Source organism: Pipra filicauda, unplaced genomic scaffold, assembly GCF_003945595.2.
Source record: "Pipra filicauda isolate LSUMZ 115617 unplaced genomic scaffold, ASM394559v2 scaffold183_size1465899_pilon, whole genome shotgun sequence".
In the NCBI taxonomy this organism is placed as follows: Eukaryota; Metazoa; Chordata; class Aves; order Passeriformes; family Pipridae; genus Pipra; species Pipra filicauda.
This window is the reverse complement of record NW_024104291.1, coordinates 304,656-588,509: the sequence shown is the minus strand read 5'-3', so window position 1 is coordinate 588,509 and position 283,854 is coordinate 304,656. Positions and strand designations below refer to the sequence as shown.

General features: G+C 44.5%; 10 protein-coding genes and 1 long non-coding RNA gene across 22 annotated transcripts in view; 4 read left to right on the top strand and 7 right to left on the bottom strand.

Annotated features, from left to right (window-relative positions):
- Positions 1-611, top strand: part of LOC113998740 (ovostatin-like) — a 31,812-nt gene extending 31,201 nt beyond the window's left edge. Inside the window, exon 35 of the mRNA XM_039380024.1 lies at positions 539-611. Within this exon, the coding sequence (XP_039235958.1) occupies positions 539-591 (53 nt within the window). The 3' untranslated portion in view covers positions 592-611. The remainder of the gene's footprint in view (positions 1-538) is intronic.
- Positions 1-31,083, bottom strand: part of LOC113989413 — a 40,192-nt gene extending 9,109 nt beyond the window's left edge. Inside the window, exons 1-4 of one of the 3 annotated variants that reach the window (XR_005563051.1) lie at positions 30,840-31,083; positions 13,496-13,573; positions 13,054-13,103; positions 1,304-1,405 (exon numbers count right to left, since the gene is read on the bottom strand). This is a non-coding gene — a long non-coding RNA (uncharacterized LOC113989413). The remainder of the gene's footprint in view (positions 1-1,303; positions 1,406-13,053; positions 13,104-13,495; positions 13,574-30,839) is intronic. The other 2 variants (XR_005563052.1, XR_003541255.2) reach the window with 2 other exon arrangements.
- Positions 30,742-68,002, top strand: LOC113989411 (alpha-2-macroglobulin-like). Of its 3 annotated transcripts, none has more exons than XM_027723927.2 (36): positions 30,742-30,946; positions 35,085-35,268; positions 35,970-36,126; positions 36,669-36,721; positions 37,430-37,450; positions 39,228-39,396; positions 40,673-40,757; positions 41,478-41,601; positions 42,345-42,459; positions 42,587-42,696; positions 43,515-43,676; positions 43,938-44,165; positions 45,820-45,883; positions 47,104-47,246; positions 47,601-47,750; positions 47,964-48,134; positions 48,880-48,970; positions 50,374-50,500; positions 50,794-51,022; positions 52,055-52,181; positions 52,772-52,893; positions 55,262-55,313; positions 55,937-56,020; positions 56,128-56,304; positions 57,193-57,277; positions 57,828-57,984; positions 58,261-58,335; positions 60,494-60,659; positions 61,656-61,879; positions 62,468-62,686; positions 63,045-63,172; positions 63,516-63,606; positions 64,186-64,260; positions 64,657-64,759; positions 65,334-65,375; positions 66,880-68,002. In XM_027723927.2, the coding sequence occupies exons 1-36, from the start codon at positions 30,858-30,860 to the stop codon at positions 66,903-66,905; spliced, it is 4,425 nt and encodes a 1,474-aa protein (XP_027579728.2). In that variant the 5' UTR covers positions 30,742-30,857; the 3' UTR covers positions 66,906-68,002. The 3 variants fall into 3 exon arrangements, with proteins under 3 accessions (XP_027579728.2, XP_027579727.2, XP_027579726.2); XM_027723926.2 differs by having other exon boundaries at positions 48,880-48,973; XM_027723925.2 differs by having other exon boundaries at positions 48,880-48,979.
- A 2,588-nt stretch (positions 68,003-70,590) lies between these two features.
- On the bottom strand, positions 70,591-100,512 carry A2M (alpha-2-macroglobulin). The gene is made up of 36 exons (XM_027723902.2): positions 100,343-100,512; positions 98,330-98,513; positions 97,119-97,278; positions 96,194-96,246; positions 95,661-95,681; positions 95,149-95,317; positions 93,890-93,974; positions 92,935-93,058; positions 91,439-91,553; positions 91,092-91,201; positions 90,446-90,604; positions 88,891-89,118; positions 88,511-88,574; positions 87,886-88,028; positions 85,929-86,078; positions 85,109-85,279; positions 84,359-84,509; positions 82,550-82,658; positions 81,983-82,211; positions 81,585-81,711; positions 80,818-80,939; positions 79,470-79,521; positions 78,883-78,966; positions 78,325-78,501; positions 77,742-77,826; positions 77,089-77,245; positions 76,693-76,767; positions 76,258-76,423; positions 75,731-75,954; positions 74,924-75,142; positions 74,425-74,552; positions 73,991-74,081; positions 72,684-72,752; positions 72,188-72,290; positions 71,577-71,618; positions 70,591-70,773 (listed from the first exon to the last, which is right to left on the bottom strand). Exons 1-36 carry the CDS (start codon positions 100,429-100,431, stop codon positions 70,748-70,750), a joined length of 4,461 nt encoding a protein of 1,486 aa, XP_027579703.1. The 5' UTR covers positions 100,432-100,512; the 3' UTR covers positions 70,591-70,747.
- Positions 100,513-105,345: 4,833 nt separating this feature from the next.
- Positions 105,346-115,415, bottom strand: KLRG1 (killer cell lectin like receptor G1). The gene is made up of 5 exons (XM_027723923.2): positions 115,254-115,415; positions 110,736-110,828; positions 109,875-110,026; positions 107,176-107,279; positions 105,346-106,212 (listed from the first exon to the last, which is right to left on the bottom strand). Exons 1-5 carry the CDS (start codon positions 115,369-115,371, stop codon positions 106,101-106,103), a joined length of 579 nt encoding a protein of 192 aa, XP_027579724.1. The 5' UTR covers positions 115,372-115,415; the 3' UTR covers positions 105,346-106,100.
- A 3,364-nt stretch (positions 115,416-118,779) lies between these two features.
- M6PR (mannose-6-phosphate receptor, cation dependent) lies at positions 118,780-124,344 on the top strand. Its single transcript, XM_027723918.2, has 7 exons — positions 118,780-118,968; positions 120,323-120,493; positions 120,690-120,862; positions 120,952-121,061; positions 121,261-121,391; positions 121,912-122,038; positions 122,596-124,344. Exons 2-7 carry the CDS (start codon positions 120,324-120,326, stop codon positions 122,716-122,718), a joined length of 834 nt encoding a protein of 277 aa, XP_027579719.1. The 5' UTR covers positions 118,780-118,968; position 120,323; the 3' UTR covers positions 122,719-124,344.
- Positions 124,345-124,709: 365 nt separating this feature from the next.
- Positions 124,710-142,815, bottom strand: PHC1 (polyhomeotic homolog 1). 5 transcript variants are annotated; one of them, XM_027723915.2, is made up of 16 exons: positions 142,768-142,815; positions 138,850-139,006; positions 138,157-138,267; positions 136,889-136,966; positions 136,325-136,366; positions 135,966-136,115; positions 134,868-135,023; positions 133,255-133,753; positions 132,174-132,934; positions 130,458-130,605; positions 130,140-130,348; positions 129,433-129,547; positions 128,773-128,881; positions 127,947-128,097; positions 127,221-127,452; positions 124,710-126,888 (listed from the first exon to the last, which is right to left on the bottom strand). In XM_027723915.2, the coding sequence occupies exons 2-16, from the start codon at positions 138,961-138,963 to the stop codon at positions 126,734-126,736; spliced, it is 3,030 nt and encodes a 1,009-aa protein (XP_027579716.1). In that variant the 5' UTR covers positions 138,964-139,006; positions 142,768-142,815; the 3' UTR covers positions 124,710-126,733. The 5 variants fall into 5 exon arrangements, with proteins under 5 accessions (XP_027579716.1, XP_039235944.1, XP_039235946.1 ...); XM_039380010.1 differs by having other exon boundaries at positions 134,868-134,999; XM_039380012.1 differs by lacking the exon at positions 134,868-135,023.
- Positions 142,816-148,813: 5,998 nt separating this feature from the next.
- On the bottom strand, positions 148,814-178,100 carry LOC113989406 (alpha-2-macroglobulin-like protein 1). 2 transcript variants are annotated; one of them, XM_027723908.2, is made up of 37 exons: positions 178,006-178,100; positions 177,185-177,368; positions 175,877-175,927; positions 175,389-175,533; positions 174,682-174,734; positions 174,339-174,359; positions 173,685-173,844; positions 172,997-173,081; positions 172,760-172,874; positions 171,420-171,528; positions 170,774-170,883; positions 169,243-169,407; positions 167,914-168,147; positions 166,960-167,023; positions 166,437-166,582; positions 165,719-165,865; positions 164,366-164,539; positions 163,230-163,335; positions 162,569-162,680; positions 162,249-162,474; positions 161,916-162,042; positions 161,654-161,775; positions 161,425-161,476; positions 161,022-161,105; positions 160,251-160,427; positions 158,914-158,995; positions 158,660-158,816; positions 157,209-157,283; positions 156,304-156,457; positions 154,542-154,723; positions 153,916-154,131; positions 152,547-152,668; positions 151,723-151,813; positions 150,979-151,047; positions 150,631-150,733; positions 149,406-149,447; positions 148,814-149,049 (listed from the first exon to the last, which is right to left on the bottom strand). In XM_027723908.2, the coding sequence occupies exons 1-37, from the start codon at positions 178,071-178,073 to the stop codon at positions 149,024-149,026; spliced, it is 4,356 nt and encodes a 1,451-aa protein (XP_027579709.2). In that variant the 5' UTR covers positions 178,074-178,100; the 3' UTR covers positions 148,814-149,023. The 2 variants fall into 2 exon arrangements, with proteins under 2 accessions (XP_027579709.2, XP_039235941.1); XM_039380007.1 differs by having other exon boundaries at positions 154,542-154,720.
- Positions 178,101-179,840: 1,740 nt separating this feature from the next.
- LOC113989405 (alpha-2-macroglobulin-like protein 1) lies at positions 179,841-206,453 on the top strand. Of its 3 annotated transcripts, none has more exons than XM_039380005.1 (36): positions 179,841-180,000; positions 181,842-182,028; positions 182,362-182,524; positions 183,287-183,339; positions 183,650-183,670; positions 184,911-185,064; positions 185,488-185,572; positions 186,113-186,233; positions 187,053-187,170; positions 188,037-188,146; positions 188,449-188,493; positions 189,925-190,149; positions 190,280-190,343; positions 190,869-191,014; positions 191,170-191,319; positions 192,164-192,361; positions 193,041-193,134; positions 193,763-193,916; positions 195,745-195,973; positions 196,316-196,439; positions 196,612-196,733; positions 197,157-197,208; positions 197,610-197,693; positions 198,064-198,240; positions 198,544-198,625; positions 199,246-199,402; positions 199,920-199,994; positions 200,202-200,373; positions 200,814-201,028; positions 201,320-201,535; positions 201,901-202,016; positions 202,681-202,771; positions 203,060-203,128; positions 204,375-204,477; positions 205,188-205,229; positions 206,307-206,453. In XM_039380005.1, exons 1-35 carry the CDS (start codon positions 179,927-179,929, stop codon positions 205,226-205,228), a joined length of 4,287 nt encoding a protein of 1,428 aa, XP_039235939.1. In that variant the 5' UTR covers positions 179,841-179,926; the 3' UTR covers position 205,229; positions 206,307-206,453. The 3 variants fall into 3 exon arrangements, with proteins under 3 accessions (XP_039235939.1, XP_027579706.2, XP_039235940.1); XM_027723905.2 differs by having other exon boundaries at positions 188,449-188,619; XM_039380006.1 differs by lacking the exons at positions 202,681-202,771; positions 204,375-204,477; positions 205,188-205,229; positions 206,307-206,453 and having other exon boundaries at positions 188,449-188,619; positions 203,060-203,109.
- A2ML1 (alpha-2-macroglobulin like 1) lies at positions 202,528-230,995 on the bottom strand. Its single transcript, XM_039380009.1, has 36 exons — positions 230,937-230,995; positions 230,137-230,320; positions 229,058-229,220; positions 228,442-228,494; positions 226,411-226,431; positions 225,761-225,932; positions 225,236-225,320; positions 223,771-223,882; positions 222,493-222,607; positions 222,001-222,110; positions 221,357-221,524; positions 220,899-221,129; positions 220,151-220,214; positions 219,618-219,763; positions 219,192-219,341; positions 218,798-218,950; positions 217,761-217,824; positions 216,814-216,931; positions 215,998-216,223; positions 215,743-215,869; positions 215,053-215,174; positions 214,502-214,556; positions 213,784-213,867; positions 212,548-212,724; positions 212,314-212,395; positions 211,376-211,532; positions 211,062-211,136; positions 210,512-210,674; positions 209,921-210,135; positions 209,567-209,782; positions 209,331-209,455; positions 208,932-209,022; positions 208,119-208,187; positions 207,702-207,804; positions 207,539-207,580; positions 202,528-202,857 (listed from the first exon to the last, which is right to left on the bottom strand). The coding sequence occupies exons 1-35, from the start codon at positions 230,993-230,995 to the stop codon at positions 207,540-207,542; spliced, it is 4,296 nt and encodes a 1,431-aa protein (XP_039235943.1). The 3' UTR covers positions 202,528-202,857; position 207,539.
- Positions 230,996-237,495: 6,500 nt separating this feature from the next.
- On the bottom strand, positions 237,496-261,043 carry LOC113989407 (alpha-2-macroglobulin-like protein 1). The gene is made up of 35 exons (XM_039380008.1): positions 260,635-261,043; positions 259,455-259,617; positions 259,043-259,095; positions 258,162-258,179; positions 257,487-257,646; positions 256,803-256,887; positions 255,897-256,011; positions 255,467-255,581; positions 254,958-255,067; positions 254,261-254,428; positions 253,779-254,009; positions 253,304-253,367; positions 252,409-252,554; positions 251,287-251,436; positions 250,755-250,871; positions 250,041-250,188; positions 249,486-249,597; positions 248,005-248,230; positions 245,932-246,058; positions 245,516-245,637; positions 244,971-245,025; positions 244,191-244,274; positions 243,593-243,769; positions 243,349-243,430; positions 242,843-242,999; positions 242,575-242,649; positions 241,237-241,399; positions 240,692-240,909; positions 240,288-240,503; positions 239,668-239,792; positions 239,190-239,280; positions 238,675-238,743; positions 238,352-238,454; positions 238,218-238,259; positions 237,496-237,831 (listed from the first exon to the last, which is right to left on the bottom strand). The coding sequence occupies exons 1-34, from the start codon at positions 260,683-260,685 to the stop codon at positions 238,219-238,221; spliced, it is 4,137 nt and encodes a 1,378-aa protein (XP_039235942.1). The 5' UTR covers positions 260,686-261,043; the 3' UTR covers positions 237,496-237,831; position 238,218.
- Between the last annotated feature and the right edge of the window lie 22,811 nt (positions 261,044-283,854).

Here is a 283,854-nt window from a genome sequence, read left to right as displayed (position 1 = left end):
GTAGGCTGCAATCAAAAAGATTTTCCTTAGAAGAATTTAAATGCTTAAGTAGGAACGACAGTCCCCCTGAACTAAAAAGGAGTTTAAGTAACTAAAAATAGAAAATTCAGTGCCTGACCACCTCTTTTGAAGTGATCTCAAGGAAGTACGGTTGCATTAGACATTACTCAGTTGTGGAATTTATGTTATTAAAGCTGTAGCTCAGGTTTTCCCAAGCTTTTCTCAAGCTTTGAACAACCTTTGAGTACTGCATCCTAGTGGATTAGCAGGAGCAGCAATCAAGAGAATTGACCCTGGAGTGCATTTTCTGCCAGCTGATCCACATCTGGCATGGTCACAGCAATGATTTGTACAGTCAGAGGAGAGCATTGGTCTCTAACTACGCACTTCGGCAACTGGGTACCTTGGCAACTGGAAGACTACCACAAAATTTATCATGTTTTCTGGTTCGTAATGTGTTAATCACAGGTGTACATAGAGTGCAGTTAGAATGATTTCTCACTCTCATGTAAATGTCTTCATCCTGTCTTCTTTCCAGATGAATATGCCCTTTCAGAATACAACACACCGTGCTCCCTGCCTTCCAACTGAAATCAGATATGTGCCAGAAGACGTAACGATTCAAAAAGTATCAGGCAAGCATTTATACAGGAAGAAGTGGATAAGAGATTTCGTTGTTTCTGGGAGTGCAATGAAAAGCAGTAGAATAATAAGGAATAAACAAATCCCATATTGCAGTAGATCAGAATGACCCATTCTGGCCCACACTTCAAAAAGAACTTGGGGTCAGTGTGGATTAAAAACTGCAGATAAAGTGTTCTTCCTAACAAGGGAGATACTGTGCAGTTGTTAACCCTGACCATCCATCTTCTTTGAAACTCATGATATATTCCAGTGGGAGCTTTATGTAAAGGTAAACACCCGAAATGTGTGTTCTTAGCCATAGAATCCTCTTAAGAAATCCCAATCTCAGAGAATAATCAGCTGTTGCTGCTTCTGTAGACTTTGTTTTGGTCTTTACATTATCCAGAAGGAAAATCCTGAAGAAATTACTTTGATCTTCACCTTTTTCAGCAATTGAACTGAAAAATTTACAGATGTCCGAATTCTAGTCAAAGGACAACTTTTATGTAGTTTTTGTCTCTATTTAGAAAGAAATGTTTTCTTCAGATTCCCATCTCATATTTTACTGCGCTTTGTAATAAAATATTCTAACTGGCAATGCTGTTTGTTCCAGTCTCCACTCCTTGTTCTATCTAGAAATGAGTGATGTAAGGTATTTCATAAGCTAAAACATTCATACCTTGGACAGGTCAATCAGTGACATCTTGACATCAGTGACATCTTGTGGCACAGGCAGAATGGGGGACCCTGGCCAATGTGATGAAAGCTTTCCACCCAAAACCTAATGGTGAGAGAAATGAGAGAGCTGTAACACAAAAACTCTTTAAAAAGGGTTTAGAGAGGAATGGTAGATCCAATGGAGCCCTTGCAGTGAGAAAATGGAAAAGGTGTGGAGGGGTTGAAAAACAGAGCCACAAGGATCTTGCGATGGAGAGACAAAGTACAAGAAATTTCCTACTGTGCTTTCTTCATTTAATGAACAGGTACAGCAGACAGCCAGACACTGTGGCTACTGTCCCTCACAGCCTGCAGTAACCTGACATGACCTTCATGTTGACCAGATTACACTGGTGCAAGGAGACAGAAACCGACTACATACCCATAATAATCTGAGCGGACATTTACCAACTGAATCATATCACCGAGCTGTTGCTTCTTTAATTGGGATGTTAAGACACAGTCACAGTTATAGTCTTGGAAGAGATTTATTTATCATGAAACTGGTCTGCTCAAAGCGAATTTTGTTTCCTACAAACACTTTACTCAACAGCAATGTGCCTGATGTGAGACAGACCACACAACAGCAAAGGACATGGTAGGAGAGGAGCAGTCCATTGTACACCCTGAGAGCACTGTTTAGTAAGGTGTCAGCCTTGCACAGAGATGGCTCAGATGAAACAAATCCTGTCTCACTGAGCAGTGCAGGAACCTTCGTGATAAGGGGCAGTCATGGCAGAAATCTACAGGTTCAATGTAAACCCAGAGAGATGCAAAACAAGTTTGGAAGCTGTAGAAGCACCTAAATGTTGGTTTGGAAGGGACCTGTGGAGGACATCAACTGAAACCTCCTGAATCACCCAGTAGGAACTTAGAATTTCTTCTTAAGATAACCAGAGGGAGTTGGGGTTGCTCAACATGGAGAATAATCCAGGGACAGTTTAGTGCAGCCTTCTGTTACTTAAAGGGGGCTTATAAAAAAAGAGGGAGTGACTTTTTGCATGGGAAGATAGTGATAGGACAAAAGGGGATGGTTTTAAACTAAGGGAAGGTATGTTTATATTACAAGTTATGAGCGAATTTTTTGTCCCTGACAATTCTGGTGGAATTTCTATCTTGTGAAAAAAGGACATTTTGAGAAAATGATGTTGTGAGAGGAGTAGTTTTCAATTCTCTCAATTCAGCTCAAAACCTAGAGTTCCTATCCCTAGCATTTCTCTTCCCATCAGCAGCAACCCCTGAACACAATCCTTGACCCAAAAGCAACGTTTTCATGTTTGCATGAGACCTGTGGTGACTTTTGCTACAGACAGACACATGCTGAGAAATAAGTTATGACTCTAAAGAAGTTAAAGGGCCACATTGTTTTTCGCTGACCCCAATCTCCCCTTTGCTCTTCCATTCCTGTCAGCAAAAAAGATTGTGTGAGCTTCAAGAGGGGTCAATCAGGCTATTTCACCTTCTTCAGCTGTGTAAACTCAGCCTACTGTTAAACAAAAGCCTTTGTTTAATGCCATTCCAATGAATGGCCAACTGCGAGTCTGGTCAGATGGAAACTGATACAAAATGCAGATTCTTTCAAGATCACAGCATTTAAATTTTGCTACAAATTTTCAAAACACTAGGCTGAGAGGGAGTGGCTGGAACAATGCCAGAAGTACCTAGCCAAATCTGCATTTTATAGCCTTCTTTTGCCTCTATAACTCTTAACTCCCGTACAACTAGTGACCTTTTTTTTTCTTATGAAGGTTGCATCATGTGAACCTCAATGCAAGTCAGATAAAAAGATATAACAACTGACAAGAATTTCAGATACTGAGTTGTTAGAATCATGTGCATCAATCATAAAATTGTAAGGGCTGCCTCCAATCTCCAAAAATGCCAAATACAATACATTTACACTCAGTTCTTTAGTTAACACATATACTAGTCTGCTGTGTACGTATATTTTCCTATTAAAACAAGTCCTTGAAATCACCTGAAAAGAATGATAGTCTGATCCTTTTAGCAGAAACATCTGATTGCCAGGTAAGAGAAGAAATGCCTCCAACTCAGTGGCCAGCAGTATGAAACTTTCAGTACCTTGTGGAACCTCTTGATCAGTGCTGCCAGTGGAGGACTCACAAAATAGCTTAGAGAACTATAAGTCTTTTGGTATGTATCGTAAAAAAAAAAAGACTTACTGAAAGCCAGAGCAAAAGGGACCCAGAGAATCAAGAAAACAACAAAATGCCCAAGAAGCCAGTGAAGTGTTATGCTGAGGCTTAGGCCTTGCATGTTGGAGGCTTTAAAGAGAGCACATATGTGGGATCCTACAGTGCCTAGATGCTACTGCACTTTATTTTTGTTAGATAAAGCAAGAAGATTCACCATGACTTTACCTTTTAATCTGCACTGTGTATTTAACAAAGTGAAGCAGAGCATTCTGAACTCAGAGCCATTCTTGGGGAATAGCCACAGATGTAGCAGGAGTGCAAATCACACAGACTCTGTCTGTTCAGCATAGGTCCAAGGAGTTGCCTGTCATGGGCTCCAGTGTTGCTTTTTCACACATTTCCAAAATCTGAATCCTACCAAAGCCAGTGTGAATCTTCCTTTCCATTTCCCTGGGTTTTATCAGGATTCAAAGTCTGCTGAGCCCCTATGCAGAACAGGTAGGACTTATGGTTTTGCTGTCATAGCTAAATGTGCCATCAAGTTTTGTCCCCAGGTGACCTGCTCCATCTTAAAAAGGTCACCTGCATCAAGTGTTCCTACTCTGCTATAGTTAGAAAGGTACTCAAGAACCCTAAAACTACTGTGAATCAACCTTTTCTTTAATTTTCCGTGTGCAAAAAGGTCATTCAGCTGCTCCAGTTCTTTCAGCAGCTCCTATGGGACCCATCTGCTGCAGTCCATGGGAACGTGACAGAATAGACTCGGAAGGCTTTGCTCAGGTGTGAACAGCCAGGACTCTGCCACTTTGCGTAATAACAGAGCACTTGTGTTACCTTTGAACTATCAACTATGTGTGACATTAGGCATGGATGGGATACTCCAGTCATTCCCTCATTGCCACACAGTGCTCTCCAGCAGAGAGTTTTGCCTAGCACTGGTTGTATGTGAGTTGGTAGTCTCAAAAATATAAGTTCTTCAAAAGAGAAAACTATGCAACAAGGACTTTCTCTAGCTCCCCGTTTGTCTGAGGCCAGCTTGCTTGACCTGCAACAACTTGGGAACATCAACTGTTAAGAAAGATAATAAAAGATAATAAATAATGGCAGGTCTTCATCAAGGACACATGCTCCAGCCTGTTCTGTACAGTGCTCAGTAGTCCAATATATAGCTGCAGAATATATTTTCACTGGAGACAAAGCAGAAATAGCCTTTATGTGAGAGGAATAAATCAAAAAAAGTTTCAGGCATAAGGTCAGGGGTTGAAGGCACAAACAGGCTCTCCCTGGGGGGCATCCTTAAAGTAGCACAATTAATATATCGGGTAACACAAAAGTATTGTTGTGCTGCCAAGTAGATAATAATAACAGATAAAGGGAGAGAAAGCTACATGCTCTGAATAGCATTTGTATGCCTTCCCTAAAGTGTCTGGAACAAGTTCAATTCCTGGTATGTCATGGTGGAAAGAAAAAGCCTTTGCAACCTAAAAAAATGGATTTAGAAGCTAGATGTTGGTCAATGGCAAAAAGATCAAAGTACTCATAAAGAGACGGATCCTCCAACATTTGGTGTTTTTAACCAGTTGTGAGAAACTCTTAAGTCCATACTCTTTCTCACAATAGAGCCCTAGCAATACCATGCCTACATTGAAGACAGACTTGAAAAAAATGAGAAAAGGTAGCACCTGCTCATTTCTCAGATTTAACTCCTATGAACTCTTGGTTCTGTTAACATCATTTTATAACCTTGAAGCGAGATCCACACTTCCTTTCTCAGAGCAGTTGGATTAGGCATATAGCATTTCCCCAAAAACTATATGCAAGAAATTTTTTTTGGCCCACAAAGCTGCACTCATGTAATTACATCAGAAGAACTGTGTAAAGACGTTGCTGCTCCATAGTTCCCTTCTTGCAGACTGACCTGCACTTTAGACAGATCTTTGGATCTGTTATGTCATCAGAGACTTCAGCTCCATGAAAGGACCTTACAGGTCCTTACAATTACATCAGTAAAACCCTTGTGAGATCTGTAGTCCGATGGCTGAAATTCCAAGGGGAAGCAGAACTCCTGTATGACCCCTCCCAAATCGCTCCAGAAAAGAAGGGGAACCAGCTACTGCACTGGAAACTAGTGGAGGGGAGGAGAGGAAAACAGGAGTGACCTATGGTGCTTTGAACACCTATAAATCTGTTGTTACAATGCATTTATGGGGCGTTTCTGCAGAATGAAATTAAAAAACAGGCTTTCCATATAGCAGAGTAAATTGCAATATGAAATCCTCAGAGAGCTACTTTTTTCTGCATGTGACTATCATGTGTTGTTACCGAAATTAAAACAAATGCTTCTGCCTACAGAGAGCAGACTTTACAGGTCTGAAGAGAAGAGAGTTGTGTGCAGCTGTGGAATAGAAACAAAGGTTAAGGATTTGCTTAGAGGCTAAAAGGTCAGCAAATGAGTAGGGTATCCTTCAACATGCAAGAGATGGCCAGCCTGAAGTACGTTTCTGGTAGCCAGGAGAGCAAATACATGGCAACATCATGTACAGCTTGTGTCAGCTTTTGGTACACAAGATGATTTCTCAGATATTTTATTACTGAGCTCTTCACACTGAATGGAACCCTTGCTGCTGTCTATCAAGACCACAAAGAAAGGAGGGCCAAATAACCCTTGTTCCTGTCCATGCAAGGACAGAAAAACTGCAAAGCTCTCCCAAAAGAAGTGCAGACTATCTTAATAGCCTAAGTGTAGCACTGGATTTGTACCTTAGCCTGAAAACTGCCAGGTAACCTGTGTATAACTAGGAAAGATAATTTCAATAGTATAACAGTATCCACTCTAAGGCTTATGCAAGTGCAGCAACAGCAGTCAAATTCCTGCTTCACTCACCTTTGACTGGCACATTTGTCACCAAAACTGCACAGCAAAGACAGTCCTAATACTTTAGTTCACACAGTTATTCTTGCTCAGACCTCAGCCTCTACACATATATGGATAAAGGTCTCAATTTTGAAAACAGGTTATGGATGACCCATCCACACTCACCAGAGTCACTAGCATAACAGAATCCTTGCAACTGGTTGACTTTTTATACAATTGCCTTCTCCAGGACTGAAAACATCATAGACCACCGAAATATACAGTTCTCCCCACCACCACATTTCATTGAAAAAAAATTTCATCACTCACTGAAATCACTACAAGCCGTGACTATTCTGCTAGGGATATACTTTTTTTCTTTAATGACCTCACCATCCTTTTAACTTGCAGAGCTGCTAGAGGACTTTGACAAGGTTCACATATCTTAGAACAATGAAAAAAATCTTGCATGCTTGACTGGAGACCCTATTGACCAAGCTGGACTTTATCTGTGGTTACCATGTTTCAGCATTGTTCCCCAACCACCTGGGCCAAACCAAGCATTTCGACCTTTACTATGCCTAAACATATTGTTACAACCTAATCTACTTAAAGAAGGTTTTGTAGGAAGCAGTCATAGTCAAAGTCACAGATTGCTTCAGTGCTTTTCAACTAATTTTTGCAGCTGTAATGACCAAGTTCCTTTGTGTTGATCCTCTTCTGAATGCAGCAATTAACCCATTCATAAGAAAGGTGACGGTGTCTACACCACAAATACATAGCTACAGTCTTGCAGACATATCCAAGTTGGCTTTAGAGTGCCAGCTGGGGTGCTGGCAGGAGGGCAATAATGAAAATTCTCATATGGGCTTGGCCAGAGGTCATGCCACTACCCACTGCAATGCTAAGCTGGATGGTTCAAAGCTGCTCTGCCAGGCTGTGCAAACACACAGAACTACCACCCCTTCATGCTGCCATCAAGCAAAAATGATGCTTGGGTGATGACAATGAACTGCAGGAGTGAGGAGTACCAGAATGAAGAGAAATGTGAGCACAAATACCGCAAAAACAAGAAAAAACATGGAGCTCTAGACAGTACTACATCATAAAATGCCATTTTATGATTCCCACAGGAAAGAAGTAGAGCTCTTTTCAGTGATTGTGAGTGAAATTTGAGGTCAGGTAATTCCTAGAGACAGAAATCACTGTGGCCAGTTCTCTACGAAAAAAAAAAATTGCAGTTGAGAAGTATTACTATAGTCTTTCACAACAGGACAGATTTTATTTGTAAATATAAGCTTTTACTGATAGACTGTACTTACTGCCCCAAATAAACCAAACCACAACCATAAAGGCTCAATTTTTACAGTCTAACTATGCCTGCAGCAGGGCTGTTTCAGTGGCAGAATGCTATCTATACTAAGCTAGTGGGTCATTTCTTAACAAAGAAACTAAATCAATCAGCTTATTCTACTACTGCCAAGACGCTCTCTCATTGCTCTCCATCCGCAAACGCACAGATATCTCTCTGTATGCTATTACTAAACAAAGGTACCTGAGGTCTGAAGTTATGGCTTTGACGATATTCAAAGTTAGGCTGGCAAACAACCCATTTTGAGTCAAGAACACAAGATAATCCATCTGTATACAGATATTTCTCCAACATTACTTTACAGTTTCTCATATACACCCAGAAAGATCAGCAAGTTCTTCTAAAAATCTCCTGGAAAGGAATCGTAGTATTGCAAACACATCAACCTTGAGACTTATCTCCAAGAAACCTCAGTGACAGAGAAATAAGGAGAGAGTCTTACACATCTTCTGGGTGTGTGGGTGTGTGGTTAGGAGGTTTAGGTTAACTTAGATGCCAGTCATCTGAATTAATTCTTCTATGAGGAAGAAAATGAACCCCCAAAAAGTACACCTTCTAGTACCTGACTACAAGATGAAGAGAGGTTATTTACAAGGGAATGCAGTGGTATGTCAAGGGGGAATGGCTTCAGACTGAAGGAGGGAAGGTTTAGATTAGATAACAGGAAGAAATTTTTCCTTGTGAGGGTGGTGATGCACTGGAACAGGTTACCCAGAAAAGCTGTGGATGCCCCATCCCTGGAAGTGTTCAAGGCCAGGTTGGATGGGGCTCTGAGCAACCTGGTCTAGTGGAAGGTGTTCCTGCCCATGGCAGGGGATATGGAACTAAATGATCTTTAAGGTCCCTTCCAACCCAGGCCATTCTGCGATTCTATGAAATACAGTCTTTTGAGCTGGTGATGAAGTTTCCCTGCAGAGCGATCTCCACAAGCTTCTTACACATATACAGTTCAGTTAAACAGAATGCTAGGATTTGAAGAACAATGAGATGTAGTCTTATGGTTAAAAAATCATAAACCCCAAATATCAGTCACTTTGTAAATATTTGCCCTGAAAACAATCTTTTTGTTATATCAAGTGGTATGTTATTTTTCCTGTGAAAGACAAGTTATTATATGTTATAGACAAGAAGATGGGATGCCTTCTAGTTTCCTTTGTTGTGATAAGGTATGGTAGCTTTTTTTCACCCAGGCTATTTGATTGCAATCATATTAATGCAATAACTTCTCTATTACAGATAATTGCATTTCTTGTTTGTTTATTTCATTACCTTCTTCATTATGGTTAGTGGAGGGCTTAAACTAGTGCAGTGAATTATCTAGATATAGGAAGCCTGAGTTGTTTTTGTCCTTCATTTGGTTACTATTCAGAAGGCGTGTGTGCACAGAAGACATTGTGACTAGTGCCAGATCTTGGAAATACAAGGGTGGACTTCCTGACTAAAGCCACAATCGACTTTATATTTGGTGCCAAACCTCTGCTCCTTATAATAGTAAGTTATACGCAACCACTCTCCTCCATCTCTACAACCTTTGAATGTCACCTAACCCACTTGACCTTTAGATTAAACTTTCGAAAGTAGCCTTAGAAAGCTTCTTGCAGCATAAGGATATGGACTGTGATGATTATCAAATTGACTTATTCGGAGTGAATACTTTATTATGTTGCAATAAATTCGTAACTATCTGAGAAAGCCACAAAAAGCAAGAACATGCAATGCTGATTGTCTCCTTTGTTCACCATGTCAACTCAAGTTCAAGTCTTTGTCAGTGAATTTCTCAATAGCTCCTGGTATGGGTATCTCACTGAAGAGAAAATAAAGCCTGATTCTTAGTGAATCTCCTTAACTGTAGAATCTATAGAGATCCTCTTCAACAGAAATGACAGCGAGGTGGGTTTTCAAAACAGAACATCAGATGATTGTCTGTGTTCTGAACAGCCACAGCATGCCACAGAGAGACCTCTGGAGAACCACCTATTGCTTCTGCCTGTTCCAGTTTCATATGATTTGATACTTCTGTTTTGAAGGTATACGTGAAAAACATTTCATAGTCACCCTATGTCCTATGTTTCTATTGAAGAAAGTTCAGTGCTGCCCAATTCTCTGCATTACACACTAACCAGAAACTAGAAGAGACAGTCACAAAACAGATCAGGATATTAGAGAAAATCATGCTCCCATGCAGGTACTCTGCCTTTCAAACCATATATTTCTGGCCTCAGGTCTACAAAATTTAGCCATTTTGATAACATACAGTGGTGTACTGACCCCAGCCAGCAGCCGAGCAGCCATCCTGTCTTTTACTCACCTCCCTTTTCCAGGATGGAAGTCAAAAAGATTAATGGATTGAGATAACGAGAGTTTAATAAGGAAAGCAAAAGATGCACAAGAAAAAGAAATCATAAGAGGGATTTATTCAGTATTTCCCATTGGCAGACAGATGTCCAGCCACTTACTGGGAAGCAGGGTCTCAGTACATGTAGTGATTTCTTTGGAAGACAAATGCTGCTAACACAAATGTTGTTCCTCTTCCACTTTCCTCCACCTATTAACTGTTAAGCATCATGCTATATAGTATAGGATATACTTTTGGTCAGTTTGGGTCATCTCTCCTGGCTGTGGCCCGTCCCAGTCTCTTGCCCACCCCAAAAGCTTTTGGCTGGGAGGTGGGGGAGAGCGCCGTGCAAGCACTCTTCAGCAATAGCCAAAACACTGGTGAGTTCTGAACTCATTATGGCCTCAAATGCAAAGCACAGCAGGCTGATGTGGAGAAAGCTGACATCCTAACTTCACCCCAGACAGATCCAGAACCAGTATTAATGTAAAAAATTAATCACAGTTATCAAACAACTGCTTTCCAGCATTGTTTTTCTTGTGGGGAGCAGCCTACAGGTGCTTTATTTTGTCATCACAGCACAAGAAGACAAAAGAAGAAGGTAATCTTTCTTTATCCTAAAAGAAGGTCTGGGTGGATGAAAGCAGACTTTTTTCCTCCCTAATAAAAACTTCCAATTAGCTTCCACAAAGGTTTGAAAACTAGAAATTCAAGGAACTAACAAATTCACATGGACACTTCAGCTGGCTAATTTCAAGCTGAAATGAATTAAACTTCAACAATGCTGCCAAGTGCTCAAAGGCTAAGGTAGAAGTATTTAAGACCTTTTAGATCTCTTTCTGTTTCTGACCTCTATTATTCCATTTCATCAATTCTCAAAATATCTATGAAGCAAGGGAAACGAGAGGCCAACACATTATTTTAACCAGAATCTGGTGTCAAAGTATAGAAAATTAGTCTACTTCCCCCAAACTGTCAATCCAGATGGTAAATTCCAACAACAATGGGAAAACCCCTCAAATGCTTATTGGGTTTTATGGATTTACTCTGATTCAGTTCACTGTGTGCTTTTCTGTACTGTGACAAGTCTCAGCGTAAAAACCAAAGCCCTTCCCCTTGAAAACAAGACTACTAAAGACATTTTGTGCAGACATTCAGAGAACTGCAGTGAAGTGTTACAGTCTGAAGACAGTGGGTTGGTTTAGGTTGCAGTAGAATTAGGGGAGGTTCTTGCGAGTAGTAGGATAGACTGGGATCTCCACCCTTTGCTGCAGTTATAAAGGCATTAATACCAAAGGAAGGAGACGGAGGAGTTGAAGGGCTAACTTCTTTCCTCTGGAGCACTAGGTGAAGAATGATGCAGAGCTGTTAAACTAATAGACAATGAATTGTTTCTTGGGAATGGAACTTATCTCTTTCTTCTGTCTCATAGCAAGAAAAATGTGGCTGAAGTTTCTTTTGGCTATTTTTCTCTGGCATGTAACAGCTGCAAAAGAACCTGAGCCGTAAGAACTACCATATTATTGCCATTAATGTTTATGGAAAGGTTTTAAAGACAGTGTTAATTAGTGATATTAATTTTGCTTTAAGTATTAAATACTGCCAGGGACCATCTTTTACATCTGGAGAGTAAAACAGAGTGTGGATGGCAAGTGAACCGTTCCCATTTAATACTGTCAAACCTTCTGCCTGTTGCAGAATTTCCATAGGAGTTGGTGTGTGTTCAGAAAAGGCAATAGCAGTAGTAACAGCAGCGTGCTTTGCTAAAAGCAGATAGGTCCAGGACTCAGACAAAGGGGAAAAGGGCATGAGTTCGGGGCAGTATCAGAACTGTGGTGGGAATCCAGAAGTGGGCTATTTGGGAGCTGCAGGGCAGGAATGAGGGGCACTGGTAGCGTGTCCTATATTTAATCTAAACCAATTGGTAGCTACTGAATAATAACAGTGTTTGTTTTATCCTGTTAAGGCTGTTTCTCCTTTCTCTATGAATGTGATCACTTTGATGTTTGGATCTCACAGGCAGTACGTCCTGATGGTACCTGCTGCCCTCCCAAATGACTCTCCAGGTCAGGTTTGCCTGCAGTTCCTTAACCTCAATGAGACAATATCCATCAGAGCAATCCTAGAATACAGCGCTGTTAATATCACTATTTTTGAGAAAACCATGACAGGAAACAGTGGTCTATAATGCTTCAATTTCAAGGTAAACTAATTTTAATTTATGTTCCAATGGAAAAGAAATATAAAGAAGGAAAAGAAAATTAGAGCAGAGAGCACAGGACAGGAACAAACAGGGAATAAAATAAGACTGGTTGAAGGAAAAAGGAAGCATAGAAGAGTAAGACAGTAAGAGACAAGCAGGCATTTTTAACAGACATAAGAAACAAGAAAATGTCCAAGAAAGGTAATGAAGGTGGTAGAAGTGAGGTGGTATCTCTTTGTAGGAGCCCAGTTCACAGGTACTGCTGTGCAACAGATTCTGAGCAAATGACTTCTAGACTAACAAGCTCCCTTTGTTTTTCTTTTTCCTCACAGATTCCCCCTGTCCGTTCTTCACCACTGGCTTTCATTTCCTTCTCTGCCAAGGGCACCACAGTCAGCCTAGAAGAGCGGCAGTCAGTGATGCTCTGGAACACAGACAGCATTGTTTTCGTGCAGACAGACAAACCCATCTACAAACCAGGACAGAGAGGTGAATATCTACTTTGTCTATAATATGTGCCTTAGGAAGCAATTTCTTCAGATAGAATTTCTCGGCCTGGTGTTTTTCAGGCTGAGCTACAATCTGGGCAGTCCCTTCAGAGTTTCTGTTAAAACCATTACAAGTATTTACTGTGGAGCTCAGAGAGTCATCTTCAAAACGTCAGGAGACTGTCATCCCATGGTCTCTATTATTTTCTTTGTCCTTTCCTCCCAGCTGGCAGAAGCTTTCACTGCTGCTGTTTTATTACTGGTGACGGGTCAGGATAGTGGGAAGAAGTGATTAGACCGTTACCTGGCATGAAACAATGCTTCCATTTGCTTCCGGCCAGCATCAAACACAGTCTAAAAACCAAGAGTTAAATCCATTATTTAAAAAAATATATAAGTTGTTAAACACAAATTCCTGCTATTTACTTTCTGGATTGTGATGGGTTTGGACTTTAGATTCTCATGTTGTTGTATTCCTGCCCTTATGTTATTCCCCTATCCAGACTTCTCATCTGGACATCAGGCAGAACTCTGTGTAGGCAAAGAACCATTTATCTAAATCCCTTCATTAACTAATTTCTAGGTTTTAATGCTTCTAGCACACAGTTAGAGCACTGTAGGAAACTGTACAAGAAAACTTCTTTCCAGAGATTAGTCAATTAATACGGCTATTAGACTAGATTAGCTATACTTTAATTGGGAATGAGTTCTATCTACACAGATTTATAACAGGAAGGAAAGCTTACCAGTCAGATTTTGGTGCCACCAAGGTGTCCAACATGGTCTGTTTATTGGTCAAATGGCTTGGTGCTGGAAGCAGTAGGCTAAATTAAATTAAATTATGAAAAGGCAATGCTTCACAAAGACATTTTCAAAACATATTTTTATGTTTTTCCTTCTACACTAATTCATTGTTCTCCTTCCAATTTTTCTCTTGTAAAAAAGCAACCACAAACACACACACACAAAGAAAAAAAAAAGGCAGTTTGGCAAAAGCCTGTACAAGATGAGAACAAACTGAACTAAGAGGAGTGACACTGCATTAGGAAAAACTGACACTTCACCTGTACTAATATTTGGAACTTTCATGTGTTTGAGGCAATAAACCCCGCTTTAGAGATGGGGAAATGAAGAGGAACAAATTTACCTACATCATGCAGATGACCACAGAAGGAGTTACAGCCACTGAAGGAGTTATGGCTGTCACTTGAGACTGCCTGACCTACACAGCAGTTCTTATTTGTTCAGTCATTCCCTTTCTCTGTGGTTGACTAAATTTTTATGAAAGAGTGCAAGAACTCAATGCCAAGGAAAAGTTCCTTCCTCAGAGTCTGTGTAGGTTTCTTCTGCCTTCAGATGCATTTCATTATGTGCATCCTATGCAAGTGGAACTGTTAAAAGATCTTGTGAAACTGGGAGTATTAATGAATGTGAAATATCATGCTCAGCCAAACAAACTATGGTTAATGCTAACACCCTGCTCCTTGCCTTTCCAGTGAGATTTCGTGTTGTTGCCCTGGATTTCAGTTTTAAACCTGTTCAGGAAACGGTGAGTAACCAGTCATATTCCCCTGTATTTAAAATTTTTGGAAGACAGCTTCTTCTCAAATTTTCAATAAAGGATTGATGGGGATAAAATGAGATATTGCAGACACTAAATGCTAAAGACACTAAATGTGATTTCCTAAGCACATGCTATAATCCACCCCTACATTAGAGTCACAGGGAAGAAGGCAAGGGTGTAGCCATTTGAATTCCTGACAAACCATCTTCTGCTATCACTGGGAAAGGGCTGAAAAGAACCCTCCACTTTGCTACTGCAGACATTATTTTAGCTCTGAGCAGAAAGCCCATGGTTCAATCTCCTGGTTTTATTGTTCGACAATTGTTCCTTGCAAGAATCAATAAGTCATCCACCTGGCACTTTGCCTGTTTTAGAAATGGGGGAATTGAAAAAGAAAGTTGCTGCCACAATTGTTTACCTCCTCAGAGGCACTCTCTTCATTGCCAGCAATCTGTCTTCATGCTCATAGTACATAAACCAATAGATGGAAGGGTCTTTACTGTCCTCCTCTCATGTGGTTGTAATGCAGAGCACAACACTTCTTTTTTACAAAAGAGTTGGTGCTAATAAGAAGCCCAAGTCATGGTTTACATGTGCCTCTATAACTCTCACTCAGATGTTCCGGGATTGCACTAAAACTAGTATGATCAGAAATTGTCACAACATTCTCATTTCATCTCTCCCCTTTATGTAAGCTTCTTAATGAAGTAAAACTGCTATTTCAATGGTTAAAGTAAGAGACTGGGATACTAATGATATTATACTGACTATTGGTTTTATATGTCTCACAGTCCTGAGAAAAAAATAATTTGTGCTTGATCAACCACCTAATCTCTCCTTCCATTTTGTTTTTTCCTCTTTCAGTACCCCTTGATTGCAATCGAGGTAAGAATTTTTTGTCTTTGTACTACATTGTGCATATAAATAATAATAAAATCCAGGGCACATGTGCTCACATCAGTTTATATGTGTCTACACACAGACAAATCTTGCTCCTAAGTACCCCACCAGAAATTAACAGAAACATCACAAAATCCAAGGATGCTTTTTGAGACAGACTAACATGTAAAGAACACCTATATTTACTTCAGCAGTCAAAAGTTTTAGTGTTCTTGTGTCTACCTTTGACTCCTCTCTACTTCCTCCAGTTTGCTCAACTTATTTTGGGATATACCTTTTTGTAACTCAAGTGATGATAAAAACTATGAACAAATATAGTCTGTGAATACAATTACTAACTACATGTTTGTACTTCCATGGCATTTTCTGGTGATTTTTAAAATAACAATTGCAGTCCATGTCTAGATAGCATTCTTAAAAGTTTTGATGTTATACCATGAGGTCAGATGACTTTGCTTTCTTTGCAGCGAAACATACATATTTTGAGTTCTCCACGTGTTTTTCTTCAAGTTTGTGCTTTAAAGAGTCAAGGAAATGCTGTGAGTGTGTTTTCTTTAGTCTAACTAGCCATAACATATACCGAGAGGCAAATGCTACCCCAGTGAATGCAGAAGAAATGCTCCTGTCCTACTCCTGGCAGCTGAAAAAAAGATACTGGTGTTCCTAAAGGCCAAGATTTGTGTGGGATAAACTTGGCTGAAGGAAAATCGCAAAAGAGATTTTCTTTCTCTCAACTCTTGACACAAATCTAGAGCAACATATACTAAAGACCAGGAAAGAGCAGGAAAGAGTAGTATTGTACAACTTTCCCTGATAATTGAGACTAATAAATAAAGTGCCAGAGGGTGTCTAAATCTGGGAACAATAGATAAGAATCTAGCTGCATTAATAATAACATGAATAATCAGAGTACAAAGGCATAATTAATCTCAATGCACATGCATTAAGCAGCTTCTCCAGCAAGTTAAAACAACTTTAATTTGCTGAAGTCCTGTTTTCTTCTTTGGTTCTAGTTTTGTATGCTGGTAGCAAAAAATTTCCAAGGCAGACAACCTGTGAGTCTGTATTCTTTTTTTTATTCAGGATCCAAGGGGCAACAGGATCTTTCAGTGGCAAAATGTGGCATCAAAGATGAACATTATCCAGAAAGAATTCCTACTAACTGAAGAACCTATTCTGGGGAACTACAAAATTACTGTAGCAAAGAAGTCAGGAGACAGAACAAACCATTCATTCCTTGTGGAGGAGTATGGTAAATGCCATCCATTGTTTTTATTCAGTGTAGAAAACATTATTAGACATGAGCCCATATCAGTCAACCGTTTTGACTGCTAAAACTTCAAACAGCTTCCTGGCAAATGCAACTTCAATTAGTTGTCATTAAGAATTGTAGAGATAAAAAAAGAAAGAGAACAGTAAAAAAAAAAAAAAAAAAAAAGAGAGAAATTACCCATTTTGCACACACTCAGCCAACAGAATAAAAATCTGCATAAGAAATCAGCAAGTGGATTGCAAATTTTATTGAGACAAACTAAACTTTTCCCACCCATGTCCACAAGCTATCTTGGCCAAAGCTCTGCATGGTATCTAGGCATGACAGGATTCACCTCCCAAGTCCTGTCTTCTCTTCAAAGTTTTGTAGAAATACTTTAGTAAGCCTTTGTAGACTGGGTCAGTTCTTTATCATCTTGGCACCTATATTCTGAGATCACATTTCATCTGCCTAACACTGATGATATATCCTCATTTTTACTTCATCTCAGGAGGGCCTGCAAGTTTACAATGTGACAGTGTTGGTTTTTTTCTTTCCATTCTTTGTCTTAGTGTTGCCAAAATTTGATGTCACAGTCACCGCACCAGAAAGCCTTACAGTCCTGGATTCTGAGTTCACAGTGAAAGTCTGTGGATTGTAAGTACCTGGCGCAGAGTTGTTAGGAAATATGCTGAAGAGGAAGAACTTCCAAGGACTAGGAAAAGAAACAGGGCTTGGAGAAAAAGTCAAAATATGTAGGGCCTCAGAAGAGGTTGATTGAGGTTGACTTGGTGGTTGAAGCTTTCAGTTACTTGGTTGCTTATCTCATTTTATTGTATGAGTATTCTGTTCCAGTGTTCGGTGAATTGGATAAATCTTTTGAGAGGTTCCCTAGCAAAGTAGGATGTGTTCACTACCAATAACCCGCTTCAGAGGGAGACCTTCATAAAGCAGAGCATCATTAAATTCTAGTAGGGGTGTTAGGGTTGCAGCTGTCTAACTCCCCCTCCCAGCTTGGTCCTTCAGAAGGACCTTGCTTACTCTAATACTAAGATCTTGTAATTTAGAATCCGGAGCTGAAATCCTGATTCCCTTGCAGATATGACGATTTTTATTTCAGTGAGTCTAAAACTCCAGTCTAAGCTGAAAAGTGGAGACAACAGTCCTTATTTGGTCAGTAGCCATGTCTGTTCATCATGCTTATACTTTTAAGGTGTGTTTTTTGTTCATGGGTTTAGGTACAAAAAAGAACTCATTTTGATTTCAAGTGGTAGGTTTTTCTCTATCCTTTCCATCTATTCAACAACGACTCTAAAAACCAGTTTCCAGCCCTTGATACTTGGCTAGGAGAAGAATGAATCCAACAGCCATGTAGTGATAAGGGCTGAGGTAGCACTTGTTTTTTAATGTTTTATAAATATATTTGTCTTCATTTTCTTGTTTTAAAGCTCATTGGCAGTAATACAGTGATGCAAGTAGAAAACAAGAAAAATCACATTCTTTATCTGCAAAATGTAAGTTCTGGTCACTGTCTATTTGATTACCACAAAGAATGGAAACAGCATGTAATAGATACAACTACAGTATGATTAAACTCTATAAAAGGCATTTATCGTGTTGTCTTCCTCATCAGTTTCCCCCCATAATCACTAAGCAGATTATTTCCCAAACTGCATGTAACTTTCCAATTTTCCAGCTTTCCAAACAGCTTCAAACTGACACCTGCCCTACTAGCCACTAGAAAACAAAGTTAATCCAAAAAAGCACAAAGAAATGAATCAAAACTCTTTCTCCTTTCAGTCAAAAGTAGATAAACACAAGAAAAGAGGTTCCCTTGTGTGTACGTCTCCTTGGTAGGTTTCTCATAAACCTCAGTCCTTCCAACAGGACATGAAACACTGCTTTTGTTCTCCTCTGGAAAGATTTCCATTACTTCTCTTGCACTAGTTCACTACAAAATTTAACCTGTAATCTAATCCCTGGATCAGAATTTACATAGTAAATGTCAAAGTAAATTTGCTCGTGGCCCTGTAGAACTAAAAAAAGAAGCCAATATCCCAGTGATGTACATTAAATCGATTCCCAATTTCTTGGGGGAACATAATGTTCATGTCCGAAATGGGAGGTATTGGAATACCAGACTTTATCATCCTGACCACTGGAGAAATCATGGAGAATTAAACTCAATCGCTTTGGACAATTTTTCCTTCTCTGGCAGTAGGATCTGTAATAATTACAGAATCAGGTAATACAAGCAGGATAACAAACGCATAGCTGTTCAGCTCAGGTTCACTTTGGAGTCTCCAAACACGTTTTAGATAATTTCTGTACCATACTCTACGTGCAGCATCAGTGGGATTTGGAATATGCAATGTTACCCCCCTCGTCTGCTCCAGATGGTGTTGTACAAATAAAAGACGTGGTCTCTGTCCCTTCATTTCCAGATCTCACAGAAGAAAAGGAAAGAAATCATTTTCTCAGTTGAGCAGAACTTTATAGTGACCCAATCCAAGCCAGCTCCTGTGCAGATCTATGATTACTATGAAACAGGTAGGTCTTTGATTTTAACCAGTCTGAAGTTTGGGGGAGGGACAGTGTGCATTAAGGGAGACCCAGACCCAGCCCTGCTGGAACCAACACTCCTCTGAACTCCATCAGTATCTGAATCTAGGGCCAGGGGAGAGAGTCATTTCAGTTCAGTGAGTTTGGTCTCATGCCCAAGGTGTCGAGTGAGCATGACTAGAAAACAAAAATGCATGTGTCAGAATGAAGGACATTTCAAGGATCTCCAACTTAAGCATGCGTAAGGTATATCCGCTTCCAGGGAAAGGCTCAGGAAGTGGCTAATTGGAACATTTATTTCCTTCTTCTCCAGAAGAGTATGCTGTTGCTCAATATACATCACCTTGCAAAGAGATTGTTGAAGAAATGGACTAATGATTTAAAAAGGTAAGTGAAAGCCAGAAAAAAAAATCCAAGCAGGTAAGGAAGTGAAATATAAAGTAGCAAGAGCAGGGGGATTGAAAGAGTGGGTAAAACATAACCGTTCTCAAAGATATAAGGTCTCCATGAGGCTTCTCAGGGAGCAGACAGAGACAGTAGCCAGGTCCTGTACCATGGCAGTGGGACTCCAAGTTGAGACCAGGTTGCTGTTCATAGGAAAAGCTTAGCTTCTAGAATGAAAGCCAAAGTGCAGAATAATGGAGAGATTGGGAAATACCTTCTAAGTTTCCTCAAAAGCACGGACACATAGCAAGGAACAGTCTACCTGTAGCCATCCTTGAAATTCTCCCCCCCTGAAGCCTGTGCTTCAGAGGCATAGGCAAGGTGTTTCACATGGACTTATAGAAACCTTCTCATGGACAGTTATCTGAGGAGATCATGAGGTGGCATGAATCACGGAAGCAGTGTGTTAAATAGTCAGAGGCACAATACTGCCTTGCTATAGAGCGGGTCCAGTCTGCAACCTGCTCAGCACAGCGGTTATGCTGGTTGTTATTTGCTGAGCAGTTTCCAAGGGGTACAGGCATAGTTTGCTGCCAGACCTTGGTCCAGCTTCCACAGAAGGAACTGACTACCCTGTATCTTGAAGTAAAATACCTGTATTTTGTATCCTGCAGCCGTTGGTTTGTTTTCATCGAGGTTATTTTCTTTTGGATTTTTCTCTGCAGGACCACCATAAACATTGAACAAGTGGTCAAGCACCCTATTTGCTTCGGTCATGAAGTCCTGGAAAGAGCCATTTCACGTTACAAATCACAGTGGGATTCTATGGTCATTTGAGCGAGTGTCGCATTCGCTGTTTCCTTTCACGGCACATCTCTCCAGATATGTAGCATAATCATGTATACCTTTCCATCAATAAACCTCCCTTTTACATTGGGCATTGGCCTTTTTTGAGTGTCACAGAACAGACATTTTAATGATAGTCCACATACTACGATTGCTGGCTAGAGGAGGATGACGAGAGGAACATACCTGTCCTGCCTGCAGCACTCACCTCCTCTCTAAGCTACACCTGATAACTGCTGGCAACTACCACAAAATGTAGCATGTTCAGTCCCTCCCACCTCCAGAGGTTGGCACCCATTGCTCACGGCTGCTGAACAGCCCTTCACATTTCCCCAGCCCTGAGAGGGCGCTGCCTCTGCCTCTGCAGCATAAGCATAGGGGTTTACATATGGACATCATGGAGTGACACTGCATCATGCTTAGTACAGGAGAGGGTGAAGAAAGGGGCCAGTTGCAGTCCAGGCCTGGTAAGCGTCTGGTCCCATATCCTCAATCTCAGCGTTCCAGGCCCTCCAGTCCACAAGTCTGGCCTGAGTTTGTCCAAAAGAGACAACGATGGATCAGGATGCCCTGCCACAGCCACTAGCAACAAGCCTCTCCGTTTTCCTGAACCCCTTGTTAATCCCTACTTCGTTACACTTGGAGTCACGGTGATTTCTGCAAACACAAAGCACTATTGGGCTGCAGCATGCCAGAGCTGGTGGATGGATGGGAACAGCGTGAGCCAGGCACTACCGGAGCAGGGAGGACAAAAGCACAGGGAGGCATGGCTGGAGACGAGGCAGCAGAGCTCTGGAAAGAAACATGGATGATGCTCCTCTTATCGGGGGCCACCGCGACGCGGGCAGCGCTCGCCCATCCGCGCCGAGCTCTCATGGCCGCGGCTCCTCCCTCACTCGCCAGGCGGAGCTCTAGCTCCGCGTCTCTCGATAGCGGGGAGAGATGGATCGGGCACGGATCCAGGGGGAGATGGGAATGGCCTGGGCCTGGGTCTGGGGGAAGATGTGGACCGACTGGGCACGGATCCGGGAACAGGCAGGGATGGAGCCGGCACGGATCTGGGGGGAGACGGGGAGGGACCGGGCACGGATCCTGCCGTGCAAGGGCCCGAACGAGAATTTCAGTGCAAACTGCTCAAGTGCTGAGAGCTAGACTGTGTTTTGAAAGGATCCATCTCACCGGGCGATTCGCTAAAGGCACGCTCGGGCTTGCTTTTTTTTTTTTTCCCCCAGTGAAAATTAATCATGTCAACGCAGAATATCCCTCTTCCTGAGTCAATTTCTTTTGCAAAACGTACTAAGCAATTTTAGTTTTAGAATTGCGCAGGACTGGCCACCTAGGATATGCATGATATTGATGTTATAAAAAGCCGTTTCGTTAAGTTCCACAGATGAGGAATTTGTGGGGCATGAAATAGCTTTGGGTAGAGTGCTGGTTTCCATGCTAAGTTCCAAAATTAAAACTTCTCTGGAAGTAGGAGAAAAGCTTTTCTAAAAAAAAGGCTGTGAATTTTGCTTTCCTGACACACCCCAAACTGTAGCAACTGACTCTACATGAGCATAAGACTGGACTAAAGCAAGAGAAATCTATAGTTACAATAACAAGGTTGAAAAAAGAGAGCAGGCTGAGTGGATGTGGATGCAGGATGTGTATCTTTCTGAGGGATTTAAGGCCAATTAAACTAAGGCTTCAGTACACTGCACATGGAACTCATAAAAATCCCCTAAGGTCTGGCCAAATGTTATTCTGTTCTGCCAAACATCATTTTCTGGGAAGAAACAAGGTCCTGGGGAAAAAAAAAAGAAGTGTGCATTTTTATCATTCTTTTGGAGCCCTCTCTTCCTGGAAGGCCAAACCTGAATATAAAAACATCAAGTGCACATTTCCCAGTGCAATCCCTTCCTCTACATACTGAAAATGTAATGTTTATTACTCATTTTTATCCTCTGACTCAGCTAATTGCTGGTTGCAGTCAAATCTAATAAACATCCCATGCTCATACCATTCCTCCAGATATATGCATGTAGATCATGTCTCCCTGGCTCCCACTCCCACAGGCAACAGCAATATTCTTAAAACACATTCTGACACCTCCAAGATTTCTGGAACCTTGGCTCTAGGTTTTGCGCCACACACCTGAAACTGAAGTATATTAATTGTGGTCTTAGCAAGATGGGGACACCCACTAGACTGAATGTAATTTTTTCCTGATAATCCTGAGGTGTCATATCATTCAATCTGAGATTTGAGGAGGGAGTGCTTTAGGCATTAGAAGGTCAGAACCACTTGAATTTTGGCAAGACATACAGGCTAAGCAAACTCTGTTGCCTATATGTGAGAAAATCAGGCTCACTGGCCTAAGAGTTGCTACAGGCTATCATACTGCTGCCAACTCAAAGGCACTGAAACTGGTTTACTGTGCTCAGTATTGCACATCTAAGTTTAAAAGAGCTGAAATTGTTGTGCAGGTCCTTGAACTGAGTCAGCAACACTGTGAGAAATGGGAAATTCCCAACTCACTATGGTTGTCTGTCAGTGTCCTCACATCTGCTCTGCAGCTTCTGGATCTCCTATGGGTCTGTGCATGGCTCTGTTAGAAGTACATTAAAAGCTATTCTGAAATTCAATTCTTATTAATAAAAAGAATTAACAAAGAGTATAATCACATGATAATATCTTTGACTATAATGCTCTCTCAAGCTTACTTCCCTTTGTATTAAATACTTCTTGTAGAGTTTATTTATGCCATGGGAGTTGTTTTACTGTTCATGTGGATTTCACACTCAAGGATCTGCAAAGGGCTGATGTCATGGCCTAGTTAAGAAGATGACTTATATTGACAATACTTACTTTGGAAAGGGAACATAAGTTTTTTTACTGTAGATGGTGAGTCTTATCCACAGTACAGGCAGCAGGATGCAAAATCTAGTGTAAAAAAAATGGATCTCTCCAGAAAGATGAGCTCCACTGTAGCATCGTTCTCTTGCTTAGGCCCCTCAATTGCTTAGCTAGCACTCTTGTTAGACAAAAGAGTCCTTGGTCCAGGGAATTTAGTTGCTCCATCTTTTGGCTCAAATCTTCTGTGATCCCTGCAGTGTCACACGTAATAGTGCCAAGCTATTAAACAATGGCACAGAGAGACCTCAGCTGAAAGACTTCTTTTATTTTACAGATGTTCTTCTCACCGTCTGTGTCAAATACGAAGTGTGAGTAATGACCAACCAATTCAGTGATCAAAGACCAGAAAGGTGCCAGAGGAACCTTCAGTCAACAAATGGTGATGTGTCAAATTGCTCTGAGGAAACAACTCGGCCTTGTTCTCTGATTATTTCTTTGAGTTCATTTGCAGCCTACCTGGTAGACAGTTAGGGAGGTAGGGCTCTGTTTGCACTCAAATGACCCTCTGCATCTTATTCATCAGGCAGGTAGCAGAGAAGCATGGTCACATCTCTGGCCCCACTGGCTGTGGGGCATAACATAGAGAAGGATTTCTTGAGAACATCACTCATGTATATTTCAACTTCTTATTCAGAGCAACAATTAAAACTTTTCTCAAAAATTTTTCAAGTGAAGAAGCAATATTGTGTAAGCTAATCCTGCAGCTCAAAGAAAGTGAAAGCTTCTTTCTGCTCAACCTCCTGAAGGGCTAACTTTTGAGGGTCAAGAAAATCCTAAAAGCAAGGCATTGCATTGAATACAGGACCTAATAGTCTCCTTCAAGGAAACTTCTTACTCTTCCCCTTTCTGATACTCTCACAAGCTCAGCACACTCATCTCCTGATGCCTTTTGATCCTGCCCTGGAGTCCTCTGCTCCACGTTTCTGCCACAGCAATGTTCCTGCTGGGCAAACCAGCACTTCCCTTGAGAACGTGATTTCAGCAGGGCTTCTGGACTCCATGTCGTCAGACTGTGTATGTAACCTGACAGTTGGGAAATTTAAAAATTCCTATTTGAGATTGAAGGGAGGGTAAACTTAAACAAGGTAGTCAGAGGTAGAGGGAATAAAAATCACCATACAGTGTAACTGACAGGGCTCTCTGTGCGTGCTACTAAAGTGCTAACCTTGCACATTTTTTTCAGCCTCGTACTCTTTGGCTCACTACCCATGGGGAGGTTAATCCTGGAAGCAATTGCATAACCATGCCATGTGTTTTCTACTTCACTTAACTAGAAGTGACTAGCTTTAGGCCCCACTGATTCCCCTTGCTGTTCTCCTTGTCAAGGCAAGGTGTGTCCACATTACACAATGACCCAAGGTCTGTGCCATGGTAAAGCTCATCTGGAAAGTCCTGTATGTTGAGTGTGGGATGCACAGGTGGCTCTCTCTTCAGAGCCCTTGGCTGCTTAGGCAAGGTCTTGTCCTGTTCCCTTCCAACCACTTGTTTCCAGTGCAGGGTACCCCAAAAGAGGTGGGAAGTGCAGTGGCGTAATGCCACCAGGGCAGGCTCTGTAGCAGGACAGTGTTCAAAGGGGACCTGATAAATGGTATGTTCTCCAACTGTGTTACAGTGTCACAGCTCATACACCTTTCCCTGACATGAAAGGTCAAACATGCTCTGCCCTGCCTATCGAGGTGCAACAGAAGAAAGCAGAAGTGCAGGGGAAAGGATTAAACATGAGAATATCTGATTTCCTTGCCTCATGCTCCATTAGTACTTTCTTGTCTGGCTTTCCTGTAGCATCCTCCATCTCAAACTGAACAAACACAGCAGCTGAATCTCAGCTCCTCTCTGCACTGGGGAAAGAGCCTTGTCTTGAGTACCAAATTACATCTGGCTTAGCTGTAGCGCAGAGAGAGCCCAATGGACTTGCCCTATGTTACCCAACAAGTCATTAACTCAACTAAGCATAAACTAAGCATGAACTTCAGCCCCTTCAGCTCAGACTGCAGGCTCTGGCCCGAGGCCCCTGTGGAGGGGGCCAGGACCCCCATCCAGCACTGCTGAGGAGTGATGCACATCTCTGCAGTAAGTGGATGTTATACCAGACAAGTACAGCGTGGTCTATGCCACTGCTTTCTGCTCCCTTCTTCTAGCAAAGCCATTCAGAGGGGGCATTGATTTAGAGTTTCACTTTTTTTATAGCTATAACTGAACATCAAATCCAAACAGGAAAGATCTTTTAAATGCCTACATAATTTAAGTACTTTTTTTCTGTACTGGCACTCTTGCTCATGGCGTTGTGCTATGAAGTTTGGATGGTCTCTGGGGATGGATATCTCATGAGACCTGTGGGTACCTATTCTGTTATTACATAACCCTTGGGGGAGGCACTTTTTTTCTTTCATTTGCTCAGAATTTCTCTGTATGCAGCTTGGCCCATTGCCTCTGCTCCTGCCACTGTGCATCTCTGAGGAAAGTCTGGCTTCAGTGCCATTCAACCTACCTTGAACATCAACCTCAGGGCCAGCAGAATGATCTTTATGAGATGCCTATACTTCATTTGAGGAGAAAGGGAGCATATAACAGCTAAAGCTAAACACAAATTTTATGTGCATTTAGTATGTCTTTTTATATGATAAAGCTTTATCTGAAAAGCACAGTCATATGACTCAAAAAGAGCATAGATAATTGTCCCAAGTGCTGTTCTCAGACACATTTGTAAATGCTTTGGCTTTTTCTCTCCCCTTCCTTGGCAATAGTATGAGTAGTACAAAAGTAAAAATGAAAATAGCTTGTCATTCATTACTACATCAGGGAGTATCTTCATTTCTCTATAATATCCAAAAAAATATCTGTGAACATGCAAAGAGTTTCTTGTTTATATATTTTAAAATTATTAGATATCTCTCACTAATTACCTTTAATGGATTTAGTAGTGGGATTTCAACAACTGATCCTACTCTGTGTGTGCTGTGCGCTGTAAGTATCAGAGAGACACACTATAGGTCTCTCATGCCCAAGGGTTAACAACATTGGTTATAGCCGTTTTTGCAACACACAGTCTAGGTTTCTTTTAAGAAAAGACCAAGTTTATGAAGTTCGTTATAATATAACTGAGAATGGCAGATAAACCCTACTTTCTGTAGGGCTTACTCTACAAATGGGCTACCTTATATCCCATAAAATATGGTCACAGGACTATTTAAAAATGCAACCACCGATCTGTTTTGCAATTTAATCTACAAAGTGCATCAAAATGAGAATAATTAATTGATGCACTTGCCATGCCTGAATTTACTCATCTGTTCATATGACACCACAGAAATATGGATTATATCTGGCAGCCCAGCTGTCCGTGTCTGAAAAACAGTTTATCTGCCACCAGGCCCTTCTCTCAGGTTAAGATATTCAACAAGCAACCAAAGTGGATCATCTTTATTAGTTCTGACATTTTCAGTTTCATTTGAAGATTAGCTGATGAAGCCTTTTTATGGCATTTAATTTCATTGCATATCTTCCTTTTTCTGCTTGTTGCAACTTGTATAATATTCCTATTTCCTGAGGTTTGTTGATAAAGCACCTTCTCTTAACTATGGCCTGTGAAATATTTTGTCTACCACACAATAATAAATCCTTTCTTATGTCTTTGGGTGTTGCTGTTACTTCTATTGATTTATACAATTACTTTTCCTTGTCATATTTTTTGTCATTTGAAATATATTGCTTTTGATTTCTTTGCTTTAAATACACAGGTTGGGGAACCAACATCATTATTTGGACTTCCTTTAAAATAAAAATATTTATTTTTTTTTCTCTCCTGGATTATTTTTTCAGCCTTTAGCTGAACAGCCAGCATAATTTTGTTAACCAGAGCTGTTAATATAAGTCTTGGGTCTTACAGTGATTCTTTTCTCACCTTCACCATACAAAGAGGATGTAGGTACTAGCGAGAGACATTCCTTTACTAGACCTGCTGGTTTCCAACAGAGATTCTTAGGTGAAAGGACATGGACCTCCTTAGGCACAATACCAGTGTTTTCAAGAATCATTTCCTCAGTTTTTTAACACATACCTCTTCTTCAAAGCCAAAGGTTGAAGTTCAGTTTGTTGCTTTGCTTTAGCTTTGAGGGTTCAGCATTGTGCTACAGTCCTTCAGGAGACAGAAGAGGAACATATTAAAGATGCAAGTGTCTTTCTTGGGATTATCTACCTTTGGTGACAGTGGTTCCAAAATTGCTTAAGACTTCTGTGGCGGACAAGGATTCCCACATATAATACTGTTGTGATAGTACTGAGAGTATTTACACCCACTCACAGAAACCTTTTCTTCCTGCAATTGCAGTCACCAGCGAGCCACTCTGTTGTTGGATAATTGGCAGTCATCCACAAAGCTAAAGAAAGAAGTGAGAGGAAGCTATGCCAGAATTAAGGTGATTAAAATGAAACAGCTTAATATTTTACATTATTTTCAAGGGAAAATGTGCTTTCCGTAGTGATCATAAACTTGGGAGTTTAAAGGTTTGAGTTTTAAACTTGGGAGTAGGGCACATCAAATTTTTCTGTCATCTTTGCCAAGCAATGCACTGAAGACTGTACAGCTTAGAGGAAACTTTGGAGGATAAAGTGTGCTGTGACCGGAATTTATCAATATTCATCATGGCCTGTATTAACTTTTGTGTCAGTCAGTCCAACTCAAAATAATACATTTTAAAGTGCTGATGAAAAGAAACTGTGAAGGAAATATTGTGGAAATTTGAATGCTTCAGAAAATAAAAAATAGTCGTAACGATACACTCAGGAAAAGTGCTTCCATGGCATCTGTTACTTACTGACCTGGTATCTTGCTCCATTTAAATATAATAATATTTGTAAAGGAAATCCAGTGTATCACCACATGTAACTTACTGGAATATAACACTTACTGTAATCTCTATGAGAATTATCTAGAATTAAGCTAATTTTCCCAAGTGTTCTTTGGAACAAAACAAAATTTCAGAAAAATGTTATAGTTTTAATTTAGCATTAGAAATATATGTTTCAAAAACCTCCTATGAAACAGCCAAAAGATGTGCTATCTTTAAAAGTGAGAGTAAAGATATGTAATCATTTATTTTAAAGCAGGAAGAACCAAAATTAATTGCTATCATTTGGTATAGAAATCCACTCTGCTTGGAAGGATGTAAGAAATTTGATTTAGGCATTTTGGTTAGATTTACTGTGATATGGCACAATTTAAATTCCTTGTGATCAACAATTAGGTACAATGATTCATTTGCCTTTTGTATCAGCTTAAGATGGGGACCAGTCACTGAAGATGTTAGGTACGTACAGATTTTCTCTTGACCTGCCATGTGCACGGTGACCACAGACACATATGAAGTATTATTGCATGAGGAAATATCTTTCCTGTGGTTAAAATTATGACTGATAGGTCATTGAAACCACCACTGTGTACAGCAAAGATATTGTGTGCCTTTTTCAGCAGTGATATATACAGCCTTGTTGGAAGAAGCAGCCAGTCTTTCAAACACACAGTCTCCCCTTCAGGACTGAAAAAACATCCAAAAGCTTTCAAGCTAAGTACAAGTTCAGACCACTTGTTCTGAGCTCTGTGAGAGAGGAGTCAGCTGAAGCACCAACTGCCTGAGCTAATAGGGTCGTTAGTGTTTGTGGAGCAAAGTGGGAATTAGGGTGTCAGAGAGCTGGTAAGTGGTTCTTGGGGAACTGAGAAGCAGGTATTTTATACCTTGTGAATGGTAAGTTCATGGAAGAAGATGATAGCAAATATCACCTTGAATCTCAGTGTTCGATTGTTCTGTAGATCTATGAATTTTGAATTATTATATACTCATCTTTAAAGTGTACTTTGCATATGTCCATTCAGATTGGGTTTTGGTTTCAGTTTTCAGCCGTCTAAATGACAACAGACAACTTGGCACGAGTCATGTTTTCCAGCAAATGCCCAGGACACTATTTCTTTGAAAGCCACTATTTTGCACAATTTATTTATTAAAGTAAAAGATGGGAGAGGACAAATGACAGGGGCATTTCTGGAAAAAGATTTGTATGGGTTTTATTACTTGGCAGTTACACAACCCTGTCTTTTTATCAGTATTTCCATCTCTAACTGATAGTCTGCTAAATCTTCTGGTTTGAGTGAGTATGTGTTCATTCCTTCTCCATATGACATATATTTGTAACACTTCCCACCACCAGACATTGGCTGCCTCCTGACTGTTTTCCTATCTTTTGCAGTTTACAAAAGGTGATAAATTTAATTCTACAAGAGTCTGTGCCTGATTTTTGAACACCGTCCTTAAATTTCCTTTTATCTACAGACATTTCTCCTGGTCCTTTGCAGTGCTCTTCCCTGCATTTTTCTGTCTAGTATGTCAGAGTCAAGACATGCTGTTATAGCTAACATTTAGTCTTAACATTCACTCTTTTTCAAAGCTTAATCTTCAGACAGAGAGCAAATAGGGCTGCCTGTGCTGTTGTGGTCTAATAAGCTCTCTTGTGCAGAACAGAGAACCTCTGCTATTAACATGGTTTCACAAAGGCACATTCAAGGTGGTTTGTGCTGCAGCGTTTTCTCTACCGGGTTAGTCGTACACAACAGAAATCTTCACAGAGATCATGAATCTCCATAAAGAGTGTTACTGAATCCTTTCACTGCACAGCACTGGAAGGCATGCTGATAGCATTATGGCTGCAATTTTAACAGTTTTCCATGGACTGGTGCAAACACCCCACCTAGTTAGGCTGGTCAGGAAGTGCTCATAGTTTGAACTGAATATTTCTGTTTAATGATCTGCTGGAATTTAGCTAACTTTTTTCTCACTAGATTCAGCTTCTAGATAAGCTCCTACAACCAGAGGTTTGCAGAAGACCAAGTCAAGTGAGCAGCACTATTTCTGAGCAACATCTGTTACAAACATGACTCAGAGCAGCACAGATCTGAACTGGCAATGGGAAGGAGGAGCCACCTGGAACATTTGCGCTCCAGGTGACACTGAATGATGGAAGATGATCACCATTCTAGGGAGGCAAAGATGTCTCCCAACATCATTGTGTAATGTTTGTACATATTCACAGTGGAAACAGAACATACTTCCATATCTAGAGCAGCGGCCCATCACATTTTGGGTTATATTCCCAACAAATTAATTATCTAACCTATAGCAACTTTGTCAGCAAATTATGGCAGTATTCTGTTAACATGTTATGAGCAGTGTTTCTGTCTGTGGGTTTTCTTTTGTTCTTAAAATACCTATAAATCTGGCTTTTGGCTTAAAAGATCAGAGCACCCTACATCAGAGTGCTGTGAATTGATGATGCTCACAGAGAATATTACCCTATGTTGAATATAGTTTGTATCCCCAGCACTGCAGATTTCTGATGGTCTAGGGAAAACAGGGGACGAATCATTCAAAGATTTATAATATAAGCATTATCCAAATAAATACCCTTCCCCCACTTGCAGAGTCTCTGGCCAAATACTGTGCCTCTGTTCCAGCTCCTCCTTACCGCCTCTCCCTGTTTCCGGATGGGCCCTGGCCCCAAGCCTTTATCTCCTCCAGCCCCTGGGCTGTTTGCAGAGAGCAGTTATAAAGAGGCTGACTGAGCAGAGAGTGGAGGAGAATTACAAGGTGCAGGAAAACAGCAGCACCAGACCAGACTGGGTGTCTGCTTCACTCACCACGACCTGCTCTGCACCATGGGGAAGAACAAGCTGCCCAGCAAACCAAACATCTTCCTCCTTCTTCTCTTCTTCCTTCCTGGAAATACCTCTCTCATCGCAGAACCGTAAGCTGCACAGGCGGAGGGGGGAGGGAGGTCTTAGTGCTCCCCTTTTCCTTCAGTTTTCTTCCTTCCCGTTTGCCAGTTCTTCCATTCCTGCCCTGAATCCCACTAATAACCAAGCCCTGTGTGTCCTGCACAGCTCTGGCAGTGCTCCCCACTCCCACTCTGTAACCCCCTAGTTGTCCAGTCCTGGACCCCTCCCCACTGCCATCTCTGCCAGTGCCCCCCTTCGAGCCCTTCCCCCCTCCCTCCCCAATCTCTGTCAGCGCCCACAGTCCTGCCCTGCAGCTGCCTGATAGTCCAGACCTGGATCCTCACAACATCTTTGCCTAAGTATGTTTCTACCTAAGAACCTCTCAGGGCCTGGGGGTTTTGGGTCTGATGACAGATTCCAGACACTTTCCCTTCCTAGAGTATCCTTGTTTCAATCACTGAGTTACTTCTCCACATTCTCCTGTTGCTTTCAAGCTGGTTTGTTCCCCTTTCTCCTACCAGTTTGTTTCCCTTGGCAGCATCAGATGTACTCGTTCTCAAAGAGGATCTGTGACCTAGATTCGCTTCCTCCGGCAGAGTCTGGCGCCAGCACCGTCCTTTGGACATCGACGCCAGGGCTTTGCAGACCAACAGCACACACTCTGCTGATGGCCCCAAGGAGAGGGGCAGCCTGGGGTGGCACAGGCTGACTGGAGTCTGACATGCCCACCCCAGCCTCCCCTAGCAAAGAGTGTTGCTCTCAAGTCTCTAATCTGGGTGGGAGCAGTCTCCCTCTTCAGACTCCAGCTGCTGTCACACACTGTTCCTCTTGCTGTGCTGACAGAAGTGCAGCTCTCACACACACAGGTCTTGTAATGCTTGCTGCAGAGATTTCATGCCCAGAAGCACTGCCATAGTGCTAACAGGTATGGCAGAAGGTGCAGCATTACTGCTGCCACCCACTGTGTGGTCAGAGGTGAAGTGATGACTGGCTCAGCCTCTAGGACCTTTAAATCATAGTGTACTATCAGCTCCTCATTCATCTGCCCTGTTTGGATGCTTCCAGGATAGATCAGCCAGCCAAGTCTGCCTTGGGGTCAGGCAGAGGTCTCTGGTCTCCCTACAGAAATCTGATGTAACTAAGTAATTAAGTAATCTTAATTCATCCTTGCTCAACAACAGGGGGAAAGGGAATAAAACCATCCTGTTAAGACCTTTGGGCAACATAGAATCATAGAACCTGGCCTGGGTTGAAAGGGACCTTAAAGATCATCTGGTCCCTGACATGGACAGGGACACCTTTTGCTAGACCAGGTTGCTCAGAGCTCCTTTCAACCTGGCCTTCAACACTTCAGGGATGGAGCATCCACAGCTTCTCTGAGAAATGCGTGTCAGTGCCTCACCACCCTCGCAGTATAGAATTTTTTCCTAATATCTAATCTAAACCTACTGTCTTTAAGTTTGAAGCCATTCTCCCTTGTCCTGTCACCATGTGCCCTTGTAAATAGTCTCTCTCCATCTGTCTTGTAGGTTGCTCTTTGTCCCGGATCTGAGCCCGATTTTGTGAGGGAAGAAGGAGGAAAGGATGAGGTGGGAGAGACAGTAGTGTTGTTGTGTTCCCCAGAAGGAAGATAGGAGCCCAGCAGGGAGGCAGTGGAGTCTGAATTGCTGAATTATCTTGAATTGCTAGTTAGTATAAGTGGTTTTAAGTGCTGCAGGGTAGATCAGGTGCTGTGTACAACACAGACGGGAAGCCATCCTTGAACTGAAGACAAAAATTAAACTTCCAGCTAAGACTTGCTTACCGTACCCTGTGCAAGTAGTGATATCACTTCTTTGGGCAGCAGCAGTTGCTATTTCAGATGTGGCTGGCTGCACGGGAGACACAAGGTTCAGACTACATATTAGAAAAAAACTCATTCACAGAGTGCAGCACTGGAACAGAAATGGTAGAAACTCCATCTATGGAGTCCTTTGCAACAGTGCTGTTTGAGGAGAGAAGTTGGTCTCGAGACATCCAGAGGTCCTTTGCAAACAAAACTTTTGTCATTCTGTAAGATATTGAGCAAGATATGTTTTCTTTTGCTTCTTTTTCTTCCATTGCTTTTCTTTCTCTGTGTCGTTCTGGAAGAATGCAACAGAAGGCACTGTTCTCCTATTCTGTAAGCTGTTTTACAATGCAGTGTACATGCTTGGGAATACACTGCATATGGTCGGAAATGTGAGGTCATAATGACACTTGAATTGGCAAGTATGGATTTGGGCTGATGGAGCTGATGAAATTCACTGCCTTCTTTGATTAGGTGCTTGTTCTAGTAAGTAGCTGAGGGTCAATACACAGACAGACATGATTCCACCTTAAGCTACAGTATTACCTTCTCTGTATAGACAAACTCATCATTTTTGCCTCAGCCACTCTCCCCAGGGTCTCCTATTCCTCCTTTGATGCATGCTTCTGTCGGAGCCACTGCCTCTCTTGTCAGAACAGCTTGTTGCATGCAGGGAAGATACTGAGGTCTCTTTAGGCAGCTTTTTTTGTCTGGAATGTCTACACATGGATTTTGTGACCCAAGTTACTTAAAGCCCTCCTAGTACTTTGATTAATCTAGCTCTTTTCACCAACACATCCCAAAACACCTAAAGAGAGGTCTATAAACAGCATATTTTATATCTTTGTTTCAAAGGCAGGGAAACCAGTCTAAGGGGAAGTTCTGCAAGTTGGCCAAAATTTCAGAAGAACAGTGAACAGGAAGAGAAATGAGGCCAAATTCCCAACAAACTAGGTCACACTGTCCCTTCAGTAGACTGGATGTTATTGTCAGATTGCCAGTGCCACTGACAGGGGACAGGGAAAATGAGATTAGGGGAAACAGGCATGGGGTGAAGCTGTGGTGAGAAGGCTGTGGAAGAAGGGAAACACTGGAGAATGCAGAGAGTCACAAGTAGTAAGTCACTCCTTGGGTGGCTGGAGTTCCCTCCTTTCATTGCTTCTGAAGCAGCACGGGCTGAGCAGAGTTGCTGCCAGGCTCCTCACCACACTTCATCCTATTGCCTGGTGGCGAAGGAAATTGAGGTGCTGCCTGGGTTTCACTGCCTCCACAGTAGCTTTAGGATTTCCCAAAAAGCCCAGAGCCCAGGCAATAATGTAGCTCTGGATGGACAAAGCTGTATTTGTCCTCTACTCCTTTCTGAACACTTTCCTACAGTCCTTTTGTTACTCATTACTGAATGGGAATTTTCCAAGAGTGATCAACGGTGCTCAAGTCTGCGTGGTAATAGCCCACTTAGTGATATTATTTTCCATTTACAGTTCATTTGCCATTTTTGCTACTCATTTCTACCATATAACAACACTTTTTCACAAATACATAAGTCAATTTTAGGTATTTTCTTACCCTGGACAATTATCAGAAAATTTTACTTCCCAGATCATTTAGAAGGGTACTGAAGAACAAGGATCCCAACACAAATTCCAGAGATTTTCATTGGTTCCTACCCTTTCTGTCCTATCTTTTAACCAATTAATCCGGGTCAGAATTAATAATTCTGATTTATTAGTAAAATGATCCCTTTTATTGAATGACAGATGAGTTTAAGGGTCTTTTGTGAGGGACCTTTGTCAAAAGCTCTTTGAAGGCACAAGTACTTGAGTTGCAATAAAACACTACACTCTGAAATCCTTTGTGTGATCATCTTAATAAGGTCCCGAACTGCTCACATCTTTGCTCAGCATGTGAAAGATTTGGAAACCTGGATAGGCAAAGACTAGAGCAGCCAGACAACTGGGTGGGGTTTTTCAACTGTTTTTAGCTAGTGCCTTTGAGACTCAATAGGAGATTGTAGGATATACAAAATTCAATTAACAGCCTGGAACCTTTCAAACCTTCCTTTCTCCCTGCTGTGAAGCCAAACAAAACACCCTTTGTAAAGCACTCTCTATTAGCATAGAAATTGTTCCTTCTACTGCAAGCATTTTCCGGCTTTTAGGCTAATTAGTTAGGCCGTTTAATATGTATAAACCCAAAATAAAATGAATGCTCATGTTATATGCACTGCACAGGGATAGTAATGGATTAGACATGCTGATTTGTTAATTTCCTTTCACTTAATACTGTTCCATTAAAACTGTTTCACATTTCTGATCTTTCTTGCTTCCCTCTCTTCCTAGGCAGTATATGGTGCTACTGCCCTTTGTGATACACACGGATTCTCCTGAGAAAGTCTGTGTTCAGCTGACCCACCTGAATGAGTCTGTGACTCTGAGTGCCACACTTGAGCATCAAGGGGAGAACAGGAGCTTGATTGATGATGTGGTGTCAGAGAAAGATGTGTTCACCTGCATCCCTTTCTCTGTGAGTATCTCATCCTTGTGGGATGATCTTCTGTGTTTATTGACATGATGTAGTAGATCCAAACAGTCCAGAAATGAAAAGTAAGACACACTGCAATCAGCCTTCTAAGCTAAGACAAGCAAAAAATTTAGTTCGATGTGGATATCTAACTGTGGTAGCCTTATGAGGAATAATTTTCCACCATTATCAAATTCTGTGTCCCACATGATGTTTCTGTGCATGCAGGACTTAGAGAAGTCTTTTGGAACTTTGACAGACAGAATGTATCCCATTTTTGTTTGATCTATATAAGCCTCAGAGGAAAAGTATTGAGGTGGAATCAAAACTGTAGAAACTGGGGAATGGTTAAAGATAGTGAGATTCATGAGGTCATTTGTCTCCTTCTGGAGTTTATTCACAAATTTTTACTGCAGGACAGCAGTTGCTGAGTAATGTAAGCAACAGGTTTCACCCCCTAATTAATGAATCCGGGTTAATTTTTGTTTTGATAAATCACCGATAAAATAGAGTAAGATCAGATTCAATATTTCTCAAAAAAAGTGCATAAATGAAGGAAGAGAATAGTGTTTTTCTCTCGTTTCATGCACTGAGTCTTTTTTGTCCCTTTAGGGAACTTTCTGACCCAGCTAATACTCCGTCCTTCAAAGGCTTAGGCCAATGGGGTGAATCTGTAAAACAGTTTTCCTCTTCATTTTCCTTAGCTACCAAAATCCAATAGCACATCAGTGGCATTTCTCACTGTGATGGTGAAGGGGGACACCCTGCAGTTCAAGAGCCGCAAGTCAGTGCTGGTCAAGAATTCTGAGAGCTTAGTCTTCATCCAGACAGACAAACCCATCTACAAGCCTGGACAAACAGGTACAGGGAATTGGGTTGGTGTTGACTATGACAGCAGAAAATCTTAAGGACTTAATTCCCCAGAGGCACTATACTTTAAAAGTTTTGGGAAGTTAAAACTCTCAGTAAATCTTATATCTGTCAGCTGAGATCTAGGGCATGTGGTACCTTCATCATTCCTATTTTTCATCCTCCAGGCACAGCATCTCAACCAGATGTAGACATAGGCTCAGATTCATTCTACTTAACTGGTGGCACAAAACTGGGATGACTTCAAAGCATAGTCTCCCTTGGCTGCACCTGAATCAACAAAGCAGGACAGGCACTCCCTAGGGACAATTCAATTCAGCCAAGACCTAATTATCCTTCTAAATTTATCTGCCCCTCACCATCTAAAAAAGAAAGAGCCTGAAGTAATTGCTTCCATTACTGATAGATCTCAGTTCAGAGACTGTTGATCCATGGAATGAATCTGAGTTATAAGTTATTGAAACACTGACATTTCCTGGTAATGGCTAAAAATTTAACAGTGGAATTTCCTTCTTTTCCGTTACACCCTTCAGTTATGTTTCGGATCGTCTCTCTGGACAAAGACTTCTACCCACTGAATGAGAAGGTAGAGTCTTAATTACTTGTTGTTAACCAGGAGTTTTGATTCCCAATTAACACCATTATTGTCATCATCCAGACCCACTGAAGACACCCTTTAAAGCATATGATACTCTCTCACACCATCCTTCCCCCATTTCGTATTCTGTCCTGGGACACACTCCACCTGTCTCTATTGGCTGAAAAACATGTCCCCTTTTTCAAAAGCATACAGATGTTTAAAGCCAGATTTGCAAAAGCCTGTATGTGACTAAGCATCTGGGCAGGGATCTCATTACTGAAAATATGGGTAGGACAAGTTTCCATTGGAAGTGACAGATGTGCAGTTGCTTCTGGCAGTGGGTGCAACCACAAGCTTAGAGACAGAGAGCAGAATGACAAGAACTTTGTTCTAAGGAACTGGTCAGGGGTGTAAGTCCACCCTTTTAGCTTATTTGACAATCAGTTCCTCATGCAGACAAGTTCTTTGAAAACTCTTACTTCATCACGTTTTCATACTGTGGTAAGATGAAAAGTCAGGGCCCTAAAATATTACAGAAAATATTCTCTTAACCATCAAGAACCAAGGAAAAAGAGAGAGTACAAAAAGGGAAGAACCCAAAGGACTTCTTAGAAGATTGTTCTTCTGTCCTTCTGTTCAAATCTGGAAATTACTTCCATCCACATGTAACTAAGATGTCTAATACTGATTTTTTTCTTTGCTCTTTCCTCACAGTTTCCATTTGTCTACATTCAGGTAAGTGGATAACCATGTTATTATTTCAGAATAATGTGCAGGCACAGAGGTACTTGTCTCCAGCAGTGTTTTCAGGCTGAGGTGCAAAGGAAAACATAGGACTTATGAACTTTTTCCTTTGGGTACAAGAAGGCTGAGTAGCTGGGCATCAAAAGAAGTTCCAACAATGGTTCTTTGATTGCAAAATGTGCTGTAGGAACAAAATAGTTAATCAATGCAAGCCATGCTGTGAACAGAATTACACTTGCCTAGAGGTCGTATCAGAACGGCTTATTCCTCCTTCCAATCAGAACTCAGATTTTCTATTTGCCAAGTGTGGTTGAAATTGGGGAACTGTGTTAAATAAGCTAAGGACCAAAGGAAAGAGTGGCAGGAGTGAAGAAAGGTAACAGCCTAAAAGTCAGCACTGCTAAAGAAATAAATGTCCATCAATCCAGACCCTTAATGTCACTAATTTATCTTAGTCAACCACCAAGGCAGAAGTTAGAATGAGCCTACTATTTCTGAACTGTTATCATGACCTATTGCTTATGTCATTTAGAACTAAAAAAAAAAAAAAAAACAAACCAACAAACAAAAACCTTTCTGAGGAAAAACACACTGGCTTTCAGGCCTTCCCTATAGATACATCACGGCAACAAGGTCACAAGCTCAGCTGTAAACATTTTCTTGAGTTCCTCTTCCAAGGAAGCCCAGTGGTGTAATTCACATTAAGGGGTGAGCTTTTTAGCCAAGTTGAAATGCGATAATGAAGAGGATTTGATCAGAGCACTGGCTGTTCTGTCCTCCCAGAGTGCTTCTTGGGAAGACAGCCCCCGCTTCTGCCCCCTGACTGGTGACCTCCAGTTGGGAGATGCCATTCACATCCTGGTTTTCCCTGAGTGCTGAGATAAAATCTCAGTGAAGTAAATGCACGTAGTCACATACCTTGAGTCACATACCTATCTAGAGTAAATGAACTTTTGGTGACAGACAAGGTACAAAGCAAAGAGCAGGCAGAAAATGAAAGACTGTAAACATTAACTATACTACTGAGCAGCCTGGAAAGGGGCATCAAAATACGTAGCTCCACTGTGCCAATTCAGTGACTTCTACAAGAAATTTGGGGCTGAGTGAATTAATTATTGATAGTTCATAATGAACATTACACAACTGTAGTAGTGGTGAGACTTCAGCTCCAGCATTAGGAGCAGGGAGATACAAGAAAAGAGAGCTCCATATGTGGGGTACATTTCCCTCTGTTCATGTTCCCACTCCCCCAGCTCACCAGTAGCTTTGGACTCTTACACATGTACATTTCTCAGTCCCATAGATATATCAGGCATCTGATTCCTCATCAGATTGTGTACTGGTACTTCAACAGTCTTCATTCCAGGCAGGGAAAAAAACAACCCTTTTTGCAGGCTGTTTAGCCAGTCAAGGAAGCTGAAACTTCCTTCCTAGGAGGGAACGTCTAGATCTTCCCTTCTCTGTGTTCCACTTCTGATATCAATTTCTTTATCTTGCTACCTTGCCAGTCTGTCTTTCCTAGATTTCAGGCCCCATCATTCGTAAGCATGCAGGTAGAGCTGAGGAAGAGACAACACAGGACCATCAGGGTTAAAAAGCTTTCTTGCATGCTAGTTATGCAGAATTGACAGGTAAGTGCTTACAGATCCTCACAGATTATTGAATAATTACAGACAGGCCTACCCTAGCAAGGACATATAAATTGGGCACTGCACTGCTCTGTCCCTAGGAGTCTCCTGTCTTGTGATGTTTTTACTCTCACCTGTAGGATCCCCAGAGGAATCGTGTGTACCAGTGGCAAGGGGTGGAACTAGAAACAGGCCTTATACAGCTCTCCTTCCCCCTCACATCAGACCCCATCCAGGGCTCCTACAAAATAGTTGTGCAGAAGAGCTTCTCATCCCCTGTGGAACATTTCTTCAGTGTGGAGGAATACGGTAAGGACAGGAGGTATGGGCTGCAAGTGGGGTTGACAGCAATGCCTTTTACTGTGACCTCTCAATTTGGAATTTCCTGGGAACAGCATGTAGAAAAGAGGGACTGAATATACAGGCAATGGGATTCATAGGGGCTGAGCCAGAAGGTACTGAGTATCAGAAGTGGCTGACTTATTTGGTTCAAAGTCAGGCATGGTGAATAATTTGACCACAAACAAAGTTATAGGCTTCAACGTGCCATGGTGACAGGTGGTCTGTTCCTCCTCCTGCAAAGATCATTCTGAACACCCCACAAGATCAAAGAAGTATGTCCCTTTTCTAGCCTTACACTAGGCTAATTTTTCTTTTATTTGTTCTTGAGTCATTTCTGTGAATCTTTCCTATTGCTATTTCTCTTACAGTCTTTTGAGGAAATGTGCTCTGGGGTTGAAACATTGAGCCTTGCCTCCCATTTTAGAGACAAATTTATGTCTAAACTGTATAACCCAAGGTTATTTTCCACTTCCTGGGTCTGGATGTGTACCCACCCTGCTGTTATTTCCTTGCAGCGTGAAAAACACCTCAGGTGCACCACCTGGAAGCAGGCCATTACATACTTCAGTCCAGTCCTGGGCATGAGTAGTTGGAGGCTTAGGGTTGTAGGATGCAATATGGGAAGAGGGATGTAATTTAATACTCAGGAGCAAAATAAGTCTTTTACTTGTACCCCTTTATATTGAGCTTTATTGCTGCCTCTTCCCCTTGAAAATATAACCCTGAGAGTCTGTGGCTAGATTCATTAGAACTCCCTGGGCATGCAGGACAGTATCCCATGGTACATATTAGTGAGCCTAAGAGCAACTTCGGACCTCCTGAACAGTAAGAATCAACCAAGAGAATCAATGATTCAAGACATTTCAATGTGTTAAATCACAAAGGTGGCGAATGTGCTGCTCCAAGTCCTAGTTGCAAATTATGAACTGTGAACACAACACACAGGACCAATGTGTCCTTCTCAATGGACATACATAAGGGATCTACACAGCTTTCTGGTGCCAGTGGGATCACTTAAGCATGTGCTGTAAATAAGAGAAGGTAAGGACTACAAACTTCCTTAATTGCCTTTGAACCCAAACAATGGTGAAGGCTGAGAAAACCTAGGGAAGGGGTAGGAGATCCTTGGTAAAGAGCACGAAGAGGTTCCTATTAAGATGATCCTGGCTCTCTGTTTGGGTTACTGTATAGTACACAGCTGTCATTCACTCATCTCATATCAGACTTTCTGTCTCTCATTTAGTGCTGCCCAAGTTTGAGGTCCTGGTGAAGCTGCCCAGGATGATCACGATTAAGGACGACGAGCTTCCAGTGTCTGTCTGTGGTCTGTGAGTTACAGAGCTCTAGTAAATCTCTCTTGCTTATCCTTCACTCCTCCTTTCTACCAAGGACCAAAAGAAGAACTGGTGAAGGCTTTTTATACTTTTCCCAGGCATCCATTGCAAGCTTATTTCACTCTGTCAGTCCTGAGCTTGCTACTTGGTCTGAGCAGTCAAAGTGAAGGGTCTTCTCTGTGTTCCTTTAAAGATGATGTCAAACTGGTCCACAGCTCTCACTTCCCAGTTCATGGTATATTTTCTTTTTCTGTCCTTGCATTTCTTCAATTAGAGCTTCTCTGCCAATCCTGAACCCTCAAATACTCAGAGATATCAGATCAGACATAATTTATGCTGGTGATGCAAACCCAGTGTTCTCATTTTTAACTCATAAATTGCTCCTTTTGAGCTCCTGGTTGCCTTTCCATTTCTTCACTGAATCTTCAGCAGTTTATAATACAAGAATATTCCTGGCTGAAATAATTTTCTAAAGTCAATCTTTTCTGCAGAGACCTCCCCCCTAGAACAGAATGGATGTTTCTTCCATGTATAATGGCAGAATCTTACTATGGAAATGATGGAAATATAATCACTAGAATCATTAAAATATCAGATTAGTCAGCCTTTAAGAAGAAGTATTAGGAAATCATCCACAGAGGTCTCTAAGGAGATGCATTTGAGTGTGACTGTGACTGTCTCTTCATCTGATACATTAACACGTTATGATTATAGGTACACCTATGGGAAACCTGTTCCTGGTTTGGTGAATGTCCAAGTGTGCCGTAAATTTTCCCATTCTGCTTCAAGTTGTTACGGAAAAGAGGCAGAATCTGTGTGTGAAGAATTCACTAGGCAGGTGAGTCCCAAGATTAAAATGTAGTATTTTTTCTCATGGTTAATGGGCAATGTTATCTTAAGTGAGGCCAAATCTGTGACTGTTGGGAGATAGTAGAACATCAGAGATAGCACTCTGTCCAGGGAAAAGCAGAGAATCTCAGAGGAAGGCAGGCTTCAGAGAGGGGTCATTAAACTGGAAACAGAATTGATGATGAAAACTCCACAACTGGAATCCTGACCCCATTGAGACTAGTGACAAATCTGCAGTTATCAGCCATGAGGTCCCTGTTATTGTTCCAAAAACCAAGAAAATAATATGTAAAAGAGTTTTGTGACTGTGAGAGGGAGTGTCAGGGAGTGAGGAGCAAAGATGAGGACAAAACAAGAAGGCGGTATAGAGAACAAGGAACAAAGAAGATGAGGTAGTATTGTACATGGGTCAAATACAGGAGAAATGGCAACGAGGAAAGCAGTGAAGACAATGGAAGAAACAGGAAGAAAAACAGAACTAAGGTAGGAGGAAGTTAACAGGGAAACCAGTCTGTGCCTTGGAGAACTGTGTGTCAGGTACCTCACAGAACAGAGAAAACGTACAGATGAAACACTAGGAAACAGGCTGAACACAAGTTCTGGTCCCAGACATAAGTCTGGGATTTCATGGGACAGAATTTATGCATGTTGGGTTTGGGGTCTCTATTTCAGTCCTTCATGGCACCAACTTTGTTCACAGAATTTCAATTTTCTCTCCAATGCCTTGCTTAGTCAGATGCTCGTGGGTGTGTTTCTGGTCTAGTGAGGACCAAGGTATTTCAACTCCAGCGTAGGGGATATGAGATGAGCATTGAGGTACAAGGCAAGATCACAGAAGATGGCACAGGTATGTATCACATGGATATGGCAAAGTGGTGGCAGGCCCTAACAGGAGGGCCTGGCAAAGACAAGAAAGATGGACCAACACGACTAAAAATTCATTAATAATCCCTCTTTACTGGGCTCTGTCTCAGGAATAGAAATGACTGGAACAGGCTCCTGTGGTATCACACCCATCATGAGCAAAATCAGCTTTGACCTGCTGGACTCTCAGTACAGACCAGGGATTCCACTCTTCGGGAGGGTAAGGAACTTCTGAGACCATGGACAACAAATGGCATAGCAAACACACAAGAGTGTAATCCCATTAGATGGAGGAGCAGTGAGTGCAGGTTACATGGCCCACCTTCCTCTACCTTTGCACAAGCAGATGAATCATTGATAGTTGGGGCACTCTAAGAGGCACATGACCCTGACACTCCAGGCAGTCAGCCCAGTACAGAAGAGAAGGCCCATTGTTCTGACAGGGAGCAACAAGCATGGACTATTCCACAAGGGAATGTTATCCAGGTGCAAAGGGTGACCACAACACAGGTAGGCATAGTGATCTCGTCAACAAGAGCAAGTCCCAACTACTCAGCCAAACTGAGCAGAGCAGGAGTGGTGACAATAACAGGTTCCACCAACAGTCTAGTGACCACTTGACAATGTGAGATGATGAGTCAGGACTGAGCCCAGTCAAGAAAGTCCACTTAACCAGATGGGAACAGCAGGAGAAAGAGCTACGTGTAGGTCTACCGGGACAAGGCACAAGCCAGAATATAGAGTTCCTGAACCAAGAGGTAGATGATAAGTAGTAGAGTCCCAAATGAGGCTGGCCAGGGGAATTAAAAATACTGAGGAACTTAGGGTCCTGACAGATTATTTCCATGGACCAATCAATTTTCTCAGTTGTTCCCTCAACTCAGGACTTGCCTCACACATTTCCACATTCTTTTCTTTTGTTCTTCTCTGTCAAGAAACATCCTTCCTGGAAAGAAGGAAAAAGACAAGTGGCTTTACTACTTGGGTATTATTTTCTGTTGCTAGTCTAAAACCTGAAGTTTGTTATTGCTTTGTTAGGTGAAGCTGGTCGATGGCACTGATGCTCCAATTGCCAATGAAACCATCACAGTTTCTGTGGATGGAGACAGATACAAAGGGAATTACACTACAGATGAGCAGGGACAATCCTCGTTTTCCATAGACACTACCACCTTCACACAAGCCTCCTTGGAAATCCGAGTGAGTGGCACAGACAGGGGTAAGCCTCTGTCTTTCTCATCAACAGGGAAATATCTGTCCATGGGTTGTCAGTCTTTCTGCCAGCTGGAAAACAAGGCAAGTTTCTTGGCAGGTGACCTCTCTTCTCTGTGTCTTCTGTGCATGTTCTCTACCGTCTTCTAAGAATGGGAAATACAGAACATATCCAGAGTTTTTCTGTGGACTTTTATGTGACTTATTACCTGGTTTTTTTAGCTATGAACTTTTTTTCCTCTTTCACAGGCAGATCATAAACCTGAACTGAACTGTTATGACAGCAACTGGATCACACCGTCATATGAGCATGCCATGCGTAGAATAAGTCGGTTTTACTCCCCCAGTAAGAGCTTCCTCAAAATTGAGCCAAAGCATGAGACATTAAGTTGTGGCTCCCTTGCAGAGATCCAGGTGCACTATATCTTCACACGGGAGGCCATAGGGGAGCAGAAGAAAATTGTCATTTACTACCTGGTAAGACGTATTTGTGGCTACTTTGATCTATGGCCACAGAAAGTACTGTGTCATCTATAGCTGTGTTCCATGATGAGGAACTACTGCACTGCTATATAGCCATTAACGGTAGAGAGGGTTTGAAATGGAAAGTGTGACCTGCCGCAGTGCAATCTAAACACATTTCCTTAATATTTCTCATTTCTCTGTCTTCTGTGAGCAGATATAGGTAGGGTGTACATGTTTTACTCAGAACAGAAGAGAGACAGAATACTGATGAAGAGAGCACTGTCTTTGGCACAGCCACCCAAGACTCTCATTTCATGATAATCCACTCCCAGTTTCCCCCATTCCAAATTCCAGTTCACATATGGCCACTAGTTAGAAACCAGCACCCTACAATAAGAAGATAAAAGATGAGAAGGAAAAATATCTTCTACTCCATTTTGCCCATTGGTAGTCATCTGACTGATGAAACTAAAGCAACACCTCTAACTACACTACCAGAAAAACCCAATAAACTTAGAGCTGAGGCTGAACATCAAGCAATCATGGAAAGTTTGGGATACCACAGTGGTCAGAATAGACTATAACACGCTGGCATTGAGAACTATGAATTTGTTCAATTTGGAGGTCAGAGAAGAGAGACTAATTGAACTGTAACCAAAAAATGATATCCCAGTTTTGCTTGGAAGAACAGGAAGAATCAGGTGAAAATTCAAATAGGATTTCTTTCTCTCTTTGTTTTTCTGGTTCTCCCATTTAATGACACTAGTAGAATTATAAGAGTACCTTTGGAGGACCAGAAGAAATCAATGGAAAAGACAATTCCATTCTGATGGATTATACAAAACACTGGGGGACTTAGGCTGAGATTCAAAAAAGAGAATAGAAACCTTTGCTAGAGACACCTATGTGCTTATTTTCAAGACTGCTAACAGCTAATTGAAGGACAACAATCCTGCTTCTCCTTGGAGCCTGGGAAAGCTGGTCTTAAGTATGCACATACAGCAGGTAAACAAACAGTGAGATACCTTCAATTTTTATAGGAGTGGATCCTACACCTCAAAATTCAAATATGGTGCTATGAAATATATATATTTCCTCTGGAGAGTAATTGTATAGAATTTTTGACTGTGAAAAAGGAATCATCTTCTAGGAATGAAGAAATTACAGGTAGCATTCAGGCTGTTGCTTACTGCCTGAATTCAGTACCTTATCCAAGCTCTTATTATTTGCAGCCTGTACTCTTCTCTCCCAACTCTGTGGAGTTATGAAACTAATCCTGATTAAATTTTTCTTCAGACTATTTCAAAATGCAACTGAGAATGCAATTAGGAGAATTTTTGACCCTCAATCTGTTCCAGATTGTTAGAAATGTGCATATGACCCCCAAACTTATGTGGGGTCAGAGATAAAATGCATTCAAACCTGTAATATGTACAAAAACAAGAGAGGTCTGATCAGTGAGAAAATATTGGTCCTCCTAGGAGTGAATACTTGTCTCCCAAGACCCAGTGAATTCCAGTCTGGCACTTGCTTAATACCTTCTTGGTGTTGCTCACAGTTGGCAATACTATTTATACTAACAATCTACAGATAACTCACTGACTGTTCCTTCTCCTTCCTTTCAACACCAGTAGCAACAATTACAGAAGGTTTCTCTGTCACACAGGTGATGGCCAAGGGAGAAATTATATTAGCAGACACCCATGATCTGACTGTGAATCCTGGAGATGGTGAGCAGTACTATGCATTTTCAGTATTTCTAATGATAATTTGGGGGTAGGGGGACATAGATAAATTATTTAGATTTAAACATTTAATTTAATGTTCAATTCAAACATTAAATGTAATGTTTGAATTTTCAAAATTAGATCTTTTTGATGAAGTGTCTTGGATTAGTTTTGTTTTCTCCGAGTTCTGTTAGGTGCTATTTTTTTAATGATAAAATGTTAAAAAATTTCACAAAAAATAAGCATAATGTTTTGGCCATTTCCTAAAACCAGCACTTTCTGATGACCACTCTACCCTATTCTGACTGCTGATGCTTACCAGTGTTGTGGGATCACATGTACAGTGAACAGAAAGAAGTGTGTCTCTTTTTCTTTCTCTCTCTTTCCTTCATTTTTTTGATATTGTTCCTGCCTTGTAAGCATGCAAACCCAAACATACCTATATTCTAACCAATACATTTAATTTTATTCATATAAATGTCTGAGGGTTACACATTTCAGTAACTGAGACTGGCTGTAATGCAACTTTAAATGTCTTTGGACAATAAGACCGGGAGATATTTTGTAAGTCTATGAGAAGGACTTGCATTGCAGTGGCTATAAACAGTTTATGGAAGTAAAAGGTCTTGGGTGCTGTATGTTCGTACAAAGTTCTGCATCCTCACTAGTAGCAGTTACTAAACTAACACCATGGCTAATATCAAGAGATGTTCTGTCGCCTTGTCCAGATTGTGACATAAGGTTCAGGCCCAGATAAAAAGAGTTTTAGAGCACAGAAGGGCATTTTCTACTGTGCTTGGAGCAAGAGTTTAGTGTTCCAGCTAAATGCTTGCTTAGCAGTAACTTTGCCAGTTATTCTTTCAGCCACTCTGCAACCTTGACTGCTGCCTCCCTTTACAATAGTCTGTTACCTTTTTTTCCCTCATCTGTTTTTGGTAGATCTTGGAGGGAAACAGTGGTTGAGAACATCAAGAAATTATGCCAGATGTTAACTGGGGAGAATCTAAAAGCTTTCAAAATTCACTCCATTTGGCTATTCATGATCACTCTTTGAATGCAGGTATCTTCAGCAGCCGCCATAGGTTTCAATCATGTATCAGTATTCCTACCCCTGCTGACTAAAAATGTTCAGCATGAGTGAACTTGACTGTTTTATCTAGGAAAGGAAAATGCATATACTGGGACTTCTTGTGTGTTGATCAGCCTTTTTTTCTCTCTGTTAGCTTATGGGACATTTCAGCTGACCCTCTCTGTTGAGGCAGTAATCGCTCCCCTGGCACGGATGCTTGTTTATACCACTTCGCCCAGTGGGGAAGTCATTGCCAGTTCAGCAGATTTCCAGCTTGAAAGTTGTCTCCCCAATAAAGTGAGTATATGTCACAGTTTATGCAACTCATGTTTGTCTTGTGACCAGTAGTTCAGTTATGAGTTCCAGAACGGAGGCAGAATTCACAATGTGTTCATTAAGTGATCTGAGCAGATATTGACTGAGGATTGTTGACCAGAATAAATTACAAAGCTATAACTATAAAAAGTGGGGCAAGACAGAATAAAAAAAAGCAAATTGGTCATCATTAATTACATTGGTCAAAGCTGAATATATATTATGAGAATTCCAAGACAATAGCAGAGCTTAGTTCACAAGGCTAGAAGCATCAGTATAATAGCATGTAACAGTGTCTGGAAAAGTGGCTGTTTGAACTTCTTTTTGGATTTGCAGGTGAGATTGAATTTTGTACCCAAGGAAGGTCTTCCTGCCTCCAACACACACCTAAAACTCCATGCCACACCAAGGTCCCTGTGTGCCCTCCGTGCTGTGGACAAGAGCGTTCTCCTTATGAAGCCTGAAAATGAGCTCTCTCCCAGTTCTGTAAGTCTTGGCTACTTCTGGTAATGAGCAAGTGCAAGAACCAACCAAATACCTATTAACACAACTATAGACATGGGGCTATGTATTTTTACAGGTACACTCACTGCACTTGTTTTTCAGAAGCTGGCATTTACCAACGGAGTGTTAGATAGTATCTCCCCCTATAAGTGCTGATCTGCAACATTTTCCCCCGGTTTTTTTGCATTTACCTAGGTGTATGATCTTCTTCCACTGAAGGAAATCCGGGGTTATAGCTTCAAGGGCTACTACCTGGAAGAAGACAATGTAAACCCTTGTGTGTCACTTGAGAATATGTTACTAAATGGATTTGTCTACATACCCATTTCTCCTGATGGTGAAGGTGATGCCTATGACATTCTCAAAGTAAGCATCAGCCTTTCATTTTTCTTTTTGGTCCCTTCTTGGAATTGTCTGCTCTCCTCATCTGTCTTCAAGTGTTTTTTAATGAAAACAAAACAAAACAAAACAAAACAGAAAAGCTCATTTGCTGTAAACTTGCTAACTTTTGTATGTAAGAAAATAACCAAGCCCAGGCCCTTCATACTTAGCCCATCACTGGTACCTGAGTGTTTCTCTGAACCATTAAAACTTTGAAAGGTCTCCTCATTGCTAATAGAGATACCTGCAAATGGGCTCGAGTAAGGAAACAGTCCTGAGAAATTATTTCTAGTGCCATAATATTAGAAACTCTTCCTCATTCTTTCATGTTTTCTCTCTCTGCTTTAAAGATGTCTTCAATAAAGTGTCAGTTACTTTGATAACCCAAAAATCCACCTATACCCATCTAAAGTGTCTTGCACAAGACTTTTTGGGTCCCTTCAATCCCATGTGTTTCACACATGTCATTTTCATAAAGGCAGCTGTGCTCAAGTAGACCTATGGCCTTAGTATTCCATCTGATCATGCCAGAATTTAGCCATAGTATGAGTGTAACATGATAGAGCCTCAACATCTGGGTTAAATCTGTCTATCTGGAATTTATATACAAGCCTTTGTTATTCTGATCACTACCAGACTTAAGTACATCTGTTCTTGACATACTAAATAAAGTTTATATCCAAACCAGTTTTTTTCATATTTTTTGTTCTTCTTTCTCTTTGTTTACTAGGAATTGGGCTTAAAAGTCTTCACTAGCAGCAAGATCCATAAGCCTGAAGTCTGCCAGCATTACCCAGGACACATGATGGAAAGGAGTTACAGTGGTTCTAGTACCTTCTTGATTTCACCTCCCACACAACTTCCTAAAATTTACTATCCTGCTTCTTTCCTTCCCTTTACATCTTTGAATATTAATTACACCAGTCAGATTTGATTCTGTTCAGATATGCTAACCTAATTCAGGATCAATCCCTTCTGGACTCAGTCCTGAAATATGAAACTGCTCTACCTCTACCTGCATCTTCCCAGCTAGACAGATATGTCTGGCTAGAACTGTGTGTGCTTGGTGACTCCCATGCCAGCCCCTACAGCAGAGATCTTGTAGGCACTAAAAGAGTCTTTCAGCACAAAGTAGTGGCTTTTTTTTTTCCATCAGACTTGAGTTCAACTGTGGAAACCTAAAAAAGGAGTCTCTACTTCTAGGCAGCCACATTCTAGCAATAGCTAGAGGAACAACTAGGGCAACAGTGGGCCAAGACAAATGGTTGATATTTTACCACTGGAAGCTGAGAAATTTAGTTCTGTTCCCAGCTCTCTCACTCACATGACTAGAAGGGGCTGGGTATGTCACATCACTTTGCTGCAGATTCAGTGACTATGAAGATATAACAATGATACTACTTTTGTTTGTTTGTATGTTTGTTTTCTCGAGTAGTTCTCAGACTAGAAAGGCTATATAAGACTCCTACCTTTGTCACTTCCAGTTACTGACTTTTCCAGTGCAGTATCACAGTTCTGATTTAAAAAGGATAGCTTTTGGTCCAGTGACAACTTCTAGCCTTCTATTTATAACAGATCAGATCTTTGGTTTTGAGATGAAGGATTTGTCGTCAGAGTATGGCCCAAGACAGCTGTCTCCTTTGAGGAGATGTAAAATCTTCTAAGGCTGATGGAAAACCTTTCAATAAGGCACAAAAGTATGCAGCACTGTGAGAAAGCATCTTCCCGTTTGGTTGCAAATGGCCAAAGATGTAAAGACCCATATTCATCTAAAAAAAATCCTAGATGGAGGGCTAAGTGTGGCTTCTGTTTCTGGTTATCTATAAACTCAATCAATTCTTCATCCAGATTATTAAACTATCTGGCACAGTAATATCTGGAGACAATAAGTTTCATGTTTGACTCTGTATTGCAACAGAAATATACCCTCAATATCATCATCATACGTGGTTCTTTTGGCACTGCTTTGTTTGCTGGCAGGGAGGGAAGAATGCTCCACTACATCTAATCTCTGTAAGAAGAGCAGCAACATTAGGAAAAATTAAATACTGAGATGGCAACAGAGAAATGCATTTGTTTTCAGTGGCCAAGATTTCAAAGCTGTGCTTTCAATTTTAAAATTTTATCTAAGAATAACCACTACCTGGAAGGAAAGTATCTTCCTGATTTAGAATAGAATTTGACACATCTTTTCCTTTTTTCCTGTCATTGAAAAATTTCCTAGTCACTGCAATGAATCTGCTTGAAGATTTGGAGTATGAGATGGAAGGAGGTATCGTTGGTGACAATACTGTGGAGACTGTCCGGAAGTACTTTCCTGAGACATGGATTTGGGACATAGTTTCAGTGAAGTAAGTGTTTAAGGGAATGTAGAGTGTGGTCACTAGGCCAAAACCTTACTTTTTTTACTAACCTATATGTTAAAGCCTCAAAGGAAGTATCAGTATTTCAGTGAGAGCGGTATTTCTAGTAGACAGAGGGATTTTTTAAGGTCACTAAGTATAGGATTCTTTGGGGGAACATGCAAAAGCCAGTGCCCATATCCCAGCTGGTCAGGAGTTTGCTGTCAGCAGATATTATGCAGTAGGCAAAGAAGAATGATCACCAGAATATAACTGAAATCTTGTTCTCTGTCCCTAACCAGCTCTGAGGGAAATGCTGATCTGGATTTGACCATCCCTGACACCATCACCGAGTGGAAAGCCAATGCATTCTGCACTTCAGCAGACACAGGCTTTGGCCTGTCTCCAACAGTGTCCCTCAAGGCCTTTCAACCCTTCTTTGTTGAGCTCACCATGCCCTACTCTGTAGTGCGTGGCGAGTCCTTCACGCTGAAAGCCACCGTTTTCAACTACCTGACCGCCTGCATCAGGGTAAGAGACTTGCACAACTTTGCTCAGTCCAGCAGCTTAGGAAAGACTACAGTGGGTCACTTATAGCATGGTTTCCCAAGCCAGATGACTGATCTCTAACTATAATTTCATACAAGTGTACATATGTAGGAATCCTTGTGATATCAATAAAGAAGGAGTATGTTTTCCTGCCAAAGTTTAGAAAGCTCCATTAGATTCAGAACCTAAAGCTCTGCTAGTGAGACTCCCACCTTTGTCATTACAAATTTATGTCACTGTCCTATAGAAATATGAGACTTGGGTTATTTACAGACCATAGCATCATTGCACATGGAAACTCCAAGTTCACCAGGGTGAATACCTGTGTTCAGCCTTCAGTCTCATCTCACAAAATATCACAGCAGATTTGCTGGAATATGCCAACTTCCTTTGATTTGTTGCATCTGTCCCTAAGGCACAGAGCAGAGCTATATAGCTTCACTATTCTTGTCTGCATTTTTTCACCAATGAAAAAGTCAAGAGAATTTGGAAAATGATTGGTATGAAATCTCAACCACCTTTGCTAAGCTTTTTATAAATACAGATTTTTATTCTAAAAGGAATGAAGCTGAAAAAAGGAGGGACACTGATCCAGTCATTCCAATGCGCTCTCATTTATTTCCCTGTCTTTCCTGTTCTGTTTGCTGATTTCAGGTTCCTCTAATCCACTTTTCCTTGTTCCCTTACTTGGTTTCCCACCACTAGTGTTTTATCTTTTCACCTAACTAATCATGAGCAGGGTCTTTAACTCATGGTAGAAGTGGTCTGTACTATTAATTTTCCCAGAATTGATTTTCTTTCCAAAGATCCTGTTCCCTACACTTACCTTATGAGTTTACATATCTCAATCATTTCCCTCTTTATCAGGCAGTTCTTTCTCTGCAATATCCATGAGGTTCTCAGTCCCACAGTATAACAAGCTCCACTCCCCATTTCCATGTACTGCATCGCCTCCAATAACTTCAGCTTCTCTGCAAGTCCAAACTTCATGTCACCTGTCTGTGCAACCAACAGGTCAATGTGTCCCTGGCTGAATCTACTCATTTCCTGGCTATACCAGCAGAGAAACAGGAAGAATCCTACTGCATCTGCATGAATGAAAGAATAACTGTGGCTTGGGCAGTAACACCAAGATCTCTAGGTAAGAAACTGGACAACAAGAACATACTGAGATCAGATATCTATGTAGGGCATTAGGTCTTTGGTGTGAGGAGCTACGTAATTCAAAACCTGTTTGGAAGGATCTTCTCTATGTCAGAAGGGAGAAGTCCAACCCTGACACTACACTGGGTGTAATATTTCCAGTCCTAAACAAACCGTGTAAGTGTTGCAGGCCATTGCTTTCCTAACATGTAAATAGAAATCACAAATTCCCTTAATACATGCAAAGTACTCAGATATTCCAGTTGTGGAATTAAGAATGCCTTGGCTTAATGTTTCTGGGTCTGAAATTTTTTAATCAAAGCTTGCTTTGATGGTCCCAGAACAAGACCATTTGATTTACAAGACCCACCCCATCATTACTCTTCTGGTTGATGGACCACCTGCTTGTATGGCCATCTTGAAGGAGGTGCCCTGGAAGGCTGCATGAGGATCAAGATAAAACACTGTCTCAAATTTAGTTCTCCTCTTGGAAAAGCTCTGTAATGTATCAGGAAGTGCCTAGCACAAACACAAACCCACATTTCCATGGCTCTGCCAGGCAGCGCTGACTGCCCCTGTTTTCTCCAGGGCAGGTGGAGTTCTCGGTGAGCACTGAGGCTCTACAGAACCAGCAACCCTGCGGGAATGCAGTTGTGGAGACCCCTGAGAAAGGGCGGAAGGACACAGTCATCAGACAGCTGCTGGTGGAGGTATGTGTGATGCTAATTTTGGTGGCACAGAAAAGTAGCAATAGCAACAGCAACAGTTGCTGTATGATAAAGGTTTTCTCTTTTAGCTATGAGAGCAGAAATAAAGGCTTGTAGGACTCTAATTATGCAAGCTGTTATAAAAGAAGCATTGGCAAATCTAGCCCAGGCCAGTAGAGCCCATAACTCATAATGTTGCTATCTCATAGTAAAAGCAGGGTTTGACGTTACACAGTGGGACAGAAATAATAAAGCAGGCCATAATGACAGGTTTTCTGAGACATCCTATCAGAGATAAGTAAGAACTCCAAACCTGTAATAAATCACAGGGATAGGTTGTAAATGGAACACTAGTCAGAAACCTTATGCTTCTCCTCCAGCACATGGCTAGGACTCTGAAATATGGAACAGTCACCACAACCTACAAATATTTCTAAACAAAACTACCATCGCTGTTTCAAACTGGTTTTATTACACTTTTAAGAATGTTCAAAACAGAGTAACTAACCTTTTATTTTTTTCATTCTTTTGTACACTTTTTTCTTAAGCAGTGTTTTGCTATGATAAAAGCACAGCTTTTCACGTGATAAATTGCCAGTCATAAAATTAATCCACAGTATGACTCCCTGTGATGCTATTAGCAAAGAGTACTAACTTGTTGTGTAGTGAAATCCATATAATGATAATAACTTCTTACATTGCAGACATTCCTGATTGCAGTAAGGCAGAGCTAGGACTCATGTAACTTCAGAAAACATTTTGCTAACCTGAATGTAATGATGGAACAACAATCCTATCTGCTAGTCACTTTTTTTTAAAATATTTACACATAGGTTTGTACGTATAATACATGAAGAACTGTTTAACATTTCAGGAAAATTTCCTGATTTCATACATACCTTCAGGAAAAAAGACTTTATTTTTTCTCTTTGAAGTTACTAGAAGATCAGCACTGTAAAGTCTTTTCTCCCAGATGGCAAGGGAATGAAAATTACTGAACAAGTATTAAAGATGCTTCTATCAGGGTGTCTGAGAGATTGCTCATCCTATCCTATTTTTTAATGTGGTAATTAATCTACAGCAAGCCCTGACTGGATGGAGTCAGAGATTAGCATCCAAGGCTCAACAATTAATTAGTAGGGGTGGATACAGTGAAACATGCTTGGGGTGAAGCTGCATTGTCATGAACATATGGATGACAATATTCCCTACAGTAGGCAGTGCATCCCAGAGAGAGAAGGGACTGTGCCAAAGGCTCTGGGGCATCCTTTTGCCCATCCAGAAACCAAGCCTTGCTGAGAGGTCTTTGGGAAATAGGATGTTTTTTCACCCAGGAATTTCTCATCTGGAAAGGAAAATCTTTCAAATAATTACAGTGTGTGTTTTAATTTCCTGTTGAAATGTTCAAAATCAAAGAAAACAATGGATTTCTCATTTAGTTGCATATCACAAGGATATACTGAAACAAACATGAAGGTACCTTTGCAAACAGAAGCATTTAGTTCTGTCATACTTTATCCAAAAAGCTTTTTCTTTTTTCTCCTACTCTTTTAATACTTTTCTGTCTTTTCCTATTGAAGGATGAGAGACAATGAATTTTAACTATGTGAGAAGGTAAAGACAATAACACCATTGTTTGCATGCTGGAAAAAATTTTCAATGGGCAAAAGTTGGAAAATAGTAATGAAGCAATGGGAACTCTCCTATTTGGAGGTTAAAAAATAATGCCGGGATCTCCCTACAATAAATTCTGACAAAAAATAGTTTATAGTAAACATTTAATTCCTGAGTTTTTTGCAAAATATTTTCACCTATCTCAACAGAAAAGAGGGATTCTTTTCTGACTTCAAAAAATAGGCTAGGAGTTTTTGAAACAGTAGGATAGAATCACCAATTGACTATGGCATATATTTAGATTTTTGTTGTTGCAACATGTCACATGTGGGTGCATTGGAGTGCTTTACCACCTGTAAAAGCTCTTGCATACATATCCTACCAGTGTCCCCAGCACTCAGCCATCACTGCAGCTACACTGGGCCATAGTGGGTAGCACCTTGGAAAACAGGGTCCTGTGGCTCTGTTAGCACTGTTGGTAACAGCACCTTACATGCTATCTGCATCATAACCTGTGAATCTGCAGGGCCTCTCTCAATAATAAGAAAGGAAAGAACATGTACTACATTTCATACTTGTAATTAGCCAGTATGTTATAGTCCTCAATTATCCTCAGTTTAGCACATGGAGGAGAAAACCTTGTAAGTCATTTCCAAAAAGTCCCTTTTAGTTTTCCTTTTGATATGTCTTCCTTTTCTTTGTTGTTGTTGCTGTTGTTTCTCATTTTTTGCTTTTTCTTCTTGCCCTTTTCCCCAAGCCGGAAGGGACTGAAGTGGAAACTACGTACAACTCTGTGCTCTGTGCATCTGGTAAGAGCCATCTGCTTTCTAAGACTTTCTGTGCTATGGTAGAGACTAAAGACAAAGAGAGAAGAAAAGGTTTGTGAATGCTCCACTATGAGAAGAAAGGTGTAGGAAAGTGATAAAATTAAGCAAATTAGATGTATGTCCAACTGTTAGTGAAATCAGTTCCTCCTAGAGGAGGAGACCTGAGGATGTAATAGTGTCAACAATTACAGAGACAGAAGCTTATCTCTTAGGAACTGAGGCTGGCCAGGTCCCTGCAGGGAGAGAATATTTTGGATTTAATAAGGTTATCTCTAATGCCTTTCATTCAGCAGGTGTAAAATCACAAACCAGACTCTGCAGTAAGCCGGGTCAGCTCACCGAAGCAGAAGAGGCCAGAAAAATAGGTTGGAAAGTGTATTTGTCAGTCAAGACCAGCTGATAGTGCCATGTAGATGTCCATGACAATCTGTGTGTGAGGGTATTGAAGGCCCAACACAAAATTTTCAGGATGGGAAGCATCATCAACAAAATTACAGATAAATGTATTTCTTGAAGGCAGGAAAACTCTGTTCAGGGGATAGCTGCTACCATGCATATACATATATCTAGAATTGTAACCAAATTAATCTGGTTTTTTATCCCAGAAAAGTCAATGACAGAGACAGTCTCCTTGGTTCTTCCAGAGACTGTGGTGGATGGCTCAGCCAGAGCGTATTTCTCAGTGCTAGGTAAGTGAAGCATCCTTTAAGTGTCACGTGCTATTTTGAAACACGTTGACTTCAGGCTGTGCTCAGTCTAATGGCTAATTTACACTGTAAGTTGTCTCATTCCCCAGGTGACATCATGGGCACCGCCATGCAGAACCTGCACCAGCTCCTCCAGATGCCATTTGGCTGTGGAGAGCAGAACATGGTCCTCTTTGCACCCAACATCTATGTCCTGGACTATCTGAACAAGACAGGGCAGCTGAGTGAAGAAGTCAAATCCAAGGCCATTGGATACTTAGTGAGCGGTGAGACGGGACACAGCATTTGCTTTTCTGTTAATCCCTTCCCTTGGCAACTGGATAAAGACACTGTTGTCCACTGGCATGTATGATCTGTTGGAGGCTGTCTCTAGAAGGGAACATGATACTGGTAGGTGAGATGTATATAATACAGTATCTGTAAGAAAGAATCCTATGTTCAAGTGAAGGTACAGCATGAGAGACAACAGCATCCAAACAGGAACACAGGAAAAGTCCAGAACTGGCAATAACTCAAGATTTCTTTCTGTAAGAAAAAGGTTATATGAAAGACATAAATCAGATTGTAGCCACTAATCATGGCAGCTGCTTATGTAGATCTCGAACCCTCCTTAGGATTGAGATTTAGAAAGTATTGCTCACCTTTGGCCAGGGTAAAATTTGAACATGTTATCTAGGGCATATTGATAGACATAACACTGGTACATATGCACATGATGGGTATATGCTACTAGAAAGGGGCTGGTTTGACTCAGTTATTTTTTCAGGAATATTGCACTTCCTCCAATGAAAATTACCCTGTTTTCTGCATCTCTAGCCTGTGTAGGACTCACATTTTTTGTCAGTTCTCCTCTGGGAACCATTCTCTCATTTCTCTCAAGTCTGAGATTCTCTCCTCATCTAGTCTAAGGTAGAGATCAGCAATGACCACAGATACTCAGTTTCCAGGTGTTTTAGGAGAGTGGAAGAGCACCAAAATGGAGATACTCAGAGCTGTGAGTTTGCCTGAACTTCCATTGTGACACTTAGCAACATAGCTCACACTTCTGCCATTAGTTAAGGGGGACATTTTGTCCCATATCTGCTACATTTCCTTTGCATGGCTCCTTGAAAAGTACAGTCGCAACTGAAATATTTTTTCACTCTCCATTTCAGGGTATCAAAGGCAATTGAAGTACAAACACTGGGATGGTTCTTATAGTACCTTTGGGCCACATTATGGGCAAGTTGGAAATACCTGGTAAGACTTCAGTACCACTGGTTTTTCATTACTGCTTTTTGTGCCTTCCCTTTCCTCAGTGTTCTCTTGTGCTTGGCCATTGTTGAGGTTGAAATGGAGTTGAAGATGAAGTTATTATCATGACATCACAGAATAATCATGTGAGATAATGGGGGAAGAAAGGATGTTAAGGGAGGTGTCTTTTAGGTTTGCAGTGCTGCACTGATAGCTACTTACCTCCTCTGACACCCTTCTTCAGCTCAAGTGAGGGTGGCCTGAAAGATGGTATAGCTAGTTCTTGTTAGCAGAAGATGATGATGAATCCCCACAGTGCCATTACCCAGTGCCATTGCCTGCAGTCCTCAGGGCTATGAGTAGCAGCTTCCATTTAGCATTAGTCCCTATCTCACTGAGTTGCTAAGCTATCTCATAGTTTCCAACCAACCCCCTGTGATCAAGTCTTGTAGCCTCTACTGCTTTCCTCCAGAACAGTAATGCCCATATGGGCCCTATGACCTCTGATGGATACAGGACCTGCTCAGAATGTCTTGGTTCCCTCTGTCACTTTCAGGCTCACAGCCTTTGTCCTCAAGTCTTTTGCCCAGGCCCGGCCTCACATCTTCATAGATCAGAAGCACATCCAGGATGCTTTGATCTGGCTTATTCAAAAGCAGAAGGATAATGGCTGTTTCCGCAGTTCTGGGACACTCCTGAACAATGCTATAAAGGTAATGTGTCTGCCTGGTTGGCTCCATATGGCTTTTGTCAGGCTGCAACTTGACCATAAGTCAATCTGGGATCAATGAAGCTATTTTGTCACTTGGGGGTTGGAGAAGAGTGAGGAGCTATCACAGAGGCATGAAGAAGTCAGCAGCATCTTCTGAAGGACTTACCATGAGCAGGAGACTAGGAAGGATTTGTCTCTGCAGGATGTAAATACGTTGCATAGAGAGAAGCCAGTGGTGCTGTGTAGGATCAACAACTACTTTTGTGTTTCCCTGCAGGGTGGAGTGAATGACGAGGTCACACTGACAGCCTATATCACTATTGCATTGCTGGAGATTCCTCTGCCTGTAACTGTATGTGTCCGCACCCCAACCTGAGCCATAGATGGTACTAACCTGTCCTACTAGTATCCCTTCCCACCAGATTATCAGGTCTCTTTAGCTTTTGAAAGAAGAAATCCCACCTGAATAGTCTTTCTGTTTAAGCCTAGACTAAACTAACACTTTTCCTCCATTTTCCTTCCCTGTCCAATCCTTTCTCCCATACAAACATTTTACTTAACATTTTTCTGAGTTCTTTTGTGGACAATAACTGATTGGTTCCACACAGATTGGATTAAAAATTAGTTAAATAAGATTTAATTCTCTGAAGTGAGCCAAAAAGTTTTCTACTCCTACAAAAAACTCCTTTTGTTTCTTGGAATGGTACATTCCTGCTGAACCGCTTTTGTTGTGCAGACACAACAGCATAGGCATGTAAAAAAGAGTCACACACTCAGGGTTCATTCTTATTTTCTCTGCCTCTTCTAGATTTTTTTATGGGAAATCCCCATCCTTAATGCTTGAAGAATAAGGTATACCTATAGGTAATAAAGTATAGCTATAGAGAGTACCATAATGTCACTCTGTGAAAAGCCTGAGGCCTATTTAAGAACAATGAGGGTTTGGTTATTCTGATCCCCTCACTTTGAGACAAGGCTGTGGTGCAGGTAAAATTGGGGTATGAATTGCAGCAGAAGGCCTGCTGAGCCAGGGTGGTTGCCAGGCTGCTGTAATTCCTCTACTCCAAATGTGGTAGGGACTGTTTTGTTTTCCAAGTTTTTTCCTATGTAGCAAGAACCAATAGAAGGAATTATTTTGTCAGTAAGATGACATGGATGGCATTAACTTCACCAGAAAAGTATTCTTTCTTTGGTATGTGTTGTGTTTAGAAGACAAGCTCTCAGGCAGAAACTGTATTGGATAACAAAGAAATTTTTCAACTCCCTGTCTGAGCCTAAAACCACCATTGAATGTGAAGGGTTTGTCAGAATTTGAGTGAGATATAGGTGCATTTCAAGTTAAGCTGCATGAAATCCTAAATTTAACACAGCCCTTAAGTCATTAAGGCTATTGACAATCATACAGAATATTTCTATAAGTAAGCTATATTAAACCCTCATAAAAATCTTATTAGCACTGTTCTGACCATGTGTGTCTAATGCCACATCCTGTCATTAAACTGAACTCCTCCCCAACACTTACCTTACAAATAGTAGTAAGCATATGAAACCTTAGGTGAGGCATAGACACAACCGATTTTGGTTTTATTCTTTGTTTTCTCAAACACAGCTGAATTACATCTCCAAAAATGATCACAAAAGATTTCATCTTCCAGTAGACACCCAGTGAAGGCAAAGGACAAAGCCAATGAAAAATACATATTTTACTTCTAGATTAAGCTGTAAATGTGCTGTTGGGATTCAGATCATGACACGCTGTCTCTGCAGTATTATTGTTTCAATTTTATAGCAGTTTTCCATCGCAAATGAGAAATAGTCATGCGTCTGGCGGCTAGGTCATGGAGTCACATCATCTGTTAGTCCGTTACTTAACACTGTGTAAAGGAGTTACATTTTTTATAATTGCACTCTCAAACCATACTTGAGATTCTGGCTTGGAAAAGACATACATCGTTAATGTTAATGTCTCACAAAAAACATTCCAGAAAATACAAAAAAAATATTCTTTCTTATGCAGAGATAGTTTCCTGCCAAACTAGAATCTACATTATCGGCTTCCAACAAAATTAAATTTTTTTCAGAAGGTCCTAAAAAAGGGGAGCTAAACAATGAAAAGAAAAGGACAGAGCAGAGGGCGAAAGCACAGAAGAGTCTCAGGGCGATAGCTGAAGGAGGAAAGCAAGTATTCAGGACATCTACAGAAAGGAAGTAATTCTTCTCAAGACAGAAGGATCGGAGCCCTGCTTCTCAGTCTTTAAATCAAACTGGGAAAAACCATTAACAAGTCATATTAGAGAAACATTGATACAAGATTAGGAACAGCCTTTGGCTGCCCATCTGTTCTAGGGATTATTGGGCCTGGAAGGGAAGGGATCTGCAGTAGTACAATATTTGTCAGAGCAGATGGTGGGGTTGCCAAGGGTCCATAGGTACCATCCAATTCCTGATGTTCTAAGATGGGCCTCAGTGTGATCTCTGGCTGCTCCAGATCAGTCTCTCTCTCCTCCCAGGACTCGGTGGTGCGGAATGCTCTGTTCTGCCTGGAAACGGCGGCAGATGAGAAGGAAAACCATGTGTACACCAAGGCACTGCTAGCATATGCATTTGCCCTGGCAGGGAAAACAGACAAGCGGAAGACATTGCTTGACTCACTTGAAAAGGAAGCCGTGAAAGAGGGTGAGTACTCCTGGTGGGACATCTCTTTTATTGGCCTTACATCTTCCCTTGATAAAATGGCTTTTGTTGGTGGGGTAATTGTTAATGTAGGAACTGGCTTCTGTGAGTACGAAAAGGTGGAGGGAGAAGAAAGATTTGTGCAAGGGGATTACCTTCCTGAGAACTCTCTCTCAGCCCCAAGTCCTAAATCTCTGCTTTGAGGGAGTTCACTGGGAAGCACCAGGTACCATCCCCTCAGTAATAAACAAAAGAATAGCTCTGCTGGCATCTCTCCTTAGTCCACTCCTCTTGCCATACCAGGCACCACTTAGCAAAGGCTTAATAATGTTTATGGGCATTCCTTCCAGGGCACGGGCTCAACATAGAACAAAGTTGACCTTGCACAGCACAAGGCATGTAAATCAGAGAAGTGCTGGATGTGCTGAGGGAGAAAATGAACATACAGGTCACTGTGGAGGCCACAGCATTAGCTCAGAGTCTTCTAGGAATTCATGTAACAATTCAGAAGCATTCTACTTAAATCAGACTGGACAGTGGATTTGCTCAAATATTGGGTAGCAGGGTATTGAGGGAAGTATCCCCCCCTGCAAGTGACTGTCAAGCCCTGGTCACATTCTTTGAGCCGTTTTGTCTCACAGATTCTGTCACTGCCCGACCCCGGCATCTCTACTCAAAAAGGGAAAGAGCAGTATCCTTCTTAGGTCTCTGGTTCCCTGAGGAGCCCAAGCCCATAAGCGTCTATGTGAATCTGGAGTCTAGAACAAAGTGGTATCTAGGCATGAGGCTCAGCATTCTCAGACTAGCTGTAAACCCACAAAATGTGTAACCCTAACCCTTCCCCCTTCATCCTGCATGACAGATGCATCCTGGAGGCTGCAGCCTCTCACCTGGAGTTGCAGCCTCTCACCTGGAGTTGCAGCAGATCAAGAAGTCCCCTGCAATAACTAGTAGTAATTGCTTGTTGTCTTGTCTCCATGCTCCCTGCCTCCTGCGAAGATGGGTCCGTTCATTGGCAGCGACCTGGGAAAGAGCCAGAAGTTGATCTCCCCTACTATCGCTACCGAGCTCCCTCTGCTGAAGTGGAGATGACAGCCTATGTGCTCCTTGCTTACCTCACCTCTCAGCCAGCACCTTCCCAGGAGGAGCTGTCATTTGCATCTCATATTGCAAAGTGGATCAGTGGTCAGCAGAATCCCAATGGAGGCTTCTCCTCCACCCAGGTGAGCTGCTTCCCGTTCCCTCCTGCGACTTCGCACATCAATGTCGCAGGATGGGACATGTCAGAGAGCCAGGTGGGAGCCCAGTAAGGTTTGCCAGGAAGGTGGGAACATTAGACCTGCAGTATATCCATGCAGTACCCACCATGCCAAGTGCTTGAAATGCTAGAGGCAAGTATGTCAGGTAGTGTCCTTGGGAATGACTGAAACTTTGATTAATGACCTGATTTTCTTGACACGGTGGGGCAGAATGATAGGGACACAAGGAACGTGTGTTTGTGCCGTTGGAGAGGGCTCATGCTGCACTTTGTTTGTGCATATAAAATTGCTGCTTTGTCCTGTAAAGTGCAAGGGAAGGCTGTGCACAGCTCCACACCAAGGAGGTCATGGAACCTACAACTGCTATCCAGAGGACACAGGAATGGAATGGAAACATGCAAAAGCTGATCTTTGCCTCTGTCTTTTCTACTTAACACTGGAGAAAGTGAAGGATGGATGGGAGGGTGCCAACAGAAAGGGCAGACCTGTGGGAGGGCAGGCTATGGCAAGGCTGACTGCACCCCCCTGGGTGCTGGGATCTGTCTCTTTCAGGACACAGTGGTGGCTCTCCAAGCCTTGTCCCTGTATGGAGCTCTCACTTATGCCAAGAGCGGGGCAGCTTCCAAAGTGACCCTGCAATCTGGAGGGAACTTCCAGCAAGACTTCCAAGTGGATCCCACCAATCGGCTGCTGCTCCAGCGCATGTCCCTTCCCCGGGTGCCAGGGGAGTACAGTGTGGAGGTGTCTGGTGAAGGATGTGTCTACCTGCAGGTAGGTGGCATCCCGGGAGGGGAGCCCCTTGCCAGGGTGGAGCCATGGAGAGGTCAGAATCATAGAATCATCTAGTCTGGAAAAGACCCTAAAGGTCATTGAGTCCATCTCCACCTGGAGAAGAAGGGACAGGAGAGAGAGGGGAGAAGTGGGAGGGAAGGCTCTGGGTAAAGGGAAGAGGAGAAGAGCAGAGTTATGTGGAAGAGAACGAGTGGGAGGGAAGGAGGGAAAGACCTGCAGTGTGGAGGAGCTGTGAGAATGGGAGGAGTGGGGAGGCTGGATGGGGGAGAGCATCCCCTCTCTCCAACACTGGGCATCACGCACACATGCTCACACATGGCTGCTGCCTGTCCCCTAGACAAACCTGAGGTACAACGTGCAGCCCACACAGGAGGATGCACCTTTCATGCTTCGTGTGTACACTATCCCAGAGACATGTGTGGACTCCAAGGCTCACAAGGCCTTTGACATTGGCATAAATGTCAGGTGAGTCTATGTTTTGGTCTGAGCCTTCCTGTCCAGCCATGGGGGCTGGAGGAGGTCTGGTTGTCCCCAGGGTGAGCCAGTCTGGAAGCCCTGGAGGTACAATGAATTCCTGGGATGGTGGGCAAGAAGCAGCTGGGCTGGGTCCTGCAGTGGTGAAATTGTGTGGGCAGCCTAGAGCCGGGCTAGTGAGAGGCTGCCTAGATGACTAGGAGAACCTGGCATAACTGGAGAAGAAGGTGCTGGGCTGCCAGGACTTGGTGTGGTGCCAAGTGCTACGGATAAGCTGGAAGTGTCCTCAGCTTTGACTTGATGTGCACTGAACCTTTGTTGCTCAATTCCTTAGTTACACTGGAGAGCGCAACAGCTCCAACATGGTGATTGTTGATGTGAAGATGCTGTCGGGATTCCTTCCTTTGAAGTCCTCAGTGAGGAAGGTAGGATGATATATGAAGCATTTTTTGGATTGTACCTGTCCTTAATCCAGGGCATCAATTTCCTTATTTAAAGGAGATTTTAGTTCTTTTCCTGGTATATTCGTCCCTCTTGGACCTGTCCAACTTTTCCTCCTGGTCCTCCAACCCTCAGTTGTGAAGTAGGGGTGAATGAGGGATGCCATCTGCAGCATTGCTTTCCCACTCCTCAAGCATTTGTGGTAGCTTGCAATTATTCAAATATATGTGGTGTTTGGCCCTGAGAAAGAGAGGTGGAAGGAGACCATTAGGTTTAATTTCAGGAGCTCAAGAGCCTTTGGAGATAGACAACAGCCATGACAATGCTGGTCCCTCATTCCATTTTTGTGTCAAGGAGGTACAAGAGCTTGAGATGATGGGAACTGGGGGAACACTTAGTGTGTGGGGCTTCATACAAGAGTGTTTCAAAAGTCCCTTGGGAAGTACTCTCCCTGTACTTTACTTCTCAGCACCCAATTGGTGGGATTCTGCTGGTGTGAGGAAACTTAGAAGGATTGTCTAACCTCCATCAGATTAGCAACCTTTTCTATCTCCTCTTTCCAGCTCTCAAACACCTGGTTTCACCAGATCCAGCGGACGGAGGTGAACTCAAATCATGTTTTGCTGTACATAGAGCAGGTGAGGACTAACTCAGGGCTGCCATGGGGCACAGAGTGAGCTCTGCAGCACACCAGCAATAGCATCAACAGCGATGGAGAGAATTGCTAACCATCTCCAGGCTTGTAAACACAGACCATAAACCTCTTTGTCACCAACCTTGTATGTCTCATAGGAGACAAACTCTGTCCCAGCCTTCAGCAGGCTTTCCCTCCACAGATCAGGCCCTGTGATTTCTCTCCATTATGGGGAAAGGTTTCCCCTTGCCCTTCAGCCAGGCCCACAGCCCCTGTGTGCCATCAGGGCCAGGGCACAGGTGGCAGGGGAGAGTGAGAGGGCCTGGGGCAGTGTGGAGGCAAAGAGGAGCCTGGGACAATGTGGAACCTCCCCTGACCCTCTACCGCTTCCCTTTCCCAGCTGAGCAGTGAGACCCTCAGCTTCTCCTTCACGGTGGAGCGGGACATCCCCGTGCAGGGCCTGAAGCCAGCCCAGGTGAAGGTCTATGACTACTACGAGACAGGTGAGTGGGGGTTGGTAGTGCCCATGGGAGCAAGGGTGGGCAGTGGGATATGTAGAGTGGCATGGGAGCTGTGCAGACCCACAGCTGCTGCTGGCCTGGGCCATCACCTTGAGCTCTCTGAGTGCAGAGGGGCCCAGGGTAGAGCCGTGGGTGCTGAAGGTCCTGTGCTCAGGTCTGGCCCCAGAGTACAGCCGTGCCTGTGTTTGCAGGCAGACCTGCTGCTCCTTGTGTCTCTGCTGTCCTGGCTGCTGCGCCAGGCTGGCAGCAACAGAGTTCTTTGTCCCCACCCCACCCCAGTGTGCTGGGAGAAGGTGCCTGAGCAGCCCTTGGGCACACCGGGGTAGAGACCTGCTGGAACTGCTTGTTCGGGGTGGCTCTGCCTTGCTGCCACTGCCCCCAGACGGGGCTGTGACTTGGGCTCCTCCCACCCCAGTTGAGGTCTGTGAAGGGAAGCTGGGGATGGTGTCAGCAGCCTGCTGTGGAGCCTGGGAAAAGCATCTCTGGCACCTGTCCCTCTGTCAGCAGTGCCAGGGGTCACGGCAGTTCACTCTCTCCTTTCTCTTCTGCTTTCCAGATGAGTTTGCCACACAGGAGTACAGTGCTCCCTGCACCACAGGTAGGGTACCGAGACCCCTTCACTTCACAGTTCTTTACATCTTCTTAATTGTATTTTTTAGTCTTCCAGGCAGTGCTTTTCTCTTCGTGCTTGAATTTGGATTACATTTGCCCATCTTACAGGCACAGATATTGCATAGAAATTGAGAGCATGTGAGTTACACTGCTGTTGTTTCCCAAGAGATGGCAAGTTTGCCTTTGGTAGCTACTACCGGGAGCAACAGCTGCTTCCTGCTCAGCTACCTCCTGCCCAAGCAGAAGGGTTGTCTCTCAGGAGGCAGGTGTGCCTCAGTTACCCTAGGCAGCCATTCCTCAGTCTTGGTTTGGAGACTGAGCTGGCAGGACAGAAATACTGTGGTCTTTGGGGGGAGGGTTCTCTGCAGCACAAGGCCGCATGTGTATAGCTTTGGAGCTCAGGTAATGTGGGAGCTTCTGTAAAAGGCCCTGACCAAGGATATTTCTCTCATCCTATGTGGAGTCATCCAATATGAAGAATGACAGGTCTTGCTTCCCCCCAGTTGCTCAGTTTCACGTGTTTGGGATATGGAGGTTTCTGTAAAGCAGAGTTCCTGGGAAGTGGTTTTTCACAGGTTTTGACTGTGCCATCTGAGGGAAGAGAAAAAATGATCTGGACTTGGGGAAGGCAAAAGCTTTGTCACTTGCTGGTGGTAAATGGTGAAATTTATCTCCTTTCATGTTCTTACCTAGTATCTTGGAAAAGAGCCTGAACTCCCACACTTTTACTCCATACTGCTTGCTAACCTGGGCTGTGTCCATAGGTACAGATGTGTTCTGTTGATTTTGGACCTATAGCCGCAGTTCATGGAAAAATGTACATAAGTCCTGATGGACCTTGAGTGGATAGTAAAGCATTTCCAAAGGATGTATTGGTGTGGTCTGGTCATTCAGTCTGAGACTGGTGGGGAGGCTTTAGATTTTAGGCTACTCTTCCTCATTTCTGTTAAAAGGTAGAGTTTTTATCTTCCTTGAAAAGGGTAATGGGAAATTGCTACTTAAGAAATTCATCCCCTGGTCTAGGTGTACAAAGGTAGTCTGCACTGACTTAAAAAGCAAATCTCAATCGCTAAGTTTCCTTCCCTGCTCTGAATAGTGGGGCAGTAGAGTGCCATAGGTACCTTCCACTCTTGGCAGAGAAAGAAATAGAGTATGTCTCACTGTTGCACAGAACATCCTTGCCTGTTTGCACTGTGCTCCTGTGTACATCTCAGTTGTGACAAATCCTACTCTGTTTATCTCTCCCAGTGGGTCAGAATGAATTTCAGCCCTCTCTCAACCTCTCAACCATAGCTGAAGGTGACATGAGTATTGAGTGCTGTGGATAACTGTCAACCCTGGTGAAACAGCAACTTGCTCTCCTGTTCTGTGCTTCTCACACAGCCTGGCTTCCATATCCACATCATGCTCTCTCTGTTGTTCGTCCTGAGAGGGGGAACTGACATATCTCTCTAACTTCTCTCCCCTCCCATCTTCTTTCATTCTTGCAGAGGAAGTAGACCAGGGCAATGCATGAAGAATACTCCCAGATGCTGGAACCCACCTGCCTCACTACCACCACCACCCCCCATAGAGTGACAGATGAATAATGCCTGCAAGGAGTGGGAAATTAACTTTACAAATAAATTAACTGTACTCACCAATGATTTTTGAACAATTTATTCCCAATTCTGATTTTTCCTGCTCAGCTTTCAGTCACAGCTTTAATCTCCCTGGCTTTTTAAGTTGAAGAGTATACCATCCAGGAATGCCTGTATGCAGGGTAGTAAGACTGACAAGTGAGAAAGAAAAAAAGAGGACCAAATGATTTAAATTGGGGTCAGCCTTTCTAATGTATCTCTATCTGTGCTATGTTCTTTGAACTTGTCATCTGTGATCCTGTATAATCAATGGAGAAGGACAGGTACTTCTTGGGAACAATTTCTCTCCCTGGCTTAGAAACCATAACCTTGATAGAATTGATCTCTGCTGATAGCTGTCCATGTCTCCCACAAGTAGGCAGCCTGGATGATCAGCTAATGTTAAAAGAAATTCAACTTCTGTGATCTTACCTGTAGACAGCCCTTCTGGGATTGTTTCTTGTTTGCAGAAGAATGGAAAGAGATATAGTCTGCCATCTTCTAAGATTAGAGTGTATGGTGGCAGGAGGAATGTGTGCGTGCATTATGCCTTCAGCTGCTAACTTAGCCTGTTCTCCAGTTGGAGCTTGGGCCTTCTTGTGGAAACTCCCATACCCTGTATCTGCTGCTTCTGGGAGATTCCCAAGGAGAAGCTAATGGCATTTGCCCATAACCTACCTGCCTAAGTCTAGTCTAAATGGCACACTTATTTAAATCATAGAGTTGCTTTGATGAAACTCTCTATAGGCCTCTTATATATCTCCAGGAATGCTCCCCTTTTCTTGGTTTTGTCCCATTAATTTGTGGGTTTAACTTTTTGAATGCCAAAAGATCTTACATGACTGTTTATTCTCATGAAATGCTTATTGTTAGGTATCATGGCACACTGTGTATCCAAAGTATGTTCCATCTGATTTGTTTTAGTGAGCCTGTACAAAAAATGTAATTGCGAATAAATAAAATTCTTCATCTATTTTGCTAGATATTAATATTATGTCACTTTGTCTTCTGTGGTGTTTGGCATTTACACATTCAAGACCTTTACACTCCTCATATTCAGAGAAGTCTCTGGAATGAACCACCTTCAGTGAAAGCTGAACAGTATTTCCAGTCCAGCTAATTGCATTTTGTTTTGATTTAGAAAGAGTAAAGCCATCTATTTTTTTATCATTAGGCAATTACTTTTCCAAGTTCTGAAAGCAACATACGCTTTGGTTGCTGAATTAAACTGTTTGAATTTTAGACCACTGTGATTTGCCTTTGAAGCATGCCATGCATGCTCCATGGGGATAGAAATTCAATATTCCAACATTCCTGTACTTCCTTTAGCCTTGCTAAAGTTTCCTAATGGTATACTATGGAGGACATTCAAGAATGTGACTGATATTCACAGTCTGGTTGAGCAGAGAAATATCAAACTGCTTCACAGATACGGAATGGCCAGGGAGTTCCAAATGCCAAGTGATGTGGCTGCCGATGGGCAACAGGTGTCGATTAATTTAAAACCAGGCAGCAGCAAAACATGGAACATACTCCAGTAATTTTACAGACTTTTAAATTAAATTGTCATGATGATCACTTTGTTTCTTTTGAGGCAGTAAAGATCTAATGCCATAACCATGCAGAGTTCATTTACCTACCAGAAAGCAAACTAGGACGAAGGAGCTGCTGCCATCCATCTACAGTCTGCAGTAGAGGATGGTCTGTATTTGCAAACCTGTGTGTGAATGCACAAGTTTGTTGACCTGTCACTTCTGAACCTACTTGCCCCTAAATAACAGTGTCAGCTATATCACTTCAGCACAGTCAGTTTCTCTATTTCCTTTCTCATAGCAAAAGGATAGATATAAAATGGGCCAGAGCAAACTGCATTCCTCATACAGTGAGGAATTCTGGCTCAAGAAGGAGAAAGAGAGTCTTGAGACATCCACATGGATGATAATAATGCTAAGAACATCACTGTCACTGAAACAAATACGGATCCTTTACTGCATCAGTGACTTAAATTTTTGACAATCTGGGTTTGTGTACATGAAAGAAGATACAAGAGAGACTCCTACAGGTGTGTTTTCTTCAGCTTACGTTTGGAGGGTGAAAGGCACCTCTGCACATATAAACATGTAAATAAAATACACAGGGTTCCATATGACCTCTTAAACTGAGGTTGATTCCCCTTGTGTCCCTGTGAGAGATCTAGACCAGAGAAAATGTGATCTTACAAAAAACTGACATGCCTAATGTTTAACCCAAACTATCAGAATCCATGGCTTCTCCTCTGAATTCTGCTGAAGCACTGTAAGCCTAGTTGCAAGGGAGAAAAAAAAAAAGTATTAAAATTATTCAAAAAAACTAGAAGACAGCTACAGGCCTCCAGTGAGGGGTAGAAGATAAGGTTCTCATGAAAAATGCAAGAGGTTTGGCTCATAGTGTGGTTCTTGGTTGAAATTCTAAGATTATCTTGAGTGCCATCACTTGGCATGTACAGGAGAACCAGGCAATCAAGCAGGAAAGACAGGTCCTCCTTGACCAACCTGTTCTCCTTCTGTGACAGGGTGACCCACTTAGTGGATGGGGGAAAGGCCATGGATGTTACCTCGATTTTAGTAAAGCCTTTGACACAATTTCCCACAGCACTGACCTGGAGAAACTGACTGCCCATGGCTTGGACAGGTACACTTTTCAGTGGGTAAAAACCTGGCTGGATGGTTGGGCCCAGGGAGTGGTGGTGAATAGTGCTACATCCAGTTGACCTCTGTGTCCAGTGGTGTCTCCTAGGGCTCAGTGTTGGGGCCAGTCCTGTTTAATACCTTTATCAATGATCTGGATGAGGGGGTCAAGTGCACTCTCAGCAAATTTGCAGAAGACACCAATTTGGGTGGGAGAGTTGACCTGCTGGAGGATAGGAAGGCTCTGCAGCGGGATTTGGACAGCCTAGATCAATGAGCCTAGGCCAATGATATGAGGCCCAATGCTGGGTCCTACAGTTGGGTCACAACAACCCCATGCAACCCTACATGATTTAGCAGTGGACTTTGCAGTGCTGAGTTAATTGTAGGACTTGATGACCTTAAAGGTCTTCACCAACCTAAACAATTCTACGAATGACACTGTTAAGATCCCCGTTCCTCTCTGTTTTCACTTTAGCTGTTTAGAAGCAAGCAGACAATGTCTTCACTGCTAGAACGGAAAAGTCCACAGGTCTTTCCTTCACTTCTATCTAGTCTGCTGTGAAAGATCACACTGTCCTTCCATCTCATAGCAGTGATTTCACAGTGAGATCAAAGGTGATATGTGATCAGAGGTTTTTGTCCAAGGATCATCTTGCAGAAAACATCCTCTTTTAGAGTCAAAGAGACAAACTTCCAGTGCAGAATGGATCCGGTAGGATTTCCTTTCTTCCTAGAGAACTGTCAAGTATGGACACAAATCTCCCAACTGCTAAAAGCTGTCTGCCTTCTGATATTTCCAAACACCACCTTGCCATGGATGGCTCTGGATTGAAATCTCAGACCATGACACAGTCAGAGCTATGGATGGGAGGAGAGACAAGACACAGTAACAGAAAACAAAGCCAGACACATCTGATGAGAATCAAGACTTAATTTATTTACAGTGTTACTTCCTTTGTGTTTTTGAGGTGTCCTCCTCTAATGTTTCAATACCCCACCCTCAACAAGAAGATCTTCTAGGGGCAGAGACGTATGAGCTGATGCAGCAAGACTCAGACAAGATGCATTCTTCAGGAATTTCCCTGTTCAGCCTTGACTGGAGGTCGGAAAAGGACAGAGTAAGATAAGTATTCTGGTGAGCAGTGTCCAGAGCCCTGGACATCTCTGTGTTCTGGTGGCTATGTGAGTTCAAGCCCTGTTCAACTCTGGGAAACTGCTTCACCTAAAAATGCCCAGTTACAGACAGATAACAGAATGGGAGTGGCTGGACATGTTCAAAATATCTATGCTACAGAGAGGGGAGGGGAGGCAGATTTATCCTGGAGATACATGAGCTATCCCAATACACATTCTCTCTCAACAATTGGATTTCCCAAGGGAAGGCAAAAAATAACACCAAGCAGAGTTTGAAGGGTCCTCAGCAAAGACATGTGGATAACATGAAAATTTCACCAAGATGTTTGGGAGACAATTCCTCAGTACATTTCAGTGTCTGCAGCATAGCAGACGTGGCCCAGAAAAGGGCAGAGACACAAAATGCTGGGTGTTAGTGTTCCATCCCAAGGGCGACTTCAATCTTATTTGCATAATGTGACACAAACACAGAGGAAAAGATGATTGCCACTGTGCAAATGAAGGCAGTAATACTGAGATTGCTATTCTCAGTGAGTGAAAATAAAAGCTGTATCTGATCTTACACGGGAAATTGGGTGGCAGCAGTGCTTTTGGTTTCTGTACTGAGGCATGCCAAGAGACTGCAGTAGGCACAGTGAAGATAAATGCAGTATACACAGGCTGAGTATACACAGGCTGGGGAAACGCAAGGTCTACAAAGACTTTAATTCAAGAGAACCTGCAGTAGCCCATGCTGGAGCTTCTCAGTTGTTCATGGGCACCTACCTGTGGTGCAGGGAGCACTGTACTCCTGTGTGGCAAACTCATCTGGAAAGCAGAAGAGAAAGGAGAGAGTGAACTGCCATGACCCCTGGCACTGCTGACAGAGGGACAGGTGCCAGAGATGCTTTTCCCAGGCTCCACAGCAGGCTGCTGACACCATCCCCAGCTTCCCTCCACAGATCTCAACTGGGGTGGGAGGAGCCCGAGTCACAGCCCCGTCTGGGGGCAGTGGCAGCAAGGCAGAGCCACCCCGAACAAGCAGTTCCAGCAGGTCTCTACCCCGGTGTGCCCAAGGGCTGCTCAGGCACCTTCTCCCAGCACACTGGGGTGGGGACAAAGAACTCTGTTGCTGCCAGCCTGGCGCAGCAGCCAGGACAGCAGAGACACAAGGAGCAGCAGGTCTGCCTGCAAACACAGGCACGGCTGTGCTCTGGGGCCAGACCTGAGCACAGGACCTTCAGCACCCACGGCTCTACCCTGGGCCCCTCTGCACTCAGAGAGCTCAAGGTGATGGCCCAGGCCAGCAGCAGCTGTGGGTCTGCACAGCTCCCATGCCACTCTACATATCCCACTGCCCACCCTTGCTCCCATGGGCGCTACCAACCCCCACTCACCTGTCTCGTAGTAGTCATAGACCTTCACCTGGGCTGGCTTCAGGCCCTGCACGGGGATGTCCCGCTCCACCGTGAAGGAGAAGCTGAGGGTCTCACTGCTCAGCTGGGAAAGGGAAGCGGTAGAGGGTCAGGGGAGGCTCCACATTGTCCCAGGCTCCCCTATGCCCATGTCCCCTCACTCTGCCCTGCCACCAGTCCCTGGCCCTGGGGGAACATGGGGCCTGCAGGCCTGGCTGAGGGCAAGGGGAATCCCTGGGGGAAGCTCTGCCCGGTGGCGAGGTCTGGGCCTGATCTGTGCACAGGTAGGAAGGACAGCCTGCTAAGGGCTGGGAAGAAAGTGGCAGTAAGTCTAAAATGTTAGAAGAAGTCAGTACAGGATTTGGTCCCATTCTTATCAGAGCCATGGTAGTTTTGAGTCCCAGATATTTTGCCCTATGTGGCCAAGAGTCCCAATGCTTGTGTTTCTGACTCATCCTTGCCCCAGACGGATACTCACCTTTTCCAGATATATTAGAACATGGTTGGTACTTAACTCTGTGCGCTCAATAACAGGGTGGCCTTCCAGCTGAAGGAAGAAGACCAAGATGTTACTGCACTGATGGTGGTCTCTCTGTGCCACTTGCACAGGCCTGTGAATGTAATGCACTCTGGATGAAATACTGTAGCACTCAGGGAACTAAGTCAGCAGCACAGAACTGCCTCCTTGTTGTGCCACATAGGTATCATGGTCCCCAGGCCTTCCATTCGCCAGTCTGGCTGATGAAGTACAACCTGGCTTCAGAAGAGACTTAGCACTGGTTCAAGCACAGTGATGGAACAATTAATTGAAAATATGTTCCTTCTGGCTTGCTAGTTCTGCACTATATTATTATAGCCTTTTTTTTCTAGTTCATGCCTGTATTCAGCATCTCCAATAGTTACCCAACACCTAAAAAGTTACAATGTTATGTTTTTAGATCAGCTGAGGGAAAAAGGAAACAGCATCACTTTAAATGTACTGTACACAGACACTGTTAATAGGGAGCTGTTGGGAAACAGTGAAAATAAAAGTTCCCATCACCAGTCTAAAGAAAAAGTTATTTAGTCTATTTTTCCTAGAGTGATAACATCATCTCCACTTGCACTGGCCTTAAGCCATGTATGAAAAGAGAACACTGTGTGTGTCAAATGTGCAGCTGACAATGGCAAAATCAAGCTGACACCCTGCAGTTTGCTACAAACATTTGAAAGGGTCTTGAAAATAAGAAGGTGGATGTTTTTCCCCCATACTCAGTACTGGTCAGGCCGCACATCAAATCCTGTGTTCATTTCAGGCCCCTCACTTCAGACATTGAGGTTCAGAGAAGGGCAGAGATGCTGGAGAAGGAACTGGAATGTAAGTCTTACAAGGAGTAACTGAGAATACTGGGATTGTTTAGTCTGAAGACAAGAAGGCTCAGGGGGACCTTATTCCTCTCTACAACTACCTGACAGGAGGTTGTAGCCAGGTGGGGTTTGGTCTCTTCTCACAGGCAAATAGCAAGAGGACAAGGGGAAATGGCCTGAAGTTTTGCAACAGAAGGTTTATGCTGGATATTAGGAAAAAATTCTTCACTGAAAGAGTGGTTAAGCACTGGAAAAGTCTGCCTAGGGAAGCGGTGGAGTTACCATCCATGGAAGTGTTCAAAAAAAGAGTAGACTTTGTGATATGGTAATGAGTAGGTATGGTGGGACTCGGTCAAAGGTTGGATTTGGAGGTTTTTTCCAACCTTAACTTGATCATTCTATGATTCAATGTTGTTTGTATGACAAACAGCATCCTACCTTCCTCACTGAGGACTTCAAGGGAATGAATCCCGACAGCATCTTCACATCAACAATCACCATGTTGGAGCTGTTGCGCTCTCCAGTGTAACTAAGGAATTGAGCAACAAAGGTTCAGTGCACATCAAGTCAAAGCTGAGGACACTTCCAGCTTATCCGTAGCACTTGGCACCACACCAAGTCCTGGCAGCCCAGCACCTTCTTCTCCAGTTATGCCAGGTTCTCCTAGTCATCTAGGCAGCCTCTCACTAGCCCGGCTCTAGGCTGCCCACACAATTTCACCACTGCAGGACCCAGCCCAGCTGCTTCTTGCCCACCATCCCAGGAATTCATTGTACCTCCAGGGCTTCCAGACTGGCTCACCCTGGGGACAACCAGACCTCCTCCAGCCCCCATGGCTGGACAGGAAGGCTCAGACCAAAACATAGACTCACCTGACATTTATGCCAATGTCAAAGGCCTTGTGAGCCTTGGAGTCCACACATGTCTCTGGGATAGTGTACACACGAAGCATGAAAGGTGCATCCTCCTGTGTGGGCTGCACGTTGTACCTCAGGCTTGTCTAGGGGACAGGCAGCAGCCATGTGTGAGCATGTGTGCGTGATGCCCAGTGTTGGAGAGAGGGGATGCTCTCCCCCATCCAGCCTCCCCACTCCTCCCATTCTCACAGCTCCTCCACACTGCAGGTCTTTCCCTCCTTCCCTCCCACTCGTTCTCTTCCACATAACTCTGCTCTTCTCCTCTTCCCTTTACCCAGAGCCTTCCCTCCCACTTCTCCTCTCTCTCCTGTCCCTTCTTCTCCAGGTGGAGATGGACTCAATGACCTTTAGGGTCTTTTCCAGCCTAGATGATTCTATGATTCTGCCCTCTCCATGGCTCCACCCTGGCAAGGGGCTCCCCTCCCAGGATGCCACCTATCCGTATCTCCCTCACCTGCAGGTAGACACATCCTTCACCAGACACCTCCACGCTGTACTCCCCTGGCACCCGGGGAAGGGACATGCGCTGGAGCAGCAGCCGATTGGTGGGATCCACTTGGAAGTCTTGCTGGAAGTTCCCTCCAGATTGCAGGGTCACTTTGGAAGCTGCCCCGCTCTTGGCATAAGTGAGAGCTCCATACAGGGACAAGGCTTGGAGAGCCACCACTGTGTCCTGAAAGAGACAGATCCCAGCACCCAGGGGGGTGCAGTCAGCCTTGCCATAGCCTGCCCTCCCACAGGTCTGCCCTTTGTGTTGGCACCCTCCCATCCATCCTTCACTTTCTCCAGTGTTAAGTAGAAAAGACAGAGGCAAAGATCAGCTTTTGCATGTTTCCATTCCATTCCTGTGTCCTCTGGATAGCAGTTGTAGGTTCCATGACCTCCTTGGTGTGGAGCTGTGCACAGCCTTCCCTTGCACTTTACAGGACAAAGCAGCAATTTTATATGCACAAACAAAGTGCAGCATGAGCCCTCTCCAACGGCACAAACACACGTTCCTTGTGTCCCTATCATTCTGCCCCACCGTGTCAAGAAAATCAGGTCATTAATCAAAGTTTCAGTCATTCCCAAGGACACTACCTGACATACTTGCCTCTAGCATTTCAAGCACTTGGCATGGTGGGTACTGCATGGATATACTGCAGGTCTAATGTTCCCACCTTCCTGGCAAACCTTACTGGGCTCCCACCTGGCTCTCTGACATGTCCCATCCTGCGACATTGATGTGCGAAGTCGCAGGAGGGAACGGGAAGCAGCTCACCTGGGTGGAGGAGAAGCCTCCATTGGGATTCTGCTGACCACTGATCCACTTTGCAATATGAGATGCAAATGACAGCTCCTCCTGGGAAGGTGCTGGCTGAGAGGTGAGGTAAGCAAGGAGCACATAGGCTGTCATCTCCACTTCAGCAGAGGGAGCTCGGTAGCGATAGTAGGGGAGATCAACCTCTGGCTCTTTCCCAGGTCGCTGCCAATGAACGGACCCATCTTCGCAAGAGGCAGGGAGCGTGGAGACAAGACAACAAGCAATTACTACTAGTTATTGCAGGGGACTTCTTGATCTGCTGCAACTCCAGGTGAGAGGCTGCAACTCCAGGTGAGAGGCTGCAGCCTCCAGGATGCATCTGTCATGCAGGATGAAGGGGGAAGGGTTAGGGTTACACATTTTGTGGGTTTACAGCTAGTCTGAGAATGCTGAGCCTCACGCCTAGATTTCCCCACCAACAAAAGCCATTTTATCAAGGGAAGATACAAGGCCTATGAAAGAGATGTCCCACCAGGAGTACTCACCCTCTTTCACAGCTTCCTTTTCAAGTGAGTCAAGCAATGTCTTCCGCTTGTCTGTTTTCCCTGCCAGGGCAAATGCATATGCTAGCAGTGCCTTGGTGTACACATGGTTTTCTTTCTGATCTGCCGCTGTTTCCAGGCAGAACAGAGCATTTCGTATCAATGAGTGCTGGAGAGAGATAACCAGTGATTAGAAGGCTCAGAAGAAATGAGGTTTTTTGACTTACTAAGAGCACATCATCCCACTGAACTTTCAGGAGGGATCTGCCAGAATGAGATCTAAAAACGAGTAGGGTTCAATGTGTTTCAGAAATAAAAAATTGACAGCACCAAATTCTTATGTCACAGGGCTCAACAACCAAGTCATTTTCCAGTTTGACATACTGTGTCATAGACTAACAGAACACAATTGACTCAAGTTAGGACGCAGCCACGTACAGTTACAGGCAGAGGAATCTCCAGCAACGCGATAGTGATGTAGGCTGTCAGCGAGACCTCGTTGTCTACTCCACCCTGCAGGGAAATACAAACGGAGATGCTGACCCCACCTAGCTTCTTATGTTCAGTCTTTTCTCCCACTCCAGTGAGCATACACTATTCTGCATTGTAAAGCCTTAGCTTTCCCCCTTCCTTTTGCAGCTGACGTGGAGGTATCAATTCCACTGATTAGTGCAGGTTGGTGATCATATAGAATGGCAAATGGCAACCCCCCTAGTGTTTGCCATTGACATGGCAATATCCCACTTGTCTGTACGTTCAAGAAGCCTCAACTGCACCTATCTGACTCATGTAAAGTTCTAGACTCATGAAGTAATGACCAGGTAGACACGTCACCTTCATGGCATTGTTCAGGAGTGTCCCAGAACTCTGGAAACATCCATTCTCCTTCTGTTTGTAGGACAGCCAGACAAAAGCATCCTGGATGTGCTTCTCGTCTATGAAGACATGATGCCGAGCCTGGGCAAAGGACTTGAGGACAAAAGCTGTGAGCCTGAAAGGGAGAAAGAGAAAGGGTCTGAGCAAGTCTGTTGCCCATCTCAAGTGACAGGGTTCATGTACACATCATCTGTCTGGAGAAAGACAAGAAGGCCTGGGGAACTGTGGGCCAATTAGTCAAACCTCATGTATTTTGTATCCTCATCTCAAAATATTCTGCCAAAAAACTTCTTTCCACCTTGATTTTTGTCCCTCTCTCGGTTCATAAAACCCTGTGATCCCTTCGTGTTGAGGCTACAGTTTGGAGGACAATGATTGTATCTAAAAAAACCTCCTCTTTAGAAAATGTAGGGAATTGCATGCTAATTAGTTAAATAGCTGTATAACAGTAGTACTCATAATTACAGGGAAGAATAATTAAATTTCTGCTAGTTCATGGTCTGCTGGTCTACAAATAGCATTTCCTATTTACGTCAGGCAGTATTCATTATAAATATGTGAGTGAGAAAGAGGAGCATATAGGGAAGGCATAGGTGACATTGAAATCTCACCAGGTGTTCCCTGGTTGGCCATAACGCGGTCCAAAGGTACTGTAAGACCCATCTGTGTGTTTGTAGTTCAGCTGCCTCTGATAACCTGCAATGGAGAGTTAAAGCAAGATTCAGATGCCAGAAAGAGTCTGCTAAGGGATGGGGAAACAGAAAAACAGTTGTGTCAGCAAAGGCAGATGAGAGAGGAGTAGGTCAGTCCTCCTAGCCAATACAAAGTACTGGCATATCCCCAGCTCCATGCATTGCTTGTACTGCATGAGGAAAAGCAATACCTGCCTTTCTTCAGAAGGAAAGCAAGACATATTAATGACAATCAATAAGTCACTGTAGCAGCTCACCTGACAACTCTGCACTGCATTGCCACCCAATGAGAAAAGTGGGTCCAATGATCAGGTACCGTAATGTTTAAGCAACAGAAAATAATCAAGGGAAAAACAGTGAAGGGTCTTCTCAGGCATGCAGCAGAGACCATCTGTGTATGAGAGAAGCTCTCTTTCCAGATCTGGCCAACATTTGACAAAACCACCCCAGGCAGGATCTGGAAGAAAGCCAAAGCAGAAGCAAAAGCTGTGTCCCAGCTTACCGCTCACTAAGTATCCAATGGCCTTGGATTTGACCTCCTCACTCAGCTGCCCTGTCTTGTTCAGATAGTCCAGGACATAGATGTTGGGTGCAAAGAGGACCATGTTCTGCTCCCCACAGCCAAATGGCATCTGGAGGAGCTGGTGCAGGTTCTGCATGGCAGTGCCCATGATGTCACCTGGGGAGCAGGAGATACCAGAAGGATGTTTAAAATACTTAGGGCTGGCTAGAATAAGAGGAAGCTGAATGAGAGAAGCAGGAAATATCAGAGAAGAACAAAAGACAATTTAGGTTGATAAAGATCCTGGAAAAAAACACAGAACAGCAACAGAAGAGAGGGAAATGAGATAAAAGTTAGGGCACTGTGAGAACACTGAGAAACAGGGCATGCAGAAAGGAGAAAAGAAAGAGCATAACTGGAAGGGAAAGTGCTGAAGACAGAAGAGATTAAACACAAGAGTGAGCTATGCTAGAAACCAGAAGAAAAAGCTGAGAGGTAGAAGGCCAACACAAAGAAGCAGAAACAGCACATGGTTCTTCTGCTAAGCTATTCACTCACCCAGCACTGAGAAATATGCTCTGCCTGAGTCTTGTACCACATTTGTGGGTAGCAACAGGGAAAACTTCTCTTTCACAGGCACTCCTGAGAAAGAAACAAGACCCAAACAGCTTCAGTGAGGTTTCAAGAAGTGCCTAATGGAAGAGGAGGAGGCCTCAGTGAAACATTTCCTATCAGAAATGCCCTGACTTCAGTAACTTCATATTTTCCTGGCTATAACATGATCTCTGAATGAAACCACTCCCAAGCACTTTTAGTTGTTGTAGATCTGTGTCTACAGCTTTTTCCTGGCTGCACTAGAAAACAAGAGACAGAATTTAAGACTCCAATGTCAGCACTCGAGAGAACAGGGACGCAAACATTCATCCTAAATCTGTCCTAGCTCCCTATGATGCTTAAGCAGGATGGTCCATTCTTTAGGACTTTCTTTTGTCTTATGTCTCAGACTCCCAACTAATGGGGCATGTTTTGATTACACAAAAATATCAGACTATCAGGAATATAATAGAAGCAGGCCTCCTCCAGGCACATCCCACCCATCAAAGCACACGGGAACAAATGGAGAGAGTGGGAAGAGTGGACTTTACCTTTTACACAGAGCACAGAATTCTGGGTTGTTTCCTTCTCAACTCCTTCCGGCTTGGGTAGGATGAAGGAAAACAAGACAGGTGAAAAGTTAGTGAGACAGGAAATACAGACAGACAGGAATCCTTAACAAGGACAGAGAGATAAATAAAAAGGAAAATGAGGGAACTGAAAAAGGAGAAGCAGTCACAAACATTACCTGAAATACAGAGCTCTGAAAAAATAATCTAAGCAAATAAAAGAAATATGATCCTAAATGATTAGTGTTGTGTGTGAAGGAAGGGCATGAAAAGGAGAGGAGAACACTGCAGGACTATCACATGGGTGACCTGTAAATATTTTATGCAGTGAGAAACACTTAACACCCTTGTAACAAAAGGACTGCAGGATTAGAGAGACCTATCCTGAAGAGATTTCTGCAGTGCTGCTTACCATAATGCTTTAGATGCTTTAGGGGAAAAAAAAATGTGTATGTCAATAATAGAAAGAGAAGATGTTGTATGCTGTAATATCTGATGCCACTACTGGTAGCATACAACATAGTGGACAAACATTAGAGAATTTTATGATACAGAGAAAAACTAAGAACATAGAATCTACCTGCCAGATTACCACACTCAGTGTATAATAAATTAGTAATTACCTATAAAGGATATCCAATTCTGCCCCATAATATTTCCTTATGTACAATATCACATCAGCAACTCTTTTTGCCACAGGAAATGGATAAGATGTAAAATTTTTACATGTTTTCATAGACTTTTACAATAACTGGAGTTTTGAGGGGTCTTCTTTACAGTCATCAAATTTCCATAGATGCTTGTGAATCCCCCACCTTCATCCTCGTGCCAGACTATGTTATCAAATCAGAACTGCAAAACACTCAGCTTGAGGCAGTTTGCTTGGCCACTCAACTAGCTGAGAGGCAGCATGTGCTGACTGGCCCATTCTTACTGAAGGTGTCTCAAAAGAAGGAGAGAGGCTATAAAAAGGGTGTATTGGAATAGGAGTTAAAGGGAAGGATGGACTGGAGTAGAAATGCCGTTATTATAGGAGATACGGAAAGTTTAGTGTACCAGGAGACACAACACAGATTACTAAGCTGCAGTCTTTATGCAGCCCTGTCAAAGTATAAAGATGATATAAGCCCATCATATTGCCATTCTGCATTGTGATCTCATAAAATCATAGACCGGGCCAGATTAGAAGGGTTCCCAAAAGGTCATCTGGTCCAACCTTTAATGAGAAAAGGACCCTAGATAAGACTATCTAGCATCCTGTCCAATTGTATGCCAGCATCCACAGTTACCCACAGGAAAGCTCAGTGCTCCCTTCCCACAGCCCACATACCTCCACCAGCAGCTGTCTGATGACTGTGTCCTTCCGCCCTTTCTCAGGGGTCTCCACAATGTAGTTCCCGCAGGGCTGCTGGTTCTGTAGGGCCTCAGTGCTCACCAAGAACTCCACCTGCCCTGGAGGAAACAGGGGTCAGTCAGCCCTGCCAGGCAGAGCCAGGCAAGGGGAGTCACTGCCACTTCCAGGAGTTTCAACGTGCAGGCTCATGGATGGGGATTTCTGTCATATCTAGGCCCTGTTTCTTCCCCACAAAAACAAAACTGTCTATACCAGAAGCCATCCTGGAGCAGATGAGCTGCACTGTCATTGAAAGGTGACTCTGGTGACTCTTTCCCAGAATCTAGGACAGTGTTGAGAATGACCAGTCCCACTGCTATTCAGCATTCTGCTACCCTGCATGGACACCATAGCTGCTACCACAACACTTAATAACAATGAAAACAGAATATGAAGATCCCATGGAGAAGATATCTAATCTCGGGGAGGAATGGAGCTAACGCAATATGTCTGCTGTCCAACAATGTCTCTGGCTTGCGAGATGCTATCCAAGGGCCATAAGGCTTGATGGTACTGCATGTGGTGCCAGATACAGTCTTGGACACTATGAATCTCCAGTGTTTGCCTCCCACATAACCCCAGATCAGACACACTCAACTGAAATGGTTTTGAGGGAAACATGTTGGTCTAACACCCAATAGGTGAAGAGGAAGAAGAGCACAGAGAAACCTTTCCTGCAGTTGTTAGCACCCTGAGACCTTTACCTAGAGATTTTGGAGTCACCAGCCAAGCCACGGTTTTCCTCCCATTCTCACAAAGACAGTGAGATGTTTCATCCTTTTCCGCTGGAATAGCCAGGAAATTAGTAGACTGAGCCAGAGTCACACTGACCTGCCAGTTGTAGAGAGAGTTGCAATCAGGGAAGGGTGATCCCGAAGGAGGGGGAGCTAGGAAGCCATAGAAATAGCTGTTTCTTCAGTAGCAAAGGAGCAGGGAACTGAAGTTGTGGGTTCTGCATTTGGAGTATATAGGAGAAATAACATAAGAATTTCCAGGGTGAAGAGCCTAGGTCTACTGAGAGATAAGATAAGAAGGCTAGGTGGAAGGCAAGAGGTGTACAAGAAGGTACATAGGTACAGAGAAGGATTTAAACCTCCCTTACCCTGATGCAGGCGGTCAGGTAGTTGAAAACGGTGGCTTTCAGCGTGAAGGACTCGCCACGCACTACAGAGTAGGGCATGGTGAGCTCAACAAAGAAGGGCTGGAAGGCCCTGAGGGACACTGTTGGAGACAGGCCAAAGCCTGTGTCTGCTGAAGTGCAGAATGCATTGGCTTTCCACTCGGTGATGGTGTCAGGTATGGTCACATCTAGATCAGCATTTCCCTCAGAGCTGATGAAGCACAGAAGCAAGGACAGAGGGATGATTTTTATGGCATTTTGTTGACAAGCTGTACCTATTTTGGCCTATGAAATAGTATTGTCTGTGTGAATTACGGGGTACAGTATGTTTGCTACTGTAGGACCACTCTACATCTTCTTCCAGTCCACTCCTTGGACAAACTTAACCATGGCTGAAAGTAATTTCATCTCAGAGGATTGCCAAGTGATCTCTGCAAACAGTGAAGGACTTTCTGGTATTGAAAAGGCTGGCAAACAGTTTGGGATTCATATTTTCACCTTATAAACCCAGTTTTATTTAAAAGGAATGAACTGGCTCAAGGTACTCACCTTATAGGTACTAAACTCCAAATCCAGGTTTCTGGGAAATACTTTCGGACTGTCTCTGTCACCACTTCAGGAGTGCTTGAGGTCTCATAAATTCTATCCGCCTCAATGCCTGCATGTGATGAGATGAAAAAGAAATCAATTACTGATAATTCTAAACAAGCAAGACCTGTATCAGCACCATGCTTCAGTCTGAGAAAGTGTCAATCTATGTGGCAATCAGCAGCAGACGCTTGTGGCTGTAGAGAGCACTAGTACCAGCAGCAGTGAAATTTAAGGTGCACTTCCTATTAGAAAGAAGACCTAGCCTTCCATTATTTCCTGCTGGAAAGAGGATCCAGAGGATCTCAAGGTTTGCAGAGCAGCACTTTATGAGGTTTAAAAAAAAAGGATTTAGAGCAAAAACTTATTTAGGAACTTCTGTGCAAACAGCCTTTTCCCTTTCAGGTACAGCCTTGATGTGACCATCTTCTCCATCCTATCAGGCCAGCTAGCACTGGAACTAGCACTAGGACTCTGTTGCAGGTTTTTTTTGTAGGGTCATTGTGACTCAGAAAACCACCTTCCTGCCTCTTCAAGAACTACAATGAAGATGGTCAAAACAAAAACATGCAGCTGGAATTTGGGAGGAGTAAAAAGGACTATTTTGACTAAAACAAAGTTTTCACATGCAAAACTTATTCTCAATAAAATATTCCGTGTTTGGGATTAAATTTGGTAAAAAAATTGTTTTACTTCAGTTTTGAACAACTGGAAAACAAAGATGGGGTGAGTGGGACTTGCTTTGACTGGCTTTTACAATCAGAAACAAAAATGCATCCAAACAGATAAACAAGAAAAGTTCTTAATTTGGTCATCTTTACTTTGGCTAAATTAATTTCTGCACTTGGATAACAATTGTGTAGCTAACAAATATTCATACTATTTGTGCAACAGGCACCTCCAGAGTCTAAGAAGGTCTCAGGGCACAACTGAAAGAATCTATCAGAGGTGTATCACATAGCTCCTAGCAAAAGTGACAGGTGGCTTGCTTTTATTTGTCTACTGTGGTATTTCAGTCTTCTTACTGCTGCCTATTTCAGTTTACAGTAATTAAAAAGCACCTATCCTGCATCTTAGCAACTTGTGTCAGAAGTTGAAATTGTTTTCAAACTGGACACATACAAAAGTGCAGGTTCTTGTGCCAAGGGAAAACTCTCTGAATCAGCTATCCAGATAGAATAACTTGTAATTTCTAAGATATTTCCCTTTATATGAGACTCTGAAGAATGATAAGGCCAATTCTGTTGCCCAAAGAGTTACAGTGTAAGAGTTGAGATAGACCTTAGAAATAGAATGGGTCAGTTTCAGACTGAACTTCTACCACATATATCTTCTCATTCCCAAGGTCTACCAATTTGTCACTGAAAAATTTGTCACGCACTTCATAGTTTTAACCATACATAAAACTGGCTGAGTCAATGAGAACAGCCTGAAAATGGTACTGGAGGTTCCTTAAGTGATAATCTGAGAAAAGGAGTCTACTGTGAAAGCCTAATGAACAGAGAATTCAGCAGCAGAATAATACCCTCTTCTCTGCCAGAGTCTTTGAAAACTGCCTGGTTCTGTTGACTTCTAATGTGGAGTTATCAAAATTTGTCTGTAGACCTTCAGAACCTAGCAAAACCCATTCAGAACCTGAAATCTCTGAACCCATCAATTCAGTACTATTTCCAAGGTTTCAGTTCACAACCCCAGCTCTTGTTTAAGTATTCACCCCAAAATACAAACAGGTTCTCTGTTCAGAACAGAAGTGATAACAAAAGCCTTTACCACTTGTCCTCATTGCATACATAGGTGCTCCAGCTGCGACTAAAGGTGATGCATGGCCGGCATGTCGAAAGAAGGAGCTGGCGTAATTATCGGGGCTGCAGTACCAAGGTTTCCTCACCTTGGTATTTGTGAAAATCTTTAAACCCATATCCTGTGGGAGAGAAACCAGACACATTTTTTTATTACTGAATCCTGTTGAGGTTTACACAGCAGACCTGACCGCCTCAAAATGGAAAAGTTGTTACTGTGTGTGGATTGGACCTTGAGACAATCCCCTCAGCCTTGGGTCTGAGTGCCTGGGTGGCTCAGAGAGACCAAAGTATATATCCCCTCTGTTTCTGGGCCACAGGTTCCAGTCCCAGTCCAGCCTAGGGGTCAGGATGAGCCAGGGAGTTTTCTCTCTGGAAGGAAATGTCTGTGACTACAATGCAGCTCAAAGGTGCATTGATTTATTCGAGCTAACTGATGTCATGGAATTATTTATCCTCAGGTAGAACCTCATTTCAAGTCAACCTCAAAGCTTTTCCTGTGAGAAGAAGACTTTGAGACTGATCCCTTTTCCAGTAGAGCAAAGCTGGCAAGACAAGTAAAGCCTATGACTCTCACTGAGCGCGCCTCTGGATAAAAATTAGTGTCAGATTACTCAGATTCACAAACCCTTCCCTTGTTACATTGCACAATGCCACAGAAGGCTTAGGCATTTTCAATCATTCTCCCACTCCACTCCACAACCATGGAAGAGGTCTATACCTTTAGGATGCTGTAAGTGTCCTCTTCATTCATCTCCATTACTGGAGCATAGGTGATCCCGTCCACAACTATTTGCTTCACGGGAATGCAATTGTCCAGGGGATCCTCAAAGAGCATGTTTGGACCATGCTGATAGCCATGCAATTCCTTCACTGGCAGTAAGTTATACACCTAGGCAGAAAGAGACAAAGTATTTGGTATATTTAGCGTCCGCTGTTATAAAACACAACTCAGGAAGTTGGATGTAAGCACCATAAAAGTCACATCCTGAGCACATACACCCACATTCCCATGATCCTCCCTGTGGCGGGAGCAACAGGAGTCTGGGAATCAAAAAAGGCATGCAAATTTGAAGATACTGTATCATTTTTTATGGACTGCATGTTAATCTGGGTATTATGGCTCAAATATGTAAAAAATTACACTGGCCAAAACATCTGTAGTACTTTGTCTCTACTCAGGGATTGTCATTTTCTGCTTGGCAAAAGGGGAATAAACTCTTTGACACTAATCCAAGAAAATTAATCCATGAATGGAGAGAGTAACTGAAAAATTGTCATCAAATACACAGCAATGCTTGACTCTGGCCAAAACAAGCAGGATCCCTACGAAAGCTTTCTAATTGCCATCCCTACAGTCGCACAAAACCTGTAAGAAACAACTGGAGCCCATTTCTCATTTTTTGCCCCCTTGAAGAAGATGACAAACAGCACAGGGGAGTTTTGTGTCAGCTCTGACAAGAGGGACTGTTCCCTGTTTCCATCCCAGCACTGGGCTGCACTTGCCAGGTTTTGACATGTTCCACAGACTAAGAACTTACAGAGGTAGGTGACAGGTCAGCTTCTGGCTTCATGAGGAGAACGCTCTTGTCCACAGCACGGACAGCACAGAGGGAGTTCGGGGAGGCTCTGAACAGCAAGTGAGCATCAGAGGAAGGCAGGCCTTCTGAAGAAGAGAAGTTTAAGTCCACCTGTAACCACAGGAAAAGCTATGTCACAGATGCCCTACTCTTGCACGACTTTTCCTTCCAGTTGAGCACATTCAGTTCTAACCTTACAAAGCCCCCACAGACTTTCACACCTCCTCCTACACTCCCTCTATGCTACTGTTCCCTTCCTGCAGGGCGAGGGGAATCAGTACTAAGAATTCTTGGCAACTTCAGGCATCACAATTGCTCGTATAACTTTTAAGGTGGTTTTGGGTTTATGGTCATTGTGAGCATGATGAGATAATCCCACATAGTGGCTAGATGTGTTCAGGCAATGGAGCATGGTCTTGAACCAGGACAAGTCTCTGTACTGCACCCAGATATTGTCTGTGGAGAGAAAACCAGCTTGCAAACACCTTGCTTAGTAGATTCTTTGGTAACATGAGAAGCAGTGATGCCTTGGAGCAATACTGCAATATCCACTGGCTGGTAACGATTCTGAAGAGCTGGCCTGTTTGCTGAGGCATGCCAGACTTCTCCAAAACCTAACTCACAACTCTAACAATGCCCTACCTACCTGTGCCCTGGAAGTTCTTGCTAGCAAAAGTTGTTGTCACCATCATATCACATGATTTTGTAATAAGATGGCTGACCTGCATAAATCTTCTCTCTTCTCAGCAGTACAAATCCTCCCTGAACATGCAATGATCAAAGCATCCTCAGAGTAATCTGCTGCCCGACAAAGCAGCATCAGCTGCCAGTTTCCCTCATGTCCCAACCAGAAAGCCTCCAACTCTCCCAGGGTGGACTCTTGAGACTGCAAAAAAACATTCTCCAGGAAATGGCAGAAAAAGGACTGTAGCAAGCTTGTTACTAGGAAAACTGCCTAGCATAGAGACAGCCCTAAGTCTGTCCTATCCAGACTGACAACAGCTTTGTATTCAGCATGCTTTCAGAGAAGAAAGCAGTATCCAATCATGTAAATCATTTGGCACTTGGCTTGCAGACAGACCTTAATGCAGTCCATAGTATGACCTTTAGTACATGAACAAAATTCAGGTGACTAAGCTCATATAGTGTAACCAGTCTCAAGAACTCATTTAGCTTGTATTTTAGCAGAACAAGGGACTGTCTTCAGCAGCGTCTAGTATTCTTAAGTCCCCAAGGAAATTTTTCAGGTTGTTCTCTTCTTAGGACTGCTCTTATATCAATCTGCTCTTCTGCATAAAGAATATGGGGGGTTGAAAGAGAAAAATAGTGCATGTGCTCACAGAGAGGAAGCTTTATTTTTCTGCACTCTTTCAGTCTCACCACTGCTATTGAAGATCACTGTACACTGCTCGGAAGGTTCAGTCAAGGTTTATCTCCATTTACATACAATAGAAATTAAAATGACAGGATGAGTTTTACAGCAGCTGAGAGATATGACAAGTATTAGCTTTGCCCACTGGATTAGGGCTATGTGTGTTTTATTTTTGCTTGGTGGCTCCATAAGCCATTGATGGAATGAGTTTATGTGAAAGGAAGTGAAATAGATGTGTTGCACTATGAACAAATCATGCATCTCCACCACATTTTTCTTAGCCAGGACCATCTGTGGGATCAGTGGCTCTGACTAGTTGCTAACAGGGGTTTTATCAGTGTAGTCCCTGCTAGCATTTTTTTTCCAACAGTTGATATCCTCCAGGTTAGCACAAAACAGTAAGCAGTGATGCCACCTACAGTTGATACGCTGCTTGTCCAGTGTTAGTAAATCCAAAGAAATTAGCTTAGCCAGGCTAAATCTTAAGTAAGCAAGCTTGACCACATTGCAGTCTGATAGTTGCTGCCTCAAGAAGTGGACACTTACCTTATTGTTGAAACATAATTCTATGTCGAACTTGGCTGAATCAGCGATCACCTCCCTGCTGGGGGCAGTGGTGTAAACAAGTACTTGGGCCATTGGAGCAATATCAGCTTGTACAGGCAGTTGTAGCAAGAAGACACCACTGGCTAGAAAAAAAAGCAAGGGTAAAAAGTTAAGGTGCAAGAAACCCTCTCTTGGAGCAGCCAAAATTCAAAGTTTGACTTTATGCTGAACTTCATCCTAGCCATTACGAAACTCCGGGAATCCAAGTGGGATAAATTGGTGCTCACAGAGATGCGTAAGTCTCACTGTCTGACTGAAAAGGCCTGTTTCCCAATGCATAAGTGTGCTGAATTCTGCTTTGGTTTCTAAAACAGACCATCAGACTGTGTCTCTGAGGAATACTGAGCCCCAGAAAATGTCAGAACAAAGACAGCTGGCACAGAGGATTAGAGCAAATCTGTGCAAAGTCTAAATAAAGGCAGAGAAAATAAAGGTCATACTCTTCCCAGATCTTAGGGGACATGGAGTTGTGGATCCCTGCATTTATATGGAAGCAGAGTGTATGTCTGCCACAGTTCCCTAGCCTCCCACAACAGTGACAATTTGGTAGGGAAGAGGGACTCACCACTCTCCTGGTCCAAATCCAGAATGTGGGTGCCTGCTTGCTTAATGTTTCCCTTGGCCATCACCTGAATGGAAGCAGAAACTTTGTTGTGATTGAGGTTGTGCATGAGCCAAACTTTGAAGTGGAAGAATCTGAGAGGAGGGCAACTGAGCCGTATGTCTGTTGCTCACACCTCGCTCAGCTGCTCTCTGCCCCCCTATAACAGAATCCCAGTGTTCACCCAGGGGGCAAAGAACATTTATTTTCCCATTTATTTGGGAAAGAACCTAAGAAGGGCAATGAGAAATTGTTTAAAGCCTGCTGACACAAACCACGATTTCCATTTCCAGCCCCCCTACCACTGCCAGTGACAACCTCACTGTATGGCAGTGCAAACTTACCAGGTAGTAAAAGGTGATTTTCTTCTGCTCTGCTATGGCCTCCGGAGTAAGGATATAATGCACCCTGATCTCTGTGGAGGAGCCACAGCTTAGTGCCTCAGACTTGGGCTCAATTTTGAGGAAGCTATTACTAGGAGAGTAAAAGCGCTTTAGTTGGAGATAGCCGTCTGCATAATATGGAACAACCCAGGAACGATCATAGCAGAAGGGGTGTGTTTTATGAATTGCCTGGAAAATGAGAAAACACACACATAGATCCTCAAACACAAGTGGCTGAACTGGAGCCAAAATTCATATAGTAATATTAAAGGTTTGGTATTTTTTTGTATTGTAGCAACGAGGAAGTCTAAAACATAAAAAACCCCATGAGTTTGGAAAGTGCAAGACATGGTGGTGGTATCCTTGTCGAATCATTGGGAATGACCTCACTACCAGATAAGCTGGAGTTTGTGTCAAACAAGCTGAATCATATCAGATTTTTGTTTACTATCAGTATCCCCTAAAGGACTCTTTACACTAATACCTTGCCCCTCTAATGTTCTGATAGTTTAAAGAGAAACTAAGCCGGTTTTCGTATCTTTCCTTATTATTGGCACTGAAGAAGGGACAGTGTTGTTCAGTTAAGATATCACCAGTGCCAAGATCAAGCTATGGATACTATAGAAAAGGAGGAAAATCTCCACCTAATAATTCAAAACCTAAATTGAATAGAAATTCAAGAGCTGAAAGAGTCCCTTAAAAACGAGAGCAAGGGGAAGATATTCCATTTAGAAGGGCACTACTTTAGCATTCATGTGTGCCTCACGTGCCCTTATTTTCTTATCTTTCTCATTATGTTTTGGAATTCTTGCCTTTTTTTACCCTGCAAAAATCTGAAAACTTCAAGCATCTAGTAGTAACTTCTGGATAATTTTTCAATGGTTTTAATCTGTGATGAGAGAATTGTAAGGAGAAGAGCAAATATTATTCTAGACATAAATATTCTGCCCTAATCCAGACAAACAAATCCCACACCTGGGAGAGAATTTATGTGAATGGTTCATACTCTTTTTACAGCAGAAAAAAGGAAAAAGAAAAAAAAAAAGAAAAGGAAAAAATTAGGAGGTCTATTTAGAAACTTGAAATTATACATCAAACTCTGAGATATGCAGCTTGCCTTAACTCACCACAAAGGATATTAAGATGGGGAAATAATTCAGTTAAAATGACAGTGAAGCACTAGCAGCACTCCATCATGGGAGATAGACCCACCCTTGAAACAGATTTGTCTACATCGGGCTGATGATCCCTTGGAGCAGAATGGACCATTATGATCTCTTGATGTTCCTTCTAACCCTACTGCCAAGCAGAAATTAAATACTTACAAAATAAGTGCAATTGTGACATGGCAACCCAGTTTGTTATATGACTATTTCCACCAAACTAGTGTCGAGGTTGGCACAAACAACAAGGAACAATAATCTAACTGTTTTTGCATATATTGTAGAAACTTCAGAGGTACTCCCCTTCTAGCCCTGTGGGTGACTTCATCACCTCCTCTGCCTGTGGGACTTACCCTAATTCCAACATTGTCAAAGGACAACATGGAAGTGTTTAGGGCAAACTGTGCCATGCCCTCTTCATTTGTTGTGTAGTTTTCTTCCCGTTCCCCTTGGAAAGAAATCCTCACAGTTTCATTGGCGATTGGAGCACCGGACCCATCCACTAATTTCACCTGGAGGAGCAAAAACAGTACAGGAGAGGAACAGCTGCCACCTGAACAGACTGGCAGACCACCAAGCTAAAGATGTTGGGTCCATGCCATACGAGGAAGCCTACACAACACTTTACACATCTCTTTCAGAGAGAGTTGCAAACTTTCTGAATATTTTTTCTTTGTCTCTTTCTTATCTCTGCCGCTGGGTCAGATGAGTGGAGGTGGAGCATGACATGCACTCACACCCCCAAGGCCTCCTATTTAACAGGTGACTGGAGAAGCAGAATTTTACTGGACTGGAGCAGCGAAAGCACAAGGACAGATGGGTAAGCAGAATGAGGGCTGTGTTCTCAGCTGCTGTTCCCCAGTTTGAGAGCCTGAAGAGGAAAGGAGACCCACAGGGATTAGTAGCACTGAGGTCCAGCACCTTTTCAGAGGTTGGGCAGGAGGTTCAGTAGCATCATTGCTTAGCACTCATGGCATTCCATTCTCATGGTTTCCCTACCTGCCCAAAGAAGGGGATTCCACGTTTGTAGTAGGAGTCTGAATGCTCAAAGGTGATTCTACTAATGGTGCTTGTGATCTCAGAGAAGCTTGTTCCAGTGAACTCCACTCCTGCAGAAAGAAACATGAAGAACCAATTTGCCTCTGCCTGATGAGAATTACTTTTACTCTAGGCCAACCCTCCTTTGCTGGACAAACTATTTTGTTGATGGTCCTGGGCAACATGTAGGAAAACTTTGGGATTCCAGAAAAGCAAGTCTGCTTTGCTCCCTCATTCCTATTTGGCAGGGCCCTCTGCTGGTCTCTCCTGGCCTTATTATATGGCTCTTTCATCCAGATGATTCATACCTGTATCCTCCTCTTTAATCTTAGCCTCCACACGGAGCTTATTCTCATATCCACTTCTCTTCAGCTGGAATAACTTGGTCTTTACCGTTTCAGAAATGCAGCCATAGTTGTCTGCCTGTTGGAGGGAAACAAATAAGACCATTGTATTCTCTTTTATACAACGGTTATTCAACTTAATGAATCCATCACTGTGCATTGCTCTGAACTGAAAGAGAAGCCCACAGATAATTTCACTCTGTTGTTTTTATCAAAATCGGAAAAGGACCTAAATAACTTGGTCAAAAGCATTTTGAAGTACTTGCAGCAACATCAGAGCAAAGAGTTTGCAAACTAGAAGATTTTTCTGTATGTGTTTGTGAAATTTGAAGTTTCAAACATTTGGTACAAAAGCATAGGGAATTAGTCAAGTGTATGCCACACAAGAAAAGTTTGTCAGGCATCAGGCACCTTAGAATATACTGCTGTTGATTTAAAATGCATCAACCATATGAGTGATACATTAACCAAAGCCTGTGTATGTGTAGAAAACAGATGACAGCTGGAAAAATATTTCCAAAGCTTGTCACCTCTCTTCAAGATCTTCATATACAAGGCAAGTTTCCACAGAAGAGATGCCCGGAACAGAGGTTAGCACTGCAGTATTTGTATTTTCTTTTAACATGAATAACAGCAGTGGCAGAGGCAATTCCGGACATCATACTGTATCAGAGCCCAAGGACCACAAGAATGTCTTCTGCTTGTTTTCTTTTCCTGGCATATCTCCACAATTTCTATTACCCTTGTTTCTGTCAATCAAGGTAGCACCGTTGTACCTGTGTGTGCTCCACACTCCACCCAGTTTTGCTTTTACAGACTTGTCAGCTGGAAGGGTGAAAAAAATTACTTTTTTTCCTGTCTGTCTTAACCACTACTGCTAAACCCATATTCATTTCCTTCTAGCTCAAAATGCATCATCCCCTCCACTGGTTTCTACTCCTTTCCTGCTTCTAACACTGTCTCCAGCATAAGACAACCCCAACTGTGCTCTCATCATTCATGGCTTTTCTATCTCATTTCTCTCTTATACTCTTTACACTCCATCTGACCTTTCCGTTATTTCTTTCGTCTCTTCATTCTCCATCATCTTATGGCTTTTACCCATATCATTCTTACTGCACAGACCTTAGCCCTATTTTTACGTTTCATATTTCATCTTGCACCCAATCTTCTCTCCTTCTTCAGGCTTCCTCAAAATACATGGATTTTCATAAAATCATAGAATCACATAATGGTTTAGGTCGGAATGGACCTTAAAGGGCATCTATGTTCCAGCTCCCCTGGCCTGAACACTTCCAGGGATGGGCCATCCACAACTTCACTCGTCAACCTGTGCCAGTGCCTCACCACACTCTTCACACTAGGCTTGTACATATTTAGAGCAAGCTGTGCCTACCAGGCATGCTCAATAAATAACACTTTTTCCTATCACTCTACCCACAAGAGTAATGATGACTCACATGTCCAGAGAACTCCTCACACACTGCTTTATCCTCTTCACCATAGCAGGTACGGCCTGTGTGTTCAAACTTCCGGCAGACACGGAAGCTCACAAGACCAGGAACAGGCTTCCCAAATGTGTATCTACCAACACGGAGGATTGAAAGGAAAACAGAGTTGTTAGGAATGTAAGAGGGATGGAGAAAACTTGCAAACTCACCCCAGTGGTTCCAGGACTCTTCCCTAGAGCTACCTGCAGGATACAGAGGGTCATAACAGGAAATAAAAAGCAGAAATAAATTTGGTAACATGGTAGGATCAAGCTTGGCAACAGGGGTGGAAGCACTGAATCTAATAGTCCTGTTTACATCCCTGGGAATAACACATAAGTCTTCAGAATTCATTTATGCTAATGCTGATTTAGTTGAGAGTCCCCTCATCTTTGAGAACATGTTGAAAATATCTACCTCACTACACAGTTCTGATGGGACTGGTTTGTGTATGTAAGAGCACTGGGTCTTTTGAGTCATTCTTCAGCCCAAGGCATGGCTTTCCCTACACTGCTATGCAGAATTAAATGGAGTGCCCAAAAGGAAAGAGCGCAGCTGCATCCCTTAGGCTTTCCCCTCCACACTAGCAAGAGGAAGATAGTTAAAACACTCTTGGGTAAACTAAACTGAAGACCTCTTCCCTAGCACTGTAGCTGGTGTGAAATCCTCTATGACTCAAAAAATATGCAAGAAACACCCTCCCAAAAAAAACAGAACAACAATATGTTTCTGCATGTTACATACAAAGTATAACAAACAGTAACTGTTGCCTTCTATCTAAGATATAGATATAGTCTCTGTGGTCCTAGGACCCCAAAAGGAATGAGAAATACAATAGTCTCATATCTCAAGCTCACAACTGAACTTTCAGTAGCAGTTGAATCAAAAAATGAAATCAAGGAGAACTTGAAAGAATGGCACTCACAGTCCACAAACTGTCACGTCCAGCTTCTCAGCAAGAATGGTGATCACTTTGGGCATTTTCACTATTACTTCGAATTTTGGCAGCACTGCAGAACCAAAGGAAAACAGTCTATGTGGTGCAGAATTACATAAGAATGACACATGAAGGCTGCTCAAAGGCTGTTATTAAAAATTCCCTGAAATGCTTTTACATCTAAATGGTCAGATTTTAGAGGCTTCTGTCACCTGCACATCCCACTGAAGTCAGTGAAAACCAGTCAGCCAACCATTGTGCCAAGTAAGAAGACAAGATCATTTACACCAGCTATTAAAATACAGCAGCTTCTTAGAGAACACATGAGTTATCAGTCCCACAGCAGCAGGATGTAGTAAAATAGAGAGGTAAGGTAATACAGGTTTGCCACAAATACAGAGATTTGGGACTGCAGCCTGGTCTCTGCATTTCCAAAGCATATAGATCTTACCAATTTGCAAAATAGGAAGACTCCATAGCTTCCCCAGTGACATAGCACAGAGTGATATCCCATTCAAACACAACTGCAGAAGAGGAAATGGAAGGTGACTGTCTTGGGAGAACTAGGAGAGATGCAGGCCACAGGACACAGAACAGTCTTGCAATTGTAAGAGGTCAAAGGACTTTCAGACTCATCTTCCAGGACACCCTTCTGCTGCATGAGCTGGATCATGTCAGATCATGCAACAAGGGCTGCAGCTGGCTTGCTGAAAGCTATGCTGGTTGCAACCGTGTGCAGGCGTGTACTGGGATACTTTTTCAGTCAAGCAGATGGAACCAGAGAGAAACTAAGGCACTAAGGCATCGTGCAAGCTTCTGTGGGGAGGACAGGCAAGATCTTAATTTACAGACAGCCCCAGCCTAAACTCAGACTTACAGGATGACACTTGAAAGGTATGCAGCCAACTGGATATAAGGCTGTGGCCTTAAAATGCCTCTGAAAGGAGATGAGGATTGCGGCTGTCCACACACACTGAAGCACTTTGCTCCTTGTGACAGGAGCCTTGCTGAGGTAGGTGTTCAGAAGAACTGCACTGCATTGTCTGAGGCTTAGGGAGGACTGGAGATAGGTCACTCAAGTCCTTTAGTCACCTCCTCATAAACAGGTGATTCTTGAGAGGGAGAGGTCACAGAAACAATTTTCCAGCCATGCTGGACATCCTCATCAGATATACCACCCTGTTCAATTAAGCTTTCATGCCCCATGGGACTAGCTGTTAGGAACTTGAAACCACAGTGACAGTTACCATATTCCTCCACAGAGAAAGAATGCTGAATTGTCTTCCCAGAGGTCTTCTGTGCCACCACTGTGTAGGTCCCTTGCACAGGTTCAGAGGTGAGGTTGAAGAACAGCTGTATAAATCCCATCTCTAACTCTACCTGTGTCCACTGGTACAGACGATTTTTCTTTGGGTCCTACAGATAATGTGATCACAAGGAGATTGTGAGAACAATGGGAGGCTGCAACAAGATCTAGCAAAAGCAGTGAGGGGAGGGCCAGCCCCTGTGTTTCAGGAGACTGCAGGGGAGGAGCAGGGGGCACAAGCAGGGTTGTGTCTGGAGTCCAGAGCTGGATGACAGAGGAGCTGTAACCTGGGACCAGGTATGTGGTAGCCACCATGTGAGTTAGAGTGCTGTATATTTGAATTAACGTAGTGGATCTGCTTAATACAAAAAATAAACAAGAATCATCTCGAGACAACTGTTTATTGAGTTGAGGTGTGATAGATGTGAACATGAATTAAATGTTTGTACATACCTCAATATACACCAGTGGAAACTAGAAAAAGAAGAACGGAAACAACGTTTAGATGGAGTGCACGCAACACAGTGAAATGACTAGGGCTGTGATCATGTCTCAAGGTAAAAGGTGTTCACCCAATAGGATGAGGAAAAAAGTTCCTGATATGGAACAACAGAACATTTTGAGGTACATTGGGCTGGGGTGGACAGGAGGAGCAATTCTTTTTCTCAGGCAGAAAAGACAACTGAAATTACTAGTTACTATCTCTGGATGATCTGCAAGACAATAAGAGCAGGTGTACACTGTGGTAGTGGCAGATTTGCTCACTGTTTACACCAGAATTGTTCACTTGCAGTTTGTCAAACCTTTGAAAGAATGCAGAAGGCAGCCTTATACAGAAATTTTACAACAGACCCCATTAAAAAGATCTGAGGTGACCCAGAAATTTCACAGCTATCCAAGTATACTGAGAGCTCTCCCCAGTTTCATCCTTTTTCTCACAATTGACTGAAGGTCAAATAACTTGAAAAAGGAAGTATTATACTTACCACTTCATTCAAGGGATGGAACTCTTCATCCAGAGAAACAATTCTAAACAGGACTGATGGAGAAAGGCAGAGAGTGAGGTTCCACAGTGCAGTCACCAACCAGTAAACACCAGTTACAAAAACAAATGGTATAACAGAGAACAGAGGTGTTCTCTTCTAAAGAAATTCCATTCACTAGAATGGTAAGTCATGCTAGGTCACCATCTAAGATGGGTACACGAATGAGAGGATGTTAAGAGCAAATCCATGGCAGTGTGAACATCGTACTGATCATGGACATCAGAATTTCACTAGTTGGGACCAAAGTTAAACTTAAGTTGCCTTTGTCTGCTTTGCAAGGACATATTTTTGTGCTGGAATTCATATGGGTCTTCTAATTTTGTTGTAACTAGACTGACTTCCTGGGAAGGATGAATGCAAGCAAGTTACTTCAGCACTTGGCTGCAAGTTTGTGTCGGCTCTGGATGGAGAGAGTATTCAGTATCTCTTTTAGGACATTCGTTTCTATCCAAGCCAAATTTAGGAGACCAGTGGCCCAGAAGAAATAAATGGATTACATAATTCTCTCTGTCTTCATTGAACAAAATCAGCTGCCACTTTGAAAGCTATTTCATGACTTTGTTTGAATTTGGCCCTGTTCTCTATAGGACAAATATCCAGTCCTCTGATTTTAATGCGGACCCTAAATGCAGGGAACGCAACAACAGAGGCCCCAGTGACAGAAGGAGTGTGTGCAGGTGCCCCATACATGTGCATGCATCTTAAGATTCCCCAAATTGTTCCTATATGGAGCAATAAGTCGTAAGCCTCAGCCATGAAGTTGCATTTTTGACCCCCACTGAAAGCAATTGATATCTGGCCAGCACAATTCGACACCTCTATAAAGTTTTGTTTAAAAAGTAAATCTTCACTCTTTTCCTGGTACCTGTCTGTCCAGGCTTGTAGATGGGTTTGTCTGTCTGGACAAAGACCAAGCTCTCAGAATTCTGGACCAGCACCATCTTGCGGCTCCTGAACTGCAGGGTGGGCCCCTTCACTGTCACACTGAGAAATGTGTCTGGTAATGGGTTGTTTGATTTTGGAAGCTGGAAAGTAAGATGACAACTATGTTATGGACCACCTTTGAAAGCTTCCTGAACTAAACTGGCCTTTGTGAAATAAGAGAGCTTATATAATCCTGATGGGCCCAACATAGACTTGAGAGGAACTATAATCAGGAACAAGAAACTGATCTTCATTTGTCCCATATTTCTACCCATTCCTTCTGCTGCATAGTGATTGTGTAAGTATTGTGCAGCAATGGAACTCCCAGCTCTAATACCCAATTTTAGGAAATTCTTACTTGCCTGGACCAAAACCTTTCCATCTGTTTCCTTTTGGCATTCACAAGCGGAATGGAATAGTCCCTCTTCTCTTTCAGATAATGTCCCTAGTCCTTGCAGAACATTTCCTTTTTCAAACCAGACATGCCAGACCACTCTAACTCTCTCTCACAAGTGACAAAGTCAGTCTTAAACCCACATCTGACAAACCAAGACACATGCCAATCTTTTCAGTGTCCTGAACACCAGTTCTTCAGTCTTCAGGCCAAAGACATAACCTGTTCTCAGCTAAATGATCACCTTTCTTAGTTGCCTACAACTTGTTATAGTCCCTGGGTCTGTCGATTACATTAAGCTATAAATTTCCTTCTTTGCTGTCTTTTTCCGATACAGGCAATCACAGCTCCATGTTCTTACATTAGTTCAGCATACACCAGGCAAAATGTATCTGAGGCCCAAAAGCTCTACTACAATTTGAAGGCACTCAAGTGACAAACTGTGGTTGTTGAAGGATGATGTGGAGAGCCATTTCACCAAACAGCCGTCAAGAGTGTCAATACTAAAACCACTTCTTTCTCCTGGCCTCCTCCTCTCCTAGAGAGGTGGTGGCTTTCCGGGATTCAGCACCTCACAGTCAGGTAACATATGAAGGAGACCTCAACAGTGAGAGGGTGTTGACGATGTACAATAACAGATATACCTTTAGCCAAGGAGTAGGTGAACAACTACCAGTGTTACTCTGGTCATTACTTCTCAGTGCCTTTACAGTTTGTCCCTGTCACAAAGAATCATCCCACAAGGATGAGATACTCACAGAGAAAGGGATGCAGGTGAACACATCTCTCTCTGACACCACATCATCAATCAAGCTCCTGTTCTCCCCTTGATGCTCGAGTGTGGCACTCAGAGTCACAGACTCATTCAGGTGGGTCAGCTGAACACAGATTTTCTCACGAGAATCCGTGTGTATCACAAAGGGCAGTAGCACCAAATACTGCCTAGGAAGAGAGGAGACGGATAGGTCAGAGAGGCAGGAACAGGCAAGAGGATTTGTACATAAAGAACAAATAAACCAATCTGATAGCTTTACATAAAGAACAAATAAACCAATCTGATGACTACAGCCTTCACTGTACAAGGAGAGAGGTGCATTTGCTAGGAGTGTAACAAGATTTCCAGCATGTCTGTAACAGCCTGGGAAAGCAGAGAAGCCAGTCTCAAATGTAAAATACCAGAGGAAATCCTCAATGAAAACATCTGGAATGGTTATGTTTATCCAGGTTATGGCACAACAGAAGCACTTCTACTTGGGACCCTGAATAAAGCCAGGAGAGGGAAAGTCAATTGTCACCTTTGCTAGACGCTGTTTGTAGGATTCAGGAGCCACACAAGTGCCAGTACCCAGTGAATAAATGCCATTGACTACATGCTTCAAAGCATCTGTAGCACTACTCTCATTCCTTACAGAGATTCGAAACTGCCACAGTGTGGTGCCAGATCTTAAGCAATAGCACTGGAGCAAATTTCAGATTTTTAGAGAAGCAAGCCTCTCTGTCTCAGCTCACCAGGGGATTCCCGCTCAGCCCTACGCAGCCTCCCTCCCTCTGTCCCTCCCTTCCCAGTGAGGCAACTTGCCAGTGGTGTCGTGGTGCCCAGCACTGCATCTGGGAATCAAATTTGATCTGCCTAATGCCAGTTGTTCTCACTTTTTGGTGGGCAAGGACTGGCCTCTGGTGGGCATACCCAGAGCAGCGAGCAGATGGGAGAAGAGCCCTCAACACCTCAGCAGTAAGGCAGAGCATTCCCTTCAGCAGTAGGAGAGGCTCTGGTACTTTTATGTCCATCAATGATCTGCAGGGAGAAAGCTCTGGTCGCTCTGACCCCAACCCCACTGTCTGTTTCCCCTGCATTTGATGAAAGCACAGCAGCACAGGCTTGCCCAGAAAGCCACCTGCACAGTTTAATGCTCTGTAATGGGTGAGGTGCTCTGTGCTTTGTGAGGGAGGAAAAGACATTCCCAAAAAACCAAAGGAGAAAGTCTTTGCGGTGTCAGGACCCCTCATACACTGCTCCTTCCATACATGTAGACATATGCACATAACACACACTCCCTTCACATACAAACAAGGCAAAAGGGGGTGAAGAAGGGATGTGGCACAATATATCTTCACAGACCTGAACAGTCACAGTCTTACAGTGCCACATAACCCTGGGTGAGAAAAGAATTTTCATTCCATTTGCTGAGTTGAAAAATGTTAATTAAAATATAGAGCCATTTCTGATCATCCCAGATCTGTTATTTGTTCCTTTCCTTCTCATTATCAATCAAGAAAACTACTCCCAGCTCCTGGGAATTTCACCTTGGTAGTAGGGTACTCAAAATGAATTTTTGTAGGGTACCTAGGGAGAAGGATACCCAAAATGAAACCTTTCATTGTCCCTTCAAAACAGTCTCTCTCTCAAGAAGAATGCATTGTATAAACAGTTATAAAAAGTTGCCTTTCAAAAGAACCAATTTTCTGCAGAAAATTTTGTTGAAATCCTGTCAATTCACTGAAACAGCAAAAGGTATTCTCATAGACCTTTCCCTCTTCCTTTTTTTGTTTGTTTTTTTTTTCCCTGAAGTTTTACTGATATCTCAGTTCCACATATTGTTTTGTGTCCCTCTGAAGCACTAGAGTTTCTGTTTGTAGAAGGCACTTTACCCAGTCCTGGTGTCTTTATTCCTGGGTAAAAGAAAGCACACAGAAGATAAGGGATAAAGCAATAGACACAGGAATACAACTCCGGTCTCCTGCCTGCCCAGAGACCCCCCTGCATAGCTTACGGCTCTGTGATGGGTGAGGTGTCTCCCGGAAGGATGAAGAGGAGAAGCAGGAAGATACTTGGCTTGATGAGCAGCCCATTCTTCCCCATGGTGCAGAGCAGGACGTGCTGAGTCAAGCAGACCCCCAGTGTGGTTGGGTGCTGCTTTTACTCCCCCTCTGCTTTCCCAGTCAAGCCCTTTATAGTCTCCTTCACAAACAGCCCAGGGACTGGAGGAGATAAGGGCTGGGGGCCAGGGCCGATCCGGAAACAGGGAGAGGCAGTAAGGAGGAGTTGGAACTAGCAGCTCCAAGTCCGGGCAGAAGGCCAGGTGCTGGGGGAGAGAGGGAGGGGAGGGTTCCTGGCAGGCTGGAGCTGTGTCTCTTTTGGAGCAGGGCAGCAGGCCATGCAAGATGAAAGGTGGTAGCTAGAGAAATAAAGGGCTAACAGCAGAGGATGAGGGCAAGGCCTCCATTTCTGGTAGGGCTCCCTGTATGGAGCTGGACACTGCACTGGTCATGGGGGCTGCTGGAGGAGAAGGCACTGTTTGATTTCCTTCAGACTGGGAGCAGGAGATTGAGCTAGGATTTGGGAAACAAGAGTGGGTGTGCCTAACCAGCATTTACGGGAAGGTTCTGAAAACAAGGAATTTAAACTGTAAAAACCTTCTCCCTCCACCCACTCTGTTCCCTTGCGATCTCCATTCCTGGTCCCATCAAAGCTAATGCCAGGAAAAGGGGCCAGAGAGTGCCTGAAACATCAAGTCATCTAAAATAATCTGGCCTTCACCCTGACAGAAACAGGGACAGTGACATTATGGGAAGCTGCCAAAAGTTCAACTCATTAACAGCATGTAACACATTAACCAGCTCCCCAGAGCAGCAGCTACCCCTACCCAGCAGAACATATGTGGCCTGGGTCTTACTTTCCCTACACTGGTTGTTGTTTTGGGTCAAGTTATTGGTACATCTAGATCAAGTTATTGCTGTTTGATGGAGTTGTCCTGGTTTAATTAGGTGAAAATCTATGTAATGCACTGTGATGGGCAGTGTTGTATCACAGAGGGAAATAGGGTTTTTTGACCACTGTCTTTACTGTCTTTACCTTGGTCTGCAGTAGGAAGATCAATAGCTCTGGTAATTATTACCCTTGTAAATGGCAGTAGAATATCTGCCTTACTTATATTTCTAATGCAAACTCCAAAGAATGGAGCTCTACGGTAGAGGATGTAAAGCATAATTTTCAGATTAAAAAGTGTGCAGTATAAAATGATTTTCTGACTGTCTTTCCCTTCTCCTACTATCATCATCAGAACTTTGGTAAGCTCAGGAACTTTGGAGTTAAGAAATCCAAGTGCAGTACAATAACAAATCTTCATTACAGACTACATTCTGCCCTGCAGTGACCTGCATAGGAAACAAGAGGATAGTAGTGTCCAATTTCCTTGGGGACTGCAAAAAGACAGCCCAGATTTGTGCTCTTCCTTCTCCATCTGACGCCTAAAGGTCACTTCGCCTGCCCAAAAGAAATGTAACCCAGTAAAGTTTGCCTCACCCACAGAGAAGAGGATTTGCACATTTAGTGGTCAAAGCCTTTTTGAAGATTACAATTTACAGTGGTTCAAATAGGTCAGGAGCTGGACTGATTGAACATAAACCCTACAGCAACAAGGTGCAGAACTACACATGGCATAGGAATGCCTTTTGTCAAATAGCCAAACAGCTCACACTGCTCCCAAGCCAGCTCCTCATCATTAGGACCTTGGTCAAAAATGTGCTCTTGTAGCCAAAAACTGAAAAGAAATTATTTCAGTCCACTGAAAGGGACAAGTTTTCAAAGGCTTGAGAATCCCAGTGAGTACACTTAACATTCACAGATACCAAACTGCCCTCAAACTGCTTGGCCTCTATATCATTCCCAATAGTAACTTCGACCCCAGTAGCCTAATTTCAAGGGTCTCTGTATTGCCCATGTCATTTAGCTTGTAGGAGGTGGCACAGACAAGGCAGTGGCAATGAATTTTCCCGCTCTTCCCTGCCATTTCTACTTGCTGTGAGTACAACTGAGAAAGTAAAGAGGCTTTCTGGATCTTTTTGGCTAGATTTTAAGTGCTTAAATCCTCAAGAAAACTCCCACAAGGTGTTGGCCTGTCCACAAGGAGAGTGTGGTTTAGTAGTGTCTTTCTGAGATTTCTCTCAGCAAATCTGAAGTTCTGTCATTTGACATAGCTCAAAGGTGCCCCAACTGTACAAAACCAGCATTAAGTATCCTGTATCTAAACCAAGAACCTTGTTTCATTCATGAATAGCATCACAGAAGTGTTGGTTGTAAGGGAGCTCTGGACATTATGTAGTCCGTCCTTTCACTTATACCAGGACTTCTGCCAATGCTGTCAGCTGTGACTTTGTCAAATCAGATATTAAAAACTTCCAAGGATGAAGAGCCTGCTATCTCTCTCATGATGTGTTCCTGCGTTGCACTAATCTCTGATGAAGATGTCTTTCCTTGTGTCCAGTCTGAACTCCCAAAGCTGCAGTGGCAGCCATTGCCCCACATTATATCCTCTGCCCCTACCAGGAAAATTCATGTTCTAACATCTTTGTAACTGCCCTTCAAGTATTTGTAGGTAGTTATTTAATCACTACAGCTTTCTCTTGGTCAGACTAAACAAGTCTTGTCTACCTTGTCACTCCCTGTAGCAATGAATTTTCCCGCTCCCCATGCTCTGACCAGTTTGACAGTCCTCCTTTGGACTACCTCCAGTTTCTCCATGTTCCTCTTGAACTGGGGGTCAGCACACCCAACAGAGTTCAAGTGCAGCCTCAAAAATGACATGGAGAATAAGGATTGTAACTTACCTCAATCTGCTAGTCATGCTCCTCCAGTATTCGTTCATGATGGCTTACAGAGTTCATACAAAAAGAACTTACTTCCAAGAAAATCAGTATGTATCAATCAACTATATCAACATGCTCTAGATAGAAGATTAAAAGCTCTGCCAAAGATACTTGTTCAACTGTTTTTCATGGAACTGAATATATGTGCTCCAAATTGCTTTAGTATTGCAAAAACTTGAACCCAGAGAGGTGCTACGTGCTTTGTTGAAAGTAAAATCCACAGCTAAAAATTCTTTCCCTTCAAAGACTGCTCAACTTTTGAGGCAACCTAATATATTTATTTATTTTACATTTCCTGTGCATCTCTTTGGGATGAGATTGAGAGCCCACGTTTGAAGAGCTAAAGATTAATGTATTAATATCTTAAAATAATAAATCATTATTATATAATAAATTATAATATGCCCTTCACCGTAAAATCCTAGGGGAGGCAAAGCTGTTCCATTATTGACAAGGTAAACTATGCAAGCTCAGAGACACGCTCACCTTGCCTACACGTCATGATAATATAAGAAGCTGTTTCTTCTCTGGGATTCTCTGGTAAAGTAAATATTAGCTTTCCTTCTGCAGATGCCACCACCATTTTGACAAAGTAGGCAAAGTCTCCATCACTATTTTGTAGGACCTCGTAACTTTCTAGTAGTCAGGGACAACCATCTTTTGATAGCTGAATGGATTTTAGCTCAGACAAAATGACTCACCCAAAGTAACCCAGACAATCCAAGATGAAAAAAGGTTTTCACTTTCTAGTACACTGCGGTTTACTCAGGTCTTAATATTGCAGGCACAGTTATTGATAAACAGACCCACTCTTGCTGGAAACATTCCCACCTTAAGACTCTCAGCTCAGTAAACCCTATACGAGGCTCAGCAGATATCCACTTAGCTGAGTATGCTAAGATCCATATGTTTGTCTTCATCTGCCTTGACACTTTCATGTGTTACATCCTGTTAAGTAGATGGAAGATAATGCCACTGGTAGCTGGTAAGGATTTCCTTCCAATTAGAATAAAAATATGAAGCAAATGTAAACTGTATGGGGTCTGAACTGAAATGCTAAAGTTGGTTGTTGTACTTCTATGATTCTATGAATAAGATCTCCCCTCAGCCTTCTTTGCTTTAGAATAAACCATACAGCTGTGTCAGTCTTTCCTCATAGATGCTGGAGACATGCTCCAGTCCTTTCATCATCTTTGTGGCCCTCTGTTGGACTCTCCAGTATGTCCATGTTTCTCTTGTACTGAGAAGCTCAGAACTGCACACAGTGCTCCCAGTGTGGCCTCCCCAGTGCTTAGTAGAGGTGAATGATCACCTCCCTCAACCTGTTGGCATTATTCTGTCTAACGTGGCCCAGGACATTATTTGCCTCTTTGCAGCAAGGGTACACTGCTGGTCACATTCATTCTGATGTTCAAAAGGATTCCCAGGTCATTTTTTGCAAAGCTTCCTTTCAAGTGGGTCAGTCTCATGGTGTACTGGTGCATGGAGCTGTTCCTTCCCAGCTCCAGGACTTTGACATTCTCCTTGTTGGACTTCACAAGGTTCCTGTCAGCCCATTTCTCCAGCCTGTCTTTGCCAGAACAAACACACACCTCAGAACATCTACCAGGAACCTGCTGCTCGCCAAGGCAAGGCTTAAGGTCTTCTGTTTGGGAAATCCCCATGGAAACACTTCTGTGCACCATATCATATCTGCATAGTGAGGTGGATGTTCAGAGCAGCCCATGGTTGCTGCATGTGCTTCAGAGGTCATTCATATGGGCTCAGCAGCCTGTATGTCAGTCAAACCTTCAGACTGGGTAATAGCAGTAACTTTGCATCAGGACCATCCACCATCATGCAGTCCTGTCAGACTTACTGCTCTGACTGCAATTCTGGACCAAGGATAAATTGACAATAGTAAATTGAAATATAAATATATTACCACAAAGAGGATAAATTGGAAATTAATAAAATTTCTCTTCCTTTGTTGGAACGAAATCTCTGTGTGTAAAAAAGTTTTCCAGCTGTGCGGAAATGCAATCTACTGTCCAACCTTTAATATTCACTGTGGTTTTATGCTGTTCAAACTCTGAGCCTGGTTCTGCTCTATTTGAACTGAAAGTTCCTTTATTAAGGATTTGTCCACTGCTTCCTCTCTCTGCAGTATGAAAGTGCAGAAGTGGGGAGGAAAACAAGTTCTTGGTTGATTCAGTTTCACACAATTAACTGTATACCTTTGACTCCTGTGTCTTGACTAGTTTGGTTAAAGTTGGCCTATAAAACATGGCCTGCAACTAGTTCCTTCCAACAGAGAGAAGTAATGGCACAGGTACACACTTTTGGTCCAGTGCAGTACTAGAGGTTTATTTTCTCTGCTGGATTTACAGAAGCTGTAGTTGCATTTCACCCTCTTTTCTCCCACTCATAGCACTGGGATGCAAAAGGAGAGGCTGCCACTGGGAAAAATCTGTTTATATGTTTCTATCAGTGAATATCAGGCTTCATTTTTCCAGTCCTTCTGATATCAGACAATGGAGATGCAGGGAATGGAAATGAAATCTGATGCTCAAAATTGAAGGAAAATTGATAGCTCACCCTCAAAGATCTGAAGACACCTGTTGTGATAAAGCTTTTGTTGCTCTTGCTCTTACAGGACAAATAGGGAAAGACTAGGCCAGGGAATATGTCCAAGGTCTCACCTGGTCACAAACAGCAGCAATCTAACACGTGTGGACTGAGAACAGATCTACCACTGAAGATAACTTACATTTATGGGCAAATCACCTTTGTGATGGTATGGAAAAGGCAAGTCATTGCTCTTGTGTGAAGCTTTGGTTTGCAGGACAATGATCAATTCATACCATTGATGAGATCGTTATGAGATGAAAATGCACATAGGATTTATCTAAGTGATTTCTCACAGATCCATGGAGCACGAAATTCACAGCTGGAGGCATGAAAACGACCTTTCATCAGCACAGCACAGTGTTGCACATGGCTGTTAGAGAGGACCCTGCAAGAGACACAGAAGTGAGATTGAGAGAAAATGCTGAGATTGTCTCCTGGAGGCAAGAAATAAAAAACATTTGATTGCGAAGGGTGTAGCCCAGAGGAAATGAAAGAACCCAACCTCCAAAAGGCAGCTGTTAGAAAATAAAATGTACACTAAAGAACCCACCTTCCCGCTACTACCAAGTAATTTTGCCATTGTGGAACCTAAATCAGAATGAAGCATAGACATGATGCCTTGCAGTGGCAGAGATATCCACCAGCATGAGAATGGCAGTGCTGAGTGTTTCATGGAAAGATGATCACCTCCAAGGAGTTTGTAAGAATGGAAAGCTGGATTTAAGCAGGGAACTAAATCGAGTGCCTAGAGTACTGACCTACTGACAGTGAGATCTTGGGTGAGTTTCCTTGCTGAAGAGGCACTAGAAACTAACTTATTGTCTTAACTGTCATAAAAAGGAAAGGCCAGGCAAAGTCAATGGACCAAACCATAAATGTTTTCCCTCATGCAAAATGCTGAGTTTTGTCCAAGTAGAGACTGAGCTGAAATTAAGGTTCTGATGTGGGTTGGCATCAGTGCAGCAGCAAAGGGCAGGGTCCTCACACCCAGTGACACCAGCACTTGACAGAATTGGTGCAAGGTGGCTAAACCCAGTAAAGCCATATGCCTTTCTGACCGAGCATCTGTGTGGGTGGTGCAGGTAAATAAAATCCTTTGTCTGAGCAGCTGGAGGGAAGTAGGGAGTGCAATACTAATATTAGACCTGGTTTTCACAGGTACATGCCTTTACAAGGTGCAGGGCAGTAAAAAGCAGACCATGTTGAGCTTAGTGCAGTACAGGTGACAGGAAGAAGAAAATCTGCCCAGGAAGAAAGGTCCTGAGATCTGGAGTAGGAACTCTGGGTATTGTGGAACACCAGGCAATCTGAATTAGCACTGTTGTTTTTAAAATAGAATGAAACTCACTTGGTGTAATTGGATATGGAGCCATCTTCCCAAATCCATCCAGAGCTTGTGCTGTTCCTCAATCCAATCCAGAAACATTCTGTTTGAATACGCTTGAACAGATCCTAGAAATGATGATGAATTACCAAGTGACTAATGACTAATGAAAGCCAAGCAGAGAATGGAGGTCAGGATAAGTAAAGAGAACAGAAAGCAAGATACATCCCTTTGCCTGATTGTTCCTTAAGTGGTTGACAATATGCTTACCCACACCTTCTATTCAGGAAGATCAGCCTTGCAAATCATGCCTGGAATAAAAACTATGTGTACATTCACAAGGAAGTAAGCATGCTTTCAGCGTCCTGGGGAGATTCTTCAAAGGACATTTCTCAGGGCAATATATATGAAACAACTGTTGTCGAATATGCAAGTTGAATATGAGTGCCCTGGCAGCCAGGAGAGCCAACCGCATCCTGGGGGGCATCAGGCAAAGCATCGCCAGCCGGTCGGGAGGCAGGTCATGGTTCCGCTCTGCTCTTCACTGGAGCAGCCTCACCTTGAGTCATGTGTGCAGTTTTGGGCATCGAAATATAAAAAGGATATTAAGTTATTAGAGACATGTAGAGGAGGGCCACGAGGTTGTTGAAGGGTCTGGAGAGGAAGCCATATGAGGAGCAGCTGAGGTCACTTGGTTTGTTCAGCCTGAATGAGACTGATGGGAGACCTCATTGGAGCCTCCAACATCCTCACGAGGGGAAGTGGAGGGGATGGTACAGATCTTTTTGCTCTCATGACCAGTGACAGGACTCAAGGAGAAGGCATGAAGTTGAGTAGGGGGAGGTTTAGGTTAGATATCAGGAAAACGTTTTTCACCCAAAGCATGGTTGGGCACTGGAACAGGCTCCCCAGGGAAGTGATCACAGCACCAAGCCTGTCTGAGTTCAAGAAGTCTCTGGACAGTGCTCTCAAGCACATGGTGTGATTCTTGGGGTTGTCCTGTGCAGAGCCAGAAGCTGGACTCAATGATCCTGATGGATCCCTTTCAACTCAGCATATTCTATGATTCTATGAACTGCACCCCAATCTCCTGGAGTTTCCTACACACTTTATGTAGGAATGTTTGCTATTAGAATTAATATTAACACTCTACCATGGAGCTAGCTAGCAAGCTAAACCAAAGTATTAACAATTACAGGTAAAACCAGGGCAGGGCAGGAAGTGCAGGCACTGACAGATGCGTAACAAACCCAGGAACAAAGCTCTTCAAATTTTGTACAAACATTCCTCTTACTTTTTTGCAATGTTCATTTCCTTTTGGCTAAATTTTAACTCTTGTTTATTGTTAAAAGGTGAAGCCTGCAACAGAAACTTAGCCCTGAAGTAAATCCCCTGCCCCTCCCTTCCCTCCAAAAAAAATAAAAGACAAAGCCAGGAGAGATAAGTTTTTCTTGTCCACCTTTGCAATGAAACCAAAGAACAGCAACCTTTCAGTTGTATGGCTGGGCTGCATCCTTATCTCCTGCTGCCATAACAAAGCTTCAGAGAAGACATCTTCACAGAGAAGCATTAACAAAGCTAGCTTGGTAAAGTTGTGGGAATAGGAGCAGCTTGAGGAACTACTTGAGTGTTGCTGGTGGTTTGGAGGTGACCGCGTTTCCCTGGCACACAGAGGTTGAGCAATCATAGTCCTTGCAGCATAAGGCATGGATAGCTAGGAAAGTCTCACTTAGATGGGTAAGTCTGAGCAGGGATAATGGGTAACACTCAAGCAGCAGAGATGGTAGTAAGAAAGCAGACAGACCAGGGAGACTTTTTTTATGCACAAAAACGGGTAACCTGGGGAAGATGCCTACTTCTTAAGGAGTCTGGATTTGTCTAAGCAAATGTGAAAGCCTGGTACATACTCCCAGTCAAGCAGAGACCTGGCTTTTTAAGCCCCCACAGAACATCATACAATGCAACTTCTGTCCAGGGACTGGAAGCTGTCCACGTTCATTGGACCCAAGCTAATAAGCCCTGGCTTGCGCAAAACCAGATCAAGGCTTCTGCTCTACTTAAGCAGATGTGCCTCAGTGCCCCAGTAATCAGCACTACCCCTTTCTTTAGTGACCATACATGCCCTGCCCGTGGTGGGCACCTGCAGAGGAACAGCTGGTTCCTCCTTTCACCAGCACAACTGAGGTATTTTGGCAGAGACGGGAAGTAAGCACTGAAAACAGATTGAGAAAGAAATATCCATGCATGAACACGGGGAATGGGATGGGTCACTGAGCAGGAGGAGCTGGAGCAGTTGCAGGGAGGAGAAGCACAGCTTTTGAAAAGGAAGCATTCCTTGAGAGTGGGGACGTACTGGTTTGTGAGCGATGAGTACGTGACTGCCTAGTGTCACAGTCATTTCCTGTACTCACTCAATCAGCCTTATTGAGGATAGGAGGGGAGGTGGAGAGGAGCAGTGGAAAAGGTTGTCTCCTAACATTCCTCATAGGATGATTCTGAGTAGCTGACAGTGACCCTCATGTCTCCCTTCTCCCCTTTGCTTCTCTGCTTCCTGCAAACTTCTAAGGTGTATACTGAAACTGGCAGTGCACTGTAACATCAATTATAAGTCCTTCCTCTCATTTAAAGCCAAAATATTGCTGAAGTGACAAAACTGCTTGGATGTCAATCACTTAGTATCTGCAAGGAAATGGGAGATCCTCAAAGACTAAGAAAATCATTACCATTTCCCGGGTATCACTGATGACCAGGAGGTGAGCTCCCTGTGACCAGCAGGATACCCGGCTGGAATTCCAGTCCTTCTCCTCCTTGGAGAAGGAGTAGCAGCTCCCTCTGTAGGCCACCCACTCTTCAGGGCAGTGTGGGTAGGAGTCATCTGTAAAAGAAGTCAAAATATTAGCTTTTCTCTATCATTAACCAACAGAAATACATTTATCAGCAAGGACGTGCTGAAAAGCAACTCTTCTGGACAGTTGCAATGCAGAAAACACAAGCATCTGAAAATAACAATGCACAAATACAGATTCTCTGTGCAATTTCCAAATCTTCTTACAATAGTCACGTGCAATCTGATCCTAGTGCAAGCATACGCTTGCACCCCCACACACACACCCCCACCCACCCCAGGTTTCCACTGAACTACTCAGACATCCAATAACTAAAATTGGCTATCTGAAAGCAGAGTACACTCTGTGGGTACACTGTGATTATGCCACACATCAGGTGAATGGATTTTAAGCAGATAACAGTAGGCTCCTCCCCATGGTCTAGCGCCTTCTGCATGCATGCAGAAGTGTAACGGACCTTACACATTTGTTCTACAGTTTAACACTGTACTTACAGCAGGCAAGTCTACAAAAACTTTACAATATGTTTCACTGTCCTTTGCCACAGGATTTGAAATGGGTTGCCTGGGGTCTGCACAAGGAATAAATTCTTCAAAATATTCTGGATAGGCAGTGGGTACATAAGGCTGGTAGAAACCTAGAATAGCTTCTGGTTTAACCCCGTATAATGGAGTACTTAGATGAGTCTCCAGTCCTTTGCTTTTGTTGCTCATTCTCAGTAATGCCTTGTGCACTTACTCATCTTCCAAATCAAAGCAATCACTAGGGAGGTGCTCAATATCCCAAAGCCTATAGCCAAGCCCAGCACAACCACTGACCGCAGATGGGGAGCTGTAAAAGAGAAAAGAAGTCACAGTGAGCAGGAGACACGTGAAAACTGACCATGGTTTTACATAGTTTGCTTTGTCCAGCGCATTTCCATAAAGAATTGAACTCTTTAGAGCAACACTGTCTACACTCTGCACATGGTTGACATCACTGCTGCTGCCCAGCCTACCTGGGGTCTCCCCATGCCCCTGCCCACTGGCACAGGGTCCCACTTCAACTGGGCTTAGGGCAATCAGTCCCAGCCTGAGCTTCTCAGGAGGTGCCCATCTCCAGATCAGCCACAGCTCTGCCCCTTCCTGGCCACAGAGACAGCTGGTCCGACCCCTGTGGTGGCTGACCCCAGAAGAGGAAGCACCTACCACAAGTCAGCTGGAGCCCCCCAGGCACCATGTGGAGCCTTGTGCTGGCAGGAGCCTCCCAACAAACCCGCTCCTGCCTCAGCATTGAAGTTTGGGGTGGAAACACAGAGCTGTATTGCTACAGCCACCATGTTCAAGCTTAAATGTAAAAAGAAACCCAAAGCTTTTCCCCTAGCTCTTTCAGCAACAGCAACAGGTTTAATCTTAGCATCCTGTTCACAGGCTAAAGCACATGGTCATGTTACATCTTCCCAGGATACTCCCAAGTCAGTTCTATGTTCTCATCTGCCTCTTCCACGTGGGGTGGCAGGGTGGGAGAGCCAGCCTTGAAGACCTTGGAATGTCTGTCCGTCCACAATTTCACCACCACCACCTGCTGTTCAATTGCTACCAGTGGCAGAGGGTGAGTCCTTGGGGCAGCCTCCACTGTAGTCCAGCACAGCTTCCTTTCAAAGGGCTGGTCAGGACTGACATGTAGAGATCTATGAGAAATAAATAATCTGGTTTTATTATAAGCAAATGAATTTAGTGGAAAACAGAAAGGGGGGGGGGGGTTCTTTTTTTCCATTTAATTCCAAGGGGTTTTTTAGGTGTATCGTAAAAGCTGTAAGGTGGAAGGTCCTGTCTGGGCCTGACGCCAGGGAACCTTTGTGGCCGGGAATAGGGAAAAGTATAAAAACAAAAATGTACCCTCTGTGGTGTGGTTACCCTTTGTGTGCAGAGAGACCCCCCTGCACAACGTACGGGGGGATACATCACAAATCAATCAAGAGGGAGGGTAACACCCCCTCCTGAGTCCAAGAAATTACCTTTTAAGGTAAAAAACCTGGAAATCACTGAATATGTAACAGCTTATGTAACCAAGAGAATACAAAAGGCGCGTGTTTCAAATGGCTGGTGTGCATCTAGGCCTATGCGACTTAGGATTGCACCCAGCACTGCAATAAAGAACTTCTTGCTGCATTTTTCCTTGTCCTGCAGGTATTTTTGCCATTTTCTTAAACTGAAAGCAAGGATTTTTCCTACAGATCTGCTCTTGTCCAGCAGGACATGTTAATCTCCAGGCTGCATGTTGCTTTCCCGTTGTCATCTCCTGCAGCTGTGTTTGACCTGAGAGGCGTTCACTTCCCATAAAACATTTGAAATCCCACCACTAAAATCTCCTCTCACCCCAACTGAGGAGAGGATGACACGGCCACAGATGAATTCCAGGGGAGTTTGGTTTGCTTCTTTTTATTAATCTCAATATGATAGCAGCACAGACAACAGGACTTTCTAAGTTAAAGCAGTAAATGTGCAGTTAACTTATGTACTACATCCTGCTCTTGTGATGCTCCAGAGCCTTCTATCCAAATCCAGCAACAAAGTCCCCATTGGATCTCATTAAATTTGAGGTGCTTCTCTCTCAGTCATGTCACAAGACCCAAAGAAACACACTTGATCTCTTGGTGGAGGCTGAAAAACAACGTATATCACGTATCAAGAATAGCATGGGAAAGACAAAGAAAGCCAGCACTAAAACAGAGGGGAAAGGGACTTCACTTAAAAAACAAGAATGTGTCCTTTAAACGCTGGAAGCTTTGTCAAATACAGAAAGTAGACCAAATCAGTAAATTAATAAATAGTAATTCATTTTGATCTTGAGCAGTTTGCAGGCTCACTAATGTTAAGGTCATTTTCTCATTTTTAGCAATATATTTAGACCTGCAATTTTGGCTAGAAGAAGTTTCTAAGGTAACAAGGGAGAGCATGAGGGAGTTTTGTTGTAAGCATCATTCTTTTGGTATAAAGATCTTTTCTAAGATAAAGGTTTTTTCATGTTTCCTGAAGCTTGTAGGGCTTCTAACTGCCCAATCATAGTTAAAAAAATTACAACATTTCTTATTTTGTAAACTCATTATTAAATAACAAAACCCCACCCCTTTTCAGTTACAAAATACAGAAAGACTTTTCAGTTACAATGTAGTCCTTGGCTTCACACAAGGAGATAATGGGAGAATTTAAGGACTTGGACTGAGTCTGGAACTTGAACTTTGACTCTGCTCTCTATTCCTCTTGTAAGGTCATGTTTGTATCTCTGGTGACTTGGGTTTTGTCATCAGAATAAGCCTCAAGAGAATGTCAGCCTAAGGATAACAGATAGGGTGGAGATTCTTCTCTGCAGACTGCAACTGAAAACTAAGTAAAAGGGGATAAATATCTGTTGAAACATATCTCTTGGTTCTGAGGATTTGCACTTGTTTTCCTTCCTCTCTTGCCTCTCCAAAGAAGCTATCTCCTGGATCCTTCAGATAACTGTTAACTGATTTTAGGGAAAACTACTGCCAGGACAAGGCTGGGATGACAGTCTGTGAAACGGTTAATCCTTAAATGTCAGCACCTAGCACCCGAGCTGGTGCCTCTCGGCAATGAATAGAGCAGTTCTCTATTGTTTTAGACCAACTGCAGAAAAAAGGAAATGACAAACACATCACCCAGGCTAGCACTGTCTTAAGTGACTACTTGGACTGACATTTTAGTACTGCAGCACATCTAAGACTCTCTGGAAGCCAAACAGAAGACACAACCAGGGCAACTCTTTGTTTTTGAGTAGTTCATAAGAGCCAAAACCTGTTTGTTTAATCAGATGACTGATCTATACGTCCGTGATAGTGTGCCACAGAGATGACTACAAAGTCAGCAAGGGTGTGCATTTGAACAGAGAAAAAAATGCCTGAGAGCACCCCTCTCAAAAGTGATGGAGGCAGGGACAGAGTTGAATATAAAGATCTTCTAAAGAAAGGTACTTGAACTGAGCTCCTTAGGGACCCTTTGCATGCTGAAGAGAGCTGAGAAATAATCAAATAACACACACAGAAAGTGTGTTCAAAGATCAGCTTCCTTATTTTAGGCTCTCTGACTTTAGCTCAAAAAGATGAGGGTACACAAAAGACTGTGAAAAGGAGGAATATTAAAAAGAAAAATGCAAACATCTCAAGAGATGTCACTGTGTTTTCAGATGAAACCACATGCAAAAGCAAGACTGCTTTCCAAGCAGATCAAATGTGAGTACTAGAGAGAAACTTGGGGGTTTCCGTGCTGGCTTTGTTTCCATAGCACAGCAAGTGACCAGGCAGCAGTAACCACCACAGGTATATGCAGTTATTCTGATCAGAGCATAGAAATCTTGTGTCCCACAGTAAGAGCCCCTCTGCTGTAACAACTGTGAAAAAAATTAAGGTGAACCATCAGTGTTGCAGCCAATGCAACACAACTCATCTGAAGTACACAGGCATTTCATAGAATCATAGAACAGTTTGGGTTGGAAAGGACCTTAAGATCATCCAGTTCCAACCCCTTCAATATTTTGCAAGGAGACACTTACAAAGAATGACCATCAGTGAGTGCAAAATCTCACTCTTCTAAGGTGGCATTTCTCAACTAAGCAGCCAGAGGCATTGCTCAATGCGACACTGACAAGGCCTATCAGGGGTAATGGAGGGAAAATAAGGGAAGAAAAAATTTAAGGAAAGCACTAAGAAAATCTTCCTGATAGTAAGATGCCCTGCAGAACTGTCTCAAGGGAAAAGCTGAAAACTTGCTCACTGGGAGGTATATAAAACTAGAACACAGAAAACAAAAAAAATCTATTACAAAAGAATCCTGAATAGCCCCAGGGGAGAGAGGCTGGATGATATCATATGCCTTCTCTCTCTGATCTCTGATTACCATATGCCTCTAATTTTTCTGTATTCACATCTTGCCTGCCCTTCAGAGAACTATTGCTCACAATCTCTTATTGCTGACAAGCAGACAACCTTAAACCTCTTGAGGACAAAAGGATGCCTGGGTTGAATTCCCAGGCGTAGACACTGAAAGAGGTCTGACACAGAGAGGGAGGGGGACAAAGCTGGGTCTCTAACCCATCAGCTTTTTTTCACATTAAAATATTCACAGTAATTTTAGAACCAAAGCAACAGCACCCTAAGCTGGCACTCCGAATCAGTGGCCAGCTCAGAGGGTTTCTATTAGATCTTGCTTGCACTCAAAACAAAATCTTTTGTTGACTGACCTCACCTGGCTTTCTTACCTCTTTTTTCCTGTGAAGCTTTGGCCCTTGGCGGAGAAGCCTGAGAGAATCTGACAGAAGTATACGTTACCTCCTCACTCATGTCAGCTGCAGAAGTTTCTGATCTGCTTCCCTCCATGCCAAAGCAAAGAGTGAGCACAAGGTGTTTCGATCAGGCTGTTGAACAACAGGGCTCCACGCCTGCGAAACAGGAAACCTGAGGCTATATTTAAAAGACAAGTAATGTGAAGTTGCAGCCTCCATCTCCAGCTGCTCAAGACAACCAAATTTACAATAGAATGGAAAGCAGTGTTACTGCAGTAACTTCCATTTCCTAATCTGATGAAGGATGTTTTAAGAAAAACTGCTGGTGGAAAAGGTGATTAATCACCAAGCTCATGAGTATTTTAATTGTTGCCAATGCAAGAGGGCATGGTTACAGTGATGCAGTAACTGGGAGGATGTGCACTGCTCTGAGGAGCTTCCTCTCAGAGTCAGAAGCAGGTGGATAACGAGAGCACAAGCTGAGAAGGTGAATAGCATGTGCACAAGATGAAAAGTGCGATAAGCAATGGCTATGGCAAACTGGCAGCCCAGCTGCTGTCAAAAGGGAAGTAGAGGTGGACAGTATGGGTTTGAGAAGGAAGTCTTATAAGCTCTCGACACTTCTACTAGGAACTCTTTCTACACCAAATACCAGTGTGAATATGCTCGTGACACAAGGCAGACACTGAGAGCTGGCATCCCTAAGGCTCTCTGAGTCAACACCTTAACAGCATCAGTATGAGAGAGATATGGACATGCTGGAGAGAGTCTAGCAAAGAGCCACAAAGATGATGGACTGCAGCACCTCTTCTATGAGTAAAGGCTGAGAGATCTGGGACTGTTTAGCCTGAAGAAGAGACATCTTGGAGAGGATCTAATTAATGCATATAAATTCCTGAAGGAAGGTTACAAGAAGAGTCAAAATCTTTTTAATGGTGCCCAGTGACAGGACAAGAAGCAATGGGCACAAACTGAAACACAGAAGGTCTTCTCTCTGAACATCAGGAAACGCTTTTTTACCGTGAGGTGATCGAACACTGACAGAAGTTGGCCAGAAAGGTTGAGGTGTCTCCCTCAATAGAGAGTTGTCTGGACACAGTCCTGGGCTGTAGGTGGACCAGGTTGTAGATGGCCTGTCTTGAGCAGGGAGTTGGACCAAAAAACCTTGAGAGATCCCTTCCCAATGCAATCATTTTGTGACTCCGTGGTCAGCAATAACAGGAAAGGATACTTTTCTTTTGAAGTACTGACCATTGATGAGAATAATTCAAGTTGCACCAGAGGAGGTTTAGATTGGATGGTGGGAAAAATTTCTTCACCAAAAGGATTATCAAGCACTGGGACAGCTGCCCGGGGAAGTGGTTGCATGGCTATCCCTGAAAGTTTTTAAAAAAGATGCAGATGTGAAGCTTAGGGACATGGTTTAGTGGTGGGCTTGGCAGTGTCAGGTTAATGGTTGAACTCAATGATCTTAAGGGTCTTTTCCAGTCTAAAAGATTCTTTGATTCTATGGTGGGGACTACTGATGCTTCTAGCATCCTGAGAAACCTCTTAGCTGCATAGTTGGCTGATTTTTGTTTTAATCCAGATTCTGATCCTTTTCATTTCATGTTCAGAATGAGGATGTTTGCCAGGCTCAGGGTGCACATCTTCAGCACAGTACATGTAATTTACCAGAATTGTTTGAGCATTCTCAAGTAAGTAGTTGAGATGACTGCTATTCCCAACAGGGATGATTGTTATGCGTCCTGGTGACATGCTCTAAATTTGAGAAATGATTGCATGGGAGGATGCTTAGTTTGATACAGTATTGTGGCCAATTTGTTACAATGCACATGTCTAGGAAGGCATGAATTGGATATTTCTGCAAATTTCTCCACTTGCCTCTAAGGGTGGCATGTAGCACCCACAGAATTCCTTGCAATCATGGGTAGAGCCTGTAGACAGCAAGACAGGGAGTCTGTGCTTGAAGGGAAAGGGAAGGCAGAAGACAGAAGGAAGAGGAAGAAAGTCTTTCCTGGATGCTTTGAGTGGATAATACAGAAGTCTAAAGAGAGCTCTCAAGCCCAGAGAGCTACTACACTCGCAAGGGCAACTTAGCTGGGAATACAATCTGTGTGGCTGAAAAGAAGCCAACAGGATTCAGACAGAGCCTAAGTGCCCAGACCAAGGGGAAAAGGCCCTACAAGGCCAGAGTGACCATAAAGACAGCACTATTTGTGAAGAACTGGAGAAGTAAAGGCTGGCAAGAATTAAGAGCTCTGTTTTGATGTGGTTTACCAATTTTTCTCAAATATCAGCAGTAAGTTGAATTCTTAGTTTCAACAGGAAGTAGAGAGGGAACAGTCACACCGTAGGAGGTGGGCAACACACAGTTAATAGCTAAGTGTGAATAAATAAGTCTGACTTTTGCAGCTGTGCCATACTCCCAGTGGAATCACAGCAGGACTAAATCAATCAGTTTTCCAGGAGCCAACAATGCCCCCAGTTCTTCACTGCTGAAGCAGGATACCATGGGGAAATCTCTCAAACTTCTCTCAAACAAGTGGCTTCTCTAGCATGTTGCTAAGTTCACTAAACACCACATTTCTTTCTTAAGTAAAAGATGCAAAAGCCTCAGAACTCCGACAAGGAACAACTGTCCCTTCCAGCAACAGACCCCTGGAAAGTGGACTCTCTTATCATTGCAGTGGGAGCATGACTTAAGGAGATAAATGTCCTTTAAATGGGCCAGTCTCAAATAATTTATAGCTTTATGAATCGCATCCAAGATGCTCAAGTCCACCACCCTTGTGCACTATCAGCTGGACCTGGAATTCCTCTGCAGTGGCAAAACTTGCAGGAGCTGGGAGAGACGCCTTCATTCCAAAGTATAACAAAACATGGACGTACTGGAAAGAGTCTACCACAGAGATACAAAGTGGGGACAAAATCAGAAGGATCGAGGACACAAAGCAGTTTTGTGAACTGGTTTAGACCCCTCGCTCGTATAACACTCTGGAGGCACCCTGGGGATGGCAAAGCCCCAGGACAAACTCCTGGACCACCACTGCCTCCGGCAGCGGGAGTGAGGGGAGCGCTGTCGCCGGGAAGCCTGCCTGCTGCTGTACCGGAGATAGAAGAGGGAAGAGCGCGACTTCCAGCTGGGAAAGCCACAACGCAGTTGAATGAGGTGACTTCCAGCCGGTAGCCCGGCGACCACCACCCCATGGCACAGCGTCTCACCACCTCTCACTGACCCCTCTCCCTCCCACTGCCTCCAAAGGGCCACCCCGCCCCCCGAGGGCTCGCCCCTTCCGCCGGCCCTCGCAGCTCATTGAACGGGAAGCGAGGGGAGGCGGGGCCCCGGCGCCGTCCAGTCCCCGCCCATTGGGTGGAGGAGGGAAGTGGGCGGGGCCCGGCGCAGCCCGGCGCTCCCCGCCGCGCTCCATTCGCTGCGGGGCCGCTCCTGGGCGGGCGATCCCGGCGGCTCCCGGGCTCCCATTGGTGGCAGCGCGAGTTCCGCCACGCTCTTTCCGGCTGGCGGGGCGGGCGGGGGAGCCGGCCGGGACGTGGAGGAGGCCGGTGTCGCCCGTGCCTGCGCTCTGCGGCCCGCCCAGCATGGGATACCCGTGACCCGCGGGTCTCTCTTCCCTACAGGCGGCGGCGCCTGTGCCCGTGCGCGGCGGGGAAGACGCGGGGGCGGCCGCAGGTGGGTGCGCGGGGCTAGGGCTGGGGCTGAGGCTGGGGCTGAGGCTGGGGCTGAGGCTGGGGCTGGGGCTGGGGCTGGGACGGTGCGGAGCGGGGCACGGCGAGGGGGAGCCGCAGGGGCGAGCGCGGGACCGCGGCCGGGGGGGCCCGGCCGGGGTCGCTTCCGGCGGCGCGCGGCAGGTTCCCGGGAGGAGCCGTGTCCAGTGCTGGGGGCAGGGACCTGCCTGTGGCCTCGGGAGAGACGAGTCACGAGCCCTCGTGTCACGGGCTTCCTCATTTCAGCCAGCGCGCACTAGAACAGGCTGCCCAGAGAGGCTGTGGAGTTTCCCTCGCTGGGGACATTCCAGAGCCGCCTGGACGCCATCCTGTGCATTGTGCTCTAGGACGGCCCTGCTTGTGCGAGGAGGTTGGACCGATTCTGTAGTTTAGGCGTTTCTAACCTTGTGTTGGTGCCTGGCCCCCGTGGCAAGCAGAGCCCCGGCTCGGCAGTGTCCGGCAGCGATGCGGGGAAACCATTGGGTTCAGTCAGATGGGTTCTGTGCCCGTCTGCAGCCGGGTGATTGTTTAATTGAGGGTCTCCCTGCTGCCTTCCGCCAGCACGTGGGGCTTTACCAAAATCTGCGGCAGGAGAATTTGTTGCACCGCGCTGGTGGGCTCGTGCAATCTTTGAATGTTTTGTATGTGATTTTAGCATGAACCTGAAAGCCAGGTCTTCTAGATTTTATTATTGTTATCATTACAGCTTCGTTGCTTGGATCTCACACAGGATGTCTTGCTTTCCTCCATCCCTTGTGTAAACAGAAGACTTCTGTGAAGTTGCAGCTTAGCAGTATTAAACACTTTCAGATTCTCAGCTAAAGTAGTACTAGAAAGATAATTATTAAGATTAAGCCATTTGAACAAACAGAGCCTGACTAATCACAGTGGGTCTTTCCTGTGAGCTCTTTACATGAGATCTGTGAAGAGGATTGATTAGAGGCCTGATAAATAATTTTCTGCTGACTGGCTTCTCGGTGCAATGCAATAATAGTGGCTTATGCCTGAAAATTACTCCAGTGTTCAACCTGCTGGACTCTGGTCTGACAGCTAATTAATGTGCTCAGCAGCAAAACATTGTGAGGTCCCAAGGGAAAATTCAGAAAAGAGTCCCAAGTGGGCCACATGAATTGCCTTTGGCCAGGTAAGAGACTCAGATTTAGTGTCTCTTGGGAACTGTGAGTTGTTTCTAGACTTCACCTTCTCCTTTTTGCAGTCAGGACTGAGGAAGTGGCTAATCATTGACTCCGTGACCCTGAAGTTAGTTTGCAGAGGGCTGAAACACTTAATCCTCTGTGTTTCCTGTGGCTTGTGTCCAGGATGTCATCACCTTGCCATACCTCTGCCTTGCTGCTGGTCTTTATGGCCCTGGCTGTAGCGGGGGCTGAGCAGTCTGAAGAGAGGAGCTGTGATGTGATTGGTGATGAAAGCAGTGAGTCACAAATGGAAAGAGCCCTACTGAAGAAACTGGAGCCCCTGAGCCACATGAGGTACAGTACAACACCCTGCAGGGCTGTGCAGTGCCAGCCCTTGGGCCGGGAGGAGGGGAAGATTTGGGGTAGGGCTGCAAAATGGGCTCCCCCGTCTGTATGGACTCTGACTTTTGCAGGTCTGAAGTGCCTGCTGCTCTGAGAATTGTTCTTTGTAATCCGATGGGCTGTCTGTTCTGTCCTTTCCCTGCTGCAGGTTTAATGTGACTGTGGAGAAAGGCAAAACGGAAAACTACGTCTACCAATTCAGGGTGTGCAGGGAGGTCAACAGCACCTCTCACGATTATGGTGGCCTGGTGCAAACAGATAGACACAACGGAAAGACCACAGTGATAGGAAGAATCAATGAAACCCAGGTCTTCAATGGAAGTAAGATTCCACTCCACACTTTTCTTACTCAGCAGCTGCCTTTTGCCTCCTGATCTGGATTTGCAGCCTGTATGTTTCTCTCCTGGCAGGTGACTGGATCATGCTGATTTATAAAGGAGGTGATTCATATGGCAGTCACTGCAGTGGTGAGAAGAGACGAGCTGTGATAATGATTTCTTGCAAGCGAGGAGTTACAGCGGTGAGTGACATATGAGGTGGGAGAGGATCAGGAGGCTGCCAGACAAGTAGTTGTTTGTAAGCAGAAGGGCTTTGAGGGGCCAGCAAGGTGTCCTCTAGTATCTGTTGCCTAGCTGCACCAGCAATGATAAAACTGTCTCCTGGTGAAGTTCAATGTGCCTGGGCATGTTTTCACATGACTTAACTTTTCCAAATTACAGAGTTCATTCAGCATTATTTCTGAAGAGCGGGAAAAGGAGCAGGAATGTTTCTACCTCTTTGAGATGGACAGCAGTGTGGCTTGTCCAGCTGAGAATTCCCACCTCAGCGTTGGCTCCATTCTACTGATCACGTGAGTCATTGGAAGAGCTGTTTGTGCCTAGGCCATAATCTCCAGTGCTATTTAGAAACCTCACAAATGCTATAGTAGACTAACTAATTGTAGTATACCTACCCACAGCCACCATTAGATGTTACTATGCCTCTGAGCTTTTTGGACCAAAGCTCTTGCTCTAAGCATGATGCAGGGCTGCTCTGTTCCCTGTAAAGAGTGTCCTTCATAGTTTACAGACAAATGCACTTAAACATGGAGATGTGACTTCCTAAAAATGTATAATGGCCCTTTGCTAGAGCTCAGAATGCAGACTAGGAGTCTTGACTCGTTTTCTGTGTTTGTGCTTAGAGGCACTGCTTCACATAATGCTGCTAAAAGATTTAAACTATCAAATCGATAATTTGGGGACCTTAGCTCTGCTCTTGAGTGGTGCTCAGATACTTTCTCTAATGCCAATATGAGGCAGGTAGCTGGGTTGAAATAAATTGTCTATAGGATTTCTTCAGCTTTATTTATTTATTTTAATTCTGCGTTCCAGGTTTGCCTCACTGATTGCAGTCTACATCATTGGTGGGTTCCTCTACCAGCGCCTTGTAGTGGGAGCAAAGGGCATGGAGCAGTTTCCTCACTTTGCCTTCTGGCAAGATCTGGGCAATTTGGTGGCGGTGAGTGAAAATCCCTATATATTCCCAGCCTGGCACCTGTATTAGGAGAAAATGGCAGACTATGTCTCTTGGGTAGACCTACTGCCAGAGTGATGTACTTTGAAGCAGAAGAAGAAGATATCTGTTTCATTTTTCTTGAGTATTCTGTTTTTGAATCCTTGCCAAGACCGATTCCCTGCCACTATCCTGCAACTGCTACGTAACTGGAACACATACTTTTTAGGGATTAATGCTTTGCAGAGAGAAATGTTCACCTGGGGACTGTGAAATACTCATGTCCGACCTCCCTGAAACCCTCCCTTGGTCATTATAGGCAGTGCCATTTATCCCTCGTGCTTGCCTTGGCCTGATGTTGCTGCACACTGTTAATCAATATGCCCAGAGCTTTCATGACCGAGTAGGATGTTTTTATGTCAAGACAAGTTCTGGGGACATGTCTTAGGTAGCACAGCGATAGGCATAATCCCTTAGCAAAAGGGAAGTCGCAGGAGCCGCTTTGCTTTGGATGCTGAGTCAGTTGCAGAGTCTGATGCTGGTGCCATGTCCTGTGCTTGTAGGACGGCTGTGACTTTGTGTGCCGATCCAAGCCTCGAAACGCGCCAGCCGCGTACCGTGGTGTGGGGGATGACCAGCTGGGCGAGGAGTCAGAAGAACGGGATGACCACTTGCTACCAATGTGATAGGCTTTCCACACCGAGTTCTTTTCTCCCCATCTTCCCAGTGCTTGTTTAGCCGGGTGCCTCCCAGCCAGTTCTCCTTCTCTCACTTCTGATTTTCTTTACACTGCTTCTGCCGTCTCCGGTGTGTTGAGTCCCATGGATGCCTCTGGATGTGAACAGCGCTGGTCCCTGATGGTGTGTCTTACAAATATAATGCTGTTCTAGGTTTTTAAAAATGCAGCAAAGCTGGGGGAGAAGTGCTGAGAGTTGAGTAAAGACAACAAGAAAGCAATATGAGTTTTCAGCACTGAGCAGGAATGGGAGATGAATCACTGAGAAGAAAAAAGGGCCATGGATGGGTGCAGAAAGGGGAAGGAAAAAAGGCCATGTGCTAAAACAGCTGACACTGTAAAAGGCATATTTTGTCTTTTTTTTCCCTAGGGTTTACACTGGAATTATTTTTCTTTGAATGCATTTTCAGCTTTTCTAGCTTCTGCACTGTTACACAGTTTCTGCTGGCATACCTGGCACAGAGTGCTCTATGCCAGACTCTGGGGGCAGAAGAGGCATTAGCACCTGTGCAGTCTTTTGTTTTACGAATGGCAAAGTATTGAGAAGTATGCACTGGTTTCCTTCAACAGCTGTAAAGGGATGCATGCCAGCCTCTCAGACTGGAGAGGGGCAATGCTAAAAAGATATAGGAGTTAAATATAGTCTCATGACTTCAGTTCAGTCAAAATATTGTCTCTGTCTTCTCAATCATTGAGAAGCAAAAGGAAACGATGTGCTGCTAAGGAAAAGGAACATTTGCTGAAACTGAACTGACATTAAGACAAAATGAGACAGGTAGCTGCCATTTGAGTTCTGATACAAGCTTCCCAAGGTGACTGCCCACACAGCACAGTCACTGTCAGCATTGTGATTTCATGCTTGCCAGAAGTTCCTTGTTTGGCAGAGGGTTTTCCTGTGAAGCTATCAGAATTTATTTTTATATAATAGGAACCACGGAAGCCCAGGATAAGAATGGTAACACATTGAAAACTGCATAAGGGACTCTTGCACTTACTTGGTCAACTTTCATAAATTACTGTCCCCTTAAGCATGGTGCAGGCCAGTCTTAATACACTTGCCCTGTGCAGATGGTACTCACGTGCTGCCAATGTCTGGGAGTGAGAGATCTTCTCTTGGGGCCCTGGTGAAAAGCAGGTACAGCTGAGTTATAGACTTACGGGGAACCTTCTGGAACTTGGCACCTTGATTCTTAATGGCTTTTTATTTGAGAGGCTACACTCTGAGCAATCCCCTTCTACCCTATTGTGGACTGGCAGGAGAACTGCCCTCAGTCTTGAGGGCAGAGACTGTGAATAAGCAAGCCACTACTGTTAACAGCAGAGTACAGACAAGATTCATGTATTTTTAATGCTGTCTGAACAACGACATTGAGAGAAAAGGGGTAGCCCTGCTTTTTTGCTGGGTTTAGAGTGGGCAAACAATTCCTGCTTTCTTTGACTTTTGTTACAGTCTCAGTCTTTCTCATAACATGGGAAAAATAGGAAGTCTGTTGTAACTGTTTTTCATGGTGGTGTTTAAGGTAATTTTTTTTGTACAAAACACAACTTTCAAAAATAAAGTGACCAAAAAACCTTATGAAGTGTTGTGCTGATGTAACAGGAGCTTGCTTTGGTGCCAAAGTATCTTTCTTACCCAAGGCTGAAAGGTGGTGCCTTGTGCCTGAACTACTCTTGCCAATAATGAATCCATTTATGTTAGTTCATGGTTTTTGCTGCCACATTGTTTCACTCCAGTTCCCCTTCCTTAAGAGGGAAGGCTATGCACATCTTTTAAAACTGAAACTTTAAAATCTCAGGTAGTTATGGATGGATGGGTTATGCTGTGTATTCTTCTGCAGCAACAAAAATCAAAAGTAGCTGTGTGATGAAGGTTGTACTTCTCAAAGACTCGGTTAATGTTCAGGTTCAGGAGGGGGATTAAAAAGCAGCCAGACGTGCAAAGCCTGATCAAGCATCCTTTTATTAAGAACAGTGAACATGAAATGAAGAAGGGAAGCCTTCCCATTTGACTGAAATAAAATCCAGTCCTCAGAAGTAGCTAGTAACACTGGCAGGCTAGCTGTCTGCCCACCCTGCCAAGGGTCAAACTGAACAGGAGTTCTATCACACCCAGCCTGCTAAGGATAAAACAGTTTAAGGGCACACTTCTTCTGCCGATTGCTGATTCTAACCTCCTCCTTCCCTGCCCCCAGATTACATTGGACCAAATAGTGTTATCAGGGTACAGTCAAGCATAGGCAACTTCCTTTGGGCCTATTTTCATTCATGAAGCCGCAGAAGTCTTCTCTCCCAAGAACAAGGATGTAATGAAAGAGATCCAACAGTATAGTTAAAAATGCAAGGAAGCTGCTGCCACATTTTATCCATCTACTAGCACTTTCCTTCCTCTCTTTTTCTAAGAGGGGTCAACAAAAAGGCCATTCCAAAGATCTCTAATGTTTTCCTACCTATGCCATCAGGCCTTCTCCCATGTCACTACAGCTTTTCTGCAACAGTAGATGCTTTCCACACAGAACAGTCTTATGTTTCACTCAAATACTCATGTGGAACTTCTAAAAACAGAAAAGCCAAGACACATGGTTTATAACACCATCTTGCTTTCAGGTATTTGGCTGTAGAGGGCACTTACCTCTTCATAGTTTGTGTAATTCCTTCAGGTTTTTTGCCTGTTTGTTTGAAGCAGAGCTGCTTCTGGAAGAGAACTCTGCCCAGATTTTCACCTTTGGCAATTTGGTTACAAAACTTCAGAATACCACATATAAAAAAAAGCCAAAACCCAAACCTGGAGGGGCTGAACAGGAGGAACTCGGTCTATAACATAACTTCTACCCTTCAGAAATGAGAAGTAACATTAAAGAATTAGTATTCAGTTGTTGTGGGGTGTGTTCAGTTTTTTAACTGAGGAAGAGAAATATTTGTTTTATAACACCAAAAAAAAAAAAAAGAGCCTTAGGCAGGCAGTACAGTCCTGCCAGCTTAAACTTTGTCCCGTAAGCTCTCCTGAGGATAATGAAGACAGACAAAAGAATACAAACTGGTAAGAAAACACGCACACAAAAAAAAAAACAAAAACAAACAAAAAAACCCCAGCCTATTTCACAAAGAGCCTTGGTGCTTCTGGAGACTCCTTTGGATCTGTAAATTATGCCCTAGCACAATGGGAAGACAAACCTAGTGCTGCAAGGTTCCCTAATATTAGACAATCTCCTTCCCCTTTGATTTTCCCATCACTTTGTCATGAGCACTCAGGAAAAATCCTCTGACTGGTTCTGAGAGAAGCACCTGGAGTGAACAGCTGCCACAACACTTTAGCTTTTCTGTCTCCTGTAGACATGCAGAGTGAAGACACGACAGCTCCTATTGCCACAGGCCTTCAAGTTTGGTATGTGTGCTGGAATGGCTATTAAACCCAGTTCATGAGCAGCCTAGGTATTTTTAAAAGTGGAAAAGCAGCAGCCCCTTTTGCTCAAATTCTTCTTTGTCCACCTTTGTCACTCAAAATTTTCTAGTTACCTTTCATGAAACCCCAAGCACAGGTGCTCCCAATGTCCATGTGGGGCCAGCTCTTATGCCTCAAGTTCTGGCAGTGATATTCAAAACTAATATCTAGCAGACCTGCCACGGCAAACACGGATGAGGGCAGTTCCCTTTCAGAAGTCTTTTAAGACAGAAAGAGATCCCCTTCACAGTTTTATGTGGTATATAGGGGAGTCATATTCAAAATCAGTAAGAAGGGAAGTTGTTTAAAGGCCCCAGGTGGCAGTTCTCCCCAACCTCATAGCACCATTAAGAGACCAAGACATGGGCTTGTGCATGGCAGTTTCAATCAGTTAAATTCCTTCTCATTCTTCTTGAATGCAAGACCACAGGGGACTGTTCCATTCTTCCCCGCCCCAGCAGGATGCTCCAAAACTGGCAGCTGCCCTGGGCTCAGAGCAAACGTGAGACCTCTGGCTTCAGAGCTGTTAGGTCTCTTTGAGGACATTGATCTTAGCACAGATCTTGAGAGCTGGTCCCAGCTTGATGTTCATGGCACTCATGAGATGTTCCTCCTTTAGAAGCAACAGGGCCTGACCATCAATTTCCTGTGCCCGAAACTCCTCAGCAATCTCCTGGCACCCTGTGAAACAAACAAACAAACAAAAAAAAGAGTAGTGAGAAACATACATGCCTTGGGCACTCCCCTGCACCTACTCTCTGCACCTCTGGCCGGTACAGAAAAGCAAGCTAGGAATCTAACCAACCCCCCTCCCCACTTTAGTCCTCAGCCTCCCTGAGCACACAGGATACTTGAGAAATGCATCTTAAGAATCCATCTGTATGACTTACTCCAATTTAGAAACATGCAAGAGCACTAGGCACCACTGACACTATTTTCTTTCCAGAACGAGAGCCAACAGATCTCCCCATGCTACTGGACCACAGGAGTGCAGGAGAGGATCTTAACTTCACCTTGCAGTGATGCAATGAACTCGTACACTTCCTCCACACTCCAACGACTAGGATTGCTGGACAGGAAGACTGGGTTGATGCCATGTAGATCTGGGGTAGGTGGGGCCATACTAGAGTTTGCCAGGTCCCTCTCTCCATGACTGGCCCTTACTGACAGGGGTCCTGGAGATGTAGGGGACAAGGCTTCATCATAGCTGGAGTTATCAGAGCCTCGACTCGAGTCTTCCTGACCCTACAAGCCCATAGGAAAGAAAACAAAAGATGTTTTGTAAAAAATTCAAAATTACTAGCTGCAAAATAAGACACTGGGACAAGCAGAAGTTGTCCCAATAGTCTGGAACAACTGTCTCAGGCTGTTGGTCCACAGGCAGCTGACCCAAGAGCTCCCTCTCTTCCTCACATCAGCACTGAAGCTCATTTGATTCTTCTATAATCCGATTTAAGTCATTCATGTGGATTGTTTTCTACCAAGGCTGTCAGCTGATCTCACTCACTGAGACCTTCGAAACACACACGGGAGCGAACACAGAGTGAACAGAACAAGTACAAACACGAATCCACTTTCTGCAGTCAATGAATGATTGGAACAGCTCACTGTGCCTTGTGTAACAAGTGTGTCAATGTGCACTCAGCACATTCTGTATGACTACATCCACTGTGACAAAGTGGTACATCCAGCAATGACAAATTTTACACAGACCTGCCCTGACAGGACAATGTCCTTACCCTGTGGCGCTTGCCCTGGATCTTTGTTCGAGCAATTTCGGAGCTGCTGCGCCGTGGCCCCCGTCGGCGCACACGAGCATAGTTAGCTTCCTGGAATTCCTTCATCTTCTTTCTCTGCAGCCGAAACTGATGGCTGCAGCTGACATTGTACCTCAAATAAGCAGAAGCAAAGCAGCAGTTAAGAAACAGCAACTATCTAAGCCTAATACTTCTCCTTGCTCTAGATGGGGATAAAACTCCTCTTTACCATCAAGTTCTGTTCCTCCTCCTTTTAAGATTTCCCCTTGGAAGGAACCAGTCCAGACTTCTGACACAAGCAATATTTGGACACCAGAGTCTTGATCTAACATCTGAAGGGTCAATTAAGTCATTCCCCTAAGGGAAAAAAGACCCATAACAAGCACTCTGCTATCAACAGGAAGCAGCAATGACTGGTCTAACTTCTCCCCATTTTTTTCCCAAATGCTCCCTTGTGTCTTTGTCTAGTACCAATGTATCAGACAGCGATCAGTGTGCATTAATTTAGTCAGTCAAATGTACATTTCACTGAAGAGAGGTTCTTTGCAGCCCTAGAACTTCCCCCTTCCCACTTCATTTCCTGAGCAAGCCAGAAATTCTGTTTATACTCAACATCACATCCACCTCTCTGGACCTAGAAGCATTTACAAATCATTTAGAGTCCTAAAGGATCTCTGTGGCCAGTACATCCCATGGAGGGAGAATCAGATATACTGCAGTGTTGTAAACTACTTGGATAAGGGGCACATGCCCAGTTCCATAAAATGCATAGTCAGAGAGAAGGAAAATTCTGTCTTGCTATTATTACCTTTTAGCACAGGTCATGGAACAAAACCTCTTGGAGCCACGGAACTGGGTTGCTGGGGCGTACTTCCCACAATATTCACACTTCAACAAGTTTGCCTTCTTATCAAGCTCTAGAGAGATACAGAGATACACACTAGCTGATGATCTGAACTGAAGCAGATCACACACAAAATGATTCTCCATTCCACTGCTCTTCTTCTGAAGAGACAGATTCCAAGCATGATTTTCTACTGAATCTAGTAAGTAGTTAGCTTGGGGAAGAAGCTCCACTAATTAGGACTTCAGGATATTGAACAGAGCAGGTTTTTTCTGTTTGTCAGTACAGTTTCATGGAACAAGTGAAAAACAGCATATCCCTCACATCCTACAAGGCTGGGGGGGAAATCTTCATAGCTGCACTCTCTGCTCTGTCCACACATCCTTCACAGTCATTAGAGACAGGTACAGTTCAGATTCTTCTGCTTACTACTGACATGGGATGTGTTAGATCATATTAACAACAAAAAATATTCTGCACTCCAGAAAAGGAGATTCTAGGTCCATAGCCTGAGTCTCTTAAGAGTTAGCAGGAAGAGGTACAAGTCTATAAAGTTAATAATACAGTATCAGAGAGCAGAAATTTTCAGTAACACTAACTAGACCTCCTGGTGCTGAAACTCACCCATGGAAGCACTGTCCCCTCCCAGAGAATTGCTGGACAGGTTTTCATTCTGGCCAGAAGGAGCCTCTCCCTGCAGTGGTTTCTCAGATTCTTTCAGCAGCTGAGAACAACCCACCTGGATAGGAAGAGAATGAGTTAGACCCAATAGTAAAGGATTCTCTGTGTTCAGCATCTTCTGCAAAGTATATGCAGCTCAAAATTCAGCTCAGAAGAATCTCTCTGCCTATAGGGAAGGAGACACGCTGAACAAAGTTATTAGTCCTTCCTGACTCAGAGGCTTGGCCATTCATTCAAAGATCCCCAAATACTATCTGCCTGCAATATATATAGCCTGCAATTCCATGTAACTGCATTTCCCCTTATTTGCTTCAACTTCACTCACTGCCTGTTCAAAATGCATCTTTCCCTCACTAAAAATCAGAAAGAACCTCCTTGTAATTCTTGCATAAATTATTGCTTTGGGGACTACTGGAGTAAGCAGTTGCCGTAATACTTGTTCTACTCCTTCCAACTCGTTCTCTTTAATGACACTTCTTAATGCCTTGCTTCATTCATGACACCTCCCTCCGCCTCCCTCCGTTCCCTTCCCCTTCACTGTCTGCATCTCAAGCTAGAAATGCTGAGTTGGAATATGGGGAAAGATGGAAGCCTACCACCCTCCCAAGAAGCTTCTACAGCTCCCTCCCCCCAAAACAAAAAATCCCTACTGGAAAGGGTTCTGCTCCTTCCTGGATGACAAAGCCTTCAATGATGTGTGTGAGGATCTGGGGCTTGACGATGGCTTGTGGGGGTTTGGAGTCTCCCATCTGACGTGACACCATTGCCAGGTTTGGGGTGGAAGCAGAGGTGGGGGTAACTGAGGCTCCTTCACTTGACGTGGTATTTGGGGTTGCAATGGCAGCAGTGTCAGAATTATCTGGAAAGTTAACAGCACAAGAGTCAGTTCCCTTTGCTCCACCTACTTCAAGCGGAATATATGATCAGATGATTAGCACACACAAGCAGAGCTCTCCTTTGTACCTCACCTCCAAGGCCACTCTTCTCCTCTATGTTTTTGGGGCTGTCTGTTACAGGAGAGGACCTGGCAGGCAGGAGTGCAGTGACGTTGGGTGATTCCTCCTTCTCCTCCTCTGACTCTGCCTTGCGCTTTACTGCTAAGGTCTGAGATTTGCCCTGCATGAATAAAGAGGAACACGTAAGCACATAGAAGAGCTCCAAAGCAAAGAACAACAGACAAAAGGCAGAAAAAAAAAATGTATCCTGCTCCATCATACTTGATTTCCAGCCTGGTTCCTTCTGGACATGCTTCTAACTCCTTCACAGTACCTACCTCTACTTAGGAGCATTTGCGTAGCAAGGAACAAAGCTTGACAATACTCACTACCATACCACGGACTAGGATCTGGTGTCCCAATTGGTATAATATCAAGACAATATGTGAACCTCAAAGGATTGTTCCAGGAAGAATGAAATGGAATGGCATTCATTTCCAAACAGGCTTTTGGCTAAATCAGATCAGTTTCAGCAAAGTAGAGTCAAAAAAGCAGGGGACACATGTTCCCTATGAGCATAATTGCCCCCACTCTAAATATGAGACAAATCCTGTGACACCTTCCTGAAGAAGCAGACGGAGTCTAGAAACAATCTCAGAAACTGGCTAAGGAGGTGTTCAAAGTGAGGCTGAATGGAGCTCTGAGCAACCTGGCCTAGCAACCTGTGTCCCTGCCACAGGAGGGGGCTTGGAACTAGATGATCTTTAAGGTCCTTTCCAACTCAAATCATTTATGATTCTATGATCTGAGTTTGTAAAGTGCTGTTGTCCCAGGGATTTAGGCAGGTCCTAACCAGACAATTCACAACAGCACAGACGAGGCTTGTGGAACATGAACTGTCTTTGTTTTCCTCTGCACAGCCTGTTGCTAGGAGATCCTCTGAGGCCTAGAGTCAGTGTCTGCTACCATATACCAAGGGGTCTGTGACACAGAAGAATCCACACTGGAGCAGTTCACAAAAAACTGCAGCTTGTGGAAAAGGCCAACATTGGAGAAGTTTGTGAAAGACTGTATCCCATCGGAGGGATCCCATGCTACAGCAAGGGAAAAGCATGAGAAAGAGACAAAACCTTAAGAACTGACCATAACCCCCATTTCCTGTCCTCCTGCACTGCTCAGGGGGAGGAGGTAGAAGAGTTGGGAGTGAAGCCTGAGCCCATGAGGAAGGAAGCAGGTATTTTTTAGATTTGTTCTTTTCCAATTACCCTACACTGATTAATTGGCAGTAAATTAAATTAATTTCCCTAAATTGAGTTGGTTTTGCCGGTGACGGTAATTGGCAAATGATTTCCACATCCTTCTCTCAACCCACAAGCTTTTCATTGTATTTTTCTCCTCATGTCCTGTTGTGAATGAGGAGTGATAAAGCACCAACTTAGTGGTCACCCAGCAGCCAGCCAAGGTCAACCCACCCCACTGTTACGTGTGATACTTAATATGTGATGTGGACACCTGCCCCATTTTGGGGCAAGCCTTTGAATGATAATGTGGAAGAGAAATGCTTGTAGTCAGTAATCCCAGGGGTTGGATTGGAATTAGTGTTTTCGAGAGCAAAAAAGTCTCCACATCCCTTTCCCCAAACCCCTTGCCCATCCCATCCCACTGACCTGGGCCTGGACTGCGATTGGTGTCCTAGGAATGAACAAAGAGAATCCATATGCTATTCTCCTTCTCAATGGTATCACTTACTGGCAACTGGACAGACTGCATGTAGAATGCTGCTGGCATCTGAGCCACAACTGGAGAGGAAGCTGGGCTCTTCACCATGTGGGCTGTGCCTTGAACTTGTGCCAAATTCACCCCTGTGGTGAGAGGGGGAGCTTCCTGTGAGGATGCTGGAGCTGAAGATGATGATGGGGAAGCAGCATGGGTTTGGGAAACAGGCTGGACTACAGCTGGCATTCCCCGGGATGTCGGCACTGCTGCAGCAATCTGAGCCAAACCCAGCGCTTGGGCTTGGCCTGAGCCCTGCTGCCGAGTACCCACTACCTGCACTGGGATGTGTGGTGGAGGCTGCTGTGTTGCTGACATTTTGGCAGGCCCAAGCTGAGGTGGTTTGATGGGGGTGACCAGAGATTTTGACTGAATTGGAACAGGTGACTTTGTGGCTGGCTGGCAAGGACTGTCCTGCTGGAGCTGCAAATGCTGGGGTTGGGACTGCAACATAGGTTGTACCACAAGGGTCTGAGCCTGCTGCTGGTTCTGAGGTGGAGCCTGCTGCTGTGGAGGCTGAGCTTGCTGCTGCTGTTGGGTCAGAGATGCTGCTTGCTGCTGTTGCTGCTGTTGGGCCAGTTGAAGATGAGTGGCTGTGTGGAGAAGCTGGGACTGGCGGTGCTGGAACTGCTGCTGGTGATGAATGGCTATCTGCTGCTGGATCACCACCTGCTTCTGCAGATGGATCTGCTGCTGCTGCTGGATCAGTGAGTGTGGCTGAATCTGCGTATACGTTGCTACACAAACACAGAGTGAGAAAAAACAGAGCAGAAAAGTTAGTAACGATGCAGCTGGGAACAACAAAAACAAGGCAGGCAGCCACTGCATTGGTTTGAGACATTAAGCTCCAAAATGACTGTTCGCTTACTGGCAGAGGACATAAGGGACTAAATCAACTTCTCATGCTAATAGGGAGGGATAACCCCTCAAAACAAGAGGTCTCTGGGAGCCCAGAAGCTGGGAGGTGTGTGGGAAAACCTTTCACCATCAGGGCTTTCAAATGCTATTCTTGCGAAAGCCCAGTGGTCTCCAAGAGAAAACGCAGGTGTGCACTTACCTGAGCTAATCAAGGTCTGACTGGGTGCTGGTGTAGCAGTCCTGGTCAGGTTCATGCCCACTGTTTGCTGTCCGCTGCTGTCCGTTTCGCCTTTTTTTGTGGCTGCATTCTCTGTCTCTGTCTGGCTTCCCTGGCTGACAGTCACAGCCTGGGCAGCCGCTACTGGTAATGGCTGAACCACCCCTGTGCCCTTCCTTTGGCAACTGCCAGCAGCACCTGCCGAGGAGGTCTGGCTCAATCCCATTGAGGTCTGGCTCCCACCACTTGCCACCACACCCCCAGAGACACCATTGCTGCCTGTTGCTCCCTGGCTCAGGTTGAGGGACTGGCCAGCAGTGCCAGAGGAGGCCTGAGCCACTGCCACGGTCTGGCCTGTGCTGGTGGCCTGTGGTAAGCCCGAAGCCTGGGAGCTTCCTGGCAGAGCTGCCTTCTGAGCAGAGCCTTGGAGCTGGGTGTTAGTGGTGGAGGTCTGCTGGCTCCTCACAGCCAAGTTCTGCACCTAGAAACACACATACAAAACAGAATCCATTTGCTTTATACACATTACTTGCTGGGAGTTTGACAGAGCATGTGTAAGCAACACACTCTACTGGCATGCAGGCTAAGTTGATGCCTCAAGTCTCACGTGAGGAGATGGCTAACACCGCAGGGCAAAGCTCAGGCATGGCCCGTCTCAGGAAGCACATTATCCTAAACTCCCTCCTGCTCCATCTCTGATGGAAATTAAAGATCTCATGGCACTTTGTGAACAATATTTGAGGATACCATCTTTCTATGAGGCATGTTACAGCCTTCAGACCTGCCTGCCATACCATTGCACTGGTAGGACCAAGTTTAGTGTGGCTCTAAAAGCACTGAGATACTCCTTTAAAGACCAATCATTCCTTTTCAATTTTTGTGCCACTTGCCTCCTGCCCCTGTGCAGGGCTTTCCATTCAGCAGGCCCACAGATCTACTTATGGCCAGCACCCCTTCCAATTTCACCAGTTCCTCTGTAATTTGGTGCTGCCATCCTGTTGTGACTCCTCCCCCAAATGCAATGTTATCTTCAAAGTCTGATCATGGCTGACTTTTCTTCAAAGAAAATGCTCCAGACAAGAAAAATATGAAGTAACTGGAAATCCCAAGAATGACTGGGATAAGACAAGGTAAATGAAAATCCATGGCAGTTCCCTGACCCAGAGAATTACTTACAGATGAATGAAGCAACTAAGACCTTGTGGCCTGTTCAATATTTGCCATCTTTACAAGAACAAATCAGCTGGGTGAAGGAATACTACCTCTGGCAAAGACATTAAACTGAAGAGTAACTGAAAACTGGACATAGTTCTTTTTGCACAAGCACAGTCATAAAACTGTGAAGATGGGATTGATCCAGCCAGTGGCTCACATCAGAAATTTTCAGCGGAAATTAATCCCATCTCTGAAGGCAAAAAGCAAACATGAAAATATGGTGGCAAAAAAAACCAGAATCTCCTGCTTGCACAGGGACACGGGTTGGGGATAAAATAGAGATGATCTGCCTTACAGGGACAGCTTAAGACAAAGACCAGAGTGTGGGGTGACAGAAAGCAGGGGGAAGAGGGGTGTCACTGGGAGGGGGTGTCACTGACCTGGTCTGTGTCTGCATGGACCCCAGGAGACTGAGTGGGTGGTACTTCCTGCTGGACAGCAGCCACAGCCCCGTTGGGCATCAGGATGAGTTGGGAGGCAAGAGGCACATTGCGACCCAGGGTCCGGTTTACCTGCAACAGGTTCCCCAGCTGTGGCTGTTGAGGATCAGATGATGTGGAATGAAAGGAATGGAGGGGAAGAGAAAAAGAAAGACAACGAACCACAAGCAAACATTACAAAGCAACACTGGGCTGCAATGTCACACACTGCAAAACCACCAACCCTCCTTGCACTGTAACACTGAACCTAACCATCAGGAGCAGGAAACTGAGAACAGTTCCCTCAAGGAAACAAGCACTCTTCAATCAAACATGGGCCTGGGCCAACTCCCACAGACTGCCTGAGGCTGGCTAAAAAACTGAGGTATCATTGAATTTTCAGATGTTTACCAGGGACTGGTAGGGAAATGGCGATAAAAGACATACATCCAAGATCAGGGTTGCTTGAGAAGATGGGGATTACAATCTGTATCTGAAGTCAACTGAGACACAGTTGACTTTTTAAGTAGGTAACCAAGCCCCAGATTAACTATATAGTCAAGCCTAGTGTTTTCTATTTAGCTGAACTTCAAAGCAATTAAAGCAATGACTATTTGTTCACATTCATTTATGTTTCTAAACTTGCTGAGCACAGCAACAGTAGAAGAATAATTTACCATATATCTGTTCCAGTACTGAACCAGAAGAGTAGTTCTTTTTCTGTGAGCTATATTCAAGTCTAGGATATATATTTCACATTTACACTCCAGTGAGAAGTGCTATGGGATCTTTAACATCTATGCAGAGCAGAGACACACAGTTGTTAACATTCTCACCTGAGTCACAAAATACAAAGCTCATCTACCCTCAAAAGCAGAGCCCAGAATCAAATTTGTGGTTTCAGGGACAAGAGCTTCCCGATACAATTTTAAAATATACTGCAAAATCCATAAAGTTAGACTTAGTCCATAGGTGATAGCAATCCCAAGCAGTGAGACACTGAAGGAGGTAGTAAGCGGGTTTCACGGTCAGGACACATTTTGCATGCACATCTCTTACCCGAAGATACATCTGGGCCTGTGACTGGTTGAGAGGTGGTGAGGTGGTATTCCCAAGGAGTACAGACTGTGTCAGGGTTGTGGCGCTGGGGGAACTCACGCTCTGTGACCGACTGATCAGCTGAGCAGCTGATGTGGTGGCTAGGTTGATCTTAGAACAGAAAAAAGTTCCAAATCATATATGAAGACATGGAGACCAAGAAATAAGTACAAATTCACTTAGTGGGGTACAGCCAGAACAGACATTTTACAGTTTTTTTCCTGTATCCCACAGGGGACCAAGAAGAAGAAAGTTCTTGTCTTAGAGGGCTCATCTTAGAGGCTATGCAATCTAAACTAGCCAAAGCCCTGGATACTAACCTCATTCGTATGCTGAGCTTGAGTATCACTGTTAGCATGCAACTGTAATAAGAGATCCAAAAAAAAAATTACATCATTTTCTCCAGCCTCTCAAGTAAAGGTAGAAAACCCACAAAATCTTCTCTACCCTACCCACTCATCTACTCTCCAAACAAATCCAAGCTTCTCAATACTCACTACAAAACAGACATCCTCTCATTCAACAAACTACTACTCTGCCCAAGACAAAAGGAGATTCCCTTTCAAGCTGCCATGACTACTTCTCCAAAGTCCTGACCCTTTTCTAATACATGACAACATACCCCAAAGCCTCAGGAAACAGAGATCCATGTCTACCTTTCCAGCTAAGGGGCCTCTCCCACCCAAAAACCTTATCTGGTCTCCTTAACCCCCACCAATAATGATAGCACCCCAAATCCTCAAAGTTGTCTGCATATTGTGGATTCCCAGCATTCTTAGAAGCTGTGTGGCTGACTGCCATCCTTAAATACAAAGAGGAGAAAAAACAACGTGGGGAGTAATAGGGAGGCTTCAATATATGTGTGAGGGAGCAGTTTTACTTACAGAAGCCTGGGTGGTGGTGGTCTGTTGAGAGGTGCTAGTGTTGGGGGAGCTGGCCTGTCTACTGGCTGCAATTGTAGCCTGCAAGAAAGATTGACAGAGAAATGAGTGCCTGGAACAAACTTTTTAATCCAGGCCTATTATTTGGCTTTGTCAGAACACCTAGTCCCTTAGCCTGACAGTGAAGGACCTCCAGTCCTTCCACCCAGGGGTAAACACCCTACTGTTCCCCAGCTTGTGATGCTACACACTGCAGCTCTCACCCTAATGCTGAAATCCACTGTTAACATCCAGACAGTCCTTGCAGTATTAGCACTTTGCTGGGCTAACTAGGCAGTTTAGTAACAATGCAATGATAGTACTCCAAGTAACAAATTTCAGATTACAGTACATATGGTTTGTGGAGGAATATAAATATTGGTTTCTTTATTTCCCCCTCTCTGATCCCATGGGAATTCACCTGTATGAGTTTAGTTAATTTTATAACTAAGATTTGTGCAAAAATGACACGAGGATTCTAATCTTTCAGTAGTATAAGACAACAGATAGGTATTTTATGAACAACTACATCCTGGACTAACTGTCAAGGAGTTCAGCTACTGAGATATTGTTACACAAACAGAACTGTATTCACATCACACATAATCCATCCTCAACTGATGATAAAGTCTGGTAGGTGAGCAAAGTTGATAAAGAAAAAAAAATATTCAATAGTTATACATCATAAAATATCTTGATTCATATTGATCTATTTATGTCTCAATTAAAAAGAAAGCCTCCTGGCTGGACAAGATCCACCCCAGACCCCTCTTGTTGTTAAAGAAAACATGAGCTACTAAGTTTCAAGACAGAAAATTCAGAGGATACCGCCTGAAATTTCACTCAAACACAAACATATTTATTCTCAGAGAAGTAACAATCCACTGTTCCCTTTAATACAGTTTTTTAACATTATTGCATTCACGGCTGATTTAACCACCCATCTTTTATTTAAAGAAGGTGCAGGGGGTAGTCATAGGCCTCTGGAGTGCAACATCCCTGATGGGGATACCAAATTTTATCTTCCCCTGCTCTGTACCTGAAAAACAAATGAATCTTTGCATCAGGCTTCCAGTTTACTAGCTGTTTGTATTAACTCTAAACAAGAGGGCTTGTTGTCTCATCAGGGATCAGGATGACCTCAGTGCACAAGGCACTGCACAAGAAGATAACTTCTGGATCTTCCCCAGAGAATGATCCAATTCCTCTCCTTCTGCCTCTTGGCAACTCACCTGCTGGACAGCAGCCAGGCTGTGAAGCTGGGCACTGTTAAACTGCTGCTGGAGCATAAACTGATGGAAGTACTGGGCTGCATTGGGCTGCCTCTGGAGTGCCTGCAGGGCCTAGATAAAGAGGAAAACCCAATTGTCAAAACTTGTGTGTGCTTGAAGGGTGATTGAAGAGCACAATGAAGAAATAAGTAACAGCCACGAGAACATCCCTAGACCAAATGAAAAAAAGCATGCACTAGATTAGCACCTCAAAATCCATAGTACAGTCACAAATTTGGTAACAGACTGAATCACAGGTGTATTCCAGGACAGCAGGAAGCACATCTGCAAGAGCTTAATAAACTCCAGGAATCTGGGGATGTGTGTGGTCACATACGCAGACAAGTTTTCCCACGTATGGAGGGTATAGACAGGCTGGGACGGTAAACTGAGTGACTTGCTCTAGAACAGCAGGCTAAAATCAATGTATTGGATCACAGTACAAGTTATATCTAAGAGGCTGGACACTGAAGGAGTAACCTATAAAACATGACGTCTCAGGCTGTAAGAACTGAGGGCTAGCATAAGAATTGCTAAATCTGAAAACACAACAGTCCTCTGAGCATGCTCCCACATAACTCAGGGGAACACAAAAGAGCTTACCACCACCTTCCACTGAGGCACCTGCCATCCCAGAACATAACTGTGTCTCACCTGTACTGCCTGTCGCTCATAGAGAGACATCTGTGATATCTGAGGACGGGTGCTTCCTCCAGAACTGGAGCTCCCGCTGGTGGAGTTGGAGTTCTGCTCACTTTCAGTCTCCATGGTGACAGGATCCCAGGAGCTCAGGCTGAGCTGGACTCCAGATCTACATTGAGAGAGTTGGAAAGTAAGTCAGGCTACAGAAAAAAACAAACTGTATTTCACTACATTACACAGCTTTTTTACTGGAATATCTCAATACCAGGCTCCATGCACAACTTTGCTACATCACAGGGACCAGGGATGGTGGGCTTCCGAAATCACCCAGAAATTATACTCACAGTTTAAATCTTTTATGACCACAGTCAGAGACGTAATGCACACATTCTCATATTTTTATTACCATGCTATAGTTGGAACCTACGGCATCATGAAATCTTGAAAAGGTAGTGAAGGAGCAGCTGCAGCTCATTCAGGCAATCATTTGTTTGCAGACCTTTCCTTCAAGAGGGGCTAGTGAACTCAGGCAAATTCCACCGTGCTTCCAGTCCTCCATTGCACTTTGGCAACTTCTGATCCTCTCCTCCTCCAGTACCTCAACTCCATCACCCTACTGCAGATATACCAACTCTGTCCCTCCTTCTCCTAACTTAGCCTCCAGCCCTCAACCCTTTCTTTCTTTCTCCGATCGTATGGACTTTCTAACTACTTGTAGTTCCTGACAGATTTTCTCTTGGATAACAGACTAGAGGCTGGTATCTGTGGTGGCAAGTTGCTTTCAGGAGGAATGGAGTCAGAAGCAGAGTGGATGAAGTGTTCACTGGCAATACTTGTAAGGCAAAAGTTGCTGAAGAGGTCATGCAGAACCAAGGAGATCTTCCAGCAGCAGAAAGATGAGTTGCAGTGAATTGCAGGACTGAGAAAGGACTGGAGAACGTTTTCATCAGCCAAGAGGAAGAGAAGTGAGACTGAAGAGAGTGCTTAGCAGAAGAGTAATGCATTGACATGATAGGGAGTTTTCTACAGCAAGAAACGTGAGCTACACCAGGAGTAGTGGCAGGAGGGGTTAGAGTCAGAAAAGGGAGCAAAAGTGATTATTCAACAGAATTCCACCGGGAAAAAAAAAAACGCAAACCTGACTTTTTAGAAGGATATAATTTCATGTAAGATTTTTAAAAAAGTTTCTGATAGTCCTATTATCACTGACAGCCTATTTATTTCCAAAACACCAGCTGGCTCCTCTGTAATGTATATGAGACCTCTATATGATACCCCTCTAAATGAGCTTCCAGGAGTCCAGACCACTGGCACAACCCCTTTATCTAGCCCTTTCTAAATCCAGAGATTTTGAGCTTCACAGCCTTCACCAAACAATGTTTTCCTAGTGCATAAACAAACAGACCAGTGCAGCAGAAAAGAGGGTTCAACAATAGTCTCAACCAGACAACTTTTTAAATTGGTGTTAAGGACAGCAGATTACTCAAAAGTAGGGCAACAGCATTAACACTGCAGAGGATGGGTGGCTAAATGAAGGAACTGCTGCTTCAAACCTGCTCCTCAGAATCTGGAAAATCTTTAATTGGAAAGCAGAAAGCTGCTGCTCCAGTCCTGTCTCCCATATACATCTTTATCTCTACCTTTAAGTCCTGCCCAGGCATCTCCCTGCTAATCCAACACTGGCTTCCTGCACTGCTTCAGTAGGATGGCCATCGGTAATTCTGCCCTGAAGTCATCTTCTCTTCACCTGAGACACGCCTCCTCCTAACTGGTCACTACCATCTTCAGGCACAACTCTACTACAGCTAGAAAGAGTTGGCAATAAAACTATCCAGAATATAAAAGCTCTGGAGAAACAACTGCCTCAAAGGTCTTCCCCAGAGCGCAACACCACAAAAATTAAATGAAGACTGAAAATAAACAAACTGAGAAGGAAGAGAATAAATACAGACTTTTATCCACTGTGGTGGATAAATGAAGTACTTTGAATGGAGTTAAAATGCAAGTGAAGCTACACACATTACACCGAGTTCTCTAGTAGCTCAGCTGCCACTAGAAGACAATTTATGCTCCCTTGCTCACCCTCAACCTCCCAGCATTCACCTCATTTCTGGTGCTCAGTAGATCAACTTGTTAACTCTGCAGAAAAGCTACCCTCAACATCATTTCCTGCCAGATCAGTGAGCTGAATTACCTTACTTATGATGCCACAAGTGTCAGTGAGAGGAAAGAATGTAACTAATGTTCACCCTTACCCTCAACAGCTGCAAAAGGGGAAACCTGGCTTCTGACTTGGTGCTCTGTTTCACCAATCTGTGTTTCCTCACTAAACAGCACTACTGAATCCTAAGATTACCAGCATTTTTGAGAATTCCATATTGATCTAGATCTTATTAAAATCAGGTCCTAGAACAAAGAGAATCTTACTGAAACACCTCTCGCACGAGAGGCATTGAATAATTTTGCTGAATTTCTGTGCAGGCAGAAGGCCTTTTGGAGACATGGACAGAAAAGCATACTGCAGAAGGGCAGTAAGAATTTTAAGTCACTCACAGCAAGTAGGGTTATCCAGCAAAACCCTTTCCAAATACAAAAGTGAAAAGGCACAGTATTTCCCCAAGCAAGTTCATCTAAGGCTGCAGCTCCATGTTAGTGTAATCCGATCCAAACACAGGCTATTCCCAGACAGAATAGCAGAATTACACCCCCTCCCCTCCTCCAAGTGCATCTTCCAGCACCTTCCTCTTACAAAAATTTAGTGATCACTATGCTATCACATCACTTGACTCATCTAGCTGCTCCATGAGTTGGATAACTCACTAAAAATGATTAAACCATGGGTTTTCCAAACAAACAAAAAAAAACCCAGACTAACAATGTGGCCATTACTTGAAATTAACCTTTGAACAACAGCTAGAACTGCACCCCTAAAAGGCAGCCCCTGAAGGATACAAAGGCCTTTTAGCTCCATGGCAGGAATGACCACACAGCAAAAAGGAAGGGAAAAGGGAGAAAATTGGCTCAGGCAGCAGTACAAGCATGAGAACATGGGCCAGTCCAGAGCCTAACCCACACTGCTGATCTCAGTACACCCCAAGAACACCACAGGTGGCCCATCTACAAGTTCCTGACCTTTCTCAAGCATAAGAGCAGAGAAGAGTCAGGTCAAACATCTACTCTAGTCATCAAACACTTGGTAGAAAAGTTTTACTTGCTCACCCCATCCATTCCCCCCTGGCACACGACTGCTGTCTGCAGAACATTTCCTAACCTTCTAACTGGTTTTGTCACATCATCCTTGAGAAACTAAGTTAGCAAACAAGTAAGATTTGCACAGGTTTGCCCCATAGGTTTGGGGGAGAAAAACTGATAACCAGGACTACTGCAGCGCACTCTCCTCCGTTACTGTACGTTTCCACAACAGCTTCCAAGCTACCTAAGCAGAGGTGCGAAGCTGCCGGGACACGCTAACTCTGCTCTGGGATGCTCTGGAAGCAGCAGTAGGTGCGACGCTGGAGCACTGCAGGACTCCCGCAGCAGCCGGTCCCCACTCCGCCGTGCCCGGCCCGCCCTTCCCGGCCGCGGGGGGCGGCAGGGCAGGCTGGCAGGGGGCAGGCGGCACCCAGGCCGCCGGCAACTCCGGCGGCAAAGTTCACCCGGCACGGTGTGCGGGCGCCCTCCCCACCGCCCGTGCCGTGCCGCGCCGTGCCGTGACCGCAGCCCCGCCGCACCGAGAGGCGGGATGCGCCGCAGGATGCCCGGAGCCGGGCGGCGGCTGCCCGGGGGCGGGAGTGGGGCTGCGCTGGGGAGCTGCCCGGGGCCAGGCCGGGTAGACAATGGCTGCACCGCCGCCGCTGTCAAGTTCCATCCCGCGCCGGCCCCGGGGAACTCTCCCGGCCGCGGCCGCCCGCGCCCCGGGCCCCGTCTCACCTGCGGCCGCCGCGGCGCTGCCCCGCTCTGCCCCGCTCGGCTCCGCCGCCCGCGGTGCCCGCGCTCCCGGAGCCCCCGCGCCGCCGCCGCTGCCGCCGCCGCCCGACACGCCCCCCGCGCGCGGGCAGCCGGGCCGGGCCCGCCGAGCGGGCGGGGCGGGGCGGGGCGGGGCGGGGCGGGGGCTCCGGGCCGGGGCGGGCGGTGCCGGGGGCGGGACCTGCCCGCGGCTCCCGGCGGGGCCGCGCTGTGGCGGGGCGGCCCCGGAGGCGGAGGGCGGGGCGCGCGCCCACTCAGCCCCCGGACCCCCCCTTATTCTTTTCTTTTTTACATTCCTTTTTTAGTCCCTTTTTTTCCTTTTTTTTTTTTTTTTTTTTTTTTTTTTTTTTTTTAAAATCTCGGCCTCCGGGGCTCCCCCGGCCCTCCGTCACTTCCTCCCTCGAGGCGCTTCCGGGCACGTGGTGCCCTTCCCTGGGCGCCGCTTGCCCGTTGCCCTGGTGACGGGAGCGGGAGCCTGGCGGGACGCGGGGTTGGGAGCGGCGGGAACGGCTGGATCGGCCGCATCGGCCGCCCGGCACCGCACTCGCGGCTCCGTGCTGGGCCTGCAGGGGTGGCGGACCGAGGCACAGAGGTGTTGATAAGCATCACAGCCCGGTGGTTCGGCAAGCACAGAGTGTTTTTCGCCGACCTGAGCAGATGTCCCCTGTGCTGGGGTACACTTCACCGTCGGTCCTTCTGGAGACTGGTTAACGTTGTTAAACATTAGTAGCTTTGTGTATCGCAGAATCACCGAATCAGTTCGGTTGGAAAATACCCCTGAGATCATCGAGTCCAACCTGTGACCAAACACCACCATGTGAACTAGACCATGCACTAAGTGCCATGTCCACTCTTCCCTTAAACACCTCCAGGGCTAGTGACTTCACCACTCCCCTGGGCAGCCTATTCCAATATCTGATCACCCTGAAGAAATTCCTCTCAATGCCCAGCCTAAACCTCCCCTAGTGCAGCTTAAGACTATGTCCTCTTGTCCTGTCACCCTCTGCCCTGGAGAAGAATGTAGGTTTTAAGCTGCTTCTGTTGGTACCTGGAACAAGCTTTGCTGAACAGCCAGAACACAGAGGTAATGATGGTGCCTGGGAGGTTTTCTGCCCGTGGTGCCTGGGAGGTTTTCTGCCCATGTCGTGTACAGCACATGCAAAGATGCACAGTGGAGACCTGCACAAACAAGGTAAAGAAACCACAGTGCCAGAGATTGCTGTCAGCTTTTAGAAGGGAAGCTGTGCTATGCAGGCACTTGGGCCTCACTTCCCTTGATTATTCTCAAAGAGCATCAGTTTGTTGCCTGTCAGTTGCCTGGCTTAGGGTAAGGGTGGTTGATTATGGCAAACTTATTAAGTTCTAACAATAATGTTGTCATCTTAGATGACGAGTGGAGAGAACTGTTTACAAGAGCATGTAGTGACAGGACAAGGGACAATAGTTTCAAGCTGAGAGAGAAGATTTAGATTAGATATTAGGAAGAAATTCTTTACTGTGAGGGTGGTGAAGAATGGCACAGGTTGCCCAGAGTAGTTGTGGCTGCCCCATCCCTGGAAGCGTTCAAGGCCAGGTTGGATGGGGCTTTGAGCAACCTGATCCAGTGGGAAGTGTTCCTGCACATAGCAGGAGTGTCAGAATTAGATGATCTTTAAAGTCCCTTCCAACCCAAACCATTCTATGATTCTATGATCAATATATTTGTTTCTAAGAAAATGACAAATGTCCATCAGGTCAGACCAGTGGCTCATCTAGATGAGAGCTGGTGAATTTCCTTTAAGGATGACAGCTCATGAACCAACATATACAAGATGCAGAAGCTCAAGCACCACAGAGGCTATGAGCAGCATAAATGCTCCTGCAAATGACATGTTTGAGCTTCATGTTGCAAGAACATTCCATCTGGCTCTGTAATGATAGTGCCAGGCTATCAATTCGCAGGAGATAATTTCCATTATCAATTGGAGTTGATTTTCATTGACTTAGCATCACAAAATAACATTTGCTGCTGCCTGAAAAGCAGCAAAATACACTGTACAGGAGGGCATTTGGGCTGTTACCAAACATACCTGCTCTAAATGCTGAGAGTTCTTTCTTAATTCAGATGGAAAACTGGCTGATTTTTAAGGAGATATTTAAGGTTATTCAAAACAAAAGGTCAGACAGTGAACAAAGAAACAATGACAAGGCAGGGAACCCAGCTAACAGTAATCCCAGTGAATCAACCACTCCTAAAACCCCCAACAACTGGATGAACGACTAAGCCATTTGTCCCTTTTGCAAAACCCACTGAAGTGGATTCAAGGGAGGAAACTCTCTGGAATGTATGCAAATGAAGGGGAGCTACTGCAATAGGACTAGGAGGAAATACTGTAATAAAGAGGCTTTAGGACTTACTGAGGGGTGCTTGGAGGTTGGGAGTATTGTTGGAAACAATAAAGAGAATTTGAGGATTTACAAATCTACACCGGTGAGCTTGGGGTAAAAATCACAGGCAGGGAAGTGGAGGGATCAAGGTGGATCAAATGGAGGGAACATAGGGATAAACAAAACCAGTCAAATGCAATCAGTATGTTTGCCCAAGTTTTGCATCTGATCACCACAGCCTGTACTATATTTGTAATAAATTATTTAAATTATTTCCCGTGCGATCGTGCTCTCTGTTGTGTGCATGTGGTCTGTCTAGTCAGCAAGTAGGATGAAAGGTTTGTACGGCCAGAAACCTGAGACCTATGAAGGCACATTTCTCTGAGCTCTGGTCCTTAGGAACAGGATCAGGCTGGTGACACTGTGCTTATATGGATGCCTTTGAAGTACTGTCTCCTGACAGCATTAACCTGTGTGTGCATCTCTGTTGTGAATTTGCACACCACTTTGCTACAGCTGGTATGTGAAACAAGTAAGCTCTCACTCATCTCCATTGATCCAGCAAAAAAGGAAGCCGCTGGATCTTTCAGTCCACCGAATTCAGCTGCCCTTAGTACTTTTTAGGGAAAGCAGGTACACCTGGCCAACATGTACAGTCCATTCCCCTTGTTCTACTCCCATATTCAAGCATGGTAGTAGGGATGGTGGAGGGTACATCACAACCTGTTTTATTTGGTGTAGACTGGTTTTCCGTTAGACTGTCGGGAAGGTTTTTGAACCTGATGATACCTTTGACTTCCATAACTCTTGTAGCAGCAAGTTCTTGCAGTCTAAAGTACTTTTTTTTTTTGCTTTAAATTGATTACCAACTAGTTTCATTACATGCCCCCAGTCTGCCATGGAAAGATTTGCTGAAGAGCTGTTTTCCATTCACTTTATCCACCACCTTCCTTATTTCTGTGAATGTTGGTAGTTCTTCTCTACAAATTCTGCTCATTTTGCTCACCAAATGATGGGATCACGGACTTTTTAGTGTCTCCTGATAAAGCATTTGTTCCATCCCATAATTTTTGTCACCGAGGCTCATGCTGCAAATTGTGAGACTGGCTTAGAGGGTCTGGCTGGAAACCTGTCAGATTCTTTGCCTAAAAATGAGGCGTTTCACAGATAACTCACGTTTTAGATGCAAATCTTCCCAGCTCTGGGTTCTGCAGGAAGAAGCAGCCCATTTTCATCCCAATTGTCTTTTTTTTTTTTTTTGGTTCCGATCCATTTTAGAAAAGGAATTTTTTGTCTGGAGAAATGGCATCTTGCAGAGCAAGCCACGGAGCGATGGTGACACTCAGTGGCCCTGGAGGAAAAGTGCACCTTCTGAGTTCACAGAGTTTTTTTCCAGTTTGTCAGGAAGACAGTGGTAGCAAATGAACCTTATACACAGGTGAGTGAACAGCACTTAGCAAAACGATGAGCCTGCACACTGTGCCGTATGGATTCATATAGTACAGGCATATAAATGAACATCTAGCCTGCTGTCTGAGATGCTAGTTACCAGATTCCCTGTTAGCTGCCTCCTGTACTATGCTCTTCTAGATCTTATTTTTTCTCAAGCTGAAGCTGCAAACTTTGCAGGAAATTTCCCAGTTGACTCCAGACCATCTGAACAACCAAGATCCACATAGCAGCTGTGGTGAGATGATGGGAGGAAGTTTCCTGGCCATCTGCCCCACCTTTGCTTACACATAGCAAAGGTTCCTTTTTTTGCACTGGAAGATATATCCTGTGGATGTCACTAAGGACAGGGAGCATCTTTCAACAGTCAGAAGAACTGAGCAAGCATCAGACTGCCCACTCAGAACAGATTAGCTCCCTAATGTTTGCTCCAAGAGGCAGAGACCTCACTGACTTTTACTGTACACTCCTATCTTAAGGAAGCTTGCCACACAGCAGCTCTTTTTCCACTCTCTGCTTTGCCAGCTTCCTCAGACCCTCTCAACTGCAGCTGAACTACCTCAATCTGATTTGAAACCACAGACTGGAAATATCTGTTTGTATTCTTATTTCACATACTTGGTTTTCTTACTTACCTAGTCTGCACAGGTACAAGGTGACAAGACTTCCTATCATCAGAAGTAGAGTAATCTTGGTGGGCCTTCTTCTATTTAGATCTAATTTCATGGCCAGCTGATGATATAACCTGTAAAACAGACCCCTGACACCTGTCTATTTAGAGGCAGGAGAGCCTGGCTCATGGCCACAGTGAGCACACTGGGCTACAGGCTTCAGGTTTTATTTATAACCTCGCTATCTGAAGTTAACCAGATCAGAGGACCTGAAGCTCTTTCAGTCCAGTCCAAATATGCAGAGGAAGAAACTTGTCAGGAAGGCAACTGAAAGATTGCAGGTCCCACTTTGCTCTCTTGGCAGAGCACCATCAAACAGTCTCTTGAATCTTGTAATGTCTTGGAAAGGGGCAATGCTAGGGGAAAACCCCTTGGAGGCCTGTTCAGTTCCTTCACATTTTTGCTTACTTGAGGTGAGCCCGGTCCTCTTTCTGTATCAGTTGTCCACAGAAGGAATCACTTGGTTCCTCAGGTTTTCTACCTCACTTAAATGCTTCCTAAGCACTGCTGTGAGACTTTTATTTTCCTTTTTTCCTGTCCCTACTGAACAGCCTCAAAAGTAATGATGAGTAGGAGTGCAAGTGTTTACTGCCCTTTTGCAAGCTGTGTTGATCAGGCAAAGGGCTGCTAGACAGGAATCTCACAAACAACCCTGGTCACATGACCTGCTTCACTTTATGTTTCTTTTTCTCCTTTTCTTTTTTTTTTTTTTTCTTTTTTTTTTTTTTTTTTTTTTTGTCTCCTAGGTGCTTCCTCTTTAGAAGCATCATCACTTCCCAAATTCGTAGCTCACCTTGTTCACTTCTTCTCCATTGGCCCTGGACTTGTTGACTTCATAGCTTTACTTCATATTTATGGCACGACTGTCCTGGTAACTTCTTTTTTGGTAATCAGCTCTGTGAAACTAGCACCCATTTTTTCTTATCTAGTAGCCCATCTTTTATGTGCTACCTTGCTAATGTCAATGCATATCCTGATGAGCCATCTGCATACCCTATTCTCCTGTTGTGTGTTGCATCCTGAAAGTCCCCAGATTGTTTTCTTTTTTAAGTAGTGCCACAGGTAAGGATTAGTCATTTGGGTTAATGTCTTGACATGATGGGACTGGGTATTGCCAGAGTCTAAACCTGCAGTGAATGTTTATTTTGGTCTCATGGCCTTCCTTCCTGAGGCATTGTTGCAAAGTCCTTTTCTGTCTGAATGAATTGGTGAAGTATTTCTTCCTTAGCCTTCCCTTGCCTGTTCCTAATCCTCAGTTACGACAGAAAGATGATTCACAGGCCCATGTAGTAAACCAGAGCAGGGCTAAAAAGGTTGGGGTTTTTGGTTGGTTTATTTTTTGTTTGTTTGGGGGGTTTTTTGTTGGTTTGTTGGGGTTTTTTTCTTGGAGTTTGGTTGTGGGCTGTTGTGTTAACTAAATTGAAAAGGTAGCTCAGAGATGGGACTTGGGAAGGAGAGAGAGAGTTAAACCACTGTAGTGATGAAAAGCAAAGTATGTAACCATAACGGGCACAATGTTTCTCTTTTTCAGGCATTGAAACCTTCATCAACTGTAAAGTCACTGCCTTTTTTCCAGGTTGCACATACTTTATTTCACTTGATCCCCCAAACTACTGTGTATCGAGCCAGGTTTCACACAGAAATTTAGGGCATAGATGAAAGGAAATAAGGTGTTTCCAACACAGCAGAGAAGAGCAATGAAGTTTTTCTTATGGAACCAGAGCCAGAGCATACTAGTAAGAAACCTTCTTCGAGACATCTGTAAAAAGAAAGAGGAAAGAAAAGGCAAAGTGCCTGATGAATTCTAAGGAAGCTCTCTAAGGACTAAAAGATCTTAGGGGATGAGTTTTCAACATCCTTTTATCATTGACATAGGCATTTCCAGTTGCATTCCGATTTGGGATGCTGTGAGGATTGCACATGTGAGGAGTGTATGGAAGTGAAATAAAAATAGATCCTTTTAACCTTCCATAGTATGCTCAACCATAGTCCAAGAAGGCCCTACATCACATGATGGGCTTAAATACGGAGCAGAGGTGGGATGCTTTGTTTGCTTACCACCAGTCCTCTGCTCTGTTCCAGCTATTCCCACCTTGGAAGCCTGTTAACACTAACCTGAACTGCAAGGGAAAACATATTCTCTTGCTGTGCGTTCATCTGTAGAAACAAAAGAGAAAAGACAGTAAGCTGCAGAACTGCATGGTAGGGTAGTGCCAAGCTTCTTTCTCTGTGACACAACCATCCCACTACCTTAATGTTTCATTCTTCGGACTGTAAATGTAGGAACAAAAAAGTGTCTACAGTGGGTCAGACCAATGGTCTGTCTCCCCAACACGTGTCCCATACAACTGTGAAAGATGATCCTATGCATTGTACCTTGTAATGCAAGGATATTTTTTGTAAACAGAGAAACTTTCAATAGTGTGTCCTAACAGCCTTGCCTATTTACTGATAATTAGTATTTTCATGTCAGGTAACACTTTTTAAATTTTATGTACTAAGCACAAAAATTCTTGTACAGAATGAAATAGCAAAGAGAGACCATATTAGGTGACAATATTTAGATCTGTAATGGCTGGATTAAGAAGTGTCCTCCTCTTCTTGCCATGGTGTGGAAGGGGGAAAAAGAATGGAACTTAGTACAAAACATGTAGGCCTGTGGTGCTGCTTTCTAAACCATCAGTGGCAGTTTTTCCATTTTGTTCTCAAATTCTTTTTTAAAAATAATTCTTAGTGTTCCATTTGCTGTTTTGTCTCATACATAGCACAGAAAAGAGACTCAAAATGACAAAAAGATCTCTCTTCTGCGTGCTGATAACTCACTTAGAGCTTTAAAGGGTAACAAATTATTCTCCTATTATCCTCTAAGACATGGAAGAATCCAATGGAAGGTAGGATTGTTACACTATGTATGAAAAGCATACAACTAAATTCTGCTTTCTAATGGATCAGGGTGGCACTATGTAATATGGATTTGAAATAAATGCCTAAGTATTCTCAAGAGAGCTAAAGAGCTGGAAAAGACATGGCACGTTGACAGAGAAGTCTTTTTTCCACAGAGATGTCGCTTGAAGCTAGAGGAAGTAAACAGTGTGTCATTTTGAACACATAACACCCTACAACATAATCATAGTGCCAGGCAGTCTCATATGAAGAACTTTTCTAAGCAAGCGGTTCTGCTACTTGAATGTTAAAGTCTTGCACAGAGGAAACACAAGCTTGAAGTTGCAGGAGGAAGTGCACTGGAATAAGGGGGATAAGGGAATAAGGGTCACAGACAGAATTATGTCTGAGTGGGGTGTATAATAGTTACTCTTTGCTAGTGTCTGTGAAATCTCACCTGGCTTATAGTAGTCATAGACATGCACTGTTGCTGCTTTCAGATTCTGCACTTCAATGTCTTGTTCCACTGAGATGTTAAGCTTCAGAGAAGTCTCACCCAGCTGAAAAGAAGTAAGCAGAAATGCAATGGTCGTCTCAAAGTCATCTACATACCAGCTTTACTCCTTCTCCATCAGAGCTTTCTTTCTCTGTCTTTCCAGGTTCTTCCACCCTCTTCCTCTTTGGCCGAAATTTTAACCCACTTGATCAGACTAGAAATTTGTATTTCTCATCTGTGAAAGTCCCAGTGCAAAGTACTTCAATTGCTGCTTCTTCAGTTGTCAGTTCCCTGTGTTCTTCCTCTTACCTCTTCCAAGTAGATTGTGACTTGGTCTGGTTTTATCTCTGTCTTTTTCACTAGGGATATCTTCTCCAGCTGTATAGGAAGGCAAGAGATGAGCTCGGTTAACATCAGCGTATTGGCTTTCTCTGTCTCACAGCAAGTTTAGTATTTGTCAGTGAACCACTGTTGACTAAAGCACTAAACCTAGTCAGGCCTGTGTTCCTCAGCTATAATGGTGTTGAGATTGTTGGGAGCACAAGAGACCTTAGAAAACATTTTTTCAGATTTGGATCAAGTGTCCTTGAGCCATGTTCCTACTTTCAGTACTTGTAGCAAAGGGAAAGATGGTTATTAGGAGGCTATGATGGATCTTCCTAGCTATCACCTGGAACAATGGAGCCATTGAACAACCCTAAGAGATTCAACACCATTTTATGGAATATCCCTTACAGAGGCACTGGCAACTGCAAATGATCTCAGTGCACCCCAGGTGATTATAACTAGGTGCTCTTCAGCTCCTGTCTAACTTCTTACTGCATATGCAATCTTTACTACTCAATATGAAAAACTGCACAATCAGTTGTGCAAGCGGAAAGTTGCCTTGTGAAATAGCCCTCTATATTTGCACTTGCTTAGTTTACTTAATTTTTAGTAAGATAAGTAGTTACCATTCTTCAGCAATTCTTACATCTTTGGATATTTCTGGCTGAGCTACATCTGGAAAACAGATTTTGCTATCTTCAAGGAAAGCCAGAAGAAAAGTCTTACCTCTTTCACAGAGCTCTGCACAGGAATGAACCCTGACAGCATTTCCACCTCCACCAGGGCCATGTTACTGGTCCCACGGTCCCCTACATAACTGAAAAGAGTCAGGAGAGAAGCACATTAGATGTGGAAAGCATCATAGCATTTCTAGGAGATACTAATGGACCCTGCTCTATAGTGATATGAAAGCTCAGTAGCATGTATACCTGATGGGAGAAAGGGACAAAAAAATCATCCCCATCTACTCATTTAGTATGGAGACAGACTGTGCAGCAAATATGTTATGGTTAATGTGTTAATGCTTCATGTTGCCTTCTCCAACATACGTAAGTGACCTTTGCTGTTACAGGTTGAGTGGCAATGTTCTCTTTCAGTAAGGACAGTAAGACATGGAGAATATGGATCAAGACTCTCATCCCAGACAGATACATGCAAGTGAAATATGGATAGGGACTGGAGTTTCTGATGTCTAGTTCCAGCAGAGGTTCCCACTACCTAGGATAATGCATCTCAGGGCTGCTTCAGCCCAGGCTGCCAAGCCTGGGTGGAAGCTCTGGCTGTTGGGAATGCCGCCATCTCATCTCCTAGTGCTCTGGGGGCTGCTGAGCTGCTCCATGCTGACTGAGATAGTTGCTGTGGTTCTGCAAGACACGGCCAGGGCATTGCCATGCTCCTACAGGCCTTAATTCTCAGTTAACAATCTCTTTGGGATCTATGGAGAAGAAGAGATCATCCCTGTGTCTTTGTTTCTGTAAGACAGGGTTCTAGTCATACAACTGGGTTCCTAATTCTTTACATTGAAGAAGGAGCCTCAAGGGATTTCATACCTGACAGACACATGGATGTCAAGCTCTTTCCTGACACCATCACATTCTCTTGGTACTGTTTCCACATCCAGGACAAAAACCTCTTCTGTTTTTGGTGGTGGGGTGTTATAGTACAAAGTGGTCTGGTGGGGGAGAAAACATCTCTGTGAAGTGCCCCAAAGCTTCCCTGAGTGATCTAAAGGATTACCTGTGCCTCCAGCTTTTAACGAATAACCAGTGGCTAACACAGTAGGAGCCAGATGCACTTTCTGTTCAGAGATGTGCTGTTTAGCACATAGCATCAGAGACACCTGCCAAATGTAACCCTCAGCATGGAGACTCAGCCATCTGTGATACAAGGCCTCATTCAGTCTTATCAGAAAAAAATACTGTTAAGGTGTAAGAAAGTACATTAGCTAAGACACTGCCCCACAAGGAGAAAGAAGTGTAACTGTTAACTCTTGACATGCTAATAGTAGTTCTAGGTCTCCAGAGGAAAAATACCGGCAAAACAAGTATAAACCCCAAAAGAATGATAGAAAGAACAAAGAATCAGAAGAGGAAAACTCAGGAAGACAGATGATCACACTCCTCCAAAGAGTGTGATCCACACTTCCTCCATCTGCCTGGTGACTGACGGTTTGGCCAGCAGATACTCATCAGATGTCTTACGTTTATTTACTATATTCAAGTATAGCTGAGTAGTATGAGCCCTAGTTACCTCCTACATGCATTAGCAATAAATAATTTTTGAGTCCTCTTGTCTATACACTGCTTGCAGATTCTCCGTGAGTATCATAAGAGATGGCTGAACAGAAATGATCCAGTAAGGGAGGTTTTCACAGGGAGTGGCTTGAATTCCTTGCTGCATGAATGGCTCATAAGTGGATCACTATCATGACTGCCAGAAAAATAAGATGTATCCTCCTGATGGACCAGTTGTGTTGGCGTACTGGAATAAGAAGACCTTGGTACTACATCACTCCTCATCTCTGAGTGTGATAACAACCCAAGGAATATTACATCAGAAGACATAATATATAGTGTTCACCTCCTGAAGCTTGACATCAGCAACATAAATTCAAAATAGAAGCAGGTACTGTTCTGTGTCTTACTACCTCTGACTTCAGATCTAGTGGTCTCTTAACAATAACATGGCTCTGTAGCATAGGACAGCAAAGCTGAGACATTTCTGAGAAGAAGATACCAGAGATGGTTGCAGTGAAAGCATGACAACACAGTATACCTGAGTACCTTCAAGCTTGACATGATTCTGCCTAGAAAGCAAAATCCTACTCAGAATTTGAGGCTATAGAGCCTGCTTGGAGCCAAGCCTCACTTCAATAATCAGAGGCAAAGCCTGACAGCTCTGTTCCTTATGTATACGCACCTGTACATAAACGCAGCCGCTGCCAGTCGCTTGCACTGTGTACGTCCCTGGGATAGCAAGGAGAGATGCCTGATGCAGGACCAACTTGTTGTTCCTGTGCACATGGAACTCCAATGGAGAAGCCTCCTTGCCTTTCACCATCACCTTTACATCTCTGATCTCCTGAGGAATCAGGGCTGCATACTGAGCGAGGGCCTGCAGGCTAACAACTGTGTCCTAAAGGTAGAGAAAGAGTCACTTTGCTATGGAACTGTGCAGTACAAGATCCAGCACACTAGTTCAGGCACTGCAGGGAGAACCACAGCCCTTTATGGCCCGGATTCACATTCTGACACAAGTGGGCTCTATACCATTAATGTATAGGTCTATGCCACAGGGAGCAGAATGACCTCTGTTACCTGGAAAGGGTAGCTTCTGAGCCCTGGGATTAGCAGTCCCAGGCCCTGGGTAATCCCAATTACACGACACAGAAAAGAGTTTCCCCATGGCACTCCCTTTTCCAAACAGGGCTCATATACATTTGTCAGTGAAGGATGGATCTAGAGTGACATGCATATGAGAGATGTGCACACCACTCCAGGCACAGCATCTCTCTCTTTCTCCCATGATTTTCCATGGTTTATTACCTGTGTGGAAGCAAATCCTCCGAAGCCATTTCTCTGTCTACTGAGCCAGCGCACAAGCTTGCTCACTGATGCTTCATTGAGTGACGAGTCTGGTTTGGAGACATGAGCCAGGACAATGTAGGCTACTGTCTCAATCATAGAAGAAGATTCTTCACCACCAGAATGTGATGTCAGGAGCTCTGCTGATGGGGGAAGAAACATGTGGAAGAGAAGAACTATAGATCCCTATGAACATCAGCTTCTCCTTTGAGACTCTTCGAGGACTGACAGTTTCCTGTACAGCATCAGAAATGCAAGTGCCTTTCTGGGGCACCTCAGAGTGCAGAAACCAATCCATCCTTGGTTTTTTTTACCTTGAAAGGGCCAGCCATCTGTGATAGGCTCCATTTCTTCCTTTGAAAACACAGATACATCCAGGCCCCAAATCCTCAACCAGTTTCTCTAGGAAACAATTCCCCTAGAAACTGATGAACTCTGAACACAGGTTCTCGGTTTAAAGTACACTCCAAGTCTTATTCAGCTCTGTGTATATTCAAAGCTATGTCTCCAAGCTTCAGCATTTTTGTCGTTTCTGCTTTTACCTAGCACAGTCTAATAGGACCCCCTGTGTTGAAAAACTCTAGGACTCATTTCCAGTCACTTGTACCTATTGTACAAAAACTGGTCACTTTTTGAGGGAGAATCGCTGGCAGGCTACTGGAGGAATAAGACTACACAACTTACTTCATTGGCATCCTCACTATGCAGTGCATAAGCTAGGACAATTTAAGCAAGAGCTGGGCTCTCACCTAAAGTCCAAGCTCAGAAGTACTGAATACATCTGCGTCTGGTCAAATATTTTGCTGCAGTGATAATAGGGGGCTAATCAAAATTCAGCTAAGAATTGAACTTAATTGTGCCAGTGTAGACATATTCTGCAATGATACAAGTGTGAAAAGCTTAAATGCTTTTAAATTCTAAGTCCATTTTCAGAAAAAACCTTCACTTTTGAAAGAAGAACCATCAAATCACTTGTTTGCATAAAAACAGCCTAAAGCTTGAGTGGCTATGCAGTGAGCTGCACTCTGCAGTGGTAGCTGATCAGATCGAAAAATCCTCTCTCCCTCTTTTTCTCTGTGTTATTTTTCAGCCTCCAATGTAGTTCACCATACTGCCAGACAAACAAATGTGGGGAGGAACTTAAACCAACTCCAGTAGCATTACCAACTGTTTAACCATAGGCTTAAGTGCTTTGAACCCCCCACCTCAGCATTCACATTAAAGACAAAAGCCTATCTTTTTCCCAAGTTAAAGACACAAAAAGAAGAAAAAAAGCTCAGTAGCACAGCAATAAAGGTGCATCCACCCAAGGGCCCTGAGCTGAGTAGAGAATCAATGGGGAAGCAGTCAAAAGGTTTGAATTCTTCAAGTGCTGCTGTGACCAGCACCTGAATAAACATGGTGAGACAAGTTTCCTCTGCAAGATCTATTGTACTATGTATGAATTGCTAAAGAATGACAGGAGGACCACAGCTCAAGTAAGCATTTTGACCACACAAATTAAGCATGGATCACCTCTGTTGCTTTTGATTAGAAATTGTTTCATGGGTCTGAGAAAAATAGAGGCTCTCACAGCTTCAATACATTATGATTTTCTGACACAAAAGCCTATTTCAGAATAGGTATATTTCCCAGACTACTGCAATTAAATGCTACAGATATCAGAACTTAAACACAGTTGTTATTTCTAGGACTCAAAATCTTCTCAACAGCAACAACCTACCCGTTTCCTTCTCCAGCATATCCAGAAGCTGCTCTCTCATCTCCATGTCCTTACTCAGCGTGAAGACATAAGCCATCAAAGCCTTGACATAAAGGCTTGTCTCATCAAGTGTTACATTCTTAAGACAATGTAAGGCATTATCCAACATGGTGTCCTGAAAAAGGAGCCCAAACCAAGTGAATTTCCTCTGACTAAACTAAACATTGTTGTGAACACCTATCCCAGATACATATTTGATTTACTTTATTGCTAGGATCTATCTCAGGGCTGTGGAACATGAAGTAGAGTGGACAAAACATCACTCACTGTGGGTCAAAAGCAAAGGTGTGACTGGACACATCACTGGGATAGGGGATTGCTAATATACCAGAGAATCCAGCTGTAGGAAGCATCTGGTAACACACTGCATCAGAGTCGTCAAACCTGCATGCTGTAGGTCTTGGACCCTGAAGGGGTATGATGTTGTTTTTAGAACTGTACCATTAAACCTGGAATATCAGTTCTTTTTTGCTAGAACAGTCTATACTTATCTTGTAGATCACTGCTTTTATTTGAGGGGGGGAGGGCATTGCATACCTGAAAGGGGGCCTTTTTTTTTTCCTTTAGTTTTTTAGTTTAATGAACACTATTGCCTTTCCCCAAGCCCTTTGTCATTTTCAGAGACAATTGTTTCCTCTGAGATCAGCTGGGAAAAGCAAGTCTTCTGCTTTGCTGCAAATCAGGCCATTTATATTAAGAACTCCTTGCCGAGTTCAAAATTTCCTATTGAGCTTACTGTGTATAAAGGTGGGAACGAGAGAACCTTTCAGCACCTCAAGCCGGGTTCTCCCTGAAGCCACCGGCCGGGGAAGGAATGAATGGTGGAGCAGGCTCCCAATCCCTGCAAGAGTTCAGATGTGACTTACATTTTTCTCCAAATGGAGTTCCACCAGTGCAGCAGTGATATAGGCTGTTAATGAGATTGTATCGTCCACACCACCCTGCAAGCACAGAGATAATCATCAGAGAAGTAGAAACCCAACAACTGCTTGCCTGTCATTGTATAGCCACTGAAACTGCCTGTGGATGACCTATTTGAGGGAGTACAGCAGCATGCTTCTGGGCATTCTCGGACAGGAAACAAGGACACTTGCTGAATATCATGAAGGTCTGGTGTTAAGGGCAGTCTCAGAGCTGTGTTGTGCATACAGCCTAGGCATCCCTTCTCAAACACGGGCATGAAGCAAACTGTTAAGCAATATATTTTATTAAAAATAAATATGTTACAACTGTACACTTGAACAGAGCGTGCAGGATTTGCACACAAGAAGTTATGCAAGTTTACCTATAGTTCAGCTGACTATGAGAAGCTACAGGTTAATATGTGTTAAACAGGCTTTCAGGAGCCTCTTTTCACATCAGAGAACATTAATTCTTGGGGAAGTTCTGTTTACATCCTCAGACATGAGACAAGACTAAGTCTAAAATGAGAGGGGGAAATTGGGCTAAGATGCTAAGAAGCATTGTTCACACTGAATAGCAAAAACTTTGAAACGTAAGGCAGGCAGGGTGCAAAGCCTATTTCAAAAAGTTCAAATGGAAAGCTCAAGCTGCGAAATTAATGAAAGCCAGACAAGGATGAAAGTCTACATGTACACTCTGGTTTTATTTTGCAATGCACCTATATTTTAAGGAAAAAAGCATAAACCTTTGCTTTCCCAAAGTGGCAGCCTGCTTTCTTTCATAAGTCTGCCTTGTATTTAATATGGGCAATTTTGCAATCTGACCAGTCTGGATTATTCATACCCTTACAAATGCAATGAACCCAAATACTGCCATGCTGCATATGCACTGTTCAGTACCTAAGTACTGGGACATGTACACCAGGAGTTTGGTGCATTCCCAGCTACACTGCAGGATCATTTGGGGGATGCCATAATCCAGGAGAAGTCATACTTTTTGGGTGACAGACAACTATGTCTTCAGAGAATCCCATATTAGAGCACATAGAGTATTGTGCATTGTAAGGCATGAGAAGAGGGAGAATCCAGCCAGGGTATTCTAGAGAAGCATTAAAATATAAAATTATTTCTGCCTGTGCCCTTGAAGTGCCTTCGCACAATTAGCTGTGTTGTCTTTTGACTAGAGTAAAAATGAAGAAAGACTAGCAGAGGTTAAAATCTCACACAGAGGAAATGCCTGCTGTTTTAGGCCATGCTTTTTCATTCTGTTCTGGGAAGATGCCTTGGCTGTGCTAGGCCATAGGGACATTGCTTTGTGCTACTGTACACAGTGGAAGAGCCTGGGGAAAGCAACCCCATGCCTCACATTGTGTTCCTCCTGCTCTCACTCTCACTCCCATGTCTGGCAGCCATACCTTCAAGTCATTGTTGAAGAGCTTCCCCACACTCTCAAAGCAGCCACTGGGCAGCTGGTGCTTCTGCAGCCAGAGCAGAGCACTGTGCACGTGATCCCTATCAATGTAAATGTAAGAGCTGGCTTGTCCAAAGGACCTGGCTACAAAAGCTGTCAGCCTGTAAGCAGAGCACAGAGGAATCCCATGTCACAGCTAGAAGATGAACCAGCAAGAACAATAGGTTTATGATGACAATAGCAGCTCTGGTCACTCACCACGTGTTGCCCTGGTCATCACCTTTCCCAAAGGCGCTGTAGGAGCCATCGTCATGTTTGTAGAGCAGCTGACGCTGGTAACCTATGACAACAGGTGCCAGGATGTCACTCTCACTGTGAGGACCTTTAGCATCTCAGACTGTATCCTTGCTTTGGGAAGATGGCTTCACAACAAGAGACTTCACCAGGTCCTACTGTCAAAGACATTGAGGCAAGCACACCACCACCCCACAATTGCCCGTGCATCCCACAGCAACAGCATGACAAGAAGCAGTTGCACAGCACGGAACTGTGTCATACAGCTGCTCTACACTACTGGAGCTGCTATGAGCAAGTGCTGTGGGTATCTTCCCTGCTGTTTTACGAAATGGTGACATGCTCAGCTACCTCATGTCTCCCCATGCTCCAATGAGCCCTCACAGGCCCTTGCTGTGAATAAAAAGAGCAGTAGGAGTGGGGAGGAAGGCATTTCCTAGAGGGAACCAAAATGAAACGCTATTTGTTTTTCAGCACTTCCTTTAGCCCTCTTGGGACTCCAGAAAACACTTTTAATGGGACGTACAGGAAGCAACAAGGCCATGCCTTTAAGCTCTGAGGCCAGAATGCTGTCTGCATCTGTTTGCTCTCCCTACACCCTCTCCCTGGCTGCATTGTTTACCCCCTGCTTTGCCTCTCTGCTGCCACTGTTCTCTTGGGTAGGTCCCCCTCTCCCAGATATCAGTACATGCTCATAGTAGAAGAGAGAAAGGGGGAGAGAAAGGGATTCAGATCCTATCCAGGGGAGCTGCTGAGCTTGCAGCATAGCAAGATAAGTAGACTGGCAGGCTGAAATGTGAGACACGTTACAACATGAGACACAGACACTGGCACTATATTAAATTCAGATTATACTGGACAGAATTGACACGCCCTCAAAATATGTGTCCTAAAACATGGGAAAACACTAAGCTACTGAAATCCTATCAATTCCGAAAGGCCATTCTTTATTCCATGTAATAGCAGCTGATGCCTTGTTTCCACAAGGTACTTCTGTCAGCCTTGGACTGATAAGGGAATAAACACGCATCACATAATGATGGAAATCATTAATTACCCACACCCTTCTCAAAAAAGCAGACTTAGTAGTTCAGTTACAGCAGAGACAGAAATTCTGCTTTCTTCAGAAACACACTTTTCTTTCCATGAGATATTTTCCTTTTTCTCTGCGATACCTTCCTTTGTAACAGCTCTGGCAGTGCTCCCATTCCTGCCCTTCACCTTCCCACCAGACCTGTGCCCAACAATCTTGATTTACAAAAGCTTCATTTTGCAGCAAAAGGAAGAAGGACAATGTTTACCTGTTGTCAGGAATTTCAGTGCTTTATCTTTAATTTCAGCATTCAGTTGTTTAGTCTTATTCAGGTACTGCAGTATGAAGATGTTTGGTGCAAACTGAACCATATTCTGTTCACCACAGCCAAAGGGCATGCTTAGCAGTTGGTCTAAATTTTGAAGTGCTGGACCCATGATGTCACCTTACATTTGAAGTGGAGACACAGGAGAAAGGAAAAGCACAGACATTAAGCAGTATGAAACGAAAGGACTGCTGCCTTCTCTAAACTCTACCGGGATCCTAGAAAAGAGCCAGTTCCTAACTGAACAGGTATGATTGAGATTTATGGTGACCCCTCACAGACTAGACCAGAACAGAAAGGGAAGACACCATGGTTCTGGAAGGAGGAAGGAAATGTGAAGCTTGAGGGGGTCCAAAGAAAGGTGAAGAGAGCTGTCATTCCCTAGTGGGTACCAAGGAGGGAAAGGAATTACACGGGTAAACTAGGTGGAAATCTGCAGGGATGGTTTTGGTTCACTTAGGTGGATGGCAGTGACAGAAGTCAGAGGCGATATCCCATTTTGTGCCTTCTCCTCCAGCCACTTGGGGATCACCTAGAATCATTCCATATGGGAGGAATAAATATGGAAAAGATTACTTGATCCACATTTCTGAGGCCAACATCACACCCATTACAGATAATCTCATGAGGAGTGGGGTCAAGGCATCAGTAAGGCCAAAGCATTGTGCAAGCTTTTCTCACTGGGGACCCAAGATCAGGAATAGCCTTTCTCACCAATCACAGAGAAAGTGGCTCGACCAGATCCCTCCAGCACTTCTGCAGGCAGAGGCAGAGAGAACTCTTCAGAGACGGTGTTATCTGAGGAAGGCAGAACCCAGAAATTTATCCCAGGGAAGAAGCATCACACACAAGTGTAACACCCAAGGAGACCCAGGTGAGGCTTAATGTGACATTGAGTCACAGCAGCCAAGACTTGCAAACAAATGCCTCAATACAGGAAACTTTGCCAGGTAAAAGAAAGATATGGACAAATTACAGTGGTTGTTATCCCAGGCAGGGATGGTACCACCAGTGGTTCTTCTCTGACAAACTGACCCCACCTTTGAGATTTGCAGTAGCCCTGTCCCTTCCATCCCGCTCTCATGATCAATAGCAGTTAGAGATTTTTGTCCCCTACCTGAAGGGCAGAGAAAGGCATTTTGAGTCTTCTCTTGTAGGACCCCTCCTGGCTGCAGATGGAGAAAGAGTAGTTCAGATAGGGAAGACAAGAAAGGAAGTCACCATGTCTTAGCAAATTTTTCTGCTTTCCAAAAAGAAGAGGCTAAACTTCCTCTTAGCATCTTGCCAACTGCCCCAGGGGACAAACCACTGTCTCCAGGGATTCTCCACCCTGAGATGTGACTAACCTTCACAAGCAGAGGTTTTATCACTGTGTCTCTCCCTCCTTGCAAAGGTGTGACAACAACTGTGTTACCACACAGATTGTGTGAATCTTCTGCCATGCTGCTTACACTGACATTCACTTTGCCTGCAGAGAGCACAGAGGCACATTGCTGAGCACTTGAAGCAGACAGCTGTATGCACAAGCATTAGGTCCAGACATGCAGACACAGGCAAATTCCACCCCTCCTCCCACTGGCTGACACACATCCCTCTGCCCAACCTCACCCAGCCTGGTGGCTGTCACATTCCACACAAAGGTTTTTGCTTCATTGGCACAGAGGCAGCTGGTGAACTGGCAACTTGGACAGGCATCCACCTTTAGTTCTGGAGTCTCTGTGAGGGTGGTGCGGATCTGAGTATGGTTGGATGTACAAGCAGACATTGGAATAGTTTTAGTAACAGGTACTACACAAAGGAGCAAATACGTTGGGTCACAAAATATAAGTGCTTTATGACCAGTATGTAGGGCTCCAGAGAACATCATAGCTTGCCTTTGGGCTCAAGTCTTTGTTCCAACAGAGGCCATGTAATTGGGGGAACTCACTTGGAGGAACTCACCTGCATACAGTCCTTGAGGTAGTTAAAGACAGTGGCTTTTAGGCTGAAAGTCTCTCCTTGGATCACAGAGTATGGCAGTGACAGATCCACAAAGAAGGGCTGGAAGACCCTAAGAGTGGTCAGAGGCGAGAAACCAAAGCCAGTATCAGCAACACAGAAGGCGTTGGCATTCCATTCCGTGATGGTGTCAGGTACAGCAACTTGGAGAGACGTTTGTCCACTGCCCCTACAGCAGGAAGCAGAAGAGGAGAACTTGATTAGAAGCAGTCAGAATACTCCAGGAATGTCTCTGGGGAAGGCAGATAGAGGCTGTTACCAACCCAACAGAGACCAAATCCCAAATCCAGGTCTCTGGGAAAAGCGTCCGGGGTTTTGGCTTCTTCTTGTCATCAGAGTGAGGTTCAGAATCAGCACGGGCAGCAAGATTGTCAGCTAGAAAGCAAGTGGTACCTCAGAAAACAACATATATACACCTACAGTTGAAATTAGTTCTTCATTTACAGGCAATCTAACACAAACCACAAATGCTTTGTGACAGAACAAGAGTGGACAGGGTTGGTGTTTCAATGAGAACATGACACACTGTGTATATCTTTGGGGAACACAGCTTTAGGGAGACAGAGTTGGATGGAGTTTAGCCTGAGACTCAGACTGACAGATTCAAATTTGGTCTGGATCCAGGGAGAGACAGCATGCTAAAATGGAGTCACACTCTTAAATAATATGTGAAACTGCTGGTGGAGAGCACACTACATTTTATATGAGAAACACTGAAAACAGGGGCACCAATAAAGCACGGAGATTTGAGCTTTTATATGTGATTTATAAATCAGGTCCATTGAAATGGACACGGGCTTTGTTGCTCTCATACACAAACAAGAAATACAGCAGGATGAAAGTCAGTTGTCTCAGCAGCAGGCTGGCCAGAACTGGGAGAGGAGAGCTCCTTTAGTCAAGGAGATGGACATGTCTGTCCCTTACCAACAACATAATTTTCCATAACAAGTGTCTTTTTCTCAAAGTCTGGTCGCACACAGGAAACTGGTTTCTTGATTCTAGTATTGGTTACTATTTTCATGCGCAATTTCTGGGAAAATAGTAAAGAGAGTAAATCAATGATAAATAAAAGGGAACAAGGAATGTTGAAACTATCTCATGATCATAGATATCATACAGGGGCTGGTGACAGTTGAAACACTTTTAAATGCTGCTTGTTTATATCCATAAATTTACAGGCTCAGACTCTGACCACAGCACGAGGAATGGAAACCAGCTTTCTGAGGAATACTGGGACTAATTATTACTTCTCATGCCAGTAAATCTCAACTAGATCTGTACTACATATGCCTAACCCTAACAATGAGACATAGTCTAGGAGTAAGCATTTAGTAGACAGCACAGCAATAGGCCTTTTGAGAGGACTCAGGGTCTGTATTTTTAAGGTAGAGTTCTGTCAGCCTGAGAAGCCCATGCAAGTCAGACTACATGTTGGGTTGTTTTCAGTGTGTTGTTACCCTCTTCTGCTGTTTTGAGGTGCTTCTACTTGTATATATTTTTTTTAAAAGTGTTCTGTCAGAAGCAGCACTTCTTGGATTTCAGTTAGCAGACATCTTAACGCTTTTCTGACTATCATGATTGGTAGCAGATTAGTTTATTTTGTTTGTCTCAAAAAAATAGCTATAAAGCCAAATTGTGAAAGACTTCTTTTTATTAAAACTGCTTCGAGGATAACTAAGAAGAGACTCAATGAAACACGGAGTCAAGTAGTTTGTAAATAAAATAGTAGCCAAGTGCTGATCAGTCAAAACACAGTGAGGTGCTCAGGTATTACTGCTATGTTCTTGCCACTCCCCCTTTGTAGTTATGGTAACCTAAACTAAATTTGTTCATTTTTATGCTGTCTTTCTTTAATCAGGTGGTTTGCACTATGCTTACTCATCTTTCCCCATAGTCCCCAAATGAGTGCTGGCTACACTGGAAACCAAGCAACAGATGTCTTGTAGCAATGAAAGTCAGGGCAGCTGAAGTTTGCTAAAAGTAAATTCTTGTAGGCATTCAGGATAGAATATTGGAAATCACTAGCTCAGGAAAAGTTTAGAGGCAGTGTACACACTCACCTTAAACAGATTAAAGACATCAGCCTCACTTTGGTACCACGGTGCACCCATCCGAGCCTTTTTGTGGGGGCTGGGCTGCTGGGGCAGACAAGGGTATCCCTCAAAGTCTTCCAAGCGATAAGGGAACCCTCGTCCTCCAATTGTGAAACTGTCTTCAAAGACCTCATTGTACAACTGCAATGGAAAAACAGAGGTCTTCAAAAGGAGCTGGCCAACAAGCATGTGTATGGGTCAAATATTTGGACTGTAGCCCTCTACTACATTTTGTAAAGCTTTGCAGTTGAGGAAGTTGACACTGGCCCAGCTTATACTAAAGGACAATATAAAGGAGTGGATACATATATATATATATATAGGATAATATATACTAAAGGGCATATACCCAAGGAGTGGATGTAGATAAGTAGCTTTTAGTCTGCAAGACAGTTCAAGCCCTTCAACTCTAGGGTGCAAAATTATGATAAAAATGCACGATTCAGTCTGAGCACAAGGCGTTAGCACATCTGACTTACGTATTTAAAGATTACTACTTCATAGACCTGTTAAGTAGATGATGCAAATGCTCAAGAACAGCATCCCTATAAAATGGAACACCAGATCACACTGTAGGCCCTATTTACAGGTGCAGCACGTCCCCCTGGATTTGGTGAGGCTTCTTTGTAACAGTCTGGACTTTTATAATTTAACTTACAACTTTCCATGAGGCATATACCTGTTTTATTATCTCTGGTATACATTGTGGAATTATGTTAGGATTTTCAATTTTTGCAGCATTTGTGCTCTAAGTTTTTAATTCACTCCTCTGAAACACACAGCTGCTTTAAGGTAAGCTCCTCCAATCCTTCTAGATTCTCCAAATGCACCTGGTTGTTGGCAAAATCCTGACCACTTTTCACCAGCCATTGTGTGCTGCCTCTATCTATTTAGGTCCTCAGCTTGATCTGTCACATGTCAATTCAGCAATGGTTGAGGCAGTAGGATAGAGGGATAGAAGGACCCTACTGGGCCAAAATTCCATTTCAAAGGCTTAGCCCCACTGACTGGTGTAAGATGGAAGAACAGAGAGACAAGTGGAAAGCAGCAGCATCTCTTCAAAGCTGTTCTCCCTGCCTACCCCTGCAGTGCCATGTAGCATCCACCACTCTTCAGGCAGAGGCCCAGAGTGCAGGGCGGATGGATGAGGAACATGATCATCACACAACTGCTCAAAAGAGGCCAAAGAGGGGGAATGGCAGGGCAGCCACCTAGCACTGCAGCTATGTCCTGGGACGTACTATGGGCTTCCTCCTGCCCATGCATGGAGACAGAAGACAGGCAGGCATTAAGGGATTGGTGATGGCTGGCTGCACTCACGCTGTCTGCTGTTAGGGTATAGTTATTCTTCAGGAGGACGCTTTTGTCAACAGCTCGAACAGAGCACAAGGACCCTGGAGCAGCCTTGATGTTCAGTCCAACTTTTGATCCCGGGACTTCCTCCTTATGTGAGAATTCCAGTGCCACCTGCAAAAGAAGATAGGTCTGAGGGCTTAGCACTGGAGAGTGGGACCCTGTGACTTTTATATGTCTGGTTAGCAGAGGGAAAGACAGAGAATAAGGTAGGGAAGGAGGATGAGATGCTAAGAGAGGCCCACCTAAAAATCCATTGGGAAGGTTAAACAGGCTGCAGTGCACACAGCCCTAGCCGGAATTCCTCTACCACCACACATCCACTACACTCTGATCCAAAACCACCACAGAGAGCTAAGGAGACAGGCTTCTCTTCTGTGTTAGGGAGAACATGGGCAACACTGTGTTCCCAAGTCAGTAATAAGGAATGGGACGAGAAAATAGAGTTCAAGGGGACCTGGTTTACTCCTTGAGCAAAGCTTGCCAGTCACTGTTGTGGAGAGCAGGACTAGGAATTCAGGGAAGAAGGAGGTTGTCTGTTGTCTCCCAGCCAAAAATACTGGGCATCTGTTTTTGCGTATACCCACTTTACACCATTTGGATTAGGACAAAACAGGACCAGGAGCCACAGCAGACCAGAGTAAGGCAATGATGCTGTCACGCTCCTTGTGTGATTTCTACTCACCTTGTGCCTAAAGCACTTTTCTAGTTCAAACTGTTCCACATCAGCCACCACCTCTCCATCTGAGAAGACTGCATACACTAGAAGCTTGATGTCAGGCAGGAAGTCATTGCCAATAGTCAGAGGCAATGAGAAGGAGCCCTGCAAATCTGCACAAGATAGCAACAAGGAAGGGAGGGAAAACATCCAATTCAATTGGGGTAGGATACACGTTAAGAATCAAAAGAGGAGATAACACCCCACATAGACACTGTCACAGATTAACAATAAACCCAGGATGCCAGCCATTTATTTGACTCCCATCTTCTCCCAAGGTACAAACTAGCAGCAAAGTCATTAGACAGGAGGACAGTTGCAAGAAAGACACTGAACTGAGAGGAGATTGTGTTAGTCTAATGATGTGAACCACCAGTAAGAACTCAGTCCAATATTTCCCACCTGTTGATAAGAATAACATCTGCAGATATAGTCACTAGAGTCAGTTTTCTGGGGTGTGTTATGAGGGACTTCACATGCTTTTACTCACTCTCATGCTGGGTAATTGGTACCTTCTTCTCTCTGCTGAAAAGGATCTTGCCTTTTGCTATCACCTGAAGAGCAAAGAGAAGCACCATTCAAGAGTCTGAATTCTGAGAGCATGAGAAGAGTGTGAAAAGAACACAAGAAGAGAGAATGAAGTCTGAGAGATGTTGCCACAGAAGTTCCTCTGGCAGGTCATGACTTCAAGAGCTCTGCAGCAGAGATGGTTATAGTATGGCTGTGTAGGACTTGAGAGAAATTGGTTAGGCAATGAGAAGGCACGGCTGCTTGCAAAGCCAGAGGTATTTCTGAAGCTAAGAGCAGGTACTCTTAAGACCCAGTGAACTCTGATGTTTGCATTACTAGGAAAGAGTACTTTTTGATTCTGCGAATTAGTACAGTTCAGTAACCAAGATACTCATAACCTCTCAGCTAGGCTGTAGTCACACTCTTGCTTTGGACTCAGCTTCTCAGAAGTGGACTTCATTACAACATTATTACATACCCCTGGTGTGCATCAAGGCCCTGCACAAGGGCCTTTCAAGCCTTTTCCTGTAAATACACAGGCCAGGGTATGTCAGCTGTCCCAGAGATTGCCTCAGTTCACAGACAGATTGCTCCAGACACTGATGGATGTCTGGGTCATCCCTGCTGGGCAGAAACCAGACTGGTCCTCCACTGCAACCCATGTGAACTCAAGAGAAAGTAGGGTGAATGGTAGGCATCTATCACCCAAGCTTAGGTCAAGGCACTGATAACAAAGCAAAGCAGCTGGGGGCTAGGAATAGGTTCAGGAACTGGAAAGCATGTGGAGGTTTGGCCAGGACAGAACTCACAAACTGACTGACACTGGTCTTGGAGTAGCTTAACCTTTCCTTTGAGTATCTCTGTGCTGTGTGAAAAGGGAAAAATGCTAGTAAGCATAATCTTGCCCTGAGAATCAGCTGTTTTCTGTACTCACCAAATAGTAGAAATCAATGTGGTCATCTTCAGATCTGAGTTTATTCCGGTCAAGTATATAATCCACTTGCACTTCCTGCTCTTGATCACAGGGCATCACATCATTCTTGGCCTTGATCTCAAGGAAACTGTTGCTCTCAGAGTAGAAAGGTTTCAGCCAGTGTAAGCTATCCTCAAGTCCTGTGTAGCTTTCAGAAGAATTTTGCTTATCATGATTTTCAAGGATGTAGGTACCCTTCCAAGCACAAAAATATGATAATAATTTATTATTATTATCGAGCGATGCAAGGGAACTTGTACGCCTGCTGGAACACTGTTATCACCTGAGCTGATGACAGACCATGTGCCTGTATTCTTAGAATGATATTTTGTTTAAGTATCATTTTAAAGTCTGAGACTTTCTCTTACAAAGTCTTAGTAAAAATTAAGTCTAGTAGATTTGACCACAATCTGATTTTTCCTCCTTTATCTTTTCATGGGGACACATCCCACACTAGATTTAAACCCCAGCACAGCTGCCCTGTTTTCAGTTTGTCTTTCTGCTCAGATATCCTGAAGCCCAAGCACTAAAAGAGCTTTTTTATGGTGAAGCTCTACTTCTCTGCAGATAACATAAGGCTCCGTGGACAATGGCTGTGAGCCTAGTAACAAGAACTAGATCTTATCCTCACGTTCCCTGAGGACAGAAAGCTACATTTTCACAGAATTACAGAATATGATGAGTTGGAATGGACCCACAAGGATCATCAAGTCCAACTCCTAGCCCTGCACACGACCATCCCCAAGAGTCACACCATATTTTAGATTACAAAACCTCTGATCACCAAATCCTTCCTAACCAAAATTAGGGAACCTCACCCTGGATAGACTGGGGTCTCAGGGAAAAAGATTTGGAACAATAATTGCAGTATCTGAGAAATGGATGGCACTAGGAGATCATACTACTTGGGCATGAATCCCACATCAGCTGCAGAAACGCAGGTAGTGGGAAGATGGGTATGCTGTCAGGCTGAGAACAACAAGCTCCAGGTGGAGGATCAGAAACTGTAAGGAGAAGAAGCCAAGTGCTTCAAGATCTGGTATCAAAAGAGCAGCTACCTGCCAGGCTGAGCCTGGACATGCTGCTGCTGCAGACCAAGGGCAGCCGCTAAATATGGAGTTCAACAGAGAGAGGTATCAACTGCCAGTTCTGCAGAGCCACCTCCAACATGTCCCAGAGTGGAGAAAGGGGAGATTTCCTTTGAAGAATTATTCTGGTTAACAGATGCTTTTAGTGGAGTCAAAGGAAGGTGATGGGAGACAAAAAAGATTTTCAGTGGCTGATACTCACCGTCAGCGCAACCATCGTACTGTTCCAGCTGGTGGTATCCAGTGAGAAGTGAGCTTCCCCTTTCTCATCTGTGAGGAGTGACAGGTATGTCTGCTCATCGTTGACATCAACCTTTAGGTAGACGGTTTCATTTCTGAGGGGAGAATTGCCACTGGAGCAAAACATCTGTAGAGAAGGGGAGGAAGTTAATACCCTGTTGTGCCACACTCTGAGGCGCTGCCAGGGCTTAATATTAATTGCTTCTATCACTGGGCTTCCTCAGCCCTTCTAGCTTTCAGACAGGTTGGAAGGATCCAGATAAAAAATCCAATAAATACACAAAACTAACAATTTGCTGCTCTTCAGTACTGGAAATTGCCATGGTTTAACCCCAGTCAGCAGCCAAGCCCCAGGCAGCTGCTCACTCTCTCCCCCATCAGCGTTATCGGGGAGAGAGAACTGAAAGGGTAAAAGCTGGAAAACTTGTGAGTTGAGATAAAGACAGTTTAAAAGAGAAAGCAAAAGCTGTGCACACAAGCAAAGAAAAACAAAGAATTCATTCACTGCTTCCCACAAGCAGGCAGGTGTTCAACCATCTCCAGGAGAGCAGGGCCCCCTCACACATAATGGTTACTCAGGACAAACACCACCTCTCCAAGCATCCTCCTTTACTCCTTCTTTCTCCCACTTTATATACTGAGCATGATGTCATATGGTCTGCAATATCCTTTTGGTCAGTTTGGGTCACCTCTCCCAGCTGTGTCTCCTTCCAGCCTCCCATGCACTTCCAACTTCCTTACCAGTGTGGTAGTACAAAAAGCAGAAAAGGCCTTGGCTCTGTCTAAGGCCTGCTCAACAATAACAAAAACATCTCTATGCTGTCAACCCTGTGTTCAGCACAGATCCAAAACTAGCCCCATACTAGCCACTACGAAGACAATTAATCCTACCCCAGCCAAAACCAGCACAGAAATAAATGGTAATACAGGCAAATGAGACACCTATACTGGGGAATCTGAGAGGGATTCCTCAGATCCTGAGCTGCTTCTTGGACAATGCTGCAGGATCCTTGATGATCAGAAAGACTCTTGTCTACAACAACTTAACTTGCTGTTCCTTGTCCTGCATGCTGGGGTCAGCAGTACTGGCCCAGCTGAAGGTTCTTCTAGCCCCAGGACAGCAGTATTGCCCTAGCATCACCCAGGATACTTGGGTCAGAAACGAATGCCAGTGAACTGATATGCAAAGTTACCATGAGCATTTGTCCAAAGGGAAAGGTATGTGCCTGTTGACACCACCCCCATACGCACAGACTAGTTTCAGGAGCTACTCCTGAAGAAGCCTCCAGAAAGTGCAGCTGGCTCCAAAATTCCAGTGCAGGGAATATAGTAGGTTGGGATAGGGATCAGAAATTGCTTCTAGGGAAGGCTTCATTCCTAGTTGCTGAGTGCCAGCAGAGCAGCATTTACTTTCCTGGAGATTGTTGCTTTTTACCTACAAAAGGTTATATCTGTGATGCATTCTCAGTAGAGAAGGGATCTGTTTGTGTTACCTTCCCTGAGTATGGTAGACCACGTTTGTAGAACTGATGGACGTTGATAAACTCTATAGATTTCATTGTTGTCTCAACAGGAATTAGAACTGTTTCCATAGAATGTGCTCCTGTATGGAGAGATGAAAAATCTGTTAAATCCCAAGTAGTGCTCTTAGGGAAGAAGAAGAAGAAGACAAAAGCACACTTCAACACTAACTGCAACATCTACAACCTCTAAATTTAGGAGAGAAAATACATTCTTCTAGGATATGATTCCCTCAGCCTTTCTTGGCTCTGTGCTTCATGACACGCATCATACCCTGTAGGTATTTAAAGTATTAATTTATGTTTATTGAAGATAAAGGAAAACTAGATGACTGTTTAGTTATAAACAGTCCAGCACTGTGAGACTGGCTGAGGAACACCTTCTTGTCCCAGGCAATCACTAAAAAGTTACATACATTCTAAGAGAAATGAATGGTGAAGAGGATTAGGAAACCTGGTAATAACAGATGGAAAAGGTACTAGAATAGAGACCATTACCATGACAGAAGATTTGGGAACCCTCAGGTTATTTTTTCAAAAGGAATTCCGCTGCCACAGGAAGGCCAAAACCAAAGAAGTTGCTTGCAAGGAAGAGAATATTTCACATATTCTCCAGTACCTGTTCCATTTTCCACCATTTTTCCTACTGCAATTATGAATTCATCAGCTTCATTTATTTCCAGAACGTCTGTCTTCACTGCAAAAGTAGCACAGCCATTCTTGTTTGTCTGCAGAGAGAGAGAATAACAGAGAGAAAGAGCATGGTGTGGAGGAAGATGAACAGTTCCATAGATGGCAGGCAATCCCAAATAAGTATTTCTAAATATTTTTGGAACAGATGGAAGCTCACAAGTCTTGCCTGCAGAAACCCATCATGGATACCTTAGCCAGAAAAGAAAATCAACATATTTGGATTAAACAGTCATCAAAAAAGCAGCAGAAAAAAGTACTTCAGGCAAATCACACAAGGGTTAATTATGTCACAGACAAACTCAGGAGATTGGATTCAGCCCAAATACCACAGCTGAAAGAGCTCGAGTGTCATTACATGATCTAAAGGTCTCCCTGAAACTATATGGCCCTGATGAATAAAACCTGACAATGTGGCTTTCCAGTCATGACCATCTCTGCGATATGGCATATTAAACAAGGACATCCTGCCAGCTAAATATTGCAAGAGCTTTGCCAAGAATTAAGGGTACAGCCAGTGTTTCTAGTCATGCTTCTTAAGTGCTCCACAGAACCTTTCAGGGCTTACATGCCATGTGGAGCTGGCATTCAGTTGGTGCTTTGCACAGCTAAGACTGTACAGCATTCCAGCTGGAATGCATTTTAAAAGACCCAGAGATCCAGTTAGATTTTTACATTCTGGCTTGTTGCTGGCTGGTCTGATATTTAGAAATATTTTCTTGTGACTTTCAAGGCAGAAGAGCTGTATCTGAAACCCACAGGAAAAAGCAAGTGTGGAGGAGCTTAACCACAAACATATAATGAACACAGATGAGCAGAAACCATAACCAGAAATGGACACAGTCCACAGACCAGACCACTAACAAGCTTAAGGTGATCCACTGTGCATGGATACAGCAAGAAACAAAGCATTGAGTCACAGACCATCTGATGGCTCTGATAAGAGTATTTACTGGTGGGAGTGATCACAGGGCTGAATAGGCCAGCGGTCAGATTGCATACAATATATGATACAGACCCTTGTAAAAAGTCCCAGGCATCATTACTTCGCATAGTTTACACCTTCTCCTGAAGCACCAAGTCAGATATGAGCAGCTAGAGCATTAATTCAGGAAACAGAGTCACAGGAACAGGAATCAATATCTAGCAAATAGGAAGACACCAGACTAAATAGGTTGGTGGCTATCAGAGGTTCATCAAGGCAGGTTAAGGGGACAGACACACATTTCCAGCACGTTATACTTTCCACTCTGCTATTTGTTCACCTACCCAGCTGTTTTGCTTCTTCATATCAGTAGAATCTGGTGTGTTGTCTTCTAAGGCCTGGGAGAGTGTCATAAGAGTAATATCTATTTTCCCTTGAACAGGCTTCCCATAGGTATACCTGTGTCAAAGGGTAGACACAGTCACCTGAAGACTGCTTCAGCAGAAATATTAACCCAGGACACCTCCCATGCTCACCAGGGGAAGTGGAGCCTGGAGAGCTTTGTGGTATCATGTACTCACTTGCCACAGATCTTCAGATGAAATTCCTCATCTGCTGTAGTGACAAATGGAGGGTGCTCAATCTTTATTTCAAATTTTTTCAGCACTGCATTGAAGAGAAGAAAATAAAGATAGAGGAAAAAAACAATATTGAGTATGGACACTGACTGTAAGTTCTTTTATAGTTGTGGTCCAGATGAGAGGAAAGACAGCAATGTCCCCAGTTATTCATCACCATGCTGCAATAGGACTTACTCCCTTCAGCCACACAACCCTGTATTTGCTGCTACAATTGCACATGGGACAGCTTTTTACTCCAGCTCAGTCAAGCATAAACATTTTAAATGGCACAGGGTTTTGTCCTTACCACTGCAACTGAATGAGACCAAGACACAATTCCACTTCCTATTATAGCAGCTGACTGGTGTGGATAGTAAACCCAGTGTAGAAAAGGGTGACAATGAGCAGCAAAATGTGCTCATCACAGGGCCCAGATGCAGGTAGAACTAGTTGCCAGCCCATGGCCTCTCCTTTTTACCCTATGCAGCTGCAGAGACTCCAGCCCAAAATGAGATGTGCACAGACCCATCTTTGTCCTCAGTCTGTTACCCTCCCAGGGTGAAAGGTCTGATGAACACAGTTGCATCACCCTGCTCTCTCCTTAGCTACCCACACTGCTTTTCCCTCACCTCTATTGTCCAAGTCTCACCATATTCTTCAACACTGAAGGTTTTCTGAGCCATGTCTTGTTGCACTGAGATGGTATACTCCCCAAGGGATGCTTCTGAGGCCAGGGGAAAGGATAGATCCACAATGCCATGACTTGACTTTACATTCAGCCACTCAGCAATACGGTTGTGTTCAGGATCCTATTTGGGAAAGGACACACAGAGCCACCAGGTCACATTGGGAGCCATACGCAGGCACAAGAAGGCACTACAAGGGCTTACCCTTGACCCAGTAGAATGGACTCCAGATAACTAAGAGAGACTCCTTCACTTCCCTCCAGTATCATTTTAATGAATATATGAATTGCAAAGGCTGCCAAGAACAGTAAAGCTACTGGGAAGTGGTAGCATCATAACACCACAGGAAGGAGAAGCAGCTGTGCTGCATCTGTTTGAGCACTCACCCTTGTTGAGCAAATGTTCATTACTGCCCTGCCTCTATCTCAGCTATATGCGTTACAGAGGTACTGGTTTGAATTAAGAACTCAGGCTGATCAGCTAGAAAAGCATTCTGCTGAACCTCAACCATAACCATAGCGTTATGAAGTTAAATTTGTGGCATAAGTCTGTCCAGGAGTGAAAGGGCACAGTAGAAGAGACAGACATCACCCTTTCATCAGTTCTTTGTCACTCACCTGAAGCCATATCTGGGGATACTGTAAAAACAAAAGAAACACAAACTCAGTTTTGTACACTGCAAAACACCATCCATGTGAAACAGTATAAATAACTCTGCCTGACATGGGCCCTTGATCAGAAAATTCTGCCCCATCCAGATCCCACACTAGGTCTTCTCCTCCCTTCGTGCCAGCTTACAATGCAGTCTTTCTCCAAGGGATCAGTGGATGAGTGGTTTCCTCCAAAGATAATTTGTTCTTATGGTTTAACAGACATGAAGGGAGATGTCTCTTTCATGAGCATCTCAATATGTCTCATGCTGAAGTTCCTACTTCTAGAAAAGCACAAGGTGATACTCACCTCATTTTTAATGACCTTAAGGTCCTCATCAATGTTCACAATTCGAAATTTCACTGTAGATATAAAGAAAAGCATAGTAAAGCATTCTGGCTCCAACATGTCCTTGCACAAATCTGCTTCTCCTTTTCTGTGCTCCAGTATTCGTCTCTCTGGTTACCTCAGAGGTATCTAGATCTTTTCCCAAACAGCCCACCCCAGAGGACTTTGGGAGGCTTATATGCAGCTGAAGGCTGTAGAAACTCACTGCCTTTACCTGGAAAGATGACAATGTTGAGGTAAACTGTGGGGTTGTCTGCAGTGGGGTCTGTCTGCATGCAGTCCGTTCATATTGTGAAGACTGTGAAGTAACTCTTTGTAATTCTACAGCTTGAAACTGTTGCTCTAGACTTTACTCAAATATTAACAACAGTCTTTGAAAAACAAGAGGTTGTCCAGTGCCCTGGAGAGCCCTGGCTTTCCTTTCAGGTCTCACTAGAGATATTTCCATAAAACAATACCCAGGAGCAGCAGGCTGGGAATTGGTGTAGCACATCTTGGAGGGGAACACCCTGACTCCAAGTGTTCCTGGAAACATCCGATAATAGAGATTTGCTTTCTTCCATCTCCAACAAGCTTAACTTGCTGCACTTGGTGACATCTTCCCTCCAGGTGTGGCAGCTACCTTGACCCTTCCGTCCCCATTTCCACATGCCACCTTCTTGCCTTACCTGTTTCTCCAGGTTTGTATAAGCCCTTGTCTGTCTCTATCAGAATTACATTCTTCTGGGGCCTGACCAGAACTTTCTTGTGACCCTCAAAGAGTACGTTGTCCCTGCTGTGGATCAGGACATGCAGAAAAGCCACCTCCTCTGGCTGTCAGGTTAAAAAAAAAAAAAAACAAACTACCTGAGACTACAAAGAGCTTGAAGGAGAAACAGAGTCACCTGTCCTACCAAAATCTCCAACTTCCCCCTCCTCCCTTCCCCTCCTTTGATTTATCTCTCTCCTTTCCCCAGAAATAGTATTCTCTGTGCTCCCTAGCTTCCTCATTCTCTTTTCTCCGCCTTTCTCCTTGTCGTTTGCCTCTTTTCACATTTCTTTTTCCTCTTTACTACTTTTCCCACCCTGCATCAACAGCATTACCATGACTAAGACACAAGAGAGGCTGAAGCCCTCTAATTTCTAAGAGGAGAGGCAGCCAAATGAGGGATCTTACCTGTGGTGTGGAATCATCTCCTTTCCTGGGAATGAAACTGAATTCTGGCACCTAGATTGATTGGCACAAGGAAATGGAAAACAAATTCATCAGAGACTTTGGATCTTATCCAAAATGTGAGACATCATCTTATTGTTAAAAAATCCCCAAAACTTCAGAGTTCAAATTCCACTTCCACAAAGTATGACTTTGTCTGTAATCCACTTGTCATTATAGGGAGAAGAAGCAGTCACTGTCTGCCTCTTGTTCATGAACCTGAGTGAACCAACTGTCATGACATTCTGCCACTTCACATGAATGTGATAATTTTATGGAACCAAATAAAATCATAGGGAACTCAGATCTGCAGTAATGGGAGATGAGATACTGATCAGAACCACACAGGACATCTCAGTATCAGAAAGACTTGAGTTCACCAGAAGAAAAGTTTTTGGGGTTTGTTTTTTTTTAGCTAACGGCAGTCTTCCTTGACTTTCCAGAACCAAGAGTTGCTCTCCCCTAAGGGCTGGCACCAAACTCTTAGTTAATCATTCTCATGTTAATGCAAAACCCAAAAGTGACTACAGCCCCTCCTTGAGTTCTGCTGAATCTGACGAACAATCAGGGCATAGGCACAGTGACTTTGTACAGTGCTGAGGAAGAGAGGGGCAGTTTGTAGAGCCTCAGCACCAGACACATCTCCATGGCTCTCCAGAAACGTAACTGAAGGTTCTGTAGTCAGTGTGTCTAGTTAAGGTAACTACAGCAGCACAGTTGCAACAACAGGAACTCAAGCCACTCAAGAAATACCCAGACTGCACTATGCGAAATTCAGTTCATTGTGGGTTCAGCACCATCACAGCTAAATTAAAGCAAGCTCAATGTCTGTGCAGACTGCAACTACATCTGGCAATACAGATGCAGCTTTAAAGCAGAATGGTCTTCTTGGAGCTGGAGGGGCAGGGTCCTGAGGAAACGAGAATGAAAAGAATGTAATCCCAATGCATTGAGTTTCACTGTGATATACAAGCATCTTTAGGGACATAACACTGAGTAAACTGAAAGCAAATGTTTACCACTAGGCTTTAAGTGGGATGAAATGGGATGATATACATTGAAAGTACAGATTTTTTTCTACACAGGAAAGATTCCCTACTTTCCTAGACTTCAAGACACTGCTGTATTTTGCCTGATACTGGTAGGGAAATATACTTAACCTGCTTGCAACCTATGGGTAGAAAAAGGACAGTGTACCCAGAGAAGTGCTGTGTTCTTGTCTGAAGTGAAGATGAAAGCATCGGTCAAATCAGTAGCCACATGTACACTCACCTGGAAGGTGATGCACTGAAAAGTGCCTGGCTTCTCCAAATCTTGTTCCACGAGTGTGTGATTCTGGGTTGTTGCCTGCAAGGTGACAGCCAGGTGGACATCCTCAGTTAGGGAGCTGAAGTGAATATAGAGCTTCTCCTCTTGGGAATGGTGAATGACAGCAGGGAACACCACCATGTAGTGACTAGAAGAGAGCGGTACATGTTCAAAAACAATTCAGAGGCTGAAGTGGGCAGGCCAGAATCAATCTCTGCTGCTTTCATGAAGAGGTAGACCAAGGGTGAGAAATGTCTGGAGGACTGCAGTGAAGGAAGTTTAGCACAGCTCCATTTCCAAACCAGAAAGGAAGAATATGCCCAGTGTGGAACTAGAGAGCTTCCGATATCTCTCTGTCATCACCTTGCCAACAGCCAGGACCCAACTGCCCAGTGTATGATACCCCAATTGCAAGTACACAGAGCAAGGCTGTGTGAGGAATGAAGTCAAAGACTCAGTGGCTGAGGCATAAAGCTTCAGCCCTTACACCAAATTTCGCCCCCACCAGAACAGGATGAACAGAGGCAAAGCTTCTGTGGCTTCTGTAGCTTTGTGGTGTGTGCAGTGCAGCACCTGCACAAGCCAACACCAGGGGCTGCACCTGGAGTGGTGCTGGATGCCCAGCACTCCAGAGGGACTCAGCAGGACCTGCTTCTGCCCAGCCTCTCTGAGAACAAGGCCCCCAGCATTCAGCTCTGTGATGCTGAACAGTGCAGCACCTCAGCACCACCCTTTCATGACAGTCCCTTCCACCAAGCCCCCGAAATCAAAAGGAGATATCTCACGGTTCCAGGCTTGCTGCAGCTGCAACTGGGAATAGAGTCAGGACTAAGAGGAGCAGTGGTGCTCCCATTGCTTGGGCTGGGACAGACAGCTGACAAGATCCACACTGAAAGAGAGAACTGCCTGTACTGATCAGTTGGGGCAATCCTAAATACCCCCCTCAGATGTTCCTAAGTCCAAAGAGTAGGGGAGTTGATATATGGGGATGGTATCTCTTCCAGGCTGATGACATTAGCTAATATTTACTTGTTCCCACCACCAGCAGAGTAAAGGTCACACAGCACAGTTCTCCACCCACATCTACATTCAGATGGTATTCCAGGCCATGGGGCCAGGGCACTGAGGGGTATATATGGGGATATATGACCTCTAACTCAGGCTGAAGGGGACTTAGGAGAAAAACTCATCTGTGGCTGGTCTGGATCCTGGCTGTAGAACCAAATCTGCACACCAGCTACTGTCTTCAGCTTGTAGAAAGCATCCTCGACTTTTAAAATACATCCTCACTACTCTCTGTGCATCATTAGGTATCTTCTCATCCAGTAATTACTCAGAACTTGGAGTAAAAACCTTTCAAATCATCTCCATTTGTGCATTACCATCATTTCTGTCCACCCATCCATCCCAGACATGCCTGATCCTCCTGAGTATAGAACCTTTTCCAAGGTGGCTCCTGCCACCTGCTGCCAACATCTCTCAAAGATCCACTGTAAGGCTTTTCCAAACTAAACATGACATTTTAAGTCCACACATATTTTATCAAATCTCTACTTTACATGCCCCCAAGCTGGATGTCCAGTCTTCTGACAGGTTCCTTGAGCGATAAGGTGATTCTACACTGACACCACCACCCATCTCCTCCAGATTCTTCTTTTGGGCACTGTTTGGATGTATTTGCCCCCAAGTTATAACCTCATTTGAAGGTGGGTGTCCTCATTCTGCCATGGCCCCATTTCTGTTTTAGCAGAGCATAACCAAAGGTACGCAGTATAGAGTGAATTTGCCATCCAGCCCTGCCTGGCTCCCAGCTAAAGCAATCCCCTAGATTTACTTTGGCACGGTCCCCATATGTGTGCTTAGCACCCACCCTCTTAGTGCACAGTCTGATGTAACAGGGACACACCAGCCTTTAACCTAGCACTGACATTGCAGATAAACTTCAGGTTTAAAGGACTGTATGTCACTGATCTGGGAGCATATTTGATTCTCTGAAATTAACAGGGGTTTGAGTTCAAGTCTAAACTAGCAGGACAAAAAACAATCTGAGTTCTGTCTGATTTAAGAAACACTCCACATGGCTCTGCATCTCTGAACAGTTCATTAAACTGGTCATCTCTGAATTTAAATGGGAACAAGGTACAACAAAAAGATAATAACATGCTAAAGTTCTTCCCTCCTGAGGAAGAATGGGGGCACTTCCCACTGTGTGGGAAGCCTTGGGTGGTCTGGCTGGAGGCTGCAGGTCAGGAGTGAAATTTCAGTAAGAAGCAAATAATACATAAAAGAGGAAGAAACATTCATTAGTCCCTGAATACTTCCAGTGAAGTCCCAATACCAAATATAGTAACTAAGTATTCCTGCTGCCATCAGCTGTGCTGGATAAGGCAGAAAAGACATCTCCCAGAGAAATATCAACAAGCCTTACAAAGTCACTAAGCAAGTGCCTTTGGTTTGTAGGCAACAAGAATTGTCTCCACCCCTTTCACCCGCCCACATCCTGGCCCCAGCCATGCATAGCATGATTTCCACCTTCTTGGTTTTGAAGCCAAGAGAGAAACGGGCACCCTGTCAGGGCAGGAGCTGCATACTCCTTCAGCTCTGGATGAGGGGGAGAAGGAAAAAGGAATACAGCAGAAGCAGGAGCGAAGGGGGTGCTGAGGAGAGGCTAAGCTTTCCAAGGAAGAATTTGACTTGCAATCAGCTATGTGGAGCATCATCGCTTTCCTGTGGGGCAGCATCCTTCTCCTGCCTATGGCGGCTGGAATGCCTGCAATGCTGTAAGAACCTCAGCTGCTTTGAATACATAGTCTGGTCTGTGGGGGGTCCTGGGCGGGTGGCAGTATGACAGAAACAGGACAGAAGTCTTAAGGTGAGGAGTGTTTTTCCAGAGAGGTATAATTTCTCATGTTCCAAAGGTTTCACTTGGTTTTTGTGTGCCCTCTTCCCCACACTCCCCTTACCACTTGGCTCTCTGCCTTTGATGTAGACCATGTATTTCAGCAAAGACTCAGGCAGAGCAACTCTGCCAGCTTTCTGCATGTGTTCATGCCAATATCTCATGTCTCCTACTCTGTTTCAGAATATGTTTCCTTTTGGGCTAAGCTTTTCTCCCAAGAGTCATAGATCACCATTTAATACTTCAGGGATGCTCTTTGTAAAGCAGTGTGTTCGTTCAGGCTTGGCTGCCCATCTGCTCCCACCATGCCTTTTCTCAGACCTTTGTCAAGGACAATTCTCAGCACTGCTTCTCTTCATATACTCCGTAAGGAATGCAGCTCCTGTTCCAGCAGGTACTGCTCTGATATCCTGGCTTGAGAACTTGTTCTTGCTTTTGGAAGGCCTTTGCTTTTGCAACCATGGCTCAACTGCAAACAGAAGCATGACTGTGCTTGAACAGTAGATATTACAGTGAAATTTAAGTCACTGGGTTGTAGCTGGGTTCCCTCCTGCTGTGTGTGGTGTGGCACGCACAAGTCTGGTTTCAACAGACTTTTCCAGCAGGAGTATAGTGTCTTCCTCTAGACATGTTCCATAGGCTGACAGTTCCCACACAGATTATGTGCTTTAATTACTGCTACCTGTTTGCCATTGCTACCTTCAGCATGAAGCTTTGCTTTATGGAAATACCACTTGTTTCAACAGACTCTCTGCTGTCTCACCTGTTTACCAATATTTTTGTAGATTCATAAGAAAGGAATCCAGCCTGGATCTTGGAATCCTTGAATGAAAGCCTCTGAGATGCTGTCTTGTACTTCTATAGTTCATAAGGCAAGGGCAAGGGATGAATTGTCAAAGGGGTGTAAAAAAATGTTCCAGAGTAAGGTCAGTAAGGAGCAAGGGAAGTATGGGAGGTTCAAGCAGTGAGCCTTTAGTGTTCATCCCATCCTTTGGCCCAAGTGGCAGGGGGAGGTGCCATGAGTCAGCTTAAGTAGGAAAATCAAAATGTTGTTGGCATATGTTACCAGATCCCTGAATATTAGCAGCAGACAAGCCGCTCAAGGCATCTTGGCAGCAGTCAAGTGTGAAAGAACTCAAGGCTTCTGGCCAGCAGGACTTTGACTCCCTCTTGCCAGGGTGCTGAGCTCCAGCTCGGAACTGCCAGCAGGTCATCTCCCTGCCTTCTGCTCTTCTGATCTTTCCAGGCCCTGCCCTCCTATTGCTGCAAAACATGGTGCTGGCTGAACCTGTCCAGAATCAGTATGTGGGAGGAGTTAGTGATAAGAGTTTTGAAACCTGCTTGAATGTTGGCTTCTCCTTGATTCTAGTTCCTGCAGTGCAATGAAAGATGAAAACAAACAGTATGAACAGCTTCTTGGTATTATCATGGTAGCCAAGCTCTGCTGCTGATCACTTTTGTGACATGGGGAGGTCCCTTCACCTTATTTTCACTTTCAGTTTGAGAAGCAGTGACTTCATCTTTTTATATAGGCGTGCAGCATATAGTGCAGACTCAATAATAATGTCTGCAGTACCTATGATCGTGTCTCATTGACACTGTGACAGCAGAATGAAGAAACCAGAAGTACTTCCTAAGTACCTAAATCCTGTGGTCAAGACCTGTCCTCTCAGAAAATCAGTTTTACCTGCCTTTTTGGTTTTTTTTCTTTTTTTTTAATAGAAACTATGCCGTGGCAATACCATCACAGCTCTACTACCCCTTCTCAGAGACAGTGTGTCTCCAGCTCAGCAGAAAGCAAGAAGTCCCGATCCACGTGTCAGTGACCCTGCAAAGCAGAGCTGGGAATGAGACTCTGATCACTCAGTCCATCTCTCAGCTCACCTTCTTTCACTGCACAAGGTTCCAGGTGAGTAATATATTTTCAAGGGTTGTCAGTAGGGTGGAGATTGCGTCAGTTCTGCTCTTGCTGGGCAGAAAGACAAATTGTGTATTCCCATGAGGATATTTTAATTGGCCTGTGAACCTTCCGCTTCAGCTGTACAGGTCTGCCAGTGTCCTTCCTGCTGTGTAACTCCACTAATATTTTACTTTCCTAAAAACCATTTTGAAATGTTCTATGGGGTCTTTAAGGGAAGAAGAATTGGAGCTATACAAAAGTAGTATCATAATCATTATTCCAGAAACCTTGGGATCAATGAATGGGATCCACCCTGAATGATGGTTATAACTATACCTGCAGGTCCCTCCTCCTGTTGGAAATCCTGATGAAGTGGCTTTTATTGCTATCACAGTCCTGGAAGCCAACTCAGAGTTTCAGAAGAAGCAAAAAGTCCTAATCAGGCATGCAGACAAGAAGACTTTTATCCAGACAGACAAACCTGTGTACAAACCTGGACAGATTGGTATGGACAGAATGCCATGTCTTATGAGAGAAAGAAGAGTCCTCTCTTTCTGTGCTAGTGCTTAGAACAGGGCCTGCTTCTCAAGGGAAATGGGTCAGAGGCTTCATTTCCCTTCTTGGCTTTGCGAGATTTCCGAATACTTCTCTCCTATGTCAGCGTGGCATATGTTTTCTCCAGTACTAGCCACACGCAGACAGCATGCTAGTGTGAACAGGGCATGTGTGTGTTCGCTGATGTGTGAGAAAAGGGTCAGATGCCACTGTGTTATATTATTCATGATTGCTCCAGTCAAAGCCACAATAGTCTGTCAGGCCCCTAAATCCCTCTCTTTCCCACAGACTTCCTCAGATGAGGATCACAGTACTACAGGCCCCACCACTGCCCTAGCACAGCTCAGATCAACGCAGGGTACAGCTGTTTGCCCCATGCCTCTTCACCCTTTCCAGTAGGACGAACCTCACTGCAGGCAAGACTTAGAGGCCCACCACAGGTCCACTGTCCAGAAAAATGCTGTTTCTCACCACCACAGCCATTCTTCCCAGAAAACCCCACACCCCATCTTCTAACACTTTTTTTTCTAGCAGCCTGCCAAGCTCCTAGCAGGACTTTGGACATAGGCCCAGGAGTGGATTACTCTAGCTGTTGCCCACATCCTTTCAGTGAAGCACATGGGCACATCTTTCTTAGCCATCCATTCTTGTTATTTATTATTAAGAAACTTGATTTCATTTCAGCCAGTCCTGTTTTTCTTTTGCTTTATAGTCAAGTTGCGGATTGTAACCTTGGATCAGAACTTTATTGCCAGCAGTGACATGGTAAGAGGGAAGACACCTTACTAAGTCTGAAAATGCTGTGGGCAGCCTCCATGACCTCCATGGATCAGTGCTTGGCCCAGCTAGGTGATCAAACTGTGGACAGCTAGTCTCAGTGTTGCTTTTGGTGCTTACAAACAGCGTTGAGCACCACCTGCAATGCAGGAGCTGCTCATGATGTTGAGTTATGGGCAGTCCCTGGGAATTGCTTGGGGAAGACTGAGAGATGGTTGGGGGATAAAAAATACTAGGGATGTGGATGGTAATTCACCTGGAAGCATCCAAACAGTAATTGTTTTTTTCCTTCCCACAGCAGCGTCTGGTGGAACTGAAGGTAAAACACCTACTTTATTGAAATTGGTGAACTCTTCTCATCTTGGGGAAGGCACAGGTTTGGAGATGATGGTGGGGAAATATGGTTGCATAAAGTCAGTTACCTCAGAATGAATGGGAACAGTCCTTGACTTCTTGCCCTTCCCTCCTTCAGTGACCACAGAAGTTTGTCAGTGCAATGTCATGACACTAGTCACACAGGAGTCCCTGCATAAATGATGGGTACCATTGAAAACCATTCCAGCAAACCTTTCTAGAGTAGTCACAGGACTTTTAGTCCTTCTAGCCTATGAAGACTTGTGAAAATCCTGAAGTTTCTTTAAGGAGATGTACAGAAAACAAAAGATTGACCAGTTAGTGTTGTGACTGCCCAGCTAGAAAAACTTCCTAAAGCAGCTTTCAGGCTGTTGTTCTTAAAATCAGTTAGTTTAGTGCAATCACCTGAGTTGAGGAAAGACACCTGAAAGTTTGTGATACCCATGCTGAGAGGTCACAGTTCCAATTAGCAATTGGCAGTAGCTGATATACATTTGCATGCCATACCCAGCAAGCAATGAATAAATAAACGCATGCTTTCTGAGATACCCATGCAATACTTTATGCCACTTTATACAAACATAGCACTCTGATCCAGCTTCACCTTTTCAAACAGCAGGTCCCACTTGTTCCATATGAAGTACCCATCAACTCATCATTAAGTGTTTACTGGCTGGGCAGTGTGACTGCATCCAGAGTTCTGCATCTTGCCCTCCCAAGAAACAGCAATGGGAGACACTGTCCTTCATGACTGGGCTTCAATGGTCCCCTGCATGAAGTCCTGGCCTCATTTACCCAGAATTCCCTGGGGATTTAAGACATCAGACTCTCCAGAAATCACTCCTGAGGAGGTCATGTCTTAGGCAGCATGTGTCTCCGCAGTGACCTGGGAGCTGTGCCAGCTCAGATCACCAGAGAGGTCTCTAAGAAGGACCACCTCTATTTCTTAGTTAGACCCACAGGCAGTAAACCACAGTTTTCCAGCAGTCAATGAGATGGCAGTGCCATTGACTTCTTCAATGAGACAGGGAGAAAAGTCCTTTCCTCATCAAGTTTGGACTCACCTGAGCACTGTAGCTGTGTCATAGACCTGGGCTCTCAGGACAAGAGAATACGTGGTCAGACCATGCTCTGGCAGATTGGACTTCCTGCAAAAGAGTCTTTTTGCACTGTCAGTTAACTGCTCTTTACTACTACCTGTGCAGGACCCCAAAGGCAACCGAATTGCACAGTGGCAGAATGTTACACCTGTGGGAGGTATTGTGGATCTGTCCTTCCCTCTGGCTGCAGAAGCACCTGTTGGAGAGTACACCATCAAAATGCCTGACCGCACACGTACCTTCAGGGTAGAGGAGTATGGTAAGAGTCTCAGAAAGCTAATGGCAGCAGAGAAATGTATATTGCCTCCAGCCCCGCTCTCTCACACAGAATTGAATAGGTCATGCAGCTGTGAATAGCTGTACCAGTTGTACTATCACCTGAGATGTGTAACTGCCTGCCAGTAACTGTAATCACTTTCATTCAGGTCCACTGGCTTTCTGCTCCCCCATGTCCTGAGGATGGACAGAGGCAGTGTCCCACAGCTGTGCTCTGGGGAGGAGACTAAGGCTGTCTACTCCCATCACATTCTCCCAGCAGGGCTGCTGGTGCATTCCTACCACGCCCTGTGCTGGTAGTCAGGGAATGAGAGATTTCTTTTCTGTGAACAACCACTTAGGAAGGATTGGAACAAATGAACTCTCTCTATTCTCACTGAATTATATTTCTCTTGCTTCCACACAGTGCTGCCCAAGTTCAGCGTCTCCATCCAGATGCCTCAGGTGGTTACCATCTTGGAGGAAAACTTCCGTCTCCACATCTGTGGAATGTGAGCTGATTTATCATGGTAGAAGATGCATTCTTACTGGTTTGGGAACTGCACAGCCATCATTAAGTGAACTCAAAATGGTCTCTGACAACCCTATCCCCATCCCAAAGTTTGGCACCCTGGTATCCTCCACTAAGTAATTCTCCTGGACTCTCACTGTCCTCCATATTCTCTCTCTTTAGTTCTTTCTCTGTGAGTTTGAAAGTGTGTCAGTGGATTCCCTCAGTGTAGCATGTGCCCTACAGTACAGTAACTGCTGTATTTATGACAGTGTTGTAGGAATAATGACTCATGGCCAACACAAAGTCCCTTAGCCCTGCCTGGTGGGACTAGAGTTGACTTGGAGAGAACTCACCCACCACTGCCTTCTGTCTCAATCTGATGAAGTAATTTTTACTTCCTGGCCTCTGCTGAGCTCATGAACCGTGAAGATACTGCAGGTTTCTGGGCTGTATAGCTGCAAACCACAGGCTAAAGCTGGTGTTATTCATTCTTGAGCCAGTGTTCCTGTATATAAGTCCTCTATGCTCTGTTTGCCAGGTACACATATGGGAAACCAGTCCAGGGTAATGTGAAGGCTGTGGTGTGCCGTAAACATATCCACTATAATCGAAAGTCTTCCAAAGCCAAGCGCAGTATTTGTAAAGATTACACCGGCAAGGTGAGCACATGGAATATTCCTCTTGCAAAAGAGAAGAACAAGGGCAAAGAGAGGGAATACTAAAGGATGGAGTGCAGTAGACATTGGCTATTGAAGCAGGTTGCCCTTTGCTTGGGGATGAATGACTGTTATGTCCTTAACTCCACAGTCTAGCAATCTTAGCCCTTCTCAGTGATTTCTCTGACTGCACTTAGATGCTTTCAAAGGAAGAAGCATCTGTAGGCAAGCTAACTTGCAGACTTTCCCACAAAACAGGTATTGCAACAGGGCAATAAAAAATACAAACACTGTTCACATCATTTCACTTCCATGGGATGTATTTTAGCACCACTTTTTAATCTGGTGTAAACACCTATGTGCTGTTTCCCAGAAACAAGTGCTTAGGAGACTCAGAAATTACCACTTGTATCTAAGCAAGCAATTGCACTTCATCACAGACTTTATTCATTCATGTCTATGGTTGAATGAATGCACCTATATTTGTTTACATATTTTTAAGAAACCAATATCTTAAAGGACATATCTTAAAGATAAATCCTGCCCTAGCAGAAGAAATTGTGTTGTCAGGGAGAAATGACAACTCATGTTTGCTACTGGTGCATGAGTGAGCATGTAAAGATGAGAGATGCATGAAACAGCATCTCCCATTAGTGACTGCTCCACAGAAAAGGGATGTTTCATGCCAGTATGGGAATTGCTCCTTTAACTGAAGTGTCTTAGTCGTGCAGTTTTAGACTTCTAGGCTTTGGGTTTGATCTGCACTGCAGAAGGGAGTAGTGCATTCATGATTGGTTAACAAATACAAGTTCTTATTTCCAGACAAACGAGGATGGCTGCTTTGCCACTGAAGTGAATATTAAGAATTACCATCGGAAGCATGGTGACAAGTATGATTTCAACCTGGAAGCTGTGGCTTTTCTGAAAGAAAGTGGAACAGGTAGCAAAAACTGATCCTACACTTCATGGAAAATCTTTTACTTTACTCTCATACAACATGCTTGTCTTTGGGTTTTTATCTGTAAGAACCTTACGGATCCTTGTGTCTTCCCATTAGACCACTGGAACTTTCTGCACTGGCTCCCTTGAGGTCAAATGTTTGGAGGGCTGTGTCTTCTCCGGGAGCACCATAACAACATCTGTGTTTTTGTGTATCATAACACCCAGGTCTGACTCACATAGGATATGTGAGTTCCCCCTGTTTCAGGATGGGCTTTACCAGTGTGCTTACTCCTCCACAAGCTGCTGTGGGCAATCCAGCTCTGGCACTCACCTTGGTTTGACAGAGATGGGCAAGAGCTGCTTTTTCTTGTCTTCTCATTACATTATAAATGTGTGTGGAGGTGGGCCAGGCCAGGTTCTCTTGTTCTTAAACCATACTTTAGGACAGTCCATTGGAATGAGGAGTTAGAGCAACTAGGGCTAACCAAGGCCCTGATTGTGTCCTGTTGTTAGCTCCTCATTAGATTTACCTCCATGTTCCAGATAGGGAAATAAGGTTTCCTGTAAAGTTCCCTCTCTCACAAAATTTTACAGAGCCTTCCTTTCAAGAAAATGTTTTGCAGCCCCCCACCAAAAGCAGACTGCTAACTAACATGGTGAGGGCAAGGAAAAACGTTGCCTTCTAGTGACTCTGCTGTGAGAAGGGAAAGAAAATGGAAGAGGACAACTAGGAGTAGGACCATCTTTAACAAAGAGGGAAAGGGCATGTGAGAACTGTCTGACAAAGACCTCCTGGTAGACTGCTGTCATTCTGGCAGGTCAGACACATGATACTCACCTTCATGTATCTCCTGTCTTTCCTAGGGGTGGAGTTCAACACCACTAAAAGCTGCAAGGTCACTTTTGATATCACAAGTCTCCAGTTCTGGGAGACAAGCTACTACTATCAGCAAGGAGTTCCCTACTATGGAAATGTAAGTGAAAAGGAAAGAAATACGGAAAGCCCAGCACCTGGGCCTAAGCAGGTGGCAGACACAAAAGTATCAAGGGGTTCCCCTGTTCTGAGCTGCCCAAAGCTGCTAGCAAAATCGTCTGTCCCAGTCTCTACTTTGACATATCTACCAAGAGGTTATGCAGAGGTGTGGCCACAGGATCTGTAGCTTTGACAGATGAGAGAGCTGCTGTATAAGTGTGGGGAGAGGGGTTGGAGAAGTTAAAGTTTACATTGAGAGTCCCTTTGCATAGAGGGGAACTGACTGTTTCTGCATCATTACAGCTGGAACTCAAAAGTGCCAATGGGATGCACCTGAAGAACAAGAAGGTGATTCTTACAGTGTCCTACGGTAGTGGGAAGCAGACCAAGACCTACTTCACAGATGACACTGGGATGGCCTCTTTCATCTTAGAAACAACAGCATGGGACAACAGCAGTAAAGTTATACTACAGGTTAGACCCAATAATTACACTGGATTTGGTTAGCAGTAAGCAATATATCCCTCAGACCTATAGTCTGTGTCATTGTCTTGGGCAAGACAAGGAGATGGAAGCATGGAACAATGAAACAACAGATCTAGGGCAAGAGGAATTGTTCATATCAGAGCCACATTTCTGGCCCCCAGAGCTTCAGCAGTCCGTGAGCAGTCCCTGGCAGTGGACAAAGACTCCATGAAGTTGTGACTGAGTTCTACCTATACAGCACCTCTGTCTGAGGTGGAAAGGATGTAGTGGGACTGGGCAGGGACAAAGAGTAAAGAAAGAACTTCCACATGGTATGGAACAGGAACATAGAAAAAAAGCTAGGGAAGAACAATCTGAAAATACATGTGCAGAAGAAAGTGTCAGTGACGAGTTTGCATTATGTTTCCTCATAGCATAAAAGTTAGGAAAAACCTGGGATATAAGAGCTAGAAAACTTAAGGGAAAAAGAAGGAAGGCTAGTTAGGAAGCAGTTGCTGCAAACCAATCTGGAGCTAAGCAAGTAACCAGAACATAAGGAGATATATTAGGGATGTCATTGACAGGGCATTGACAGAGAAATATTTGCCTCTGCTTTCCCATGAACAAGGAAGGCTCTCTTGTCTGGTTGTAGGACTAGGTTTCTAATACCTGTCCTTCCTAACTTTGAGGTCAAAGCACTTTAAGGCAAGTCCTGTCTGTTATTATCAGAGGTATCTTAGATGATGGATCTTGACCTTTCTGTAAGTCCACAAGATGTTAATATTATAGTCTCAGTACAAATAGGTCATAGGTCAAACTTGAGCAAGGCTATTGATCTTCAGTTGTCCCCTGCCACGTCTACCCTATAGATCAGGGAGAGTGCTGAAAGAAATACAGTGTGTGAGTGGAACAGCACTGAACAGTGAAATACATTATCAGGGCAGATCCATGCTGATAATTTACCCACAAGTACCAGACAGAAGCGAAGGGTTCAGTGGTTTGATCCAGGCACTAATAAGCCACTCTACACAGTCTAGTGATCTGGCTTGCTCCCATGGTAGCAGCAGCATTGCAGAAGTTCAGACTTCAGCCAAAGCTCTAGTATTATAACAGCTCCCTGTCCCTGTTTAGGCGCGAGTTATCACAGAGTGTGGTAGAGCAGGCAATGCCAAGCTTCACAGAAAGGCTTACTGAACTTGGCTTAGGTGGAGACACCTCACTCCTGGGAGAGTTCAAGGTTCACTCTCCAACCAGTCTTGGTTTTGGTATGGGGAGAGATGCAAGAAATCTTCAGACACTTTTTCTGTGCCACAGGCAAAGACCCAGCCGGAGGACTTAAGCAGTCGAAATGTGAGGGTGTCTTACGGCACTGCATCCCTCACACTGAGGGCCTTCTACTCTTCCAGCCGCAGCTCTGTGAGGATCCAGCCAGTGCAGGCAATGCTGCCCTGCGGGGATGTGCAGCAGGTCACTGTGCATTATCACATACTGGCCACAGAGCTGGGGGACGGGGCTGCCAAAGCACACTTCTACCACCTGGTGAGTGCGGGGCAGCACCGGCAATGAGGTCAGCTTTGAGATGGGTCTGTGTCAGCACAGGGCCCTTTGCTGGCCCAGGAACATAGAGCAGAGGCACTCTCAATCCCTTGTTCTGTTCATTACCCTTTAGGTTTTGGCCAGAGGATCCCTTGTGCATCATGGCCAAACAACAGTACTTCTTGATCCTCCATTAGGTAAGAGCATCTAAATACCAGGAACAGACTAAAGCCCCAGAAGGAAAGTTCTTCCAGCCTAAATGGAGAAGGATAGAAAAGAGTTTTGAGACCACCAGGAAACCACATAGCTGGCACAAAAAAATCTAGAGGAAATGTCAAATAGGTGGCCTCTTCTGTCTTTTAATTTCCTTTTTGTTTTTCTGATCAAATGATGAAATTCAAATGATGAAATTGTCAGAGTTTATCTGCCAAGCAGGAGATTATCAGAAGTAACTTATGGAATCTTTTTTCTGGACTCAAGTGGAAAGTTGTTCACTGTTGCCAAGATCCCTCATGATATAAGGTCACTGCTATAAAAAGGCAAATATATATATGTGGCTATGACTGTCTAGCAGTGGCCTCCCCAGAAGCAAGGCAGAATAGTTTTTTTCAAAGAAACCATGCAGAAGTATTACAGAGTAAGAGGGTGTTGCTGCTGTAATCCTTGAATTGCAGACTGCCTTGCTTCTTCCTATACTTTCCAGTTTTTCCTTCTTCCTTCAGGTCAGCATAGTGGGTCTTTCAATGTCACTCTGCCCATTGATCTCATTTCACCCATGGCTACTCTCTTTGTTTACATTGCTTTCCCTGAGGGACAAGTGGCAGCTGACACCTTCCGTCTCAAAGTCTCCAGCTGCTTCAGGAACCATGTAAGTAGTGCACAAACCATAAAGGGGCAGGTAGGCTGGAGGGGAGCTAATTGACTGCAAATTGGCAATAGATGTCCAGCAGAATCCAGTAGCCAGAGTCTTTCCTTTTTTTTTTCTGTCAATGTCTTTAGTCCCTCTTTCTTCTGCTGTTTCAGGTGAAGCTTGGCTTCTCAGACACAGTGGCTCTTCCAGGATCATCTGTCCGTCTCCATTTGCAGGCTGCACCAGGCTCTCTATGTAGCATCCGTGCTGTAGACCAAAGTGTCCTTCTCCTGAGGCCAGAGGCTGAGCTATCCAGGGATAGTGTGAGTCACTCTAGTGCTGAGCCTTGCTAATATTGGAGAGATACCTTTGGATTATCTGGTAGCAGGAACTGGTTAGTAAGGCACAGTGGATATACCAACAAGTATTTGAATGGGGACAGACCAGGGCTTAATGAGAAAAAATGAAGGCCAACATCAAATACCAGTCAAAATTTCCAGTCTCTACAGAAGGATCTAATAGAATAACCCACTGTCATTGCCAAGTACAGCCCAAAGTCACATCCTTGTTACACTTTGAGTGCTTTGCCACAGTGGCACACAGAAGACGAGACATCCATCTCCTGAACCAATTCATGACAGTGCTCTGGAAAAAAAGAGTTATGTTGAAAAAAATATCAAAGGTGTGACAGGCTCCATGTCTTTGTTCCAGCTCTCATACACAGTCCTTCCATTCACAAACTGAACGTTAAGTGATGTCTTAGCAGTGGAAGGGCCCCATTTCTCCTTTATGCCTGGGTCTAAGGACACTTGAATTGCCTCTTGACACTGTCTTGGTGGATCCAGGATGTGCCTTCAGTCAGACAAGAAGCTGTCTAATGAGTCAGATGGGGAAGGTGTCCTCACTGTATGCATTGAGTTCACAGGTACAATTAATGACCTAGAAGTGGCCACAGCTATGCAGCCATACCCCAGAAACATTCGTGTTCATCTCTGGTGCTATGCATCTAAAATTTGTGGAGGCTCTCCATGAAGATCAAAAACCCTTGAGGCTGGGTTTTTGCAGCAGGCAGGATTCGAACTCTGCCTCTGAGGTCACAGAAAATCTCTGGATAGAAATTAAAATCTTCCCACCTCTTACTGTACTGTTTTCATTCTCTGTCTACAGGTGTATAATATGTTCAGCTATTCTCAGGAGCACCCCAGCACCCTCACAGACTTCTACAGTGACTACTGTACTATCCATGAGAGCCCAGGAACCATTGATTCTCCTCAGACCACCCTTCCACCAGGAACAATGTCACCATTCATGTACCGCAGACACTCCTATGCTGTGTCCCAACCAGATGTTTATGAACTTCTGAAGGTAAATCTAATTTCCAGAAACCCTGAGATATCAGAGCTGAGCCCTTTTGTATCCCTGGTCAGCACTAGGTAGCTTCACAGATTGTCTTTCCTGTAAATGCTGGCAACTTCAGGTTATTGAATTTGCCAAGCTTCTGAACTAGGAGATCTCTGACACTCTCTGCTCCCAGCTTGATAAATTCCCATTGGTCAAGTAAATTCCTAGAACCCAGCTCCCCATTAGTCCCAAGGTTAAGACCCCTAGACTTTCTGGGGGTTGAAAGGAGACGGGAGTGTTAACCTGTGTCAGAGAAAACTGGAGGTTGGAAAAGCAAATCACCTGAAAGAAAAGGGGGAACTGGGGAAAGGAGGGAAAGAATAGTAGAAAGGAATAGCAGGTGAAGGATAAGAACAATCTGGGTTAGGGTGGGCAGCAAATTGTGGTGCCAAAATAATGACTTTGTGTGCAGGCATACACATGCGAGTGGTCACCCCCACAATCCTGTGGCATGATGGACCAGGACTGGGCTTTGGGAGCAGGGTGGTTCAGAATTCTCTCCCTGTACAAATTCACAAGTCAGGCTGAGGTGCAACAACACAGGGTTGCTGATATGCTGGGAAGCGAGGACAGAGACAGGCCCTCAGACCCACCATTCCCTCCACATAAATATGCCTTCTTTTCTTCCCTTTCTTTCCTCCAGAATTCAGGTCTAACATTTTTAACCAACCTTAAAATCAAATCTCCTGTTGAGTGCCACACCCAGACCACTTTCAACTACGACTACGACTACATGTGTACATCTCGATTTTTCCTGTTTCTTTGGAAATCACGGGTAACATACAGGCTGCACATGGGCAGCTGAACATGCAGTGTTCTTAGGAACTGGGGATGCCTTCCAGAGATGACTGGGAGGTTGCACAGGAGACGTGCAACAAAGGAAGAGGGGAAAGTCCTGGCATGGGTGTGTGTCCAGTGCACTGGAGGGGCAGAGAGGTGGCTGCAAAAGAATGTGCTTGGAAGTTTCTGTTGTCAGACAGGAAGATGACATGGTTCAAGGGTGGAAATGGGGCAGCTGTCTCAGGAAGGAAAATCTGTTTGTAAGACTAGGAAAGGTCTTGCTGCAAATCAGGGAATCAGCCAAGATTGGCATTGGGCAGTATCTAGGCTTTTCTGCAGGATCTGAGAGCAAAACTGTGATCAGGTAGAATGCCTCCTGGGGGAGCACACACATATTGGAATCCACTTGGTCTCCTGGGTTGTCTTGTGGAACAAAATAGTGAAGTAGGTTGAGGGCATTTTGAAGAGGACAAGTGGGATTGGGATGGGAGTAGGAGGAATGGACAACTGAGCTTTTCCTGGCTGAACTCTATCCTGATTTCACAACTGCTCTGCCTTTTGAACAAATGCTTGTATTCCCAATAGCTTATGATGACCTGGCAGTCTTGAACAGCTTGGACCCAGAAACAGATGATGCTGTTGAACATGCTGAGTCAGAGCACACCGACCTGGATAGCGAGTCAGGGCCAGTACGTACCTGGTTTCCGGAGACGTTCATCTGGACTCTGGTTCCTATCAAGTGAGTAATTATGGTCTGAGACCCCACATGAATCCAGATTCTACCAGCCACAGTAGAGGGAATGGGCAGGAGCAGAGCCAGGGCATTATTGCCTTCTGTGCACAAGAAAGAAAAGGGAGATGTGAAGAAGTGGATAAGGACAATGGGGTTTTGGTTCAGCTCCTGTCTCTGATGAGATTTTCCAAATGCTCCTAGGAATTTAACATCACACACTCCTATGGGATGGAAAAGGCCTCCAAAAGTCTGTAGCTCAACATCCTCCACAAGGCAGGTCCAGTTAGACCAAGTTGTACTCAAGTACTCTGTATCTCCAAGGATGGAGGTTGCACAAACTGTCTGCACATCTGTTTCAGTGTTTGACCATATTCATGGTAATTTTTTTCCTTATCTTAGGTCAGAATTTCCCATGTTACAATTTGTGTCTGTTACCTTTTATCCTATCAATATACACCTCAGAATAGACAGGTTCCATTGTCTCTACACCTTCCCAATAGGTAGCTTTAGAAAGCTGAAAAATCTCCCCTTAAGCTTTCCCTCCAAAGTTTAAAAACCTCAGTTCCTTCAACCATTCCTTGTGCATCAAATATCCCAGCCCTCTGACCACCTTGGTAGTCCTCCACTGAATGCATTCAATTATGTCAGTGTCTTTGTTATACTGAAGGGCAAAAATTGGACATGGTAATCCAGATTTGGTCCCAAATGGAAGAATACAGGGGAAAAATATCTCTTCTTAACCCACAGTCCAGAAGTAATGGTCTCCATTGTTGTAAGGGCACATGAGATGTCTCATGCTCAACTTGTTATCCACCAGGACCCTGCACCTCTTTTTCTGTAAAGTTGTTTACTAGTCGGTGATTGTGTAGCCTGTACTGTTGTATGGTATTATTCTATCCCAGATACAGAATTTACCCATTTTTACAGCTTCTCAACGTTCCTCTTAATAACAACCTTTCCCTCCAGATATCCCTCCTGATAATAGGAACCCCTCCCTAGCAAGGTATAATCTGCTAATACATAGTAAGATTAGTCTGCCAATCTTGCTAAGGATATCCTCTCTCCTATTACCCAGGTCATCAATAAAGCCATTAAGTGGTATTGCCCCAAATGTTGGTCCCTGAGGGATGCCATGGGTAAACAGACCCTGGCTGGACTTCATGTCACCAGTAACCATCCTTTGTCCACAGCGGTCCAGTGAATTTTCTCCTTACCTTACCATCCACTTGTCCAGTCTGCACCTATGTGACTACAAGGATACTACAGGACTCTGTGTCAGAGGCCTTGCTAAAGTCAAGTTTAGCAGCATCCACTGTTCTTCCCTTATTCACACACCTCATCTTTCTTAATTCTCCCGTGTGCTCATGTTCTCCGCCCGTAAAACTGGATCTCTGCCTCTCTGTCTCATTTGGCTGGATTATGATCTTTCAGGGCAGGAACCGTCTTCTGTTTTGTGTGTGCAGATCTGTGAGTGACACTCACAATGTTGACTGCTGAGCTGTGGAGTTTGGGTGGTAGCATGGTGGAAGTGTCATACAGTACTCGGTGGCACAGACTGGGTGTAAAACATGGACCCCTTGGAGCCCTGTGTGCCCATACAAAATAAGAATTTCAGGTGCAACACTGCTCAGAAGCAAATTTTGAGTTGCATTTTCCTCTCAGTCCTTCCTTGCCCACCTATTGGCTATCCTTCCCATACCTCGGTCCTACTTCCAAGCAATCCCCACACCTTCACACCCATTTCCATTTCATAGTCTGAATTTCTGCATTTGTCTTACCAAGAGAAATCTTTCCAGGGGTGGGGACAGCCCCTTCCACTCTGTTTTCTCCTCAGTGACTCAGGGGCTGCTGAGCTAGCTGTAACAGTACCTGACAGCATCACAGACTGGAGAGCCATGACCTTCTGCACCTCAGAGAGCCATGGATTGGGAATCTCAGAGACCACCAGCCTGCAGAGCTTCAAGCCCTTCTTCGTGGAACCCATTTTGCCATATTCTGTTTTCCGGGGAGAGTCATTTCCCCTGAAAGTCAAAGTCTTCAGCTACCTGAAGCAGTGCATGGCGGTGAGTGGCTCCCTCCAGGATGGTTTTTGGGCAGAGGGATGTGTGGTAACTACTTCACTGATTGAGACCGAGATAAGGAGCTGCCTCCTCAAGCACCAAAGAAGATATTCAATAAAAGCTCCACACAGAGGCATCTCTGACCAGTTTATCCCTCCCCAAAAGATGAACCCTACATGACTGCAATATCCATGGAACACTGTTGGTGTCCCACAAATATTGCAACAGGGTCATCATCATATTCATCCTTGGGTTCTGGGATTGACTGTCATTTGGAACAAGGAGCTGAAAGAAAAAACACAGCAGCAGCTCTGTAACCTGAATTCCTTTCTGTTTCACCTCTAGCTTCAGCTTAGCCTAATGGACTCCAGGGATTTTGAATTTGTGCATGCAAATGTCAGGTTCACTATTTGTCTGTGTCCTGAATCAGCAAAAGCATTTTTCTGGGATGTGAAGGCCACAAAATTAGGTAAGGGGACAAGGGAGTGGCAGCAGTGGGAGGCAGTGGCAGAGCTACCTGAGGAAACTAGAGCTGGGCTGGAAGGGAGACTGGCCTACTATGGGAAGCATGAGTGAGCAGCCTTAGGCTGAGCTAACTAAAGCATGAATGTGCCAGCTGGCCTCGGTGTTTTGTTTTTTAGGGAAGGTGAATTTCATTGTCACTGCTGAGGCGATGGAGCAGGACGATGTTTGCACTGAGAGTACAGCTGTTGTGCCAGAGTCTGGAGGGAAGGACACAGTGGTTAAACACCTGCTGGTGAAGGTCAGACTACGCTTCGGAGTTCTGGCGAGGTTGGAACTGGGTCAGGCTCAAAACAGCCTGGTGGGTGGCTCTGGGAAGGAAGAGTCAGCTGGGTAAGTAGGCACGTTTCTCAAGGAGGTTGGTCAAGGAGTGATTGTAAGGGTAGGTTGGATTGGAGCATGAGCTCCTCCACTCAATGGAACAGAAATGTCAAAACTGCTTGCTAACAGGGCAGTGGAGTCAAAGGTCATGTAGCAGCTTAGAAACCTGCTTCTCAGTAACACTTCACTGTTGGCATGCATATGTTGTTTGTGTGAGGCCCTTTGCCATGGCCCATGAGGATGGAAAAGAGGGCAGGAAAGGTGCAGGAAGGTTGGGTGATGCGCAGCTGCTTTCTCATTTTACTGCTCTCCCTTCTAAGCTGACCAGCCTTTTCTCCACCAGGCAGAGGGGCAGCTGGAGGAAAAGACCCACACCTCACACCTATGCCCTGAAGGTAGGTGCAGAGACTCCAGAGACCATCTCACCACTGGGGCTCTACATGTGCACAGAACAAGGAGATCAGACAGAAGCAGTGTGGTGTCTGAACAACTCTAGGACTACCTGGCGGCGTATAGGGAGCAGAAAGTCAGGGATTTTGGAGCTTTTATGGGTAGGCATAGCCATTCAGCCCTACCCAGTAGTAAAAACTTCTGGCAGCACCAAGCCACAATCTAACCACATCACAGTCCCTTATCAGTGGGTGGCCTGATATCTGTGTCATCCTCTCTTCTGGATGCTGATTTCACCAACTGTTGAGGTGATCCCAGCCTTATTTACACCATCTCCTGGGGAATGCCTGCGACTCTGCCATCTCCCCTGAGCCCATTGTTGTCCTAATGTTTTTGACATTTGCAGAAACTTCAGCTTCAGAGACAATCACTTTCACGATGCCAGAGAACATTGTCCTTGGGTCAGAGAGAGCCCATATCTCTTTCTTAGGTGAGTTTTAGGGGTGTCTTGGAAAGTAATATTTTTCCCTGCATGACAGCTTCTCTTCTGGTGCCAGTGTGTCTGCTTTAGCAAACAGTAATAAGAGGAAATAAGTACAGCAAGGTGTGATACTATCTTCTAGAGAAGTATCTTATCTCTCTTATGTAAGTGGCACTGGATGGACAGATAATTTTACCAAGTCAGGGGAAAGATAGACAAGTACCATATCACTGTTCCTACAGTCTATAGACATTAACATCATGTGAGAAGAGTTGAACTGAGACCAGTCTTAGCGGGTTATCTGGAGAATCAGTGAGACCAGAATTGTTTTACAGGCAAGAATATGTATAGCTCCCAAAGCTGTGGTTCTGTCTTACAGGTGACATTTTGGGGACAGCACTGGACAACATAGATGAGCTCCTCCAGATGTCCAGTGGCTGTGGTGAGCAGAACATGGTTCATTTTGCCCCAAATGTCTATATCACACAATACCTTGAAGAAACAGGACAACTGACTCCAGAAATCAAACAGAAGGCAATTGGCTATCTGGAAAGTGGTGAGTGGATTTCTGCTCATTAAGCTGGTGATGTCCACTACATTAGTTTTGCAGTAGAAATTTCAGCAGAGGCTTGGTGCTGAACAGGATTTGTGCACCTCACTTGCCTGACACCATGGTAGTTGCAGCAGTGTAAATCAGGCTGCTGTGTCTCAGCAGAACAAGTGGTACACAGCTCCCCTCTCTCAGTTCCTCAGAGGTAATGCTCTCTATAATGATCAGCAGGATTGGTAGGGCAGGTTGTCACCCTGAGAACATGACATACACAGAGCATCTTCACTACCCCCCAGCCTCTTCCCACAGGATATCAGCGGCAACTCCTGTACAAGCACACAGACGGCTCATACAGTGCCTTTGGGGAAGGAAGTGAGCCAGGAAACACTTGGTAAGCAGAAGTATCCAGACATAACTGAGGAACAACAGCTTGACCTGGTCGGGCTCAAGCTGGTTTGTGTTTTAGTCTGGGGAAACTGAGGAAGTCTGAAGGTGTGGAGTTTTGAAGATAAGTTGCTCCTGAGGCATTTTGGAAGGGAATTGTGCCAATGAATTAACTTGAAGTACTCCTGTTGGATTGTTTGTGCTTGAGCACCCCAAATGAGGCTGATTCTGAAAACTTGTCTGCAAATGCACCTTCTTTTCAGGTTTTTTAGAGTGCTTTGTGCCCAAACAAGATTTGAAATGGGTCTGAATGAGCTCACTAAATGTGAGCTCTTGGAGGCAACCATGCACCTGGAATTGACAGAGCTCTGAGGGAAGCACTGAACTGTGCTTCCCTCTGATGAACTGAAGTTTTTTCTCTCTTGCTGCAAATGGATCTGAGCTTGAGCTTCAAGAGCATCTAACTCATGTGCATTGCTTGCAGTTCTCCATCTGCACAGAGACTCTGGCCTGCTGGTATTTCTACAGGGATGACATAGTAGAAGACACAGAGACTCCTGTCTCCTACTGGAGATGGGCATCAATGACTGGTTCAGTTCTGTTTTCTTCTTCGTTCCTTGGCTCTAGGCTTACTGCCCTTGTCCTGAAGACCTTTAGCCAAGCCCAGGCCTTCATCCACATAGATGAACAAAATATAAAGGATGCTGCCAGTGCCCTGATTAAAAGTCAGACTCCATCCGGCTGCTTCAAGAGTGTGGGGAAACTCTTCAACAATGGCCTGATGGTATGACATGTCCTGAAGGTTCATTAGATACCTCAGAGCTTCTTCACTTTCTGGCCCAGTTTAGTGACAAGAACAAACAAACTCTACTGCAGGAGGAAATCTCTGATGTGCCCAAGGTCACCCTTGGGTGACATTCATGGTTGCTTAGTCATGGTGGTACTTTTTCAAGTTACAAATGATGGAGATTTGCATTAGATGACATGTAGATGGGAACTGAACCAGTGCCCTACTCTACCTCCTTCTCAAATGCTGACACATGCCACCTTGCAGAGGGGTTGTGGGAACATCGCATTTCCCTGGCACTGAAATCTGCTACTGCAGATTTTATGCTGGGGAGGGGAAAGGGGAATGTGTCCAACAGAGGGTAGAAACCAGCCCTGCACTTCCTTAGCAGAAGAAATAAGACCAGCACTTTTGCCTGTGCTGGCTTTTGTTAGGGGAAGAGAAGGTACGGGAAAACTTTTCCCTCTCCCTTCTCACAGCAGCCTCCCTCTTCTCTGTTTTGTGGCGTCTGCAGGGTGCAGTGGAGGAAGGACTGGGGCTGAGCTCTGTGATTGTCACAGCTCTCCTACACTCCGGGATGCCACGCTCCGTGAGTATGGGCAGCAGGGACGGGCCGTGTGTGCAGCCCCTCGGCAGGCAGTGCATGGGTGCTCTGCCTTTGTGCACATGGGAGTATGTCACCAGTTTTCTACTCATGTATCCTGTCCCTGGTTCCACCCTCCTCTGCACACATCAAAGCTGCATTCCCTTCCCAAACACCCTGCCAGTAATGTGTGTGCTTTCAATTCTATCCTAGGACCCAGTTGTGTGGAAAGCTTTGAACTGTATAAAGGACTTGGTCAATGCTGATACTGGCAGTTCCAACCTCTACAGCCTGGCACTAGCTGCAAATGCCTTTGCAGTAGCAGGTGATAAGGCCCTCAGGCAGAAAATCCTCAAAAGATTGGATAAGGCTGCCATAATATCAGGTACCAAAGGCTGTGGGGCAGGAGGGAGGACACTGGCAGAATTGTGAGGAGACACCCAGGTTGAGCAATCAAGGGATTGGAGGGCAGGAGTGGGGGCCAATGCCAGAGCTTTGTGGGGAGTCCAAGGCTTGGATAGACTCTCTTTGCCAAACTGTCACAGGTTATATCCACATTGTGAGATAGATTGTCTCTATGGATGGTCTCACAGTCCTGGCCTCCCAGTCATCCAAACCAGGGTAGTTTCATGGATGTTGTAGAGCGTGCAGGGCTAGGTTTTTTTTAACTGGGAAAAGCAGGGTGTGGGGGGCTAATAGGGAGATATGCACCAATATCTGGTCCAATGTACATGGTCACTCAGTACCTAAATACAGGGGCTAAGTAGAACTCCAAGGTTATTAGGTACAGCTACACACTCATAAGTGTTCCCACTCCACCTCTAGATGACCAAATATTCTGGAGTCAACAGTCCAAACAGGAAGAAGATTCCCTGTATTGGTATCGAGCTCCATCTGTTGATGTGGAATTGACATCTAGTATCCTCAAGGCTCACCTTACAAAGTCAAGTTTGTCATCAGATGAAAGTAGAAAGGCATCCCAGATTGTGTCTTGGCTCATCAAGCAGCAAAACCCATATGGAGGCTTTGCTTCAACCCAGGTAATCCCCTTGATTACCATCAACACCAGAGATGATGATGTTTTTTGGGAGTACCGGGTTCTAAGAGCACATAGTAAAAAAGAAAAAGAATAAATAAAAAAAGGATGTATGGATTTAGAGCTCCTGGGATTTGGGAAAAGGTGAATATTTGTATTCCTCTGAGATAATCCTTTGCTAAAAGCTCAACCATTATTGCGCTGTAGATGCAATATGAGCGAGAGAAAGGCTAAGGACTGGGCATGCATAGGAAGCAGGAGTCCTAATGTTCCCAATGTTCATCTCTTTTCTCAGGACACGGTGGTTGCTCTGGAAGCCCTAGCCCTGTATGCAACCAAAATCTTCAGGAAGGATGGCCCTGATCTCCAGGTTTCTCTCACTTCTAAGGAGTTCAACCAAAACTTCCAAGTAGACAATAGCAATCGCCTCCTGCTGCAAACAGTGGAGCTGCCAGCCATCCCCCAAGATTATACCGTGCATGTGCAGGGCCATGGGTGTCTCTTCTTGCAGGTAAGTCCAGCTAGGTAGAAAAAGTCTGGGGAAAAGCCTTGAAAGCCAGCAGATGTCTTACCTTGCTACTTAGCCAACACTGAAAATAAACTGCTGCAGTAACTTGCAAGAATCTGGGCTTCAAGGCTGGTGGGAGTAGCTGTGATCCAACAGGAAAGGAAGAGCAACTCCCCAAATGAAATCTGAATTATCTCCACCCTCTCCTCCAAAAAGTCCACCAGGAGCAGTGCACTACTAGCAGAACCTCTGCTTCTGCTGCATAGTTTTCTCTTACACCAGTGCAAGACAGCAAACAACAGCCAAGGATACTCTTCAGCAAAAAACCCTACTATTCTGTGCCATCTTTCTTCTTTCCGTTCTGGCAGGCCGTTCTGCAGTACCACATGCCTCCACCGAGGAGCGATGCCACCTTTGCCCTGTCCGTGCAGACAGAGTGCACCACACCCAACGCCACCCAGTTCCCTGTCACCGTTCGTGCTCGGTAGGAGACACTCAGTTGCCCCTTTCCTCCCCTGTGTTAAGAGGCTTCTGGCACCACACCAATCTCTTGATGGCAAGGTTCCCCTTCACTCATGAGGTCCAAGTGCTAAGATGTCCCCACTCATTCAGCTGAACTCTCCTCAGCTGGGAGAAAAGTACAAGCCCCCAGAGGAATGGCTGGGGCTATAGTCCTGCCTTGTTACCATGCTAGTCACCACAAGTTTCCCAAGGTCTATGGGTCTCATTGTCTTCTAGAATTAGGTCTCAAAACACTAGTGATGTGAAGGTCCTGTGGGACTGACATATATTCCTAAGTCTTCCCTCCTCTGCTCCCCTCCGACTGTCACACCACTCTCCTCTGCTATACTCCTGCCTGTCTTGGGACAGAACTGCCCAGAGAACAGGTGTAGGATGTGATATTCCCTGCCATGCCTAGAGAAGGTAACACCAGAAGGCTTCCAAGGAACTTATTCTCCTTGACTCAGCACAATTAAGAGAGAGATCAGGGGAAGCATAAAGATTTATTGCAGTACAGGTATGCTTACAGGAGAGACACTGGAAAGAAAGGCAGATTCTTCCACCTGAGTAGGAAAGCTGGGCTGGAGTCTCTAGAGATCATGGCTCAGAAAGTAACATTAGTGCTGTCCCCTGGGTTCCTGCTGCAGCTACACAGGGAACCGTGTGTCCACCAACATGGTCCTGATCCAAGTGGAGCTGCTGTCTGGATACAGCCCCGTGGCAGGTTCACTGGAAGAGGTGAGACTGCGAATTTGTGTCCAGCTGGGATGGGAACAGTGATGGATGTCCATCATGCAGGATTGTATGCAGAACTATGATCAGTCCTGTGGGCAGAGAAACATGGTTATTTTCTCCCTTAGAAATCCCTACGCTCAAAGTCTCTTCCAGGCTGCACCTTGCCTTCCCCTACTTCAAGGGCTTCCTTGGCCATATGAATATTTTACCCACAGTCTCACAAGGACAAATATCCCTGAATTACTTCCGCTTTTTGTTAAGTCCTTCTTCACATTATTCCCCTGTTTTCAGCTAAAGAAAACACCTTCAGTAAAGAAAGTTGAAAGTGAAGCTGATCAAGTCATTCTCTACCTAGAGGAAGTGAGTAATTTTGGCTAACATCATCATTAAAAGGGCTGTGGACTAACAGATAGCTTTTGGCTTACTCTTGTATATTCATTTCATTAGTATTTTAAGTATCCAGTGCTGTCGTTCCTGCATACCAGCCACATTTGCTGATCTGAAGAAGTGTGTTGTGTCGGTCTGCAGCAGTTCAGCTGTAGAGCCACTTAACAGGACCACTTAACTTGAGTGAAATGAGGCTAACTCTGATGTTAAGCCTACATCTGTTGGCACCGTTCAGAGGCTGCTGAAAGTCCATGTACAGTGCCTGATCAGGATTTGGGAGAAGTAGTAGGATCCATCTAGTAAATTCAAGCAAGCCTGAATTCTTAGAAAGCTCTTAAGCAACCTGGACCCAGTAGGGAACATGCAAGATTGTTCATGGATTTTGCCAAGATCACTCAAAATTAAACCAGATGGTTGTGTGAACAGCAGTGCTCACTCCACAGCCTCATTAATCAACAGATTAACAACCACTCCAGCCTTTCTCTAGCTACATGTATACCTGAACAGCACCAGAAACAAGACCTGGTGTGTATTTAATACTTCAGAATTTCCAAGGAGCACTTCTACATTTCTGTGATTCTTTATTCCCAGTTTCTGCCAGTAAACTGAACTAAGCTGGACTCAGAGGAAGCAGGATATTGCCATGTGGATGCATTAGGCTTACAGAGATGCTGCTTTCATTGCATCTACAGCACAGAGCAGAAAGGCAGTATAGAGAAATATTTCAGCTCAGGCTGCCAGGTAGCACAAGGTGCAACCCAATCAACAGCAAGTCGTGTAACTACTACCATCCAACAGATGTTCATCCACACCTTGTATTTGCTTAATAATAAGGGTTGTGTGAAACTGGAAAATAAGAGCTGATGTTATGGGACTGTGTATAAAGAAGTAGACACTGAGGCAAGATGCATGAAGGAGCTCAGAAGCACACGTGGGTGGGAAGACGGGATTCGTTGGGAACACTAGTAGGATATTCAGGTGCCTAATGCATCCTGACTCTGTAGGTTCGATGTTTCTCACGAGCTGAGTTAAATTTGATGACCAAAAAAAAGAGTTAGTCACAGAACAGGAAGTTAAAGGTATTTCTGAGACGGACTAGAAAGTAGAACAGACCCGTTACAGTGGTGAGGTCTCCATGGAGCCTGAGTGCAAGCAGGTGGAAGGGACTGTCTTAAAGGACTTTGGTTCTGGCTTTAATCCTTGCGTTTCTTGGTCTTAGCTGACTAGACAGCCTCAAACCTACACTTTCCTAGTGGAGCAGGACATGCAAGTGAAGGATCGTAAGCCAGCTAATATCAAGGTCTACGATTACTACATGCCAGGTGAGCTCAGATGCTGTACTACAGAAACCTCCCAAATGTACCACTGGAAAGAAATTTTCTGAATTTGTCAAGTCTAAGATAATACCATCCCTGCCATGGCTATCTATCTAACTGACCCTTAGAAGCTCTCTAGGGATGAACTTACCCTGTTGGTCTTCAAAATGGTAGATCCTTCTCTCTCTGGCCCCAGAACTTGCAAGCCTGAAGTCAGCTGTAGAATCACTCAGGGTCTAGCTCTCCCAACAAGTGTGGAGCAAGGAGATGTGCTTTTGAACACTCATTTTGTGGGAGGCAGCAAGGGCAGAGGGACCATAGTGAGGGGATGACTCAGAAGAATAAGGGTCCCCTTAGAACAGTGACACCAAAAACAACTTGTCCTCTATTCTGTGGGGTCCTTAGTGGGAGGAAAAGCTAGAAATGTGTCAGGGATTGCCATTCCTTCAGAAAGTGAGGAATTCATAACTGCAGTGGAGCTCTTTGGGACTTACAGCCTCAAAAGATCGCAAGCCCCATGACTTGGGTGAATCTGGACTAGCTGCACAAAGTCGTGGGCACATACCAGTGGTTTCTGCTGTGGTGTCACAGCAGAGGGGAGTCATAGCCTGTAAGCTGAGGGAACACCTCTCCTAGGAACAATGGCACAATGCTGGGTTGCTTTAGTAAGTTTTTGGCAAATGTATCTCACAAACCCTTTTTTCCTTGTCTTCCAGAAGAAACTGCAGTGACGAGCTACAGTGCCCCTTGCGAATGAGGTGAGGGCCCAACACCTCTTTTGTTATCACAGGCATGTTCCTGAAGAATATGGAAAGGGAGGGAGACACAGGCAAAGGTCCTTGGTCAAGAAATTTGCCAGACTGCAGCTTAAGGGTAGGAAGTGATTGGCAATGCCAAGTAAGTGTGAGTTTCTGTATCCCAGTGGTTAAACTGAGGGAAAGAGAAAAATGAAGTAGAAGATTTGATGTGCCCACTCCTGACAGAGTTGGAGGTATGTTACAGAAAACAAGGGCTGCCTGTCACAAGTGCTATCACCAGTTCTTGCATTTTGCATCAAGTATACTTTAAGTCAACACAGTTCCTTTTGCTGGTACTGTCCCTGCAGTTTCCCATCCCTTCAGCCCTGCGCACACAACATGCCATGTTCACCTTTACTGCAGAGCGTCATTCCATTTCAGTGCAAAGCCTTTCATTGCCTCAGCCTGGCTTCTGATCCACACTAGGAAATGGACACCTGCCTGTCCTCCTTCCAGGCTGGGCAAAGGCAAAGCTTGAACTTGACTAGTGTCTTGCTCTAAACTTTGCACCTGTGTACTTTCATGTCCACAGCCCACAAGATGGAGAAAGCTACCTGATTCATGAATCACCTGTAGAAAGGCACACAGCCCTGTCTTGGGATGCCTGTCACAAGTCTCACACTCTTATTAGAGATTTTGCCATAGGCTTTGTATGGATAGAGTGAGAGGGAAATCTTAGAATCATACAATATCCTGAGTTGGAAGGGACTCACAAGGATCATTGAGTCCAACTCCTGCTGCTCTACAGGGTAGCCCCAAGAATCACACCATGTGTCTGAGAGCATTGTCCAAATGCTTCTTGAACTCTGGCAGGCTTGGTGCTGTGACCACTTCCCCAGGGAGCCTGTTCAAGTGCCCAAACTACCCTTTGGGTGAAGAGAGCCCTGTATTTGTTGGCCTGACAGTACTGTTTGGTCATGAGGTGCAAAAAAGGCCCCTGAGTTTCTAGGTTCCCAGTTAAAGTCAATTATTAAAGTCCCAGCTTTATTACTTCAGGAAAACAGTTTTGTATTTTTTTGTCCTTTGTTGTCTTCGCAGGAACAGGGACAGACACATCCACTGCAGTCTCTGTCCATCAGTCCTGTCACCCCTGCCAACTGCCACCACATGGAGAATGAAGAAAATTCTGGCTGAGCAGTTAGTTTTTGAAAGGCTTAGGCTGTGCTTGGCATCTTATTAAAAGTAGGAGACTAGAACTGTCTAATTGAGTGATTATTCAGGTTTGCTGTTTTTCTCCCAAAGCAGGAAATTTACATTTAAGAGTACCTGGGAGAAATAACTTCTCCACCTCTGCTCTGTGTGTGTGTACGTGTAGATGTGCAAAACTCTGCCATTCCAGTTGCAGACTTGCACAGGAGAAGGTAGAGCATGCACCACTGCCTCAGAGAACTGATGGCACAAGGAACTTGCAGGAAGGGCACAGGAGATACAGCAGATGCATCATGTTCAGTTGTATCTTGTACTCCAAAGCTGCCAGAGTCCTACTGCAGGAAGCATTAGGAGAAACAATGAGAAGCATAAGGAAGCTCCTCCACCACTTTCTGAGGTATCAAATACAATTGTGAGGACAAAAGGTAAGACTAACAAGGATGGCATGATCCAGTCCCTCCATGGCTATCATCAGGCTGTAGAAGGTGCCTTGTCTTGCTAGTAATGGGAGGGGCTCTCAAGGCAAGTCCCTAGGCAGCACTCTCTCTATGGGATGGTGTCAGGATGCAGCATATATCATGTCAAGATTCTGTCTTGTCCTTCCTGAAGGGAATTCTCCAGATCTGTCCTGGCTTCGGGCTATTACTAACTAGCAATCTTCCTTCAAGCCTCTGGGTATGTCACCCCACAAGACAAAATATTATATCTTCCCAGATTCAACTTGCTCTTTTGGCTCCCTGAATCCACCTTTCCTAGCATGCAATGAATACAGTGTGGGGTAGACAGGGTGGAGCCATGTCTGGGTCTGAGGGCCCTTGTTGGCACAAGCTGCTATAGACCTGCATTCTCACCCCATGTGGTGCTCAGTCCTTCCTTCCTCGCTCTTTGAGAGACACTGTCCCTTTCTCCACCTTCCACCAGAGTCTTCCAGCTGCCTCCCTGGCTGCAAAAGAGCCCCCATCCTGGACATCTAGGCACAGACAGTTCCTCTTTCTAGATAGATATACACTCCACACTGATTACCATTTCCTTCCTGTCTTTGCTTACATTCCCTCTCTCACAATCAAGACCCACCATTTCCTGATACCACTGTTTGTGTCATGCAGGAACTTGCTTCCTACCTCAACTACAGACAGCACTGTAGTCAGCCAAGGCTCGCTCCTCTGCAAAAGGAAATTAGGAAGTCGATTACACATGGATGCACACAGAGAAGACTGCATGTCTTTTCCCAGCCAGAGAACTAGAAGCCCAGCTCCCAACTCCAGAGTAAAATCAGTAACCCACCTGGCTGGTAGTAATCATAGATTTTGATGCTGGCTGGTTTCAAGTTCTTCATCTGAATTACTTGTTCCAGTTGCAGAATGAAAGTCTGAGATTCATCGTTGAGCTAGTGGAGATGGAAGGAAATTAGCAAGGAATGGGACAGAGATGTCATTGCATCTTCATCTTCCCTAGGTTGAGTGTTTTCCTGCACAACACCTCTCTGATTCCTTTAGAGGTTCTGGATTTGAAAAATGAAGTATTGTATGAGGAATGGCAAATGCCAACCCCATGACAATGAAATTGGGCAAGCTCCCTCTGCCCACAGTTCTACCAGTGCTCTTTCCTTGCCTAGACCAGCCTTTGGCTTCTCACACAACTCCTCGTCCTCTGGCCTCTTGCTCTTCCTGTGCTAAAACAAATGCTTTTGTTCCCACTTACTTTCTCCAGATAAATGTAGACCACATTAGCTTCCACTTCTATTTTCTTAATGATGGTTCTGTGTTCCAGCTGGGATAGGAAACAATAATACAAGGAAATTTGTGAGCAATTTTCTTAGAGTTTCCTGACCTGAGGGACTCACTGTTGCACTGAAGGGGTGGTGTAGAACTGGACTTTCTGTGGAACTGTGTCTTTCTCACAAACAAGGGCTTTCTTTAGTGGCTATATCTTTGCTATCTCTCCTGGACATCCCTTGTGAGCATCACAGTTATGAATATGGTGTCCCTGCTCAGTTAAAGGAATCTCCCACCTGGGGACAAAAAGCTGTGTGGATAGTGTATATGACTGATGTGTTGGTCAGCAAACAGGTGCAGACACCAGTAGGGATTCATGTTATCTCGTCTCACTGAGTGTTAGACTGCTCTTAAAGACCTGCATGGAGGCTGTGCAAATAATTAATGTTTCAGTTTTATGCCTTAAACTGGAAAAAAATAAGAATTTTTTGGGTAACGCTGGAGTATCTCTAAGAAATCTTGTCTTAGAATTTCTGAGAAAGAAATCCTAGTATTAGCACACCCAGCAATACATTTTGTTGCTGGCCAAAGTCAGAACAGTGTCAGAGGGACAATTGGAACCACCTCTTATCTCCCTTTTGGGGCCTGTATAAAAACAATAGGTTTTGGTTCAATTATAACAGCAAAGGTCCCCTGCAAATCTAGTTACCTCATGGCCTGAAATGAACAGTTCCCAACAGGAGTAAGCAGGCAGGACCCACTTATCACAGCTGGGGATTTTTTATTCCTAAGTCCTTACCAACATTCTGGATCTGGACGCCAGGGTGAATCCGGACAGCAGGGAGACCTCTATGATCACCATGTTGGATGTGACTCTGCTCCCGATGTAGCTGGAGAAGAAAAAGCAGACAGAGAGTCTGACTCTGTGAGAATAGTGCCCTCCCAGCCCCCCTTCTCTCCACCACTATCCCCTGTGTGCAGGACCCTGAGTCAGGTAGCCCATCTGGGACTGGGGACAGGGCAGCCACTGCTCCCTCTCACAGGAGTTGGCGAGCACCTTCCTCCCCCACGCCATCCACCTGTCCAATTCACCCTCTGTCCTGTTCACCCCAAGTGCCGGGTTCCTCCACTGGAGCCGTGGCTGCTGTCCCCAAGCACAGTACATCTTGCTGGAGGAGGAAACAACCCTTGGGGTCACCTGGCAAGGATGCGGACAGTGAGGACACGCGGATTGGCCTGGCTACAGTTGGTCAGCTCTGTGCTGACACGCAGAGTGAAGATCACAGCAGCACGTGGGGAAGGCTCGTGGTACCTCAGCACTATCTGCAGGGTAAGAGCCAAGAGCAGAAAAGGCAGGCCAGGCATGATCTCATGCAAGGGAAAAAAGGCAGAGTTCTCCTCCCTCCTCTCTCCACATTTATCCCATCACCTCACCTGAGCAAAGACACAGCTGCTGCCATGGACCTGCACCAGGAACTGCCCTGGGATCTCTGTCAGTGCTGCCTGCTGCACCAGCAGCCGCCTCTGGCGGTTGACTTGGAAAGCCCTCCCAAAGGCCCGCTGGGACTTCACCCTCACAGTTGCCTGGCCTGATGTGCTGAACATCCTTGCTGCGTATTTTGCTAAGGCTTGCAAGCCAACAACTGTGTCCTAGAGAGGGAGAGACAGTCACCCCTTTGAAAGCATCAGCTCTAGCAATACTGACTTGGAACAGGAAGACCTCAAGAGGACTCGCCCTGCCAGCCTTGGGTACAAAAGTATATCAATCCACAGGGAGCTACTTGTTACCTGGGTGGAGGCAAAACCCCCATAGGCATTTTGCTGCTCAGTTAGCCACGCCACAATACCGGCTGCAGTTGTCATGTCACCTGCGTGCACCCGTGGCTTAGAGAGGTATGCCAGGAGCACGTAAGCTGTCAACTCTACGTCCACTGACTGAGTACCAGGCCAGAAGTCTATGGAAGCTGGAGAGCTTGGCTTGGGGCTCCAGTGGATTTGTCCTCCTGCAGAAGGAAAAGGACCATGAAGGCTATTTGGGGAGGACATAATTTGGGGTTCACAGGAAATGAACCCCATAGTGTTTTCAGAGCTCCTTCAGCTCATTCCCTGTAGTCAGGCCAGCATCACTTTCTTCAGTTTGTTCTCCAGGGTTTCATCTGGTCTTAGATTCCTACCTCCTCCCTCAAAAGGATCTTGAAATCTTCCAGGCTGAGAAAACTATTTCTGATAAGTCACCCTCACAGCTTGTGAAATAAATTATTGTATTTTCAGTCACACAATGCAGTTACTGCACAGATACAAGGAATATGTATAAATACATATGTCATTTTTAACTGTGCTAGCTGGGCATACATTGTTCCAGATCTCAGCAGTCAGCACCTGATCTGATGGCCTGTTCCTCCAGTTTGTACAGCAGCTCCTGGGTTGTCTCATAGTCCCCAGCCAGAGCAAAGGCATAGGCCAGCATAGCTTCTGTGTAGATGTTGGTGATGTTGTGAACCACCTGCTGCAGGCAGCGGAGGGTAGTCTGCATCAGCTTGCCCTGTGTTGGGAGGAGACACATGCCAAGCTCTGACAGGGGTAAAACAGGGGGCTGGGGAACTCATTCCAGGGAGCCACACTATGTCTTCCTGATGTGGCCCCAGAGAAACCCATTAAGTTACACAGTCTCTTCAGAAAACAGGCAGTGCAGCCCCAGTGTGCATTGGGAGCCATAGCAACCAAACATTGTTGCACCATGCCGGTTTTACAGCATTGACTCTTTTGAGAAATGAGGAGCCACCATTTGACTAAACGCTGGCTTACTCCCAGAAGCTCCCTCCCTGTTCCTGGCCTGGAGAACGCCAGCATTACAAGGTGGTGTATCCTCACAGTGGTACCCAGATGTGGGAGCGCACAGGAGGGCAGGAGGGAGCGTGGGCATCCTCACCTTTAGGGGCTGACCCATCTCCAGCAGTGCTGCAGCCACATACGCCCCCAGGGAGATTTCATCATCCATGCTGTCCTGTGAAGGAAATGCACCTTTCACTCTCTTCGCTGGTGTTAGGAGAGCACAGGCAGTGACTCCCCAGAAGGAAAAGCATCCCTCTCGCATTTCCCGCCCCATACCCTGCTCTCTTTAAGGCCGGTTGCACAGGTTGCAGATTGACTTTCTAAAATCCTTTGGGATTCCACAATCTTTTGCTGTCACAACATCTGTCCAGCCATTCCCCAGCAGTGCTACCTGGCTTGGCCCTCATTTACCTTTAGGGAGGAGTGAAAAAAGCTCCCTTTGCTGGCAAAGCAGCCACTGGGGAGTTGGTTTTGCTCTAGCCAGCGTAGGGCATCCTGGATGTTCTTGTCATCTACATAGATGTATTTTCTGGCTTGACTAAAACTCTTGACTACAAAAGCTGTCAACCTAGGGAGAGGATGAGTTGTGAGAAAAAGAGTCAAACACAAAAAAGGCAAAGAGAAAGTCAGAGATCTCCTGGTGCTTGTCCCTGAAGTTAACACTGACATATTCGGGTGCCAAAAAAGAGTAATTTTCATAATGAAGGGTAACCTAAAAGTGGAAATGGTCCACAGGATCCACCTAAGTGGCTCCTCTCCCTACCCCTGGCTCCACAAATATACTACTTATGTACTAGTTATTGCTTTGCCCAGTCATTTCACAGGTGAAAAATCTCCTGCTCTTTCTACTTTTGCCTGTTGGACTTCATCTCCCCCAGATAACTAGAGAAAATCTTGAATTCCCCATTTTCTTCCTCCCTTCCTTTCTCCATTGGTCCCATAGGCATAAGTTGTGCCAAGGCAGCTCTTTCAACTCTACCAAGCACCATCCCTGAGGAGAGGATATTTTATTGCTCTTACCTGATCTGTTTCCACTCATATGTACCCTTCTTGGCCGCCAGTTCACCAGCAGTGGTACCTGGTGTGGGGCAACAGCAGGGCCATAGAGACAAAAAAGGACCTCCTATGCCCTGGGACCATATCTTTGTTGTTCCACTTTCCCAGAAACTCTGCAGCCCTGCCTGACTGCTTTTTCAGGTGAGTCAAGTCCCTCAGTCTCTCTCCCTGCCATAGTTCCTGCTGACTCCATCCAAAAGAAGGAGCATACATCCTATCAGCTTTCTCAGGCACATGACCTGCTCTGACCCAGACAGGAAAAATCAGAAGTGAGGGATATTTGCAGTGCTTACCAAGTGTTTCCTTCCCCATCCTTCTGCCCAAAGAAACTATAGGAGCCATCTCTGTGCCTATAAAGAAGCTGCATCTGATAGCCTGAGGAGACGGGAACAGTGATTAATATGGCACAATAACACACAGGGAGTGCAAGTAACAGTAACACTGACAGAGCGAGTGCAAGGGCAAAAGCTATTGGTATGTTAGACACAGGGGAAGGCAGAGGAGCAAGGTGGGTCTCTTGTACTTGCCATTGCGCAAGAATCTTGTTGCTCTCTCCCTGGTCTCAGGGGTCAGCTGCCTGGTCTTCTCCAGGTACTGCAGCACATAGACAATAGGGGCAAACAGCACCATGTTCTGCTCCCCACAGCCATGGGGCATCTGCAGCAGGTTGTCCAGGTTCTGCAGTGCTGTCCCCATGAGGTCACCTATACAAGGGTGTAAGAAACAAAGAAAGTGTAAGTATGATTTGAGGTGCTGCTTCAGCCAAGCAGTGGATAATAGTGCATTATCTCAGCACAGAAGGAAAACACAGGAGAAGGGAGGAAAGGGGAGAAAACAACAGAGTACAAGATGGAGACTGGTGACTGTTTTGCCTCTTCCCACTCTGGCATTGTGACGCAGGGTGACCACACTATGGAGTCCCTGAGGAACTTTCCCTTATCAGCTTTTGCAGTCTGAAGAGCTCCAACCATAACAAGTACTATCCGTAAAGGGCAATGAGCAGAGCTGCAGCTGCTCAGTCTGTGTCAGACAGACAGATAAATATAACAGCACTCAGAGAAAGGTTGAAATACTGCTGGTCTTTAGCCAGGCTTGTTGTACCTGGCCATATGTGAAGCATCACAATGTGAGGAAGCCAGCAGGGGTGCTAGTCAGATGGTGTGAAGGTGTCCATATGTCCTCTAGCCAGTCAGAAAAACCTTGTATTGTTTTCTCCTTTGGGGTTTTGTTGCACAATATTCAAGGCTACTTATGCCAGGCCTGGCTTCGTACTAATTCTGGCCTGCAGGTAAATGAGCCCAGTGCAAAGAGGTGTATTAATTGGTAGGTAAGTCTGGTCCCAGTAGCCTCTGCAAAGTGTTCTTTTGCAACTTAGTAATGCTGAGAAAAATGTCTTCTTTCCAGGAGCTTTTGCTGTAGCAGTGAAACTTAACAGGGAGGCAAGATGGTTTTGAGCTTTGCTGTTTGTATCTACACAGAAATAGCCAAGGTCCTGAAGTCCTGGTAAAATTAATGGCCTGGAGTCTCTGCTCCAAAGTCCTAGCTAGAAAAAGAAGGATTATTCTCCTCTACAGATTACTCTTCCCATGAAAGCCTAAGTGCTAATCCAAAAAATCTGAAAGCCTGGTGTTTGCAGGGAATAGAAACACAGCATCCTCTCTTTTGAGCAGTTTCATGTCAAATGGATCCTCTCACACCATTACCAAGTTAAGCCTTGTTCTTTGGTAACAGCAGCCTGGGAGTCCACAATAGAAGTCACTTACCTGAGATGGAAATGGAAGCCCTGGCAGATCCCTTTACTACATTGTCAGGGAGGTGAAGGGACACAGGTTCTTCAGCCATGTTTCCTGATAACAATGGGATAAAAGGTGTAGCATGAAAAAACAAGCCAAAAGCTTCTAACTGGAGGGACAAGACTGGCACAGGTAAATGGGACACTTCCTACATCCTGCTCACACAGACTGCTTCCTACAGTCTGTCCTGGTCATTGCACCAAGCTCCACTGCCTGGAAACTTTTGAGATGAAGACAGATGTGAAAGCTGCTGGTCAGGCTGAGGGCTAACCAAGCTTCACAGCTCAATTTACTATGCTTCACAAGCTTCACAAGAGTCACGGTTGGACATCACTCAACAGAGGAACATCCTGGAGAGACTTGCAATGCTGTACAGACAGGGTGGGAAGGTTGGAGCAGCTGTCACTGGTGACTATCAAGCCCCAGGAACATCCTGGGGAATGCAGTGTGGGAAAGAGACTACAGAGCAGGGTACTTTACTCGGTGGCAAATTTAGTAGGACAGCATATGTAGAAGTAGTATTTCTTATTCTTTCCTGTCTGTGGGGCAAGTGAAATTTCCATTGTGAAAAATCATTTGAGAACATTCTTTAATCAAACCTCCCACAGTTTAGTTCTACTCTCAGGTCTAATTATTTCAGGCTGCAGAACCATTCAGGCTGCCCACATACCTCATCTCAGGCACATACCTCGTCTTGGGCACAGAAGGGAGCTGTAAGACTTCTCCACTAACACACCTTCTGGCTGCCAAGGCAGAAACATGAGCATGGGACAGGAGAAACAAGAATGCACATGACATTCCCAAACAACAGTGAAATTTCAGAGCAAGTTCAGGTCTGAATTCAGTGGTTAGTCTCCACCTCTCAGGGACCCCATCCTCTTCACCTTTGGCAGGTCGGCACTGAGGCTTCCTGCTTCACTGCTCAAGAGATCAAGAGTAAACCCGAGGGACAGGGCTCTCTGGTCAGTGAGCATATACAAAAGCTCATGTACAGCATAAAAAGCAGGAAAAGGTACAAGGAGAAACACAGACATGTGAATGAAGCTCAAGAAAGGGTATCACAAGAAGGGAATAGATTTGGCTAGGTCCTTGGGAGAAATAAAGTGAACTAAGCCACAGCTTTGGTATGCTATTGCTGGCCAAAAGTTGAGGAGAAGAAACCTTTTAGCCCATCTCAGTCTGCCTTTCTCCAGGGGCAGTGATACTCAGAGACAGAAGTGAGCCTGTTCTCATACTGACCTGGACCAGCAAGTGTTTGATCAGTGTGTGCCTCCGCCTCATGGTAGCTGGCAAGGGCGTCCTGCCCCCACACCGTGACGTGGTGTCCAGTACCTCCGTCCTGACTGTGATATTCAGAGTCCCTAGCAAATAAATTCAACAGAGCCCTTTTCTTATACCTGTGGCCAAATGGAGTCAACTTGCTTTAACTGACAGTGGTCTGAGATGCTTCAAGTGTTTTGGCCAATAAAGGTGAACCAGCCAGTACTGACAGCTTGTTCAGATACCCCAAGCACGAGGGAACTCGGCGATGCCTCACCAGCAGTGACTTCATTACACTGCAACATGACTGTAACAACAGAAGGTCCAGCAGCCCCTTGGACCCCTGTCTGCCCTTCCCATTGCATATGGAGTACAGGACCAGCAATACAAGGTTCCCCCACCCACATCCATTCAGCCTCTTCGTCCCTAGCTGGTCCCACAGCCCTCTCTTCAAAAGTTCTCCATTCCGTGTTTTCAGTTCTGCCCTCTCTGATGAGTCTGTCTAAGTAGAAAGGGAGAAATCAGACACGATGGATTGCATGTTTGAACCATTAAGGACAAACTTCAGGATCCAGAGGAGGAAAGGCTCTGCCAGTTTCTCTGGACCTCACACTCCCTTTCACTTCAGTTTTAGGGTTCCCCATCACCACTCCCTTTCTGCTGCCATACCCAGCTGGACTGCCGTCATGTTCCACATGAAGGTCTTGGACTCCTCTGCACACAGACACTCCTTGTCCCTGCAAGTCCGACATGGCTCCACCTGGAAGTCTGAGGATTTATCTAGGGCAACATGGATCTGAGGGAACGACAGATGCAGGCAAGTGACAGGGCAACTCAGGTGAGATGGCTTGGCACAATGCGCCCTAAAACCAGAGGGCAGGTAGGTCTGTCCCACACAGTGTTACCTGTGGCACAGGCACACACCTGTATGCACTGTTGCAGGTAGTTGAAGACAGTAGCTTTCATCAGGAAGGTCTCTCCACGGATGACAGAATATGGCAACATCGTGTCCACAAAGAAGGGCTGAACTGTTCTGAGGCTTGTGGTCGGGGCAAGGCCAAACCCCCTCCCAGCCAAGCAGAACATCTTGACTTTCCACTCTGTGGCAGCAGCAGGTGTTGTGATGGAGATATTCCTGCTTCCATTGGAGCTGAGAGGAAGAGAGCACTTGCATAAAGAAATTCATTCCACTCTGCTGCAATGGGGAGTGCTTGTGACCTTTCATTGACTCACAGCAAGGCAGCTCTCAGCAATTTCTTCCCTAAAGCCATAAACCCTACTTAAATGCCATCAGTAATGATTTTATGCCCTTCTCCTGAGCAAGATACTGCCCAGCCCTTCCAGTTCTGTACACTCACCTAATGTTCTGGAGAAGCAGCAGCACCATATCCTCCTGCACGCCAATTCATCAGTGTTAACCTAAGCACTGTGGCAACAGGAGCTACAAATTTAGCTAGTGCACCCACCAAAATGAGAAGTTAGTGGAGTGTACCCAAATATGTAGTGGTTTGGTCTTGAAGTGTATTGCTGTTTTCTAAATCTGTGTACACTTTACTTCTGCACCTCAAAGTTTACTAATCCTTCAGTTTGACACACTACAAATGCAGTGAAGAGCCACAAAATTTGCATGCAGAGCTCTCTTTACACCTATGGCTGGACTTGGCACAAATGCAGGTCAGCCAAGACTCAATAACAAAGAGATCAGTCTTCTGTTCATTTCTAAAGTCAGGAATCACTTACCCAACAGGGAACAGATTCCAGATCCAAGTTTCAGATAAATAGTAGTGAAGTCTTCCATGTGTTGTAAATTGAGGTTGTTCCTTAGTGATTCTTTGGTCTTCTGTAGAAGGCATCCCTGAAAGAAAGAATAAGGGGTCCCACAAGAGTGGGAGAGGTAAACCCTGCCAATGATAGACAGCCTAGCACTAGGGCAAGAGACAAAGCAAGCAGTAAGAGAGATGTGGGAAGAGTCTGACAGAGGAAAGCACAAGGGAATGGGCTGATTTCACAGAAGAGAGAAAACATGAAGGGAAAAGAGAGTGGTAACAGGAGAACCAGCTCGCAGTGAGCTGGTTTCAAATTTTCCAAGACTTGGTTAGACAAAGCCTCTTGGTGATCTGACCCAGAGTTAGTGTTTAAGAAACTAGGGACCTTCATGGAGCCATTTTAACCACCATGTCTTTAATTCTGTGAATAACTACTGTTTGCTTGCTGCATAAATCTCACAGCCCACTGCAAGCAATGGTTTAAATACAGGCAGGCATGTGAGCCAGCCTAGTTTAATTAGCAAATGCAAACTGAGACATAGAGGAAGAACGTGACTGTCCCTGTGGCCGCAGGTGGTGACAGAAGCCAGGTCTCATCACATCCTAGGGGGGTAGCCAATGGGAAAACAGATCCTGGTCCACACTTTTGTTTGTCTATGCCAGGAAAGGGAGTGCCATCCTTTAATTTCAGGGAACATCCAGGTAGTGACATTCTTCAGAGCCCTGTTTATAGGGACTGATCACTCCTACTGAGTCTGGTGGACTGGGCAGCTAGACTGTGGCAGCAACACCCATTACTCCTCAGAGAGCTAATATCCACCACCAGCAAAGCCCAAAGATCAGAGGCCTCTTGCATCTGATGTGACCCTATGTCCCAGGTAGGCTGAAAGTGCAGCTCACCCATGATTGGCTTCCTATCCACCCGACGAGAGCACTGAGATGGCTTCTTGATTACAAGGTTTGAGAAGACTTTCAGTCCCATGTTCTATTAGGAAAAGAAGGAGGGCATAGAAAGCAAAAAAAAGTGTCTGTGAGCAAGGAAGAGTGACTACTGCTCTTCAAAATTACTCAGAAAACCACTGCAGTTAGGACAAGCTGGTGCCCAGGCAGCCCAGAGCAGCACTGGCACAAGCAGACACAGTGCTGAGGGAGGCATGGCACAGCCTCCCCAGTCTCTTCTTTCTCGTGAGATCACTAAGCTACCACCACTCTTCTGGGGACACTGGGATGTCTTGTTCCTCTCAATATATTTTCAGTGGCAAGGACATACAGGAGTGGTGTCAGTGCCCTGTCCCATCCCCTCAAACACAATGGAGAGAATAGCTGTATGAAATGTGCCCTCTGAAGTCATACAGAGGTGTGACAGGGAGCACACCCCCCATTTAGGCCCTAGGACATTTAGGCCCCTGGGCCTGTCCACAGACAGGAGAGATGTTCCTACTCTGTGAAAAAAGCCTCTAGGATGTGTCTTATTGCTAAATAAAAGAGGACAGGTTCTGTTCCCCAGGTCTGAGGTCTTGTGTCCGTACTGCTATAGGCTAGTCCTCTCTAGAGGAGATCTGCCTTGAAGACACCAAGAGATCTGCCTCAGGACAGCCCATAGTGCTTAAGAGCAGGCTAACAGGTAAGCCATGTCAATAATCCTTGGGATCGCTCCCTGTCTCTCTTTTTTCTAATACTGTAGACAAACAGTACATAGCCCAGGACCTCATTCTCAAGCCCAAAATACTGGAGCTTGATGGTCCAGGATCTCATCTTGCTTTCTGCATCTGTGGAGGGAAATACAGGTGTTCATACACATAACGGGATTGTACATCTCTTGAGACAACACAACTAGGTCAGGGCAGACAACAGGGTTTGTCTGGAGAAGGCAAGGCCTTTGCAGACTGCCTGGGGAGAAAGATAATCTCAGATGCTCATAATTGCAACAGCTTTGGGAAAAGTCACGAGGTGATTACCCGGAAGAGGTTAAAGATGTCAGGCTGAAAGGAATTCTGTGGCTTCCATTGTAGCAGAGATGATGTGGACTGGGGCTGAACACAGCGATCTGAATATTCTTCTACTTGGGCAGGGTATCCCCGATGGTAGGCAGCAGGGAACAAACCATAGACCTAGGGAAACTCACAGGTAGGGAAGAATCAGGCAAGGAGCAGATACCACCTCCAGATGCTTCACTCTACCTTCCCCTAGCATACACATCTGTTCCTGCCCATCTCCCTAGGCAGGCCCTGCTTTCTCCTCCAGAGATCTCCTCATTCATTAGCCTCCAGCTCCCCTTGCCAGAGCTCCTGCCTGCCTTCCCCAGCACATCCATCACTCCCATGGTTTTTGGCTGGTTGCACAGACACTCACGATTCGGTTTGTCAGCTCACTCTCTGGTCTCATGAAGAACGTGTTTTCATCCACTGCCTGTACTGCACACAGAGAGCCAGGGGCTGCCTGCATTTGGAGCTGCACTGTTGACCCTGTGTGGGCTTCTTTGTCTGGGAATCCGACCTTGACCTTGAGCAGCAAACCAGGAAAGGAATATGAAAAAGAGATGAGGAGGAGTGAGGAGGGTGACAGAAAGAGGGAGACCAGCTGGAATCTCCCCTGCTCAGCCACTGCTATGAACAGAAGTCACTGCTGAAGCTTTCCTGGCCCCTGGGCATTGTGCTGAAGATATTCCCTTTTTCTCTTCTCCTCGGTTCTCTCTTCAAAGGATCTGAGGGTCTCCTTCCCTCAGGTCTCCTGACTCTTCCTTGTCAGCTCTCTCCGAGACACAGAAGTGAGCCTCACCTGGTTTTGGAAGCACAAGGCAACATTGAAACGGATGCTGTCAGCTGTTACCCCTCCAGTGGGGAAGATGGCATACACCACTAAGGAAGGTGATGGGGAGAAGTCAGCAGTGAAGGTCAAAGGGATGGAGAAGGAGCCCTTCAACACTGAGGAAAGAAAGGTAAAGTGTTTTTATCACAGCCCCACCAAGACCTCCTTCTGCCCTTCTTCCTTTTCAGCTTTATAATCCCACAATGTCAAACCAATTCCTGCTGCTGCACTGTCTGCCCTCCCTCCATTTTCTGACCCTAAGTACTCCATCTTCCCTAGGTCCTCCCGGTCTCTTCCCAACATTGTTTCCTCCCCTCCATTCTCCCTTTTTGCCCTCTTTCAGCTGACACAAATGCTTCCTCAGCCTCCCTCTGTTCTGTTTGCTGACTGCTCAAGACCCACAGATTGAGGGAATTTGGGAGAAACTCTGGTAACTCTCACTGTCCAACCTAGAAACCCACTGGGCACAACTGTTTCCCATTGTCTGGCTGCCACAGACTTACTGTTCAGTTTCCCGATCTGGATAATCCTCTGGCCCCTGACAACAATTCCAGACTTGCCAGTGACCTGTAGGAAGAGGGACATAGGATGAACAGGATGAACAGACTGCTGTTTGACACCAGAGTGAAGCCACACTTACCTATGCGCATCTTGCTCTCATAAGCAAAATAAAACCTTCAAAACAAACTGTGGGTTGAATACAATCCCAGACTTTAGGTCCAGCGGATTTGCAGGCATCACAGTTGGGAGGAGAAGCTTTAACACATGAGATTCTGGTCTAATCTGTCCAGTTTGGACAACGGATGGGTAGTGGGTTTACTGGAGATTAGTGAGTGATAACTAAGGTATTTCCCCCCAGTAGACTGGCCTCCAGGCCAGACCAAAATCCATTTCCACTGAGCAGCTGTTTGATAACCACAGTGAAAAAATGATCCTCCATCCAGTTTTAAAGGGACAAGAGTTTGACAGCAGACTTTGCACAAAACACTTCCCACTGCAGTCTTAGCAGAGGCTAAGGGGGTGATGGGCTACAAAGGCAGAAGCCTCCTCCCATCCATGGAAGTGACTGAGGCCCCACCAGATCATGGTGTTGCCAGGCTGAGTCCTATTGGGTGTAGCATTCACAGAGTTCTCTGAGAACAAGTGTTTTCTGCCGTCACTCCAGGGATGACCTAAATTATACCCTCAACTTTACACAGTGGTCTGGTCCCCTCAGTGCAGCCTTTTCCCCCAGCCTTTATCATTACTCACATAATATGCAAAACCTATACGGCTGGTGTCTTCTCCCAGGTCATCCCGACTGAGTGTGAAGGTCACCTGGACATTCTGCTTCAGCCCACAAGGCAGTGTTTCTGTAGGTGGGTGTATGTCCAGGAAGCTCTTGGTTGTGACATGGAAGGGCTGCAGGTGATGGTACGCATTCGTGTAACTGAAGTCAGTTTTTCGAGGTGTGTGTATGTGATCCTCCAGTGTGAACCTTCCCTGAAAGAAATCAAGAGTTTCAAGCTTCAGTGCTGTGTTAGGATGTCATCAGCTTGGTTTGGGAAAGACTGTTGGCTCGCTGCCTTGCTGCTGACTCTACACAGGCAGAACTGTGTGGTGAGCCCAAGACTGAGCTGGCAGCAAGGCTAAAGGGTAAAGGGTAGGAGTGGGGAGCACTGACACAATTCAAGGATTCTCACTTTGCTGTATACAGAGGTGGTATTTACCTCCAAAGAGACTGATGAGCTGTTCCAGGCAGTTGTGTCCAGGTTGAATGATGCTATTCCACTGCCATCTGTGATGTATGTTTTGATAAACCGACGCCTCATGAATCTTATCACGAGATAAACTTTTCTGTTTTTCATACCAACTCCATAGTGATCCTGAACCTTAATCTGATGACAACAGGGTGAGGCAAGAAAGGCAAAGTTAGATATTTTTTCCAGTGTCATAACTCAAAACCTTCCTCTTTCTGAAAAGCATAGATCTTCCTTTTTAGGTGGTCTTAACTTCAGTCTGGCCCCAAGAAGGCAGGAGAACTGTAAAGCTCCCTCCTCTCTAAACCTAAACTGAACATGATTAAAATCAGACTGCTCCATGAGGAGCATGAGGAGCTATCTCCTAGCCAACAGCTGAGACATTCTTGCATCCCAGCACCCCTGCTGAGACACCACTCATCATTCTCAGCAGGAGCTGGAGGTGTAAACTCAACGTGGAATCTGAAATGCAGCAACTGGAGCCAAACTGGGAGGTAATGTGACACAATGCGAGGTAAAGTATTCTGTCTGAGAAGCAGAAAACAGTAGGGGTCAGCAAAATTTGTATTCCTTGGCAAATGTTGGGGAGCAAAAAAGCAAAGGAAGAAAATCACCTTCCCCCTGTAGGGTACTCCAGGGATGTAATATTCATTAGGTGTCTCAAACACTGCCCTTGCAGTTGTCCTGGAGATGAGAATCTGGCTGGAGCTGTTGATCTGCACCCCTGTCGGAATGCAGAGTGCAAGGGAAGCTGGATTAGTACTGGAGATGACAACTCTACCCTATTTTAATCTCACTTTTCCATTCCAACCCCTCTAAGCAGAGTGTCTCAAACTTCCATCCCAACACCAGCATTCTTCAAGGTTTGGAGGCTGCTCTTGTGGCAGTTCCTTTTTCAGTTAAGATGTCTGTGAGCACTCTTTGTAGCCTCACAGACCACTCTCCCAGTCACACCTCATCCGCCTGCTGCTGGCAGAGCACCTTTCTGTGTCCTGTGACAGTCCCAGCAGCAGGGAGGCGGAGAGGAGCAGGTATTCCCTCTCTGGCTGTCAGAGCCACAGAACGGTTTCTCTTGCCCTTGCCTTCCCTGATGAGCGCCTGGGTACCTGTGCCCATCTCCAGGAGAGAGGCTTCTGCATAGAGTTTGCTGTCTTCCTCGCTGGGAGCCAGGTTGAAGACTGATGTGCTCACAGAAGAGGTGAAACAACCATTGCTCGCTGTCTGCAATAAGCAGTGGTAGATATTATTTGGGGCTGGAGAGAAGAGGAGGACTCAGAAGTACAAGTCATTCTGTCATAACTGTTGACCACAACAAATAATAATGCAGTAAAACACTGGAAGAGGTTTCCCAGAGAGGTGGTAGGTACTTCATCCCTGGAAACATTCAAGGTCAGACTGGACAAGGCTCTGAGCAACCTGACCCAGTTGAAGCTGTCACTGTTCATTGCAGAAGAGTTGGACCAGATCAGCTTTAAAGGTCCCTTCCAACTCAAAGTATTCCATGATTCTATGATAGATAGCTATGGTTCATATTTTAAAATCTATATTTTCTCTTTTATGTACATGAATTTGTGTAGTTCATATTGTAGAAATATAAATCAAAACATGCATCACACTTTTATCAAAGCTACAATGCTGTCAACTTTCCAGCTTTAGTAGAATACTCCTCTAAATACTAATACTCCTCTAAATGAATCACAGAGCAAATACATCAGTATTTTAATAGATCTAGCTAGAAGAATTGGAAAACCAAATGAACATTCAAAGTAACAAATCATTTCCAGAGCTGGAAGATGACAACTACTGTAACAAGTCATAATGACAAAACATAAAGCATGAAAAGCTTTCAACTGTATATGTACAAGGGAAGAGCACAGTTATTAAATACTTTGTTAGGAATGGAAATGAACAATAAGGAATCTGTGAACAAATAAAAAGACAAAATAAAGTATGAAAGCCACTATGTGATTTGGCTATGGAATTAACGATGCCTCTGCCATCTTTGTGCAGCTCCAGGATAGCTTCACCATAATGCAGTAGTTTTGTACCTGAGAAAACTCTGTTAGTTGTTGTTTCTTACATTGCATCAATTTCTGGCAAGTTATGTTTTTTTCCAGAAAAGAAAAGAATTCTAAAACTTTCTGTGAAATTACTCTTTTCTAGACCCAATCATTAATAAGCAAAGTTATAAAGAAAGCTTCTTGGCAGGTCTAGGGAACAACAATTGCATTAATTGAATAAAACCATATTTGTTAGTCTACATATAATTACAGAGGTTGGCAAACCTTCCTTACATAGCAGTTCTTTCTGTTCACTTAGCCCTTGACACTTAGTCCTGTGTGGTGCTTCTTTACTACCAATATATCTTCCAGGATTTTACTCACTGGACCTCTGTATTCCCTGCAGATGTCCTTGCTGGCATTTTGAGGCCTCCTCCTTGCCTTCTGGCACAAAGTCACCCACACAGTCCCTCTCACTGCTTTCCCATAGTTGTACCTGTGGGGAGAACACCAGAGGAGCTGCCAGGCAGAGGCACTTCTGTGTTCTGTCGAGCACATTGGTCCACAGAGGTGCCCTTCCTGATGAAAGTCTTAGTGCAGCTGGCAAGCAGATAGGCATAAATTAAAATATAGTACATTGAGTACTCAGGGAGTGCAATAGCATGGTCTGTCATGCAACAGATGCAGAAACAAAGCACAGACAGGAAGAGACACACACTCCCTGAAGCTCTCCCACTTCTGGGCGCTTGCTGTCCTGGAATTGCAGGCAGACACAGAGAGCTGACCAGGCTTATCCACACAGCACAGAGCAGCATTCAGTGAAGATATTAGTTCAGGTGTGAAAGCAGCAGAAACCAGTGTCCCTGCAGAGAGCAACAGCAAGTGGCAGCAATAGAGCTACGGAGTGATCTCAGACCTGCCTCACTATGGGATTATCTCATGATCTGGATTCTTGTTTCCACCATCAGACCTGCTTTGCTGTTTTTTGCAAGGTACAGCAGAAGTGTACCCTTGTCAGTTTAGAAATTCCCTCTGCCTGCTTTGCAGCCTTTCCTTGCTTTGACTCCCCTCTGATTTTCCCTTTGGAGCAATGCTCCTGACAGTACCAGTAAAAAGAAGACATTTATGACCCATCCTGGAGATTCAGAGTGCTGTACTATTTGCTACTACAGTTTCATATGACCTAATTATAACTGTCCCAATTTATGAGAAATTATGTCAGACTAGTGGCAAAAGAGACACCAAAAGTCTCCAGACAATGTAGCCCCAAATACAAATGAGTTCACCCCCTTTATCTGTGTACAAAGTGCTTTTGAGACAATTCCCCTTCCTCCTTTGTGCTTATATTGTCAGAGGTCCTGCCTTCCTTCTCACCCTCAAATGCTCAGTTTTTGCTGATGACCACATAACTAGAGAAGTACACCTGCAGCTTCTAAGAAGGTAATAAGTTCAGTAGCATACAAGTGAGAAGGAACAGCATAAACCCCTAAAGAAATGCCAGTTCCTGCTCCTTTACCTGAGCAGATCTGCCCCATATCAGATAAGTGGTTTTCCCCATGTAAGGTCTTCCAAGGCTGGGCACACACAGCTTCCAGAGCAGGGTATCACTTGCCTAGAACAAGTCTCCTTGTAGCTGAATGGTCTCTCTCTAGTACAGCTCATGTCCTTCTTCCCCAAGGGAGAACCCAGCATTTTGAATCTTGCACTATTTGGGATTCTTCGAAAGGAATGGCTGTGCTTGGCCCTTCTTGGGTCACTTCTCTTTGATGGATTCAAGAGATAGAAGATATATGGAAGGAGAGACACAGTTTTGGTGAGCTCTTTCATTTCCCCTGAACATTCTCCTTACCTGCCACACACACGCAGCGGGAAGGTTTTATCCGAAGCATAAATCTGAGCTGGTCCCTCGAAGAAAACATTAAACTTTTGCAACACTGGAACAAAAACCTCAGAGTTACTCCATCAAAGGCATAAGACTGCCTGGACACAGGATCACAAAAGGCAAGAGTGTGTTCCTGTAAGTCTGGAGTCCCATGAAGGAACATATTAATGAGGTAAAAGAAAGCATTAATTAAAAACAGGGAAGCCAAAGAAAGAATCCCCTTTTTGTCCCAAAAACAGTCTTGAAGAAGTCTTTAGTGTATTCTCACTCTGTACCAGCCTAGTTGTTAGCAGATACCTTCTACAGGAATCTCCAGCACTATGTCTCTTTTGTTCATTTCTGATATTGCACATTCTATACTCCACAGATTTCTGTTCGGTCCTAGCCCTCATGCAGTACATCTTAGTTTACAATATTTGGCTTTACATTGTTATACAGGCAGGCAAGCAACAAACAAGCAACTTCTTCCATCCCATTCTTTGTTCTCCTTACCACGTTCCTCCACCTTAAAGGTACTGGACTGGACTGAACTGGACTTGAAGGACTGGGCACGGATGGTATACGTTCCCAGAGAGAGTTTGTCAGCTAACTGGAAAGAGAGATCTGCAATGCCCTGTTTTGGTCTCACATCCAGCCACTGGCCAATGCAGTTTTGGTTCGGGTCCTGTGGTGCAAGGGAAGGAAAGAAAAGGCACTCATCAGCAATACCTGCTATTCTCTATCCAGATCCCACTGGATTCAAAGGCATTTCAGAGATTTCAGAGGCTTTCAAAGGTTCCTGCTGTTTTCTCAGATGATGGTAAAGTGACCTGAGTACTGAAGCATGAACAGAGGTGAACCCAATCCACCCAGGTTTACTCTACTCTCTACTGCCATTGTAAAAGAAGGTATGAAAGGTCTCCAATCTTATGTAAAGATGAACTGTAAAAGTTAGTTAAGGTCTGGCAGGCATTCCTGAATGTAGAAATGGATGAAGCTGAACCATTTGGATCATCAAGGCTTGTTAATAGGAAGCATTTGGACAGAGAATGTGCATGCATAGAGCCTAAGAAGAGTAAATTGAATCAGAAAGACAGAAGCCTAGGTTCTATCCATACTGAAGTACCTTTCCTCATAACACCAGAGGAGTCTGAAACACCCACCTGGATTTCCACCATGGAGTACTGCAAAGCAAACAGACAGCACTGTCAGAAACTGGCATGCTGTAGCAACCTCCCTATAAACTTATCTTACCCACCCAGCAAAAGTATTATGACAAACATTATAACACAAGAAGCTTGGTCCTATTGAAACCAGGAAAATTGCTTTGAAGTAATAAAGAAGATACATAACATAAAAATCTGTGCTATTCTTTAGATTTGCTTTTTGATCCCTGAATTTTTAAGATGCACTTTGATAGATATTCTACAACTGTGAAAGGTAGAATTTGCTTTAATAAAAAGGAGAAGAGTAGGAATACTCAGAAGTACCACCATCCCAAGTTCACAAAAATTAAATGGCCTCAGTTTTGTAACATAAATCTCAAAAATTAGCAGAACTGCATCACCTATAAGAAGAATGCACCCCACATCTTCCTTTACAATGCCTGACCTAGGAGGTAAGCCTTGAAGATATGAATTAATGCTGACTGTAGCTGGCAGTAACAGAGAGGGACAAAGGAGGACATACTTCACCCCTTCTAGGCCCATTAATTCTCTGTTCTTATATCACTGTATCTATCAGCCAGGAGGCAGTTCTGGTGAAGAACACGTAATTTGTGAACACAAGGCATAAGGAGGCAGGAACAGTGACTTGGGAGAGTAACCGGTCTGTAAACATGTAATTGACAATTAATTCACATTATTCATCATTCTGAGCTTTAATACAGGTTATCATAGGCAACTCTGTTTTCATTGAAATAAAAAATATATGCAGGTTAATTATTTTCATAAATTGAATCTAATGTCAATGCTAAACCAAAACATGCTGGTTAACAGCACCCTTGTTCAACTCATCTAATTTAAAAACTACGTATTATAGCTTTAATGCATAGTGTATTCAAGCCTTATAATAGCTTTGGATAAATCTGACCTCTTCTGAATTTTCATCACAGCATTATTAACAGTTATAGTGCTAATTTGCTTATACTCGCACATAGACATCAATCATTTATGGTCAAATATCTTCATGAAACAACTGTAGGCACAGAAGGAAATGTATTGCTTACTCTATTATCTAACTAATATAAGAGATATGACTTCTCTTTTGGGAGGAGAAAGGAGTGAGTGATTCTAGGATGTCACCAATAGCCCAAAAAGGAGGAAATTTAGTCAGCAATAAAGCCAGCAGGATCTCTTCCTTTATTTCAGTCCAGAAGGATTTGATTCAACTGTCCTCATGCATGCCCTTCAGTATTTAATTGTCATGGCATGAATTCCTGTTGGCTCTCCTGAGATTGCTTGAGGACAGAGGAGTGTGAAATATCTATAGCTGCTGGCTGCAGGTATAATTGCTCACTGTAGAAAGATGCTAGCCTTGCAGTTTCCTGGACAGCAGATATGCAAGTCTCTGGCAACTTCTCACTCCCTGGACATGGGGAGAATGAGCTGCTGCCAGCAGCAAGTCTGTATAATTTGATTATACTATTTTCCCTCTTTTTTTTTTAATGATCGCTTTATGTGTATCCTTTCCCATATCAATTAATTTTTCTTTAAATTTTGCAGCTTGCCTCAGACTCTTCTGCCACCCTTAGGTGCCACACACTCCACAAATCACCAAGCTTTCCAAAGCTGTGGGAGGGCAGCTCTGGCAGCTTGGGTCTGGCTAGGTCTGCACACAAATTTGTCTGACAATTATGCCTGTGGCTAGCAGCCCATGGATGTCCCCAGAAGCCCTGCCTGCTTTTTTGGCAGGGGGCAGGTGCACACAGCTAATTCAGCTAGCTGGGAGCACTGGCACGCTCCCCAAATACCATCACCAGCACCAACCTTCCCACCTGCCAGCAGCTGTCCTGTGAGGGCAACAGCAGAGTCAGTGGTAAGCAGGCACTGTTGTTCCAAATTGGTTTGCTTGAGGGTTGGCATTGGCCACCCTGGGTGATGGGACTGTCCCAGCCTCTCCAGCATGGGGCTGGTAAATGAGGCAGAACCATCAGAGGGAACCTGGAGACTTCCTCACCTTCACTTAGGATTTACCTTGCTGTTAATAGGAACAAAATCTTCAGTCAGCGTCACGATCCGGAATTTCACTGCAGGGAGAAAATGGATAAGAGCACACTAATAGACACAGAGTGCATCTGGGAATGGACTTGCCCTGCATTTTTCTCACCCCAAAACCGCTGCTCCCCATACAGCCCTACTGACAGCCCAAGCCTGCCCTGCAGACCCCCTAACCCCTTGCTCAGTCTTGTTCACCCCCTTTTCCCTGAAACACGCAGCAGCAGTATAGCAGTGAGCCTCACAATTTAGGGGTTTTCCCATGGGCTACATCCGGTTACCCTTACATTTCCTTGTCTGCAGTGTAGACAGACAAGTCCTATATACCTGGCCTTGGCCAAGAGGACCATGTTCAGGTTTACTCCTCTTCCAAGCCAGCTCTGCTCCTAGAGTGTGTGAGACTGACCTTTCCAGTCTCCTCCTGCTCCTAAAATGTGATTCATAGATACACCACTACGGAAGGCAGCACACCCCCTCTGTCCTCATGAAGGCCACACAGCACAAAGCACTCAACACACCCCTCATGGGAAACTGGAAACAAAGTCTGGGCAGGCCAAGGCAAGGGCACTGTCAGGGTACTCCTTGCAGTGCTCACCTGTCTGTCCCGGGTTATAGATGGGTTTATCCGTCTGAATAAACGTGCCTGTCCCAGCCCTGCGGATCAGGACTTGCTTCTCTTCATTTGCACTGAAGTACTGGTCATTGGAGATGCGCAGGTGGACTGTGCCCACCTCCTGGCTGCCTGCAGGTTGGGGGACCTGGGACACAAAAGAGGAAAGCCACTAGGTCAGCAGTGCTCTTCTCCTTGCTTCGGCTGCACTGCAAGGCCAGCCTGTTCACTACCTTACTCTAAAGGCCAGCACAGGCCCTCAGTGACTGAAGGCTATGTCTATGGAAGCACAAGGGACAATGCTTAGCAGCTGGGATAGATCTTGGACAAGAGAAAAAAGGGAGTCAGTTCTGGCACAGAAATTGTGTTTACCCCTTGAAAGGTCTACTGTTAAACTCTGCATGGAGCAAGATGGAGAAGACTTAACTCAAGGGAAGAAAATGTCTATGCTGATGAGAAATCTGTTTCCTAGAGTGTGTGGGTCACAGAGATTGAAATCTGCTCTTATTCATCAGTGCAAACAAAGAAAACAAGGATCATGAGTTTGGAAAATCTAAAAGATTTGTGCTGAGATTTTGTGCACCCTCCCATGTCTTTCCCAGTCACCCAGCACATTTTCAGGCCGTTAAATAAAAGCTTGGAGTGAAGCAGACATGATGGGAAGCTGTCTGAGATGAAAAGTCTGGTTCTTTCTGCATCACAGATTTAAACACCCTGTGACAGTGTATCCTTCTCAGAGGAGAGAATTAGCTGCACAGCTGCCATTCGGGTGCTCTTCCATCCTCCCCAGACCTTTGGAGCCTGGCCAGGCAGCCTTTTCTCAGTGTGCCACCAAGGTGGATGATGAGGTACCCTACAGGAAGAGTACCAAGTGGACAGACAAAGCCAGGGAGCAGACAGCAGGCTCCCACTAAACACTCTCCCTGATTTTGCATTCACTCCTTTCCATGCCCTCTCTTACTCTTGTCATCCTCATTTTCTATTTCTCTGGTAAGAGGCATTATGAGCCAAAAGAGCATGCTGGGAGCTGCCAGCTAGAGGTCCCTGCCAAGAATGATTCCGACCTGAAATCTGGTGCATTCAAAGATCCAATTGTTCCGAACGACCTTGCGATAGAGGCTGAGGTTGCCAGATGGATGCATCAGAGTTAAGGCCACACGAATAGGCTTTTCCACCCCACGGAGGTCCAAGCACACCCTCTGGAATGAGGGGTAGGGCAGGGATGCTGGAATAATGATCAGGTACCTCCTGCAGTGAGGGAAAAAAACATCACATCTTGGGAGCAGTCTCACTGACACTTGGCACTAATACTCTGTTCTGAGGAAATCATTCCTCTGGGGGCAGGAGGTGCTGCTCTGCTGCAGTGAGGGGGACAGATTAACAGTGAGAGTGTGAACCTCTCACAGGAGTGAAGGAAGGTATATAGTTCATTTCAGATAAATACAAGAGAAATACTTTCAGGTGACAGAACAGGATTCACCCCCCTTGCTTTGACACGGCTCATTAACTACCTTGACAGTAGATTGGTTCCTGCTTAACTATCCCCAGCCCTGCAGCCCTTTCCTTTTGCCCTTCACTTTATCCAACACCTTTCCCTTCATCCTGTGTCAGACTGTGTCAGTCTCTCACTCTTGTTCCCACCACCAGTCCTCCCCTAGTCCTTGTACTGCAGCGGTATTCCAGAGAGAGGTTCCCATGTTCACGAGGTTCTGTGTTCATAACACAGCTCATGGTGTGCTGCATACCACTCTATGTCTATCCCTTCCAGGAAATGACTCTGAGGGTCCCACACTCTCTCCCAGCTATCTCGGCCCCTCCCTCAGCATCACAACCGTCAATCACTAGGTTTTTAAATAGCACTTACGGTTGTGCCACTATCCCCAGGGTGTACAGCAGGCAGCTCAGGAAGAAAGTAGTCCACATTTTTATGGGAGACCTCCAGAGAGGTGGATTCCTCTGGAGGGCTGGTCAGGAGAGAAGGTATGGTGCTGCTTCTCTCCTTCTGAAGTCTCCAGGCCACCAGCAGTTATTGCTGTTTCTCCCAGGAAGCAGACAAGAAGCCCCAAAGTTTCCTTCCTTCCTCCTCATTCCTGTGTTTATAGTGTTGCAGGTACAGGGTTGTACCGTGCAGGATGTTCCCCAGCCAATCCAAGTCCTTTTGGACTCCAGCCTCACTGCTTCCTACGCCCCTGTGCATGGACCAGCATTATTGCCTTTTATTCTGCTAACCAACCCTGTTTTCTGTTCGCTGCACTGCCCCTGCTCCCTGTGTCAGTTGCAGCCCCAGTCCCATTGTTTTGCCTCCAGATGGATTGTCCCATGACCCTTTGGCTTGTGCGCTCAGCTGGAGCTCACTGTGAACTCTTGTGGTCATGATGTCCCCAAGCTTTCTGAGTCTGTAATGCCCAAGGTAGGTCTCAATCTTGAAGTGGAGACCAGGTTTATACAAAACCAGTATACATGCATAGTGCTCTGTTCCTTTCCTCCATGAGGAAAGCAGAGGGAGCAGGCAAAGCTGGAATCCTCATCTTGTCTCTGCCCTGCCTGTATTTCAGTTTGAAGAGAAAATCTGACAGCTGTGGTTCACCCCAGTTGTATCACACAGTCCTCTGTGGTCCAGTTCAGGGCCAACTTACACACACACACGAGTGGAAATGAATGTTGAACATTGGTCAGGTAGGTAAAAAGCTGCATGGCTTAAGTCCTATGGGATTTTTCTCTACCTACCAAAAGGCTGTGGCTGTAGTCCTAGGTGATGGGAACACACATTATCTAGTTTGGGTGCTTCTTTCCACATGCTTATTTTACACCTGTTAGTCTAGTGATTATACCGAACTTTTCCCTATCTTACCATAAATCAAAAGAAAATCTGGTTCTTGGAACTATTTATTCTCAAAATAAGGAAGTTCTTCTATTTTAGTATTAAGGCCATTTTGTATCAAAATGCACCACTAATTCAGTACCAAACTGAATTCTTACATATGCAAGGCCTAGTAATATTTTCCTTTGTTTTAGGACAGATTAATGCATAGCAAGGAAACTAGGGTTTGGCCTTTTTTTTTACACACCCCTCCCCCCCCCCACACACACACACTTTGTAGACAGATACAAATTCTCCCTCTCCTTCCCTCCTGCCCTGGGCTTTGCTCAGCTCCAAGAGGTTGGTGCCAGTGGCTGAGAAAAATGTGTCAATGCATCTGGATAAACATGCAAACAGGAACTGGAGCAAGAATGTGAATCGTTTTCTGTCACTAAGATGCCATTCATCTCTTTTCATAGGTCTCAAAAAGTACAGGTAGTGCCTGTTGAACAATCCCAGCTGACATTTGTTTGTTCACAGTAGATTCACAGCAGCTCCAGGAGACAAAGAGATCCCTCATAACAGCACAGGAGCTCACAATGGCAAAGGTATTGAGAGTCTTGGCTTCTACTGACTCCAGCAGCTGTTTTGTGAGAGCAGACATGTAAACACCTCACAAGTTCTAAACTTAGCACTGATTTGAAACCTACATCCCAAGCACTCAACCCAGTCTAACTCCCAGACAATTAAGCAGAGTGAAATAAATGCTGGAGCAGCAAAAACAAAGTCACAGGCTCAGTGTGTGTGATTCATCTGACTCAGCCCCGTCTCCATCTCCCATTACTGGCATGGTGACCAGATGCTGGTGGCCAGGAGGCACTCAGGAAGGGAGCTTCTCTTAGCAGGGCTCTGCACCCACTGGAATTTGTGACAGGGTCCACAGTGCCTGGCTGCTGTCTTGTACTGAGTTCCTCCCCAGTCCACAGAACCATTCATCACTTGCCCCAGAGACAGGGAAGAGGCACACAGGTAGCTGAGGGTGGATCTGTGTCCCTGGAGGCCAGCAGTCCTCAGTGATCAAGCAGTGGAGCTGATCAAAAGCTAGATGGAAGCATGCACACCACCAAACTCTAGGTTGAGTCACCACAATCCCTCAATTTTGTGAAGGATAAAAAAATGAGTGTGATGTTTGACATCTCCTGCTCTAAGCAGAGAAGGGGAAGTTTAGGCCAGAAAGAAATCAATATGTTTTGTATAAAAGTGGTTTTTTCCACTGTCTTTAAATTCTCTTGGAAGACAGCCACCTCCCTCCAAATGCTGTCTAGTAGCCAGACATCACCGGTACTACAGTTTAAATCTCAGAAAAAACATTCTGAAGGACACAGAAGAGATATTAAGAAAGTGGGCATAGAAATTACAATGTATATTGAATAATGTCACCACATGCAACTTTTACACAGAGCATGTGTACACAGCAGGGTTGTGTGTCAACTCCCTCTGCAATAATGGGCTCATGAATGAGCTACCCCTCATGGGGTCAGTAAGAAGTAGGTTGAATTCATGTGTGTGTGTGTGTGTGTGTGTGTGTGTGTAACCACCACAGCAGTTGTTTTCCCAATAAACCTCTGTTCCGGCGACTTTTATTAGGCCTGTGCTTTGCTGAGCTCTGCAAAACAGATTATAAGAACATGGTGGCACTGGCAGCAATAAGTGGAGTCTCTCCCTCTCTGCAAGATCCCAAGCTGTAGCCCATGGTTCTCTCTAAGCACCAGTACCAGATGCAGGCCTAACTAGCTCCATTTCTGCTTTTCGATATCACCAGATAGGTGAAAGGGACGCAAGGGAGGGATAAGACATTTGCAAAGAAAGCTGCAATATTTGCAAAGTGTTTTTAAAAAGTTTCAGAGAAAGCAGTAGTCTGGCAAAAATCCTCTTCTGCAGAGTTGGAATCTGCATTGCTCATGGACTGCTGAGGAAATTGAATAAAGAGAAGAAAAAAGCACCTGTTTAAACAAAGTTGCAGAAGGAGAGAGAAAGCGAGACCCGGAATGAAGCCAACATCAACAGAGGGCACTTCTGGCACTGCACAAGGCACTGGTAAAATCCAAGTGCTGGGCTGAGTTTATGCATTCATTCTGGTCCTGTTAAACTGCACATGAAGCACAGAGCAGGCTATCAGCAGCCTGCCTTTCTGGCAGATCTCCTTGGTGAGTTTGCTCTTAACCAAAAGAACTTGCAATGCTCATGTCTTTGCCTCACAGACAGGACTTGCCAAGTCTTCAGGATTACTCTGGAACTTCATAGTTAAAATTTAAACATGCTTTCCAAATCCCTCCCTTTAAACTACCACAAATCCCAGCCCTACTGCAGGGTCTGGAGAGCCTTTAGAGCTGTAGCCAAATCCTAACCCTCAAACCTCAACCATCTTCCAGACCTTCCACTCCTAAGCCTGCCTTTGCACTTAGACATTCAGATTGTTACAGACAGTACTGTGAGGGGCTGTGGAGATCTACCTGTCCATAGAGACATATCACTGTCAAGTTAGAAGATCCGTGATCATCAGCACTTAAATCTTGAGGTAAAGTTTATTGGTGTGATGGGTTACATTGGGAAAACAATTGATCAGTTTCTCTGTTTGTCAAACTCCCCCAAACCTTTGCTAGGAAGAGATTTATTGGAAAACTTGAGGTAGAAATTAAATTTAAAAATGGGGACATTGAAATCCTAATTCCTGAAACTGAATATGTAGAAGTAGCAGCTCCTCTTGTGCAGGAAGTAACTCCTGTTAGCAGCAACATCCCAACTGAAGTTGAAGACACAGTTGTTCCTATTGTGTGGGCCAGTGAAATTCCAGGGAAATTGAAAAGAATTACCCCTAAGCCAGGATTTATATTGGTGAGGTATAAACAGCATCCTTTAAAATTAGAAAGCCAAGTTGGATTAGTTCCAATAATAGACAAATTTGCTAAGCATAGTTTGCTAGTAGAATGTGAATCCAAGTACCTATAAAGAAAGCAAATGGGAAAGATTATTGATTAATGCAAGACCTGAGAGAACTACCTGAAATAATAACCTAGAATAGTTTACAGGATTAGATTTAAAAGATGCCTTTTTCTGCATTCCCTTGAACAAGGAAAGCCCAAGAAATCTTTGGTTTTGAATGAGAAAATCTGGAAACTGGGAAGGAAGAAAAGAAGCCACCTGTTGCCTTCCTGAGCCACAAACAGTTCATGAGCTGCCTTCCTGGGAGCGGTAGGATAGTGTTGACTCTGGATTACTAATCATGGACTTTTGGTAAGACCATTATATGAACTTTTAGAAGCAGCCTATAAGAATTTCCTCACTTGAACAGACTACGCAAGAGCAGCCTTTAAGCAGCTAAAGCATTCCCTGAGGAGAGCCCTGGCTCTGGGTCTGCCAGGTCTCTCAAAACCATTTGAACTGTTTGCCTATGAGAGGCAGAATGTTGCCCTAGAAGTGCTTGCACAATTTTTAGAGGATCAGCGAAGAGCCACAGCCTACTCCAGCCGACGGAACTAAAGGATGTTCCTCTGGAAAATCCTGACTGAGAATTGTATACTGATGGAAGCAGCTTTGCTCGGGAGAGAAAACAAATGACAAGGTGTGCAGTGACCACCACAGACAAGGTAATCGAATCATGGGCCTTCCCATCTATTGTCTCTGCTCAGAAAGCAGAACTAACTTCTCTTACAAGAGCTCTGGACTTACGGCAAGGAAAAAGAGCAAATGTTTGGCATTGAAAACTTTCCCTGTAACTGGAAACCATTTCACTGACAAATCTGCAAAAAAGGCAGCAGAAAAAGGTATTCTGCCTTTAGTCCCAGAAAAGGAGGTAGTGTTACTTAAAATTATGATAAGAAAGTACGACAAGAAAAAAAAAAAATTGGGACTTCCGGTTAATTGAATAACTTTCAAGCTACAGGATGGGTTGTTATCCCTTTAGGGAACATGATAGTCCCACCTACAATTATAGAAAAATACTTAAAAGAACTGTATGAGTCACCAAAGCTAGAAACTTTCCTGGAAACTATTGGCAAATAGACTTTTCTGAGTTTCCTCAGAAAGAAGGCCTTTCAAGAGAAGTAGTGAAAGTTCTCTTAAAATACATTATTACCAGATTCAGAATTCTTCAAGGAATGTCATCAGGTAGAGGATCACATTTTATTACAGCAGTGACACACAAGATAAATAAAATTTGTCAGAAAACCTCAATGACGTGGGTGCAGGCCCCACCTATCACATTGCTGAGAATTTGAGCCCTTATGAACTAATGTATGCTTTAGGATCTACTAAACACCAGAGATTCGTGGTGACATCCCCACTGGTGGGACTGGATACCATTCCTGCCTGGCAACTGGGTCTACGTAAAGTCGTGAGACTCCAAGCCCCTACAAGTGAAGTGGAAAGGATCTTTCCTGGTTTTGTTGATCACATTTATAGCAGTTTAATTTGCAAAAAAGGGACCTTGGATACATTATTCTTGAGTTAAGAAAGACCCACTTGATTGGAAAGCCGAACAGACTAGACCCTTAATATTATCATCTGCATTTGTATATTAGCTTGTATTATGATTCTATGCTGTAGCTGTTGTAGCCACTTATTGTTCAAAGTATGCTTTAAATAATGAGACATTGGCCTAATGGCCAAGGCTCAAGAAAAAGGAGGGAAGGGTAGCTGAGTTTTCAGATGTAACAAGAACTAGTCGTTTTTGCAGCAGCATGTACCAAAGAAACTACATATAGCTGAGCCAAGTGATTTAAAGGAACTAATCAAGCAAAGTAAAGAAACAATGAGGAAGGGAACTGAGGCAACCAGCCAAGCAACACCAAGTTACTCTATAACCAGGTGTGTTGTCTTAAAGTTCATAAAGGCAGTCACTTACAACTCTGGGGGTTCCAGACAGAGAAGACCACTGAAGTCCCTCAATGAAGCTCCTCAGAGACCTTATAAGGATATGTATATATGCTAATAAGTGTTGGGAAATGTCATGAATATGTAACAGGAATGCAGGGAACAAAAAATGAAGAATCATGTAATGCTGACATATAAGCTGTAGCGAAGATGCCTCTGTGTACACTTTGGCAAACTGATTCCCAGGGCAACCAGTCTCATGAAATCATTCCAGTGTGCCGTAATAAAGAGTGCCTGCCTGCTAAAACTTATAAATTGAGTCTTAGAGGTTTCTTTTAAGAGCCAATTTTAGGCAACTGGGGTGCCATCCCTGCCTGACAAGTTGTGTTTGAATTGTCCTGTGCACCTCACAGGAGGTGCAGAAACTAAAATTCTCCCCTTCTTCTTTGTATGCTAAAAGGACAGAGATAGTCCATGAGATACACAGCAGGGTAGATTTACATCCATGTAAAGTGCAGAATCAGCCAAGACCTTATTGCTCAGCTACCTTTGAGTGCAGTAAATGATGCTCAGTGGGATCAGTCTCCATGCTAGGAGTCCTCACCCTATACTGGTGGCTGCATAATGATGCTGGAGGGGAATCCAGTGCTGGAAGAAATGATTGCCAGTTACGCGGTTCAGATACTGAGTTTGCTTCTGCTCACTTCTCTCAGGTAAACTGTGACACAGAATCCAAACACACACCACAGCACCCAGATTTGTGATTTATATTTTACTTTCATTCTTTTTACAAGCAAGAAAATCCCTGGATTAAAACAATCAGAATTAATCAGACACCCCAAAGAATTCACCAGGTAATGGCTGTCAGGATGAGCAGCATAGGTTGGGCTGGAGTTAGTCCTGAAATCCAACTTGAGATGTGTCCCAGCACCAATATCCCAAGCCCACTGAGATGTCACTTTCCAGGTGATGCATGTCCTGTGATACCAGAAGCAATAATGCAGCGGCCCTGTTGCCCTCAGGTATCTTGCACTAGTTGGATCCCTGTGGGTTGAAACAGTGGACAGTAAGGAAGCAGACCAAGTCCCTGGAGAAATGAGAGCAGAAGAGAGGGTAACCCAGAGAGCAAATAATGTGACCCAAATTATTAACTTTGGGATTAACAGCTAGGACACTCTCACTAAGGACTCTAAAGGAAAGGGTTTCTCTGGTTTGATCTAGTATCCTTGTTTTTTACCTCAGCCCCTCCCCCAAAAAAGGGACTCCTCATACCCAAACAGAGTAGGCTGAACTAGTACCATGAATTCTGCTTAGGGAGTTTCACTTATAGTCCTAGATGAAGGGAACATCATCAGAGATGAATCAGAGATACACGGGGCTCCAATGGGACAGAGAGAGGTAGCTGAGGTGCAGAAGAAACATCACAAGGTTGCCAGGTCTGTATCGGGGGCTGAGGAAGGGACTTGCACCTACCTCACATGCAGAAGATATTATAGTCAGCCAGGGCCTGCTCCTCTGCAACAGAACAGGAGAGGTCTGAGTTATCCTTGCACAGAGCCAAGTGCAAACACCCAGGCAGCCCTGGGACCCCATGGCTTCACACTGACCTGGGCTGTAGTAGTCATAGACCCTGACATGGCCTGGCTTCAGGTTGGTCACCTCAATCTCCTGCTCCAGACGCAGAATGTATGTGTCAAAGACATGGGTCAACTGGGGAACAAAAGCAAATGGCAGTTAATTTATGAGCTGCTCTTTTTATTCCTCACCTAAATTTGATCCTACTAGCTGATAGTAACAACTCTGTAGAGTCAAAGGCTGGTACACAAGATGAATCTTAAGCATCCTGCTTTGCTAGCCACAGTCTTAGATTTTCCCAACAACTCTGGCAGTGCCCTCCACTCCTGCAGCTTCCCTAGTAGCACACACATACCTTGTCCAAGTAGACGGCAACACCTTCTTGTGTTTTCTCAGTTCTTCTCACAGAGTGCCAATGCTGCAGCTAGGACAGGAGAGCAGAGGAAGCAATTTAGTTTTGTTTTTGGAAAGGCAAGCATGAGACATCCCAATAAGGTTTATCCGAGTTTGAGTAGGCAGATTCTCAATTTACTGACTTCCAAATTTTATTTGTACTCTTATCCCTTCAGGTTGATCTCCCTGCAGGGCTATTCAGCTCCTGCAAACCCTAAGGGTAGGAACCTAGGTTACTCAGCTATTAAGGATATGCTGAGCAAATTGGGTCAGAAGTATCACCATCCTCAAGACTCAAGGATAAGAGACAACAGTATTAAAGTTTGTTGTGTGGCAGAGGGGAAGTGATGGTGAGATTGCTCAAGAGAGGGACAGGCAACAAGTTCCTATGCAACCTTCCCATGCAACCTTCCCCTCTCCTTGGGCATGGATGGTCCCACTGACACCACATCACCATCCTGATTCCATGCTTCTTACAGACGTTCCAGATCCTGGAGCCAGGACAAATCCAGTCGGCAGTGACACCTCCAAAATCACCATGTTGGAAGTGGATTTCTTCCCATTGTACCTGGTGGCAAAGATTAAAAATAGAGTCTCTCCCAGCTTACCCTGCCCTCTACCACCATACCCTGTGTGCAGTACCCTGAGCCAGGTAGCTCAACCAGTACTGGGGCCAAGGCAGTCACTGCCTCCTCTCACAGGGGGCAGATGATAGTTGCACTGCTCTGAGCATCCCCAGTCTGAAGTCACTTCTTGTACTCCTCTCTCCAGAAAGAACCAAGGCCCTCAGTAACATTTCCCCATCCCCAGAGGCACTTGTGTCTTTATTCTCCATCTTCCTTCTGGCCCTTCTGCTGAAACTGCCTGGTGCCTCCACTGCAGCCAAGAAGCACCCCTCAGCTCTCCAGCCATGCCAGGTTTTCTCTCCCAAGTGGGGTAATATCTTTAGAGTCACCTGACATTGACAGAGACAGTAACAGAGCGTGCATTGTCCTCGGTGCAATTGAGTGGCTCAGTTTTCACTTGCAAGGCAAAGGATGTTGAGTCTTGTGGGGAGGGTGTGTTGTACCTCAGCACCATCTGCAGGGAGAGACAAAAAGACAGACTAAGACACAGATAGTTCGATATCATCTGTCACACCTTTTATTTTTCACTGGCTACTCTAATCCTCAAGATTGGGCCCTGGATAGTGAGTGGATAAACCATATGCAGCAAGGACACTCAACCCAGTACCCAAAATAAAGGTCATTCAGATTGGAAACCTTCCATGATCCTTCCATGGGATCCTTCTCAACCTTTCAACTGAGACTGTGCATGTAAAACACACATTAGTGGGACCACTATACAACATTTTCATCCTCCAGTACTCTTGAGAGCCATAGAAGCATCTTTGTCCTCACATTTGGACAGGTTCTGTCTCTGTCTCCTCCAACATACAGGTTCATTGCATTGGCAACAGGCTGGGATTAAAGCACAGTTAATGCACATTTCCCTCCATAGAGGTGCAATCGAGAGTTCTGATTTTGATAAGATGATGAGAAGAGGGTGGTCACAGCAGGAACTGTGGGAACCTACCCGAGTAAAGACACAACAGCTGCCATGGGCCTGCACCAAGAACTCGCCCGGGACCTCTGTCAGTGCTGCCTCCTGCACCAAGAGCCGGTTCTGATAGGAGACTTGGAACTTCCTCCCAAAGCCTCCATGGGACCTCACCCTCACTTCTGCAACCCCCTGTGTGCTGTATGTCAGCGCTGCATACTTAGCCAAGGCCTGCAAGGCGACTACTGTGTCCTGAAAAGGAAAAAACAACAACAATTAGATTTGCAGCTCTGAGACCCAACGACGCTTGAACGCGGCATCCTGAGAACCTCCATATACAAAGGCTCCCCTCCTCAAAGCATTTGCTCTTGCATATATTTTGTGTATATTTTGCAGAGGTTCTTTCCCAAACAACATCCCCCTCCCTGGCCACAAGTTACCTGTGTTGAGGCAAACCCTCCATAGGCATTCTGCTGCCTGGTGAGCCAGGCCACGATGCCAGAGGCCGTGGTGAGATCAGACCCGGTGATATTTGGCTTGGAGAGCAGGGCTAGGAGGATGTAAGCTGTCAGCTCCACATCCACAGACACTGGCTGTGACCAAGGGCTGGTGCTGTGTCTGTACTTGGATGATGTCTGACTCCAGTGGATCTGCCCATCTGGGAAAGGAAGGTAGTAGATGACCTTGAGGGATGTCAGGAAAGAAATCCTTTGCCCTAGGCTCTTAGACACAGTGACTTGTGTCTGCAAAGACCATTGAGTAAATTCCTCTTAGCTGGATCATCACATCACCGGGTCAACTGTGTAAAACCTATGTATTTTGCAATACCAAACACTCCATATTCCACACCAAGATGATACACAAAACCCAATAAGCCAATAATCTGCATATGCATTACTTCCCAGACACCCAGCTTCTGAGCCAAGGGCTCAGAAAGGTCACCTGTCCCTTCTCTGATGTTCATCTGGCCCTGAGGTTCCCATACCTGCTCTGATTGCCTTTTGATCAAGCATGTCAAGTAGCTCTTGGGTTCGTTGAGAGTCCTTAGCCAGGGCAAAGGTGTAGGCCAGCAGGGCCTGGGTGTGAGTGCTGGCAGCTTTGGGGAGGGAAGGAAGGATACAGCCCAGAGCCTTGCGCACCACTGTGCTCTACAGAAAAGAGTTACACAGGTGTGGGTCACAGACAAACACCTGTGAGGCAGGCAAACACTGAGACACAAACAGAAGGATGCATTATTAGCATATGCCAGCACAGAAAGTACCCCATACATTCACCCAGGTGACTCTGTGCTTAAGCCTGCATTCTTTGTATCAGTGCAGCACCAGGAAGCAGTGTCTCCAGCCCTCGGCGCAAGGTGGGTGGACAGACCACCCTCCTGAGCTGGTCTTGGGCTTCAGTGGTGCTCTCTCAATGAAATGAAGATCCTTACTGCTGGAATAACACCATCACATCTTACTTTCCAAGTCCAAACACAACAAAAGCGAAACCACACACCTGCAAATGCTTACACACAGCCTGATGACCAAAATGACTGTGTTTAATTTACCTTCATAGTGAACAATTTTCCTTATGGTGAAAAACAGGTGACCTGAAGGACACCTGTTGCCAGAAAGAAGGTTAATTTCCATCTGTCTTCCTTTTTTTCCAAGCCCATTATTTTCAGTTCCACTGAAAAGCACTGCTTTTTCACTTCCTTTTCTGATTTCCAGAGAACTTAACTTCTCAATGTCTACAGCAACTGCATTTCTCCATCCAGTTAATAATGTTTCTTTACTTGCCAGTACCACAGTCTAGTAATTAGCTACAATCTTTAGCAATCGTAAGAGTTCCCTCTTATTGTTATTTCTTAGGGATGCAGTTCCAACTGCCCTACAGCACTCCTTTCCCAGACTTTTCTGTGAAGCTAAAATGTATTAGGAGTTACATTATGTCTGTTCACTTGACTGTGGGAGCAGCTCTACCCACCCCTCCTCAGAACAACTCACCATTAGCTCTCAGCTGTGTAGGGCTAACAAGAGGATGGGAGGAAGGGGGGGTGAGGGGAGCAGGAATGAGCAGTAAAGCCTGGGAAATGGCCATAGTATCTAGCCATGAAGTCCAATGGCCCCCAGTAGTTTAATCTCACCTTCTCCCTGCCAGCAATGTCCTCCTCAAGGGATAGTTGAGGCTTTTTCCCAAGAAGTGGTAAGATTTTCCTTGCCCATCCTATTACTTTGTCCACAAATCTCTCCAAGATGCTCTGTTGCCTGCCCCAGTGATACCACTAAGCTCTTTAGGATTCAGATCTTAAGGCAAGAGCATGGCAAAGAATCCCAGTATTTACCTCTGGTGTTGCTCCTGCCTCCAAGTATGCAGCAGTGATGTAGGCAGCCAAGGGGACTTCCTCATCTACCCCTCCCTAAAAAAAAGCATAAACATCAAAAAGGCTGTTAATACACAAAGACCTGAAGCTTTTCAGAACAGGTCCCACCTATCCCTGGTTTGCTCTCTCACAAGAAAGCAGAACAACACAGGAAAATGAACTTAAACAGTTACCAGTACACTTGACAAGAACTGCTTTGTGTTGTCCTTCAGGGTGCTCTGGCACCTACCTTCATGAATGTGTGAACGAGTTGGCCCACATTTCTGAAGCAACCACTGGGAAGCTGGTGGAACTCCAGCCAGGTCAGAGCAGCTTCTATGGTCCTCTTGTCCAGGAAAATGTATGGCTTGGCTTGGACAAAGCATTTAACCACAAATGCAGTCAGCCTGATCGGGGAAAACAGAAAAAAAGGCTTGAGAGAGGGAAGAGAGAATCAGAAAGAAATGGAGTGCATGAAAAAGCAAGAAGAATGAGTGGAAAGAAAGAATCTAAGCAGAAGTTAAGAAAAAAGAAAAAAAGCAGGAGTTTGAAACTGGTAGGTCTCTCTTTACCCATTATGCTATTTTTAATATGCTGGTCCAAGTCAGTTCATCCCAAGAACAACTGCCTACCCCTGGGGTGCCCTAGCCACAAAGCTTCTAGAACACTTTGGATCCAATAAGACAGCAAGCCCTGTTGGAAGCCTCCTGGCTGTCAGAGATCAGGTAGACAGCAGGGAGAGAGCCCAGGGCTTACCAAGTATTACCATACTCATCCTTGGTACCAAATTCACTGTAGGAGCCATCAGGGTGCTGATACTGCAGCTGTATCTGATACCCTGGAAAACAGGATAGGGCATTAGTGCTCAGAATGGTATTTGCAATCAAATCACTGTGAATGGAATGGGGTGTTTGAGTGCTTCAGATGGAAGGAGAGTAGGCATCTGAGACTACTGGACACAGGGGAAGGCAGAGGAGCAAGGTGGGTCTCTTGTACTTGCCATTGCGCAGGAATCTTGTTGCCCTCTCTCTGATCTCAGGAGTCAGCTGCCTGGTCTTCTCCAGGTACTGCAGCATATAGACAATAGGGGCAAACAGCACCATGTTCTGCTCCCCACAGCCATGGGGCATCTGCACCAGGTTGTCCAGGTTCTGCAGTGCTGTCCCCATGAGGTCCCCTGAAACAAAACATAAGCACTCTGATCACCTCCTGGGCAGTAGGCTTTGGGATTCACCTCCTCCCACCTGTGACCTGCTCCCAGCAGTGCGCCAAACAAGATAGCCCAAGCACAGCAATGTGGGGGCACCCCTAGTTATCAGTTATCACTGTAACTGGTAGCCAGCTTATCAATTCCACTGTGCCTGCCCTTCATGTGGACTGTACACATTCCCATCCTGGCAGGGCAAGCTCATTAACAGAACACTCTCTCCCACGCTAAGTGTTTTAGATTGTCAATAATTAGGAAATGCAGCCACACACATGAGAAGAACAAAGCAGTGGAGCCTTGGAAACCTCAGAAAGGAGGTGTGTGGGAGTCTGGGTTTGGGCCTTCCTAGGGCTAAACTCAGAGATATGGGATTCATAGCTGAATTCCTTACCAGTGACTAAGATGGTGGCTCTGACTGAACCTTCAACCACATTTAGAGGCAACATCAGTGACACAGACTCCTGTGCTGGATTCCCTAACACCAGTTGGATAAGGTGTGGAGAAGACAAAAAGAAAGAGATTGTGAAGAAAACAGTGTTCAAGATACACAGAAAGTGTTCAAGGCTATTCTGTGTTAACTTCCCATTTTCCTGTCACAGAGGCTGCAAAACACCTCAAAAAATCCCTGTCCCATTCCACCCTCAACTTCTTCCATCCACCTCATGGTGACTGTGCTGTCTTAACAGCCCTCTTTATAGAGAGGTTGAGAGGATTTTCTCCTGGAAACTCTCAGTGGTCAAAGCCACCTGTTTTTCTCTACAGAAGTTACTCCATCTTGTTTTAGATTTCAGTTGCAGGCTTGTCATCTCAATGCACCTCGTGCTTTCAAAATTAGCTGATGGCCCCATCATACACCATAAAATTCAGGACAGGAACAGCAAGTCTAAGCCATGTCCTCCAGTGTCACCATATTCAGTAGTCTGGTTTTATTTCCCACAGGTGAAAAAGGCCTCAAGCTGCCACATTAGTGTCAGGGGTGTTGATGCTAAAAGACTGGACCTCCCCACATCCTTGCCTTGAGGAAAGCTCTAGCTGGCACTGCAAATAAAGTATGCTTCTGTAGCTTTGTCAAGCGGACAGAGAAAATATTTCAACAAGTGGAAATATCCAGGACCTGTTTAGGCAGGAAGAGGGGGATAAGCAGGGTGAAAGAAGAAAACAATCCTTCTACCTTTTTTGGGACACAGGATGGAGCTGTGAGCCTTTTCTACCAAAACTCCCTCTGGCTGTTGGAGCACAGAAAAGTAGCATTTTAATGAGCACACAGGAGAAAAACAGGATTACAAGGGGATTAGAAGTAGATATGGACAAAATCCTGGTTCAGACTGGACAGTCAGAGGGAATATCATTATTACCACACAAAAATGCAAATTACTGTCAAACATTTTCACTTCATATTAGAAACTTCATATTAGAATTAGCACACGTTTTCAGAATATTTTCGCTTCTGAATGTCTGCAAAACTGATGCTGTGAGATTCAGCAGAGAACTCAGGAGCAAGGACATAAAAGAGTGTTTAAAGTTTTCCATGGTATGAAGTAGATGACACCCCTCTACCTCCTACACCCATCAGCCCTCACGGATGGGCCCAGTTCAGGGCCTGAGATGCTAATTACACATTTTGAATAGCAAGGGGTAACTCCCAAAACATGTACAAAATGCGGGTATTGCACAAAGCTCATTTTTAGGTTTAGCTAACAGAACAGCTTCACTGACCCGGACTTGAATGAGTTTGACAATTGTGTCTTTCTGTCCTTCTTTTGGGACAAATGGTATCTCTTCACCACAGAGCTCTTTGGTGGCCACAGCCTCTGTGTGGAGGGTGATGTTCGTGATCCCTGAAAATAACACACATGTAGGTACATAAAACATCTTCTGAGGAAGCACTTCCTATTAATACAATAGACATCACCTGTTGACAACAAAAAATTTGATCAGAGTCCTATATGGTTCTGTACCTCCTAGCACAGACTTGCAAGTAATCAGGACCTTAGGATGAATGCAAACAAGTACTCTCTGGGTAACAAAGCAACCAGCTCCTCACTCTATGTCAGCTTTTACAAAACATTGTAAAAACCACCTTGGTTTCATCCCTTCCCAATTTCACCACCCCACCTTCCTGTTCTTCTCACCCAGTTGGTCAGCTGTGACACTCCACTGAAAGGTCTTGGCTTCACCGGCACACAGGCAGCTGCTGTAGACACAGCCCTTGCATGGCTTCAGCTGGAAGTGTGCAAACTCCTCCAGGGTCATTTGGATCTGGAGGGGCAGCAGGGATGGTAGATGGTAATAAACAAACATCACAAACACAAAAAGGAAGCCTAACGGGTAGAAGCAGGGACAGGTAGCCTGGGAGGAATAGAGAGAGATTGTTTAAGTAGCCAGGGATCAGGCTAGGAAAGCTAAAGTCCTGGTAACCTGGACAGGGATGCCAAGAGCAACAAGAAAAGCTTTTATAGGTCATCATCATCATGGCTAGGCTTCGCGAACGAAGATTTGGGAAGGTTCTATCCACATTTGCTACAGGCACGCTGGTGGCTTATGAGGCCAATACGTGACAGACATATCCGATTGCAAAAGGCACAGCAGAAAGACTCCTTAGATGGTATATTCTGCAATACACGGTTCTTTCTGCGTTGCCTTTTTTCCTCAAGAGTGATCCTGTGTGTGTTCTCAAAGGAGACAGCTGCGTTATAGATGGTGTGTCTCCAGGCCTCCCGATTGGAGGCCAGAGTAGACCAGTTGTGGTGATCGATATGGCCAGGGCTGAGATGTTGTTTCAGGGAGTCCTTGTATCTTCTCTTCGGGGCTCCTCTCTTGTGGCAGCCAGTGGCAAGTTCACCATAGAGCAAGATCTTAGGGAGGCAGTGGTCCTTTTTTATAGGTATGGTAGTGATAAAAAGAAGACTAGGGAAAATGTAGACCCTTTCCAGAAGGAAACAGTAGACCTGGTTACCAGGGACACGGAGAAGGCTGAAGCACTCAACAAGTTCTTTGCCTCTGTCTTAACCAACAAGTGTTCCAGCCATACTGCTCTAGTCACAGAAGGCAAAGGCAGGGACCGGGAGAATGAAGAACCACTCGCTGTAGGAGACAATCAAACTCAAGACCATCTCAGGAAACTGAGGGTGCACAAGTCCGTCGGACCTGATGAGATACATCCACAGGTCCTGAGGGAACTGGTGGAGGAAGTGGCTAAACCACTATCCATCATATCTGACAACCCATGGCAATCCAGTGAAGTTCCCTCTGCTGGAAAAGGGAAATCATAGCTCCCGTTTTTAAAAAGGGAAATAAGGAAGGGACCTTATTTGTTAAAAAGGGAAATTAGGAAGGGACAGGCCTGAGAGGTGGGCCTCTGTGAACCCCATGAAGTTCAACAAGGCCAAGTGTGAGGTCCTGCACCTGGGTTGGGACAATTCCAAGCACAAACACAGGCTGAGTGGAGAATTAATTCTCAGAGCAGCTCTGAGGAGAAGGACTTGGGGGTGCTCATAGACAAGAAGCTTGACATGACCCATCAATGTGTGCTGGCAGCCCAGAAAGTCAGCTGTGTCCTGGGCTGCATCAAAACAGGCATGGCCAACAGGTCAAGGAAGGGGATTCTCCCCCTCTCCTCTGGTGAGACCCCACCTGGAGTTCTGTGTCCAGCTCTGAGGACCTCAAAGTAAGAAGGATGTGGACCTGTTGGAGCGAGTCCAGAGGAGGCCATGAAGATAATCAGGGAGCTGGAGCATCTCTGCTATGGGGACACACTGAGAGAGTTGGGGGTGTTCAGCCTGGAGAACAGAAAGCTCCAGGGAAATCTTAGAGTCCCTTTCAGTACCTCAAAGGGCTAAAAGAGAGCTTGGAGAGGGACTTTTTACAAGGGCATGCAGTGATAGGGTAAGGGGTAATGGCTTTAACCTGAAATAGGGTAGGGTTAGACTAGATATTAGAAAGAAATTATTTCCTGTGAGGGTGGTGGGACACTGGAACAGGTTTCCCAGAGAAGCTGTGGATGCCCCATCCCTGGAAGTATTCAAGGCCAGGCTGGATGGGGCCTTGAGCAGCCTTGTCTAGTGGAAGGTGTTTTTGCCCATGGCAGGGGAGTTGGAACTAGATGATCTTTAAGGTCCCCAAATCATTCCATGATTCTATGATCACAGGCCATGGATTTCAGCCATCTCCCACTCTTCTCACAGAGCCTATCAGGGCTCACCTACCTTCATGCATTGCTGCAAGTTGTTGAAGACTGTGGCCTTCAAGTGGAACGTCTCACCCTGGACCACAGAAGATGGCAGTGGCAGCTCCACAAGAAAGGGCTTGAAAACAAGCAGACTGGAGGCTGAAGCAAATCCGAAGCCATTATGTCCTGTGCAGAACATTCCTGCTTTCCATTCAGTGATGGTGTCAGGCACAGTGACAGTGACATTCTTGTTCCCAGTGGGACTGAGGAGAAAGAGACAGCAACAGAAGCATTTAACTGAATGTTGTTGTACGGCACACCCGGTGACCTGGTCTGTGTCCTTCTCTCCAGTGTATCCCATTCCCTGAGCCCTATTGAACTTGCAGCCCTTGTAGGGTTACAAGTAAGGCCTTGCAGAAGTTGGGACCCCTGCCTCAGAGGCTTACATCAACAGAACATTTTTGTCAATAGGTTACACGGCTGCAAGATGCCATCAATCACATTAGACAGTGCTTGCCCTTTGCACATCGAAAAATGGTTTAGAGATGTCAGCAATTTCATCCTTCTTGGACTACAGATGGAGAACCAGACATCAGAAGAGCAACATGACCAACATCAGTAGTGCTTAGCAGAAGACACAGATGCTGCCATTCACTGTCCTGTGAGACACTGACAGCTTAAAGCCCAACATGAAGACAGGGCAGAGGCTTGCCCTGTGCCCACATCACAGCTTTTTGTTCTGTGGCTGCTACCATGGCAGACATAAAACCAGCCCTACCTAAAGCCAGTGATACTATTTTACTCCAGTAACTGGAGTCAAAACATTCACTTTTGCCATGAACATAAAAGGCAACACACACAACATAGAGACATTTTGCTGGCTCAGATCAGGTTGGTGGACAAACCACACGGGAGATATCTGCTGCTAGGGGGTGAAGAGATGGTTGTATCTGGAAGGACAGTGGAAGTTGGAGAGGGCAGATGTGGGAGCATCTGGCCTGAGCCTACTCCAGTCTCCAAACAGCAGACAAGAAAATTTTGAAGTCTGAGATGAAAAATCTCCAAAAGCTCCTTCAGCAGACTCTGTGTGTACACTGACCCTTTCTCACAGGACACAATTCCCAGTCCTGTGAAGGACTTCTATGGACATCAGTTTCCCCTGAATACCAGGATACAACTTGTGAGCACAGTTTGGGAAATGCTAGCCCACAGGGCTACCACAAGCAGAGTGAGGCAGTAAACCAAGCTGTTCTGCTGCACTTCACCTGCTTTTCTATCTTCCCATGCCAGCCATTTGCCATCGATGGACAACATTTCTGTATGATTGTCTGGTAGAGGAAAATGCATTTAATACAGACATCAGCTCCAATAAGAAACAGCCTGACAAATATGAGCCCCACAACGTATGTCCTTAGGTGTCTTGCACAGCTGCCTATGATCTAAACTCAGCTGCATCTGCTGCCACTCCCAGCCACACTAAATGACCCAGACTAAACCCCTACTGCTCAGTTTACTCACCCCACAGAATACAAATCCCATAGCCAGGTCTGGGGAAAAGGCTTGTGTACTTTCTCTTCAGCTGAAGAAACAAGTGGAAACATAATGGGCTGATAGGTTGATGTCAGATGTTCTGATGGAAATAACAAAGACCTAGTCACCACAGTGTCCTCAGGTCCTGGATAAGAGCAGAAGAGTTCCAGCACAGTGCAGGCTGTAGCTAATCCAGTCAGCTCTCTGAAAGCACGGCATCAGAACAGAAGGTTCTGTCCCAAATTTTAAAATATCTTGCTTCATTTCAAATGACAGAGGTGCTTTGGGCTTTACTTGCATGTATGGGCACTATGGGACATGAACCATTCCCTCACCTCAGAGATAGGACCTGGTATTCAGACAGATCTCTAATATCTCAGAAACTGTGAGCCTCAGGCAGCCTCACACTGTCACAATAGGTTTAGGGCCAGGGAACACTCTTTCTCCTCCATTTGCAATTACAGGATTGGCTCATACTCAGGACTGCTTTCACCTGAAAGACTAAGCATCCTATGTAAGAAGAAACAGTTGGCAAATGCTTACTATTATATGCTTTACGGGGCTGGGCAAACATCAGCATGGGCCTAGAAATAAACACTCCTGTTTTCTGCAGCTTAGTTGTCAGTGATGTGGTTGGACACACTCTGGGTTTCCTGATATTGGTGTTGGACATAATTTTCAACCCCATTTCCTGTGGGAAAAAGAAAGAACTGAATCACCAGAAGTTTGTCCTCTCCTCAGTGCCCTCTGCCCTGTGCCTTCCTGTCCCCTCACGCAGTGGGGACTTGGCTGCACTCTGGCTTGGCAAAGTATTCCCTTGCTTCATTTTAAGAGGGAATAATTCAGATTCTCAGCAATGGGCAAACAAGGTCTTCTGAGCTAATTCATCTGGCCTGAGTCAGCCAAATTTATTCCTTTTCAAACACATGGTCATTTAGATATCATGCCTTCTCAGCCTGCAAGGTGCAATTGCTCATGCTGTGGAGATTTAAACAAACTATGTGAAATCCAGTCAAAGTAATCAATAACCCTTGGCATCTTGAGTCACATAACCAAAGTGTGGTAACCACACAAAATTTTTTCCTGAGTCAACATTTCAAGTCACTTATTCAAATAACAAGTGAGTTACAAGGGCCTAAACTGCACCTGGTTCCCTGTGCTGTCTATAACAGCATCCCCAGGATACTGGTAAAGTCAGGGGGCTACACTCCCCTCAGTTCATAAATTATCTCAGCCCGCCAAATCAACCACTTTTACCCTGAATGCTGTAAACACATCAGGCTCATCAGCATTTGGGAACCCACATGAACGATCATCTTCAGACACTTGGTGAGGATACCTGGAGTTATAAACAGATGGGAACAACCCATAGATCTGAGAAAGCAAGAAAAAGCAGAAAATAAAATCAGCACAAATTAAACCTGCCATTCTCTTCCTGTCATACATCCAAAGCCTGTTTGAACTGCTTCTGGTTACTGTGCATGAACACTTTCCAGAAAGCCCAGGCCTGCTGTCACTCCTCCCAGGCTCTCTTCTGACATTGCCAGCACAGCCCACTGAACTGAACACAAGATAGAACAACAGAAGCTGTCTTACCACTGGTGCCCTGAGTGATGCTCAACCTCTTTCTTAACCCCTAATCCCTAGCCATGACATGCTGAGAGTGCTGCTGATCCCTCTGGGCCGTGCTTTGATTTTCTTGGAGATAAGCTCTGCACAGATGCAATGGCCTCCCTCCCTCTTCATGTCATTATGAGGGAAGGGAAGAAGTCAGAGCAGGCTCACTCACCGAGTGGCTGCTGAGTTCTCTTCCTGGCTTAGTCAAAAGGGTGCTTCGATCCACAGCCCAGACAGCACACATGGATCCAGGAGCTGCCAGCAGGTGGAGACCAACCTGTGAACCAGGAACAGCCTCTGGCTTTGAGAAACTGAGCTCCACCTGGATGGGAAGAATGCAAGCAATACCTGAATGATATTTCTGATGCTGGCCACCCTACCACTTCCCAAGCAGCAAAGGGACCTATGTGAAGAGAGTTTCCAAAAACTTGCCTTGGACAGAAATCCAAGGAACCTCCCAGGAACCCCCAGAAGGTATCTAAAAAACATCACGCTGAGGTTCTAATAGGACAGACAGCACAAGGGGAACCATCAGTGTCTGCATGGAGATATTCCCGTGGAATCAGAACACGGTGCTCTCTTTATCCAGCAAACCAGCCAGCCATGATAACACACCTCACACAGCTGTCTTCTGGAGCCCTTTCTTCTGGAGCCTCAGATCAAAAATAAACCTAGTCCTTATTCCCAAGCTCTTTCTGGGGTTGTTCTCAGTTTTCTGAAGTTCTTCCTGTTCTTGCTTGAATCTGACTGTCTACAGCAGACAAACAGCTGTGGAGCTGTGGAGCAGGGGTAATGCCAGTCCTCAGAAGTTCATCTTTGGAGTGCAAGACAGCCAAGAAAGCAGATTCCCATGGATGTCAAAACAACCACAAGCACTCGGTGTTTTCAGGATGGCCAGAACCTTCCATCATCCACTTTCAGATGTCATCCCAGCACCATATACTAACAATTCTAAGTGTCTACTGCAGCAGCAGAGCAGCCCTGAGCTCTCCCGGGAATCACACTAATGACCTGTGCTGTGCTGGGCTATGATCCTACTAGGCTGCAGTTCCTATACATGCCTATGGAGACAGACAGCAATTCCCTGCCTTTCCCAAACATTGCGGCAGCCCCCTCAATGCTCAGCACACGCTTGCTCCGTACATCACAGTACACCTCACCATCCACCAACTGCAGTTCACATGACAACTTCCCACACAGTATCAGCCACACACAGCTACACAGTCTCTCCTTTCATTGCAACAGGCACATACACTACAACATATTTAGTCATCGCCTCAGACACAAATCCTACCTTATTTCTGAAACACGTGGAGACACTGAAAGTGGCAGAATCAGCAATGATTTTTCCATTAGGGAAGATAACATAAACAACTAGTCTCGGAGCTGGGGCATAGGTCAAGCTGAAGGTAAGAGGGATGGAGAAGAAGCCTTCCAGCACTAGATGGAGAAGGAGGGAATAAGAGAAAGTAGATTTGGTAGTGAAAATAGACTCTCATCAGCTTTTGTCATTCTGCATGTGCCTGTTTAATTCCTTTCTTCAAGTATTTCATGATGGAGGAGATTTTTGGAGACCACTGAAACAATCAGCACATCTCTGAATCTGGCATTCAAGACTAGCAAAAGACTCTTCCTGGTTCTGTTCATCGCCTCAAGGACATGAAAAGGTACTTTGGAGTTCAAGCTTGGTTCCACAAAGAAAGTGTCAGATATCTTTCAAAGTCTCCCATCGCCAAACATCTCCCATCCTGTAACCAAAGAAGAGGTGACCTTTGTCCCAAAGCACCTATAATTCAGGTCGGAAAAAATAAGAGCTGAAGAGGTAAGCAACAGTGGGTCAACACCCATCAAAATTATAAATTGTGGCATCCTAACTACTCAGATTATTTGTAGACCCAATTTCCATGGAGGGTAAGGCTATAGTTTCATGCCACGTGCAGGAGCAGCAAAAGGAGACTTTGAAAATGAAGACAACAGAGGATGAGCCTATGGGCTGGGAAATGCTGAGCATTCTTCTCTTGGTTCAAAGCAGGAGGGTAAAGGAAACAAGAAAACTGGAAAAGCATGTTGCTCTGATACAACAGAGAAGTAGTGAGCCACCTCCACACCACAAAGAGGCTTACACCACAGGAGTGGATGCCACAGACCACTGAGTGCTTGCTAAACATGAAACTGAGGAATGCACTTACTTCTTGGAAGCCCAACCCAAATAGTCTTCTGACCTGCATGGACTATCCCTCCTTTCCCTGTGACCTAGGGAAGAATACAGAAGGGGACAGTCACATAGTTACATAGTCTTTGAGATCACTGTGAAGCTCAAAGTAACCCTGAAATTGGAGATTAGGTGGAGGTGGGGAAAGAGATATTACCTTTATTTGCTCTTGGCTAGTAAGGACAGTTCAGGGGATGAAGAGACTCGAGGGAGGACAGGTAATTTCAACACCTGCCCTGCACCTGTGCAGAGCCTAAAAGAAAGATTCTGCCTTCCTTGCTATTACTGCAGTCCCAGAATCGAAACCTGGATCCAGCCCCATGATAACTGGATGAGCTACCCGTCCTGGGTAGCTCAGTAGCCAAATCTATCAAATATCAGGCTTGAATCTCTAAGAGCTGCTGATCTTGTGCTTTCAGCTGTCACCCACTAGCACTTCCCCAGAAACTCACAAAGTAGGAGAAAATGACGCGCTTGGGCCCATGTTCCAGGTCTTCCCCATAAATTCTGAAGTCCACCTGGACAGACTCCTTTTTGCCACAGGGCATTGTTTCTGGCACATGGACAATAGAGAGGAAACTCCTGCTGGTGCTGTAGAATGGACGTATGAAATAAGAGGCTCGCTGGTAACTCAAATCAATTGTCCCAGGCTCTCTATCCAAATCTTGATGCAGGACACTTGCCTGGTGAGACAAAAAACTTGAACAAGTTAATTTCCCTAGTTAAGTAAGTTAGCTGCAAATCACCATAGCTGCACCTCGGTAAGATGATCTGAGCAACACCAAAGCACAGGTCTCTGTGTGGAGATCTCAAGAGAAAAGCAACTGGGACCTGGAGAATAAGCTCTCAGAGGAAGCCAAGATCCAGAACAAGCTGAGGTGTTTCAGGAACTACTGTCCTTCCCCTGCCACAAGACAGAGTCTTCCTCACTTACCTCCAGGGAGACCAAGGTGCTGTTCCAAGCAGTTGTGTCCAGGCTAAATGAAGCTGTCCCAGAGTCTCCAGTAATGTACTTCTCCTTAAATTGCCGCTCACCACTGCTTAGTACAAGGAGGACTTCTTTGTGCTTCAATGCCTTGCCTCGGTAGTCAAGGACTTTAATCTGAGAACATCGTGGTGAACAAGAGAAGTGCAGAAAAGTCTAATTAGCAGACAGAATCTCCTGCTTCTCCAAGTCAAGAGGAGCATTTCCAAAGCCAGCAAGATCACCCTTTCAGTCACTAATAAGATTATCAACACCGCTACTGGTCATGTCACATTATCACTTGTGGTACCATGTTCATTCACAGAATCACAGAATCACAGAATAGGTAAGGTTGGAAGGGACCACAGTGGGTCATCTGGTCCAGCCTCTGATGCTCTCCATTCCTTCACAGAAAAAGGCTTCCTGGCTGCTGAGATTCCAAATATTTGGGTTTGGACTCCACATATGGATGCCCATAGCTGCTGCTACTCATGGCTTATTTGGCAAATGTCAGTCTTGGGTGTTATTCTCACATTTGACAATTCAAGAGTTTTGTCTCTGGCTCAAACCCCTGGCTGAAGGTGAGGTCAGAAACGACAATAGACAACAGTCACTATGAAAGCATTGTTCACATTCTCTCCTTCAAAGGACTGTAACTGTGAATTACCTTCCCCCTGTACATCTCTCCAGTGTGGTAGTAAGAATTCACATCATCAAACAAGGCCATCCCACCAATCCTGGAGATGAGTAATTTGCGGGAAGCATTGACTTGTATCTCTGAATGAAAGCAGCAAAACAGAAACATAAGAGAAGGAGTAAGAAAGCCAAGCACCCCTCAGCCATTTCCCTGGAGGGTGACCCACTGGTAGTACTAATGGACATGCTGAGCTGCACACACATTTCATATCATGATGGTGATCTGCCCACAACTCTGGGTATCTAGTCTTCCTCTCACTTAACTTCTAGCCCTTAGAGAGCTTCACCACTTGAGACTGCAGGCACTCAGAATGAGTGTGTCATCCCATCAGGAATTGCTGGCTCTGTATCTGTGAGGTTTGATAGCAGGCCCTAAGGGGCTCAGAAAGCTCAGATCTCTGGCTAGCCTGAAAGTCTTCAAAAGCGCTTTTGGTAAGATTAGTGCAACTTCCCAGCCACCAGAAACATTTCCAGAATTACCTGTGGCATCCTCCACCAGCGAGGCCTCTGCAACTATGCTGTCCTGATAATACCGAAAGTCTCGACTGAAGGAGGACAGACTCACATTTGTGAAGAAGCAACCTGCCTCATCTGTCTGAAAGTACAGAGAGAGGAAACAAGTTTGAGCAAGGCAGAAGGCTAGAAATTATCAAAATGGTGCAGAAACAGCATTGCAAAACCCCTGCCCTCAGGGGTGTGTGGCACAGCAGTCCAGGATGTGGAGCAGGCACGATGCAAGCCCACTCATAATCATCAGGCACAGTTATTGAGAAGCAGCACAGTAGAATACTGAGCAAGCAGCTAAAGAAATTGGGTAACATCACTATTACTTCAGCAAAAGCTTTCAGCAGCCTTGCCTTACTAGCACAAAAGTCTCTGAATACGGCTCATCTCTTCCTGAGCATCTCACCTGGTTGTTGAATTTGTGGCAGAGATCGGGTTTTGAAGCACTGGGCAGGAACGGGGCTATCTTCTGACAAAGGTTCACATGAACTATTCCCTGGATGCTTTTCCCATGGGTGTATCTGTTTGGGGAAGCAGGGAAAGGAAGAGACAGCCATACACAGTGGGAGAACACAGGGCTTGCTTTGCGTAGCCCCAGAGACCACTTACTCACAGATATTCACAATACAGCTCGAGAGTGGCAGCCATGTAACAGGCCCAGGAGTCCTGACCCAGTAAAGCAGGGTCAGTCTAGGGCACTGCAGTGATGGGAGATCAAGGGCTCTGTGATATAATTAGTGCTAAATTAATCTGTTCTGGGAAACCAGAATGTTGTAGGTGCTGACTCAGCACAGAGCTCTGCACTACACATCAGCAACACCTGCAATAACCCCAGGATATGCTGAAGGCATGCATCTCTTACAGGCAGAAACGTGTGTGATTAAGCAAGTGCCTTTCATTAAGAAAGCATCTTTATATGAGGCTATCTCTAGTGTTGTCCTTGGACTGTATCTGGGGCAATTTGTTTTCGAATTTCTCTAGTTTCCACTAGAGCATAATCTGGAAAAGCTTTCCTTCATTTCCTATGGGTTTGTTCTGCAGATGAACACCAAGTATCTACTATGCATCTGCAAAAAAACCTAAAAAATGGCTGCTTGTCAAAGGGTAGGTTGTTCCCCCAGATTTTGTGCGTAGAGACCTGTGGAATGTTTTTAGAAAAGGGGCATTAGAGTATCAGAATAATAGTTATAGGAACTTTTTGTGTTGCATCAGGGTGCAAACAGTGGCCATGGAAGATTCTGGCCTCCTGTAACTGAAGTGCTCATCAGGCCAGGAATTAACACAGGGACAACCCTCCAATGAGAATCCTCACCTGCCACATATCCGGAGCGGGAAGGTTGTATCTAGGGCATAAATCTGATTTGGTGCCTCAAAGATCACTTCGAATTTTGGCAGCACTGGAAGGAAAAAACAGAGAACTGTAGGAAACACAGGCCAGGGACAGCCTTCACAGAGAATTAACATGAAGACAGACTATGGTAGAATAAGAGACAGGAAATGAAGAAGGAAGGTGGTGAGAAACAGAAAGGGAATATTTCTGTCGTGTCTTTAAAAGATTTGTATATAGGCTCTGGTTGATTGCTCCTTTCCAAAGTAAAACCAAACATGTCCATGAACCTGCACTTCTGACAGCTATTTGCAGTGAGAGAAAACTAGTCTCCCAACACAGTTGATTAGGGAATGAAAGTGAAGTTAGATGGCACTGGACTTCATACTCACTGGCAAAGCCTATCCTAAATTATCTTGCTTTGTCTAAGATCTGCAGGAATAAGCTGTGTCAAAGGTCTGGGGTCATGCACAACATTCCTCCCACGCACTGACCCAAGGTCCCAAAGTGGTCTCTCCTCTGAGCCTCAGCTCAACTCTTTTCTGTGACAGATGCTACTATTTGTCCCATTTGCTCCCAGGATGGTTATCAAGGAATAAACACCCAGCTTCCTAGTTCAAGAGTACGAGGTCCCCCCTGCAGCTCAGACAAATCCCCACATGCTCATACCATACTCCTTAACAGAGAAGCTGCCATATGCTTTTGCGCTGGTTACGTTGATGACGTATGTTCCCAGCAGAGGCTCATCACTCAGCTGGAAAGACAGATCTGCAATGCCATCTTGAGGGACCACATTCAGCCACTGCTCTATCTGGTTGTTCTTAGGGTCCTACACCCACAGGAAAGATAGAAACAGTTGTTCCTCACCGGTCCACATCCTACAGAAATTGAGCTTTAGGATTTCAGTCCTGTAGACTACCAGGTTCTATAGCTAAGGAATGAGGTTTGATATAGACTAATCATGAAATTTTGAAGATACTCTAATGCCTAGGTTCTGCTCCCAGTATCTGAGTCTCTTTCTACATTTATTTAAATTCCAATCTTAAGGAAAGATTTTTCACAGTTCTAACTTTCTTACATAAACATCTAAGTTATCTGTCTATATACTCCCGCAAGTCTAGAACAACTGAGCTTTCCACTGAAGTAACTGGGAGCATAACCTCAAATAAGTGCATAAAAAAGAAGCTGAAGGAGTATGTTAGCTTAAGAATTTACTATCTAACAACAAAAAAGGTCTACTATTCCACTCATAGGTCTGTAAAACTACCAGAAACTGAATATGAATAGCCCAGTGAAATGACTGCCATCATCATTACTCTAACACTGGATTTCAGCATCACTCACCTGGAGAAACAAAGAAATCTGGGGAGGGAAAAAGAAAAAAATATTAGAAGGGAGAAATACATGCCAGCATCACACACAAGGCACTTCAGATGCAGAGCCCTCTCTGAAGGATGTACAACTAGTGATTTGGAAATTTAGAGCCCTGACAACAATACAAAGCAAAACAAATGCCACCAAAAAGGAGAAATACCAGGTGGGTTCCTTACTGTAAGGTCTGAAGAAAGGGAAAGGAAAAACCAATCTGGAGACCACCCAGCACTTGCTAATGACTTCCTGGCAGAAAAACTCAGGAAAAGTCACTACCCAAACAGACCTAGCTCTGGTGCACCTGCAGTCTCACGGGAGTTACAGAGGTATAGGATCACAGAGTTCGGAAGGAAACTCGGGAGGTCATCTAGTCTAACATGCTGAAGCATGTCTTTGTGCCCATAGCCTTCTCTAGCTGGGTTCTGCACATCTCCAATGATGAAAATGCCTTCTCTGGACACGTTTCCATATTTTTGCAATGAAAAAGCTTGTCCTAATGTCTAGTCAGCATTTCCCATGTTCCAGTTTGTAGGGGCCAGATTAAGAGCACCCTTCCCCACAACAAGGAAAATCCAACTTACAAACTATTCACTCCCCACCTGACACCACCACATCAGGAATCAGTATGTCACATGCTTGTGCTTGCATGACTATTCTACCAAGACGAGCAAGAGACATGTACACCCCTGCCATCTTCCTGAGTTACCAGCTTTTATTTGAGTTACTATTCCCCCCTGGACACCCATGAGGCCTGGCCCAGGGATGAATGTGGAAGAGCTGGAGCTTTAGCAGACAAGCAGGGTAGAAAGAAAGTACAAGGCAGTCTTTTCCATAGTGCCCCAGGCCTGGCTTACCGAATCATTCAGTGCAACGAATTCCTCATCCAGAGTCACAATGCGAAATTTCACTGAAGGCAAGGAAATCAGGGAATATATTTATCAGATGTCAGTTCTTCCCTACAAACCCCTGCTCCATCTGTTTCCCCATCTCCTGTCTCCATTCTAGACACATTTGTGGCACCATGTGACACTAACATTCCCACATGTAAGATATCATGAACATGGTTATCATTATCCTACTGCCTCCTGCAACTTCAGAGTCATCATAAGTTGGACATCAGAGCCACTGAAAACATCACTCAGCAAGAGACACTGTCTCAAAGCCTTCTGCTAGGACTGTTCATGCATTTCAGGTAATTGCTGGCTTTCCACATGGTGTAACCAGCAGAAAGCTTAGGGCCCACAGTTCCTCCCATTTGCACCTCACCTGTCTGCCCTGGCTGATAGATGGGCTTGTCTGTTTGGATGATGGTGCCACTCCTGGTCTTGCAGATCAGGACCTTTTTCTTCTCCTCAATATTGACCCCTTCGCCTGTGATGGTCAGTTTGACAGTGGCAATTTCCTCTGTGCCATCAGCTGGAGGTGCAACCTATACAGACAGAGAGAGAAGAGCACACAGGCACTGAGTAATCTTCTGGGGGCCCTGAGTAGGAACTGAGAGTAAAGTGGAAGAACTAACCAGTTCCTTCCAGCTGTCCCAGGACACTTCTTCCAATCTCTGGATCCAGATCACATCCAGATCTCACTCAGTCCTACATGACAGCAGGAGGCCCTGCATGTCATGGAATCTGTCCTTTTTTCCCACTGGTGACAAGCAGGTGCCTGACACCTCTGAGTCTTCAAACTTGCTCAGCAAGATGGGCAGATGACAGAAAGGTGGGAGATGGTAACAGAACCAAAAGAGAAAGATCGAGGTGTAGCACAGCCTCAAATACTAGGCCTTCAGAACTACCCAGCACGCACAATTTAGAAATCCAGATTAGGAAACACAACTAGAGAGTCTCCCTGACTCTGGCAGCCAAAGACTCCAGCAGCCTCAGCACAGAGTATACAGTATAATAGAAGGGATACTCTTTAGATGTCTGCCTTATCCTAGATCTTTGCTAACTTCTCACCAACATTAAATAACATCTAAGATGTTGTTTAAAAACAATAAGCACATCCATTTCCATCCAACTAGTCTTCAGTAGCTCCCAAGAGCTCAGTTGCTGCCTGACTTCAGGTACTACAGAAATTGCAGTACGTCATGCAAAACACCATTTCCCCAAGCTTTAGCTGCAGACCTGCACAAGTCCTTCAGAGAAGAGCTAAAGCTGCTTCATCTGGTCTGTAATGGAAGAGAAGGAAACAGGTAAGTTCTTCTTATGTATCCAGAACTGTGGTAGATTTTAACAAATGTAAATTCCATTTAAAAATGAGATTCAGAAAGGAAATTCAGTGCTAACCAACAGATACTGTGCTGGGCTATGCATCTCTAGGCACCACCCACTCCTCTTCCTAACCAGCTCACACCAAGACAAAGTAGACCCCTTCCACATCACCCCTGGTGACACAAGAGATTTCCTGAAGGGAAAATCAGTAATGGCATTTGCCTAGGGTGGCTCACCCAGAACTTAGTGCACAGGAAGGTCTTCTTCTTCTGGATGGTTTCTTGCATTAAGAGTTCACGTCCTGCAGAGTGCTCCAAGACCAGGTTCACTTGAAGCTTTGCTTCATGACAGGTGATATGGATGCAGGCAACTTGGGTGGATGGGTAGCGGAGAGCTGCAGGGATTACCACCAAGTAATGTCTGGGTCAGGGGAAGATATCAGAGGTGGCATCAGTTTGAAGGCTCAAGAAATGCAAAAAATCTTCCCTGCTGTGGCCCACTACTGCAGAATTCCTCACCAGTGTGCCACGGTGAATGCGGCAAAGTGATTGCATCACTAAAACTTGAGAAACAGTTTCTGCTTTCACAGAATATTCTGAGTTGGAAGGGACCCACAAAGATCATCAAGTCCAACCCGTAAGTGAATGGCCCATACAGGAATCAAACCCACAACCTTGGTGTTATCAGCACCATGCTCTAACCAGCTGAGCTAATCTCAGGATTGATTAGCTTAAGTATAGCCCTATAACCGTTTTCAAACCTCTTACTCCAGTAACGTCCTGAACTCCCAAAAAGCATCCCATGCAGTCTTTAGAAGTCCCTGGGCCTAAGGTCTGACTTGGAAGTCCCCCAAAAAGCTGGCTTGCACTGACATGTAGGAGTTAATCTAAAGCATGAGAGGCAAGGCAAATGACTCAGCTACCCTTTGGGGTGATCTGATAGAGCAGGAAGCACAAGAACTGATAGCATGGGACATGCTCCATCTACCTAGACTGATGCCTTCATGAAAGAGACTGAAACAGGAGTTCAGCATCACTCACAGTTGGTGAAAAGCAGCTGCAGCATGGAACAGAAGGCTCAGGAGGATGGCTATCCTCATCCTGGGGACTCCTGCTGCCCAATGGCTCTCTTCCTGTGAAATCACTGAGACTAATTTGGGGGGGGGGGGTGTCCTAATTTCTTCTAGGACAGCCTAAATGAAGAGGTGGGATGGGGGGAGGAGCCAGCCTCTCCCCACCTCTCCCTCTCTCCTGGGACTGCGCACAGGCGGTGGTAAGCGATAAGGTGCACTGTGCCAAGTGCCCCTTAGGCAATAGCAGCCACTTTGGCTCTCATTCACAAGTTCAGAACATCCTCTCCTGCAAGGTTGCCATGGAGGCACCTGACCAAACAGACTTCTCATGGTAAAAAAAACAGTGAGAACTTTGCTGATCAGTGACCCAGGCCAGGTCCTGATCACTTGTCACTTGCATCCCTTTGTTTCAGCTGGAGATGGATTGCTGCTGTGCAGCTTGCAGCAAGAGCTCACCCTGCACACAGCAGGCAGTGCTGTCATTTGGGACAGAGCTCAGTAGCTCTGGATCAGATTATGGGGATATGGATCTCCTTAGGTTTGGCTTGAGAATGGCAGCAAATCCTTGCATGTGTGTAAGGAAGCACTGTAGAAACACTACCACCAGCCAGCAACCACTAATGAGCTAATGATTTTGCCTTTTCCTTCCCTTCATACAATGAGGAAAATGGAAATAAATACTGGCCCACAGAGGTCTTTACCAGTGCCCTGCAACACCCATTAGTCATGACACCATCTGCAAGGAGGAGTCCTCAGGAACTGCTTCCAGTTCTTCATTGTTCATGTCTGGGTCTGAAAGGTCTGGGGCAGACAGCCTTTTGGTTCTGTTTTGGAACCTGAGGGTCGGGTTAAACTCACAAATTAAATATGTGGGAAACTTTCCAGCACTGATGGCAACCTGTACAGAGCACAGACAACTGGGCTGTTTAACCAGCCTGGCCTCCAGAAAAGCATGGTCACCATGTAAAATGCCTGTTGTGAGCAGTACATAGATTGCATTAACTGACAAACTACATCTGAGACTTGTGAGAGATAGTGTTAGCACAGGCTGAAATGTACCAGGTACCGTCCTAATAATACAGACAGCTACAGTTTCGTGCATGGAAATATTTCCCAGTGCTGTTTAATAGCGCTGACGCAGCCTAAGACTTCCATATCTGAGTCCCAACATGGTGTTACTCAAGCTGTTGGGATCTCTTCGTCTGACAAAAGCAGACTACAGAATGCACAGAAATTTTCAGCCAGCTTGGGATCCCTGTTTCCAATACTCTCCATACTCTTTTTCCAGATGGGTTGGGAAGTCTGACCTCTGTTTTACCTCTGTCACCATGCCACTATGCACAGGGGCTGTTAGTGCTAGCTAGTATTGCGTTTGTCTCAAGTGACTATTTCACTGCTTACCTGATTGAGATAACTAGCCAGAGGCCAGATATCCCAACTGATTACAGAAATCAGCTTTGGGTTCGTCTAAATCGGTCAGAAAGAGGTCACATTACTGAGAACAACAATCACAGAGTCAGAGAATCACAGAATAGGTAAGTTTGGAAGGGATCACAAGTGGGGTCATCTGGTCCAACCTCTCTGCTCAAGCATGGTTATTCGAGAGCACATTGCACAGGATTTCATCCAGACAGTTCTCAGATATCTCCAGTGAGGGAGACTCCACAGCCTCTCTGGGCAATCTGTTCCAGTGTGTGGTCACCCACACAGTAAAGAATTCTTTTCCTTTGTCTTCAGGTGAACTTCCTGTGCATCAGTTTCTGTCCATTGCCTCTTATCCTATTGCTCAGCACCACTGAAAAGAGCCTGACAGGCAAACTCACAAATTTTTTGTCTAAAAAACAATTTTCCTACATAAAGCATGAGCCAGATCTATCAGTAATCATAGCCAGAGAGGTCCAGATTCTGGAAGACTTCTGACAGGAGCTGCACCCACTGAGGCCAGCACTGGGGAGATCTCTCTGACCCTGTCCCACCATGCTCCTGCTACCATGTTTGCTCAGGTGTGCTCTGTGTTCCTTGTTTAGCTTTGGCAGACCTGGCTTTTGGTCACAGGAACATACATTTGAAGGATCTGCATCAAAGGCAGTGACTGACAGCTGCACAGGTGTCACAAACCCAGACAAAGTCTCTGCAATAGAGAAAGCAAAGTATGGTTGTGCAGAGTTTCTAGTTCTTCAGTTTCATTCTCTAAATGGACTCCAAGAAGGCCTTTGTGTACAAGTGCTGAGCCAAGAGACCATGGGGAGTAAGAGATCTATCCCTCCTGAAAGCATGCATCAGCTGGAGCGAAGGACATAGTGCATACTAACAATGTAAAACCATAGAGATACCTTTTCTCCACAGATGACTTGAATCAAAATTTGAAAAGGAAGAATAGAAGACTTAGTAAAGGTCACACCTGTGATTAATGGATGACATTGTCTATGGTTCAGAGTGAGAACAAGGACCTTGGAAATCACTCTAGTGTTTTAATATCTTTGAAGAAAACAAAAGGCAGTAGTATCAATGATCTGTATGAGAGGAGTACCAGAGAAGCACTGATGCCTGCAGAGCACTTTGACAGGAGGCTGTGCAGAGAGGAGAAAGTCATCACTTTCTTTGAAGAATCACAGCTGTTAAGAGAGCCTGTAGTGTAGAATAATTCATCAAAGCAACTGAATCATTCCTCATTCTCTTCTAGACACTTGTCACCAACTTCATACAAGCCCCGGACCTCCTCCATTGTTGCTTTCTTTCCAATCACAAACTTCATGCTACTAATTACCGACATTTCCAGTTTTCCTCTTGCACACACATGCACACACTCTAACTAATGTGTAGCATTTTCAAAGACAATAAGATTTTATTTCCTTGTGTTCTGATAGTAAAGTATATCTTCGCATTAAGGATATTTCATAGTCCACATAGGCTTCATTAAAATCTGCAAGGCCAAAATGTTTCTGCAACCTGACTACCATCTATAACATAATGGAATCCCTTGAAAGAATCTTTCCATAATGGGAAAGTAGATTGCTGCACCCTCTTTCTGCTGCTTTGACAGCAGATTTGTCCACTGCACCAAAACCAAGCAAGGAATTAAGAACACACCTGGACAAACACAGCAGAAGGAGCAGGAACTGATTGGGTCAGAAAGCTTGAAGGCAACATAGTGTAAACTGTTCTGTGCCTCTCTCAATGCTTGGCTCCTATACCAAGATCATTCCAAGAGCTGCAAATCTCATTAATTTTTTGCCCAGAATTCTAGTGCAAGCTTTTAGATTGCAGGATTTAATTTTTTTAGTTGGAATTGAGCTTTGGAAAATTACGAAACAAGGCCCACAGGAGTTTGGAAACCAAAACAAGAAGGTGCTCGAGCCATGGGCAAAGCTGTGGATCTCTCTTCAAAGAACAGGTGTGAACCCTGAAACCTGTACCTTTGCACAGTTTTCACAAAAGGGCACAAATAACTCTTTTTCCTGTAGTCTTTCCTGAGGTCTTTACATACAACTTGAGTGTTGTATGTAGAAACTAGAGTGTAACAACAACTCCACAACATGCCTGATCATCCCACTGGTCATCATCAGTGCCAGTAACAGGTGCACAAAGAATCAGTAGGAGTGACTGGTTCAGTAGCACCTTGTACTAGCAGCATGGAGCAAGCCATAAGGCACAAGACTATAGTCCAAATCTGATGCTAAAATGAGAGCTGAACTTTGTTAGTCATTTGTTTTTAATTTGGAAAAAAAACCAAACCAAACCAAACCAACCAACCAACCAAACAAACAAACAAACAAAACCCTGAAAAAACCCCTGCAAAACAATTCTGGGATATTTTTGCTACTGCAGGACTGAAAAAAATAATAAGCATGCAAACTTACAGGCTCAGTTTCAAACTTTAGGGCCAGTTTGCCTTGTTCACTTGCATTATTCTCTGCTCTGCTCTTGTGAGACCCCACCTGGAGTGCTGCATCCAGCTGGAGCCACCTGTACAAGAACAGCATTCACCTGTTGGAGCAGGTCCAGAGGAGGCCACCAAGTCGATCAGGGAGCTGGAGCACCTCTCCTATGGAAACAGACTGAGAGAGTGGGGGTTGTTCAGCTTGGAGAAGTGAAGGCTCTGGGGAGACCTTAGAGCAGCCTCCTACTGCCTAAAGGGAGCTTACAAGAAAGATGGAGAGAGACTTTTTAGCAGGGCCTGGAGCAAAGGGGCAAAGTTTTAAACTGAAAGACAGTAGATTCAGGTTGGATATAAGGAATACATTCTTTATGATGAGGGTGATGGCACAGAAAAGCTGTGGATGCCCCATCCCTGGAAATGTTCAAGGCCAGGTTGAACAGAGATTTGAGCAACCTGGTCTAGTGGAAGGTGTCCCTGTCCATGGCAGGGTGGTTGGAACTAGATGATCTTTAAGGCCCCTTCCAACCCAAACCATTCCGTGATTCTGTGAAGAGCTTGTAAGGAATCTACCTTTAGAAAGCTATGGAAGTCAGCTGGTTGATTAAACAGAGGAAAGGTATTCTGTTCCCTACACTGGAAATTGCTTTACTCCTGGTACCGAGCAGTCAATGTCTTCCTTGACTTCCTAGGGATAACCTCCATTTTGGGAGGAAAACATAGAATTCACTTACAAAGAGTCCAAGAAAACTGAACAAAGGGCACACACTGCAGACAAAACATAATAGATTGCTACCCAACCATCACCCCACAGATTTCTCTCTCCATTCTTTACCTTTTTAAATACCATAAACCCACCATGTACTGCAACCCTCCAGAATCCAAATAGGTTATTGTTTAATCAAGATAATCCATTTTTAAAATGTAGAATTTTAGCATCATCTAATCACAGGTCAGCAAATTTGAAGGTTTCAAAGTCTTCCACTTTCAAAGTGGAAAGCTAGAGTGTGTACATCTTTTCCCTGAAAACAAGTTTTTAAACTATTAAATAAAGAAAAATCAGAATTCATATCTCCCACTGAAGATGAGCTGTTTAAGATCAGCAGTGACCTGTGCTACATGTGACCAGGAGTTACACGGCCACCCAGTCAGTAGATGGGTACTGGTTAGTCAGAGAACAAAGAAATAGTTCTCAACCAGCCAGAACATGTGTTGCTTCTTCCCTAGCCAGACGTGCAGGAACACAAGAAATGGAGTTATAAGGATCACAAGGATGGGAATACATAAACAGGGAAGGTTACAGTGAAGGAGAAAGGTATAGACAGATAGGATATAAATCCCTAAGAAGTCAAGCTTTCTTAATTTTTGTTTTTTATTTAACAGTGTGGCTTTAAAAGAAGATTTTTTTAAAAGTCTGTTTAAGGTGATAACAGACATATGCTGAGTTCTGAATATCCTTTTAGAATACAGTCAAGTAATTACGTAAAAAAGTTAATAAAGCCCTACATGTATCCTTCAATGTTTTAAAGATAGACTATTGAGCAAGTATAAGTCAGTAGTGAATGTCCAGAAAACGCTTTACAAAGGTGTTCAGCCAGGTTTTAACAAGAGAAGTCTGTTCGTGCCTCCACAGAATATTTCCTTTTTTTCTATTTATTCACCTGGTTCAAAGTACTGACTAGCTTATTCAAACTGAAAAAGCCTTTGGGGACTGCAAAAGCATGCAAATTGCTTTTGCCCTCTATATCTGCAAATAGGAACTAGTTGTGAGGAGCTAAGCTCTATGATTTCTGAAACACAGAGGAACACATTGACCAGAAAAAGAGAAAAAAATCAATCAGTTAATTATTTTTTGAGCGATAAATCTTGCCTTGTTTAAATTGAATCCATGTAAATGTCAAAAATGTTTAGACAAGCTTACTTTCAGTGAATCCAAAACACCTAAGGTAGCTTTATTTAACGACAAATTTTAAGTGCTGAGGGCTTTGTGCAGTAATTGAAGTCTAGATTCCATTAAGCTATATAGGAATAAATTGTGAAATGAAAAACCTGATATTTATCTCATTATATTCTTGTCATGAAAAACTGCTAAAAGTGCAGACTCTAAAACATTAACCTAGCAGGGTTGATCAAACATGCACAGCCATAGCACACACCTCTGGGTAACAAAAATAGGTTTAAAAGGCAACATTGGCAATATTTGCTCAGTGTGTACAGGTTACCAGCTCAAAAGAAGATGAAATTGATTAAATAAAAGCTTTTTATTTTTCATCGAAATGTATTTAAGCAAATAATTCATAGCACTTCAATTGTCATCAGTCGACCTTGGAAACATTGCAGTTGTGACTTTTTTTGTGACTCTTTTCCCAGCACAGAGACCTCCTGTCCATTCATCAGCTCAGCTCCTTCTACAACTCAACAGAATCTTTCCATCTTTCCTCCCCTATCCTGCTGCCTCACTGCCTGTCACAGCTGCTGTTGCAGAGCTCATCCTCTGCCCTGGGGAGCAGCAGGCTCTGCCCTGCAGCACCATGCAGAGCACTCATCCAGCTGGGAGTTGCCCTTAACTGCAACCTCACTGTCACCCTTGTGAAAGCCCTACAGCAGCAGGCTCCAACAGGGAGAAAGAGGTTTGGGAGCAAATAGGGACAAAGAAAGAAGGCATTGGAAAGATAAACCAGCCAGAAGACACAGGTAGCAGCCTGGCTGCAGTTCTTCCACTGCTTCAGCAGAACAATGCAAGCCAGATAATGTCTTTCTCATTTTTTCCTCCCCTTTCTGCACCTCTCTTACCTCCCCAGCCTACTTCGGTCTGAGCCTCACCTGATTACTGAAGCACAGGGAAAACCTGAACTCTGCTGTCAGCAACAAGGTCTCCACCAAGAACATGGTGTGAGCCATCAGTAAAGGGCTGGGAACAGAGTAAGAAGAGAAGAAGAGAGGGATGGATAAAGAGAACTTCAGACCTAGGACAAAAAGAGGAGGAAATCAGAGTCTAATCAAACAGATCTAACCCTATTCCGTCCTAGAGTCCTTCCCTAGCCCACCAAGACATGCCTTCCTCAGTCATGCCCTCTAATTCCGAGGTGTTCCTGCACTCAACAGGACACAGTGTCCTTTACTTAGTAAGCCACTTTCCATACTTCCAACATCCTTCTTGAGGTCAAGGAGTTTCTGATCATCCACAACAAGCCTGTCATTCCTGTCACCTGGAAAAGAAATGCAGCATGTGTTCAGTTGAAAACTCCCCTCTCTAAAAATCTTTCCAGTCCCTTCATCCTCTATTAATGCCATGAAAGATGCAGTGAGATCAGACAGCAAGAAGTGAAGTAGCAGAGAAAAACACCTGGGGATATTTAAAAGATAAGTTCAAAGGTCACAGCTAGTTACTATGCCTGGTAGAAAAGGAGAACCAAGAGCAGGAAGGGGTGGAGGGATGCTGTGAAATAAGACAGTTGACTATATCTAGTGATCCTCTCCAAGGCTATCTGAGCAAAGCACAGACCACAGAAGCTGCATTTAAAACCAGTTTTGTCATTACTTCCAGCATCCCGGCTTCAGCTACCACTGCCTCGCTCCAACACACGTAAGTTCTCCACCCACTTATGACCACAGTGTGCTCACAAGGAAGAAGAGGTCCTCAGGGTTAATATAATAATCCATTCAGACTTCCTGCTCCTGGGCACAGGCCAGCACCCAATACAGGCCCTTGGCTTTGAGACAACTCCTGGCAGGGCTGTGCTATGGCTGCAGGCCATAAACAGCTGTTCTGGTAGTATGGACCTGTTGTCCCCAGTTCATACACAAGATCCTTATTTGCACCTCCTGAAAAGAAAATAGACGAAAATAAATACAGGCACATAAGCAGCTATTCAGAGAGAGCTCCGTGGTTTCAGGTGTAATATGCATACCCTCAGCTCTTTGTTGAGTATCACAGCACTTCTGATGCTGCAGAGGTTGCCTTTTGGTTTAAGCGGCAGTCCTGTGCTGAGGTGGATGTAAATCAGTTGCTGCCAAAAGACACCAGAGCACCACAATCTGACTTACGAAGAGTGAGATTCACCTTGGCCATGTTTAAGCATATTTATCTATTCATCTTTAGGTTCCAGTTAGTGGGGACAGAGACCGTCTGGGGCAACATGACTCTGAAGATAACCTTCCAGATCCACAGCTGGCTTTTTGTCCAAACCTTGGACCTGCCTTCTCAGGTGTCAAAGGGACCCAGCAAGGCTTGTGAGGGAACACAGAGGAAGTGGCCCAGGAAAGCGGATAGACTCTGGCAACAAATGCTTGGGGACCTGTCCAGCATATGGTAAGAGGAACAGGCACTAAGTACCCCATGTCTCAGGGGGAAGGAGCCCTGCTGTTATCTCTGTATTTCAGTCAGACGAGGCCCTCAGCTGCTCCCAGTGATATCAGGGTTGTTCCTCTCTTATCCAGTAACAATGCCATGGAAACAAGGTCTCCATTGAGGTACCACACCTGTGTCACCTTTCTGCCTGGCCCACCTCCTTCATCACCACTCTGCCTGTGAGCAGTGAGGCATGGAAAGAGACAGGCACTGGGGAGCCAGGTGAGAGGACAAGAAGTGTTTCCAAAGGGTATCAGTCACACTACAGCTCTTGGCCTTCTGTGACACTGTCGCAGTGAATGGCTATCCCTTGTAGGGAAAAAACAGTGGCAACGGAAGGAGAGGAGGAGACTTTCACTACCTCTATCCTCTATTTCTGCCTTACAAAGAACAGGAAAGGGAGGGTGAAAGTGAAGGGAGAAAATTGTATCTACTCAAGTAGTTCTATCAAAGGTTCTCAGCACGAGACTGCTAGTGGCTTTTCAAAACCCTTGCTACACTGCCCACAGAAGTCATACTAAATCACAAAAATGTCCAGCTTCTCCCTCCTTTAGTTCCTTTGGCTTCATTATTCCTGGAAAAAATCCCACCTGCTGTTTCTGGTTCCCGTATCACATTATAACCAACTACCCATACCCATTGGGCACCTATAGTATCCTCAACCTCCTAATTGAAGGATAATACATGATCACTCAAACCAAGCTGCTAGCCTCCGCCCCTGCCTCCTTCACGTGGTATTCCATGTGCCTTTGCTACTCTTTTGTCATGAAACCTTTCATCCAACGTCTCTGCAAAGCTGTAAAGTACTTAAGGAAGGAAAAATTCCTGTATCTTACCATGTAGGTGTTCATAGCATACCAAGCTCTAACACTCACCAGCCCAAACTCGGTAAAACAGCTCCTGAGCTGTGGCTGCTGTTCCCAGTGAGCCTGAAGTAGCACAGAATCACAGCTATGGGTTTGACAGCTCGTTTATGCAAGATTTAACAGACAGCTCAGTGGTACTGCTTGCCTCATCTAGGACAGCACAATGTCCTGGGATCTTTCCCAGATACTTTGATTTGAGGGAAATCAGATTTGTCACCGGGAAATCAATTCGATCTGACCTTACAGCTCCAATTTTTCAAGTATGTCAGTTTGATCCTGGTGAAGCCAGGGCACAGTTCGCATTTTTGTCAGTAACTGTTACGCCCTGCATGGGGCATGTGAGACAGACTGAAGTCTTTTCAGATGCTAATCGCCCCCACAAAGACAGCAAGATAACAGGGGAAGAAAAGAGTAAACAAAATGTAGTTCAGCAGCTGGACAAACGACTCTTTTAGCCAGAGGAAAGCACTTACTGGAACGAGGCTGTTCGAAGGGGAGGATGCAAAAAATTTGCAGCTAGTTGAGAGAGAACAATGGAAACGATTCTCCACTGCTCAGAGCAAGCTTTTTCTCAAGATTATCTTTATATTTAAATTTTGAAGGTCTACTGCTTCCTGAGATCAAAATAGTAAAAGTAAAATTCTGTTTTATTGATGCATGTGTGTTATTTCCCACTCATCTGCATGATGGTGTTACAGTAGCCTGGAAGCTCCAGGATTCCAACTTAAGTTGTTTGTGTCCCTAATTTTTACATTCTGAATGCATGTTTAAAACTAGACCCATGATTTAATTTGATTATTATTTTTTTAAGTCTTCTTGCATGTTTCCACAGCACTGTAACCTTAAACTGCAACTTCTGCAGTTTTCCAGTCACAAATGTTTAGAAATCAAGATGTTGTTAGAGTTAATAACAAGGAAGCTTCTCTTTCAACATACTTTACCCATAGCTAAAGGACCAAGGAACACAAATTTCAGAAATAAGCTCATTTCTATGTATTGATAAGCCCATACCAGCATGTTCTGCTTTTTCCTGTCCTTACATATAGGTAGGGTGATTTTTGGGAAGTATCCCAAGCACCGTGGGAAGAGTTCAAGGTCTGAGCCCCACTGTAAGGTTGTCAGACACAGTGTTGTATGGGTACACTCAGTTGAAGAAAGAAACACATGATCATATGATTGCTCTAATTTAAAAATAATTGTTTCCCCTTCCTGGATGTTTGAGAACACACGCTGACCTGCCATCACCTGTTTGTCCTTCTTGTAGGCAAGCCTGTATGGAAAAATCCTTCAGCTCACTTACTAATTTACGACATAACATGCTGTCCAGCCCGCAAATCTCATCCCAAGTGAAGAAGCAGAGTTGTCTGCCTGCTATTCACAGACAACACCTGCTACTGCAGAGCTCTGTAGTGTACAGGTCAGCTCTGCCAACCTTACTTCTGTGGGCAACAAATGACCATCTTCCTGCATGGGCTGCCAAACCCATGGGAAAAAAGGCTGCCATGTTAAGTTATGCCTCCACATTAGCTATGTATCTCACTGCAAGTGCACAGAGCCACTGCACATGTAAAATGGTCTCAGTGCAGCCCACAGCCTCTGGTCCTGATACACACTCAGGAGTTCAGAAGGTGCAGCTTATAATACACACAGTACTGCTGGTCTGAAGGCATCTCTAAAGGACAGCAGTTATTCTCCCGAGGAGCCGGCACTCAGCACACCCTCCCACCCCTTCCTACAGCATACCCAAAAGTCTCTTCTTCCTCTCCTCCTTTGATCTAAAAATCCAAGGACTGCCTTGTTTAGAGGGTGTTTAGCTTTGCAATAGAGAAAAGTTTGGCTAAACCCATAGTTCCACAGATATTAGTATCAGCTTGGGGCACTGCTATTGCAATTATGCCTCTGACTCAGATAAATTGGGGGTACAGAGCTGCCATTCTACTGAACATACCTGGGTGTTTCCCAGACCTGTGCAACTGCAGATGGTGCCTGATGAGGCATGAAGCCTGCTAGGAAAGTTTCCTCTATCGAAAAGAAAAGCACCATGAACGTGAACCTGTAGGACAAGTTTGTGCATGTTCTGTGCCACACGGCCACAAAGTTTTTAATCTAATTATCTAGTACATAAGATGTACTACCATGTGGAATAAGTCTGGTACCCAAGGGGAGCTTGGACACCACACTTCTAAACCTGCACCCCAAAATGGAAGAATCCTTTTTCATGCTCTAGACGAGTAAATTTCAGCCACTCCCTGCTGCCCCGTAGAGGTCTCTGCATTCTGCTCTGGGGATTACTAAAGGTCACTAAAACACAAGCCTGCTGTTATGCACATGAATTTTTGCAATATAGAATTCTATATGAGACTTTCTCTTCACTTTTCAACTACTCCTCCTTGATTTTCTCACCCAAACAAAAAGATGCTCTGAAAATGGTTGCAGTCCCTCTTCACTGGCACCCTGATCACATAAGGTGTCTCCAGTGTGTCTCCTGGAATCTTGTAAAATACGGAGGATATCTGTCCAGCTTAAATGATCTCCTTTGTTTCAACTTGTGTACACGGACATGTCATTAGGACTCCTATGATTTTAGAGTTGCCATGAAGCCATGTTCCACAATGTAATTTATTTTAACATGCAGCCAGCTCTGGCAGAGCTGCTTGAGGATTTCTAGTTTGAAGTGAGTCAGGACAGTGAGCAACACATAAAAGTCAAAAAGGCCAGAGAAGAGAAGACAAAAAATATACCTATTTACAATAGATCTGGCTTTTGTTTGCCTTGATGTGATTTTACCTTCATAAAAGAGCATGAATTTCAAGAAAGGGAAGCAGAATCACAACCTAGAAACTATATGGAAATTGTTAAAATCAAGGCAGCAGAAAAATGTTTATAGTAAAGCCGAATAGGCAGAGTAGGTAAAGCTGAAGGATAATGGCAAATTCAGGCTAAATGTCAAGAAATCCTATTTAACTATAGGACTTCTTAGCAATACTGGTAAATGCAATAAAAAAACATTAAGAAATCGCCACTTCATTATTTGAAGAGTGGATCCTATCCTGAAGTTTTTTAAAAACACTTGAGTCAAAGTGTGTCCCACTCAAAGAAACTTGTGTCTTTCATGACGGAGGTCCCCAAGAACACATGCCAGGAGCAATTAAATGGGATGTTTAGCTTACAGTGTAACTGAAATACTCTGCTCTTTGTACATCTTTTTCCCTGAACTGCATTTTCTCATTCTCTAATGTTTTATCTTTAGCCTTCTCCATATTTCCTACCTTCTCTGCCTCCACTTCAGATCTCCTTAGCAGAATGCAAGCAGAACGGTGCAAGATGAATTTCAAACTGCTCAGATTCATACACATTCCTTGTTTGCCACACTTTTGCCAAAGACCCATGCAAAAACAGGTGCAAACTAGAGCTATGGCATGAAAAAAGCAACACTGATGTTTCAAGAAGGTCATGATCATTCCTGCTTCTCCCTAGAGCTACACTGAGATGGACAAAAGCATGAGCAAAGATGATGTTAAGTCTAATTAGGTGGATGGATATCCCTAACGGGTTAAGTCTTTCAGTAAAGCATCGCTCTGATTAAGCAGAGTTTACTGTCTCCAGAGGATGCCTGAATTAAAGCCTGAGCTGTTCTTAATCTTCCAGAGCAGCCAGAGGGAAGCATTTCCCCATACATGGCCTAGAGGAATACTGCAATTAACTCTAGAGATATACCTGCTCTAAGGTTGTAGTCCTCTTCCCCCCATCCCCGCCACATCCTCACAGTGCATGTTACCAGAATAACATCACACGCTGTCCCTGCAACCCGCTTCCCATGTTAACAGGCCTTAGGTTAAGTTACTGACCTCAAAAGCCAAGTCTTCCCAAAACAAAGGTGATGACTTGAACATAATTATCTTCAGAACTTCTGGCATATGGGAAGCTGTAAGGAAATATAAGATATGGCGTGCTGTTTGGCATTGTTTTAATTTTGAGTATCAATATTCTGAAGCCAGCAGACAAATCTGGCAGGCAAAAGGTTGAATAAAGTTTCTGACAAACTGGGATTCCAAGAACGTTCCCAGAGGGCTTAACCTCATTTTTTCAAAGCAAGAGCCCCAGAATGACTTCAAATAAACTGTGGGAACTTGGTAATAATTTCCCAGGGCCTTCCCATGATGTGCAGGCAATTGTTGACCCGGTGACAGGCATCTTGTTTTACATGTTCAATTCCCCAGCATCTGCAGCTGATCTCTGCTCTGAAACTCTGTTCACATCCACTGTAATGGCCATAGAAGAGACTGGAAAATGTTTAAACTATTGGTTATTTGCATTTCACATCTTGTGTCCACAAAGTAAGACACCTGAAAAGGGGAGGAAAAAAGGACACACAGAGTCTTCTAAGAGTATACCCTTACCTGCCATCAGACAACTCTGAAGGCAAACTTCTCTGCCTCAAAGCAAAATGAGATCAGCACTAGACAAATAATGAGTTCAGATGCTGAATCAATTAACAAGAACAAAAGGGAACAATATCAGATAATAAAAAGTAAGGGAGTATTTTATTACAGAAGTCTTTACTGGACTTCTATAATCCTCTTTCTCCTTGTTAATGGACTAAGCAAAATACCTGGCACTTGGGACTTGTGCCCAGAGCTGGCTCCACTCAAATTCTGAAATGTGGATCACCAGGAACTGCTGGGCAGTTTGTTTCCTAAGAAACATATGCTTTCCAGAGTAGAGGAATGTTACTAATACAGTTGTGCCTTAGGGGCAAACATGCCCTCTTTACAGAAGGGCTGAGCAGTTGATGTTTCAGAAGGGATTCCCAAGGGGAGATCCAATAATCTTGGCTGCAGTTTTTGCTTCTGGGCAAACGTGGGGGTCAGTCCGTGTGTTTAATAACCATTGTGGGTGTTTGCACACATGCAGATCATGCAAAACCTGTTTCTTAGATAGGATACTCCAGGCCAGAACTGATTTGTGAATCCAGGTTAACTCAAGCAAAACTGTAGTATGTCATTAAAGCCAGTTCCTCACCATAACCACCAGGTTTCAGCTGCAGATAGTGGTCCTTGGTAACATTCTCCAGGGCATGCATTTTCCTTGCACTAAATCCTTTGAAAGATTCTGCCAAAAGCTGCATGCTTTCCCAAGTAAGAAGATAGAGAACCATGATGTTGAATTTTAACATCAAAATTGTCTAGTGGTCCTTTCCTCGCTCACACTGAACTGCAGCTTGGAAACAAGCACAGGTTCACTTAGAACGTGCTGGAGTTTAAGAGGTTGCTGAAGCCCCTCTGCTAGTGCTGACTAACCCATCAGGTGTACCATCCCCACACACAGCAACTTGGCAAATTCCTTTTCAGCACTCCAAAAGTGAGGATAGATGTAGCTTCAACAGCAAGAAGCAAAGGTGAGCAAGGTATAAGGAAGGATATGCTTGGAATGCTCACTTCCTTCTCTCCATTACCATAGATAGTACATGAAAGGCAAATGCCACATTCAACTGCAGAAGTGTCAAAAGCAACACCCCTGAGGCAAAGAAAGGGGATGACTGGAGGACAGTCTGTAGATCCCACTTATGGTAATGAGCTAACAGCCTGGTCTTGCCAGTGCACTGAGTTGGGAGTTCCTCTGAATACTACCCTCCCTACAACCAGCTGGTAAAAGTTTGCGGCAGGTCTTGAAACTGCTTTGGGGGCCATGCTGTGGAAGATTGAACTTGTTTATAGCATGAGCCCTTCCAATAGGATGTGCAATCCAGTTTGTTAGCCTCTGATTCAAATTTTCTGGGCTGTCAAAAGAAGGTATAACCCAGGAGCCTGCTAAAGGATCTTGTTCTGTTTGAGCCTTTGGGCTTAGAATATCGATTTACATTGGTGTGACAGTTTTGCTTCATTTCAGGATGACTAGGTTCACCAGAAAAGTAATGAAACAAAACAAACTTAAAAGCAAAGGCATTCCTACGTCTTGATCATCATGAAAGTCTAACAGTATTTTTTTTTAGATAAATGTGGGATTATTTTTCATGGCTCTGAATGGAGTACTTTGACTGCAAACTTTGACTTCAACATAGCTTGTCTGTGTAATCTGAAATAAGAGCCACTAAGAAGTCACCTTCATTAATAAATATTAGACTGAAGAAGAAAATATTGGTTCAAACAATGGTTTTTTGAAGTGCTGAAAGACCTGAGGTCCTATAGGGATGCAATCTTCCTGGCTAGACAATAAAGGTTTGGTCTGAGAAACTGGATTCCTACTGCACTGGTAAGTGGCAGGCAGATATTGCTGTCAAATGCACCTCTCTCCTACTGTAAAATAGGTTCTAACAATGATTCTAACAATGCACACACTCTGGACTAACTGAAAGTGAAGATTGTCTAAGGCACTCTCTTTTCAGCTTTGAAAAATATTTCCACTTAACAGTGTAAATTCTGGCACAAAAGAGCTTTGCAGTAGCATTCTCCAGTATCTGTAAAACAATCTGTTTCTGTTGATGTCATTCAGAAAGGCTCCACAATATGAGCTGAGGAATATTCATCTTGATAGAACAGTAGTTCTAAATTCTGCAATACACTATCATTTGGGATAGCACTAATGACTTCTGGTGATTGTGTGGACAGAGAACATAAAACCCAGAGCCGTCAGGGTTAAACTGAAATAGATACCATTATCTGAGCACTGCCTTCTCTACTCTTTCTCTGAACTCTGCTCATACTGAGAGATGCTGTGTATCAGCTATGGAAACCTCTGAAGTATTTTCTATTGATATTGAGCTATTCTGTTACAGAGAACAAAGGAAAGATAATCTGCACCGTCTTTGGTCACAAGGAAGCCCACCTCAGAGTTAAGTATCTATGGAATACTTGGGGTACCATAGGCAGCTTTAGGATCCACTTTGAAAACCATCTTAAATTAATCTCAGGTTGTACTGTTGCTGAATTTATAGAACCAGCCTTTTCAACAGGGGGATGGTCTTAGATAACCCACATCTAATAATCAAAATATACCTGCAGAGAACATTTGTGGAAAACACAGGCTGTCTTGCTCAGATGGTCTGCCAAGAGCTTGCCCTCCCTGCAGAGATGCATAACCAGTGAATTTACTTGATCTCTGATGTTCAGATCTCAAAATACGTTAGCTTACTAACTTAAAAAGTTTCACTACCCTTGCTTGCTTAAGGCTATTAGATAGTCCAGGCACAAAATTCTTTTTTTTCCAGAAAGCCAACTGTATTCTGGGCTGCAGAAGCATGCCCAAAAGAAGCATGCCCAGCAGGTGAAGGGAGGTGATTCTCCTGCTCTACTCCACTTCCAGGAAACCCCACCTGGAGGGCTGCATCCATCTCTCGTACCCTCAACATAATGAGGATGTGAACCTCTTGCAGTGAGGCCAGTGGAGGCCACAAAGATGAACGGGGGGGGGGGGGGGGGGGGGGGGGGGGGGGGGGGTCCCTCTCCTATGAAGACATGCCAAGAGAGTTGGGGTTGTTCAGCTTGGAGAGAAGGCTCCAGGGAGACTTTAGAGCACCTTCCAATACCTAAAGGGGGCTACAAGAGAGCTGGAGATGGCCTTTTGACAAGGACATGGAGTGACAGCATAAGGGGGAAAGGCTTTAAACTGACAGAGGGCAGATTTAGACTAGATATTAAGAAGAAATTATTTACGGTGAGGGTCGTGAGACACTGGAACAGGGCCAAGTTTTAAACTGAAAGAGGGTAGATTTTGACTGGATATAAGGAATAAATTTTTATCATGAGGGCCAAGTGTAAATGTTTCTTCAGATTACAAGGAAGCAGTAGCTTCAGAAGCTTGGTTTTGAGAAAAAAAAAAAATCAGCAGTATTAACTCCATGCCAGTAGAGGGAAACAGAGCCTCAAGAAAACCAAACAACCCTCGTAGAGATGTTTTTCACCCATCATATCCACTGAAATGGACTGTTTTAGCCAGGGATAAATTAGATCCATTGAGATGTGGTAGGATATGTCATCTTGTTTCCTATATTTATTATGTACACTGACAGAAATAAGTAGAAGTGATTTCTGCCTTGAGATGGATCTGCTAATATATGATTCAGACATCTTGGGCGTAATTTTTTCCAAGTTAATAAGTGTTTCCTACTCTCCGTTATTAGGTCCAAAGTGCACTTGGCAAAATATGGTCCAAATCCAGCACAGTCAGAAGGGACTTACGGATGTTGGAATTCACATCTTTCACCTTGGAAGATATCATTCAAACACCAGTCATTGCAGCACTAGGTGCTTGTGACAAAACATGACTGGTGAGCTGGAAGAGCACTTCATACACACTGGTGGTAATAACAAACAGTGATGACCCAACACACTTTCTATGCAAAAGACAAATGCAGGTTTAGGCTAGGTTTTATCAAAAGCTCAGTGTTGGGGAGCATTGCTGCCTTGAGGAAGTGTTTCCAAAACACTGGCAGGGTTTCCAAAACTAATGGGGAAGACAGGAATTGTACAAAAAGGATCAGATTGCATATGAGCATGAATTTCACCTCTCAAAGCCCTTCACCATTCTGGGATCATAACATCTGCTTCCAAATCCCTCCAAACCAGCTTGCTTCTCATACTCACTGTTCTAGCTCCTAAGGGTTACATCTCTTAAAGGACACTTATGAAAATATGTAATTAAAAGATGCTGAACTCCAGGTAACCAAAGCAACACACCTGCTTGCCTGCTCTATACAAACAAAACAAGACACCACTGTGTGTTCCACTCCAAGGGACTCAGGATGTAGTGATATTAAATACCAACCATTTGGGCTAAGGGAAAGAGATGGACATTTAATTAAAGGATGATGTCTATGACTAGCAATTTTGCAAGATTTGCACGCCTTAAGAACACATTCTTTTTCTTCCCCTTCCCCACGCTCAAAGTCAGCTACTGCCTCATGTTAGAAGTTTTGAGCTCCTTCTTTTTCCTCTGAAGTCAGGAGGCACTGACAAAACCAAGCACTTCAAAAAATTTCCCACAGAGCATCATTAATGTATTCCCCTTATACTGTACTCCTGCCCAATCCACATGGAAGAGCTTGCTGCCACTGAACACAGAGACCTGATGTGACTTTGTGAGTTTTGGTCATTGAAAGTGGGTCTGCACAGGGTACTCAATGCTAAATTCCTGTGACTGTATCCTCACTTTTGTTGCTGGCATCTTCAGCTGCATGTAGCTCACTGGGAGCTCCCTGTGTGACAAAGAAAACTGTGCACCTGAGCCTGGGAAGGTAGGTCACTGCTGCCCTTCCTGTCAGTTCACAGGATGTAACATCAGCTGTTTAAGAAGAGACATCCTTAGCTTCTACCTGCAGATGTGGTGTGACTCTGGTAGTAATTCCGGATATGAGGTTGATAAACAGGACACATGCAAACAAAAGTAGTCAGACAACAGACAGAACCTTGGTATTTTTAGCAACTTTCCATACAACAGACTCTGCAGCATGATGGATTGCTGTCACTGCATCGCAGGTGAGTTACACCTAGTAATTACTGACATGCTGTTTCCCTGTGTCCTTTCACCTTGTCATCTGCTTTGGCTATATGCTTTCCAGAGCAAGCTCATCTTTTTGTACAGTCTACAGTAACACACATTCAACGCTGCTTTCATCTCAATAAGTAACCAAACTTCCAAGGAAACGAAGCGAACTCAGACGGTGTAAAAACGAGAAGGGGCTCCATACCAGCGATGATGCAAAACAGTCTGGCACAAAGGGACGTTAACCTCAGCCAATGAAACTGAGCAGAAAAATGTAATTCCGTTTCCCCTCCCCACTCTTTCAGGCAAGGTGACAGACATACGGATTTCTTAAAAACAAAGGCCGGTCTTGTGAGAGGCACCACAAGGCCTTAGCTCAGTTGCAGAAAAGAAATTGACAACAGTTAAAAACTGTCAACCTTGGAAATTCAATCAAAAAAGTCATATACCAATGCACATTATGCTAACTGTTGTCTCAATAGAGCAATGGGAGGAACAGAGTTTAGAGAAAAAAAATCTTTAGGAACCTCTCTTACCATTCTGCTACTATACCAAGCAGTCAGCTGCATCTAACCAAGGCTATACTCCTTTAACATCTCTCGTCCAAACAAAGTGACTTCGTGTGACAGCTGATGAAATCATAACCACTGGTGTTATAATGGAAAGTTACACACACATCCCCAACAAAATCTGGAAATTTAGATACTGAAAATACTCTTTCTTTCCATCCCCTACTGGGCCTCCTCTCCCGTTTCAGAGGTTGCTTGTTCCAGAGTAAAGTCTCATAACTGGGCTGCAATTCTGCATTTCCATTCACTGCTCACAAGTTCAGCTGTTTTCAAAATACATGAGCTATTACTAAGAGTGGGCTAAGACGAAAGATCACCAATCCAAGCCACAAAAGTATTCAGGCTGCAGAGAATGCTTTGAATGATTTTGAGAGTACTTCTTCCCTCAGTCTTACCTTGCAAATAGGACCACAGAAAGCTGTGTGCTCGGATGTTACGGACAAGCAGGTATTCTTCCCTGTAACTCAGCACTGCCCACAAGGCTGGAAAGAATGGACCAGAAAACTGTGGAGGTTGTTTCTTTATTTCTCCAAAAGCCCAAGTTCTCCACCCTGCCTCACCCCTACCACAGATATGACCTCTGGTCCATTAGTGACATCGGAGCTTTAAGGGATCCTGTCCCTTCCTTCCCTGCTTCCTCCTGTCACAATTTCATAGTGTTACAGAGACAAGCACTGTTACTGCTAAGGCTGTTGAACATGGATGGATATGACGGATGCTAGAAAGCGGCATCCCATTCTTTTCTCTTGGAAGAACATCACTATATCCCTCTGTATGTTTTCGTCCTGAATTTTGAGGGCTGTAGGGAAGAAGTAGGTATATCACAGACAGCTCTGGCAGCTGCTATATGCTCTCTCTAGGAAGGAAAAGAGAGACAGAATCAGAAGGAAGATTTAGAGAGAAAACAGAATTTTTTAATTAAAATGCTGAAGAAAAACATGGAGCAGTTGTAACTCCATCTCTGACAGAAACTCTCTCTACTGTGTTTAACATGATTTTGGAGCCCAGTATTACTCAACTCCAATCCATAAACTGGGATAGTAGATCCAAAGCAGACCAGGGTAAACATGCAGGAGACCAAGGAGCTCAGCTGAATCTCAGTACCAGGCATTTGCAAAGTGAGAAAGAGCAGAGCAGTACTGACACAGTGATCACTGATCTCCCCAGCTGGCCCATGTCTACGATAAGTGCATGTGCCAATAAGCAGAGTAGGGTTTACCTCATTAGCATGTGCTTTGCCGACAAAGCCTCTGCACCAACAGCTACATTAAGGAGGGTAGTGGGGGGGGAAAGAATCACACAGCAGCAGCCTCTCTCCCATGAATTCCTCCCTTGAGGTTTTTGAGGTGAGCTGGTCATCACAGTGCACACTCTCCTATCTCAACATTACCATCAGAGCAGAGGAAGTCCTCCAAAGCAGTACATCTGGAAAACATTGCAGTGATGACAACGTGGGATGAGAGAGTCAAAGAGCAGGTGATGTGATGTCCAGTTCCAAGCTGATACCTGGATTTTGCAGACCCTGCTAGAGGTAAATGTACAGTGATAAATCAAGTTGTTTGGTCAAGGAAAGAGTGGACTGGAGAAGCAACCAAAGTGATAAAGCAAAAAATAAGGGAAGTGACCTAGAAAAATAAAAGACAGTGGTTGAAGTACAGCTGTCTGCTTACATCATGCACAACTGGGAATGCAGATCAGACAAGTTACAGAGGTTTTCCAGATCTAGCTAAACACAATTACAACCTCTCTGCCAGTTTGGCCTCAGTACAAATATACCCCACCCCAAGATCTCATTACACTAAGCAAAGCAGAGTTTTACAAGTACTCCATTTCTGTAGCCAGCACAAAAGCACAATTCCAATTAAGAAGTACAAGGAACTGTTTATACCAGGCTTCCCTATCCACCACAGCACAGGTCAGTATTATCATTACAGACCTATTATTACTGTTTTCACTGTACTGTACAAATAATATCAAAATATTGTATTATGAATATCCAATTACTATTTAGTTTTTGATAGTATTCATATTCAAAGGACAAATTCGAAGGAACAAAAGAAATGCAAAGGAAAGTAAAACTTTACATGTTACATACATAATCTTGACCACAGCTCTTGAACTTGGGCTTTTAAGTGAGGTACATGAAGAGATGGATTGCAGGACCAATCCCTCTCACCAAAGACAGACAATTGAGTGCAACAGTCAGGAACTATCTTCTCCACATTACCGTTTGCTGACTCTCACTCACTAAGACATTACACAGTGGTAAACTTCTTTTAATTTCTATTTAACTTCTAACACATTTCAGGCTGTGAAATATCAAAAGGAAATGTGTAGTAACCAAACCTTTCTCCCCCTAAAAGAGGAAAATACACCTTTAGAGTAATTCAAAGAATGGTTATCTGTAATAGACACTGAGTAAGAAATATTCTTAAGCTACTACGTGTGTGTGTGTGCACTCGGGACACGGACAAGAACAAGTAGGGCCAGTGGTTAAGAGCAGAAACAAGAGCAGGACTTTTCCTATGAAAAGCAGGGAGAAGCATTTGGAAACTTAAAAAAAAAAAAAAGGCATTCTGGACTATGAAGGCAGGAGAAGCAAACCTGTAAACCTGAGGCAGCAGAGCAGGGAGAACACTGCTGAACACCCGCAATGAAAGTAAGAGAACTGAAATACAGACAGGGCCTGGAACTATCTTAGTAAGACAGGATATATGAAACTCAGAAGGAATTCAGAAAATTCTCAGCTGTTTTACTTTTGTAACATTAAATATTAAGGAAAATGACACAAAAGCATTTATGGAAGCATTAGCATATGCATCAGCACACTCCCAAGCACTGAACCACAAGAGATAAAATGGCCACTAGTCTGCAGTGGCAGCCATTTCACCTGCTTACAGAGGTAACGGAGTGCTACGAGAGGCACAGTTTGACATACAGATCTGCAAAAAGAAGCAACCACAGCTATTGGAAGAAAGGCATAGCTGCAGACAAAGTACCAGTCACATTCCTAGTTTCCATCCACGTGTGAATAACTAGAACAAGCACACAGAAAACAGGAACTAAAATTTACATGAAATGAATATCCATGAAATGAAGAGGAAGAATGTGAAGAACAAGAGGTGTTTACTGATAACGTACCAACTCAGTATCTTGATTCCCTTTTTTACTTCACAGTTTCAAGTAGGCACATTGTAGAAAGGCTATCAGTATATATCTAATTCTTTACAGTGCTTCAGTA

Excerpts from the sequence above, each read along its gene's own strand:
- LOC113989411 (XM_027723925.2), top strand. The coding sequence starts at position 30,858 with ATGGGGAAGAACAAGCTGCCCAGCAAACCAAACATCTTCCTCCTTCTT. Across the intron at positions 61,880-62,467 it reads GAGGCTTCTCCTCCACCCAG|GACACAGTGGTGGCTCTCCA; the intron begins GTGAGCTGCTTC and ends TGTCTCTTTCAG. Across the intron at positions 65,376-66,879 it reads CAGTGCTCCCTGCACCACAG|AGGAAGTAGACCAGGGCAAT; the intron begins GTAGGGTACCGA and ends TCATTCTTGCAG.
- A2M (XM_027723902.2), bottom strand. The coding sequence starts at position 100,431 with ATGGGGAAGAATGGGCTGCTCATCAAGCCAAGTATCTTCCTGCTTCTC. Across the intron at positions 79,522-80,817 it reads TCAGACAGCTGCTGGTGGAG|CCGGAAGGAGTTGAGAAGGA; the intron begins GTATGTGGGCTG and ends ATCCTACCCAAG. Across the intron at positions 78,502-78,882 it reads AGCATATTTCTCAGTGCTGG|GTGACATCATGGGCACTGCC; the intron begins GTGAGTGAATAG and ends CCTGCTCCCCAG.
- KLRG1 (XM_027723923.2), bottom strand. The coding sequence starts at position 115,371 with ATGGAGGGAAGCAGATCAGAAACTTCTGCAGCTGACATGAGTGAGGAG. Across the intron at positions 110,027-110,735 it reads TGCTTTGATTTGGAAGATGA|ATGACTCCTACCCACACTGC; the intron begins GTAAGTGCACAA and ends CTTCTTTTACAG. Across the intron at positions 106,213-107,175 it reads TCCATATCCAATTACACCAA|GGTCCTCTCTAACAGCCATG; the intron begins GTGAGTTTCATT and ends TGTCTCTTGCAG.
- M6PR (XM_027723918.2), top strand. The coding sequence starts at position 120,324 with ATGTCATCACCTTGCCATACCTCTGCCTTGCTGCTGGTCTTTATGGCC. Across the intron at positions 120,863-120,951 it reads AACCCAGGTCTTCAATGGAA|GTGACTGGATCATGCTGATT; the intron begins GTAAGATTCCAC and ends CTCTCCTGGCAG. Across the intron at positions 122,039-122,595 it reads ATCTGGGCAATTTGGTGGCG|GACGGCTGTGACTTTGTGTG; the intron begins GTGAGTGAAAAT and ends CTGTGCTTGTAG.
- PHC1 (XM_027723915.2), bottom strand. The coding sequence starts at position 138,963 with ATGGAGACTGAAAGTGAGCAGAACTCCAACTCCACCAGCGGGAGCTCC. Across the intron at positions 135,024-135,965 it reads AGGCCCAGATGTATCTTCGG|CCACAGCTGGGGAACCTGTT; the intron begins GTAAGAGATGTG and ends GATCCTCAACAG. Across the intron at positions 126,889-127,220 it reads GTTCATTGCATCACTGCAAG|GGTGCCAGGAGATTGCTGAG; the intron begins GTGAAGTTAAGA and ends TTTGTTTCACAG.
- LOC113989406 (XM_027723908.2), bottom strand. The coding sequence starts at position 178,073 with ATGGGAGCACCACTGCTCCTCTTAGTCCTGACTCTATTCCCAGTTGCA. Across the intron at positions 165,866-166,436 it reads AAAAGTGCTTTAGGCACAAG|GTGGCACTGGAATTCTCACA; the intron begins GTGAGTAGAAAT and ends CTTCTTTTGCAG. Across the intron at positions 150,734-150,978 it reads TCACAATCTACTTGGAAGAG|CTGGGTGAGACTTCTCTGAA; the intron begins GTAAGAGGAAGA and ends ACTTCTTTTCAG.
- LOC113989405 (XM_027723905.2), top strand. The coding sequence starts at position 179,927 with ATGTGGAGCATCATCGCTTTCCTGTGGGGCAGCATCCTTCTCCTGCCT. Across the intron at positions 201,029-201,319 it reads GAGGCTTTGCTTCAACCCAG|GACACGGTGGTTGCTCTGGA; the intron begins GTAATCCCCTTG and ends CTCTTTTCTCAG. Across the intron at positions 202,017-202,680 it reads CCTGTCACCGTTCGTGCTCG|CTACACAGGGAACCGTGTGT; the intron begins GTAGGAGACACT and ends TTCCTGCTGCAG.
- A2ML1 (XM_039380009.1), bottom strand. The coding sequence starts at position 230,995 with ATGTGGACTACTTTCTTCCTGAGCTGCCTGCTGTACACCCTGGGGATA. Across the intron at positions 213,868-214,501 it reads CCTTCTGTGCCCAAGACGAG|GAAACATGGCTGAAGAACCT; the intron begins GTATGTGCCTGA and ends CATTGTTATCAG. Across the intron at positions 210,136-210,511 it reads GGAACAGGCCATCAGATCAG|GAGGACAAATCCACTGGAGC; the intron begins GTGCTGACTGCT and ends TTCCTTCTGCAG.
- LOC113989407 (XM_039380008.1), bottom strand. The coding sequence starts at position 260,685 with ATGCAAGAAACCATCCAGAAGAAGAAGACCTTCCTGTGCACTAAGTTC. Across the intron at positions 255,068-255,466 it reads GCTGGTGGAGGATGCCACAG|AGATACAAGTCAATGCTTCC; the intron begins GTAATTCTGGAA and ends GCTTTCATTCAG. Across the intron at positions 250,189-250,754 it reads ATGTGTTTACAGCATTCAGG|GAAATGGGGTTGAAAATTAT; the intron begins GTAAAAGTGGTT and ends TTTTTCCCACAG.